Here is a 288,358-nt window from a genome sequence, read left to right on the forward strand (position 1 = left end):
GGAGACGACTCCCATAAATCTATACCATCTGTCATAGATTTACACCAAAGTTCTTTATTATATGTCTATGTCGTATGCTTAGATTTACACTATAAAACCCTCCCAGGTTAACAATTATAGCTATAGGTTTGGTTCTAGGATTTTGATCCTAAGGAACGACATGTATCACAACATAAATCCCGGCTTAAACGAATCTAGGATTTAACACACAAGATCTAGTCTTAAACTCCCATGACAGTTTTGTCGACTAACCAACTCACAATTCATACAAGGGATATCAAGCTCTAATCTTAAGTTGTTAAGGTTTATAACACTTAGAGTTTTTAAGCTTATTTATGAATTTAATTCAAAGTTTGGACAACGTGACGACAACATTTTGAATAATTCCATGGTTTTAACAAATTGAAAATTATGCAAATCACACGGTTTAAAATACAATTATACAAGCAGACGATTATTAATCTATCCTTTTAATAACTCACTACGACATGTTCAATCTTCGTTTATCAATCGTTTAAGGCAATGTACATTTCTTTAGTACATAATCATTTTGAATAACATATTTGGTTATATGTATAATGTCTTTTCATGCTTTCTCAACATATTCATGCATATATACGACAAGTATTGCAACTTATGATTCGTCAAATAACTTATATCTTTATAGCAATATACTTAAAATCTTGAGAATTTTATTAATATTAATTAATATATCACAACAAGGTGTAATTATGTCATTTATAGCATTCTACTATAACTTATATGATTTATTGATGATTTATACATTTTAGATTGTCGTTCCATAAACTTTTGAACAATAATAAAGTATGATGTTATTTTGTGTATAAATAGGGGCCGTAGAAACTCATTTTCTATGCGTGATCTCGATCTGTTCGAAGTTGGTTCCATTCTGTGAAGCTTTACGTGAGGAATCGAAATTTACACTTTCTTAAACTTTGAAACAATATCAGAAGTATTTTGTATTAAATTAAACTAAAGAGGTTGTTATGTTTAATTTTTAGAAATCATTGGGGCTGATTTGGTTAGCAAACTTAATTTGAGGTTTGTTGATAAAAAAATTTCCACCAACGAGGGCTGATTTGTAACAACTTATCAAAGGAGTGGCTATTTTTTTTTTGAAAATTAATACGAAAGATTTACATAGACTTAGCAGGTAAACGAGCAACAAGATGTGATGTAACCCATCTGATCGAGTAAGGAACGGATACACGAAATCGATAGGAGAATCATCGTCTTCAATAGATCGGGAAAAGGAACTGACGAACGAGAGTCGTCGATGGGAGCTTCGACAGTGGATGTAGATCACAAAGGGTGGGTCTCTGGTGGTGATTCGCAAAGGAAACTAGGAAACGAAAGCGACAGTTGGCCACTATTGCTGTTGTTTGTGGTGGTGAGAGGGCTTGCTTCCGTGGGGTCTCACCGGAATTCGCCAGCTAGTCTGGTGGTTTCATGACAGAAAACAAGGAACCAAAAAGAGAAGTAGAAATCAGGTGGGTGTTTGGGGGTTGTTTCGATTGACAGTGAAGGAGTAAGAAAGAACGAAAAGAAGAGGTTGTTGCCTCTTGTTGCTCAACGGGAAAGCAACTCTCTTCTGGTGGAGTTCCTTGGCAACAATACAAGAAGAAAAAGAAGAGGAATTTTGTGTTTTTCTGGTGTGAAAAATTTGTTATCTAATTTCATATTCTTAGTTGATAATTCACCATCCATTATTGGTGTACTTTGTGGGTGAAGCTTGTAAGCGAAGTCTAAGTTATCATCTCAAATGTATAATTATATGTATAATAATTGTAGATAAAGGAGAAAGATCACGTGATAGAGGAATAGAATTTGAGTATATGAAGTTCTAGTCAATGGTTGGGATTTTTGTCAATAATTTATGTACTTTGGTTGAATTTAGAAGCAATGTACTGCTTCAATTATTCATGTATTTGTGTATGTATTGAGAATTAGATGGTATAGATAGGGATAAATTTTTTTGTGAAAATATTAATATATAATACATGGCTGAATATTTGAGTCAAAATATTTGACTTATAGCACCAAAATGGGTAATGTCACACTTGTGACATTCAAATGTTACAAAACTGTTTTTCTCGATTTATATGTCATCGATCATGATATCAAATAATTTTTCTAAGAGTGGCGAATAATAATCTCGGGATCAAGGATTTCAAAATTCAGATGGATCCTAAATCCGATATGTAGAACTCCGGGAAAATTTGTTTAAAGTTTCACGATTATTTGAATCCGAATCAACAATTTTCGCTACTTTGAATAATCTACAGGTTAAAAATAATGTGATTATGAAATCAAATATTAGACCTATGCATGAGTCCAAAAACATTCTCGGAATTCCCTATGAGGTGTGCATGTTCCTCAACAGATCGATTCAATTTTTGTTTATTAAGAGAAACAATATTATATTTATTTGTTTTCTTAAAATGGTCGTAACATCTCCATATGACCTCCATTTTCGACGTTCTTTATATCTACAGAATCAGGAGAACACAATCTACTCAAATTTATTTTCCATAGCTCTCAAGTATACTTAATGCAAAACATATTTTTAACGTGACAAATAGGATAAATTTTTGGTGATTTTCGATTCGATCTTCGACGATAGATGGTTTGAGCAGTTTGAGACGTTCTAACATTAATTATGAATATATTATCTTTTATATACATTATAAACATAAAATTACACACAAGTGGTCATTGATACATAGCAGTTCGTGGTGGTTTGACCATCGAACTTTGACCTATTTTTACCAGTTGTTACAATTACATGGTTGTACATAGTTAGGATTTTATAGTCTTAGAATGCTTGGTTTAGCATTACTTCCCATTCCTTGTTTGGTTGTGGATTTTGGTTGGAATATTTTATTCGAATGTATATTGAGTCTGGATGATGTACAATTGGTTTACACGGAGCCATTTGAAAGGTTAGCAAATACTTCTTGCATAACAAAGTTGTAGCTAAGCAGGGACCTAATATGTATATCTAATGGTTTAGATACAGATCTTTGAGAACTTATATGTATGTGTGCTACTTCTATGAATGCAAAGTTTTTGTGATTCAAGACCTTAAGAGGGAATCTAATTCAACTACGGATAGGTGTGGAAGGTAATACGAGCCCATACCACTAAAAGCACAGGATCTGTATGTGATTTAGAAGGAATATCAACGATATCGAGGAGTTGACTGGATTATATGTTTGCTAGTTCTTTTAGTCTGTTTTGACCTTTTTCCATGTGTATTCTACTATGGTGTATACCTGAGGTTTAGGCTCCAACGGTTTGGAGAGGTAGGGTGTCAGTGACGATGAGATAAGTAGGATCATTGTCGTGGAGGTGGCCATGGCAGTTAGGGAGGCTATCCTGAAAGTATTTAGGTCTATCATCAATACCGTAGTGATCAAGATGTTTGGTGAGCACTACTATAACACCCATTTCCCGAAGAGGGTTGCCCAAGTTTAAAGGAATCAAAAAATGTTTTTGGAACAATCTCTCAACCACGATGTGGGGCATGCATTCCCACAACATGGCATGAAATTAATGAACTGCATGTTTAGAGGGCTGCCATGACGTGGTAGTGGATGGCCACGACGTGGAAGCGGTAGCAGCCCAATCCCATGTATTTCTTGGGTTTCTCCCATATTTAAGCCCTTAACTCTAATTCTAGGTCATTTCTCTTAGCCTCCATCTCCCCATTCTGAAACCCTAACCCTCTTTCCTTAATTTTGAGTTTGGTGACTCCATATTATGGTTGTTTACTTCATTTGGTGAAACTTGGAGAAGAAGGTAGTTCATTTTGGTGTAAGGAAGCAAGGAACAAGCATGGATACAAGACCTTCTTCACATTTCTAAGTTTTTGGAGGTAAAAAGTTCATACCATAACATTTATTCTTCAGGTTTCAAGTATGAGCACATTTTTGGATGTTTTGGTCCCATTCTTGAGTGCTCTTGGAGTTTGAGGAACTCCAAAGCTTGATGTGGTGCTCATATGGTCATCAACTTCTGAGTTAGTGAGAAAAAGGTCTTAGCTTGAGTGTTCTTAGCCCCACGTTTGATTTTTTTGCTTATAATAAGGACTTAATGGACTTAGGGTTTAAGATCTTGTCTTATGGTGAGGTCCTCATGGATAAAGTTGGAAACATATGCATTAAGTCAATGTGGAGAAGTGGATTTGGATGTATGAGATTAGATTTAGAAGGATTAAGCTCTTAATGACAAAATGGTAATTTTCTAGTGGCCACAACGTGACGAGGGTAGCTACGGTGTGGCAAAGTTAAAAATCGTGCCTGCCTTGTTCTGGCATTGCACAATGTGGCCAAGGAGGACCACATCATGGCAGTGCCCTGCGTGTTGACTATTTGACCTTGTGACCCCACGATATTGATGAGTTTTAGTATACTACAACATCCTTTGGTGCACATACAACCCCAAATACCTTGGATCTATGTTTTCACTAATTATACATGCAAATGGTTTCCAAGGCATATACCTATAACTAGCATGCATTTGACATAAAACATATAAAATACTAGTTAGGGTGACATACCTTTTATGTAGGTTGAAGTCTTGATGTATTTGGCCTTAAGAGCTTAGCCCAAATAGTGTGGAAGCCTCAAATGAAGTCACAACACATCATGGACAAGGATGAAACTTGAGAGAGAATCTCCATGCACCTAAAACACCTCCACTGACTCCAAGAATTTCAAGTGGCGTTTTGAGGCAATGGATTCAAGGGTCATGGATATAACCCAAATCAATATCCATAGGTTTAATGATCCATGGTTCATGTGGCCCAACTCTTTATGTATCCATACATAAACTTGGTCCAACATGGATCATAAGCCCAACACATATAAATATAACTAATTACCATAATTAGTCCCCATAGATTTAATTAGTCTCTTTTTGATCACTAAATTAATTCCAAATTAATTCTTGATCAATACTAATTAAAACATATGATTTCATATTAATTTATTAGAACTTTTAATATAGTAATAAATCATATATAACCTTCTCTCAAAATCCATCCTAACAAATTGTCCTGAGGATATGCAACCCAAATGGAGCATGCTACTCTGGGGTCGAATACATACCAATAATAGTTATGGGCATATACATCTAATCCAACAGACATGGCTAAGGAGGGCCACGACATGGTGTTGACCTTGATGAAGTATGACAATTGAATTTTTTGACCAATTTGACTTTGGGTTAAACTTAAGGGCTTTGTACTGTTGATTAAGATTTTACTTGGTTTGGTGATTAGTGGATTCATGGGAGCTAGAAGTACATAAAGGGAAGCATGTCTCAGTGTTCAAGGTTCTTCATTCTGGTGAGTTTTCCTAGCTGTAACCATGGGTCAAAGGCACCAATGTCGAACCATTAGTTTTGGTTGTCATTTAGTAGAGGGATGTCATAGGGACTTGAAGGGTTTTGAGCATTCTAACACTCCTATGGTGTACATGCAACCCTATAAACCTTGGATCTATGTTTTCTCTATTATACATGCAAATACTCAATATTCCAAGGTTTCATCCTAACTAGCATAATATGAAGCAAGTATATTACAAGAATCTAGTAGAATGACATACCTTTTGATGGAGCTTGAAGTCTTGAACCTTTAAGAGCCTAGTGCCCCAAGTGTTGCACCTCAAATGGTTCACAAGACATCAAGAACCCTTGGAATAACTTGAGAATAAGGATGCATGCACCAAATCGGATATGCACTCTTGTGTACTATACACTAGTGCTTAGCCCTCATTTTACGAACCATAGACCTCTTTATATAGTGTGGAGGATTAGAGTTACATTCATGTAGACCCTAATACCTATGACCTTTCATTTCCATATGATCTATTGGTTAAACACTCCATAGACTATCCATGAAAGCTTAGCCCAACCTAAATGATCGGAGTTCAACAACACGAAGCCCCCCGAAGTTTGATGGATTCCAGGATTCGATTTCATCTATGAGATATATCATTGATGTTGAGGGATGCTTTTATACCTACTCATGTCCGGATGATCTAAGGGTTCTCTTTGCGTTGAACCTGCTTTGCTTAGGAGCAAAGGACTAGTGGAAGTTTGTGACTAGTGACTTATCACCTGCAGATAAGGTCATAGTGACATAGGATCATTTTGTTGAGATGTTCCAAGAGGTGTATGTTCCCTTGGTGGAAAGGGAGCGATTGATAAGGAGTACCTGACGCTCCGACAGACAATAGAGACAGTGACTAAGATCACAAGGATGTTCCATGAGAAACTTATGTTTTGTCCAGAGTACGCCTGTACTAAGAAGAGTATACTCAAGAAGAATATTTGGGAGTTCATGACGAACTCCCACCATCGGACATTAACTGGAGTTTCATGAAAGAGAGACCGAGACGGATACTCAGATGAGGGATAGGAGACTAGTTCAGTCGTAGCTGGTAGCTAAGAGGGCAAAGCCCGATGATTCGAGAGCAGGAGGTCAGAGGAGCCGCACTTTCAGTAAGTACGACAAGGGTCATCAGGGTCCCTGTCGATCACGATCAATATTCTACTTATGTGGCAAGGAGGGACACTTTCCGAAGGAGTGCCCCAAGAGTTTACAAGTATGTCTCAGTTGCAATCAGGCGGGCCATATGAAGGCTGAATTTCCACTACTTGCGTCAAAGCAAGTTCAGACTCCTGTACCTGCGACCCCGTGTAGCACTGATGGGCGTCAGGGGAAGGTTGAGGTCCTGAACGCCCGGGGTCGAGCTTTTCAGGTGACTGCAGAGGAGGCCAAAGCAACATCCGATGTCGTGGCTAGTATGCATCTATTCTTATATTTTTGCCGATTTATTTTTATTTTATTTGCTTATTTTAAAATTCTATTAGGTGCTTTCCTCGTGAATTATGTACCTGCCTTGGTGTTATTGGACTCGGGTGCGAGTCGATTTTTTGTGTCTACATCTTTCAATAGAGGTTTCAGTGTTTCTCGTGAGGCCCTAGATCGACCTTTTAATATCACTATAGTTGATGATCACACAGTTTCAACGATTGAGGTTTATCGAAATTGTGCATTGGAGATTTTTGGTGAGCAAAGTCATTCTTCACTGTTTTTCCCCTTACCTTTTCCTGTCTTGAAAGCTTCTGGCCGGGGAGATGCGGAACATTCTTTGCCTCATCTTTCATGCCTACCTACCATGCTAATCAAGATGGAAGATCTCATTTCGAATTTGAGTTTGGAAACTTCCCTAGTTGAAATGGGTAACGTGTTCCGCTGCTTGGACTGACTCTTGCTATTGGAAACATATGCTCCCTAACGGTTTGGGCCCTTCCTTTCGTTTGATGGCATGCGCCTTCTTAGAATAAGGCTAGGAGCTATTCTCCAGTGATGGCTGCCTTCACCCTATGAGTGGGGTCTTTGCCTGGAAAAAAGGCTTTCACTATAGAAAATTCTCAAGTAGATGTTCCCTGAAATGGTTGCTCTTTCGAAAGCAATGGTTGCTAGGAATGGTTTTGCTGTCTAGCTCTTGCAAGCAAGGCATGAAGCGATTCTCTCCGGATTGCTTATTGATCTCATTCTCATTACAATGGGAGATGTTTGCATGATTGTTGGTATTGATTGGTTGAGTCGGTTTGGAGCATTGATAGACTACGAAAAGCAGTTAGGGATAATTGGTGGCCCTAGTGGGGGGTGCTGACTGTCTATGGTGAGGGTACTAGGGTTGGATCTGCCTTTTGTTCCACTGCCAAGGAGAGGCGATGTCTTCAACATGGATGTATTGGGTATCTTGCTTGTGTAGTTGATATGCGAGTTGAGAAGAAGAAGTCAGTTTCTGATGTCTATATTTTGAGAGATTTTCCTGACGTTTTCCCTGAGTAATTTCCTGGCGTGCCTCCCGAGAGGCAAGTTGAGTTCATGATCGATCTGATCCCCGATGCCACTCTGATTGCAAAGGCGCCATATCGTCTTGTGCCACCAGAGATGCAGGAGTTATCCTCACAACTAAAGGAGATGTTGGGGAAAGATTTTGTTCAACTGCGTAGTTGTGGTGGGGAGCACCAATCCTTTTTTTAAGAACAAGGATGGTTCACACCAGATGTGAATTGATTACCAGGAGTTAAACAAGTTAACGGCGACAAACCGATATCCATTGTCAGTGATTGACTGCCTTTTTGATCAGTTGTAGGAAGCATCTTCGTTTTCCAAGATTGACTTGATATTTAGTTATCATCAGATGAGGGTTCAAGAGGAGGACACCCCGAAAGAGGATTTTCGATTTCGCTATGGTCATTACAAGTTCGCGGTGATGCCTTTAGGGCTCACCAACACACCGACAATGTTCATAGATCTCATGAACCGGGTGTGTAGACCTATGTTTGACTGATCAGTGATTGATTTCATAAATGATATCTTGGTCTATTCCAAGACCTAGGAGCAACATGAAGATCATCTATGTGAGCTTCTTGGAGTTCTTAGGGCAGAGAGGTTATACACTATGTTCTCCAAGTGTAAGTTCTGGTTGCGCAAGGTCTAATTTCTGTTACACCTCGTCGACCAGGACGATATATTGGTCGACCCAGCCAAGATTGAGGCAGTTATGCAGTGGGAAGTTATGAAGTCTCTTTTTGAGATTCGGAGTTTCCTTTGGTTGGCAGGGTATTTGTCATACCCCCAAACCATAATGGCGGAAACGTTCGGAGGCGGAGGACGTCATGTTCAGTATCATAACAATGCACAATAGTAAAACAAGCAACAACATCATCTATTGCATCAACAGTATAAGTTATACATGTGTGGTCTGAATGTATTTGTAAGACACAAAAAATATAAAAGACGAGTCTTGAAAGTACTCCGTCTTCTCAAAACCTGGCCACCTGTATCTGTCTACTGGTGACCTGAGAATACAACTTATTTTGAAAGAGTTGATCAACATTTAAGCTGGTGAGTTCATAAGTATTTTAGTGTCAAATCTTTGTATAAGTTTGATGAAAGTGCTTGTAAGTGTTTCGATGTAAATGTTTGTATACTTCCTAGAAAAATCTATATTTTCTACTAAAATGGAATGTAGCCTTCTACCAAGACCCAACTATTATGTATGTTTGTTCTTTTGTAAAAGCGAGTGTTTTTCCCAAGCATGACTATCATTACTAGAAAATAGTTTACATTACCTTTTACATGATAAGATCACTATATGAATGTAATGGGAAAATAAAGATGTACAATAGTATTATATGTAGTAACTACTGAAGTTCTAACTACCTTAAAACCAATTTGTTTAATTAAGGTAAAATGTGATGAGGTTATAACCATGCTTGATTGACTAGTATAAAACACGACATTCCAAAGACATTGAAATGGTATGACATTTGTCACCTGAAGGGTCTAGTTTATGGATTGGGCTATGTTATCTGATGTATAGGTCTTAATGAGTCTTTTGTAATGTAATTGTGTTGTTTGGATGCGTTTATGGCCAAGAGTCTGTTTACGACCGTAAACCTATTTACAGCCAGCCTTCCCTTATATATAGGGTGTGTCAGAGTTTGTCAGTGGTTGTTGTCAGTCTACAGAGTTTACGGTCATTTGTGTGTGTCCAAGTTGTACCCGACGTTTCTTTGATATAAACGTGTGCAAGGCTTGGTTTAATCTTCTTCTACTCCATTCTTATCTTTTTTGATTGTTAGATTGCTTGATCACTGGTTAACATCCTTGTCTCAAGGGACTTACAATTGGTATCAATAAACAAAAACCAAACAAAAATTTAAAATCTCAAAATCCAAAAACATTAGAAAATTAGAAAATCAAAAATATATGTTGCTGATAGTTTTTGTTTGTAGGTAATGTGCTGGGAAGTGATATAATCATGTGATAACAAGCAACCTGAATCTGTGTAAGGTACTAAAGTTGAATTGTCTAAGCTTTGTGTTCAATGTGCCGGTAGGCACAAAAGTTTTTAAAATGGACTTGACTAGGATCAGATGAACTTAAGGAATCTAGAGACCTGACAAATCTTGACCTAGATAGTTCCATTTAGCCTGACAATACGACGCTTGGGTAGGTTGAGCAGAGAGATATACATGGGAATCTGCGGATACATTAAGTGATCTATATCTAGAATTGTTGATTAACTTTTTTTCGATGTGCGGACTTTGTCCTTAATTCCGGTATTGACGAGGCAACTAGGGAATTCCCATAAATTAGGTCTGTAGAAAATTATTTTCTTTCTTTCTATATGTTATTCATATCTTGCTTCCTCTCCTGATTGGAAGAGATCCGACCTGGAATGCAACATATGCAACTGTGTCTCTCTGCATCTTCTTCTATGCTATTCTTCCTACCTGATAGCCATATGCTGTCTCCTTTGCGTGATTAACAATCCGAAATGGTACACAGCATATGCAACCTTCTACTTTTCAATCCCTCTAAACTCTAGTTAGTCATATGTTCCACTCTCTGCGTGATTGGAAGAGATCCGACCTGAGTGTACGACATATGCATTCTAAATCTGACTTCATCCTTAATAATTGTCTGCTAATCTGAAGTAAGGAGTATTATGGAAGACCTTGATTATTGGGGTATATCAGGAAGCGGGAAACACGTTCTAATACAATTAAAATTTAATATTTTATTGGTTGTCTGTAGATCTCGCTGCTCAATTTAGGTAGACAACAATATCCTTGGGCGTCGTCAAGTGAATTGTCTTTTATGAATTTTATCTAAGTTCATAGGATCTGATGTCTTGTCACTAATAGTATGTCCTAAATTTGTCACAACCTTTTGTGTTTAAGTGGACCACAATATTGGCGATCGACCAGACATGGACATGAAGGTAGAAGTACCAATAAGTGGATTAAGGTTGTCTAACAACTTTGATCTCAATAGCACAAATTTTTGTTATTAGTATTAGTTGAGGTAAAATTAGTGTTAATTCATTTTAATTTCAATTTAATTTTTTATTTAATTTTTAAACTTTATTTTTATTTTCATTTTTTTTCAATTATTAAAAGTTTTAGTTTGTTTTTTAAAATTTGTTTCATGTTATTTTTATTTTATTTTATTTTATTTTACTTTTTGTCCACAAAATGTTTTTATTTTTAAATTTTTTGAGTATTGGACTTTATTTTATGCATTGTGGATTGCGGCCCATTGCATTTGTACCGGGTATATAAGGTTCATATCTAGCCGAAAACTCTACCACTCCTCATTTTCTAGTTTTCGGCCGCAAACTCTTTAATCCTCTCTCTCTCTCTCTAAAAAAAATTCGTCATTTTTTTTGCAATTGATCGGTTCAATCTATAGGTATGCTATTTTCGATCCTCAATAGACTATTCGCACATCAAATCGACCTGTATTGAGGGTGTAATTGAAGAAAAATCAAACTGTCGGCGTTTACGGCCAAGCAGTTTATGGCCGGTGTTTACAGCCAGAGCTTACGACGAGGTGTTTACAGCCATGAGTTTACGGCTGTGAACCCCATTTGATCGTAAACTCAGTTTTGGTCAAAAAACCTTGACTTTTCTTCATTTGTTCCATTTAAGAGCCTAATTAAACTGTAACATGAGTAAAATATTAATGTTAAATGTTTAAATAAACTATTTTCTCACTTGGCTTGGTTTAGTGCAGACCGAAATGGCAGAACTCAAATTCGTTGACAGTCACAACTTGGCAATTCTCTTGACTGATCCTCCTGTTTCTCATGGAGAGTTCAACTCGATGATGTATGGATTAAGAGAATGTTGACTGACCACTGCTCTTACTGTGAATCCAACAATTTATCAAGGCATAATCAAGGAATTCTGGAGCTCTGCAGATGTGAAGAAAGGAGAAGATGGATCTTTATCTATTGAAGCTACGGTAAAGGGTTGCAAAATCATCATCATAAAACAATTCATCAGGGCCGTTTTGAAAATCGACGATCAATCTATCTTCCCTACTGAGATTGAAATCTATCAAGCTCAAGAATTTGTCAACAAGATGGGCCACGAAGGCGAATTTCCTCCGACAATGAAGAAGCTGCTACCACCTTACTGGAAGTTCCTAGCTCATGTCTTTGTGAGCTGCATATTAGGAAGAAAATCTGGAGCGGATGAAATCTATTTATGGAACATAGGTGCCATCATTTCACTCGCTGCAGGACTGGATTTCAACTTCCCTATGTTCATTCTTGACGAGCTGACTGTGAACATCAAAGGAAAAACAAGGGACAAGTTCTTGATGTATCCAAGTGTTCATCAACGAGCAATTTCCTGTGATGGTTAAAGATGGAGAAACTCTTGACATGAAGTCTCTTGGGCCAAACACTGTCAGGCTAATCAAGAAAAACCGAAAGGGAAAAGTTACTTTTCAAGGAAAGTATCCCTTAGTGAAGTTTGGCATGTTTTCCGATTCAAGCAAGGCATCTGAGTCTCATATGTCTTCAGACCGCATATCTTCTGAAGACTATGTCATATCCGAAGAAGATGTTATTCATGTATTACATCACGAAGATGATGTAGTTACACCTGTTGCTATAATGGCTGAAGAGCATGACTTGCAGTTTGTACATGTTCAGAGTGACTACAATGGGGGAACGATGGAAGATGCAACTGAAAATAAAGGAGATGATGTTGATTCGCTTAATGATCTTGATCTTTCAGGTTAGGACAAGGATGACATTCCTTTTAATTTTTGAGGCAATGATAACCTCTTGTCCAATGAAGACCTTGACTTGTTTTTTGATAGCATCCATGATGTTTCTCATCCAGCAACGGAGATAAGGGATACAAAAGAAGTTCTTGAAACAATGCCTCCTACTTCCAACCAAATGGCTGACACTACAACACCTATGGTGACAACTTTAGGGATTCCTCCCTTTGAGGATGTTATTCCTACTACTGAGCCATCTGTGAGTGAACCGTTGACGACTCAGACCTCCCAGCCTCCGTTGAAAAGGAGAAGCCATGATTCAAGGCAAGGATTATTCATTCCAGAATTATCTCAAGGCCATCTAACTCATCCAACAACTACTTTGGCTGATGATTCATCTGTACCATCCCACGAAGGACCAAGCATCATTTTCGAAGTTGGTGGTTCATCAGCTCCCGCTGGATGAGCAACATCATGGATACTGTCAAAAAAAAAGTCAAGGTCTTCATTGGACAAGAGGTTATTCCTACTATTGAGCCATCTGTGAGTGAACCATTGACGACTCAGACCTCCCAGCCTCCGTTGAAAAGGAGAAGACATGATTCAAGGCAAGGAGTATTCATTCTAGAATTATCTCAAGGCCATCTGACTCATCCAACAACTACTTTGGCTGATGATTCATCTGTACCATCCCAAGAAGGACCAAACATCATTTTCAAAGTTGGTGGTTCATCAACTCCCACAGGATCATCTCCTCCTAGGCCTTTTCATGATGATGCCTTCGTAAGGCTTACTTTGCATCTGGCCTAACAACAAAGCTCAGTGCCTTCCTCCCGCGCTAAAGGAATTTCTATAGAGGAAAGCCACTTAGGAGAGGATGATTCCACCATGCAAGAACTAAGAAAGGAGATCGACATGCTAAACCAGAAAAACATTGAGCTTGATATTCGTGTAGCTGATCTTAAAGCCGAAAAAGCTCAAGTTATCATTCATGTTGCGGATCTTGAAGCAGATAAGACTCTGAAATCAAAGCTACTCTCTGATCTGGAAACACATATGGGAAACATGACTGCATGCTACATTGACTTTAAGAAGAAAATGGCAGAAGAACTTGGCGACAAGTTCAAATCATGCGTTCAAGAATTCAAAGCTGGCGAGTCATCTCAAGATCCCCCTGTTAACCCGCCTGCTAAAAGAACTCGGATCGTTAATCACTTTGAAAAATAACCAATTCAAGCACTCAACGTTGCTGCACTAAAACATGCCAAATTAGCAGCATCCGACAAGAAAAAGCAACTATTGTTCAAGAAGAGCTCAGATCAGAACGCTCCTGTACATCAACCCAAAGTCACCGTCACTGATCCTGAAAAGAAAAAATTTGGACACAGTTACAGTTATTGAACAGGAATTGTCTCATTGGGTTTTCATGACAGGCTAAACATGTGGATAGTGAGACGCAAAAGAAAAAATGTGGAGTATTACAAAGACTTCCATGATTTCAGTTCATGGACAAGGGTTGATCTTTCAGAACTATCTAGTGGTCCATTTGCAAATTGTGACAACCCGTAATTTTCTATCCTGTACAGTCAAACACTTCATTAAAAGTTAAACTTACTCCTGCTAACTTTTAGCACAGTTTAGAGTCTGTTTGAGCATTCTAAGCTTTGATACATCAAAGGATTAAGCGAATAAGTGTGTCAGTTGAACTTAGAAACTGTCAAACAAGCCTTAAGCCCTCAAGAGAGGAGTTTACGGCCAAGACCATGGAGTTTACGGCCGTAAACTCAAGGTGGCCGTAAACCCCTTGTATATATATATATATATATATATATATATATATATATATATATATATATATATATATATATATATATATATATATATATATGACACTTAGTCATTTTCCTTTCATTCTTCACACTTCTAGCTAGAGAATTTTAAATTCTCTCCCAAGGATCTTCAAGTTTTCTTCCAATCTTCACTAATATCTTCAAGATCCTGATGAACACCAAGAACACTTATGTGTTTTGGGCCGAAAACTCCCCTTTTCATCCTTCAATCTGATTAGTGTGTGTGTGTGTGTTCAAGTCTTCACTTGACACCTAGCACCTTATCCAACACTTTCATCCAAACCACTCACTACAGGTGAGTTCATACTCCTTAACTTATCTTTTAAATGATTTTAAATGATTTTATGGGGGGAATGCAAGGAAAAAACATGTTAGTTATATAATCAATCACATGTGATTTATAACTAAGTTTCAAACAAAGGATTTCATATACTTCAAACTGTGTTTCAAACAATAGGATTCCATATACTTCAAATTGTGTTATCAAACAAACTGCTCTTAAATTGTTTATAGACTTACATCAAGTCATCCATATTTATTATTAAACTCTTCAAATAGTTTTACAAAACTTCCTCTTTAACTTATATGTTGTCAAATGCATGTCTATATATGTATAGTTATGTAAGTAATGTTTAAAGGACTTAGAACTGCTAATCCCACTTTATTTCCTTTTCCTTGTTTGGATGTGTACTTAGAGTAATCGGTTAATTGTCCGAAGGTCGTCTAAATACTAGTTATATATTATGTATGCATATGTAGATGTAAGAGTACCAGTCAATCATTCAAATACTACAAAGAAGAATACTATAACAGAAGTTACTAGTAAGCTATTGTAGGTATGGTTTAGGAGAATACTATCATATACAAATACTAAAAAGAGAATAGTATAACAGAGAATACTATCATATACAAGTACACACAGAGAATACTATCATATACAAGTACATACTAAGATACTATAACATAAAGAACATACTAAGATGCTATAGCATGGAGCAACTACAGGATCTAACTATACCAATGTTCACTAACGCATTGTTCTAAACAAAAGGTGATATAAATTGGGTATACATGATTATATAACTTGAATGAGGATTATACGGCCTAGCAATTTGTTGCGGAAGTCACTCTTGATTCCCATAATCTCTTGTAGGGAGAACATTTAGTATGGGAACTACTTATCACATTATGACTTTAATAAAAAAATATGTTTTTAGGTAATTAGTACTGCAGGTTGTCAATTTTGAAGACCCCTGAGTACTTACTTTTCCCATTACTTTCAAATAGTGTTAGTTCAACTATAAAGTCAGTGCAAGCTATTTTTGAGTTAAGATAGTTATAAACTAGGGAAAAACATCGACTTTTATAGAGAAACAAGAATTCCAAGCAGTCAGGTCTTGGCGGAAGACTACTTTTTATACTAGTTGGAAATATGGGATTTTCTAGGGGTTTTCAAACATATACAAACATTTACATTGAACTTTTACAAACTTTTACATTCTAACTTATACAAACATTGACATTAAATACTTATGAACTCACCAGCTTAAATGCTGATCCACGCTTTCAAAATAACTTGTATTCTCAGGTCGTCAATAGACAGGTACCGATGCCAGGTTTTGAGAAGAAGAAGCACGTTCAAGATTTTTCTTTTATTTTGATTAGTTGTTTTGGTGTCATATTACTACGAAAGAACACACATGTTTTAAACTATACTATTAATGAAATTGATGATATTGTTTCTTGTTTACTACTTTGCATTGTTATGATACTGTACATGACATCCTCCACCCCTAAACGTTTCCGCCATTTCGATTTTGGGGTGTGATATATTGGTATCAGAGCATTATTTTTAGTGAATCAGGTATATCAACCCATAAAGTATATACAAACTATAAACACAATGGGATTAAAATACTCTGACAAAGAGTTTATACTTTTAAGTACTAAAATACTTAACGAAAAGTATACCTAATTACATACCAACATACTTGCTATAGAACAATATTATACTAGAACATAACTAAAGTATTTAATTGTTTGGCATAACAGTCAAACTTGGGCGGTTATGTAATCATATCTCGGATCAATATAGCCTAATCAACTATATTCATTTAAGATATGCTGAACGTGTGCTTGGGAGTGATAGTGGTGTTGCAACGAACCTAAAATTACCAAATTCTAGGCCCAAAGAATTCTATGGAACAAAACATAAACTTAAAATACCATGGAAGTATTTCGTGTTACCTTAATTACTTATCTGAGAACTAAAGGTCTCCATTAGTAGGTCAATAGTTGCTAAGTGGATACACCAAGGTTATATGTAACTAGGATGTCATAGACTTAGAATCTGTGAATCTTTTCCTTACTCTTTGTTCCTTGTGGATTTGGAGTAAGGGTCACTTATTCGAAGGTCTATCCCGTTTTGATAACATATAATTAGTATGCACTATACAAGTATTGAAGTGACTGATAAAGATCATTTTATAATTATCTAGTTAGTACGACTATTAATTATTTCTTTATCCCAATTCTCATGTAGATAACACGGTTGGATTCCATCCCCATAACGACCCATACTTCTCTAACCAAGGCAATGCAGGATGGCTTGAGGAAGAGCCAGAATATGACCATCTAATCCCTTTGGATGATCACCTTGCAGAAGGCTTTTTCGGATGGTTCTGACTCCTAGCCAAAAGTTGAGAACCTACCCCCGGTGGCTCCTATCCTAAATCCTAACCCTCTTCCGACTTTTCATGCCTCGACGCCCCCATGGGTGGAAAGCTTAGAAACATGGTGCCAAGAGAAGAACCGGCCCATGCCATACAATGGAGACCGAAGCCTTTATGACCTGAGCAAAGGAGGCTCAGCAGATAGGGTCTTGCCAATCCTGATCCGTAGAGTTGCCCAAAACAAAATTCAGGGCAGGACAACTCTCCATTGAATCACAAAAGTTAATACCAATGCGAGAAAGCATACCATCCGCACCATTCATCTGGAAGATGCTCGTGAGAGATCTAGGAGAGACCATGACGACCTGCAGCAAGAGCTTGCTGCGACTCGGGCTGAAGTCATGGAGCTCCGAGTACGTCAAAGGGTGTACGAAAGACACCTGCTTGATATGGAGCACCAACTGACTGAAGTAAGAGTTCACCCGAGGGATAACCATCAACAGTAGGAGATACTCTACTTTCCTTCCTTTAGTATAAGGATTCGTTTTCCTATCTATGCTCCAAGTAACACTTTTCTATGTAACTATCCCTGTACGGTAAGTACTTTTCAGTTAGGCCTCTATGCTGTCAAAACTTTTTTTTCTTCTTCGGATATGATGTAAGACCTGTTTTCAGGTCAATTTTCCCATACTTTTATATCTTAAATATCAATGATATTAACAGTCGACTAATTCCTATGACAATCCCTGTTCAAATACTTTCATCCTACTATCAATAGAATTCTATCTAAAGCTTATTTTCGCCAAATTATTGAGCTGTGGTAATTTAGCTCAAGGATCACTTCCAATTCTTGGCGAAGGTTGGATCATGTTATCCACCAACCAATGATAGCCTAGTTCGAAATACCAATCATCTTGTAACCATTCTATGAACTTACTTCAAGTCTTTACCAGTACTGCATCATAGGGATGTAGGTCCAACCATCGAGAACAGTTCAACAAAACGGAAAATTTACATTTACATAAATGAGTAGAATACATCTAGTGGCGACCATAATAGCTCACAAAATCCTTTTCTTTCATATAACATAATCATGTTGTCATCCAGAAATAGTCAACCGAACAATGAAACCCCGATCCTTCATATAGACGCCACTACTTTCTAAGTTGCGGTAACAACTATCGTGACGGCTGTACTAGCTCAATTTTACACTAGTAACGCGAACAAAGATGGAAATGGAATTGACAATTCAAATCATTGTAACAATTCAGCAAATCAACAAATGATAACGGTGACAGACACCCAAGGCCACAACTCAGAGTTTAAGAAACGAAAGCGTCAAGCCCAAAAGGAACGCAAGCAGTTTCAAAGGCTTGCTATGCAATAGCAACCAGTGGTGACCCCTGCCACCTCAGCATCGATCAAACGATATGAGGGAACACTCCCGATGTGTAACAAGTGTGACTATCATTATAATGGAGCTTGCCGGGTATTGCAATGCATCAATTGCAACAAAATGGGGCACACTTCTCGTGTTTATAGAACCACCTCCACCACCTGAGCCAACCAAGTTTGCTATAGTTGTGGCGAGACCGGACACTATTATAGGGATTGTCCAAAAGGGAGGAACAACGAAAGCACCCGTGTCCACATCACTCCAACCCGACACAACACTTCCACCACTGCCGCTGGTACAAGCCAGGTATGTCATTTATGCGGTGAGATAGGACATCTCAAGAAGGATTGTCAAATAACAAAGAACTTTGGCGCAGACGGGAAGATACTAAGGATCACTGCCGCAGGAGAGACTACTCCAGACCCACATTGAAATACTAGGGCATTTCGTTATAGTAGACTTATAAAATGTTAAAAACTAGTGCAAATCGAGTCTTATCTTTTGCAAGATCCTGTCAATCAAGGGACTCTCATGCTGCGTATACTTGCTTTTGTGGTATACCATTTCGCAGCAGTAGTCTTGTAGATAAATTAAAGTACTGAAACTCTGTCAAAGTTGCACCATTATGTTATTGTAACACCATTATAATCTAGTCTAACGCCTTTTATTTTGAGTAGTCCTAAATTATCATGTAACTTGCGTCAATTCGATCCTCACAATGCCAGTCTCATGCGGAAATTCTTTTTACTCGTAATCGCCATTCTAGCGAAGACATTATTCCAGAGCACCGAGATACTCATGTGTGGAATATGTTATGTTTCATATCCTTCCCGAAGAAACCTCCTCGGAGTACCACTCATACAGTACGTCAAGTTCAATCCGAAGACCCATACGGTTAATCTATCGCTGAGGAATGTATACTCAAGGGTTGTATATAATCAAGGTTTTACAAGTTTAGAGTTGATGATTCCGCTTTAACTTCTTTTCCTTGGTTGGATGTGAGCTTAGAGAAGAATCATTTAGTCGACTGCCTTTTCAATCTTAATTATATATGACTCGTATACATGAAGTTGTGACTAATGAACAAAGCATGACTTCTAATATGAACTTCAGGATGAAGATTGATCAAGACTACAAGTGATTGTGCTGCCAATCGAATAAACTTAGAATCCAATCAAGTGCTTTTCCCGCCGATCGGGACAAGAGATGCAGATAGGACAGAAGTACCTATCATTTCCCTTAATTCATGAGTAATCATACTTCCTTTTAGAAGTTCCCGACATCTATCCAGAAGAACTCCCGGGATTTCCTCCACAACGTCAAGTTGAGTTCAAAATCGACATTAATTCCAGGGGCTACCTTGTAGCCAAATCGCCCTATCATTTAGCACCTACAAGGATGCAAGAACTGTCCAGTAAACTTAACGAATGGCTCAGCAAGGGCTTTATGAGACCAAGATTCTCACCCTGGGGAGCACTGGTCTTGTTTGTCAAGAAGATAAACAGATTGTTTTCGTATGTGCATTGAATCGAGAGAAAGTAACAAGGTTACCATTAGGAATCATTACCCTCTGCCTCGCATAGACATTTTGTTCGACCAACTTCAAAGGGGTGAATTACTTTTCAAAGATAGATCAGAGATTCAGGTATCACCAGCTACGAGTGCTAGATGAGGATGTCCCCAAGACAACCCTCTGATTTCGTTACGGACACTACGAGTCGGTAGTGATGCCATTCGGATTGACCAATGCACTCGTAGAGATCATGGACAGAGAGGTCAAACAAACGAAACAAAGCGTTTCCCCGATACTGAAGGTTCGCTGGAACACCAAGCGAGGACCGGAATTCACTTGGGAGCGCGAGGATCAGATGAATTTGAAATATCCTCGTCTTTTCACTTAGTTATTTGTAACTATTTCTTACTTAAACTCTAATTTCGGGACGAAATTCCCTATAACGTGGGGATAATATGACAACTCGAAATTTTCTATCCTGTATAGTCAAACACTTCATTAAAAGTCAAACTTACTCCTGCTAACTTTTAGCACAGTTTAGAGTCCGTTTGAGCATTCTAAGCTTTAATACATCAAAGGATTAAGTGAATAAGTGTGTTAGCTGAACTTAGAAACTATCAAACAAGCCTTAAGCCGTTAAGAGAGGAGTTTACGGCCATAAAATCAAGGTTGCTGTAAATCCCTTGTATATATATGACACTTAGTCATTTTACTTTCATTCTTCACACGTCTAACTAGAGAATTCGAAATTCTCTCCCAAGGATCTTCAAGTTTTCTTCCAATCTTCACTAATATCTTCAAGATCCTCAAGAACACCAAGAACACTTGTGTGTTTTGGGCCGAAAACTCCCTTTTTTAGCCTTCAATATGATCAGTGTGTGTGTTCAAGTCTTCACTTGACACCTAGCACCTTATCCAACACTTTCATCCAAACCACTCACTATAGGTGAGTTCATACCCCTTAACTTATTTTTTAAATGATTTTAAATGCTTTTATGAGGGGGAGGGTGGAATGCAAGTAGAAAACATGTTAGTTATATAATCAATCACATGTGATTTATAACTATGTTTCAAACAAAGGATTTCATATACTTCAAACTGTGTTTCAAACAATAGGATTTCATATACTTCAAATTGTGCTATCAAACAAACTGCTTTAAAATCATTTATAGACTGACATCAAGTTATCCATATTTATTATTAAACTCTTCAAATGGTTTTACAAAACTTCCTCTTTAACTTATATATTGTCAATGCATCTCTATATATGTATAGTTATGTAAGTAATGTTTAAAGGACTTAGAATTACTAACCCACTTTATTTCCTTTTCCTTGTTTGGATGTGTACTTAGAGTAATTGGTTAATTGTCTGATGGTCGTCTAAATATTAGTTATTGTCACACCCCCAAACCAAGGATAGCGGAAACGTCCGGGGGTGGAAGACTTCATGTATAGTATCATAACAACAATTTGCAATAGTGATCAAAGTTAACACAACCAACATAAATATAATTGAAAAAGTTACATCATTGTATTAGTTTACATGTTTCCAAATCAATTACATTATGTTGACAAAAATGAAATGTTTGACGCCTTAACGTCCCATCCTCAAAAGCACTTGATTACCAGTTTATTGATTTCCTGAGAATACATGTAATTTTGAATGAGTGTCAACAATTAAGTTGGTGAGTTCATAAGATTTTGGATGTAGTGATGAAAACCTTTTCTTGTAAAAGTAGTGTTTGTCCTTAGAAAAATCTAATATTTTCCTTAAAGTGTAAAATGTAGTCTTTAATCCAAGGACCGAAATGTACAAGCAATTTTCCTAACTTATAGTAAACAATGCAAGTTTAAATCGACATAAACTCGTTTGATTTCAATGAAATCCCCGTAAATCCTTTGTTTGTTAATACTTAATGTTAGTTATTATAACCATGCTATGACCTAGTTGGCCTGAAACGATGTTCCTCAGGCGTTGGAAATGTTATGACATTTGTCACCCAAGACCTTCCGGTCTAGCTGTTGCATGTAGCTAAGGTGTGGGTTTGTCAGACCCAATATAGATCTATACACAACTATCACGCTCTCCTTACACGAGATTCTAGTTACAATACAAGACTTAAGTGTAATACTTGAAAAGTAATATGAAGCGAATGTCTCGCAAAATCATTAACGAATTTACGTGTGGTATAATGAAAACCATTTTGTATAAGTGTAACCTTTGGAAATGAGTTTGTTATGTAGATGAATCATTAACTATACCTATTATAGTTTATCAAAACAATAGTAGTGGTAGTGTACATAAAGTATACTTGTCATAGTTTACCAAATGTTTGTATGAAATGGACATATACATTGTTTATAACAATTTATTATTTACCATACTTAATATAGTAAAATCCATTTGTTTTCTAATGTATGTCAAAATACCAAGATAAAATGGCATATAATATAATTACATATAATTACATAATGATACACACCTTGCTCAACAAGTTAATATGTGTAAATGAAACTGATAGCATTTTTCTAGTGTTAACATTTCTATTACTGTTCTTAGAAATTTTATAAAAAAATCATCAAAGGTCCAAATCCGAATCCGTAATTTCTGAGAGTTTGCAAAATGAGTCTAGTTTGTTCATAAATTTTATTATGATTTTTAGTGACCTCCAACTTGTGTGAAAAAGTCCATAATCACAGGCTGGTCCGGATTTGTTCTTGGAATGATAGGCAGTTTTGTAAAAATCACCATAAATTGTAGAAAAATCGTATGGAGATGTGCAATTATCCATTTTAAAGGTATGGATCTGAGCTATTTGCACGCAGTACAGGTTTGGAAACTAAATGTTTAAGTTATCCAAAACAGTCCGTGAATGGAGTTCAACTTTTCTAATGAAAGTTGTTGGAAAAGTTTAGTTGTGTTCTTGGTATATTAACTTGTATCCCCCCCCCCCCCCCCCCCCCCCGCTTAAAACTTAAGAAAACATGAAAATATAGGGGTATGAACTCACCTTGTGTGTTCTTAGTGGATGGATGTTGAAGAATATACAAGTGTTCTACTCAAGAGCACTTAGAAGATGCCTAGAAGATTCGAAGATCTAACATGAATGTGATGATGTTTGTGTAAGATATCTATGATTTGAGTAGAAGGAAGTGAAATAATCATATGGAGGATGGTAAAACATACCAAAAGTAGAAGAAAAGCTTGGAGAATAGCCTTGAATCTCGAAATTTAGAGAGAAAGGTGTTTGTCTTTTGGAGGAAAAGTGAGAGAAATGAGAGACATGTGAGGAGAGAGGAGGACTTCCAGCCCTAGATCAAGTGTGTGGCTAGAAAATGGTAGAAATAAAAGTACTATGGAATGAATAGATATGGTGGAAGGATAAGGGTTGGTCATGGAGTGGGTATGGGGTGGTTGATTGTGTGATACACTAAGGCAAGGATAACACTCCACCAATAATATCCCACCTAGTCTTCTTGGATAAGGATTATACCCCCAAAAAAACGTGATTAATTATGAAATATGGGACTTTATATGTTAAAATATGATTTTGGGTTAAAATCCCGCATTAAAATAACCAAAAACGGGCTTAAAACGCAAAACTAGTCAAAAACAGGGTGGAATGGACCTTACAGCGAGGCTTCTCGGATAGGGGCCGAAGGTGCGAGGGTTAGAGGGGCGAAGGCGAAAGGGAGGGTTCGGTCTGAAGGGGAGGGTTCGGGTTCAGTTCAATGGTGTTTCGGATTCGACTCGCAAGGAGCTTCGGCTTCGGTCCTGGTCACTTCGGTGCATCAGGGTTCGGTCCCTTAAGGGACCTTCGGCTCTAAGAGGGTTCGCCCCTTAAAGAGGGGTTTCGTTTTCTTGAGGCTATTTTACCCAATATTACCCTGTTTTAAGTGAATTTTGACCCGTTTAAGGGTCGGGATGACCCGAATGATTTCAAAAAGTTATAGGAACTTTTGAGAGAGATTTGGGAGAGATTTTTAATAGAGAGAGAGAGAGATAGAGTGAAAGAGATTGGGAGAGGCTTCATTTGTGACCTTTTTGAGTGGTTGGATTCGCAACATAAGGTCTGTAAACCCTGTTAAGCCATGTTTAAGGATCTTACACACCCCGATGGGTATGCAATAGTGTTTTATCATTTTGTTACCTCACTTACCCCGATTAGGGTTACAGAAATCTAAAAATACGAACTTTCGAAGTGATGATTTCTAATTAAAATAGTGAGTTGTACAGTAAATACATAACGTAAACCCTAGTATACAAGGGTTAGGTGAGTTGACCGGTTTGACTTGTTGACTTTGACTTCACCAGAATTTGACGGTTATCACATCATCCCCCCGTTAGAAGGAATTTTTTCCCGAAAATTGCATTTTTCCTGGGAGTTCAAGAGTTCCGGAAGAGATGTGGGTAATTTTGTTTCATTTGATCCTCGCGTTCCCAGGTAAACTCGGGTCCTCGTTTAGCGTTGCAACGAACCTTCACGATGGGAATACGACTTTGTTTCGTTCTTTTGATCTCCTGATTCATGATTTCAACCGGTTCTTCCACGAAGTGGAAACTCTCGTTAACTTCAATTTCGTCGAGGGGTATCACGAGAGTCTCGTCGGACAGACACTTCTTTAGGTTTGATACGTGAAAGGTAGGGTGTACTTGATTTAGTTCTTGTGGTAATCGGAGTTTGTATGCTACTGAGCCAATCCAAGCAAGGATTTCAAATGGTCCGATGTACCTTGGGTTTAGTTTCCCACTTTTACCAAAACGTATCATTCCCTTCTAAGGGGTAACTTTCAGTAATACCCGATCACCGACCTGGAATTCCAACGGCTTGCGTCGCTTATCCGCGTAACTCTTTTGCCGATCTCGGGATGCTTTCAGTCTTTCACGAATTTGAACGATATTTTCTGTGGTCTCCCTTATGATTTCAGGACCAATGAGGGTGCTATTAGGGACTTTCCCCATAGCTAGCTGTGTGTCCCCTACTTCTGCCCAACACAGGGGTGATCGACACTTGCCACCATAAAGAGCTTCGAATGGAGCGACTTTGATGCTAGTGCGATAACTATTATTGTAGGAGAATTCGATAAGTGGTAAATGGGTATCCCATGTTTTACCAAAGTCTATCACACAGGCTCTTAACATGTCTTATAACGTTTGTATTGTTTGTTCACTATCCGTTCAGTTTGTGGGTGGTAGGCCGTACTCATGTCTAGCCTAGTCCCCAGAGATTTCTATAAAGACTGCCAAAACCGTGAGGTAAATCTACTATCTTTGTCAGAGATAATGGATATCGGCACGCCATGCAGTCATACAACCTCCTTGATGTATGTTCTAGTCAATTTTTCCATCTTGTCGGTTTCCTTTATTGGCAGGAAGTGTGCTGATTTGGTCAATCTGTCTACTATTACCAATATGGTATCAAGCCCACCCGTTGTCTTGGGGAGCTTGGTTATGAAATCCATGGTTATTCATTTCCATTTCCATTCAGTTATATCAGGCTGTTGCAGCAATCCTAAGGGTTTCTGGTATTCTACCTTGACTTTGGCACAAGTCAGACACTTGCCCACATAGGTAGCAATATCGTCTTTCATCTTTGGCCACCAGTACAACCTCTTGAGGTCTAGATACATCTTATCCGATCCTGGATAGATGGAGTATCGAGTCTTGTGTGCTTCATTCATGACGATGTCCCGGAACCCACGGAACTTTGGTGTCCAGATTCGGTTTAATGAGATAATTAACTCCATCATCTTTGACTTCTAGGTTCTTATCTATCCCTCTTAATGTCTCGCCTGTCACATTTTCTGGTTCCAAACCTTCTATTTGAGTTTCCTTGATTTGTGTGGACATGTGTGAATGGATCGTCATCGTTAATGACTTCACCCAGTGACCCGAATATTGCTTTCTGCTTAGGGCTTCAGCTACAACATTTTCCTTGCCCGGATGATTGCAAATTTCACACTCGTAGTCGTTCAGCAACTCTACCCATCTTCTCTGCCACATATTGAGCTCTTTTTGATTGAGGATATGCTGAAGACTTTTGTGATCGGTGGAGATAGTGCATGTTGTGTCGTAGAGGTAGTGCCTCGAGATCTTTAGGGCGAACACTACTGCTCCCAATTCGAGGTCGTGGGTAGTATAATTAACTTCGTGTGTCTTAATTTGCCTTGATGCCTAAGCGATGACCTTCCCTCTCTGCATGAGCACACATTCGAGACCTTGATTTGAAGCATCACAATATACCACAAAATCTTCGGTTCCTTCTAGGAGAGTCAAGACCGGTGTGCTGCACAGGGCTTGTTTTAATGTTTGGAATGCAACTTCTTGTTTATCTCCCCACTTAAACATCACACCTTTTTGAGTCAAGGTGGTGAGTGGTTTAGTGATCTTGGAGAAGTTTTGTATGAATCTTCAGTAGTATCCAGTGAGCCCTAAGAATTGATGGATTTCCGTTGGTGTTGTCGGTGCTGACCAGTTTTCGATATCCTTTATTTTGGAGGGATCCACATGTATCCCTTTCTCACTAACCACATGGTCAAGAAATCCCAATTATCGGAGCCAAAATTCGCACTTTGAAAGTTTAGCATAAAGCTTCTCAGTTCTTAGGGTCTCCAATACTAGTTGCAGATGCTGGCTGTGCTCTTAATTGTTTCGCGAATAGACCAAGATACCATCGATGAATACGATTACGAATTTGTCTAGGAAGGGTCGGAACACTTGGTTCATCAGATCCATGAAAACCGTAGGTGCGTTGTTAGTCGAAAGGGCATCACCACAAATTCGTAATAGTCGTAGCACGTTCTGAAAGTTGTCTTGGGAATATCATCCTTTTGAACTCGCAGTTGATGGTAACCCGACCGCAGGTCGATTTTTGAAAAGTAACTTGCTCCTTGTAGTTGGTTGAAGAGGTCACCGATTCGGGGTATGGGATATCGATTCTTGATGGTAAGTTTGTTTAACTCCCGATAGTCGATGCACATGCGAAATGATCCATCCTTCTTCTTCACAAATAGGACTGGTGCTCCCCAGGGTGAAAATCTCGGTCTGATGAACCCCTTGCTTAAAAGTTCGTTTAATTGACTAGACAGTTCTTGCATTTCTAACGGTGTTAGGCGATATGGAGCTTTGGCTACGGGGGTAGCTCTAGGAACCAAGTCGATTCGGAATTCGACTTGTCGTGCGAGTGGCATGGTCCATTTGGGTTACACTTCACCCGAAATATTTATGGATAATTTTATGAGAATTGTATACTTACGATTTATTAATATATTATAAGTTATAATATATTAATATAAAGTCATGTTATTTAATTAGTTTTCATCTTGAATTGATTATGAATTAATTTAGTGATTAAAAAGAAGACTAATTAAATCATGGGTTATTATATTTATATGGTGTGGGCTAATACTCATTTGTTAATGGGCTTACCTTATATGGAAGTCCATGGATGATCCATGGATCTTTTAACCCATGGATCCTTGGAAGAGTAAAAGACATGGGTTATTAGCTTATGTTGCATGAATAACACCCTAGTGTGTGTTTAAGGTGTGGCCGATTTCTAAGAATGTGTATACTCTCTCATAAAGTTTTCCAAGTTTGTGATTTGTGATTTCCATTTGAGGCATTCACATTATTGGTGCTTGGCTCTCAAACTCCAAGGAATCAACACTCATCAAAAAGGCATGTAATTCATCTAGTTCTTTTATGTTTAAAAGTTCCCAATGCCATGCTAGATAGGTTATAAACCTTAGAAAACAAATTTTGCATGTATTTAGACAAACGTAGATCCAAGGTTTATTAGGGTTGCATGTACACTTAGGAAGTGTTAGAATTCTCAAAACCCAACAGTGGTATCAGAGCCTAGGCTTGTTTGTTGATACTTGATGGAAAATTGTGCTTAAAATCGAAACTACTTGCTATCTGAACAGGGGACTCGCCGAGTCCATGGGGGGACTCGACGAGTCCAAGCGTTTTTTCATCCAACTCGCCGAGTCAGTTCAAGCACTCGATGAGTTGGTCATGCAGAGTGTAGGTTTTCGATTTTTGCTGCTGGAAATGGACTATAAACATTACCCTAAACTATTTTGGTGTTTTAAAACTTATTTTACTTATTGTAATGGTTGTTCTAATCCATTTACAAAAGCTTATATCAAAATTCCATGCTTTGTTTGTGTTCATATATTTCTTGAAACTTTGATAATCATGTTCATGTTCTTATGAATTTAGAAGATGATAGGAATTATTTGTTGAATTGTTTAGGATTTATTCTTGATCATTTATGTGTTTTAATGGAGTCCATAATTTGTCCTCAAGTTATGGATATCCAAAGGTCACTTCTTTTAAACACACATTAAAAACAAATAAGTTACATAAAAATGAAGAGTCTTCATTTTTATGAACCTTTAATTCATAAGTTATGAAATGAAAAGTTTCGAATAGTTACAAAACTTACCCTCATGTTTTAGAATTTGTAAAGTTTCACACACTTTATTAAACTTTAATTCCAACCCTTAGAGTTTTAATAGTTAAAATTCAACACTTATACTATTTATAACATTAATGGTTAATTATTATATATATGTATAAAAATAAGTCGTTTTACCGTTAGTAGGCCTCATTCACGAAGCCGGTCTATTAAGGGGGTATAAGGTTGTTGTCTATAAAATGGTAGCTTAATGGGTGTCCACTCTCACCCACCGCTTCCTTGATCGGTGGAGGGTCGTTAACCGAACGGGTAGGACAATGACTTTAAATTCTCATTAAAAGTATAATGATTATTATAAAGTAACTAAATATTTTAAATTCCCAATCTTAGTTACTTTAGGAAAAATGTGAACATGGTGCTAGTCCATGGAATTCACGCTTTGTACCTTACCAAGTCGTTGGTGGAGCGGGTGTGGTTAACCGGCACACTAACTTGGACTAGTAAGGATCACGAAGGGTGACTTAATGTTTGTCATAGATCAATGGAGCATGTGTGGTTAACCGACACATTGATTATGAGATAATATTAAGGGTACCAAGTGAATTAGTATGGTTATTCACACCTTGTTTTGTGATCCTCGGCATCCCAGTCACAAAACTTGAAGGGCACAATCGAGATTGAAACATGCCATTGAAAAGTTCAATGAATATCAAAAGAATCTAGGAATTTCAGATCCAATTAAAACCTAATAATTCATTTCGTTTTTCATGGTGGAAATTGGTTAATCGTCATTCACCTTCCTTTGAAATATGTTATTACTTAGATTACGACATCCCTCTTGTAAGTATAATATATTGTGATTGGATCCTAGCCGTAATATTACATTTGGGTGTCTTATTAAGGACTCTATATATCTAATCTAAAGTTGCCTTCTTCTTTTTAGATGTCTTCCAACAACAATGCTTCGGGCTCTAACCCAGCCGTCTCTTTCTCTCTCATGAATCTTTGTGGGAGAGTCATCTTTGATGGTTCCAACTTCATGGACTGGATTAGGAACATCAGGATGGTTACTCGTTATGAGGACAACGAATACGTCCTCGATAAGGAGTTAAAGGAGCTTGATGAGTCCACTGCTACTCCTGAGGAGATCGCTAAATTCAGGACGCATAAGAGGGATGCTACTAAGGTAGCATGCATCATGATGTCCACGATGACAGCCGAGCTTTAAAAGTCCTATGAGGACTTTTACCCTTTTTAGATGTACCAAGACCTGATGGAAAGGTACCATCAGAGTGCTTGTCAGGAGCGATATGAAATAATCTCCTCCATGATAACAACCCGCATGAAGGATGGTGAATCCATCACGGGCCACATGAAAAAAATGCAAAGGTATGTGGACCGTTTGCTCAAGATAAACGTGAAATTCCCTGAGGAGTTGGCAATTGACATCATTTTGCACTCCTTACCTTCTTTTTATGACCAATTTCGTATGACATATCATATGAACAAGGAAGAAGTTACTCTTAGAAAACTTCAAGGACTCTTGAAGACCGCTGAGACCGGTCTTAAGGGTAAATCGGTTGTTACCTCTACTACTCCTACTCCAATATCTACCCCTGTTTTGGCTATCGGGCAAGGAAAAGGGTTTCGCCATTTGGCAGATTAAGGCGAACGCCCCTTTCGTAACATAGAATGTCGGTACGATGAGTACTTAACCAATCCATACCGATGATTACGTCAAAACTTTTTATTTTTACCGGCATTAGGTCAATTTTGAACGAATGATTGTCTAGAGTGAGGTTACACCCTGTGTATATACTACTAGTGCGCTCTGCCTTTTCGTTTTCCATTTCTACGACGTATGAATCTTTTAGTGATTGGGGATTTTGTTTAAGTAAATGTTTGTATTGGTGGCTCACGAGACTCCTCTCTTCCCCACTATCGAAAAGTACTCATGCATAAGAGTTATTGGGGAGGAACGTACCGGTAACCACCATGGTGTCCTTGACTGCTTCTCCGTGCCCTAATGCTAGGACTCTTACTACACCCCCAACATTGGTGTTTCGTACTTTTAGGCAGTTTCTTTTGAAGTGCCCTGCCTCTCCATAGCCGTAACAGGTTTGGCTTTCTCCAGTGTTGATGACCGGGGTGGCTTGAGTGATGGATTGAGCCGAAACTTTACAGAATCGGGCAGTATGCCCCTTCTTTTTGCAATTACTGTCGTGCATCTCCCGACAAGCACCGATGTGGTGGAAGTTGCACTTGGGAAGAGTTCCAGCGTATTGCCTCCGTGGTGCCGGAGTGGATGGAGTAGTGGCAGCATGGATGGTAACAGTTTGTTGCTTCTTGGCGGCATCTAGTACCGACTGCTTCTTTTTGTTGTTCCAGAATTTTCTTTTATTGCTCCCTCCCTTAGCTTGATCATGGGTGACAGTAGTTGTACCGTGGCTGGCCCTATGGTCGACAAGTTGTTGTGCCAGTTCCTTGGCACTCACAAAAGTAGTGGGTTTCGAGGCCAGCACACTATGTTGAATCTGGGATGATAGCCCCCAGAGGTATCGTTCCACCTTCTTCTATTCTGGAGTGACCATTGCTGGATAGAGGAGTGCTAGGTCATTGAATCGAGCAGTATAAGTTTCAATATTTGTTCTTGACATCTTGAGGTTCCAGAGTTCTTCTTCAAGTTTTTGCACTTTGCCCCTCGGGCAATACTCCTTTAGCATCAAAGCTTTCAAGTCCTCCCAGCTTATGGAGTTAGCCACTGTGGGAGTAAGTGACTTAACTCGGCCATTCCACCAAGTGAGAGCCCTACCAGTGAAAGTGAATGTCGTATACTTGACTTTTCTCTTTTCGAGGCAAGCATAGATTTTTAAGACAGCTTCGGTTCTCTCGAACCATTGCATTAGCGCGATGACGCCCCCACTTCCATTGAAAGGATCGGGTTTGCCATTCGTGAAGTATTTGTAAGAACACTCTTTTGTACGCCCCGTACTGTCCCCGTGGTTAGAGTGTGTAGCACCAGATCCAGAACCACCAGCACTGTTTGTACCTATCCGCGACATTGCGGCCACCACGACTACTGTTACTGCAGCCTGGAAAATCACAGATTCAAACTGCGGAGGTGGTGGCGGAGGAGGTGGTGGTGTTGCGCTGCCGGAAGGTCTTGGTCTTTTCCTTGGTGGCATGGTTCTGTCATAAATTTTGAAGGATGAAAAGTTGGTGAGTCTTCAATAGTAAGGATGACTCGGTTGCTATTTGAGGTACATTATCAGTATCATAACTCAACGTTATTGTATTCGAAAGTCATTTCATAAATAAAGTCCATACTTATAAACTTAAGAATTTAATAATAATGTCTCAACCGAACATTCGTGTTCTGCTCTGTGCCTGATCCACTCCTAGAATTTACTCAACGTACGCCAGTTGTATGTAATTGAGTTTAGATAAAACGTTGAACCTAATGAGTCTGTCCTAAGTCCACAACCAAACAAGGAACAGGACCCAAGACGGACTCACCATTTCTAAGTCGATCATCGCTTAATTACACATGACTTTGAGGTACACCTTAAAAATTTTAGAGTTATCATTTGCAAATCTTTTGTGTTATCAAGTTATGAGATCCAATGCCAAACATTCAATAAAATGCAGATTAATTTCATTGATATAACTTAGTACATATTGCTTAAGAAAACTTGACCTCATAGGAGGTCTACATTACATCAATGTAGTAGAAAATTTTGACAGCATAACGACCCCACGAATAGTGTAATCACTTAGATGCAGGGTCGAACCTGTAGGATAAGGTGTCTAAGTCCATAACTTATTTGGTATATACTTGACCCGACCCGACATGGTCCATTTGGGTTACACTTCACCCGAAATATTTATGGATAATTTTATGAGAATTATATACTTACGATTTATTAATATATTATAAGTTATAATATATTAATATAAAGTCATGTTATTTAATTAGTTTTCATCTTGAATTGATTATGAATTAATTTAGTGATTAAAAAGAAGACTAATTAAATCATGGGTTATTATATTTATATGGTGTGGGCTAATACTCATTTGTTAATGGGCTTACCTTATATGGAAGTCCATGGATGATCCATGGAGCTTTTAACCCATGGATCCTTGGATGAGGAAAAGACATGGGTTATTAGCTTATGTTGCATGAATAACACTCTAGTGTGTGTTTAAGGTGTGGCCGATTTCTAAGAATGTGTATACTCTCTCATAAAGTTTTCCAAGTTTGTGATTTGTGATTTCCATTTGAGGCATTCACATTATTGGTGCTTGGCTCTCAAACTCCAAGGAATCAACACTCATCAAAAAGGCATGTAACTCATCTAGTTCTTTTATGTTTAAAAGTTCCCCATGCCATGCTAGATAGGTTATAAACCTTAGAAAACAAATTTTGCATGTATTTAGACAAACGTAGATCCAAGGTTTATTAGGGTTGCATGTACACTTAGGAAGTGTTAGAATTCTCAAAACCCAACAGTGGTATCAGAGCCTAGGCTTGTTTGTTGATACTTGATGTAAAATTGTGCTTAAAATCAAAACTACTTGCTGTCTGAACAGGGGACTCGCCGAGTCCATGGGGGGACTCGACGAGTCCAAGCGTTTTTTCATCCGACTCACCGAGTCAGTTCAAGCACTCGATGAGTTGGTCATGCAGAGTGTAGGTTTTCGATTTTTGCTGCTGGAAATGGACTATAAACATTACCCTAAACTGTTTTGGTGTTTTAAAACTTATTTTAGTTGTTGTAATGGTTGTTCTAATCCATTTACAAAAGCTTATATCAAAATTCCATGCTTTGTTTGTGTTCATATATTTCTTGAAACTTTGATAATCATGTTCATGTTCTTATGAATTTAGAAGATGATAGGAATTATTTGTTGAATTGTTTATGATTAATTCTTGATCATTTATGTGTTTTAATGAAGTCCATAATTTGTCCTCAAGTTATGGTTATCCAAAGGTCACTTCTTTTAAACACACATTAAAAACAAATAAGTTACATAAAAATGAAGAGTCTTCATTTTTATGAACCTTTAATTCATAAGTTATGAAATGAAAAGTTTCGAATAGTTACAAAACTTACCCTCATGTTTTAGAATTTGTAAAGTTTCACACACTTTATTAAACTTTAATTCCAACCCTTAGAGTTTTAATAGTTAAAATTCAACACTTATACTATTTATAACATTAATGGTTAATTATTATATATATGTATAAGAATAAGTCGTTTTACCGTTAGTAGGCCTCATTCACGAAGCCGGTCTATTAGGGGGGTATAAGGTTGTTGTCTATAAAATGGCAACTTAATGGGTGTCCACTCTCACCCACCGCTTCCTTGATCGGTGGAGGGTCGTTAGCCGAACGGGTAGGACAAGGACTTTAAATTCTCATTAAAAGTATAATGATTATTATAAAGTAACTAAATATTTTAAATTCCCAATCTTAGTTACTTTAGGAAAAATGTGAACATGGTGCTAGTCCATGGAATTCACGCTTTGTACCTTACCAAGTCGTTGGTGGAGTGGGTGTGGTTAACCGGCACACTAACTTGGACTAGTAAGGATCACGAAGGGTGACTTAATGTTTGTCATAGATCAATGGAGCATGTGTGGTTAACCGACACATTGATTATGTGATAATATTAAGGGTACCAAGTGAATTAGTATGGTTATTCACACCTTGTTTTGTGATCCTCGGCATCCCAGTCACAAAACTTGAAGGGCACAATCGAGATTGAAACATGCCATTGAAAAGTTCAATGAATATCAAAAGAATCTAGGAATTTCAGATCCAATTAAAACCTAATAATTCATTTCGTTTTTCATGGTGGAAATTGGTTAATCGTCATTCACCTTCCTTGGAAATATGTTATTACTTAGATTACGGCATCCCTCTTGTAAGTATAATATATTGTGATTGGATCCTACCCTTAATATTACATTTGGGTGTCTTATTAAGGACTCTATATATCTAATCTAAAGTTGCCTTCTTCTTTTTAGATGTCTTCCAACAACAATGCTTCGGGCTCTAACCCAGCCGACTCTTTCTCTCTCATGAATCTTTGTGGGAGAGTCATCTTTGATGGTTCCAACTTCATGGACTGGATTAGGAACATCAGGATGGTTACTCGTTATGAGGACAACGAATACGTCCTCGATAAGGAGTTAAAGGAGCTTGATGAGTCCACTGCTACTCCTGAGGAGATCGCTAAATTCAGGACGCATAAGAGGGATGCTACTAAGGTAGCATGCATCATGATGTCCACGATGACAGCCGAGCTTTAAAAGTCCTATGAGGACTTTTACCCTTTTTAGATGTACCAAGACCTGATGGAAAGGTACCATCAGAGTGCTCGTCAGGAGCGATATGAAATAATCTCCTCCATGATAACAACCCGCATGAAGGATGGTGAATCCATCACGGGCCACATGAAAAAAATGCAAAGGTATGTGGACCGTTTGCTCAAGATAAACGTGAAATTCCCTGAGGAGTTGGCAATTGACATCATTTTGCACTCCTTACCTTCTTTTTATGACCAATTTCGTATGACATATCATATGAACAAGGAAGAAGTTACTCTTAGTAAACTTCAAGGACTCCTGAAGACCGCTGAGACCGGTCTTAAGGGTAAATCGGTTGTTACCTCTACTACTCCTACTCCAATATCTACCCCTGTTTTGGCTATCGGGCAAGGAAAAGGGAAAAAAAAGGAAGTCCCCTTCGAAGGGTACCAATGGAAAGTCTCTTGAAGGCTCCTCATCAAGGACCAAGAGCGGTTCTGTCACTCCTTCTGCCATCTCCAAGGATGTTGATTGCTACTATTGCCAAGACAAGGGGCACTGGAAGCGAAAATGCCTTAAGTACTTGCAGTATCTCAAGGATGGGAAAGTGAAACCCACCCACGCAGGTATTTACACAATATTGTCTAATAACTCAACATATTCTAATTCTTGGGTGCTTGATACAGGATGTGGTATTCACATATGTTCAAATTTGCAGGGCCTAAGAAGAAGCGAGGACGTGGAGCACGGGAAGATAAACTTGATCATGGGGAATAGGAAGGCTTCACTTGTTTCCAAGATTGGAGTTTATACTTTGTTGCTGAATAATGGTTTAAAATTAGATTTGAATAAATGTGTGTACTCGTCTGAAATGGCGAGAAATATTATTTCTTTTCATGGTTTGTACAAAAAAGGTTTTACTTTTTTATTTGATATTGAATGTGGTAGTATTAATGCTTTCTTTAATAATGTGTTTTATTTTAAATCATTACCTTGTGATGGTGTGTATGAAACTGTGTTAGTTGTAGACACATTAGAAAATAATGTGTTGTATATTGATTCATCTACTAGCCTAGATAAAGCATCATTGTGGCAATGTCGTCTTGGACATGTAAACAAGAAACGCATAGGCCAACTCCAAAAGGATGGAGTCTTGGAATCATTCGACCTAAAATCGGATGATAGTTGTGAATCTTGTCTACTTAGAAAAATGACAAAATCACCCTTCACTGGTACTTGTGAACGGGGTGAGGGTTTGTTGGACCTAATGCATACTGATGTATGTGGACCATTCAAAACCGCCACAAGGGATGCTAATCGGTATTATGTGACTTTTATTGATGATTTTAGTAGATATGGTTATGTCTACTTAATCAAACGTAAGTCAGAAATCTTTGACAGGTTTAAAGAATTTAAACAGGAAGTAGAAAATCAATTGGGCAAGAACATTAAGATGCTTCGATCCGATCGAGGTGGTGAGTATCTTAGTACCGAGTTCCTTGACTATCTTAAGGAGTGTGGGCTTGTCTCACAATTGACTCCTCCAAGGACACCACAACTAAATGGTGTAGATGAGAGGCGTAATCGAACCTTGTTAGACATGGTTCGCTCTATGATGAGTCGAGCTTTGCTACCAATCTCTTTTTGGGGGTATGCCTTAGAGACTGCCGCCCATATCCTTAATCTAGTCCCTACAAAGAAGGTTACCAAAACACCTCATGAGATGTGGACTGGGAAGGTTCCCAATTTGGAACACATCAAGATTTGGGGATGCGAGGCTTTTCGTGAGGCGTGAGACTCATGATAAGCTCGAACCCCGAAGTGAAAGGTGTATTTTCATCATCTACCCACAGAATTCCTTCGGTTACCTCTTCTACAGACCCAGTGAGAATGTGGTCTTTGTAGCAAGAAGAGGAGTCTTTCGTGAGAGAGAGTTTATAAGCCAAGGAGACAGTGGGAGGCAAATTGACCTCGAAGAAATTCAAGAATCAAATGGTGAAGGAACCTCAGACACTAGCGATCAACCTGAGGAGGAAACTCCTGTTGAGCCAGCTGACGAGTCTGTACCTCCGAGGCGTTCCACACAGGTTAGGAAGACACCTGGGTTTTATTATGGTTTTCATATTACTACAGAAGGTGATACGTTTATCAGAGATAGTACACTAGTAAATTGGGATGAACCTAGCAGTGTTAAGGAAGCCATGGCAGGCCCGGAGTCTACCAAATGGAAGGAGGCTATGGACAGCGAGATACTGTCCATGTATGACAGTCAAGTTTGGAACATGGTTGACAATGTGCCAGGACGTAAGACAGTCGGGTGAAAATGGATCTTCAAGAAGAAGACCGACATGGAAGGAAAAGTGCACACTTATAAGGCTCGACTGGTTGTGAAGGGTTTTACTCAGACTCAGGTTATTGATTATGATGAAACCTTCTCACAGGTAGCAAATATTAAGTCTATTAGGGTCATGCTAGCCATTGCTGCATTTCATGATTATGAAATATGGAAAATGGATGTTAAAACCGCTTTTCTTAATCAAAAGTTGGCTGAGGATGTGTACATGAATCAGCTAGAGGGTTTTGTCAGTGCAGAATATCCTAATAGAGTGTGCAAGCTTGAGAAATCCATTTATGGATTAAAACAAGCATCTCGTAGCTGGAATCTTTGTTTCGATGAGAAGGTCAAAGAGTTGGGCTTCTCGAGAAGTGAACATGAGTCTTGCGTGTATGTCAAAGCTAGTGGGAGTATAGTTAGCTTCTTGGTACTGTATGTAGATGACATACTACTTATAGGAAATGACATCCCAACCTTGCAGGAGGTTAAGTCCTAGCTCGGGAAGTGCTTTGCTATGAAGGACCTAGGGGAAGCTACCTATATCCTAAGGATAAGGATATTAAGACAAAGGAGTAAAAGAGTAATTGGAATTAGTCAGAGTACCTACTTGGATAAGGTGTTGAAAAGGTTCAACATGCTGAATTCCAAGAAAGGAGATTTACCGATCTAAAGCAATGCCAAACTGAGTAACACTCAGAGTTCGAATACAGAGGCCGAGATAGCAGAAATGAGTCGATTACCGTATGCTTGTAGGCTCGATCATGTATGCTATGACTTATACCCACCCTGATGTGGCCTTTTCTTTGAGCATGGTCAGTAGATATCAGGGGAACCCTGGCAAGGCTCATTGGACCGCGGTAAAGAACATTCTCAAGTACCTGCAGAGGACTAAGGATTGGATCCTTACCCTTGGTGGGAGTGATGACTTGAGAGTATTAGGGTATAGGGATGCTAATTTTTAGACTGATAGGGATAACTTCCGCTCTCAGTCGGGCTGGGTCTTTACCCTAAATGGAGGGGTAATCTCTTGGAAGAGTTCCAAGCAAGAGACGGTGGCTGATTCTACTTGTGAATCAGAGTATATAGCAGCGAGTGAAGCAGCGAAGGAGGCAATATGGCTGAAGAACTTCATAGGAGACATTGGAGTTGTACAAGGTATTAAAGAGCCTATGGAGATTTTCTGTGACAGCAATAGTGCGGTTGCCTTAGCCAAGGAACTGAGAGATCATGGCAGATCCCGACACATTGATAGAAAATACACTTCCTAAGACACAAGATAGAAGAAGGACTCCTCGTGGCAAAGAGGGTATCATCAGATGAGAACCCTGCAGATCCCCTTACGAAGGTACTGACAAGGGTTAAGCATTTGCAGCATGCGAGGCGCATCAGGCTGAGGGACGATATTAGTTTTACAGATTAGATAGCCTTTTCTGAAACTTGTAAAATGTAATCGACGTTTGGTGATGAATAAAATTTTTGATTTATTTATGAGCAAAGTGTTGCTATCATTGTCAATTATTTACTATTGTTTCAGTTTTGCATGTTTTGACTTCCAGAATAATTAAATTATTCAAACCTCCACAATCGGTCATACGTCGGAAGTAGGTATGAATCAAGATTGTCATGAATTGGGTTTGTAGATGGCTAAAGGTGTTTAGACATAGCAATAGTTGCTACAACGTTCATGAGTGCTCATAAGTTATGAGTATTGGAATAAACCCACGCTCACTTGTATGACTTCATGGAATTTATCTCGAGTGATCGTGAGACGATAATATCATATAAGTCTTCAAACCTAGAGATATGAGTTGTTACCTATGAGTTGGTTGTGCATTGATTGCACGAAAATGCATAAGTAACTTGATGTTATAAAACGTACCTTTGTGTATAATTCAACAAGTAGTAGAACAAGCATATGAGTCGCAGTTTATCTGTTCCTTCTAGAAATATAAGCGATATCTGGGCCCCTCGATGATTTTGTGTTGACCCATGTACCGGGCCCGGTCAGAACTAAATTGATATGTTCAGTTAAGTTCTTTGTCAAACAAATCGGAAATTGGGAAACAACTGGCAGACAATAAGCAAGACATGGTTCCATGTGTTTGTCCAGCTGATATCATGAGAACAGAGGATTATATGATCACTTATCTAAAATGGCGCTTCATAGTTCAACAGAGTTTTTGAGAGCTACGATTCTCGGTCGGTTCCTGAAGTAATATAGCCAAATACAGTTATTAGACTTATCCAAGTGGGAGTCTGTTGGATATGGTGTCTAAGTCCATAACTTATTTGGTATATACTTGACCCGACCTGGCATGGTCCATTTGGGTTGCACTTCACCCGAACTATTTATGGATAAATTTATGAGAATTGTATACTTATGATTTATTAATATATTATAAGTTATAATATATTAATATAAAGTCATGTTATTTAATTAGTTTTAGTCTTGAATTGATTATGAATTAATTTAGTGATTAAAAGGAAGACTAATTAAATCATGGGCTATTATATTTATATGGTGTGGGCTAATACTCATTTGTTAATGGGATTAGCTTATATAGAAGTCCATGGATGATCCATGGATCTTTTAACCCATGGATCCTTGGAAGAGGAAAAGACATGGGTTATTAGGGTTTCACCCTAACCATGCACACTATATAAACAAGCTTATGTTGCATGAAATAACACCCTAGTGTGTGTGTAAGGTGTGGCCGATTTCTAAGAATGTGTATACTCTCTCATAAAGTTTTCCAAGTCTGTGGTGATTTGTGATTTCCATTTGAGGTATTCACATTATTGGTGCTTGGCTCTCAAACTCCAAGGAATCAACACTCATCAAAATGGTATGCAATTCATCTAGTACTTTTATGTTTAAAAGTTCATAATGCCATGCTAGATAGGTTATAAACCTTGGAAAACAAATTTTGCATGTATTTAGACAAACATAGATCCAAGGTTTATTAGGGTTGCATGTACACTTAGGAAGTGTTAGAATGCTCAAAACCCAATAGAACCTACTCGCAAGAAAGAGAAGCACCAACACATACTCGAAATCCTAGTTTTATAACAAAACGTGACCACTGTAAGAACTACTTGAGGCGGGTGACATCTGGTCCATGGTGGCCTTGAGATGAGGTCGAGGCTCCCTGAAGCTCCGTAATCCGGTGTCCGGGCACGATCACTCTCTCCTTGAGAGCTGGGTGCCTTACCTGGTACTCCCTTACCTCCGCTCGAGCGGCGGTAAGGTATTCCATAAGTTGGTCCACGGGATAGAAGTCCCTTTCCAACTCCATGGTCTGTGCATCGGTGGCTTCCGTAACAACGTTGAGATTCCGAACTTGATCTGCCATTTTCCTATTCTAGTTCCCCAGATTCGTGATATGTTGGACCATGACGAGGAGGGCTCTGTTAGCCGGTCCCCCATGGCCGAGGACATAGTAACCCCGTTGATCGCCATATGGTGATCGTTGTCGTTGTTGTCGGCTAAACCTCTCGATCATTGTTGCCCAACGGGGCTCATGTCTGTTGTAGCCGAAACGGTTCGCAGGCACCCTGGCGATGTAAGGAGGGTTGATGACTTCCTCCTCTGGTTCCTCTTCTTCTTCTTCCTCTTTGGATTCTTCTTCTTTGTCCTCCTCGGGTTCTTCTTCTTCATCAACCTCCTCAGGGTCCTCCTCAGGATCCTCCTCGATCATTTCCTCATTAGGGAAGTAAGGGTCTCTAGGTAGATGGAATCCTGCCATGTTGTCTGTCCGAGAATAGAGGTGTAAGAAATATGAAATGAACCTAAAATGTCGAGTTACGAAGTTACAAAATACTCCCATTGTATTTTTAAATGTTATGTTTGGTTTTTAGCGCATTCATTATAGGGTGATTTTAGGTTGTTAGATTTGTTGCCCACTATGACTATCCCCCAATATATGCAAGTCACTTGTCGGAAAAATATAGTTGATCAGGCTATATCCATCTCAGACTTGACGAAATATCCCAAGGCATACTCGTAATGCACAACTCATCCTCTTTTATTTTATGTTCTTCCTAGTTATGACACTACGCGAGCATGTATGCATGTACTTATACTTTGGACAAGAAACAATTTATTTTCTAAAAGTATAGTCATTTGAAAGTGTTTAATTAGAGACTTTTTTTCCCAAATGCGTTTATAGTTTGTATATCTTATGTGGTTCGATATACTTAGTTCACTATAAACATTGCTCTAATACCAATCTGTCACACCCCGAAACCAAGGATGGCGGAAACGTCCGGGGGTGGAGGACTTCATGTATAATATCATAACAGCAATTCGCAATAGTGATCAAAGTAAACACAACCAACATCAATATAATTGAAAAAGTTACATCATTGTATGAGTTTACATGTGTCCAAATCAATTACATTATGTTGCCAAAAATGAAATGTTTGACGCCTTAACATCCCATCCTCAAAAGCACTTGATTACCTGTTTATTTATTTCTTGAGAATACAAGTAATTTTGAAAGAGTGTCAACAATTAAGTTGGTGAGTTCATAAGCTTTTGGAGGTAGTGATGAAAACCTTTTCTTGTAAAAGTAGTGTTATTTCCTTAGAAAAATCAAATATTTTCCTTAAAGTGTAAAATGTAGTCTTTAATCCAAAGACCGAAATGTACAAGCAATTTTACTTACTTATAGTAAACAATGCAAGTTTAAATCAACATAAACTCCTTTGATTTCAATGAAATCCCCATAAATCTTTTGTTTGTTAATACTTAATGTTAGTTATTATAACCATGCTATGACCTAGTTGGCCTGAAACGACGTTCTTCATGCGTTGGAAATGTTATGACATTTGTCACCCCAGACCTGCCGGTCAAGCTGTTGCATGCAGCTAAGGTGTGGGTTTGTCAGACCCAATAGAGATCTATACACAGCTATCACGCTCTCCCTACAAGAGATTCTGGTTACAATACATGACTTAAGTGTAATACTTGAAAAGTAATATGAAGTGAATGTCTCACAAAATCATTAACGAATTTACGTGCGGTATAATGAAAACCCTTTTCTATAAGTGTAACCTTTGGAAATGAGTTTGTTATGTAGAAGAATCATTAACTATACCTATTATAGTTTATCACAACAATAGTAGTGGTAGTGTACATAAACTATACTTGTCATAGTTTACCAAATGTTTGTATGAAATGGATGTATACATTGTTTATAAAAATTTATTATTTACCATACTTAATAAAGTAAAATACATTTGTTCTTTGATGTATGTCTAAATACCAAGACAAAATGGCATATAATATAATTACATATAATCACATAATGATACACACCTTGCTCAACAAGTTAATAGGTGTAAATGAAACTGATAGCATTTTTCTAGTGTTATCATTTCTATTACTGTTCTTAGAAATTTTATAGAAAAATCATCAAAGGTCCAAATCAGAATCCGTAATTTCTGAGAGTTTGGAAAATGAGTCTAGTTCTTAGAAATTTTATAGAAAAATCATCAAAGGTCCAAATCATAATCATAAGCTGGTCCGGATTTGTTCTTGGAATGATAGGCAGTTTTGTAAAAATCAATGTAAATTGTAGAAAATCATATGGAGATGTGAAAGTAGCCACTTTAAAGTTATGGATCTGAGCAATTTGCACATAGTACAGTTTTGAAAACTAAAATGTTTAACTTATTCAAAACAGTCCGTGAATGGAGTTCAACTTTTCTGATGAAATTGTTGGAAAAGTTTAGTTGTGTTCTTGGTATATTAACTTGTATTACCCCCCTTAAAACTTAAGAAAACATGAAAAGATAGGGGTATGAACTCACCTTGTGTGTTCTTAGAGGATGGATGTTGAAGAATAGAAGTTTTCTACTCAAGAGCACTTAGAAGATGCCTTGAAGATTCGAAGATCTTACATGAATGTGATGTTGTGTAAGATATCTATGATCTGAGTAGAAGGAAATGAAATAATCATATGGAGGATGATAACACTTACCAAAAGTAGAAGAAAAGATTGGAGAATAGCCTTGAATCTCTAAATTTAGAGAGAGAAACGTGTTTGTCTTTTGGAGGAAAAATGAGAGAAATGAGAGAAATATGAGGAGTGAGGAGGAGTTTCCAGCCCTTGACTAAGTGTGTGGCTGGAAAATGGTGGAAAAAAGTACTATGGAATGACTAGGTATGGTGGAAGGACAAGGGTTGGTCATGGAGTGGGCATGGGGTGGTTGCTTGTGTCATACACTAAGGCAAGGTCAACACTCCACAAATAATATCCCACCCACTCTTCTTTGATAAGGATTATACCCCAAAAAAAACGTGATTAATTATGAAATATGGGGATTTATATGTTAAAATATGATTTTGGGTGAAAATCCCTCGTTAAAATAACCAAAAACGGGCTTAAAACGCAAAAATAGTCGAAAACCAGGTGGAATTGACCTTACAGCGAGGCTTCTCGGGTAGGGGCCGAAGGTGCGAGGGTCAGAGGGGCGAAGGCGAAGGGGAGGGTTTGTTCTGAAGGGGAGGGTTTGGGTTCGGTTCAATGGTGTTTCGGGTTCAGCTCGCAAGGGGCTTTGGCTTCGGTCCTGGTCACTTCAGTTCAGCAGGGTTCGGTCCCTTAAAGGACCTTCGGCTCTGAGAGGGTTCGCCCCTTAAAGAGGTGTTTCAGTTCCTTGAGGCTATTTTACCCAATATCGCTCCGTTTTAAGTGATTTTTGACCCGGTTAAGGGTCGGGATGACCCGAATGATTTCAAAAAATTATAGGAACTTTTGAGAGAGATTTGGGAGAGATTTTTAATAGAGAGAGAGAGATAGAGTGAAAGAGATTGGGAGAGGCTTCATTGGTGACCTTTTCGAGTGTTTGGCTTCGCAACGCAAGGTTCGTAAACCCCGATAAGCCATGTTTAAGGATCTTACACACCCCCGATGGGTATGCAATAGTGTTTTATCGTTTTGTTACCTCACTTACCCCGATTAGGGTTATAGAAATCTAAAAATACGAACTTTCCAAGTGATGATTTCTTATTAAAATATTGAGTTGTACAGTAAATACATAACGTAAACCCTAGTATACAAGGGTTAGGTGAGTTGACCAGTTTGACTTGTTGACTTTGACTTCACCAGAATTTGACGGTTGTCACAGTTATATATTATGTATACATATGTAGATATAAGAGTACCAGTCAATCATTCAAATACTACAATGAAGAATACTATAACAGAAGTTACTAGTAAACTATTATAGGTATAGTTTAGGAGTATACTATCATATAAAAAACTAGACAGAGAATACTATAACAGAGAATACTATCACATACAAGTACACACAGAGAATACTATCATATACAAGTACACATAGAAAATACTATCATATACAAGTACATACTAAGATACTATAACAGAAAGAACATACTAAGATGCTATAGCATGGAACAACTACAGGATCTAACTATACCAATGATCACTAACGCATTGTTCTGAACAAAAGGTGATATAAATTGGGTATACATGATTATATAACTTTAATATGGATTATACGGCCTAGCAATTCGTTGTGGAAGTCACTCTTGTTTCCCAGAATCTCTTGTAAGGAGAACGTTTAGTATGGGAACTACTTATCACATTATGAATTTAATAAAACAAATATGTTTTCAGGTAATTAGTACTGCAGGTTGTCCATTCTGAAGACCCCTGAGTACTTACTTTCCCCGTTACTTTCAAATAGTGACATTTCAACTATAAATTCAATGCAAGCTATTTTCGAGTTAAGATAGTTATAAAATAGGGAATAACATCCACTTTTATAGAGAAACAAACATTCAAAACAGTCGGGTCTTGGTAGAAGACTACTTTTTATACTAGTAGGAAATATGAGATTTTCTAGGGGTTTTCAAACATATACAAACATTTACATTGAACTTATACAAACATTTACATTCAAACTTATACAAACATTGAGATTAAATACTTATGAACTCACTAGCTTAAATGTTGATCTACGCTTTCAAAATAACTTGTATTCTCAGGTCGTCAATAGACAGGTACCGATGCCAGGTTTTGAGAAGAAAAAGCACGTTCAAGATTTGTCTTTTAATTTGATTACTTGTTTTGGTGTCATATTACTTCAAAAGAACACACATGTATTAAACTATACTATTAATGTAATGGATGATGTTGTTGCTTGTGTACCACTTTGCATTGTTATGATACTTTACATGACGTCCTCCACCGCCCGAATGTTTCCGCCGTTCTGGTTTTGGGGTGCAACACAAATCCATCAAGTGATCCACGGGCAACTCATTTCAAGCTTTTGTTGGAAGACAAAGTAAAGAAGGGATTTCCTAGCATGAAGACAACTGAGTCTTTCATTAAAAGATTCCCTAAAGTATTGGATCCCAAGACAAATCAGTCTTTCAAGACTGTGATGTGGCCACCGATCAACCAAGTTACGCAGATTCCTGTGTTGCAGAACTTCTGTGACGCATCTCTTGCGAATATTATCTACTGGGTTTATGATGAAACCACTACGACTGTTATCATTAAGTTTCAAGATGGTTTCTTTCGCCTGTTTGACAAAAGAGACGTACTTCAATTCGGAAAGTGGGATATTCATCAGTTGGGACTTCATCAAATCAAAGTGGCTGAAGAGATCTTCGAGCATGCTACTAAATAAAACACGACAATGGTTGCAGAGATCATCACAAAAGAGATGTGCCATGACGCGATTGGGGGGGGGGGTTCCGATCTGCTTATCGTAGAAAAGGACTAAGTCAAAGCTAGCCTCAAACATAGGGGAGATTGAAGGGTCTAGTTTATGGTTTGGGCTAGGCTATCTGATGTATAGATCTTAATGAGTCTTTTGTAATGTAATTGTGTCGTTTGGATGTGTTTACGGCCAAGAGTCTGTTTACGGCCGTAAACCTGTTTACGGCCGTAAACCTGTTTACGGCCAGCCTTCCCCTATATATAGGGTGTCTCAGAGTCTATCAGTGGTTGTTGTCAGTCCGTAGAGTTTACGGTCATTTGTGTGTGTCCAAGTTGTACCTGACGTTTCTTTGATATAAATGTGTGCAAGGCTTGGTTTAATCTTCTTCTACTCCATTCTTATCTTGTTTGATTGTTAGATTGCTTGATCACTGGTTAAGATCCTTGTCTCAAAGGACTTACATCGCCCGTAGACCTGCAGGTCCCACTGTAGCTAGCAGCAAGGTGTAGGATGGTCAATCCCATATAGATCTATACACAAACTCACGCTCTCCCTCCAGGAGACTCTAGTTACAAAGCGTGACACAACAATATAATGCCATGCCATGAAGTAGTGGCTCACACTAATGTTATCGTGTTCTTGTATTAGTATGTATGTTCCTTCTTGTTCTAGTGTATAGTATGTTCCTTCTATTCTTGTTATAGTATGTTCCTTCTTGTTTTAGTATTAGTATGTACGAACTAACTCTTGTAAGTTTCATTGTTCTAGAAATAGTAAGTAGTAATTCTCTAAACTATACCTATTATACTTTACTAGAAATCTCTGTAGTTGAATGACTGATCATGTTTGTACACCATTGCTACCCAAAGGTATTGAACTGATTGGAATAACTTTTATATCTACATGAATATACATAATATATAACTAAGATTTAAACAACACTCGGACAAACAACCGATACCCTAAGTCGACAACCAAACAAGGAACAAGAAATAAGCCGAGTTATCAGTCCTAAGCCCTTTCAACCTTATTTATATAACTATATCTATATAGACATGATTTTGACAATATATAAGTTTAAAAGTGTTTTGTAAAATGATAAGGAGTTTATCATATAAAAAGAGTTTAAACCATTTAAATGGTTATTGATGACTTGATGTCAGTTTATAAAATGATTTAAAACAGTTTGTTTGATAACACAGTTTTGAAGTTTAAGAAATCCTTTTGGTTTGATAGTTATAAATCACATACGATTGATACTATAACTATATTGTTTTCTACTTGTATGCCCCCCCCCCCCCCATAAAAGCGTTTAAAATCATTTAGAAGATAATTTTAGGGGTATGAACTCACCTGTAGTGAGTGATTTGAATGAAAGATAGATATAGGATGCTAAGTATGCCAAGTGAAGTCTCGAGCACAAATAGATCCTATTAAGCATATAATGACACATATATGTATATAATAGTGTATATAAAAACTAATCATATAAGGGAACAACCTTAGGGACTAGGAAACACTTGAAATGAAGTGTTACAATCACATATCATTGATGGAAGGGTGTTCACGACCACACTATAAGTGTTTACGACTATAGAAGAGTTTTCGGCCACGTATGAAGTGTTTACGGCCACACATGAAGTGCTTACGGACCAAGGCTTGATCCTATGAACGGTGTACGACCACATCAAGATCATATGAAGGGTTCACGGCTACATAAAGGATTCACGGCCGTGAACTCTTGAAGATCATGCACATTTGGTGCTTGATTCATGCTTAAAGGGTGTTTGTTTCATGGGGATTCAAGAGTTTCTAACGGATAGAAAGATGATAAAAGAGATACTTACGTTTTGGAAGCTTTTAGGGAGTTTATGGCCCAAGAACAAGTGTGTGTTTTTGGCAAAAAGATGATGATTAGAAGATCTAAACGATAAGTGTGGAATTCATGGATGAAATCAAAGAGCTTCACGTGAATAAGAAGGACATCAAGTGAATATGAAAGAATCACTTACAATTTTGAAGATAAAGGAGAGTGTTGTTGATGATACTCGAGAGAGTTTTGATAGTTCTAGACTTGAAGATGTGAGAATGAAGAAATAATGAAGGAACACCATATATATGAAGAGGGGTATACGGCCAACATGGGTTCACGGCCGTGAACCCTAGTTTGCAGCCGTAAACTCCTTGTGAAGGTGTTTCCGGCTCGATTGCAACTAAATGATCTCATGTTAATACTTCCTAACATGAAAAACTTGAGTGTACTAGGCTTAAAACTCTCAAACAGACCCTTAACAAAGCTAAAAGTTAACAGAAACAAGTCTGACTTGTGATTGAATTGATTGGCTTTACAAGATAGAAATTCCGGGTTGTCACAGTATTAACGGAGATTCATCAGATCTTCTCCAAGATTGCAGTTCCTATCACTAAACTAGATAAAAAGGATGCTACCTTTGGTAGAAGCTCTGTGAGGCACTGGTACTTACCCTTCCCGACGGAGATAAGGATTCCATGGTATACTGTGATGCATCGATCATGGGTTTGGGTGCAGTACTGATGCAGAGGGGGCATGTGATCGCTTACACTTCAAGGCAGCTAAAGCCTCATGAGAGGAATTATCCTACTTGTGATCTAGAGTTGGGGTCGGTGCTTTTCGCCATCAATATTTAGCATCACTATCTGTATGGAGTCCGGTGTACTATTTATCAAGGTTGTAGAACTCACTAGTTGGTACCTGTCTGGCCAACTATAGAATAACGAGTACTCGAGAGTACTTTGGGAGTACTCAGATTCTGTAACTCATGTAGAAATATTTTTAGGGAAATTATATATGTAAAAATCATAAGTTAATTGAAATATATAACAAAATGAGATACATGTCAATACACAAAAACTGAAAAACACACAATGGTCTCACTTTGAGAATAATTACTAAAAATTTAAGATATCTATGTAGTAATCACATGTGTGTGTTAGATAATAAATCATTAAGTATATTATACATATTAATCACCGAGTTGGTCGAGTTTTACAACATTGCTCGCTTCAGTAAGCGTCCGATCGGGGAGTACATGGATTTTGTAGCTCGCCTCAATAAGGTGTCAAGTAAGGAGTACTCAGCCGAGTAATCGACCAAATCGGTGAGTTTTACGACATTGCTATTTACACAGATCATAAGAGTATGTGATAGCTGATGGATAAGCCTAACCTGAATATGAGGCAATAGAGATGGCTTGGCGTAGTGAAGGACTATAACTATGAGATTTTGTACCATCCAAGTAAAGCCAACGTGGAGGCAGATGCGGTGAGTCGCATGGCGATTAGTACCCCGATTCAGGATGTCTTTTTGAGGATGATGGTTGTGACTCCAATATTGGAGATGATTAGGGTTGCATGGTCGGAGGCTCTTAAGGAGGAGAATTAGAAGAGCGAGTGGGTGGTCGGTCAGACATCAACTTTTGATTATGATAGTCTGGGATTGTTAACACTGCATGGTAGTATTTGGGAGCCTTATTAGGGCGGGACCCAACAGATTTTGATGGAAGAGGCACACTCATGGAAAATTGCAGCCCTTGGAGGTCCCATTGTGGAAATAGGAGCATCATGGATTTCATCATGAAGTTACTGAAGACTGAAAGGGGTTTTGATGTCATATGGCTGATTGTGGATCGTTTGACGTAGAGTGCTCACTTTTTGGACATTCGTGAGAACTCTTCTGCTGAGAAGTTGGAAAAGACCTATGCTCAAGAAGTGGTTGCTTAACACAGTGTACCCATCTCTATCATTTCAAACTGGGATGTTTGTTTTACTTCCATATTTTGGAAGAGGTTCCATGAGGAGTTTGGGTACCCAATTGCATTCTAGTATTGCTTATCATTCACCCACAGATGGGTAGAGTGAGCATACTATTTGGACGCTCATGGATATGTTGAGGGCCTACATCATAGACTTTAGTCAGAGCTAGGATTCCTACTTTCCCTTGGCTAAGTTTTCATATCACAACAGAAATCATTCCAGCATTGGCATGCCTCCCTTTGAGCTTATCTACGGGAGGAAGTGTCGGACCCCTATTTGATAGGGAGAGGTTAGGCAGATAGTCATTGGGAGCACGGAGATAGTGCTCCAAACGATAGAGCTCATATAGTAGGTCAGACAGAGGTTGTTGACGGCCTAGATGCATCAGAAGAGTTAGGCAAATCGACGTCGTTCCAAGTTGGAGTTCCAAATCATGGATATGCTACTTCTAAAAGTGTCACCTTGGAAAGGTGTCATCCAATGCAAAAGGCATGGCAAGTTGTGCCCCAGGTTTATTGGATCTTTTTGCATAGCATCTAGGGTGAAAGGTACCTTACCATTTGGATTTACTTTATGAGCTCGGCTAGATTCATAGCACCTTCCACGTGTCCTGGTCGCAGAAGTGTGTGGCGGACGAGGCGGAGGTAGTACCTTTGGATGATATTTTGGTTGATGACCACATAAATTATGTCGAGCGAGTGATAACAATTATTGATAGGAAAATGAAGACCCTACATAACAAGGAGGTGGGCCTGGTAAAGGTGCAGTGGCGCAATTGGAAGGGGTCTGAGTGGACTTGGGAACTCGAGGAGGAAACGCATACCCATTATCCTGTTTGTTTGAGACTGAGGAATTCAAAGTCAAAGTCTAATTCCAATAGGGGGAATTGTAACATCTAATGCAGGTATTCGATCTTTCATCGATTGGATTGAATTAAAGAATGAAAAACCCTAATTTATAGTTGGTCACAACGTGAGAGTGAATGTCTCACGACGTGACAATCAGACTGAATCGCATGTCCATTCGTGAAGGTCACGACGTGGCACATAGGTGTTCATGTTGTTAGTTCGGGTTAACCATAATCCCATGATTTGCGTTGTATTTAAAGAAAGTGAGGGGCTAGGGTTTGCACACCCTTAACCTCCATCACATTCCTCATGCCTAAATCAATATTAGCCTCCTTTATGATCTTGAAGATCTCATTTAGTGATTTTTGGCTCCTTGAAGAAAAAGAAAACTCCGTGGGTGCATCCTTTTGGCAACTATCCCCTTCCTCACCACCTTGCATTGCTTCTGGACCTTTGTAAGTCCTAAGGCTATAGCCTTTCTCTCTTATGCACAATCCATATATGATTTATTATCTTCTTTCCCTGGATAAGTTGGATGACATGCATGTGATCCATTAAGTTAATAACTTTATGGATCATTCAGGCCTTCCCTTTGGTAAAAGTTTCAAATCTGAAGTTTGGTGTTGGCTTTAGATTCCAAGCATGAAACTTGGCCCCATTTTCTTCTTTTTGACCTTGTTAGTGTTTATGTCATGCATTAGACATGTATGAATGAAAATCTGATTATAATGGTCCTTAGGGTAAAAGAAAACCCTCTAGAATGTCTGAAGGATTAACTTAAGGGATTAAGATCTTAATGCTCAAGATTTTCCAGAACATATTTCACAACGTGATGATTGGCATCTCATGTCATGACGGGAGTGCAACCGCGACGTGATGTTGTCAGTGGGCTTGGAAGGTTCGGGGATGGCTAGGGTTGTTGTTGCAGACGGGGTATGGACCCCATGGTCAAAGAGACGCTGTGCCAATCGCTTGGCACTGTCGAAGGTAGTGGGGTTTGAAGCTAACACATTCCCTTGAACCGGAGGCAACAGCCCCCAGATATACCTCTCTATTTTTTTCCCTCTGAGGGAACCATGTTGGGACAGAGGGCGACAAGTTCACTGAATCTGGCAGGATAAGAAACTATGTCGGAGCCCTTCATGGTTAGGCTCCACATCTCCTGTTCCAACTTTTGGATTTTTCCCCTCGGGCAGTATTCCTCAATCATGAGGTCTTTCAGAGCTTTCCAGCCCATGTTGTTAGCCACTACAAGGGTGAGTGACTTGACATGGCTATTCCACCATGTCAGGGCTTTCTCCTCAAAGGTACAATCAGCAAACTTGACCTTACTCGCGGCAGGGCAGGGGCAACTCTCAAAGATCAACTTCATATTTTCGAACCATTACGAGAGGGCAATGACTCCGCGAGTCCTTTTGAAGGGATTTGGCTTATAGGTAGTGAAGTCCTTGTAGGAGCACTCTCTCGAGTGCACAAGGAGTTCACCTTGAGTAGAGTTAACAGGGGTTCCACCTCTGTTGGCATCAGTAGAGTGATATCGTGCGATGGCCGCTGCCACAGCCGCAGCTACAGCAACATTTAGAGCTGCTGCATCGTATTGTGGAGGAGGTGGTGGTGGAGGTGGACGATTATGCCTAGTTGATTTGCGAGGAGGCATCCTTCAAATATAAGTTTAAAAGATGAACGTGATAGTAAGAATCAATTGTAAGCATGATGAGTGTGATTCATGGGCTAAATTGCCATAGCGCAACAGTTGAATGAGTGTATGTTTTTTTTTTAAATAGAAGCACTGTAGAAGAGTATAGAAACACAAGAGTATAGATTTTTCCACAGATTAGATAACTGTCAATATTATTGGAATTATTGATGTAACAAGTTTGGGGGAAAATGACCTAACAGTAGGTCTTACATCATTCCATAAGGGAAAAACGCTGACAGTTTTTTTTAAGATTCCTACTTGGAGTAGAAATATTTTATAGTCAAAAGCTTCATAGAGCATAGTTAGGAAAGGCTATTCCTTAAGTCAAAAGAAAAGATGCACTACACATCTTCTACCGGCGATGGGAATTCCTCGGGCGAACCTCTGCCAGTTGGCGAACCATTTCTTGAAGGTATCGCTCATGAGCCCTCTGGCGAACTCGAAGTTCTATTACTTCAGCTCAGGAAGCTGCTAGCTGTTGCTGCAGAGTCTCATTGGCTCTCCTGGTCATTTCCATATCTTCTTCAAGACGGCAGATGCGGACCCTGTTGATACCAGAGTTGGCATCAATCTCCACGATTCGGTCGATGGCTGCTCGACCTTGCTCGACATTCCGAGCAATCCTGCGGACCATGACAGGCAGGACTCAGTTAACTGAGCCACCCTCGCTTATGATGTAAAATCTTCAGTGCCCATTGTAGGGTAAAGTTTGACCCTGTTCATCGCTCCAGCGATTTAAGTTTGTTGCCTACAAGGGTGTGGGACCTTGAAATGCGGGTCGGGAGTTGAGATTTGGGGCTTGACCCTCTTGGGGTAGATTGTTGACTTTTGGCTCGGAGTCGAAACCATCTGAGAAGCCTTCTGTGAGGTGATCATCCAATGGGATTGGATGGTCATCTTCCGGCTCAAAGTCAAGCCATCATGCATTGCCTTGATTTGGGAAGTACGGGTCACCAAGAGGATGGAATCTAGCCATGATATCTACGCGAGAAAAGGGGTATAAGAATCTTATATATATATATAGACGTAGTCTTTAAATTAATTATAATAAAATCTTTATTAGTTACTTCAATACTTGCATAGTGCATACCAGTTATGTGTATTCAAAACAGGATATACCTTCAAAGAAGTGACCCTAACTCTAAACCCACAACCAAACAAGGAACAGGGAGTAAAGCAAAGATCACAGATTCTGAGTCTATGACATCCTAGATACAGATAACCTCAGCATATCCACTTAGCAACTATTAACCTAACAATAAATACCTTTTTTTTAGTTCTTATAAAAGTAATTTTAGTAACACAAAATACTCCTACAGTATTTTAGGTTTATGTTCTGTTCTAATGTTTTCATTGTAGTAGTGTTGGTAAGTTAATAGACTTGTTGCCATATCACAACCATTCCTTGGCATATGCTAATCACTTCTCGGACCAGCATAGTTGATCAAGCTATGCCACTCCCAGAACTGACCATACATCCCCAAGCCTACTCGTGACATTCAACAATCGTAACACTTTTGTTCTTTCCTAGTGACACTGATTTTAGTATGAATGCAGGTATGTATACCTAGTTAAATATTTTATTATTTAAAAGTATAAACTCTTGATTAGAGTATTTTAATCCCATTGTGTTTATAGTTAGTATATCTTTTATGGGTTGATATACTCAATTCACTATAAACAATGCTCTGATACCAATCTGTCACACCACAAAACCAAGAACGGCAGAAATGTTCTGGGGCGTAGGACGGCATGTATAGTATCACAACACAGAAATATAGTAAACAAGCAAACAACATAATCCATTGTATTAATAATGTATTTTAATACAAGTGTGTTCTGTACAGTTTATAGACACCAAAAATATGAATCAAAATAAAAGATGAGTCTTGTAAGTGCTCCATCTTCTCAAAAGCTAGCATCGGTACCTGTCTACTGATGACCTGAGAATACAAGTTATTTTGAAAGAGTTTATCAGTATTAAAGTCGGTGAGTCCATAAGTACTTAGTGTCATGTTTTGTATGAAAATGTTTGTAAGTGTTCGAATGTAAAAGTACGTAAAATGTTTGTAAGTGTGTGTTGTATTTCCTAGAAAACCCTATGTTTTCCATTAAAAGCAGCTTTCTACCAGGGCATCAAGTGTAATGTATGTTTGTTCATTGTAAAAGTGAGTATTTTTCCCAAACGTGACTATCATTAGTAAAATATAGTTTTACATTACCTTTCACTTGAGGAGGTCACAAGGTAGATGTAATGGGAAAATAATGAAGTACTGTAGTGTAATAATATTATAATTATTATTGAACTAAATACCTGAATCCAATTGTTAATTAAGGTATAATGTGATGTAATTGTAAGCATACTTGATCGACCTAGTGAAACATGACGCTCGAAGACGTCGAGATGTTATGACATTCATCACCCGAAGACCTGCAGGTCCCACTGTAGCTAGCAGCAAGGTGTAGGACGGTCAATCCAGTATAGATATATACACGAATTCATGCTCCCCCTTAAGGAGACTCTAGATACAAGACGAGCCATGACAGAAATGTCGTGCCCCGAAGAAGTTACTCAAATTTATTGCATAGTGTGTATATAGTGTATGTAATAGTGTAGTGTATGTCTTTCCTGATCCTCATCATAGTGAGTTCACTAGTGTAGTATATAGTGTGTATGAACAGTATGTATTGACTCATGTATGAACTAACTCATTGTATGTTACATTGTACTAGAAGTAGTAAGTAGTATATCACCAAACTATAGCTATTATAGTTTACTAGTAAGATCTTTTGTATAGCTGAGTGTATTGAAATAAGACAAAAAGATTTTATGTCTATACACATACACATGATATAAAACTAAGGATCAAACGACACTCGGACAAACAATAGGGGACTCTACGTCCACAACCAAACAACGAACAGGAAACAGAGTGTTTTATCAGTCCTAAGTCCTTCAAACCTTACTTATATAACCATATCTGTATGGGGCATGATTTGACAGTATATAAGTTTAAACATTTTTGAAAGTAAAGATTTGGAAACTGAAACTAAGTTTCAGTAAAAAAGGTTAACATGTAAAAGTGTTCGGATATCATTTGAAGCAATTTTGTTGACAAGACAGCTTAAAGTATAGTAAATCTATTTGTATGCTAGTTATTAATCACATGAGATTGATGTAATAACTAGTATAATTGAAATTGTATTCCCCCATAAAAGCATTTAAAAACATAATAAAGGTTAATTAGGGGTATGAACTCACCTGTAGTGAGTGGTTTGGATGAACGGATGGTATAGGATGCTAAGTGTCAAGTGAAGACTTGAACACACACACACACACGGATCCTAATTAACATATAATAACACATATATGTATCTAGTTAGTCATTTAACAACTAATTAATCAAGTAAAGACACCCTAAAACATGGATAACACTTTGATTCAAGTGTTAGGAGTACATTAGGGTTGCATCTAAAGGTCGTATGGCATTGCATTTGAGTTTATGGCCCAAGGACCACTCCTTAACGAGTTTACGGCCAATGGTCATTTCCCCCATGAGTTTACGGCCGTAAACACATGGTAATTGGTACCATTTTGTGTTTTGAGGCCCTCTAAGTCATAAAGAAGCATGCTTACTTAAAATCTAAGCCTTAGGAAGTCATTAGTGGCTTAATATCACCCCTTTATGGAGTTTACAGCCCATGGACCATTCCTCATGGGTTTACGGCTGTAAACTCTATGGGTTCATGGTCTTTTTGATGTTTAAGGTCCTAAAAACTTCAAGGAAGTGATCTAGACTAGTATCCAAGGCTAATGAAGGGACTAGGGCTCATTTTTCCCCATCTAATAGGGTTTACGGCCCAAGAACATTCCTTGGCCGTAAACACCTTTGATCTTGTGATTCATTGTGTTTTCTAAGTGTAAACAAGTTCATTTAAAGTGTATAACAAGTTAGGTTAAGTGTACTTACAATCTAGAAGCTTGATTGGGTGTTTAAGGTCCAAGAACACTAGTGTGTTTTCTTGGTGTTCTTGGTGTTTTGAAGAACATTTGGAGATCTAAGTAAACATTAAGAATTCATGGATGAAATGAAGTAGAACAACTAGATGAAAGGTTATAAACACAAATCAAACAAAGAAATCACTTACATTTCGGAAGATTTGGAAGAAATGGGTTATGATACTTGAGAGGAAACTTGGAGGTTCTTGAGTTAGGAAGTTGGAGAATGGGAGAATGAAGAGTAAACTCATGCCTTAAGCATGAGTTTACGACCACAAGGGAGTTTATGGCCCAAAATCCAAAATTTTGGCCATGAACACCTTACTAGGGTGCTAAGTGTGGGTTTGCTACTCCAAGACTCGAGAAAGTACTTCCTTTCATTCGTTCTTTTGAAGAATAAATACTAAAACTTCCCAAAACGAACTTTAAATTGGCTAACAATTATCAGAAATGTATTTGACCTTTATTTGAAGTGATTGAATGTAGGGTTTGTACAAGTGAAAATTTCGGGTTGTCACATCATCCCCCCGTTAGAGGGAATTTCATCCCGAAATTAGAATTTAAGCAATTATGTTTTCAAATAACTAAGCGAAAAGATGAGGATATTTCAATTAGGTCCACGCTTGGCGTTCCAGCGAACCTTCACTATCGGGATGCGGCTTTGCTTCGTTCGCTTGACCTCACGGTCCATGATCTCTACAGGTTCTTCCACGAAGTTGAGGCTTTCGTTGATCTCGATCTCGTCGAGTGGGATTACAAGAGTCTCGTCGGACATACACTTTTTCAAGTTGGAGACGTTGAATATAGAATGTACGTTACTAAGTTCAGGCTGTAAATTAAGTTTGTAAGCTACTGGGCCGATTCGGGCAAGAATCTCGAAAGGCCCTATGTACCTTGGATTTAGCTTCCCACGCTTTCTGAAGCATATCAAGCCCTTCCAGGGTGAGACTTTCAAAAGTACGCGGTCTCCCACCTGGAATTCCAAAGGTTTCCTTCGTTTGTCTGCGTAGCTTTTCTGTCGGTCTCTAGAGGTTGTCAATCGTTCACGAATCTGAACGATCTTCTCTGTCGTTTCCCGAATGATCTCCGGACCTGTGAGAGTTCTGTCAAGAAATTGTCCTTTACCAAACCATGTGTTACCCACTTCAGCCCAACACAGAGGGGATCTGCACTTTCGGCCATAGAGGGCTTCAAATGGAGCATCCTTTATGCTCGTGTGATAACTGTTGTGGTAGGAAAACTCGACAAGGGGTAAGTGAGTATCCCATGCCTTCCCAAAATCAATCACACATGCTCTTAGCATATCTTCTAGTGTTTGTATCGTTCACTCAGTTTGTCCGTCGGTCTGTCGGTGGTAAGCTGTAGTCATGTCCAGCCTCGTCCCCATGGAATTTTGTAGCGACTGACAGAACCTTGAAGTGAGCCTACTATCTCTATCGGAGATAATGGATATAGGGACACCATGCAGTCGTACAATTTCCCTAATGTAAGTTCTTGTAAGCTTCTCCATTTTGTCAGTCTCTTTGATTGGTAGGAAATGTGTGGATTTGGTTAATCTATCGACGATGACCCAAATGGTATCAAGTCCACCCGTTATCTTGGGCAAATTGGTTATGAAGTCATTAGTAATCCATTCCTATTTCCACTCCGGTATCTCCGATTGTTGAAGTAAGCCTAATGGTTTCTGGTATTCGACCTTAACCATTACGGAAGTAAGGCATTTACTCACGAAGGTAGCAATCTCTGCTTTCATGTTAGGCCACCAGTAAGACTTTTTAAGATCCAGATACATCTTATCTAAACCTGGGTGGACGAAATATCAAGTGTTGTGCGCCTCGTCCATGACCAAGTCTCTGAAGCCACCGTGTGTCGGTGTCCAGATCCGTTCCATGAGGAATAAGGCTCCACCACCCTTGACTTCCCTATTCTTCTCCATCCCTCGCAGGGATTCACCCACCACATTTTCAGGTTTCAAAGCTTCGAGCTGAGCCTCCTTAATTTGTGTGGACAGATGCGAATGGATAGTCATGGTCAGTGATCTGACTCTTCGACTAGAATATTGTTTCCGACTTAGGGCGTCTGCTACTACATTGGCTTTACCCGGATGATAACAAATTTTTCATTCGTAATCATTGAGTAGCTCGACCCACCTCCGTTTCCTCATATTGAGTTCCTTCTGGTTGAATATGTGTTGTAGGCTTTTGTGGTCTGTAAAGATCATGCTTTTTCTACCATACAAGTAGTGTCTCCAGATCTTTAGAGCAAACAAAACTGCTCCTAGCTCAAGATCGTGTGTGGTGTAGTTCACATCATGTGTCTTCAACTGTCTTGAGGCATAAGCGATGACCTTACCTCGTTGCATCAGAACACACCCGAGTCCTTGATTTGACGCATCGCAGTAGACTACGAAGTCTTCTATTCCTTAGGGAAGGGATAGTATCGGTGCGGTGCACAAGGCTCGTTTCAACGTTTGGAATGCCTTCTCTTGTTTCTCTTCCCAGTCAAAGGCCACGCCCTTCTGGGTCAACGTTGTAAGGGGTTTCGCAATTCAGGAGAAGTTATGTATGAATCTACGGTAGTAGCCAGTGAGGCCTAGAAATTGGCGAATCTACGGTAGTAGCCAGTGAGGCCTAGAAATCTGGTATGTACTTGACCCGACCAGGCATGGTCCATTTGGGTTGCATGGCACCATGCAATTGGATAGACTAAATGAGAGAAATAACACTTGTGATTTATTAATATATTCTAAGTTCTAATATATTAATAATATTATTTAATTAGTTTGATCAAGAATTAATTTTAGAATTAATTAAGTGATCAAAAGATAACTAATTAAATATATGGGTTGATTATGTAAATCATCCATAACTTATATAGTGGGCTTAGAGGCTCCATGGATAATCAAGTTGGGTTGAACCCATTGGATGCTCCATTGAGGCTCCATGGGAGTTACAAACCCATGGGTCATGGAAATGAAGATTCATGACACATTAGGGTTTACATGGTGTAACCCTAAATGTGTCAACACTATATAAAGCTCATGTTTCTCCCAAAATCGGCTACACATGCATGCTTGAGGGCTAGAGCCAATTTTTAGAGTGTTATACTTTCTCTCCAAGTTTCCTCCATAGCATTTGGTGTTGTGTGAAGCATTTGAGGCATCACACTTGGGGTGCTAGGCTCACAAGGTTTCAAGGATCAAAAATCAACAACAAGGTATGTAGTTCTATCTTTTATTCAAGTTAAAATTGTTCCCCATGTATGCTAGATAGGATCATAGCCTTGGAAATCAGCTTTGCATGATAATTAGACAAACATAGATCTAAGGTTATTAGGGTTTCATGTACACTTAAGAAGTGTTAGAATGCTCAAAACCCATCAGTGGTATCAGAGCCTACGCTTGTTTGTTTGTTTTTTGTGCTAAATAGTTGAAAAAAGTCGAGTTTGTGCAATCTTCCTGATGAACTCGCCGAGTCCATGGGGGGTACTCACCGAGTTCATGTGTATCTTCAACCTACTCGCTGAGTAGGTTCGTGCACTCGGCGAGTAGGAGCCACAGAATGCAGATTTTCGACTTTTGCTGCTGGAAATGGAGTAGAAACATTACCCTAAACTGTTTCAGTGTTATAAAACTTGTTTTAGATGGTGTAATGTTTGTTCTAATCCATTTACAATGGCTATCAATTTTTCATGATTATATGTGTTCATATGGTCTTAAAACTTTGATATGGATATTCATGTTCTTGATCTTATGAATTTAGATGATCATAGGAATTACTTGTAACCTACTTGGTAATTTAATTCTTGATCATAATGTGTTTTAATGGAGTCCATAACTTGTCCTCAAGTTATGGAAAACCAAGAGTCACACTTGAATTAAAACCATTAAAAGAACACAAGAATTAGAAAAATGAAGAGTCTTCATTTTTAATACTCTAATTAACTCATAAGTTACAAGAAATGAAAAATCTTGAGAGTTTACAAAACTTGTCCTCATGTTTTGGAACAAGTAAAGTCTTGATTAAAACTTTAGTTCCAACCCTTAGAATTTTAAAAGTTAAAATTCAACCCTTATACTTATAATATTATAATTTAATAATAATATATATATGTATAAGATTAAAGTCGCCTTACCGCCAGTACGCCCCATTCACGAAGCTAGTCTATAAGGTGGGTATAAGGTTGTTGCCTATAAAATGGCAACTTAATGGGTGTCCACTCTCACCCACCGCTTGCTTGACTGGTGGAGGGTCGTTAGCCGAACGGGTAGGACAATGACTTCAAAAATCTCATTAAAAGTAAAATGATTATTATAAAGTAACTAAATGTTTATAAATTCCCAATCTTAGTTACTTTAGGAAAAATGTGAATAAGGTGCTAATCCATGAAATTACACTTTGCACCTTGTTTAAGTCGTTGGTGGAGCGTGTGTGGTTTACCGGCACACAAACTTGGACTTAACAAGGAAGGAAAAGGGTGACTTAAGGTTTCTCATGAGGTCGGAAGGAGCGTGTGTGGTTTACTGGCACAACGATTAAGTGAAAAACATTAAGGGTACCAAGTAATTTGCATGGTTACTTCACAGCTTGTTTTGTGATCCTCGGTATCCCAGTCACAAAACATGAAGGGCACACTCGAGATTGAAACATGCCATTGAAAAGTTCAATGAATCTCAAAGAATCTAGGAATTTCTAAAACCAAATAAAACCTAATAATTTATATTTCTTTTTCATGGTGGAAATTGGTGAATCGTCATTCACCTACCTTTCAAATATGTTATAACTTGGATTAAGATATCCCTCTTCTAGGTTATAATATATTGTGATTGGATCCTAGCCTTAATATTACATTTTGGTGTTTTATTAAGGACTATCCCTATATCCAAACTAAACTTATCTTTCTTCTCTTTAGATGTCTTCCAATAATTCTACTCCTGGCTCAAACCCTACTGGCTCCTTCTCTCTCATGAACCTTTGTGCGAGAGTCATCTTTGATGGATTCAACTTTACTAACTGGATCAGAAACATCATGATGATCACTCGTTATGAGAACAAGGAATATGTTCTTGACAAGGAGCTCAAGGTGCCTGAGCCAACTGCTACTCCTAAGGGGCATGCTGAATATGAGGTTCATGAAAGAGATGCTACCAAAGTGGCATGCATCATGATGGCCACCATGACAGTCGAGCTCCAAAAGCCCTATGAGGATTACTATCCTTTTGAGATGCACCAGGATTTGATGGACCGCTACCATCAGAGTGCTCATCAAGAGTGATATGAAATCATCTCCTCTATGATCACAACCCGAATGAAAGATGGCGAACCCATCACAAGCCACATGCAGAAAATGCAAAGGTATGTGGATCGATTGATGAAGTTGAATGTGAACTTCCCTAAGGAGTTAGCAATAGATATTATTTTGCACTCCTTACCTTTGTGTTATGATCAATTCCACATGACATACCACATGAACAAGGAGGAAGTTACACTTACCAAACTTCTGGGACTCCTAAAGACCGCAGAATCAGGTCTTAAAGGTAATTTGGTTGTGACCACTCCTGCTGCTACTCCAAACTCAGCACCTGTCCTGGCAATTGGGAAAGGTAGAGGGAAGAAGAGAAAAAAACCCTCTTAAGGGTACCAAGGGTAAGAATCTTGATGGCTCCTCTTCTAGCAGAACCAAGAAAGGTTTCATTACACCTTCTTCTGATCCCAAAGAGGTTGAATGCTTCTACAGCCACGAAAAGGCGCACTGGAAGCATAACTGTCCAAAGTACTAGCAAGATTTGAAGGATGGGAAAGTTAAACCCAACCATGCAGGTATTTACACTATCTCATCTAATAATTCACTCTATTCTAACTCTTGGGTCCTTGATACCGGTTGCGGTATTCATATTTGTTCTGTATTGTAGGGACTAAGAAGAAGTGAGAATGTGGAGCATGGAAAGATAAACTTGATCATGGGGAATAGGAAAGTTTCACCTGTCACCAAGATTGGAGTTTATACTTTGTTACTTAGTACTGGATTTACTTTAGATTTGAATAAATGTTGTTATTCGCCAAAAATGGCAAGAAATGTTATTTCCTTTCATGCTTTGTATAAACAAGGTTTTACCTTTTCTTTTGATAATGAAATTGGTGGAATTAATGCTTTCTTTAATAATGTGTTTTATTTTAAAGCATTACCTTGTGATGGTGTGTATGAAGCTGTGTTTGTTGTAGATAACTTAGGAAATAATGTAATGTGTATTGATTCTACTAAGGGTAATAACTTGGATAAAGCATCATTATGGCATTGTCGTCTTGGATATATAAGCAAGAAAGGCATAGGTCAACTCCAAAAGGATGGAGTCTTGGAGTCATTTGACCTAAGGTCAGATGATAGTTGCGAATCATACTTACTTGGAAAAATGACAAAGTCACCCTTCACAGGTTCGTGTGAGAGGGGTGAAGGTTTGTTGGATCTTGCGCACACGGATGTGTGTGGGCCCTTCAAACATGCCACAATGGATGCTAATCGTTATTATTTGACTTTTACTGATGATTACAGTAGATATGGATATGTCTACTTAATCAAGCATAAGTCAGAGATTTTCGAAAAGTTTAAGGAATTTAAAACAGGAAGTCGAGAATCAATTGGGCAGGAACATTAAGATGCTTCGATCCAATCGTGGTGGTGAGTATCTTAGTACTAAGTTCCTCGACTATCTAAGGGAATGTGGGATTGTCTCACAATTGACACCGCCCAGGACACCACAGTTAAATGGTGTAGCTGAGAGGCTTAATCGAACCTTGTTGGACATGGTTCATACCATGATGTGTCGAGTTATGCTACCAATCTCATTTTGGGGGTATGCCTTAGAGACTGCCACCCATATCCTTCATCTGGTCCCTACAAAGAAGGTTGTCAAAACACCTCACGAGATGTGGACTGGAAAAGTTCCTAGTCTAGCCCACATCAAGGTTTGGGGTTGCGAGGCTTTCGTGAGACGCGAGACTCATGACAAGCTCGAACCTCGAAGCGAGAGGTGTATTTTCATCGGCTACCCACAAAAATCCTTTGGTTACCTCTTCTACAGACCTAGTGAGAATGTGGTCTTTATAGCAAGGAGGGATGTCTTTCGAGAGAGAGAGGGAGAGAGAGAGAGAGTTCATAAGCCAAGGAGATGGTGGGAGGCTAATTGACCTTGAAGAACTTCAAGAGTCAAGTGGTGAAGGAACCTCAAACCCTAGCAATCAACTTGAGGAGGAACCTCCTGTTGATCTAATTATACCTCCAATTGTACCTCTGAGGCGTTCCATAAGGGTTAGGAATGTACATGAGCATTACTATGGTTTCCATATTACTGCGGAAGGTGAGACACTTATTAGTGATGAGACACTAGTAGGCCTGGATGAACCTAACAGCTATGCGGAAGCCATGGCAGGCCCTGAGTCAGCTAAATGGAAAGAGGCAATGGATAGCGAGATACAATCCATGTATGAAAATCAGGTCTGGGACTTGGTTGACAATGTGTCAGGTTGAAAGACAATTGGGTGCAAATGGATCTTCAAGAAGAAAACCGACATGGATGGTAATTTACACACTTATAAGGCACGACAGGTTGCAAAGGGCTTTTCTCAAACTCCAGGAGTTGATTATGATGAGACCTTTTCACCAGTAGCCAAATTAAGTCTATTAGGGTATTGTTAGCCATAACTGCATTTCATGACTATGAAATAAGCAAATGGATGTCAAAACCGCTTTCCTTAATGGAAAGTTGGCTAAGGATGTTTACATGAATCAGCCAGAGGGTTTTGTCAGTACAGAGTACCCTAATAGAGTGTGTAATCTTGAGAAATCCATCTATGGATTAAAGCAAGCACCTCGCCGATGGAATCTTTGCTTTGATGAGAAAGTCAAAGAGTTTGGCTTCTCTAGGAGTGAAGATGATCTTGTGTATATGTCAAGGCTAGTGGGAGTAAAGTTAGCTTTTTGGTACTGTATGTGGATGACATACTACTCATAGGAAATGACATCCCAACTCTGCAGGAAGTTAAGTCCTGGCTTGGGAAGTGTTTTGCTATGAAGGACCTAGGAGAAGCTGCCTAGATTCTAGGGATAAGGATTTTCAAAAATCTGAGTAAAAGACTAATTGGACTTAGTCAGAGTACATACTTGGATAAAGTGCTGAAGAGACTCCGCATGCAAGATTCCAAGAAAGGAGAGTTACCCATCCAGAGTAACACTGGACTGAGTAAGACTCAGAGCCCGAGTACTGAGGATGAGATAGCATAAATGAATCGGGTACCTTATGCTTCGGCAGTAGGCTCGATCATGTATGCTATGATCTATACTCGTCTTGATATAGCCTTTGCTTTAAGCATAGTTAGCAGGTATTAGGGGAATCCTGGTAAGGCTCACTGGACAACGGTAAAGAACATTCTCAAGTACCTATGGAGGACTAAGGACTGGGTCCTTACCCTCGGTGGGAGTGATGACTTGAGAGTCATAGGGTATAGTGATGCTAGCTTCCAGACTGATAGGGATAATTTCCGCTCTCAGTCGGGCTGGGTCTTTACCTTAAACGGAGGAGCAATCTCTTGGAAAAGTTCCAAGCAGGAGACAGTGGCTGATTCAACTTGCGAATCAGAGTATATAGCGGCAAGCGAGGCGGCAAAAGAGGCTATGTGGCTAAAGAACTTCATCGGAGACCTTGGAGTTGTACCAGCTATATCGAAGCCTATAGAGATTTTATGTGATAGTGAAAGTGCGGTTGCCTTAGCCAAGGAACCAAGGGATCATGGGAGATCTAGACACATTGACAGAAAATATCATTTCATCATACATCGTATATCAGAAGGACTTCTCGTGGAAAAGAGGGTATCATTGGATGAGAACCCGGCAGACCCTCTCACGAAGGGACTGGGTAGGGTTAAGCATCTCCAGCATGCTCGGAGCATAGGGCTGAAGGATGATATTAGTCTTAGTAGTTAGATAATTTTGAAATTTGTAAAATATAATTGACATTTGATGATGAATAAAAGTTGTGTTTATTTATGAGTAAAGTGTTGCTATCTATTGTCAATCGTTTACTATTATTTCTTTTGCATGTTTTGACTTCCAGAATATTTATGTTGTTTTACATATTATTTAAATAATCCACAATCAGTCATATATTGGAAGTAGATATGAAGTAAGATTGTCATGAGTTGGTTGTAGAGGTCTAAGATGTTGGACATGGCCTCAACACTCATGAGTGCTCATAAGTTCTGAGTATTGGATTCAACCCACGCTCGCTGGTATCACTTCATGGAATTTTATCTCGAGTGATCGCGAGACGGTAATATCATATAAGTCTTCAAACCTAGAGATATGACTTGTTAACTATGAGTTAGTTATGCATTGAACGTGCGAAACCGCATTGGTAACTCGATGTTATAAAACGTGCATTTGTGTGTAATTTAACAAATAGTAGAACAAGCATATGAGTCGAAGTTTATCTGTTCCTTCTTGGATTAGAAGCTGATATATGGGCCCTCGATGATTTGGTTTTGACCTATGTACCAGGCCCGGTCAGAACTAAGTTGATGTGTTCAATTAAGTTCTTTGTCAAACAAATCGGAAATCGGGAAACAAACTACTGGACAATAAGTAAGACATTGTTCCATGTATTTGTCCGACTGATATCTAGAACAGAGGATTATATGATTCCTTATATGAAATGGCGTACCATCATCTTCTCGGTTCCGAGAAACCTTGAAAAGAGCTACGATTTCTGATCGGTTCCTGAAGTCATACTTGCAGTTATAGTTATTAGACTTATCCAAGTGGGAGACTGTTGGATAAGGTGTCTAAGTCCATAACTATTTCTGGTATGTACTTGACCCGACCCGGCATGGTCCATTTGGGTTGCATGGCACCATGCAATTGGATAGACTAAATGAGAGAAATAACACTTGTGATTTATTAATATATTCTATGTTCTAATATATTAATAATATTATTTAATTAGTTTGATCAAGAATTAATTTTATAAATTAATTAAGTGATCAAAAGATAACTAATTAAATATATGGGTTGATTATGTAAATCATCCATAACTTATACAGTGGGTTAATAGGCTCCATGGATAATCTAGTTGGGTTGAACCCATTAGATGCTCCATGGAGGCTCCATGGGAGTTACAAACCCATGGGTCATGGAAATGAAGAGTCATGACACATTAGGGTTTACATAGTGTAACCCTAAATGCGTCAACACTATATAAAGCTCATGTTTCTCCCAAAATCGGCTACACATGCATGCTTGAGGGCTAGATCCGATTTTTAGAGTGTTATACTTTCTCTCCAACTTTACTCCATAGCATTTGGTGTTGTGTGAATCATTTGAGGCATCACACTTGGGGTGCTAGGCTCACAAGGTTTCAAGGATCAAAAATCAACAACAAGGTATGTAGTTCTATCTTTTATTCAAGTTAAAATTGTTCCCCATGTATGCTAGATAGGATCATAGCCTTGCAAATCAATTTTGCATGATAATTAGACAAACATAGATCCAAGGTTATTAGGGTTGCATGTACACTTAGGAAGTGTTAGAATGCTCAAAACCCATCAAAGTATGTCATTGATGAAGACAATGACGAACTGACCTAAGTAAGAATGACATACTCGATTCATTAGATCCATGAATACTGCGGGCGCATTCGTCAATCTGAATGGCATCACCACGAACTCGTAGTGTCCGTAACGAGTTGAGAAGGTTGTCTTCGGAACATCCTCCTCTAACACTCACAATTGGTGATACCCGGACCTCAGATCAATCTTTGAGAAGTAAGACACCCCTTGCAGTTGGTCAAACAAATCGTCTATGCGAGGCAAAGGGTAACGATTTTTAACCGTTAGCTTGTTAAGCTCCCTATAGTCGATGCACATTCGAAACAATCCGTCTTTATTCTTTACGAACAAGACTGGTGCTCCCCAAGGTGAGAAGCTTGGTCTAATAAAGCCCTTGCTGAGCAGTTCGTTATGTTGACCGGATAGTTCTTGCATTTCAGCTAGTGCTAGGCGATAACACAATTTGGCTATAGGGGTAGCTTCTGGAACTAAGTCGATTCTGAACTCGACTTGTTGCTGTGGGGGTAACCCTGACAGTTCTTCTGGAAAGATGTCGGGAAAGTCGCATACTATGGGGATGTCTTTCAGGTCTTTGGTTTCTTGGCTCGTATCAACAATGTGTGCAAGGAATTCACTATACTCCTTTCGTAGGTACTTTTGAGCTTGAATACTTGAGATGATGCTAAGGTTAATGTTGGTTTTGTCGCCGTAGATAATAAGAGTTTTGTTAGAAGGAAGATTAAGGCGTACAGCCTTTTCGTAACACATAATGTCGGCACGATGAAGACTCAACCAATCCATGACGACGATGACGTCGAAACTTTTAATCGAGACCGGCATGAGGTCGATAGGAAATGAATGACTATCTAGAGTTAGAGTACATCCTATGTATATGCTACTAGTGCTCTCAGTCTTCCCATTAGCCATTTCAACAGTGAATGGTTCTTTAGGTGCGCGTGGTTGTTGTTTAAGTAAGCGTGCAAATTTCTGATTTACAAAACTTCTCTCCGCTCCGCTATCAAATAGTATGCATGCATATGATTTTTCAAGGAGAAACGTACCAGTCACCACCATAGGGTCAACATCTGCTTCTCCATGGCCTATAGCCAGAACTCTTCCCGCTCCACCAGCATTTCTTGCCTTTGGGCAGTCCCTTTTATAGTGGCCCACTTCGCCACATCCATAGCATGACTGAGTCACACCAGCACCAGGGACTTGGTTAATTGGCCTTGCTGGGGATTTACAGAAGCGGACAGTGTGTCCCTTCTTGTTGCAGTTGCAGCACTGCAATTCTCGGTAGGGTCCATTGTGGTGGAAGCTGCATTTGTTGCACTTAAGGCAAGTTTCCAGTGTATTGATTCACCGGAGCAGCAGCGGCAGGTGCTATCGCGGCATGAACCGCCACAAGCTGTTGCTTTTTCGCAGCTTTCTGCTTCTTCTTGTCATCCCAGAACTTCCGCATGTTGTCAGCGGGTTTGGAAGGTTCGGGGATGGCTAGTGTTGTTGTTGCAGACGGGGTACGGACCCCATGGTCAACGAGATGCTGTGCCAATCGCTTAGCACTGTCGAAGGTAGTGGGGTTTGAAGCTAACACATTCCCTTGAACCGGAGGCAACAACCCCAGATATACCTCTCTATTTTTTTTCCCTCTATGGGAACCATGTTGGGACAGAGGGCCACCAGTTCGCTGAATCTGGTGGTATAAGAAACTATGTCAGAGCCCTTCATGGTTAGGCTCCACATCTCCTGTTCCGACTTCTGGATTTTGACCCTCGGGCAGTCTTCCTCAATCATGAGGTCTTTCAGAGTTTTCCAGCCCATTTCGTAAGCCACTACAAGGGGTGAGTGACTTGACATGGCTATTCCACCATGTCAGGGATTTCTCCTCAAAGGTACAAGCAGCAACGTTGAACTTACTCGAGGCAGGGCAGGAGCAAATCTTGAAGATCGCTCCGTCTTTTCGAACCATTGCGAGAGGGCAATGAGTCCGCCAGTCCTTTTGAAGGGCTTTGGCTTACAGTTAGTGAAGTCCTTGTAGGAGCACTCTCTCAAGCGCACAAGGAGTTCACCCTGAGTAGAGTTAACAGGGGTTCCACCTCTGTTGGCATCAATAGAGTGATATTGTGCCATGGTTGCTGCCACAGCCGCAACTACTACAACATTTAGAGCTGTTGCATCGTATTGTGGAGGAGATGGTGGTGGAGGTGGAGGATTATGCATAGTTGATTTGCGAGGAGGCATCCTTCAACTATAATTTTAAAAGATAAACGTGATAGTAAGAATCAATTGTAAGCGTGATGAGTGTGATTCATGGGCTAAATTTCCATAGCCCAACAGTTGAATGAGTGTATGTTTTTTTTTTGAAATAGAAGCACAGTAGAAGAGTAGAGAAACACAAGAGTATAGATTTTTCCACAGATTAGATAACTGTTAATATTATTGGTATTATTGATGTAACAAGTTCGGGGAAAAATGACCTAACAGTAGGTCTTACATCATTCCATAAGGGAAAAAGGCTGATAGTTTTTTTTTAAGATTCCTACTTGGAGTAGGAATATTTTACAGTCAAAAGCTTCATAGAGCATATTTAGGAAAGGCTATTCCTTAAGTCAAAAGAAAATATGTACTAAACATCTTCTACCGGCGATGGGAATTCCTCGGGTGAACCCTCAGATCTGCCAGTTGGCGAACCACTTCTTGAAGGTATCGCTCATGAGCCCTCTGGCGAACTCGAAGTTCTATTACTTCAGCTTAGGAAGCTGCTAGCTGTTGCTGTGGAGTCTCATTGGTTCTCCTGTTCATTTCCATATCTTCTTTAAGACGGCGGATGCGGACCCTGTTGATACCAGAGTTGGCATCAATCTCCTCGATTCGGTCGATGGCTGCTCGACCTTACTCGACATTCCGAGCAATCCTACGGACCATGACAGGCAGGACTCAGTCAGCTGAGCCACCCTCGCTTATGTTGTAAAATCTTCAGTGCCCATTGTAGGGTAAAAGTTGACCCTGTTCATCGCTCCAGCGATTTAAGTTTGTTGCCTAAAACGGTGTGGGACCTTGAAATGTGGGTCGGGGGTTGAGATTTGGGGCTTGACTTATGGCTTGGAGTCGGAACCATCTGAGAAGCCTTCTGCGAGATGATCATCCAAAGGGATTGGATGGTCATCTTTCGGCTCATAGTCAAACCATCCAGCATTGCCTTGATTTGGGAAGTACAGGTCACCAGGAGGATGGAATCCAGCCATGATATCTACGCGAGAAAAAGGGTATAAGAATCTTATATATATATATATATATATATATATATATATATATATATATATATATATATATATATATATATATATATATATAGACATACTCTTTAAATTAATTATAATAAAATCTTTATTAGTTACTTCAATACTTGCATAGTGCATACCAGTTATTTGTATTCAAAACATGATAGACCTTCAAATAAGTGACCCTAACTCTAAACCCACAAGCAAATAAGGCACAAGGAGTAAAGCAAAGATCACAAATTCTGAGTCTATGACATCCTAGATACACATAGCCTCAGCGTATCCACTTAGCAACTATTAACCTAACAATAAAGACCTTTTTTAAGTTCTCAGACAAGTAATTTTAGTAACACAAAATACTCCTACAATATTTTAGGTTTATGTTCTGTTCTAATGTTTTCATTGTAGTAGTGTTGGTAAGTTTTTAAACTTGTTGCCATATCACAACCATTCCTTGGCATATGTTAAACACTTCTTGGACCATCATAGTTGATCAGGCTATGCCACTCCTAGAACTGACCATACATCCCCAAGCCTACTTGTGACATTTAACAATCGTAATACTTTTGTTCTTTCCTAGTGACACTGATTTTAGTATGAATGCAGGTATGTATACTTAGTTCAATATTTTATTATTTAAAAGTATAAACTTTTGTTTAGAGTATTTTAATCCCATTGTGTTTATAGTTAGTATATCTTTTATGGGTTGATATACTCAATTCACTATAAACAATGGTCTGATACCAATCTGTCACACCCCAAAACCAAGAACGGCAGAAATGTTCTGGGGCGGAGGACGGCATGTATAGTATCACAACACAGAAATATAGTAAACAAGCAAACAACATCATCCATTGTATTAATAATGTATTTTAATACAAGTGTGTTCTATACATTTTATAGACACCAAAAATATGAATCAAAATAAAAGATGATTCTTGTAAGTGCTCCATCTTCTCAAAAGCGGGCATCAGTACTTGTCTACTGATGACCTGAGAATACAAATTATTTTGTAAGAGTTTATCAGCATTAAAGCTGGTGAGTCCATAAGTATTTAGTGTCATGTTTTGTATGAAAATGTTTGTAAGTGTTCGAAAGTAAGAGTATGAAAAATGTTTGTAAGTGTTGTATTTCCTAGAAAACCCGATGTTTTCCATTAAAAGCAGCTTTCTACCAAGGCATCAACTGTAACGTATGTTTGTTCATTGTAAAAGTGAGTATTTCTCCCAAACATGACTATCATTAGTAAAATATAGTTTTACATTACCTTTCACGTGAGGAGGTCACAAGGTACATGTAATGGGAAAATAATGAAGTACTGTAGTGTAATAATATTATAATTATTATTGAACTAAATACCTGAATCCAATTGTTAATTAAGGTATAATGTGATGTAATTGTAAGCATACTTGATCGACCTAGTGAAACATGACGCTCGAAGACGTCGAGATGTTATGACATTCATCACCCGAAGACCTGCAGGTCCCACTGTAGCTAGCAGCAAGGTGTAGGACGGTCAGTCCAGTATAGATCTATACACGAATTCACGCTGCCCCTTAAGGAGACTCTAGATACAAGACGAGCCATGACAGAAATGTCGTGCCCTGAAGTAGTGACTCACATTTATTGCATAGTGTGTATATAGTGTATGTAATAGTGTAGTGTATGTATTGACTCATGTATGAACTAACTCATTGTATGTTACATTGTACTAGAAGTAGTAAGTAGTATATCACCAAACTATACCTATTATAGTTTACTAGTAAGATCTTTTGTATAGCTGAGTGTATTTGTCACACCCCAAAACCAAGAACGGCGGAAACGTTCTGGGGTGGAGGACGTCATGTACAGTATCACAACAATGTAAAGTAGTAAACAAGCAACAACATCATCCATTGCATTAATAATATAATTATTATACAAGTGTGTTCTGTCAAATTATAAAAGACAATAAAGCATAAATTAAAAGGAAAGATGAGTCTTGAACGAGCTCCATTTTCTCTAAACCTTGCATCTGTACCTGTCTATAGATGACCTGAGGATACAAGTAATTTTGAAAGCGAGTATCAGCTTTGAAGTTGGTGAGATCATAAGTATTTTAGTGTCTTAATTTGTAAGTAATTAAAATGTATGTGAATTGTATGTATTGAAAATGTATGTAAAACAACTGTAAACGTTTGAAAAACCCTAGGAATCCTTATGATTCCTACTTATTATAACAGGGAGTCTTCTACCAAGACTTAACTGATCTATATGTAGTCTTCTGCCAAAACCTAACTGCTCTGTATGTAGTCTTCTACCAAGACCCTACTGCTCTGAATGTAGCCTTCTACCAAGGCATCTAGTGTCTGTGTGTGTGTCTCTTATAAGAGTATGTATTTTCCCAAGTATGACTATCATTAACCAAAAATATAGTTTCTACATTACCGTGCGTCGTATGAATGTTCACGAAGTGAATGTAATGGGAAAATGAAATTGTACTATGGTGTAGTGTCGAACTACAACCGTACCAATTACCTTAAGTCTAGGGTAATCTTGTAAGTACTGTAGCATTTGAAATAAATAACTACATCGGTACTCAGCTGCCTTACTTGAGGGATAAGATATAATGTGATGTCTAGATCCCAGGCTACATGCTCCCCTGTCAAAGTGATTTTGGGACCTACCCACAACCCCTGCATGTATGCAAGCCGTGAGCATCCACATTACTATGATCATGTATACCCGATATAACGATCACAATTGCGTTGTGATTCAGCGGTATAGTTAGATCCTGAACTGGTTCCATGCTATAGCACCTAGTGATGTCTGTTCTATGTATATGTAAGTGTGACCATGAAATTGTACTCATGTAAGTATGACCATGTAATTGTACTCATGTAAGTGTGACCATGTAATTGTACTCATGTAAGTGTGACCATGTAATTGTACTCATGTAAGTGTGACCATGTAAACTTATCTATGTAATAGTATAGTAATGTACCGAAATGTTCTAGCTGTAATGTATGTTCTCTCTATCTAACAAGTATAGTAATGTACTGTAGTGTTCTAGCAAGTATTGACTCATGAATGAACTGACTCATTGTATGTTATCACGTTCTAGCAATAGTTCTAATATCTTCCTAAACTACCCCTATGGTAGTTTACTAGTAATTTAACTGGTACGTATGAACATGGATGTATACCCTTGCTACCCAAGGGCATTTGATGAACTGGATGGATCTTTATGACTATATATGTACACATGATATATAACTAATATTTAAACGACCTTCGGACGGGTACCCGATATCCCACCAGACCACATCGAAATCGAGGAAAAGGAAATAGGGTGGATAGACTTCCTAAGTCCTTTCAACATTTCTTATATAACTATACATATATAGGCATGCAATTTATAATATAAAAGCATAAAATAAGTTTTGTAAAACCTTTGAAACATAATCCTTTTCTAAGAAAGGATCGACTTGGTGTCAATCTATAAAACAGTTTTGAAGGCATGGGTTTGATAAAACAGTTTAGTATAAAGGAAAATTTGTTTGAAACACAATTTTAAATGAGTTTGAAATGTAACATATAGAGTAATATGTATAGTGTAATAAAAGAGTTTTAAACACATAAAGTGTTTACGAAAACATTTGAAGGAAACTGTTTGGTAAAACGGCTAATGAGTAGCCAATCATTTGAATGCTACTTATTAATCACATGCGATTGATATAATAAGTGGCATGATTCTACTTGTATCCCCCCATAAAACATTTAAAAATAGTTAAAAACATTGATTAAGGGGTATGAAATCACCTGTAGCAAGTGGATCGAAGGAAGTGTCGGATAAGTGATTGGTGTCAAGTGAAGACTTGGACACGCACAAAGATCCTAATAACATATAAGGATATATGTATATACACAATTAGTCTTTAAACAAGTAATAAACAAAGTCAAGACACTCTAAGACATGACAAACACTTTGTATAAGTGTTATAAGTGTTCAGGAGTGCATCTAAGTGTTGTAGGGAAAGGCTAGCATGATTGGGGTTCAAGGAACACTCTTAAAATGAGTTTACTCCTAAGGATCAACACTCCCTTGAGTTTACGGTCATAAACTCCTAGCCTTTTGACCATTTGGTGATTTGAAGTCTTCTAGGCTATTCCAAGCAGTCCTACTTCATGAATTAGTCTTAGGAATGGTTGTGTGGCATCAAAACACTCCTAAATGGAGTTTACGGTCTAAGGACCATTTCACATGAGTTTACTACCTTAAACTCATGAGTTTACTACCTTAAAATCCTAAGTTTATGGTATTTGGGGTTTTCAAGTCCTTAGCTCAATCATGGCACTAGTCTAGGTTAGATTTAGCCATAAGGAACAACCATGGGACTTTTAATGGACATTTACACACCTTTTGGGGTGTTTACGGTTTTGGGACATCCCTAAACCATAAACACATAAAAATGGAAGGTTTTGGTGCTTTTTATGTGATAAAATCATCAAGGATGGATCTATACAATTTCTTAAGGCATAATGAAGCATCTAGACACCCTAAAGCACCCTAAGGCACTATATTTGGTGTTTACGGTTTTGGGAGCCTCCCAATACCGTGAACACCTTGTTCTTGGTGTTCTTGGGACTTTTCCTTGGTATAAACATGTATAGTTAGCTTTAAATGACTCTAGGATAGTAGTGCTTACATTGTGGAAGCTTGAAATGAACTTTAAGTTCAATAACACTAGTGTGTGTTCTTGGTGTTCTTGGTGTTTTGGAAAAACTAATCAAAACACAAAAATGGATGGATTAAAGGATGTAAAATCACTACATTAAGTGATTTACTAACTTGAAATGGTTAGAACACTTACAATTTTGAAGATTTGGAATTAAATATAGGATGATACTTTAGAGGATATTTTGAAGTTTACTCTTTTTGACTTTTGGGGAGTAAACACAAATGACTAGCTTTTGGGGAGTAAACTCACACATAGGTATGAGTTCACGGTTTTTGGGTTATTTTTCAACCCAAACATAAAAGTTTGGTCGGGTGTTTTCTAATATGCGAAGTGTTTACGGTTTTCAAAAATCAAAACCCGAGACGACACTTTCTTTCACCCGTTCGCTTAAAAATAATATTAAAATAATCAAACGAATTTTTATATTTCTTAAATATAAGAAATAATGACATTGACTTATGATACGAAGTGGTTGACTTTTAGGGTTTGACCGAATGGAAATTTCGGGTTGTTACATCATCCCCCTGTTAAAGGGAATTTCGTCCTGAAATTAGAATTTTTAGGTAAGGAAGTAGGTATGAATGATCGAGTCGAGAGGAGGATGCTTCCTAATCGATTGGTTCTAGCGCTCCTAAGTGAAATCGGGTCCTCAATTGGTATCCCAACGAACCTTCACTAACGGGAGACTGTGTTGCTTCGTCCGCTTGACCTCTCGGTCGAGGGTCACTACGGTTCTAATGCGAAGGCAAGGATCTCGACGAGTGGACTTACAAGAGTCCTAACGGAAAGGAATGGTTTCAATATTGAGACGCGAAGGGTAAAATGTACGTTACTGAGTTCGCGGAGTAGGTTTAGTCTACGAGATATAGGATCAATTCTGGTAAGAATCTCAGGGGTCCTGACTAACTTGGATTTAGGTTTCCACGCGACGTGAAACGTATTAAGCCATTCCCAGAGTGAGTTTCTCCTAAAGAACTTGGTCTCTCACTTGGAATCTCCAAGGGTTCTTCCTCTTGCTAAACTTCCCAGTCAAGGGCCACCTCTTGCTGTGTCAAAGTCGAAAGGGTTTCTGTAATTTTAGAGGAGTTTTGAATGAAACATGACAGTAGGTATGTAAGACCTAGTATGTCTATACACATACACATGATATATAACTAAGGATCAAACGACACTCGGACAAACAATAGGGGACTCTAAGTCCACAACTAAACAAGGAACAGGAAACAGAGTGTATTATCAGTCCTAAGTCCTTCAAACCTTACTTATATAACCATATATGTATGGGGCATGATTTGCCAGTATATAAGTTTAAAGATTTTTGAAAGTAAAGATTTGGAAACTGAAACTAAGTTTCAGTTAAAAAGTTTAACATGTAAAAGTGTTTGGAAATCATTTGAAGCAGTTTTGTTGACAAGACAGTTTAAAGCATAGTAAATCTATTTGTATGCTAGTTATTAATCACATGAGATTGATGTAATAACTAGTATAATTGAAATTGCATTCCACCCATAAAAGCATTTAAAAACATAATAAAGGATTAATTAGGGGTATGAACTCACCTGTAGTGAGTGGTTTGGATGAACGGATGGTATAGGATGCTAAGTGTCAAGTGAAGACTTGAACACACACGGATCCTAATTAACATATAATAACACATATATGTATCCAATTAGTCATTTAACAACTAATTAATCAAGTAAAGACACCCTAAAACATGGATAACACTTTGATTCAAGTTCTAGGAGTACATTAGGGTTGCATCTAAAGGTTGTATGGCATTGCATTTGAGTTTATGGCCTAAGGACCACTCCTTAAGGAGTTTACGGCCTATGGTCATTTCCCCCATGAGTTTACGACTGTAAACTCATGGTAATTGGTACCATTTTGTGTTTTGAGGCCCTCTAAGTCATAAAGAAGCATCCTTACTTAAAATCTAAGCCTTAGGAAGTCATTAGTGGCTTAATATCACCCCTTTATGGAGTTTACATCCCATGCACCATTCCTCATGGGTTTACGGCCGTAAACTCTATGGGTTCATGGTCTTTTTGATGTTTAAGGTTCTAAGAACTTCAAGGAAGTGATCTAGACTAGTATCCAAGGCTAATGAAGGGACTAGGGCTCATTTTTCCCCATCTAATAGGGTTTACGGCCCAAGAACATTCCTTGGTCGTAAACACCTTTGATCTTGTGATTCATTGTGTTTTCTAGGTGTAAACAAGTTCATTTAAAGTGTATAACAAGTTAGGATAAGTGTACTTACAATCTTGAAGCTTGATTGGGTGTTTAAGGTCCAAGAACACTAGTGTGTTTTCTTGGTGTTCTTGGTGTTTTGAAGAACATTTGGAGATCTAAGTAAACATGAAGAATTCATGGATGAAATGGAGTAGAACAACTAGATGAGAGGTTATAAACACAAATCAAACAAAGAAATCACTTACATTTCGGAAGATTTGGAAGAAATGGGTTATGATACTTGAGAGGAAACTTGGAGGTTCTTGAGTTAGGGAGTTGGAGAATGGGAGAATGGGAGAATGAAGAGTAAAATCATGCCTTAAGCATGAGTTTACGACCACAAGGGAGTTTACGGCCCAAACTCCAAAAGTTTGGCCTTGAACTCCTTACTAGGGTGCTAAGTGTGGGTTTGCTACTCCAAGACTCGAGAAAGTACTTCCTTTCATTCATTATTTTGAAGAATAAATACTAAAAATACCCAAAACGAACTTTAAACTGGCTAACAATTATCAGAAATGTATTTGACCTTTATTTGAAGTGCTTGACTGTAGGGTTTGTACAAGTGAAAATTTCGGGTTGTCACAACCACTAAAGGTCCTTTAAGTTATACTGGTTTTATAAAATGGATTAAACCCTTTACTGATAAGTTTCTAGTTTAGCCTACTAATGTTCTATCTAAAAAGTATGTTTTTGTTCTAGAATACGATGCATTGAGTTTGTATACTATGACTTGACCCATACCTAGTACTACTTATGATTACTTGGTGTGTATGTATGTATATATATATATATATATATATATATATATATATATATATATATATATATATATATATATATATATATATATATAGCTAAGATCGAATAGATAGTAGATGGCGTGAATCTGCTCAAAGCCCATAACTAAACAAAGAATAGGAAATGAAGCGGAAAGCACACATCCTACTGTCTGCTGGAGCCGATTAATATATATCCCTGATGTATCTACTAAAGAATCATAAGGTTAGCATTATAGGTCCATTTTTCTAAATGAATGTACTAAGACTCGACTGTACTGTTTGTCTTTTATGGATTTTCCCAAGTTAAGACTATCTTGACTAGAAAATTTTTTGCATTACCTTTTATGGGAGAAGATTACTATATGAATGTAATGGGAAAATGAAAGTATTCAGTAATATTGTATAAGTAACTACCGAATCACTAACTGCCTTAAAACCAATTTGTTAATAAAGGTTAAGATTGTGATGTGGTTATAACCATATTGATCGACAAGGGTTCAACCACGACAACCTACTAGCATTGAAACTGATGTCACATTTGTCACCCCTTGGCCTTCCGGTCAAACTATAGTGAACAGTCAGGATGTGGGCTTGTCAATCCCGTATAGATCTATACACAGAATGTTGGCTCTCCCTCCAGGAGACTCTACGTACAAAACGCGACCTAACAAGTATATTTCTAAGCCGTGAAGTAGTCTCACATAAATGTTATTTTGTTCTTGTTATCGTATATTCCTTTCTGTTATTGTTATTGTATGTTCCTCCATGTTTCTCTTTATAGTATGTTCTTTCTGTTTCTCGTTATAGTATGTTCTTTCTGTTTCTCGTTATAGTATGTTCTAAACCCCTAAACTATACATATTATAGTTTACTAGTATGTTTGTTTTAACTGTCTCCGATTTGTAGAAAAAGACTCGATTATCTACAGAGTTATGCTCGTACTTTAAAAACAATTTTTTATAAACAATAAAGCAACATAACTTAAAAATAGTTTTTGAAATGATTTTGATCACCTATAAAAGCATTAGAAATCCTATAACGTGATGGTTATCACAAATAACCGTCACACAATTAGAATTGTGTTCAACTTGTATCCCCCCCCCCCCCCCCCCGGTTACAAGCAAGTAAAACATTTAAAAGATTGATTATAGGGGTATGAACTCACCTTATGTGGGTGATTCAAATGAAGATTCGCATAAGGATGAGAAGTTCCATGAATGAATTCCCCAGACACAAACGAGTCATAAATGACATATAATGGCATATATAGGCATGTAATTAGTGTTTAAAACAACTAACATGCAAGGAAAAAACCTTTTGGACTAGGAAACACTTGCAAGGAAGTGTTACAGTCTCATGTGATTGACTCAAGGGAGTTTATGGCCAAAGGAAATTGTTCACGGCCATAGAAAACATGGTGTATTCACGGCCATGTATGAACTCATGAAGGGTTCACGGTCCTATGAAGGGTTCACAACCGTGAACACTTCAAGCTCATAAAGATGGTGATGAATTATGAATAATCAAGGCTAGAATCTAGTAGTCTTTCAAGTATAACAAGATAAATGATGAAACACTTACGATTCAGGATCCCTTGGGAGTTCACGGCCACCAGGAACAAGTGTGTGTTCTTGGTTTTCTTGGTGAAAGATGATGATCTTGAAGATCTTGAAGAAAAAGTGATGAATCAATATGGAATCAAATGGGTCTCTAAGTATACATGAGTATGGGATGAGATACATACGATTTTGAGGTGAAAAGAGAGCCTTTGTTGGATGATACTTGAGAGAGAATGGGGTTATTGCGGCCAAGAGAAGAAGAAGTGAAGAAAAAGTGGCAAAAATTCATCCATATAGGAGGGTTTCATGGCCTAACAAGGGTTCATGGCCGTGAACATGGACCTTGGCCGTGAACCTCACTTGTTGGGGTTTTATGGCTCATATGTTATTCTAGGCTCTTGGTTCTTACTTGGTTCACTTCCTAACACACAATCCTTGAGTGTACTAGGCTTAGAACTCATAAAATGACCCTTAACATTGCTAAAAGATAGCAGAAACAAGTCTGACTCTCGATTGATTGGCTGGACTTACAAGATAAAAAATTTCGGGTTGTCACATCATCCCCCCGTTAGATGGAATTCCATCCCGAAATTAGCTTTCCTAGTTGGACTCCTGGGGTTGTGCTCCTCTGATTGGCATAATAACCACTTGTAGAACTCGGCAACTTTGCCCTAATATTCATGATAGGATTCATACCTGGTCCATCTATCATTACCTCGTGTATACAAGTCGTATATAATTAAGATTAGTAAGATGGTCGGATGTGCGACTCTGCCCCAGGTCCAGAACCAAACAAGTAACAAGAGATAGGGCGGAAGCACACATACTAAATATGCAAAATCATAATTATATACCACTCTCACGTATACTCTTATTAGTGATAGGTGGGCTGTATTCGTCCTTAGCCTCTGTGCTTGAAGTTGATCTGTTGGACGAGTGGTAGTTCGGGAAGGTCTGCTAAGTATACGGTGGCAGGGTTTCGGAGGGCAAGGTACTCCTTGCATGAGTACTTCAGGGTTTATAAGACAAGAGATAATATTGAGGTCTAGGTCGGGTTGACGTTACGAATGATAAGGGTTTCGTGAATTTGACGGTCAAGGCAATGGAAACATATGAACTTAGTATGGTAAGGACCACGCCAATAAATGACGAATGATGACACCAGACTCTTTATAGAAACAAAATTTAGGCTGATTTGAAAGAAATGTTTGTTATACGATGGTGTAACCCGAGTGTGCTCGACAATGTACTATGTGTAGACTTTCTAGTGCTTTCAATTTTCTCCTTAATATTACCATTGTCACATACCGTACCGCGATGAGCGAGTACTAACAGTGGAAGTGCTTTGATAACTCGTGTCGATACTCTATATTATGATTCTCCACGGTACCTATATGATCGCCTGGCATATACAAGTTATGTATAATTAAGATGAATAAGACGGTCAACTTAGTGGCTTTGCCTTAAATCCACAACCAAACAAGGAACAGGAAGTAAGGCGGAATCACTCACTCTAAGTCTGCAAAATCTTAGCTATGCACAACCCTGATGTACATACTAAGCCATCATAGCTCACCTGTAGGTTCTCTTAGAAATGATCTGACTTGTTCAGATGACTAAGTTATTATAATTACTTTTCAATATTTCCCCAAGTTTTAATCTTATATAAATATAAATTAAATTTTAAAGCAATTCTTATTTCGAAGACGTACCACTGGTCGCTGGGGACTCCGGGGTAGTTTCTCCTGCGGTGATCATCTGAATCCGTCCATCCGCACCTGAGTTCCTTATTAAAGGCAGTCCCTCTTGTGGTCGGGTTGTAGTTACGAATGACGAGGTTTTCATGAATTTGACGGTCATGGCGATGGAAACATATGAACTTAGTATGGTAAGGACCACACCAATCCATGACGAATGATGAAACGGGACTCTTTACAGAAACAAAAGTTAGGCCAATTTGAAAGAAACATTTGTTATACAATGGTGAATCCCGAGTGTGCTCGACAATGTACTCCGTGTAGACTTTCTAGTGCTTTCAATTTTATCCTTGATATTACCACTGCCATGTAGGGTATCGCAATGAGCGAGTACTAACAGCAGAAGTGCTTTGATAACTAGTGTCGATACTCTATATTATGATCCTCTTCGGTACCTCTATGATCACCTGGCATATACAAGTTATGTATAATTAAGATGAATAAGACAGTCAACTGAGTGGCTCTGCCCTAAATACACAACCAAACAAGGAACACGAAGTAAGGCATAATCACTCACTCTATTTCTACAAAATATTAGCTATGCACAACCCTGATGCGCATACTAAGCCCTCATATCTCACCTGTACATATCTTTTAGTTCTCTTACAAATGATGTGACTTGTTCAGATGAGTGAGTTATTATAATTACTTTTAAATATTTCCCCAAGTTTTTATCTTATATAAATATAAACTAAATTTTAAAGAAATTCTTACTTTAAAGACGAAGCGTTTGTCGTTAGGGACTCCGGGGTAGTTTCTCCTGCGGTAATCATCAGAATCCGTCCATTCGCGCCTGAGTTCCTCGTTATAGGGCAGTCCCTCTCGTGCTCGGGTTGTCGTTACTAACGAATAGGGTTTTGTGATTTTGACGGTCAAGGGAATGGAAACATAAGAACTTAGTATGGTAAGGACCATGCCAATCCATGACGAATGATGACACCAGACGCTTTACAGAAACAAAAGTTAGGCCGATTTGAAAGAAACGTTTGTTATATGATGGTGTATCCCGAGTGTGCTCGACAATGTACACTGTGTAGACTTTCTAGTGCTTTCAGTTTTCTCCTTGATATTACCACTGCCTCATACCGTACCGCGATGAGCGAGTGGAAGTGCTTTGATAACTAGTGTTAATACTCTATATTATTATCCTCCTCGGTACCTCGATGATCGCCTGGCATATACATGTTATGTATAAATAAGTTGAATAAGACGGTCAGCTGAGTGGCTCTGCCCTATGTCTAGAACCAAATAAGGAACATGCAGTAAGCCGGAATCACTCACTCTAAGTCTGCAAAATTTTAGCTATGCACAACCCTGATGTACATACTAAGCTATCATAGGTAGCCTGTACAGATCTTTTAGTTCTCTTACAAATGATGTGACTAGTTCATATGAGTGAGTTATTATAAATACATTTAAATACTCCCCCAAGTTTTAATATTATATAAATTAAAATTAAAATTTAAAGCTATTCTTATTTCAAAGACGTACCGCTGGTCGTTGGGGACTCCGGGGTAGTTTCTCCTGCCGTGATCATCAGAATCCGTCCATCCGCGCCTGAGTTCCTCATTATCGGGCATTGCCTCTTGAGGTTGGGTTGTCGTTACGAATGACGAGGGTTTCATGAATTTGACGGTCAAGGTGATGGAAACATATGATCTTAGTATGGTAAGGACCACGCCAATCCATGACAAATGATGACACCGGACTCTTTATAGAAAGAAAAGTTAGGCAGATTTGAAAGAAACGTTTGTTATACGATGGTGTAACCCGAGTGTGCTCGCCAATGTACTATGTGTAGACTTTCTAGTGCTTTTAGTTTTCTACTTGATATTACCACTGCCACATATCGTACCGCGATGAGCGAGTACTAACAGTGGAAGTGCTTTGATAGCTATTGTCAATACTCTATATTATGATCCTCCTCGGTACCTCTATGATCGCCTGGCATATATAAGTTATGTATAATTAAGATGAATAAGACGGTCAACTAAGTGGATCTGCCCTAAATCCACAACCAAACAAGGAACAAGAAGTAAGGCGGAATCACTCACTCTAAGTCTGCAAAATCTTAGCTATGCACAACCCTGATGTACATGCTAAGCCGTCATACCTCACCTGTACATATCTTTTAGTTCTCTTAGAAATGATGTGACATGTTCAGATGAGTGAGTTATTATAATTACTTTTAAATATTTCCCCAAGTTTTAATCTTATATAAATATAAATTAAATTTTAAAGCAATTCTTATTTCGAAGACGTACCGCTGGTCATTGGGGACTCCGAGGTAGTTTCTCCTACGGTGATCATCAGAATCCATCCATCCGTGCCTGAGTTCCTCGTTAAAGGGCAGTCCCTCCTGTGGTCGGGTTGTCGTTACGAATGAGGAGGGTTTCGTGAATTTGACGGTCAAGGCGATGGAAACATATGAACTTAGTATGGTAAGGACCATGCCAATCCATGACGAATGACGACACCGGACTCTTTACAGAAACAAAAGTTAGGCGAATTTGAAAGAAACGGTTGTTATACTATGGTGCATCCCGAGTGTGCTCGACAATGTACTTCGTGTAGACTTTCTAGTGCTTTTAATTTTCTCCTTGATATTACCATTGCCACATAGCGTACCACGATAAGCGAGTACTAACAGTAGAAGTGCTTTGATAACTAGTGTCGATACTCTATGTTATGATCATCCTTGGTACCTCTATGATCGCCTAGGATATACAAGTTATGTATAATTAAGATGAATAAGACAGTCAACTGAGTGGCTCCGCCCTAAATCCACAATCAAACAAGGAACACGAAGTAAGGCGGAATCACTCACTCTAAGTCTGAAAATCCTAGCTATGCACAATCCTAATGTACATACTAAGCCATCAAATCTCACCGGTACAAATCTTTTAGTTCTCTTATAAATGATGTGACTTGTTCAGATGAGTGAGTTATTATAATTACTTTTACATATTTCCCCATGTTTTAATCTTATATAAATATAAATTAAATTTTAAAGCAATTCTTATTTCGAAGACATACTGCTGGTCGTTGGGGACTTCGGTTGTAGTTTCTCCTGTGGTGATCAACATAATCTGTCCATCTGCACCTGAGTTCCTCGTTATCAGGCAGTCCCTCTTGTGGTCGGGTTGTCGTTACAAATGATGAGGGTTTCGTGAATTTGACGGTCAAGTCGATGGAAACATATAAACTTAGTATGGTAAGGACCACGCCAATCCATGACGAATGATGACATCAGACTCTTTACAGAAATGAAAGTTAGGCCGATTGGAAAGAAACGTTTGTTATACGATGGTGCATCCCGCGTGTGCTCGACAATGTACTCTGTGTAGACTTTCTAGTGCTTTTAGTTTTCTCCTTGATATTACCACTACCTCATACCATACCGTGATGAGTGAGTACTGTCACAACTAGAAATTTTGTGTCTTGTAATCACTACACTCAAGTAAAATGTAGAATCAAAAACTTAAGAGCATGTATGATGCTTACTCTATGACAACAAAATTTCAATCCAATACACCATACAAGTACTACAAATAGTCAACAAGCAATTGGAAACCCTAGAAGTTCTTGTTAGGTCCATTTTGGACTAGGACTTCCTTAGAGGGACTGAAATTGTATTTTTCTGTAAAACAGGGGACTACTGGTGCTCCAAGTCCATTTCAAGGGTTAAAAATGCTTTTCATATTTAAAAGGGACCAAAGATGCAAAAATTTTCTACTTTGGGCCAAAAGTGTAAAAATTGCGAAAATAAGGGTTTCAGCCGAGAAAAATTTCATTTGAGGGACTAAAACTGTTTTTCAAATAACTTTGAGCTGAAAATACCTTTTCTACAAGTTTTGATACTAAAGTGTCAAGAAAAATGGTTTAAGGACTAAAATAGAAATTCTTTTATACAAAGGGACAAAAGTGTAAATTTATCCAAAAGAAAGGGGCTGCAAAAATGAAAAATTCTAATGTTTTAAACAATAAATCCAACATGATGAAATACTAGCACCTTGACTATCGGCGAAATATAATACACCTTGAACACCAAAAAAATCGTTATCAAACGAATTGATTCGGTCTCGAATCAATAATGAATCCGAAATTACTAACACGACGATACTTCAATACACACGCGGAAATTTCGGGAAGTCAATACACACGTGGGAATACACCAGACGTCGATACACCGTCGTTGGGCCCGAAAGTTTCAAATCGTGTTTGTTGGGCCTAGCTAGCCCAATGACATGATCTTTAGGCCCGAAGGAAACTCGCTTACATGTAGTTGGGTCTTATATGACCTAATTCCGTGTAAAAGGACTTTAACAGGCTTTGTGCTGTTGGACCCCAAGGGCCCTCTGGTGCTGCTAGTAAAGTCGAGAATTCACCAATTGCGAGTCGGGCTAAGGGCCCTTCGCATTCACGATAGCCTTGAACGACTTATGGAAAATATCGGGGGCTTCACACCCTCTTTTTCTCCTCGGTTGTGGGGCTATGAGAAGTCAGGGTGGTTGGATTAAGTGAATAGTACGAACGACGCCTAAGGGATCGTTTGTATAGTTGTAAACTAGTCGTTTTCATTAATGTGTGTTTATAACAATTCACAATCCATAATTAATCCAATGTCACCTGGACTCAACGAATACACCCGTCACAACGAAATAACAAAATATAAATCATTTGATCCAAAGTATTAGGAAAACATCGGGTTTTCCTAGGGTTTTCAATTAATACACCTACGAGTTACATACCGAGTTTTACAAATTGTACTTTACATTTATAGAAACAAACAAGCATACTTACGGATCTTCACACTTTTTATACTATGCTCTTTTAAGAAAATATCGGATTTTCTGGTGATTTTCAAAATAATACAAACCACTATATTTCAAACATTACTTATGAACTCACCAACATTTCATATGTTGACGTTTTTCAAAATACTTGTATTCTCAGGTAACAGGTAAATCGAAAAGGAAAAATGTACTCAGTAACGTCTTGCTGTTGTTTTATTTAGTATCGAACAATTTACTTTTGGGCATCTAATATTATGGATCAATGTACTGAATGTAAACGCTACCAGTTGTAACATTTCAATGCTTGGTAATGTATGATGTTATGTTTCATGTATATTCATTGTGATGGTACTCAATTGAGTCACAATAGCCCTCGGACGTTTCCGCCGTCTGGTTCGGGGGTGTGACAGGTTGGTATCAGAGCTCTGTTTATAGTGAACTAGCATATCTAACCATACATTGATATGCAACTATAAACCAAAAGAGGGACTAACATAACTCTGAACAAAACAAGTAAAATACAACAATAAAACACCTTTGCTTACATTAGGAATAAGGAACATAACGCCGAACCAAACAAGATAATGCTAGTATCTCGGTTAATTCAGGACTGTTCTTAGTGGTACCAAGGAGTGGATGTAGCCTGATCAACTACATTCTCTCCAAAGTATAACTAACACACGTTTTGATGAGATCGTGATAGCTAGGGAACCTAAAACTATACCCCTTTATCACCAAAAAGAGAATGTCTGTTTAGTATCATAGTCATGGGCGTGACGATAGTTTATACTTTCCCCCAGTCATCATGGAGGGAGATCAGCCGGGTATCCAGTTTCATCAAGTCCTAGTGGATCACGGGATGCTTGAAGACGAACCAGAAAGGAATCCAGAGGAAGCACATGACGTCCGACCTGACGAATACATTGACACCGACTACGAGTTTGGAGAGACCGACGATGACGTCGAAGAAGGGCAAGACCGGGGCAAGGATCACATCACGTCGTGTGTGGACGAGGCGCAACCAGACCACCCCGCTCCACCAATGAACCCCCCAAGGAAGAACCGTTCTCCCGAAGCTGAGATCGCCGCACTGCGACAACAGTTGTATGCTATGGAGGCCCGGGCAGTGCGAGCTGAGCATGAGAGGGATGAGGTTATTGGAGACATGACGGAGATGGATCAGTTGCTGGCACAACATTTCGGCATATGACCCCGCCACTACGTAGGACGCAGCTCATCGCGGTTAGGGATAGACTTATCTTAGTAGGTCATTAGGAACTATGCTATGTACCCCGACTCTATGTTTTAGTGACTACACTACTCATAGAGCCGTTATGCTGTCGAACTAGTGTCACTCATGTATGCTCTTACGAGCAAATTTTTCATGTATCAAATGCGGATAATATTAGTAAACTTTTACGTGCTTTGTTATGATATTACAAATTGCTATGTGATGAGAATCTATGATTGTATGTTAAATGGTAGGAGTGTTTAAGTTCGTACCTTGCACCTAGTCAGTAGGGTCACTACCTCCCAGAAACCCCAAACACTCTACATCTTTCCGTTTCATGACAGAAAGATGCCTCGCCGACCTACTCGCGGAAACCCTGGACCAACCCCACCCGAAGTGGACTCCACTGCATTCCAGGCGGCCGTGTCTGCTGTGGTCACCGCAGCTATGGCACAGATTCACCAAGGGAACAACGGAGGAGGCAACGGGTAAGGGGTCGGGAGTTCGAACAACGGGATGAATCAAGGACCCACCAAAATATGTACCTACAAGGACTTCACAAATGCCAACCCACGAACTTTTAACGGCACTGGAGGAGTGATCACTCTGAAGCGATGGATCGAGAAGGTGGAATCGATATTCGAGATATGCGATTGTCCTGAGGAGATGAAAGTGAAGTTCACAGCCTACACTTTTGTCGATCAAGCGCTCACTTGGTGGAACGGACACGTGGAAGCCATGACACTCCCTGTAGCCAACTCCATGCCATGGTCGGAAATGAAAGAAATGTTGATGGCTGAATACTGCCCACGATGTGAGATTCAGAAAATGGAGCAAGAGCTGTGGAACCTCACTGTGCAGAATGCGAATATCGATGCCTACATATCGAGATTTATTGAACTATCTATGTTATGCCCGGGTATGATCACCTCGGAAGGAAAGAAGATTGAGCGATTCATCTGGGGACTAACACCACCAATCCAAGGAAACATGATAGCTGCAAACCCCGAAACCTTTGACAGTGCAAAAAGATTGGCGAAGAAGTTGTATGACCATAACAACAAAAAGGGTGAGAAGCCAGCGGAGACTGAAGGCAAGAAGGAAGGTGATGGGAAGAAAGGGAAGAACAACAAGAGGAAGGGGCGTCAGGGCCCCGAGACCTCTAAAAAGCAGCAGACAGTGGCAGTTAATGCTGTCACCGCACCGATTCCAGCCACACCACATGCTCTAGCCTCAGCTGCTTCAAATGCTCCCAGACCTTATTCCGGTAATCTTCCCAAGTGCAACAAGTGCGGTTTCCATCACAATGGAGAATGCAAGGAATTGCAGTGCACCAGTTGTAATTGAAGGGGACACACGACGAGGTACTGCAGGACTTACCCTCCCCAGAACCAACAACAAGGAAACAACAACAACAACAATCACAACAATAACAACATCACCACCGGCGTCAACAATGCAGGGCCTAGCCACACCTGCTATGGGTGTGGGAGGACTGGGCATTTCCGTCGAGACTTCCCTAGCAACAACAATCCCGGAAACGGAGGAACAGGAAGGATGCTGACCATGGGTCAGGGAGAGGCGATTCAGGACCCTGCTGTTGTTACCGGTACGTTTCCCCTAAACCACACTTATGCATGCATCCTATTTGACACCGGAGCGGAGCGAAGTTTCGTGTGCAATAAGTTTAAGTATTTATTAAAACAACAACCCCAGAAGCTAAATGAAACCTTTACGGTGGAAATGGCCAATGGGAAAACCGAATCCACCGGGGAAATCTACATCGGATGTACCCTAACCGTAAACCAACACGTCTTTCGAATAGACTTCATGCCTGTGTCAATTAGGAGTTTCGATGTGATTATTGGCATGGACTGGTTAAGCCCTCACCATGCTGAAATTATGTGTCACGAGAAGGCCGTTTGCCTTCACCTTCCTAATCACGAAACCCTAGTAATTTACGGAGACAAACCTAGCATGAACCTTCGCCTCATCTCATGCATCCAGGCACGGAAACATCCACGAAAGAACAATTTGGCGTTCCTGGCTCACATAGTGGATAAAATCAAGGAAGAGGTTAACGTTCAAGACATTCCCATAGCATGTGAGTTCCCAGACGTGTTTCCTGAAGATCTTCCTGGAGTACCCCCAGAGAGACAAGTGGAGTTCCGAATTGACCTCGTTCCAGGAGCAACTCCTCTCGCTAAATCACCCTATCGGCTAGCTCCTATTGAAATGCAGGAATTGTCCAGCCAACTCAGCGAACTCTTGGACAAGGGATTCATCCGCCCTAGTTACTCGCCATGGGGAGCTCCATTCCTCTTTGTCAAAAAGAAGGACGGATCTTTTAGAATGTGCATCGATTACAGAGAGTTAAATAAACTCACTGTTAAAAATCGCTACCCACTCCCACGAATCGATGATCTATTTGACCAGCTCCAAGGAGCTAGTTATTTTTTCTAAGATAGATCTACGGTCCGGCCGTCCGGATACCACCAACTCAAAGTCTGGGAAGAGGATATTCCAAAAACCGCTTTCCGAACTCGTTACGGACATTATGAATTTGTCGTAATGCCCTTCGGTCTAACAAATGCCCCTGCCGCATTTATGGATCTGATGAACCGAATCTGTCGACCATTCCTCGACAACTTTGTCATTGTCTTCATCGACGACATTCTCGTCTACTCCCGAAGCAAAGAAGAACATGGCCAACATCTCCGACAAATCCTAGAAACTCTGCGATCGGAAAAGCTATACGCAAAACTCTCCAAGTGTGAGTTCTGGCTCCGGAGTGTGAACTTCCTAGGTCATGTAGTTAGCCAAGATGGAATTCATGTGGATCCCTCTAAAGTCAAAGCTGTTGAAGGACGGGCAATCCCGACAACACCCACGGAAATCCATCAATTCTTGGGTCTAGCAGGCTACTATAGGAGATTCATTCAAAACTTCTCTAAGATCGCCAAGCCACTTACCTCGCTTACACAAAAGGGCATACCATTCAAATGGACGGACAAACAAGAAGTCGCATTCCGAACCCTGAAACAAACTCTCTGTAGTGCCCCGGTACTATCACTACCGGAGGGAACGGAAGATTTCGTGGTCTTCTGTGACGCGTCAAATCAGGGCTTAGGTTGCGTTCTCATGCAACGTGGAAGGGTGATAGCTTACGCATCCCTCCAACTAATGGCGCACGAAGTGAATTATACGACCCATGACCTAGAATTGGGAGCCGTGGTCTTTTCCCTAAAAATTTGGAGGCATTACCTTTACGGTACGAAGTGCACCATCTTCACGGACCACAAGAGTCTCCAGCACATCTTGAACCAGAAAGAGTTGAACATGAGGCAACGAAGATGGGTTGAATTATTAAACGATTACGAGTGTGAGATCAAGTACCACCCAGGCAAGGCCAACGTGGTAGCCGACGCATTAAGTCGGAAGGAGTACTCTAATCGTCGTACGAAAACTCTCTCAATAACCATTCAATCTCACCTAGCCACTCAAATTGCAGTAGCCCAGTCAGAGGCCATGAAGACGGAAAATAGAACAAGCGAAGCATTGCGCGGAATGGAGAAGAACTTAGAGGCAAAGGAGAATGGAGTATACTATTTCATGAACCGTATTTGGGTCCCTAAACTCGGAGGATTTAGGGAGGTAGTTATGAAGGAAGCCCACCATACGCGATACTCTATTCTTCTCGGCTCAGACAAGATGTATTTGGATATTAAACAACACTATTGGTGGCCTAACATGAAGGCGGAAATTGCCACCTATGTGAGTAAGTGCCTTACGTGTGCCAAGGTAAAGGTGGAGTACCAGAAGCCCTCAGGGTTATAACAGCAACCGGTAATCCCTGAGTGGAAATGGGAAGGAATTTCTATGGATTTCGTGACCAAACTACCTAAAACGCCGGATGGACTAGACACGATATGGGTAATAGTCGACCGACTAACAAAATCTGCCCATTTCCTGCCAATAAAGGAATCCTACAAGATGGAGAGATTGACACGTTTATACATTCGAGAAATCGTGAGACTCCACGGAGTACCAGTGTCTATTATCTCGGATAGGGACAGTAGGTTCACTTCACGTTTTTGGCAATCACTCCATAAAGCACTAGGAACTCATCTCGACATCAGCACCGCTTATCATCCACAAACGGATGGTCAAAGTGAACGAACCATTCAAACACTCGAAGACATGCTCCGAGCATGTGTGATAGACTTTGGGAAGTCTTGGGATACCCACTTACCCTTAGTCGAATTCTCATATAACAACAGTTACCATTCGAGCATCAAGGTCGCTCCTTTCGAAGCACTATACGGGCGTAAGTGTAGATCACCGTTATGTTGGGTTGAGGTGGGTGATACCCAACTAGCAAAAGCAAATACGTCGGACAAGGCGCTAACGGGACCGGAGATCATTCGTGAAACCACAAAAAAGATCGTTCAAATCAGAGCTCGATTACAAGCATCGCGCGGCCGACAAAAGAGCTACGCCGATAAACGGCGAAAGCCGTTAGAATTTCAGGTCGGGGATCGAGTACTGTTGAAAGTCTCACCCTGGAAAGGAGTTATTCGTTTTGGAAAACGGGGAAAACTGAACCCACGATACATTGGACCTTTCGAGATCGTCGCCCGAATAGGTCCAGTGGCGTATAAACTGCAGCTACCCGCAGAGCTAAACAGTGTACACCCCGTGTTCCATGTCTCTAATCTAAAGAAGTGTCTATCGGATGAAACACTCGTCATTCCCCTTGACGAGATCGAAATCAACGAGAATCTCCTGTTCATTGAAGAACCGGTTGAAATCATGGACAGGGAGGTGAAGCGTACTAAGCAAAGTCGCATCCCGATCGTGAAAGTACGGTGGAATGCGAAGCGTGGGCCAGAATTCACGTGCGAACGCAAAGACCAAATGAAGCAAAAGTACCCTCACCTATTCTATCATTCTCAAATCTAGCTTTCAAACAGAATTTCGGGCCGAAATTCCCTCTAACGGGGGGATGATGTCACAACTAGAAATTTTGTGTCTTGTAATCACTACACTCAAGTAAAATGTAGAATCAAAAACATAAGAGCATGTATGATGCTTACTCTATGACAACAAAATTTCAATCCAATACACCATACAAGTACTACAAATAGTCAACAAGCAATTGGAAACCCTAGAAGTTCTTGTTAGGTCCATTTTGGACTAGGACTTCCTTATTGGACTCAATGGACCAATAAGCTTCCAATTTGACTATCATGGGATTAGAACCTTTAAATGGGCTCTAATTGGACCCAATTCCATTTAATTCAATATTTTGGGCCATATTGGGCCTAGAATGAGATAGATTAATTATATGAACCATTTTCGACCATAATTAACCTAATCTTACCTAATGGGTCATAAAAATCATATTTATATTTTTTTTAGGCCAAAAATCATCCAACCTAGCTATAACATGGTCTTAAGGGCAAAAAGCCCAAAAATCTCCTCTCACCCTCCCCATTCTCGGCCCAAGCCCAAAAGAAGAGGGGAGTTGACTTTGTGAGTGACACCTCACAATTATCCAAGGGACTTCCATGCAAGAGGACTCATACTTCCATGCACCATCCTTTCACACTTCTCTCTTCTCTCCTTTCTTCTTTTGATTCTCGGCTGATCCCAAACACACACACACACAATTCTCCCACGAATCTCTCAAAGAAACTCCCTCCACTCTTCATCAAGATCTCGAATTTTAGAAGGTTTTTCAAGAAGAGATTTCCACAAATTCTTCATTTAAGGTAAGATTATGCTTGGATCTATGATCTAGATTCTTTGTTTTATCAAAAATCTCTTTCTAATCCATGCAAAAATCATGATCACTCTCTTAGAAACTCCCTAAGTTCGAAATCAACAAGGGAAGACTTGTTAGGGCCGAAAACAACATCAAACTTCTTCCAATCTTCTCCAAAACTGAAACCCAACCCAAAGGTGAGCTTCATACCCCCTATTTTTCGGTTTCTATAAGTTTTGTGGGGAGGGGGGGGGGGGAATATAAGCAAATGTGTAGATCTATGAGTATATGTATGCTTTGTATGATTTCTATGTTTATTTACATGTTCTTATGTGATTATGGTGTTGAAACTAGTCAAAAAGTCCTTAAAATCGAGATTTGCATTAGGATGTATGAAACGAGTATTAAACATATTATTACACACAAATCATTTCTAGAAAAATAACCAAGTTGGTTAATATGAACTCCTTGGGCTAAAAATCCCATTTTTGGACTCAAAATGTTAAAAATATAAGGTTAAAGGGCCCAAAATGACAAAATACAAATTCTGATGGATGAAATGAGTCAAAACAGTTTCAACAATGTATTTTTCTGGAAATATTCTCTTTGAAGGATTAAATGTGAAATTTTTAAGCATAATGGGCCAAAAATGAATTTTTCGGCCCAATAAAGCCCAATTTGCGAGATTTGCAAATTAGAGGGGCTGAAACTATATTTTTCTGTAAAACAGGGGACTACTGGTGCTCCAAGTCCATTTCAAGGGTTAAAAATGCTTTTCATATTTAAAAGGGACCAAAGATGCAAAAATTTTCTACTTTGGGCCAAAAGTGTAAAAATTGCGAAAATAAGGGTTTCAGCCGAGAAAAATTTCATTTGAGGGACTAAAACTGTTTTTCAAATATCTTTGAGCTGAAAATACCTTTTCTACAAGTTTTGATACTAAAGTGTCAAGAAAAATGGTTTAAGGACTAAAATAGAAATTCTTTTATACAAAGGGACAAAAGTGTAAATTTATCCAAAAGAAAGGGGCTGCAAAAATGAAAAATTCTAATGTTTTAAACAATAAATCCAACATGATGAAATACTAGCACCTTGACTATCGGCGAAATATAATACACCTTCAACACCAAAAAAAATCGTTATCAAACGAATTGATTCGGTCTCGAATCAATAATGAATCCGAAATTACTAACACGACGATACTTCAATACACACGCGGAAATTTCGGGAAGTCAATACACACGTGGGAATACACCAGACGTCAATACACCGTCTTTGGGCCCGAAAGTTTCAAATCGTGTTTGTTGGGCCTAGCTAGCCCAATGACATGATCTTTAGGCCCGAAGGAAACTCGCTTACATGTAGTTGGGTCTTATATGACCTAATTCCGTGTAAAGGGACTTTAACAGGCTTTGTGTTGTTGGACCCCAAGGGCCCTCTGGTGCTGCTAGTAAAGTCGAGAATTCACCAAATGCGAGTCGGGCTAAGGGCCCTTCGCATTCACGATAGCCTTGAACGACTTATGGAAAATATCAGGGGCTTCGCACCCTCTTTTTCTCCTCGGTTGTGGGGCTATGAGAAGTCAGGGTGGTTGGATTAAGTGAATAGTACGAACGACGCCTAAGGGATCGTTTGTATAGTTGTAAACTAGTCGTTTTCATTAATGCGTGTTTATTACAATTCACAATCCATAATTAATCCAATGTCACCTGGACTCAACGAATACACCTGTCGCAACAAAATAACAAAATATAAATCATTTGATGCAAAGTATTAGGAAAACATCGGGTTTTCCTAGAGTTTTCAATTAATACACCTACGAGTTACATACCGAGTTTTACAAATTGTACTTTACATTTATAGAAACAAACAAGCATACTTACGGATCTTCACACTTTTTATACTATGCTCTTTTCAGAAAATATCAGATATTCTGGTGATTTTCAAAACAATACAAACCACTATATTTCAAACATTACTTTTGAACTCACCAACATTTCATATGTTGACGTTTTTCAAAATACTTGTATTCTCAGGTAACAGGTAAATCGAAAAGGAAAAATGTACTCAGTAACTTCTTGCTGTTGTTTTATTTAGTATCGAACAATTTACTTTTGGGCATCTAATATTATGGATCAATGTACTGAATGTAAACGCTACCAGTTGTAACATTTCAATGCTTGGTAATGTATGATGTTATGTTTCATGTATATTCATTGTGATGGTACTCAATTGAGTCACAATAGCCCTCGGACGTTTCCGCCGTCTGGTTCGGGGGTGTGACAGGTTGGTATCAGAGCTCTGTTTATAGTGAACTAGCATATCTAACCATACATTGATATGCAACTATAAACCAAAAGAGGGACTAACATAACTCTGAACAAAACAAGTAAAATACAACAATAAAACACCTTTGCTTGCATTAGGAATAAGGAACATAACGCCGAACCAAACAAGATAATGCTAGTATCTCGGTTAATTCTGGACTGTTCTTAGTGGTACCAAGGAATGGATGTAGCCTGATCAACTACATTCTCTCCAAAGTATAACTAACACACGTTTTGATGAGATCGTGATAGCTAGGGAACCTAAAACTATACCCCTTTATCACCAAAAAGAGAACGTCTGTTTAGTATCATAGTCATGGGAGTGACGATAGTTTATACTTTCCCCCAGTCATCATGGAGGGAGATCAGCCGGGTATCCAGTTTCATCAAGTCCTAGTGGATCACGGGATGCTTGAAGACGAACCAGAAGGGAATCCAGAGGAAGCACACGACGTCCGACCTGACGAATAAATAGACACCGACTATGAGTTTGGAGAGACCGACGATGACGTCGAGGAAGGGCAAGACCGGGGCAAGGATCACATCACATCGTGTGTGGACGAGGCGCAACCAGACCACCCCGCTCCTCCAATGAACCCGCCAAGGAAGAACCGTTCTCCCGAAGCTGAGATCGCCGCACTGCGACAACAGTTGTATGCTATGGAGGCCCGGGCAGTGCGAGCTGAGCATGAGAGGGATGAGGTTATTGGAGACATGACGGAGATGGATTAGTTGTTGGCACAACATTTCGGCATATGACCCCGCCACTACGTAGGACGCAGCTCATCGCGGTTAGGGATAGACTTATCTTAGTAGGTCATTAGGAACTATGCTATGTACCCCGACTCTATGTTTAAGTGACTACACTACTCATAGAGCCGTTATGCTGTCGAACTAGTGTCACTCATGTACGCTCTTACGAGCAAATTTTTCATGTATCAAATGCGGATAATATTAGTAAACTTTTACGTGCTTTGTTATGATATTACAAATTTCTATGTGATGAGAATCTATGATTGTATGTTAAATGGTAGGAGTGTTTAAGTTCGTACCTTGCACCTAGTCAGTAGGGTCACTACCTCCCAGAAACCCCAAACACTCAACATCATTCCATTTCATGACAGAAAGATGCCTCGCCGACCTACTCGCGGAAACCCTGGACCAACCCCACCCGAAGTGGACTCCACTGCATTCCAAGCGGCCGTGTCTGCTGCGGTCACCGCAGCTATGGCACAGATTCACCAAGGGAACAACGGAGGAGGCAACGGGCAAGGGGCCGGGAGTTCGAACAACGGGAAGAATCAAGGACCCACCAAAACATGTACCTACAGGGACTTCACAAATGCCAAACCACGAACTTTTAACGGCACTGGAGGAGTGATCACTCTGAAGCGATGGATCGAGAAGGTGGAATCGGTATTCGAGATATGCGATTGTCCTGAGGAGATGAAAGTGAAGTTCGCAGCCTGCACTTTTGTCGATCAAGCGCTCACTTGGTGGAACGGACACGTGGAAGCCATGACACTCCCTATAGCCAACTCCATGTCGTGGTCGGAAATGAAAGAAATGTTGATGGCTGAATACTGCCCACGAGGTGAGATTCAGAAAATGGAGCAAGAGCTGTGGAACCTCACTATGCAGAATGCGAATATCGATGCCTACATATCGAGATTTAGTGAACTATCTATGTTATGCCCGGGTATGATCACCTCGGAAGGAAAGAAGATTGAGCGATTCATCTGGGGACTAACATCACCAATCCAAGGAAACGTGATAGCTGCAAATCCCGAAACCTTTGACAGTGCAAAAAGATTGGCGAAGAAGCTGTATGACCATAACAACAAAAAGGGTGAGAAGCTAGCGGAGACTGAAGGAAAGAAGGAAGGTGATGGCAAGAAAGGGAAGAACAACAAGAGGAAGGGGCGTCAGGGCCCCGAGACCTCTAAAAAGTAGTAGACAGTGGCAGTTAATGCTGTCACCGCACCGGTTCCAACCACACCACATGCTCCAGCCTCAGCTGCTTCAAATGCTCCCAGACCTTATTCCAGTAATCTTCACAAGTGCAACAAGTGCGGTTTCCATCACAATGGAGAATGCAAGGAATTGCAGTGCACCAGTTGTAATCGAAGGGGACACACGGCGAGGTACTGTAGGACTTACCCTCCCCAGAACCAACAACAAGGAAACAACAACAACAACAATCGCCACAACAACAACATCCACGCCTGAGTTCCTTGTTATCGGGCAGTCCCTCTTATAGTGCCCTGTCTCACCACATCCTTAGCAGGCATGGTTTATTTCTATTCCGGAGACTTGGGAGATCGGTTGTGTCGATGCCCTATAGAATCGGGCAGTGTGCCCTTTTATGTGGCAATTCAAGCATTGCCTTTCCCAACAAACTCCGGTGTGGTGGTAGTTACACCCATGACACTTTAGGAGAGTTCCAGCATATCGATTGGCTGGTGCTAGAGTAGCAGGTGTTGTAGCGGTGTAGACTGTAACCATTTGTTGCTTCTGCGGGGTTTCTTGTGTTGTTCGCTCCTTCCTCTTTTTCCCCGACTTCCATTTATAGTCCCCTCCCTTTGACGGCTCGGGAACGAGGATCATCACGCCATGGCGGACTCCATGGTCAATGAGTCGCTGGGCCAGGCGTTTGGCGCTATCGAATATAGTTGGTTTAGAAGATAGTACATCTCCTTGAATCGGGGTAGATAAACCCCAGATGTACATTTCTATCTTCTTACTCTCCGGGGTAACCATCTCGGGGCATAGTGCTTGCAGATCGCTAAACCTATCAGTGTAGGCCACTATCTCTGAGCAGACCATGGTATGCTCCCATAGTTCATGTTCCCGCTTTTGTACTTCGCCCCTTGGGCAGTATTCCTCCAACATCATCTACTGCAGGTTCTCCCAACCTATTGAGTTAGCCACTGCTAGGGTCAGTGACTTAACATGGCTATTGCACCATGTTAGGGCTCTGTCGGAGAAGATGCAGGCAACAAACTTAACTTTGCTCCCTTCTGGGCATAGACAGATTACGAAGACTGAATCTGTTTTCTCGAACCATTACATCAGAGCAATGGCTCCACCTTTCCATTAAAGGATTTAGGTTTGCAGCTCATGAAGTCCTTGTACGAACACTCCCGTGGGTGTCCATGGGTAACCCTGGGGTTTATTAAGTGGTACTGCTACCGGTTCGGTTGGTACCACTTTCACCGATGTGAGTTAGAGCAGTCGTTACTGCGGCGGCTATCGCTGCTTGGAGAGCAGCAAGATTGAACTGTGGAGAAGGTAGTGGAATTTGAACTGGAGTTATCGGAGTAGTGCTTGTTTGACCTACGAGGAGGCATCTTGCTAAAAGAATACAAATATGAGATGGATATAAGTCTATAACGGTTGATATAATTCGAAAGTTGAATGACAATGTTATCCTAGTTATGAGTGTATCTGGTTCTGACTTTCATAGGGTTCTGGAAACAATTCAGAAAGGGAGTCTATATAAAATAAACATTATGAATCAGAAGTGGCTATCCTTGAATGAATCTCTATGAAGTGAATAACTGATACTAGCTGCATGAAAAGAATTAATCCTAACACATAGTGTGAGTAGTGTATCCACTAGCTCACGAAGTCAATTAAAGTAATTATTTAATAATGTGACGCATAAGGCGTTTTAGTTTCTCCAGCTGATCACTTCTTGGAAATCTCTTTTTGAATCTCTTTTTATTTCTCCTTGACTCCTCTACTGACTACTATGATGGAGTGGTTACATCTATCAGGGTTTGTCGTACGAGAATGGAAATGTCTAAAGAATCTATGAGATTAAGTGTAACATTATGGGGTGATCCTTACTGGGTCCTCCTATAATTGCGCAATGTATACAAGTTGTATATAATTTAAGATTAAATAGACCTTCGAATAAGTGATCCTACTCCAAAACCACAACCAAACAAGGAACAGGAAGTGAAGCATAGATCACAAATTCTAAGTCTATAAAATACCAATTATATAAAACCTTGGAAGTATACACTCCGGAATCATAGACCTACCAGAAGGATCTTTTAAATTCTCACATAAGTTATTTATAGAGCCTAAAATACTCCAATAGTATTTTAATGTAATGAATTTGGTATGTTTTAAACTTGTTGTTGTCTCTTAGTATCATAAAATACTCCCATAGTATTTTAACTTTATGTTCTGATCTAGAAATCCCTTGAATAGAGTTAGGTAAGTTTTAAGACTGTTCCAACACCACATCACTCCCAAACACATGTCGGCCACATCTCAACTAAATATAGTTGATCAGGCTATATTGATCCCATATATGATTATATAACTATCCAGGTTTGACCGTAGTGTTCAACCCTTAAATACTTATGTTCTGTTCTTTTTGTGATACTTGTTCTAGTATGTATATATGTATAAGCATGTATGTATAATTTTGTAAAGTATTGTTATATTTTTAAAATATATTATTATTCAGAGCACTTTAGCCCCATTGTATTTATAGTTGTATATCTTTTATAGGTTGATGTACTTAGTTCACTATAAACAATGCTTTGATACCAATCTGTCACACCCCCAAACCCGAACAGCGGAAACGTTCAGGGGCGGAGGATGTCATGTTTAGTATCACTACACATGCATCATAGTAATCAAAGTAACAAACAACCATTGCATTAATATGAAAGTGTTTACAAAGTATGTGGTTCACATAAGATTGACTTCAAAAGTAAATAACAAAACAAGACATAAAGCTACTATACTTCATCTTTTAAATACCATTACGCGTACCTGTCTACTAGTTTCCTGAGAATACAAGTTATTTTGAAAGAGTAGATCAACATTTAAGCTGGTGAGTTCATAAGTATTTAAGTGATGCAAAGTATGTTGTAAGTTCTTTTAGAAAAGTTCGCCTGTTCCTCTAAAAAATCCTATATTTCCTGATATGATGAATGAGAGTAAAAATGACTCTACAATTCCTTCTATAAGTACTAAATGGATACAAGTTATATACAATTTAGAGTAAACAGACAATCGATTGTGTGAATTTGCCCTAAGCCCAAACCCAAACAAGGAATAAGGAATGAGGTGGAAGTCACACATCCCATTGTTTGTTAGATCTTCACTGTATATAACCCTGGCGTATTCATTTGGTTCTTACGGAGTTAACTGTAATAGTTCTTTATATTTGATGAAAACAATCTTTAAGAAAATCATATATTTCCTTTAGTAATCACCTAGTTTATACAAGCTATATATAATCTAATATTGAACGCACAGTTAAATGGGTGAATCTGCCCTAATCCTACAACCAAACAAGGAACAGGAAGTAAGGCGGAAAGCACACATACAACTGCCTATCGAATATTAATTATATATAACCCTGGTGTATAAACTATGGTGTTATGGAATTAACCACTAAAGGTCCTTTAAGTTATACTGGTTTAATAAGATGGATTAAACCCTTTTACTGATAAGTTTCTAGTCTAGCCTACTAATGTTCTATCTGAAAAATATGTTTTTGTAGTAGAATACGGTGCATTGAATTTGTATACTATGACCAGAACTAATTAATATATATCCCTGATGTATCTACTAAAGAATCATAAGGTTAGCATTATAGGTCCATTTCTAAATGAATGTACTAAGATTCGATTGTACTGTTTGTCTTTTGTGGGTTTTCCTAAGTTAAGACTATCTTTACTAGAAAATAGTTTGCATTACCATTTATGTGAGAAGATCAGTATATGAATGTAATAAGAAAATGAAAGTATTCAGTAATATTGTATAAGTAACTACTGAATCACTAACTACCTTAAAACCAATTTGTTAATTAAGGTTAAGACTGTGATGTGGATATAACCATATTGATTGACAAGGGTTCAACCACGACGACCAACTGGCATCGAAACTGATGTGACATTTGTCACCCCTTGGCCATCCGGACAAACTGTAGTGAACAGTCGGGATGCGGGCATGTCAGTCCTGTATAGATCTATACACACAATGTCCGCTCTCCCTCTAGGAGACTCTAGGTACAAAACACGACCTAACAAGTATATTGCAAAGCAGTGAAGTAGTCTCACATAAATTTTATTTTGTTCTTGTTATCGTATGTTCCTTTCTGTTATTGTTATTGTATGTTCCTCCCTATTTCTCTTTATAGTATGTTCTTTATGTTCCTTGTTATAGTGTGTTCTTTCTGTTTCTCGTTATAGTATGTTCTGAACCCTTAAACTATACCTATTATAGTCTACTAGTATGTTTGTTTTGAACTGTCTCTGATTTGTAGAAAAAGACTCGATTAACTACTAAGTTATGCTCGTACTTTAAAAACAAAGTTTTATAAACAATAAAGCGACATAACTTAAAAAGAGTTTTTGAAATGATTTTGATCACTTATAAAAGATTAAGAAATCCTTTAACGTGATGGTTATCACAAATAACAGTTACACAATTAGCATTGTGTTCAACTTGTATCCCCCCCCCCTAAAAGCATTTAAAACATTTAAAACATTGATTATATGGGTATGAACTCACCTTAAGTGGGTGATCAAATGAAGATTCGCATAAGGATGAGAAGTTCTACGAATGAATTCCCCAGACACAAACGAGTCCTAAATGACATATATAGGCGTATATAGGCATGTAATTAGTGCTTAACACAACTAACATGCAAGGAAACAACCTTTTGGACTAGGAAACACTTGCAAGGAAGTGTTACAATCATATGTGATTGACTCAAGGGAGTTTACGGCGAAAGGAAGGTGTTCATGGCCATAGAACACATGGTGTGTTCACTGCCATATATGAACTCATGAAGGGTTCACGGCCCTATGAAGGGTTCATGGCCGTGAACACTTCAAGCTCATGAAGATGGTGATGAATTATGAAGAATAAAGGCTAGGATCTAAAAAATTTTCAAGTATAACAAGATAAATGACGAAACACTTATGATTCGGGATCCCTTGGGAGTTCACGACCACCAAGAACAATTGTGTGTTCTTGGTGTTCCAAGTGAAAGATGATGATCTTGAATATCTTGAAGGAAAAGTGATGAATCAATATGGAATCAAAGGGGTTTCTAAGTATACACGAGTAAGGGATGAAATACCTACGATTTTGAGGTGAAAAGAGAGCCGTTGTTGGATGATACCTGAGAGAGAATGGGGTGATTGCAGCCAAGAGAAGAAGAAGTGATGAAAAAGTGGCAAAAATTCATCCATATAGGAGGGGTTCACGACCTAACAAGGGTTCACGGCCGTGAACATGGACCATGGCCGTGAACCTCACTTGTTGGGGTTTTATGGATCATATGTTGTTCTAGGCTCTTGGTTCTTACTTGGTTCACTTCCTAACACACAATCCTTGAGTGTACTAGGCTTAGAGCTTATAAAATGAGCCTTAACAACGCTAAAAGATAGCAGAAACAAGTCTGACTCTCGATTGATTCGCTGGACTTACAAGATAAAAAAATTTGGGTTGTCACAGAATGCAATCTTATCACATCATGTATTAAGAATCTACATATAGGAATTGAACAGAGTTAGATAGTGGACTTACCTGAAGTAGAGTCATACATTTTGACTTTACCATCCTTGTGATCACTCAGGTAAATATGGCAACTTTGCATCCAATGCCTCTTCTCTTGGTATTATAAACAAACAAACTCTTTTGGAATGGTACACGAGACAATCTCAGAATTAGCATTTCTTTTTACCATTTAGTCAAACAGTTTGACCTTGGCCGATCCCTTTCCATTGGGAAGAGAATACTTTTCTGGACTTCCAATGTTACCATTACCAATGTCCATGGAAGTTTGGGAAATTGATCTTCCAATCAAATTTGCTTTACCAGTGCACCAAATCATTGCGAATTCAGAAACAATTAGCAAATATGTAAGATCGATAAGGGTCACATCATGGTATGTCATATAGTAATCTTCAATAAACTCACTATATGACTCAGGAAGTGACTGTCAATGTGTGACTTCATTTCCAAGACGTGAGCACACACAGACTTTCCATCTTCGTGTTTGCTTACCAATAGGGTTTGAGTGATCTTGAACTTTTCAAGTCGACGAACATGTGGTTTTGGGAGATTATTGGAAGAATTGGAGGAAGTGAACTATGATTTCCATTTTCTGATCCAATTGTGCAACATCATCTTCATAAGGAAAACTATTTTCAAAAGATTCGAGAAGACCATAGTTGTCTGAACTAGACATCTACAGAGGAGAAATTCAAGTTAGTTGATTTAAGTCCTTAATATAACACCCAAAAGAAATATTAAGGCTAGGACCCAACACAATAATTTACAATTTGGAAGAGGGATGCCGTAATCCAATTGCAAACTATTTGTCGGTAGGTAAATGACGATTTACCAATTTCCACCATGAAAAACAAAAATGAACATTAGGTTTAAATGAATTGAAATTCATAGATTCTTTGAGATTCATTGAACTTTTCAATGGCATGTTTAATCTCGATTATGCCCTTCGAGTTTGTGACTGGGATACCGAAGATCACAGACAAGGTATGAATAACCATGCAAATTAGCTTGGTACTCTCGATGTCATTAATCACCTAATCAATATGCCGGTTAACCATACACGCTTCATTGATCAATGATAATTTACGAGATATCCATTTCCATCCTTCATTAGTCCCATATTAGTGTATCGGTTAACCACACATGCTACACTAATGATTAATAAGGTGCAATGTGCAATTTTATGGGTTAGCATCAAATTCACATTTTTTCTAAAGTAACTAAGATTAGGAATTTATAAAAAATTTAGTTAGTTTATAATTCATTATACTTTTAATGAGGATTTAAGTGTCCTGTCAAACCCATTCTGCTGACGACCCTCTACTGGTCAAGGGTATGGTCGGTAAGAATCGATACCCAATGACAGTCATTTTACAGGCCACTTCCTTAAACATCCCTTATAGACCAGTTTCGTGAATGATGCCTACTAATGGTAAGACTGACTTTTTACTTATACATATATAATATATTAGACTTTTAATTTTATATACTATAAGGGTGTATCTTACACTTTTAAAATACTTAGTGGTTTATTCTATTAATAAATTAGACTATTAATTTAATTAAACTTAAACAATGTCATTATGGATTTATTAATTCTCTCTTTTAATTATACACTTAATTAAACTAACAAAATCCATAAGAGTGTAATTTGAGTTATTCAACAATGAAGGTTCTAAACTAAAATTTCAAAATTAAAACTATTTAACTAATATTTAAGTTACGAAACCAAGGGTTACGCATTTTGAAAACTTTCAGTTACTAGAGTTCTAGAATTTAATGAGACTTTTCAAATTCCAAAACTTGAGGGCAAGTTTTGAAACTCTTTAAAACTTTTGGATTCCAAACTTGATGGCAAGTTTTGTAACTCCTTAAAAAAATACTTTTGAGTTCCAAAACTTGATGGCAAGTTTTGTAACTCTTGAAAAACATTTAGATCAAATTTTAAACTAATAAAATAATCATATAATTTTATCTTTTACAAATTTCACCTAGCACTATTTCACATAGTAAGATGATTCAAATCTTAAAATTTGACAAGCATCATTTAATTAGATGAGGATGATTATTACCTTATCAATAAAATCGAATTTTATGAGCCAAAACAGTTTGTTGTAACGATCCTAATCCAATTCTTGCCAAAAAACGCGAAAAACTGCATAGTTTGTGGTAACGATCCTAATCGAATTTTATGAGCCAAAACAGTTTATGGTAATGAAGCGATGACCGAGTTTGAAATCATCACTTTAACAAGTGAGTGTATAGTTAATTTCATCTTACACATAGATATAAATTATTTAATATAAATTGCGTGCTATGTGTGTATATTATATGTGTTCTTGATATATATGTTGGATGAACAAAATATACATGTTTTATTTGTTTTAAACTGTATATGAATTTTATACCTATAATTATGATGGGTAAAGATGGGTAGATGATATAGATGATAAAATAAATGATGATACGCATCAATGTTTAAGATGATCCAGTCATCTAGCAGAGTATGGAAGACGACCACAGACTATTCTAGACAGTCTAGTGGAACGCTGACAGGCTCGCAACATGTACGTGTTTTTGAACTAGGTTTTCACCAGGTGTATTCCATCCCCTCATGGTTTCCTTAATTGACATGTATTGGTAAGGAATCCCCTAAGCAGTGTTGTCATCCAGATGAAAATCATTAGCCTAGGTCCCTTACTTTAGATGCTTTAAGGACAAAAAGTGAGGATAATGGGAATGGGTAATTGGGTTGTTTGATTTGATGAAATTAATATACTTAATTATTGTGGGTTGAAAATCCTATGTGCTCACCAGGCTCCCAAGCCTTACCTACTCATTTTCTTATATACAGGTAGTGGCAAGAGCGAACAGGAGTGATGATCTGATGAGAGATCAATGGATTATAGGCCACTAGAATAAATAGATGTTGTAAGGCCTATGTTGTTTCTGTTTATGATTTTTTTCTTTATTGAGAATGACATGCCAAGGTTTTTAATATGATGAAAATACATTTCTTCATAAATGCTTTGATAAACTCTTTATCATATTTTTGGGATGTCATAGTTGGTATAGTTGGTATCAGAGCATTAGTTTAAGCGAAGAAGGAATTTCTAGGATTTCTAGAATTAAACTTAGAATGTTGAGCGATGATTATGTTATGAGTGTCTGCTATATTTTAGACACAAGCACTAGCTTATTTGTGAAAGATGCCTAAAATGCTTTTATGTGCAAAATCATTTATGTTATAGGTGCAAGGATGCCTTATATGCTATTATTTGATCGGATTTATGGCTTGTTGTCGACCGAATCTGGAAACTTTATGTGTTCAGGATTCTAAGCGTATAAATTTTGGTATTAGAACTAGCATGTAACTTTTCGTAGTGACTAGGAGGAATTAAACGTCTATCATAAATAAATATCTAAATTCACCTACTTTGTTGTATAGATAAACATGGCAAGAGCTGAAGCGGATTCAGAAACACTAATGGAAATGCTAATCAGCAGCGTGTGATTGAGCATGCACCAGAGGTAGCAGCTGCATCCGAATCGATCACAATGGAAGAAGTCCAAGCAACGATTCAAATGTTTTTGGATTGTCATATGCAAGAGACAAGGCGTCCACTTCAACAGAATATGGATGAACCTACTATTTCTGTTGAACAACGTGAGCTGAATGAAGATCAGTCAGAAGAAGGACTCTATTGTAGAACCGTTGGCTAAGCTGAACCGCCAGCGGTTAGAAGAAATAACCAAGATGAAGGGATTGAAAGGAATAGATGAAAGTACAAAGACTTTACCACTTGAAAGCCATCAAATTTTACTGGGAAAGAAGATCCAATCGGAGTTATGGATTGGATATCTTAAATGGAGCTAGCTTTCGTAACATGTGTTTGCATGGGCAAGCTACAAACCACCTTTGCAGTACGTCAGTTTTAGAGGTGGTGATGTACGCTAGTGGAACACATTGGGGAATACCATAAGCCCCACTGATCCATTATAACTGACATGGGCAGAGTTCTTAGTCCACTTTAAACGCAAGTCTTGCTCAGCCCAAAACATGCTGGAACTAGAGAATCAAATTCTGACACTGAAAAAGGGCAGCATGTCCATTGGCGAGTATACCAATGTCTTCAAAGACAAAATGGAGTTTGCCTTACGCATTTTCCCTAGAAAGCTAATGAAAATCGATAAGTATATGAAGGGATTACCATGGGAGTATGTCGTGCCAGTACCCCAGGCACCTACTCTTAAGGCAGCTATCTGTGCTGCTAAGTCTGTTAAGGAGATGATCAAGGGAAGAGCCACCAGCAAGGTTGAAGTGGGAGAGAAAAGCAAGTTTGAAGCATCTTCAAGGTCCAACAAGAATAACAAGTCTGGTTACAAGAATTTTGGAGGAGGAGGTGAAGCTAAGTGGTGTGAGAAGTCCAAAAAGAAGCACTTTGGAAAGTGTGGCGATGAAGTCACTTTTCACAAGTGTGGAAAAACTAGGCACTATGCCAATCAGTGTACACCCAACAAGAGGGTGTGTTTGTTGGGTTTTGAGCAATCTAACACTTCCTAAGTGTGCATGCAACCCTAATAAACCTTGGATCTATGTTTGTCTAAATACATGCAAAATAATAATTTTCCAAGGTTTATAACCTATCTAACATGGCATGGGGAACATTTCAACATAAAAGAGTTAGAAGAGATTACATACCTTTTGGTGTGTTGGGTTCTTAGGAGTTTGAGGACCAAGCACCAATAGTGTGAATGCCTCAAATGGAATCACAAACACCACAAACTCTTGGAAAACTTTGAGAGAGTATATACACCTTGTATAAATCGGCCACACACATGCACACACACACTAGATCACTAGCTTTTTCTCTTAGGCCTCATTTCATGCTCCATAAGCATGCTTATATAGTATGCATGGTTAGGGTGAAACCCTAATAACCCATGTCTTTTCCTTTTCCAAGGATCCATGGGTTAAAAGCTCCATGGATCATCCATGGACTTCCACATAAGCCTAGCCCATTAACAAATGAGTATTAGCCCACACTATATAAAACAAATAGCCCATAATTTAATTAGTATTCCTTTTAATCTCTAAATTAATCCATGATTAATTTAAGACTAAAACTAATTAAATAACGTAACTTCATATTAATATATTATAACTCATAATATATTAATAAACATATGTGTATAACTCTCATAAAATTATCCATAATAGTTTGGATGAGATGCAACCCAAATGGACCATGCCGGTCGGGTCAAGTATATACCAAATAAGTTATGGACTTAGACACCTTATCCAACAGACTCCCACTTGGATAAGTCTAATAACTATATTTGCCTATAACTTCAGGAACCAACCAACAATCGTAGCTCTCGAAAACTCCCTCGAACAGTGAAGACTCTGTCGAACTATGAAGCGCCATTTTAGATAAGTGATCACATAATCCTCTGTTCTCATGATATCAGCCGGACAAATACATGGAACAACGTCGTACTTATTGTCCAGCAGTTTGTTTCCCGATTTTCGATTTGTTTGACAAAGAACTTAATCGAACACATCAATTCAGTTCTGACCGGCCGGTACAAAGGTCACAACAAAATCATCGAGGGGCCCAGATATCGCTTCTATTTCTAGAAGGAACAGATAAACTTCGACTCATATGCTTGTTCTACTACTTGTTGAATTGTACACAAAGGCACGTTTTATAACATCAAGTTACTGATGCGTTTACGTGCAATCAATGCACAACCAACTCATAGGTAACAACTCATATCTCTAGGTTTGAAGATTTATATGATATTACCGTCTCACGATCACTCGAGATAAATTCCATGAAGTGATACAAGTGAGCGTGGGTTTATTCCAATACTCATAACTTATGAGCACTCATGAATGTTGTAGCAACCATCGCCATGACTAAACTCATTTAGCCATCTACAAACCCGATTCATGACAGTCTTGATTCATACCTACTTCCAACATATGAACGACTGTGGAGTGTTTAAATAACTTAGTCATTCAGAAAAAATAAGCTAGCTATTTTGGAAGTCAAAACATGCAAAGTGAAACACAATAATAATCGAATCTAATATGGTCTCAGAACCCTTCTGAATATAAATAAAACCACCTTTTATTTATCACCATATTGATTACACATTATTCAATGTTTCAAATATCAACTTAAGACTTGAATAAAAAACAACAGTCGTCCCATGCTCCTAGCATGTACACTTTATTTTTCTAAACAATAGTTATGCCATACCCAAAGTATGCACACTATGTTTGTCTATGATCCTTACATTGTCATGTAGATCAATTGAACATGATTCCATTGATACTCATTTCACAATCCCAAATCCTTACTGTAAATGCAAGAATTCCAAATTCATGTCATTTACTGAAATCTGTTAGCTTCTAAACTTATGTGCATTGATCCTCTTGTAATGATTATGCACGAAGTCAGAAAGACTTGACAATAACCATTACAGAGCATTCCAAAGGAGATCAGCTCCTTGGGAACATCCTTCTTGCATTAAGTTTCATAATCTTACATAGATTGAATAATTTCTAACTATGGAGACATTTCCATAGTCCCATTTTGAATATCACTTCCGAACAAGAGTTACTTCTTTTCAGAAAATGTCAATATGGTCCTGCTAAAATTAACACTATACTTCCAATTATCCTTGAGAAACCAATCTTTGGCAAACCTCAGATTGTCCTCGACAATTGCTTAATCACTTTTAGTCATATCCAGTTCTAGACTTTTCCCTTCTCAATACCTTAAGCATTTGGAAAATTTAGAAAAGATGAATATTATAGCACATGCAATCGATCCTATATTCGAAGCATATGGGACACGATTCATGATGTTTGACATAAAGACATGATACTAGACTAGTCTTTTGCTACAATATTTTTATTTGCCATGTTCTCAAAATTTAACTATGAAGAGGGATGCCGTAGTCATAATTGAATTTTGAGAACGCAATATATATAGAATTTCCTCAAGTTTGAACCATTCCAACATGAAATTCATATATATTATTGACTAAAAATGCTTAAAATCTCAATCTAAGCTTTAGAATTGAAATGAAGTATAATTTCCTCTCCCTTAATTATAGCAAAACAACTTTTCAACCCCTGCAACTTCACAAATTGAAATTTTGTTTTCTATAATTAACATTGCTAGCTTGCAATACTAATCATAATAATCATGCTCCCACTAACATGATGATTATCAGCATAACACTTATGCTCCCACTAGCTCTGACATATTTCCAGAAATCTGCTGGACTTCTGAAATTTAGATTCATACACCCTTTCTTAGATAGCTCACATGTGTGTCTAAACAATTTTCAGAACTATGAAAAGGGATGCCGTAATCATAGTCTCAATTGCTTAGGCATTTGCCATTTCTCACAAGTCCATATTAGTGTGCCGGTTAACCACACGCGCTCCACTAATGACTTTTGAAAATGCAAATGACACAATTGATATCTACTTAAAATCTATTTAGTGAAAGCGTTTCCTCACCATCATTTTCATGAATCGGAGAGAAACCTTATGACACTTAGATTTTATAGTGTATGAGTTCCTATCCATGCGAATTTGTCAAAACCATAATCACAAGATAAGGTTAGTGACAAATTCAGCCCTACATGGATTAAACTTATTCAATCTTAGTTTCTTGTCACCTTGGTAACACAAGGCCCACCAATGCTTCCAAGTTGAACTCTGATAACTCACATGTAAATTCAACTTATTTGAAGTAGGTACAGAAATAAGAATTATGTCAACACGATAGGTTGCGAACCTTAATTCGTGTGCTAGTGATAAATTACAGGTTTCACTCTTGATTAAATCTTAAAACTCTTTCAGGATCTTTAAGGCTCCCACTGTCCTCTTGACATATAAGTTTTTCTAGTCAAGAACCATTCCTTGATAAAACAAATATTCAAGAGATAGTGCGGATTCTTATCAAGACTAACACTTCACACAATTGGTCTTAGTTGGTCTTTGTCTCATCCAAGACATCACAACTTACCAATCTCAAATGTACAAGAGTAGAAAACATTTTACTCTTACATTTGATAAGTGTTTTAAACCTTACTTTATGACATGTCACTCAAATTACAATCTTGGAGTATGACTCCAAGACTTGTATTGGAACGAAGTATGATTCATTTTCATGATTTAACCATTTCAACAATTACAAGATCCCTTCTTCTTAGTCATAAGAATGCACTAAGACTTTCTTAGAGAACAAATTTTGATATGGTTTCTTAATCATTAAGATGATCACAAAGCTGATACTAAAGTACTCTCCCATCTTTTGAGAAACTTTTATCCTTCTGCCTAATTTGATTCTTCTCATTTGTTTTGTCATACATTGGAACCTTTTCAATGTTACAGAATTATACTTAACCTTATAAGTACGATCATATTTACTAATCTTTAGTAAATCATGACAAATCAATTTTTGTGGTGGACCTTGACCAGCGCACACCCAGTGTACCTAATTCCTTAGTCCTTCAATTGACTCACATATACATGTGATCAAAGAATTAGTCTTAATTTTTCAAAGATGAAAATTCTCATTCATCATACAATACAACTTGTATGATTCCAAGTTTCTGTCCAATTGAAACTTGGGTGATGAAAAACTTTCTTCATTTGGTAAATTCAGACACTACCACAAATGAAAGAATCAAATCCACTTTCCAATATTGCTATTACTTGAAACATATAAGCAACAATTTTCCACCGATGCCATTGTAAGGATATTTTTAAAATAAATAAAATTAAAACCTTTTTTTCTTTTATTTTATAACTTTGCAGAAAAACTTATCCTTACAATCCACATGAAAAACTTGTTGTTATCTATTCATAAGCAATATATTATAACTCTTAAGCAACAGCTCAAAATTCTGATTACCGAACCATGCGATCGAAACCCATCTTCGCAATCAAAATCAGCATATACTTCTTTAAGCTTCCTATCTTTTCTTTTGATTCTTAAAAGACATCAGCATGTGACCCATTCACATTATGTAATAAGAATCTCCAAATAGGAACTTAACAGAGTTATACAGTGTATTTTACCCGAAGTAGAGTCAAACCTCTTGACTTGATCAACCTTATGACCTTTCAGGTAAATAGGGCAGCTTCGCAACCAATTCCCTTTTCTTTGGCAATATAAACATATGGAGACCCTTTGATAATGGCCCATGAGACTATTTCAGACTTAGCCTTTCTCTTTACCATTTGGTCAACCGAGTTGACTATGGCCGATCCCTTTCCATTGGGAAGAGAAATGCTTTTCTAGATATCCAATGCTACCATTGCCAATGTCCATTTAAGGTTTGGGAAGTTGATCTTCTAACAAAATTTGCTTTACTAGTGTTCCAAATCATTGCTGATTCCACAGCACAAAACAAATAGATAAGATCATTAAGGCTCGTGTCATAGTCTGTCTCATAGTAGTCCCAAAGTGACCCGCTATGTTACTAAGAAAGTGATTGAACATCCAACTTTCACGAGACTTTGACACCCAACTCTCCCGTCTTGTCAATATGTGACTACATCTCCAAGATGTGACCACACCAAGACCTTAACTTGCCAATAGGGCTTGAGTGACTTTAAACTTTTCAAGAACTTGTGGGTGAGGGAGAATAATTTGGAGGAGATAAAGGAAGTGAAGCATGATGTTGAGGAACATCATCTTCAGGAGATTTGGGAAGATCATAAATGTCTAAACCAGACATTTTTGGGAGATATTCAAGATAGTTGATTTAAAGTCCTTAATATGACACCCAATATGAAATATTAAGGCTAGGACCCAACAAACTATTTTATAACTTAGAAGAGGGATGCCGTAATCCAAGCTATAAAATATTTGAAGGTAGGCGAATGACGATTCACCAATTCCCACCATGAAAAACGAAATAATTTATTAGGTTTTAATTGGATTTGAAATTCCTAGATCTTTTGAGATTCATTGAACTTTTCAATGGCATGTTTCAATCTCGAGTGTGCCCTCTCAAATTTTGTGACTGGGATGCCGAGGATCACAAAACAAGGTGTGAATAACCATACCAATTCACTTGGTACCCTTAATATTATCACCTAATCAATGTGCCGGTTAACCACACACGCTCCATTGATCTATGAAAAACATTAAGTCACCCTTCGTGGTCCTTACTAGTCCAAGTTAGTGTGCCGGTTAACCACACACGCTCCACCAACGACTTGGTAAGGTACAAAGTGTGAATTCCATGGGTTAGCACCAAATTCACATTTTTCCTAAAGTAACTAAGATTGGGAATTATTAAGATTTTAGTTACTTTAGTATTTATCATTAATACTTTTAATGAAGGGAGAATTTAAAGTCATTGTCCTACCCGTTCGGCTAACGACCCTCCACCGATCAAGCAAGCGGTGGGTGAGAGTATACACCCATTAAGTCGCCATTTTATAGGCAACAACCTTATACCCACCTTATAGACCGGCTTCGTGAATGAGGCCTACTAACGGTAAAACGACTTATTCTTATACATATATATAATAATTAACCATTAATGTTATAAATAGTATAAGGGTTGAATTTTTAACTATTAAAACTCTAAGGTTTGGAATTAAAGTTTATTAAAGTGTGTGAAACTTTACAAATTCCAAAACTTGAGGGCAAGTTTTGTAACTTTGCAAAACTCTTCATTTCATAACTTATGAATTAAAGGTTCATAAAAATGAAGACTCTTCATTTTCATGTAACTTATGTGTTTTAAGTGTGTGTTAAATGAAAGTGACCTTTGGTAATCCATAACTTGAGGACAAATTATGGACTCCATTAAAACACATAAATGATAAAGAATTAATCCTAAACAATTCAGCAAATAATTCCTATCATTTTCTAAATTCATAAGAACATGAACATGATCATCAAAATTCAAGAAATATATGAACACATAAAATCATGGAATTTTGATATATGCTATTGTAAATGGATTAGAACAACCATTACACCAACTAAATAAGTTTTACAACACCAAAACAATTTAGGGTAATGTTTCTAGTCCATTTCCAGCAGCAAAAGTCGAGATTCTGCATTCTTTCGATCCTACTCGCCGAGTGCACGAACGGACTCGTCGAGTAGGTTGAAGTTTGCCTTGGACTCGGCGAGTCCCCCAAATGGACTCGGCGAGTCTAGCATGCAGACAGCAACGATTTCGACTTTTTTCACTATTTTGCATCAAGTATCAAACAAGCAAGCCTAGGCTCTGATACCACTGTTGGGTTTTGAGCAATCTAACACTTCCTAAGTGTGCATGCAACCCTAATAAACCTTGGATCTATGTTTGTCTAAATACATGCAAAATAATAATTTTCCAAGGTTTATAACCTATCTAACATGGCATGGGGAACATTTCAACATAAAAGAGTTAGAAGAGATTACATACCTTTTGGTGTGTTGGGTTCTTAGGAGTTTGAGGGCCAAGCACCAATAGTGTGAATGCCTCAAATGGAATCACAAACACCACAAACTCTTGGAAAACTTTGAGAGAGTATATACACCTTGTATAAATCGGCCACACACATGCACACACACACTAGATCACTAGCTTTTTCTCTTAGGCCTCATTTCATGCTCCATAAGCATGCTTATATAGTATGCATGGTTAGGGTGAAACCCTAATAACCCATGTCTTTTCCTTTTCCAAGGATCCATGGGTTAAAAGCTCCATGGATCATCCATGGACTTCCACATAAGCCTAGCCCATTAACAAATGAGTATTAGCCCACACTATATAAAACAAATAGCCCATAATTTAATTAGTATTCCTTTTAATCTCTAAATTAATCCATGATTAATTTAAGACTAAAACTAATTAAATAACGTAACTTCATATTAATATATTATAACTCATAATATATTAATAAACATATGTGTATAACTCTCATAAAATTGTCCATAATAGTTTGGATGAGATGCAACCCAAATGGACCATGCCGGTCGGGTCAAGTATATACCAAATAAGTTATGGACTTAGACACCTTATCCAACAGTGTTATGGTTGTAACGAAGAAGGGCACATTTCTAAGGAATGCTCGAAGAAGAAAGAGGCAGCAAGGCCTAATGTTCTGTCGAGGCCAAAGGCAAGAGCATTCCAGATGACCCTGGAAGTAGCAAAGGATGCATAATATGTCACTTTAGATACCCTTCTTGTAAATTGATTTCCCGCCAATATATTGTTTGATTCGGGAGCTAATTACTCCTTTATATCACACAAATTTGGTGGAAGACTAGCATTGTTTGTAGATAAACTTGTTAATGTTGTAGTTGTAGAAGTTTCCAGTGGCAAATTCATAACTGTTAATGATTGCATTAAAAACATCGTCATCGACTTGAATAGGAATAAATTCCATGAGAAGTTGTTTCCCATTGAATTGAACGGTTTCGACATCATGCTGGGAATAGATTCGCTTAGTGTAAACAATGCCGAGATACTATTCAAGAAGAAGATGGTGAGAGTGAACCCACCTGGAAGAGAGTCGTTTATGGTGTATGGGGACAAATGTGGTGTGAATTTTGGAATCATTTCCTTGATGAAAGACAAAAAATGTTTGTCCAAAGGATGCACGTCATACTTGGCATTTGTGATCGATGGAAAGAAGGAGAAGGAGATACAAATAATACTAGTGGTGTGTGACTATTTCGAAGTCTTTCCAGAAGATCTTCCTAGATTACCCCCTGATAGACAAGTAGAGTTTCAAATAGTCTTATTGCCAAGATCGACACCAATAGTGAAAACACCATATTGGTTAGCACTGATAGAGATGAAGGAGCTTATGATGCAACTTCAGGAGTTGTTGGACAACAGTTTCATTAGACCTAGTCCGTCACCATGGGAAACTCTGATGTTATTCATGAAGAAAAAGGATGGAAGCATGAGAATGTGTATAGACTATAGAAAGTTGAAAAGGGCAATGGTAAAGAATAAGTATCCATTACAAAGGATTGATGACCTGTTCGATCAACTGCAAGGTTCGAGCTATTTCTCAAAGATCGATCTCAGGTCAGGATATCATCAGCTAAAGGTGAGAGAACAAGATATTAAGAAGACCACATTCAAAACGAGATACGAACACTATAAGTTCTTGGTTATGTCATTTGGACTAACCAATGCTCCAACAACATTTATAGATTTGATGAATAAGGTTTATAAGCCATTCCTCGATAAATCCATGATAGTGTTCATAGATGACATTTTGATTTACTCAAAGAGCCAGAAGGAGCATGGAAAGCACCTGCGAGAAGTATTATAAGTTATGAAGAAGAATAATTTGTATGCAAAGTTCTCCAAATGTGATTTTTGGATTCGAGAAGTCTAATTCTTGGTTCATGTGGTTAACCGAGAAGGAGTAATGGTTGACCCAGTAAAGATTGAAGTTGTGATGAAATAGGAATGACAAAAAAGTCCCACAGAGATTCGAAGCTTTCTAGGATTACTTGGATATAACCAAAGATTTATCCAAGGCTTTTCTTTGATAGCTGCTCCATTGACATCTTTAACCTATAAAGGAGCTACATATACATGGAGTGAGAAGCATAAACAAGCATTCGAGAAATTAAAGAAGAAGTTGTGTGAAGCACCGATTCTTTCTTTACCTGACGGAGTCGAAGACTTTGCAATCTATAGCAATGCATCTATAGTTTGGTTAGTTGTGTTCTGACCTAGAGAGATAATGTGATAGCATATGCATCTCGACAATTGAAAGATCACGAGAAGAACTACCCCACTCATGATCTAGAGTTGGCAGCGGTATTATTTACATTAAATATATGGAGGCATTATCTTTATAGCACAAAGTGCAAGCTCTTCACTGATCATAAAAGTCTCCGGTATCTCTTTGATAAAAAAGAATTGAATATGAGGCAAGGACAATGACTAGATTCACTCAAGGATTGCGACTGCGAGATACTTTACCACCCGGGTAAAGCAAATGTCGTAGTTGATGCTCTAAGTTGAAAATTAAACATGGAAAGAAATAGGCCAAGAGCGTTAAAAATAAAAGTTGTCTCAATGATTTTGGAAAGCATCAAGAAAGCTCAGGAAGAAACTTTGGAGAAAAATGACCGATAGGAAGAACGTTTAGGCAAAATGTTGGTATTCGGTACAAATAGTCAAGGATTGAAGGTATTCCAAGATAGGATTTGGGTGCTTAAGATGGGAGGAATGAGAGATCTTTAGATGGAAGAAACTCACAAGACCATGTACTCCATTCATCGCGACAGCACTAACACGTATAGGGATCTAAAACCCTACTATTGGTGGCTGACGATGAAGCTTGACGTTGCAAAGTGCGTAATATGTGCGAGAGTTAAAGTACAACATCAGAAACCGTATGGGAGTTTAAAACCTTTACGTGTACCGATGGGTAAATTGGAAGACATAACCATGGATTTTGTGACTAAACTGCCCAAGACAAAGAACGGTCATGACATGATTTGGGTAGTCGTGGATCGCTTCACAAAGAGTGCACACTCCATAGCAGCCAATGAGAGATGGTCTATGTATAAGCTTGCAAATGCTTACGTGAAGGAGGTAGTAAGACTTCATGATGTACCTTTTATGATTGTATCAGATCGTGATAGTCCTTTCACATCAAGATTTTGGAGGAGTCTACAAAAGGAAATGGGTACGAAGTTGTGTTTAAGTATAACCTACAATCCGCAAACTAATGGTCAAAGCGAACGAACGATTCAAACACTGGAAGATATGTTAAGAGCATGTACCCTAGAACTTCAAGGTAATTGGGATGAGCGTTTACCCCTGGTAGAGTTTTCTACAAAAATAGTTACCATTCGAGCATTAAGATGGCACCTTATAAAGCCTTTTATGGTCAGAAGTGTGGTATGCTGTCTTGTTGGCTTGAGGCCGAAGAAAAGCAACGACCGATGACACTCGAAGTTAGAGATTCGGTATTGCTCAAAGTCTCACCATTGAAGGGATATATAAGATTTGGAAAGAGAGGAAAGTTGAGTCCAAGGTTTATTGGACCATTCAAGGTTCTTCAGAGGATTGGGAACCAAGCTTACAAGCTAGAATTGCCAGAAGAAATAGATGGTATTCATAACACTATCCATGTGTGTTATTTGAGGAAGTTTAGGGGAGAAGTTCCTGATATAACTTCACTTTCAGAGTTAAGGATGGATCAAAATAAGAGGCTAATCGAAGAGCTTGAGGCAATTGTTAACCGTAAAACAAAGAAGTTATGACACAATATGGATGACTTGGTGCTTGTGCAATGGAAACATACGAATAGGCTGAACCCCACCTGGGAAACAGAGAGTGACATGATGAGTCGTTATCCACATATTTTTATTGATGCCAGATTCTGGGAAGGAATCATCCTAAGGAGGAAAGAATTGTAACGCATGTGTTTCTGGCTAATCACGATCGTGATGATGTAATAGTTAGGGTCAGCAATTGTAACCTATTTCGAAGTAATAAAGAGGAATCATTCGAGTATTTTGTGATTTATGTGATTTTGTGTGCATTAAACTTATTTATAACAACGTAATAAAATAATAATAAAAATAAGTGTCAAAATCAAAATAATAGATAGACCTAATATATATGAAGAAAGTTGAAGTATTCATAACAAGGATTTCGGGTATTTAAGGAATACTGAAATCCGACTTATAACGAAGAAGTTATGGCCTGTCGAAGTTTTGTGGCAAAACCGGCACGACACCGGGAATCATAAAAAGGAGTTTGCGATAAAATACTTTTTAGCCTTAGAGATCTAAACACAAGTCATAGTATACGTTAAACCGAGAGCGTGCATAAAAAGAACATCCAAATCTTTAACATAGTAGTGCACAGTCGGAATTCGAATTATAGATTGACTGAATTTTAGCTGACACAATATAAATGATAATCAAAGATCTCATTAATAAGAACTAAACGATATAAAGATAGACGAAAACGGACGTCGAATGACAAAGTTATGAATTTTTAACGGACTTTACCTGTCCAGGCCTGTTAAAATATAACTTCAAAACTAAATTCAAAATTAGCCGACGGAGTATAAACAAAAGTTATAGAGTACGTCGCCACTTACTTGTGGATATATAGAGCGATGAAAACAGTGCTCGTATGCGAAACTTATGGAATTTAGAAGTCGGAAGTAGGCTGATGCGAAGAAGGTGATGTGGCAAAATTTGGATCCTTTTCTTGCACACCATGGTCTCACATCTGTAAGTGACACCTGCCCCCTTGTACATGTAGCGTACCCCTCGTACGTGTAACGTACTTGGTATGCGCAATGTTCCTCCAAGGAACGCCCAACGTAACCGAAGATCAGGCCCTATAAATACCATGCGAGGCTCACTCCAATTCCTCACACCTTAACCTCTCTCTCTCTCTCTCTCTCTCTAAATTTTCTATAAAACTCTCCCAACCCTTAGTACTTCCCAAGTTCTAAGAGGCTAGTCTCGGAGCGCCATAAGGCTCCGAGAAGAAGATCTTTCGGCTCGGAAGTTCTGCCCTGTGGAACCCGATTCCTAGCCAAACCTTCCGGTAAGTGAGTTATGCTTACTATACTTTAAGGATAGCTTATGCTTAAGTTTATTATTGTTACTATGAACTTATAAACAATATATATATATATATATATATATATATATATATATATATATATATATATATCATAAAATATAATACATAAAGTGTTATTATAATAGCTTTTAACAACTCGCGGTACCGGGAATCTGGTTTCAAGGGCCGCATAGGGTTGTTGGATTTCAAAAGTGTTATAATGCCAAAATGGTCCTGCCCTCCGGTGTTTCATGTCTGGCCCCTATCTGTACATTGTGGTTGAAAAGTATTGTTTAGAATTTATAAAATAATAACGCTCATAAATAGTCACAATAAATATTAGACTAAAATCTAGCGGTAATGACACTAGGTTTCGTCAAAGGAAAATAGAATTAATAGAAGCGAAGCGTTGCCCGAGTTTGGAATCATCACTTTAACAAGTGAGTGCATAGTTACTTTCATTTTACACATAGATATCAAGTATTTAATATACATTGCATTTTATGTGTGCATATTATTTGTGTTATTGATATATATATATTGTATGAACAAAATATACATGTTTTATTTTTTTTAAATTGTATATGTATTTTATACCTATAATTATGACGGGTAAAGATGGGTAGATGATATAGATGATAAAATAAATGACGAGAGGCCTTGATGTTTAAGATGATCCAATCATCTAGCGGAGTATAAATGACGGCCACAGACTATTGTAGACAATCCAGTGGAATGTTGGTGGGCTCGCACCCACCAAGGTGTTTTTTATCTAAGTTTTCACCAAGTGTACTCCATCCCCCTCATGGTTGCTTTATTTGACATGTATTGCTAAGGAATCCTCCAAGAAGTGTTGTCATCTCGATGAAAATCCTTAGGCTAGGTCCCTTACTTTAGATACTTTAAGGACAGAAAGTGAGGATAATGGGAAATGGTAACTAGGTTGTTTGATTTGATGAAATTAATAAACTTAATTATTGTAGGTTGAAAATCCTATGTGCTCACTGGGCTTCCAATCCCGACTCACTCGGTTTCTTGTATACAGTTAGTGTCAAGAGATCACATGAGTGATAATCTGATGAGAGATTAATGGATTATAGGCCACTAGAATAAATAGAAGTTGTATGGCCTATGTTGTTTTTGTTTATGCTTTTGTTCTGTATTGACAATGACATCCCGAGGCTTTTAATATAATAATAATACATTTATTCGGAAGTGCTTTGATAAATTATTTATCATATTTTTGGGAACAAATTCCACAACATATTTCTTCAAACGTATACTCTGATTTTCAAATAAAACATAAACAAATCGGTCTTTTCTTGTCGTGAAAATGGGGATGTCACATATTTTGGAGGAACTCACTAAGCTTTGGGCTTACAGTTCTGGATTATGTTTAAGGTACCTCAGAGGATCGCGGGAAGGCGAAGGCGTGATCCTTCACCTCCTCATATTTTGTTTCATGATTTTGGGATTACTCTGATATTGAACCTGTTTTGAAAACTATTTGTAAACAATGATGATTTTTTGGTTATTTTAAAACTTTAAAATTTTTCATGAATTTTATGGATGCTTCAAGTTGGTATCAGAGCCTTGGTTTGAGTTAATTGGAGTAACACTCGTTTGAATCTAGTCTCAAACTAAGGAAAAAGATTTTTAAAATGGTTTTCAAAATAATCATGGAGGATGTGATGTGTACGATCAGCCAGAGCCAGTAAGTAGACCCCAAAATACCATATTGTTATTTGAAATTGTGATATGTTAGAACATCATGCTCGCGATAGGCTAAAGATCTTCAGGCATCATAGAATTTCCTGATTATATGATGCCAGATAGCTTAGGGTTCTTCTCTATTGGAATTGACATCTTTAATGCAGTTGCTTAGTGTATGCATCATGGTCATGCATAACTAAGATTTTATAGCATGTAAATGTTTGGTCTAGCCTTATTTCATGTTCTTGTTTGATGAAGGGATTAGGTTAGGATCAGATACTTGAGTGTCTATAGGGTCCAATGTTATGCCGGCCAGTTTTGAGATGTTAGCCTTTCCTATAGGGAATGAGGATTTAGTGTATGGTTATGCTAAAGGGTATTGCCAGGTTGTTGTGATGATCCTCTGAGACAAATACGGGTAGTTGTGGAAGGTAGTATAGGCTCGTACTACTGAAAGCATAGGACCCGTACGCATAGCAAGGAAGTCACAACACCTAGGGCTTTATTGGGAGTTGATTCCCCTGTTATGATATGCGTGTTATCTGCCTCCTTATTTATTTTCAGTATGGTGACTATGCATCGAGTTGAGGTTGGTTCCGGTTCGGGATTAGGAGTTGGCTGCTATGGTGAGTCAGTTACGTTGGATAACAGGATCAGGGAGATCCTGCAGGAGGAGGTTGTTGCTCTTTTCCGAGCTCGGTTTCTAGAGATTTTTGGGTCTATCAAGACCAACATGATTGAGCAATTTGATGAGAGATATGTTGCTTTGTCTGAGGCTACTGCTGCTGCAGCCACTGTAGTCGTTGCAGCTGCAGGGGTTGGATCGGGTTGGGTTTTTCAGTATCGGGAATTTGACAACACGAAGCCCTCGACTTTCGATGGGGTGCAGGACCCAATCATCTCCATGAGGTGGCTATTTGATGTGGAAGGATGTTTCTTCACTTGTTCTTGTCCGGTTGACTAGAAGGTCACGTGCGCTATGAACCTTCTAAGGACCGGAGCGAAGGATTGGTGGAGGCTTGCTACTAGTTCATATTCTGCTAAGCAGAGAGTTTTTGTATCTTGGGAGCAGTGCTCTGAGATGTTCCGCTCCCGATATGTGTCACTGGTAGAGCGCGAGAGGTTGGACCAGGATTACCTGGATTTGATGAATTGTTATGAGATGGTGACGAAGATCACCAAGATGTTCACGGAGAGGGCTATGTTTTGTCCTAAGTTTGCTACATCTGAGTAGGCTCAGATGAGTCATTACTTTATCATGCTCAAGACGGAGATCAAACAATTTGTATCCACCCAACGCTATGGTACTTTATTGGAGATGCAGGAGGCCGCTAAGCGGCATGAGATTGAGAGTCATTTCCAGTCGAGGGAGCAGAGGTTAGCCCCAGCGCAGTCGTAGCCTGCGCCAAAGCGGTTTAAGACAGCTGATGTCAGATCTGGTGGCCGGAAGGGCCGCACTTGTGGGAAGTGCGGAAAGGTGCATGAGGGTGCTTGGCGATCGTCTTTAGGGTGCCACAATTGTGGCCGACAAGGCCATATGGCGAGGGATTGCCACCAACAGGCCCTAGCACTCAGTTACATGATTTGTTATCATTGCGACCAGGGTTGGCCATGTGAAGGACAACTTCCAATCGCTTGTTGCTAGGCCAGCGCAGGCTTCAGCGCCAGCTACATTGAGGATCACTGATGGGAGTCAAGCCAGGGCAGAGCCCCCAGGGGCTCGAGGTCATGTTTTCTAGCTTATAGTTGAGGAGCCTATAACAGCTCCAGATGTTGTGACTGGTATGTTTCAATACCTTATTATGTTTATTATGTTTTGTGTAATGCTTATGTGTGTACCTCTATTATGTACGTTACTCGTGAATTCTTTGTTTGTTATAGTGTTGTTTGACTCGGGTGCGAGTCGGTCTTTTGTGTCTCGATCATTCAGTAGGGAGTTTGATATGCCTATTGGGGAGTGATAGTGTTAGTTGCGAGTTTCTATCGCCAACGAACATGGGGTTTCAACAACATCAATATATTAGGGTTGTATTCCGGAGATCATTGGGGTGCCTTATCCGATTGATTTGATCCATATCCCCATACGGTATGTCTGCGTGATTGTGGGTATGGATTGGCTGAGCCGTTTCGGTGCTATTTTTGATTATGATGGCCAATGTGTGGTAGTTTGAACCCCAAGTAGGGGAGAACTGGTTATCTATGGAGAAGGCACCAGGTTGGGTTCAGGGTTTTGTTCTACAGCCACAGCTCGACAGTATATTCAGCACGGGTGTGCGGGTTATTTGGCTTATGTGGTGGATACGAGTGTTGGGGATCAGGTTTCAGTTTCAAAGGTCCCAGTTGTCTGGGCATTTGCCGGTGTATTTTCGGAGGAGTTACCCGATGTGCCTCCTGAGAGGCAGGTCAAATTTAGGATTGACCTCGTGGCAGGTGCAACCCCGATTGCCAAGGCACCGTACCGCTTGGCATCGCCTAAGATGCAGGAGTTGTGATCTCAACTGCAAGAGCTGCTATGCAAGCATTTCATCAGACTGGGTAGTTCTCCGTGGGTTGCGTCGATTTTATTCGTCAAGAAGAAGGATGGTTCACACCTGATGTCTATTGATTACCACGAGTTGAAGAAGCAAACGGTGAAGAACCGTTAACCCCTTCTACAGATTGATGATCTCTTTGATCAGTTGTAGGGTGTATCTTGGTTCTCCAAGATAGATCTGAGTTACGGGTACTATCGGGTCTGGGTAAGAGAAGAGGACGTGGAGAAGATCAGGTTCCATACTCGTTATGGGCATTACGAGTTTGTGTTGATGCCATTCAGGCTCACCAATGAGCCTATGGTACTTATGGAGATCGTTCGGATATTGTATTTATTGATGATATCTTTGTATATTCCAAGAACAGAGAGTAGCATGATGAGCATCTTCGAGAGCTCCTAGGGGTTTTGAGGCAAGAACAACTTTATACTAAGTTCTCAAAGTGCGAGTTTTGGTTACAAGAGGTTCAGTTCCTTGGACATGTCGTTAAACAGGATGGGATATTGGTCTATCCGGCCACGATCAAGGTTGTGATGCAATGTAAGGTTCCAAAATATCCATGATATAATAGGAGTTTCTGGGCATTGGCAGGATACTATCGGAGATTCATTCAGGATTTCTCCAAGATTGTAGTACCCCTCACTCGCCTGACGAGGAAGGGGGTGGATTTCCGATAGGTCCCTGAGCAACAGTCAACATTTAAGACCCCTTGGCAGAGATTATTTTAGGCTCTGGTTTTGACCCTCCCATAGGAAATTGAGGATTTTATGGTATTCTATGATGCTTCCATCACTGGTTTGGGGGTGGTCGTCATGCAGAGAGGACGGGTGATAGCATATGCTTTGCAACAGCTGAAGCCGCAAGAGACGAGATATCCCACACATGATTTGGAGTTGGGGCAGTGGTTTTTCCCCTCAAGATTTGGACGCATTATTTTTATGGGGTCTGTTGTACTATCTACACAGATCACAAGAGTTTGAGGCATATTATGGATCAGCCGAACCTGAACATGAGGTAGTACAAGTGATTGGACGTAGTCGAGGATTATGACAACGAGATCCTTTACTATATAGGTAAAGTGAATATGGTGGTAGATGCATTGAGTCGCATGTCGGTTGGGTCTTCAAATAGGATATTGTGTATGAGGATATCAATGGATTCTTCGCTTTTGGGATTGATTAGGGAGTCTCAGGCTGAGGGTGTTTCGGAAGAGAACTGGAAGATAGAGAGGATCAAGGGTGAGATCTCAAGATTTGTTCTGGATAGTCGTGGATTGTTAGCCTGTTGTGGTCGGGTATGGGTTCCCATGTCTATTGGGTTCAGATAGATTGTGTTGGAGGAGGCTCATAAGTCTCGTTTTTCTATCCATATGGGGGCCACCAAGATGTATCAGGATCTGAGATTGAGTTATTGGTGGTCGTGTATGAAGAGAGAGATAACCTGGTACATGAAGAAGTGCTTGACCTGGAGGATGGGTCAAGACCGAGCATCAGAGGCCGCATGGCAAGCTGTAGCCTTTGAAGGTTCCCAAGTGGAAATGGGAGCAGATTTGTAACATCCATAAATTCATAAAGATTTAAAACTTTTCCAAGCATCCAAAAACCATTATTTATTACAAAATATTCTCAAAATAGTTTCATGTCATACTATCCCAGAAATCAAAATCATAAAATGTGAGGAGGTGCACGATCAAGCTTTCGCCTTTCTGCGACCATCCGAAGTACCTGAATCAAAATCCAAAATTGTAAGCACGAAGCTTAGTGAGTCCCCTAAAATACCAACGCCATAAAAACCAGGACAATATCATAACAAACAGCATGCATATAGAGTCTAAAGTATGAATAGACCGCCCTCACTGGGCCATCAGTCTGTCTGGCCCACTCTCAGAACCTTCAGCATGTCTGGTCTGCCCTACAAGTCCTTCAACATGTTTGGACCGTTCTCCGGGTCATCGGCCTGGCTAGTACTCCCCATTGGGCCTTCAGTCTATCCGGTTCGCCCTGGGTATGATGGCCTAGCAGCACAAAATAGGACCGCCTCAACCCACCCCATACATACATTCAACACATAGATATCAAACGCTAGCATGTACAAACAGTCAGACCGATCTAACAGATCACTAATCACAACATCATCCTATATACCAGGATATCGACCTAACAGGTCACAAAACATAGCATCATCCTATATACTAGGATACAGATCTAACAAATCACTAACCATATCATCATGCGATAACCATGATCACAATCTAAAAGGTCCAACATTGGTGCCATCGACCCTATTAGTATAGTAAGTAAAACTCACCTCACAAGTAGTGTTTAACTAATAAATCGAATCCCAACTCACAGCTCCAAACTCAGCTGCCTGTAACCACCGTATGACTGATTCCATTAGAATCCAAAATTACCAAAATACCCTAAAAAGTAAAACTTGGTTAACCATGGTCATAGTAAAAGTCAATGGTCAAGGACAACAGTGCATGTTGAACCAAATCGTTGAGATCATCTACTGACTCGTCGAGTTCCTTCATATCTCATAAAGTCGTGGAAAAACTCGAGACAACTCGACGAGTTACCTGAGTAACTCGACGACTTCTTTAGTGTTTAGAAGATAGGGAAAACCCTAATCAACTCGCTGAGTCATCTCACCCACTCGCCGAGCTCACTCAGTATCCAGAAGCCGGGTAAACCCTATCCAACTTGTCGATTTGGCTATGAAACTCATCGAGTTCTTCCTATATTAAAGTGTTCAACCCTTTCCAGTCAAATCCAAGCCATCAAACTACAGATCTAGCCTCTTAGGAATGAGATACCACATAAAGATGCTAACTTTACATGCATGCAAGGCTTCAAAGGGATTATGTGACAACCCGAAATTTCCATTATGTACAAACCATATCAACTCAGTAGAAGATTAGAACAGTTGCAGTAAATTTCAAGACTTTTAGTATAAGTTTGAGTATTTCAGGTTTACACTTAAGGAGATATCAGGAGAGTGGATGCACTAGGGTATTGTGCAACTATGTTATTCCAAAACTCTATGATATTAGAGTTCATTGCATGAATAAAATATTTTCTGCCAAAAATTCCAGGAGTATATATAGGATTCTGAGCCATATTTATTCATTAGTTCCATTCCCAACTAGAGAAAAGCCGAATTCTCTCTCAAGGATCTTCGGACTTTCGTCCCGGAAAGTGAGTACTTCTATCTAGTGGTATTGTAAAGCTTCTTATGTGCTTAAAACACTAGAATTCATAGGAAAACATTAGGATTAAATAGTTTACGGCCCAAGAAAATCTTGGACCATAAACCCTTCTTTAGGGGTCAAATGATGCCCTAGTCCCTTCCTCTTGCAATGAAACTAGTTTAGACTTGTACCCTAATGTGTTTAGGACTAGCAAACACCGTTAGAACACCAAGAGTAAGGTGTTCATGGCCCAAGAAGTTCCAAGGTCGTGAACTCCAAACAAAGGGGCCAAAGTGTGCTTTAAACTCTTCTAAAGCCTTGGACACTAGCCTAGATTTGTTCTTAGTTAATTTAGTGACTTGAAATCACCGAAAACACCCTTCCAAGGGAGATTACGGCCATAATCTCCAAGGGGTTTGGTCCCAGGGCCATGAACTCCTAAAAGGAGTTATATAATGCCCTAAACTCTACCAAAGATCATGTCATTAAGTAGAAATGCTTCTTAGGGTCATAGAGCCTCAAACATCAGTTGGTCATGTAAGTATGAGCTTACGGCTGTAAACTCATGATTTTACGACTGTAAACTCACTTTTTAGTGACATTAGGGCCGTGAACACCATTATGGAGTTTTCCTTGAACCCTACACACAATAGCTTTTCCCTACAACACTTAGATGCAATCCTAGAGGCTAATAACACTTGATAAAGGTGTTTAGCATGTCCTAGGGTGTCTTGACTTGTTTATTAGTTGTTTATAGACTAATTTGATACATATATGTGATATTATATGTTAACTAGGATCATAGAGTGTGTTCAAGACTTCACTTGATACCTAGCAATCCTACATCTTCAGTTCATCCGTACCACTCACAACAGGTGAGTTCATACCCCTTAATCAAAGTTTTAAATGTTTTTAAATGCTTTATGGGGGGGATACAAGTAGAATCTTGCTAGTTATTATATCAATCACAAGTGATTAATAAGCAGCATTCAAATGATTTACTATTGATTAGCCGTTTTACCAAACAGTTTCCTTCAAATGATTTTCATAAACATTGTATATGTTTAAAACTCCTTATTAAACTGTTCATTTTACTCTATATGTTTCATTTCAAACTCATTTATAATTGTGTTTCAAACAAATGTTTCTTTATACTTAAACTGTTTTATCAAACCCATGCTTTCAACCCATTTCATAGACATCAAGTCGATCTTTCCTTAGATAGAAATCAAGTTCAAAGGTTTTACAAAACTTATTTTATGGTTTTATATTATCAATTGCATGTCTACGTATATATAGTTATATAAGCAATGTTTAAAAGGCTTAGGAAGGCCTACCCGCCCTATTTCCTTTTCGCGCTTGAGATGTGGTCTGGTGGGATATCGGGTACCCGTCCGAAGGTCGTTTAAATATTAGTTATATATCATGTGTACATATATAGTCATAAAGGTTCTTCCAGTTCATTCAGTACCCTTGGGTAGCAAGGGTATACTTCCATGTTCATACGTACCAGTTACATTACTAGTAAGCTACCATATGGGTAGTTTAGGAAGATACTAGAACTATTACTAGAACGCAATATGATACAATGAGTCAGTTCATTCATGAGTCAATACTTTCTAGATAAAGAGAACATACATTACAGCTAGTACACACAATACATTACTATACATGCTAGATAGAGAGAACATACATTACAGCTACCACACGCAGAAAATTTCAGTACATACAGGCTAGACAAAGAAAGATTACACTTTCAGTTAGCACATTCATTACATATACATTTATGCAGTTATGTTAACCAATGAGCGGGTCATGGCACTTCCTGCCATGACCGCTCTTGTATCCCGAATCTCCTTAATTGGGGAGCGTATGAGTTTGCGTATAGATCTATACTGGATTGACTATCCTACACATTTCTGCTCGCTACAGTGGGACTTGCAAATCTACGGGTGGCAAATGTCATTTCTTACGGCGTCTTACATCGTCGTTTTACTAGAGCCGGTAGCGGGATACAGGTCGATCACATGTTATATTTAATACCTTTTGTTTTAAGGTAGTTAGTATAGTGGTAATCACTTATTACAAATACTACAGTACTTTCAAGATTACAATAGTCTTAAAAGTAGTTAGTACAGTTGTAGTTATTTGATACTACACCATAGTACTATTTCATTTTCCCATTACATTCACTTCATGAACATTCACACGATGCACGGTAATGTAGAAACTATATTTTTGGTTAATGATAGTCGAGTTTCGGAAAATACACACCCTTACAGGAGACACACAAAGATACTAGATGCCTTGGTAGAAGGCTACTCTCAGTAGGAAGCATAGGACTTTCTAGGATGATCAAAACAGTTTCATACTTACAGTTCATATACATTTCCAATAATTACAGTTCATATACATACAAATACTTACATACAAATTAAGACACTTAAATACTTATGATCTCACCAGATTTAAAGCTGATACCCTCTTTCAAAATAACTTGTATCCTTAGGTCAACCATAGACAGGTACCGATGCAAGGTTCAGAGAAGATGGTGCTCGTTCAAGACTCATCTTTCATTTTGATTTATACTTTAGTGTCTATTATAATTTGATAGAACACACTTGTATTAAAATTATATTATTAATGCAATGGATGATGTTGTTGCTTGTTTACTACTTTTCATTGTTGTGATACTATATATGACGTCCTCAGCCCCAGAACGTTTCCGTCGTTCATGGTTTTGGGGTGTGACAGATTGGTATCAGAGCATTGTTTATAGTGAATTAAGTATATCAACCCATAAAAGCTATACAGACTATAAATACATTGGGATTAAAATACTCTGACCAAGAGTTTTTACTTTAAATAATAAAATATTTAATTAAGTATACGTGCCTGCATTCATACTAAAATCAGTGTCACCAGGACAGCACAAAAGAATTACGATTGTTGGGCAACACAAGTGGACTTAGAGACATATAGTCAAAACTGGGAAGATATAGCGTGATCAACTATATTATCCGAGGGTTGACTAGCATGTGCCTAAGTGTAGTTGTGTGGTTGCAACAAGTCTAAAATCTTACCAACAATACCACAATGAGAACAGTAGAACATAACATTAAATTTAAAATACTATAGGGGTATTTGGTGTTACTATAAGTACTTTATACTTGAGAACTAAAACGGGATCTTCATTACTAAGTTGATACTTGCTAAGTGGATACACTAAGGCTATATGTAACTAGGATGTTATAGACTTAGAATTTGTGAAAATTTTGGTTTACCCCTATTCTATGTGAATTTAGAGTTAAGGTCACTTATTCGAAGGCCTATCCTGTTTCGATTACATATAATTGATATGCACTTCACAAATAGTGATGTAACTAATGAAGATTTTCTAAATAATTATCTAGATAGTTCATCTAATAATTATTTTCTTACCCCAATTCTCGCGTAGATAACATGGCTCGACTCCATCCCCATGACAACTAGTACCTTCCGAATGAGGTCATTGTTGGATGGTTTGAAGAAGAGCCAGAGAATGATCATCCTATCCCTGTGAATGATCACCATGATGAAGACCTTTTGGACGATGCTAACTCCGAACCCGAGGTTGAGAACTTACCCCAGGCAGCTCCCTTTCGAATTCCTAACCCTCGTTCGGCTTTTCATTGCCCGACGCCTGAGTGGGTGGAATGCTTGGAAACATGGAGCCAAGGACAAGATCAGCCCATGTCATTTAATGGTGACCGAAGCTTTTATGACCTGAGCAATGGGGGCTCAGTAGACATAATCTTGCCAATCTTGATCCTTAGAGTGGCCCGAAATGAGATTCATGGCAGGACAGCCCTACATCAGATCGGAGAAGTTGTCGCCGATGCGAGAATGCATACCCTCGGCACCATTCGTCTAGAAGATGCTCGCAAGAGATCTGAGAGAAACCATGAAACCCTGCTGCAAGCACTGGCTGAATCACGAGCCGAGGTCATAGAACTCCGAGTACGCCAGAGGGTGTACGAAAGACACCTACTTGATGTTAAACGTCAACTGGCAGAACTGAGAGTTCACCAGAGGGATGACCGTCGCCGGTAGTAGATGCTTTACTTTATTTTCCTTGTTAAAAACGAAATCGTTTTCTGTCTATGCCTGATGTGGCATTTTCTATGAAACTATCTTGTATTGTAAGTACTTTTGGTTAGGTCTTTTTGTTGTCAAGAACTATCTTCTCTGGATATGATGTAAGACCTTTTACAAGGTCATCTTCTCGAACTTTTACGTCATGAATATCAAAGATATTGATAGTCGGCTAACTTCTGTGTCATTCTTTATTCAAGTACTCTTATCATACTTTCATTAGAGTTTATCTGAAACGTGCTTTAGTCAAGTCATTGGACTATAGCAAGTTAGCTCCGGAGACATTTCCAAGTCTTTTTTGTTGGATCATGTTATTCACCAACCAACAATACCTCGGCTTGAACGTCTAACGTCTTGAGACCATTGTTCGAGCATACTTCCACTCATTACTAGGACTACATCATAGGGATGTAGGTCAACCCTTCATAAACACACTTCCACTCAGTACTAGGATTGCATCATGGGGATGTAGGTCAAACCTGCGCGAACATACTACTAATCCGTACTAGAACTGCATAATAAGGATGTAGGTAAAACTGTCGAAAACATACTCTTACTCTTTACTTGGACAATCGAAGTACATCTAGGGTCAACCGAAATCACTCACAAAACCCTTATCTTTCGTGTTACAGAATCATGTCGTCATCCGGAAACAATCAGCCAAGCAACGAAACCCCTGCCTTTCCTATGCACGCCGCTACCTTCCAAACCCCAGTTACAGCTGCCATGATGGCTGCCGTAACTGCTGTCCTTGCGCACCGTAGCGTTATCAGCACAATAAATGCTGATGATGGGGTTGAAGATTCCGATTTTAGTATCCATCCAGGAAGTCGTCAAACGGTAACAGTCACAGGCTCACAAAGCCAAAAAGTAGAGAACAAGAAACGAAAACGTCAAGCCCAGAAAGAACGCAAGCAATCCCAAAGGTTGGCCATGCAACAGCAGCAAGTGGAAACCCCTGCCATCCCCATACCCAGTAGGCCATATGAGGGAAAACTCTCGAAGTGTGATAAGTGTAGTTTCCATCATCATGGGACTTTCCATGAGATGCAATGTTGAAATTGCCTAAAAATAGGGCACCATGCTCGTAGCTGTGGAGCACCGGCACAACCCATCACTCAAGCCCCTAACATCAGAGTCAACCAGGATTACGATGGTGGTGTTAAAACTAGACCCTTTGAAAGGAAAATTTCAAAGTGGATAAACAAGGAGAACACTCGTGTCCACGTCACTCTAGCTCGACACATCACTTCCATCACCAATGTTGGTGCTGTCCAGATATGTCACCAATGAGGTGACATTGGACACCTCAAGGAGGATTGCCCGATAGCATAGAAGTCTAGCGCAAACGGGAAGATTATCAGGATCACAGCTGCAGGAGAGCCTACTCCGGACCCACGTTAATGTAATTTAGGTGTTTCGTTGTAACAGACTTATGAAGCATCCAAAACTAGTGCAACTAGGGTCTTACCTTTTGTGAGATCTGTCGGTATAGGGATGCTCGTGCTGCGTATACTTGTCTTTTGTAGTATACCTCATTCGTAGCAATGGTCTTGTGGTAAGTCTAAAGTATTGTAACTATGTTGATGGTTGCAAGGTTGTGTTTGTCTGTAACGCCTTATGTTCAAATCTAATGTCTTTAATTTTCCTTATGATTCCGACATTATCATACAACTAAATTCAATGTGATCTGCACCATACCAGCTTCATAAGTACATCTCTTTCTCAGTAAACGTCTTTTTAGCGAAGCCGTCATTTCAGAACAACGAATTACTCATGCATGGAGTACCTCATATTTCTTTTCCTTCCAAAGAAATTCCTGAAGTACCACTCGTACAGTACGTCAAGTTCAATCCAAAGATCCATACGGTTGATCGGTCACTGAAGAATGTATACATAGGGGTGATATATAATCAAGGTTCTACAGGTTTAGAATTGATGATTCCACTTTAACTTCTTTTTACTCGATGGGATGTGAGCTTAAAGAAGAATCAGTTATTTGACTACCTTTTCAATCTTAATTATATACGACTCGTATACACGAGATTGTGATCGTTGAACCATGTATGAATTCTAATATGAACTTCAGGACGGAGACTGCCCAAGACTACGAGTAATCGCATCGTCATGTGAACAAACTTAGAACCCAGTATGACTTCTGTAAACAGATTTCCCTAAAGTCTAAACAACTACGGAGATACAAGAACAGTCCGGACAACTTAGAGAACTACACAAAAATAGAATTGGAAGACTAGGCTTCTCACCCTGGAGAACTCCGGTCTTATTCTTCCAGAGGTCAACGGATTGCATCGTATGTACCTCGGTTATTGAGGACACCGTCAAGATTTTCCATTAGAAATCGTTATCTCTGCCTCACATAGATGAATTGGTTGAACAAACGCAAGGAAGAATTACCTTCAGAAATGGACCTGAAATCCGAATATCACCAGTTTGAGTGTTAAGGAAGGATGTCCGGAAGACTACCTTCCGAACTCGATGTGGACACTTCAAGTCCGTAGTGATACCCCTTCGATAGGATCAATACGCCCGAAGCATTCATGAGTTTAATGAATAGGGTTCGTCTTTCTTACTTAGATCAGTTCGTCATTCTCCATGTAATGACTTACTTATCTACCCTCGTAGTGAGAAGGAATCCATGGAAACATTACCCTTGAAGATACTTTTTGCAAAGTTCTCTGAACACGAGTTTTGGACTTGAAGAGTGAAAATTTCCTAAGACACACTATTAGTGATGTGGAAATTCTTGAGTACTCTGTCAATTTATCAAAACCGTTGAGAATTTGTCGACACCAGAGACGCCGACAGAAATTCGCCAAATTCTAGGTCTTACAGACCTACTGTCATAGTTCATCCAGCACTCCTCACAAATCACAGAAACCCTTACGACTTTAACCCAACAGGGGGTGGCCCTTGAATGGGAAGATAAGCAAGAGAAAGAACATTTGGAATTCCATGTGAGAGACCAAATTCTTTAGGAAGTCTCACTCTGGGAATGGCTTAATACGCTTCGTAAAGCGTGGAAAGCTAAATCCAAGATGGTTAGGACCTTCGAGATTCTTACCAGAATCGTTCCTGTATCTCACAAACTAGACCTACTCCGTGAACTCAATAATGTACATTTACTCTTCGCGTCTTGATCTTGAAACCGTACCTTTCTGTCAAGACTCTCGTAATCCTACTCGACCAGATCGAGATTAACGAAATCCTCGCCTTCGTAGAAGAACCGTAGTGACCCTCGACCGAGCGGTCAAGTGGACGAAGCAACGCCGTCGCCCGTTAGTGAAGGTTCGTTAGGATACCAACCAAGGACCCGAATTCACGTATGAGCGCGATAATCAATCGATTAGGAAGTTTCCACCTCACGACTCGATCATTCCTACCTACTTCCTTACATAGATTCTAATTTCGGGACAAATTCCCTCTAATAGGGGGATGATGTGACAACCCAAAATTTCCATTCTGTACAAACCATATCAAGTCAGTAGAAGATTAGAACAGTTGCAGTAAATTTCCAGACTTTTAGTATAAGTTTGAGTAGTTCAGGTTTACACTTAAGGAGATATCAGGAGGGTGGATGCACTAGGGTATTGTGCAACTCTGTTATTCCAAAACTCTATGATATTAGAGTTCATTGCATGAATAAAATATTTTCTTCCAAAAATTCCAGGAGTATATATAGGATTCTGAGCCATATTTATTCATTAGTTCCATTCCCAACTAGAGAAAATCGAATTCTCTCTCAAGGATCTTCGGACATTCGTCCCAGAAAGTGAGTACCTCTATCTAGTGGTATTGTAAAGCTTTTTATGTGCTTAAAACACTAGAATTCATAGGAAAACATCAGGATTAAAGAGTTTACGGCCCAAGAACATCTTGGACCGTAAACCCTTCTTTATGGGTCAAATGATGCCCTAGTCCCTTCCTCTTGCAATGAAACTACTTTAGACTTGTACCCTAATGTGTTTAGGTCTACAAAACACCCTTAGAACACCATGAGTAAGGTGTTCATGGCCCAAGAATTTCCAGGGCCGTGAACTCCAAACAAAGGGGCTAAAGTGTGCTTTAACTCTTCTAAAGCCATGGACACTAGCCTAGATTTGTTCTTAATTAATTTAGGGACTTGAAATCACCAAAAACACACTTCCAAGGGAGATTACGGCCGTAATCTCCAAGGGGTTTGGTCCCAGGGCCGTGAACTTCTAAAACGAGTTATATAATGCCCTAAACTCTTCCAAAGACCATGCCATTAAGTAGAAACGCTTCTTAGGGTCTTATAGAGCCTCAAACATCAATTGGTCATGTAAGTATGAGCTTACGACTGTAAACTCATGATTTTACGACCGTAAACTCATTTTTAGTGACATTAGGGCCGTGAACTCCATTATGGAGTTTTCCTTGAACCCTACACACAATAGCTTTTCCCTACAACACTTAGATGCAATCCTAGAGGCTAATAACGCTTGATAAAGGTGTTTAGCATGTCCTAGGGTATCTTGACTTGTTTATTAGTTTTTTATAGACTAATTTGATACATATATGTGATATTATAAGTTAACTAGGATCATCGAGTGTGTTCAAGACTTCACTTGACACCTAGCACTCCTACATCTTCAGTTCATACGTACCACTCACAACAGGTGAGTTCATACCCCTTAATCAATGTTTTAAATATTTTTAAATGCTTTATGGGGGGATACAAGTAGAATCATGCTAGTTATTATATCAATTACATGTGATTAATAAGCAGGAGTCAAATGATTTACTACTCATTAGCCGTTTTACCAAACAGTTTCCTTCAAATGATTTTCATAAACATTTTATATCTTTAAAACTCCTTATTAAATTGTTCATTTTACACTGTGTGTTTCATCTCATACTCATTTACAATTGTGTTTCAAACAAATGTTTGTTTATACTTCAACTGTTTTATCAAACCCATGCTTTCAACCCGTTTCATAGATTGACATCAAGTCGATCTTTTCTTAGATAGAAATCATGTTCAAAGGTTTTACAAAACTTATTTTATGCTTTTATATTATCAATTGCATGTCTACGTATGTATAGTTATATAAGCAATGTTTAAAAGGCTTAGGAAGGCCTGCCCGCCCTATTTCGTTTTCGCGCTTGAGATGTGGTCTGGTGGGATATCGGGTACCCGTCCGAAGGTCGTTTAAATATTAGTTATATATCATATGTACATATATAGTCATAAAGGTTCTTCCAGTTCATTCAGTACCCTTAGGTAGCAAGGGTATACTTCCATGTTCATACGTACCAGTTACATTACTAGTAAGCTACCATATGGGTAGTTTAGGAAGATACTTGAACTATTACTAGAACGCGATATGATACAATGAGCCAGTTCATTCATGAGTCAATACTTGCTAGATAGAGAGAACATACATTACAGCTAGTACACACAGTACATTACTATACATGCTAGATAGAGAGAACATATATTACAGCTAGTACACACAGAACAATACAGTAAATACACGCTAGATAGAGAAAGATTACACTTTCAATTAGCACATTCATTACATGTACATTTATGCAGTTATGTGAACCATTGAGCGGGTCATGACACTTCTTGCCATGACCGCTCTTGTATCCCGAATCTCCTTAATTGGGGAGCATATGAGTTTGCGTATAAATCTATACTGGATTGACTATCCTACACCATGATGCTCGCTACAGTGGGACTTGCAAGTCAACGGGTGCCGAATGTCATTTCTTACGGCGTCTCACTGTTGGAATAGTGTGTAAGGCTGCAACTATACTGGGCAAGTATTTGACCCGATTGTGCATGGTCCTTTTGGGTTGCCTTCACCAAAGCAACTTGACAGGATGATTTATAATGAGAGAAGAAATATTATTAATATATTATGAGTATAATATAAGGAATAATAATATTTTTCTTTGATTAATATAAGTCATAAATTAATTAGGAATTAATTTGGTGACTTAAAGAGATTAATTAAATAAAAGGGCATAAACTGTCAATTGTATGATAGTTGTACTTTCGGCTGTAATCCCTTAAGGATAAGGGGTGGACGGTTTTAGGGGCTTTGGATAGACCTAGAAATATCCTAGTCTTATTATCAGGAGATTGGATTGCTTAGGGCCTAAGTTAGCCAATTAGGGTTTAAGGGTGAAACCCTAGTAGCCTCACAAGTATAAATAGACCAATGGGGTCAAGGAAATCGGCACTCTTGCGTTTGGAAGAACCTTGGCCGACTTCTTGCCCTCTCCCCTCTCTCTCTAATCATCCTCTTGCTAAGTTGGTGTTTGTAAGCCATTAGAGGAGTGACAATTGTGACTCTAAGATCCAAGGACAAGAAGATTCAAGCAAGCAACTTAAGGTAATCTTCTAGAACTGTTTTTCTTATGTAATTACCTAGATCTATTATTCAAAAGTCTTGAATACAATGCATGTTCAATTAGAGAAACCTAGATCATGGTATTAGGGTTTGTATGTGCACATAGGAATGTTCTTATGGCTCAAACCCATCAGTGGTATCAGAGCTTTTGATTGGTTTCTATTGAATTGATGCATTGGTTGCTTGATTGTTGATTGTAAAATTCGATTTTTTGTCTTTTGCCTGATGAACTCGGTGAGTTTCATAGTGGACTCGGCGAGTAGGCCTCAACTCGGCGAGTCCATTGTGGTACTCGGCGAGTTCGAGCGTCAGAAAGAGCTACTTTCGGGATTTCTTGCTGTTTATCTTATGGAAACTTGCCTTTATCTTAATGGGTCAATATAAATTCGATTTTAATATATATTTGAGTATATGCAACCCTAATAACCTTGGATCTATGTTTGTCTAATTATCATGCAAAGTTGAATTTCCAAGGTTATATTCCTATCTAGCATACATGGGGAACAATTTTAACTTGAATGAAAGATAGAATAACTTACCTTGTTGTTGCTTATGTTCCTTGAAACCTTGTGAGCCTAGCACCCTAAGTGTGATGCCTCAAATGCTTCACACAACACCAAATGCTCTTGGAAAGACTTTTAAGAGAATACACACTTCTTTAAATCGGCCAAGCCCTCTTGTTTCTTATGTCTAGCCGATTTTGGTGGAGAATGGGATCCTTATATAGTGTTGACACATCTAGGGTTACTCCATGTAAACCCTAATGTGTCATGACTCTTCATTTCCATGACCCATGGGTTTGTAACTCCCATGGAGCCTCCATGGAGCATCCTATGGGTAGAACCCAACTTGATAATCCATGGAGCCTTTTAGCCCACTATACAAGATATGAATGATTACATAATCAACCCATATATTTAATTAGTTATCCTTTGATCACTTAATTAATTCCAAATTAATTCTTTGATCAAACTAATCAAATAATATTAGAACTTATAACATATTAATAATCTCCAAGTGTTATTTCTCTCATTTAGTCTATCCAATTGCATGGTGCCATGCAACCCAAATGGACCATGCCGGGTCGGGTCAAGTACACACCCGAAATAGTTATGGACTTAGACACCTTATCCAACAGTCTCCCACTTGGATAAGTCTAATAACTATAACTCCAGTACTTCAGGAACCGACCAGAAATCGTAGCTCTTTCAAGGTCTCTCAGAACTGAGAAGATGATGGTACGCCATTTAAGATAAGGGATCATATAATCCTCCGTTCTAGATATCAACCGGACAAATACATGGAACAATGTCTTACTTATTGTCCAGCAGTTTGTTTCTCGATTTCCGATTTGTTTGACAGAGAACTTAATTGAACACATCAACTTAGTTCTGACCGGGCCCGGTACATAGGTCAAAACAAAATCACCGAGGGGCCCAGATATCAGCTTCTAATCCAAGAAGGAACAGATAAACTTCGACTCATATGTTTGTTCTACCACTCATTGAATTACACACAAAAGCACATTTTATAACATCGAGTTACCAATGCATTTTCGTACAATCAATGCATAACCAACTTGTAAGTAACAAATCATATCTCTAGGTTTGAAGACTTATATGATATTACCGTCTCACGATCACTCGAGATAGAATTCCATGAAGTGATTCCAGTGAGCGTGGGTTGAGTCCAATACTCAGAACTTATGAGCACTCATGATTGTTGTAGCCTTGTCCAACACCTTAGACCTCTACAACCCATCATGACAGTCTTGATTCATACCTACTTCCGACATATGACCGACTGTGGAGGTTTGAATAATATGTTATACCAAACAAAATTATTCTGGAAGTCAAAACATGCAAAAGAAATATAGTAAACGATCGACAAGAGATAGTAACACTTTACTCATAAACAAAACACCTTTTATTCATCATCTAATGCCAATTACACTTTACAAATTTCTGGGTTATCTAACTACTAAATCTAATATCATCCTTCAGCCCTATGCTCCGAGCATGCTGGAGATGCTTAACCCGAGTCAGTCCCTTCGTGAGGGGATCTGATGGGTTCTCATCCGATGATACCCTCTTTTCCACGAGGAGTCCTTCTTTTATCCGATGTCTGATAAAATGGTATTTTCTGTCGATGTTTCTGGATCTCCCGTGATCCTTTGGTTCCTTGGCTAAGGCAACAGCACTTTCACTATCACAGAAAATCTCCATTGGCTTTTTAATAGCTGGTACAACTCCAAGGTCTCCAATGAAGTTTTTTCCGCCATATCGCCTCCTTTGCCGCCTCGCTGGCTGCAATATACTCTGATTCAAAAGTTGAATCAGCCACTGTCTCTTTCTTGGAACTCTTCCAAGAAATTGCTCCTCCATTTAGGGTAAAGACCCAGCCCGACTGAGAGCGGAAATTATCCCTATCAGTCTGGAAGCTAGCATCACTATACCCTACGACTCTCAAGTCATCACTCCCACCGAGGGTAAGGACCTGGTCCTTAGTCCTCCGTAGGTACTTGAGGATATTCTTTACCGCAGTCCAATGTGCCTTGCCAGGGTTCGTCTGATACCTGCTAACCATGCTCAGGACAAAGGCTACATCAGGTCGAGTACACGTCATAGCATACATGATCGATCCTATAGCCGAAGCATAAGGTATTCGACTCATTTCTGCTATCTCAGCCTCAGTGCTAGGGCTTTGTGTCTTACTCAACCTTGTGTTACTCTAGATGGGTAACTCTCCTTTCTTGGAATCCTGCATGCTGAATCTCTTTAGCACCTTATCTAAGTAGGTACTCTGACTAAGTCCAATTAGTCTTTTACTCCGATCTCTCAAGATCCTTATCCCTAGAATATAGGTAGCTTCTCCTAGGTCCTTCATAGAGAAACACTTCCTAAGCCAGGACTTAACTTCCTGCAGAGTTGGGATGTCATTTCCTATGAGTAGTATGTCATCCACATACAACACCAAAAAGCTAACTATACTCCCACTAGCCTTGACATACACGCAAGACTCATCTTCACTCCTAGAAAAGCCAAATTCCTTGACCTTTTCATCAAAGCAAAGATTCCATCTGCGAGGTGCTTGCTTCAATCCATAAATGGATTTCTCAAGCTTACACACTCTATTAGGGTACTCGTTGCTGACAAAACCCTCTGGATGACTCATGTAAACATCTTCAGCCAACTTTCCATTAAGGAAGGTGGTTTTGACATCCATTTGCCATATTTCATAGTCATGAAATGCAGCTATGGCCAACAGAACCCGAATAGACTTAATCTTGGCTACTGGAGAAAAGGTCTCATCATAGTCCACTCCAGGAATTTGAGAGAAACTCTTTGCAACCAGTTTAGCCTTATATGTGTGTACATCACCATCCATGTCGGTCTTCTTCTTGAAGACCCATTTGCACCCCACTGTCTTACGACCTGGTACATTCTCAACCAAGTTCCAAACTTGATTGTCATACATGGACTGTATTTCACTGTCCATTGCCTCTTTCCACTTGGCTGACTCAGGGCCTGCCATGGCTTCCGCATAACTGTTAGGTTCATCCAGACCTATCAGTGTCTCATCACTGATAAGTGTATCTCCTTCTGCAGTAATATGGAAACCATAGTAATGCTCAGGAGCATTCCTAACCCTTGTGGAACGCCTCAGAGGTACAGACTTGTCAATTGGCTCAACAGGAGTTTCCTCCTCAAGTTGAGTGTTAGGGTTTGAAGTTCCTTCAATGCTTGACTCTTGAATTTCTTCAAGATCAACTTGCCTCCCACTGTTTCCTTGGCTTATGAACTCTCTTTCTCTAAAGAAAGCCCTCTTAGCTACAAAGACCACATTTTCACTAGGTCTGTAGAAGAGGTAACCAAAGGATTGTTGCGGGTAGCCGATCAAAATACACCTCTCGCTTCGGGGTTCAAGCTTATCATGAGTCTCGCGTCTCACGAAAGCCTCACAACCCCAAATCTTAATGTGGTCTAGTTTGGGTACTTTATCAGTCCACATCTCGTGAGGAGTTTTGGCAACTTGCTTTGTAGGGACTAGATTAAGGATATGGGCGGCAGTCTCTAAGGCATACCCCCAGAATGAGATTGGTAGCGAAGCTCGACTCATCATGGAACAAACCATATCTAACAAGGTTTGATTACGCCTCTCAGCCACACCATTCAACTGTGGTGTCCTGGGAGGTGTCAATTGTGAGACTATCCCACATTCCCTTAGATAGTCAAGGAATTCTGAACTAAGATACTCACCACCACGATCGGATCGAAGCATCTTAATGTTCCTGCCCAATTGATTTTCGACTTCCTGTTTAAATTCCTTAAACCTCTCGAAAGTCTCTGACTTATGCTTGATTAGGTAGACATATCCATATCTACTGTAATCATCAGTAAAAGTAAAATAATAACGATTAGCATCCCTTGTGGCATGTTTGAATGGTCCACACACATCCGTGTGTACAAGGTCCAACAAACCTTCACCCCTCTCACACGAGTCTGTGAAGGGTGACTTTGTCATTTTTCCAAGTAAGCATGATTCGCAACTATCATCTGACTTTAGGTCAAATGACTCCAAGACTCCATCCTTTTGGAGTTAGCCTATGCGTTTCTTGCTTATATGTCCAAGGCGACAATGCCATAATGATGTTTTATCCAAGTTATTATTATTAATAGAATCAATACACAAAACATTATTTCCTAATTTATCTACAACAGATACAACTTCATACACACCATCACAAGGTAATGCTTTGAAATAAAGAACATTATTAAAGAAAGCATCAATAGAACCAACTTCATTATTAAACGAAAAGGTAAACCCTTGTTTGTACAAAGCATGAAAGGAAATAATATTTCTTACCATTCCTGGCGAGTAACAACATTTATTCAAATCTAAATTAAACCCACTACTTAGCGCTAAAGTATAAACTACAATCTTGGTAACAGGTAAAGCTTTCCTATTCCCCATGATCAAGTTTATTCTTCCTTGCTCCACATTCTCACTTCTTCTTAGTCCCTGCAAGTCACAACAAATATGAATACCACAACCGGTATCAAGGACCCAAGATTTAGAATGGGGTGAGTTATTAGATAAGATAGTGTAAATACTTGCATGGTTGGGTTTGACTTTCCCATCCTTCACTTCTTGCTGGTATTTTGGGCAGTTCCGCTTCCAATGTGATTTTTCATGGCAATAGAAGCATTTAGCCTCTTTTGGGTCAGAAGAAGGAGTGATGAAACCTTTCTTGGTTCCACTTGAAGAAGAGCCATCAAGGGTCTGAGCCTTGGTACCCTTCGCAGAGCTCTTTCTTTTCTTCCCTCGACTTTTCCCGATTGCCAAAACCGAAGTAGAGTTTTGAGTAGGAGTGTTAACAACCGACTTCCCCTTAAGACCTGTTTCTGCGGTCTTGAGAAGTCCCTGAAGTTTTCTGAGTGTGACCTCTTCCTTATTCATGTGATATGTCACGCGGAATTGATCATAGCATGAAGGTAAGGAGTGCAAAATGATATCTATTGCAAGATCCTCAGGGAAGTTCACATTAAGCTTCAGCAAACGATCCACATACCTTTGCATTTTCTACATGTGGCTCGTGACGGATTCCCCGTCCTTCATCATGGCTGTTATCATGGAGCAGATGATCTCATACCTCTCTTGTCGTGCACTTTGATGGTATCTTTCCATTAAATCTTGGTGCATTTCATAAGGGTAGAAATCCTCATAAGACTTTTGGAGTTCCGTCGTCATCGTGGCCATCATGATGCATGCCACTTTCGTAGCATCCCTTTCATGTGCCTGAAAGTCAACGATCTCCTAAGGAGTTGCAGTGGTCTCATCAATCTCCTTAAGCTCCTTGTCAAGGACATATTCTTTGTCCTTGTAGCGGGTAATCATCCTGATGTTTCTGATCCACTCATTGAAGTTGGATCCATCAAAGGTGACTTTCCCACACAAGTTCATAAGGGTAAAGGAGCCATTAGGGTTAGAGCCAGAGGCAACATTGTTTCAAGACATCTGAAAGAAAAGGACAAGATTAGTTTAGATATTAAGAGAGTCCTTAATAAAACACCCAAATGTAATATTAAGGCTAGGATCCAATCACAATATATTATAACTTGGAAGAGGTATGCCATAATCCAAGCTATAACATATTTGAAAGGTAGGTGAATGACGATTCACCAATTTCCACCACGAAAACCGAAATATTAGATATTAGGTTTTTTATTGGTTCTTAGAAATTCCTAGATTCTTTGAGATTCAATGAACTTTTTCAAACGCATGTTTCAATCTCGAGTGTGCCCTCCAAGTTTTGTGACTAGGATGCCGAGGATCACAAAACGAGGTGTGAAGTAACCATGCAAATCACTTGGTACCCTTAAAGTTTATCACTCAATCGACGTGCCGGTAAACCACACACGCTCCATCGATACTATAATAAACCTTAAGTCACCCTTTACCTACATTGTTAAGTCCAAGTTAGTGTGCCGGTTAACCATACACGCTCCACCAACGACTTAAACAAAGTGTAAAGTGTAATTTCATGGATTAGCACCTTATTCACATTTTTCCTAAAGTAACTAAGATTGGGAATTTAATAAAACATTTAGTTACTTTATAATATTCATCATACTTTTAATGAGAATTTGTAAGTCCTTGTCTTACCCGTTCGGCTAACGACCCTCCACCGGTCAAGCAAGCGGTGGGTGAGAGTGGACACCCATTAAGTTGCCATTTTATAGGCAACAACCTTATACCCACCTTATAGACCGGTTTCGTGAATGAGGCATACTAGCGGTAAGACGACTTTGTTCTTATACATATATATATAATTATTAAATCATAATAATATAAGTATAAGGGTTGAATTTTAACTTTTAAAATTCTAAGGGTTGGAACTAAAGTTTTAACTTGACTTTACTTGTTCCAAAACGTGAGGGCAAGTTTTGTAAACTTTCAAAACTTTTCATTTCTTGTAACTTATGAGTTTAATAGAGTAATAAAATGAAGACTCTTCATTTTTTCTAACTCTTGTGTTCTTTTAATGGTTTTTAACTCAAGTGACTTTTGGTTTTCCATAACTTGAGGACAAGTTATGGACTCCATTAAAACACATTATGATCAACAATCAAACTACCACATAGGTTACAAATAATTCCTATGATCATCTTAACATCATAAGATCAAGAACATGAACATAAGCACTTTCATGAATCAAAACTACACTTAAAACTTTGTAATTTTGATAACTAGTTGTTGTAAATGGATTAGCAAAGACATTACACCATCTAAAACAAGTTTTTAAGTACCAAAACAGTTTAGGGTAATGTTTCTAGTCCATTTCTAGCAACTAAAGTCGAAAGTCTGCACTCTGTGGCTCCTACTCGCCGAGTGCATGAACCTACTCGGCGAGTAGGTTGAAGATACAAGTGAACTCGGCAAGTCTCCCCATGGAATCGGCGAGTTCATTAGGCAGACGACAAGTTTTTCGACTTTTTTCAACTTTTAAGCACAAATAACAAATAAACAAGCCTAGGCTCTGATACCACTGATGGGTTTTCAGCATTCTAACACTTCCTAAGTGTACATGCAACCCTAATAACCTTGGATCTATGTTTGTCTAATTATCATGCAAAGTCGAATTTCCAAGGTTATATTCCTATCTAGCATACATGGGGAACAATTTTAACTTGAATGAAAGATAGAATAACTTACCTTGTTGTTGCTTATGTTCCTTGAAACCTTGTGAGCGTAGCACCCCAAGTGTGATGCCTCAAATGCTTCACACAACACCAAATGCTCTTGGAAAGACTTTTGAGAGAATACACACTTCTTAAAATCGGTCAAGCCCTCTTGTTTCTTATGTCTAGCCGATTTTGGTGGAGAATGGGATCCTTATATAGTGTTGACACATCTAGGGTTACTCCATGTAAACCCTAATGTGTCATGACTCTTCATTTCCATGACCCATGGGTTTGTAACTCCCATGGAGCATCCATGGAGCATCCTATGGGTAGAACCCAACTTGATAATCCATGGAGCCTTTTAGCCCACTATACAAGATATGAATGATTTACATAATCAAGCCATATATTTAATTAGTTATCCTTTGATCACTTAATTAATTCCAAATTAATTCTTTGATCAAACTAATCAAATAATATTATTAATATATTAGAACTTATAACATATTAATAATCTCCAAGTGTTATTTCTCTCATTTAGTCTATCCAATTGCATGGTGCCATGCAACCCAAATGGACCATGCCGGGTCGGGTCAAGTACACACCCAAAATAGTTATGGACATAGACACCTTATCCAACAGTAAGCTCCAAGGTCTTCTTAGGGTTGCTGAGAGCAACCTCAAGGACAAGTCTGTTGCACCAACTCCCAATCCACCAGCTGCTCCTGTTTTGGCAATTGGGCAAGGTAGGGGTTAGAAGAGGAAGGCTCCATCTAAGAGCTACCGCAAAGGAAAGTCATGAGATGGTTCCTATTCTAGTGGGACCAAAGTTGATCCTGCTAAGCCTAACCCTAACCCAAAGGAGGCAGAGTGCCACCATTGCCACAAAATAGGGCATTGGAAGAGAAGCTGCCCAGAATACCTGCAAGCCATCAGGGAAGGAAAGATCAAGCCGTCTTTCGCAGGTATATATACAATTAAATCTAATAATTCATCTCATGCTATTTCTTGGGTCCTAGATACCGGATGTGGTTACCACATTTGTTCTGAATTGCAGGGGCTAAGCAGAAATAAGGATGCGGAGCATGGAAGAATAAATCTAATCATGGGGAACAGAAGATCGTCGCCTGTGACCAAGATTGGAGTGTATTCTTTAGTGCTTAGTAGTGGTTTATGTTTATATTTGAATAATTGTTTTTACGTGCCAGAAATGGAAAGAAACATCATTTCGTTTGATGGTTTGTTTAGACAAGGATTTAGATTTTCTTTTAATAATGAGAATGGTTCAATTTATGCTTATCTAAATGGTGTCTTATATTTTGAAGCAATTCCATGTAATGGAATTTATGAAACTGTTATGATTGTAGATAACCTAGGAAATGATGTTTTGTGCATGGATTCTTCCAATAGTATGGATAAAGCATCCTTGTGGCATTGTCGTCTTGGACATGTCAATAAGAAACGCACAGCCCAACTCCAAAAGGATGGAGTGTTGGAGTCATTCGACCTTAGGGAAGATGACACATGCGAGTCTTGTTTACTTGGAAAGATGACTAAGTCACCCTTCACTAGCAGATGTGAAAGGGGTGAGGGTTTATTGGACCTCATACATACCGATGTATGTGGACCCTTTAGATCAACCACGAAGGATGGGAACCGCTTTTATGTGACTTTTACCGATGACTATAGTAGATATGCGTATATCTAATTAATCAAGCAAAAGTCAGAAATGTTTGAAAAGTTCAAAGAGTTCAAGAATGAAGCGGAGAATCAATTGGGCAGGAAAATCAAGATGCTTAGATCCGATCGAGGAGGACAGTACCTAAGTCTTAAGTTCCACGACTATCTCAAAGAGTGTGGAATAGTTTCACAATTGACGCCACCTAGGACACCGCAGTTGAATGGTGTGGAAGAAAGGCGTAATCGAACCTTGTTAGACATGGTCTGCTCTATGATGAGTCGTGCTTCACTACCCATCTCATTCTGGGGGTATGCCTTAGAGACTGCTGCCCATATCCTTAACCGAGTCCCTACTAAGAAGGTTGCCAAAACACCTCACGAGATGTGGATAGGGAAAGCTCCCTCGTTAGCACATATCAAGGTTTGGGTTTGTGAGGCTTTCGTAAGACGAGATACTCACGACAAGCTCGAACCTCGTAGTGAGCGATGTATTTTCATCGGCTACCCGCAGAAATCTTTTGGATATCTCTTCTATAGACTGAAGGACAATGTTGTCTTCGTTGTGAGGAGAGGAGTTTTCCGAGAACGAGAACTCATAAGCCAAGGAGACAGTGGGAGGAAAATCGAGCTTGAAGAGATTCAAGAGTCGATTGATGAACGAACCTCTACCGCTGGCGCTCAAATTGAAGAGGAAACTCCGGTTGAACCGATTGACGAGTCATTACCTCTTAGACGTTCCGAAAGAGTTAGAATTCAACCCTAGTTTTATGGTTTTCATATTACTACCGAAGGGGACACGTATATTAGTGATGGTACACTAATAAATCTAGATGAACCTAATAGCTATAAGGAAGCCATGGCAGGCCTGGAGTCTACAAAATGGAAAGAGGCGATGGACAGCGAAATCCAATCCATGTAAGACAACCAAGTTTGGAATTTGGTTGATAATGTGTCCGGACGTAAGACCATTGGGTGCAAATGGATCTTCAAGAATAAGACCGACGTGGATGGTAACGTACACACATATAACACGCGATTGGTTGCGAAGGGCTTTACTCAAACTCCTAGAGTTGACTATGATGAGACCTTCTCACCAGTTGCAAAGATAAAGTCTATTAGAGTGACGCTAGCAATTGCCGCATTTCATGATTATGAGATTTGGAAAATGGATGTCAAGACTGCTTTCCTTAATAGTAAGTTGGCTGAGCATCTTTACATGGCTCAACCAGAGGGTTTTGTTGATTCGAAGCATCCAAATAAAGTGTGTAAGCTTGAGAAGTCCATTTATGGACTTAAGCGAGCGTCTCGCAGATGGAATCTTTGCTTCGATGAGAAAGTCAAAGAGTTTGGATTTGTACGAAGCGAAGATGAACCATGTGTGTATGTCAAAGCCAGTGGGAGTATAGTAAGCTTCCTCGTTCTGTATGTCGATGACATACTACTCATAGGAAACGACGTCCCGACACTGCAGGAGTTTAAGACCTGGCTCGGGAAGTGCTTCGCTATGAAGGACCTCGGAGAGGCTTCCTATATTTGGGAATAAGGATAGTGAGAGAACGAAGTAAGAGACTAATAGGACTTAGTCAGAACAGTTACTTAGATAAAGTACTAAAACGTTTTAGTATGGAAAACTCGAAGAAGGGAGAATTACCGATACAAAGTAATGCCAAGTTGAGTAAGACTCAAAGTCCGAGTACCGAAGCTGAAATAGCAGAAATGAGCCGAGTACCATACGCTTCCGCAGTTGGCTCAATCATGTACGCTATGACTTGTACTCACCCTGATGTAGCCTTTGCTTTGAGCATGGTTAGTAAATATCAAGGGAACCCTGGCAGAGCCCATTGGATTGCGGTCAAGAATATCCTTAAGTACCTTCAGAGGACCAAGGAATGGTTTTTAGTCCTCGGAGGGAGTGATGACTTGAAGGTGCGAGGGTATAGTGACGCCAGCTTTCAGACCGATAGGGACAACTACCGTTCGCAATAGGGCTGGGTCTTTACCCTGAATGGAGGAGCAGTAACTTGGAAAAGTTCCAAGCAGGAAACCGTAGCTGATTCAACGTGCGGATCAGAGTAAATTGCAGCGAGCGAAGCATCAAAGGAGGCAATATGGTTGAAGAACTTCATTGGTGATCTTGGAGTTGTGCCTGCCATAAAGGAGCCTATGGAATTTTTCTGTGATAATGAAGGAGCGGTTGCCTTGACCAAGGAACCGAGGGATCATGGCAGATCTCGTCATATCGACAGAAAATATCACTTTATTAGACATCGTGTAGAAGGACAACTCGTGGTTAAGAGGATATCATCAGAAGATAACCCAGCAGATCCGCTTATGAAGGGACTGAGTAGGGTTAAGCATTTGCAGCATGCTAAGAGTATTGGACTGAAGGATGATATTAGATTAGATAAATGTAATTAACATTTGATGATTAAATAAAGGAGTATTATTTATGAGTAATGTTACTATCTTATGTTAATTGTTTAGCTATTGTTTCAATTTGCATGTTTTGACTTCCAGAATAATTGAGTTTATTAAGAATAATCGAATTATTCAAAAAATCCACAATCGTTCTAAATGGTATTAGACATAGCAAAAGTTTGCTGCAATGTTCATGAGTGCTTATGAACTAGTTTTGAGCATTGGAACAAACCCGCGCTTGCTGGAATCACCTTATGGAATGTGATAAAAAGGGTGATCGCAAGACGATAATATCATATGGTCTCAAAACCTAGATATATGGTTTGTTATTTGTTAATTGGTTGTAGATTGATAATGCGAAACCGCATCAGTAACTTGATGTTATAAAACGCATTGTTGTGTATAGTTGATTAATGAATAAGTAAATGCATATAAGTCGAATTTTATCTGTTACTTTTATCCTAAGAGGGTAAAAGTGATATCTTGGCTGCTCAATGATTTGATTTGACTTATGTGCTGGGCCCGGTCAGAACTAAATTGATGTGTTCGATTAAGTTCTATGTCGAATAAATCTGAGATCGAGAAACCAACTGCTGGACAATAGATTCCATAGAATTGTCTGCATGATATCTAAACAGAGGACTGTATGATCCCTTATCTAAAGGATATGACTGATAAGATCAGAGTTTGACAGCGTCTTTGAGAGCTACGATTGCTAATCGGATCATGCTTGTGTATATAGTTACTAGACTTATCCAAGTGGGAGACTATTGGAATAGTGTCTAAGGCTGCAACTATATTGGGCAAGTATTTGACCCGATTGTGCATGGTCCTTTTGGGTTGCCTTCACCATAGCAACTTGACAGGATGATTTATAATGAGAGAAGAAATATTATTAATATATTATGAGTATAATATAAGGAATAATAATATTGTTATTTGATTAATATAAGTCATAAATTAATTAGGAATTAATTTGGTGACTTAAAGAGATTAATTCAATAAAAGGGCATAAACTGTCAATTGTATGATACTTGTACTTGTTGGATTAATGTCTAAGTCCATAACTATATTTGGTAAGACTTGACCCGACCCGGCATGGTCCATTTGGGTTGCATACCATCATGCACTTGAATGAGAGAAATAAGACACTTATGGTTATTAATATATTATAAGTTCTAGTATATTAATGATAAGAATAATAAGATTATTTAATTAGTATTGATCAAGAATTAATCTAGGATTAATTAAGTGATCAAAAGAAGACTAATTAAATATATGGGTTGATTGTGTAAATCATCCATACTTGTATAGTGGGCTAATGCTCCATGGATAATCAAGTTGGGCTAAAACCCATAGGATGCTCCATGGATGCTCCATGGTGTATTTGTACCCATGGATCCAAGGAAATGGAAAGCCATGACAATTAAGAGTTTACCCTAATTGTGTAACTATATAAGCATCTTATTATTGAGGAAAAATCGGCCACTAGTAGTATTCAAGAAAGGGCTAGCCGATTTTGGTGAGTGTAGAATTCTCTCAAGTCATTCTAAGTGTTTTGATGATTGTGATTCCATTTGAGGTGTCACACTTGGGGCACTAAGCACTCAAGCTTCATGAAGACTTTCTACATCAAGAGGTATGTATTCTATCTTGTTACATTATTGTTTTGTATGCTAGATTAAGATAATACCTTGGAAGTTCTTATTTGCATGTATAATAGAGAAAACATAGATCCAAGGTATTTAGGGTTGCATGTACACTTAGGAAGTGTTAGAATGCTCAAAAACCCAACAGTGGTATCAGAGCCAGGTTGTTTTCTGTTATATTGATGCAAATATTTTATTTTCAAAGTTGGAAAAAAAAAACATGAAGTTCGTCAAATTTTAAGATAATTACTTGTTCTTGTGAAAGACTAATTATTTGTAAAATTTGAATAATTTGCTTTATGAGTTGAATAGGTCAAATTTAATAAAAGATAAAATAATATGATTATTTTATTAGTTTTAAAAGTTTGATCTAAAAAGTTTTATTTTTTTGAAACCTCCATAAGTTATGGATTTGAAAAGGTTTTAAAAAAAAAAATTGATTCAAAGTTTTTTTGGAGTTACAAAATTTGGTGTTAATGTTTTAAAGGATTCCATAACTTAAGAATAAGTTATGGATCACCAAAAGTTTTTTGTGTTACCTTGTTTTATGAGTGAATTTAGATTAATGAATAAAATTATGTGATAGTTGGTTTTAATCCAAATTAATCTAAGAATTGATTCTAAAATGTGTTTTTGTAACTTGTCCTCAAGTTATATGAAAAGTCACATTTAAGAATCGTAAAACTCATAAAAATTGGCAAAGGTTACAAAAATGAAGAGTCTAGTTCTAATTAAATGGTTTTATGACTCCATAACTTGTCCTCAAGTTATGGAGGACCAAGAGTCTCTTCATTTAATAAAATAAAAAAAAATAAAAAAAGGTGTAACCTTAATTAATTCCATAAGTTATAAAATAAAGAAAAGTTAATTCTTTTATTAGTTTAAAGTCTTCCATAACTTGTCCTCAAGTTATGGAACTTGAAGAGTTTTTGGATTAAAACTACTTTAAACACATAAGTTATGGAATTAATTAGTTTTGAATAGTTTCAAAACTTGCCCTCAAGTTTTGGAATTTGAAAAGTTTTCAAGTATGAATACTTTAATTCCAAGTTAGCCCTTAGAATTTTAAAAGTTAAAATTCAACCCTTATACTTTATAATATTATAAGTTAATAATATATATATGTATAAGAGTAAAGTCAGTCTCACCGCTAGTACGCCTCATTCATGAAGCCGGTCTATAAGGTGGGTATAAGGTTGTTGCCTATAAAATGGCAACTTAATGGGTGTCCACTCTCACCCACCGCTTGCTTGACTGGTGGAGGGTCGTTAGCCGAACGGGTTTGACAGGACTAGAATTCTCCCTTCATTAAAAGTATTAATGGAAAATACTAAGTAACTAAACTCTTGATAATACCCAATCTTAGTTACTTAGGAAAAATGTGAATAAGGTGCTAATCCATGAAATTGCACTTTACACTTTGTCTAAGTCGTTAGTGGAGCGTGTGTGGTTAACCGGCACACTAACTTGGACTTAACAAGGTAGGTAAAGGGTGACTTAATATTTATCATAGTATCGATGGAGCGTGTGTGGTTAACCGGCACATCGATTGAGGGGTAATTTATTAAGGGTACCAAGTGATTTGCATGGTTACTTCACACCTTGTTTTGTGATCCTCGGCATCCCAGTCACAAAACCTGAAGGGCACACTCGAGATTGAAACATGCCTTTGAAAAGTTCAATGAATCTCAAAGATCTAGGAGTTTCAAAACCAATTAAAACCTAATAATACATTTCGTTTATCTTGGTGGAAATTGGTGAATCGTCATTCACCTACCTTCAAATATTTTATAGCTTGGATTACGGCATACCTCTTCTAAGTTATAAAATAGTTTGTTGGGTCCTAGCCTTAATATTTCATATTGGGTGTCATATTAAGGACTTTAAATCAACTATCTTGAATATCTCCCAAAAGATGTCTGGTTTAGACACCTATGATCTTCCCAAATCTCTTGAAACAAGGTTTCCTAATGAAGATGATGTCCCATGGATATCATACTTCTTCACCTCTTCAAATTATTCTCCCTAACCCACAAGTTCTTGAAAAGTTTAAGGTCACTCAGGCCCTATTAGGCAAGGCAAGGTCTAGGTGTGGTCACATCTTGGAGATGTAGTCACATATTGACAAGCCGGGAGAGTTGGGTGTCAAAGTCTTGAGAAAGTTGGTGGTTCAACTACTTTCTAAGTCACATAGTGAGTTCTTTTGGAACACCTATGAAAAAGACTATGACAAGACCCTTAATGATCTTATCTATTTGTTAAGATCAACTTCCTAAAACTTTATGGACATTGACAATGATGACATTGGATATCCAGTAAAGCATTCTCTTCCCAATGGAAAAGGATCGGCTATAGTCAACTCGGTTGACCAAATGGTAAAGAGAAAAGCTAAGTCTGTGATAGTCCTGTGTACCATTATCAAAGGGTCCATATGTTTGTATTGCCAAAGAAAGGGCATTGGTTGCGAAGCTGCCAAATTTACCTAAGGATGTTAAAGTCAATAAGTTTGACTCTACTTCAGGTAAAATCCACTATCTAATTCTGTTAAGTTTCTATTCTGAGATTCTTGATACATGATGTGACCGGGTCGCATGGTGATGGTTTAAGAATCAAAGGAAAGTGAAGAAACTTAAAGGAAGAATATGCTGAATCTGATCGCATAGATGGATTTCTATCGCATAGTTTGAAGGTCGGATTCTTGAGCTACTTCTTAGGAGTTATGAGATATTGCTTAGGAATAGGTAACAACAAGTTTTCATATGGATTGTAAGGATAAGTTTTCCGCAAAGTTTAAAATAAAAGGAAAATTTTTGATTTTATTTATTTTAAAGTATCCTTACAATGGCATTTGAGGAAAAATTGTTGCTTATATAATTCCGTTAAGAGCAAGAGTGGAAATATGAAATTGATTCTTTCATTTGTGGTAATGTCTAAATTTACCAAATAAGGAAAGATTCTCATCATCCAAGGTTCAATTGGACCGGAACTTGGAATCATGCAAGTTGTATCGCATGATGAATGAGAACTTTCAAGTTTTGGAAAATTAAGACTAATTACTTGTTCACATGGATGTGTGAGTCAAGTAAAGGATTTAGGGATCGAGTACACATTCTTGTGCACTGATTAAGTCCACCACTAAAGATCGATAAGAAGAATCAAATAAGGCAGAAGGATAAAAGTTTCTCAAATCTGAAAAGATGGGAGAGTACTTTAGTATCAGTTTTGTGATCATCTTAATGATTAAGAAACCATATCAAAATTAGTTCTCTAAGGAAATCTTAGTGCATTCTTATGACTAAGAAGAGGAACTTGAATTGTTGAAATGGTTAAATCAAGAAGATGAGTCATACTTCGTTCCAATACAAGTCTTAGAGTCATACTCCAAGATTGTCATTTGAGTGACATGTCTTAAAGAAGGTTTAAAACACTTGTCAAATGTAAGAGTAAAAGTTTTCTACTCTTGTACATTTGAAATTGGTAAGTTGTGATGTTTTGGATAAAACAAAGACCAACTTAGGCCAATTGGGTAAAGTGTTTTTCTTGATTAGAATCCGCACCATCTCTTGGATGTTTGACAAGGGAGTCTTATATGTCAAGAGGACAGTGGGAGTCTTAAAGGTCTTGAAAGTCTCAAGAACTAATCAAGAATAAAACCTAAAGTTCTTCTCTAGCACACAATTTGAGGTTTATAATCTATTGTGTTGACATATCTGTGCCCATTCCAGTTAAAGTTGGCTTTGCATATGAGTTCTTAGAGTTCTCAGTTTGTTGCATAACAACTTGGAAGCAATGGCAGGCCCTTGAGCTGCCAGGTGGCAAGAAGTTAAGATTGAGTTCAATCCATATGGTTTTGGATTTGTCATTATCTTTGTCTTGTGATTATGGTTTGACAAATTCATATGGGTAGGAACTCATACACCATATAAATCTAAGTGTCATAAGGTTTCTCTCCGATTCATGAAAATGATGGTGAGGAAACACTTTCACTAAGTAGATTTTATCTAGATAGCAATTGTGATATTTGCATTCTCAAAGTCGTTAGTGGAGCGCGTGTGGTTAACTGGCACACTAACCTGGACTTGTGAGAAGTGGCAAAAAGGTCTAACCATTATGATTACGGCATACCTCTTCATAATTGTTTAGACTCACAAGTGTGCTATCTAAGGGAAGGTGTATGATTTTGATACAACTTTATCAAAACAATCTAGCATCAGAAATCTGAACTTTGGTCAATGAAGTATTGATTTCTAGAAGTCCAGCTGATTTCTGAGTACATGTCAAAGCTAGTGGGAGCATAAGTGTTATGCTAATAATCATCATGTTAGTGGGAGCATGATAATTATGATAAGTATTGCAAGTTAGCAATGTTAATTATAGAAAACAAAAGTTTCAATTGGGAAAAAGTTGTTTTGCTATAATTAAGGGAGAGGAAATTATGCTTCATCTCAAATCTATAAGCTTAGATCGTGAGGTTTTTATCATTTAGTCAAGGATATATATGAATTTCATGTTGGAATGGCTCAACATAAGGAAATTTTGCATATGGGTCCATTATTTGCGTTCTAAAATTCGATTATGATTACGGCATCCCTTTTCATAATCTGAATTATGAGAACTTGGCAAATTGAAATGGAAATATTATAGCAAAAGACTGGTTTAGTCTTTATGTAAGACATCATGAATCGTGTCCCATATGCTTCGGATATAGGATCGATTACATGTGCTATATTCATCCGTTCTAAAATTTTCCAAATGCCTGGGGCATTAAGAAGGGAAAAGGTTTAGAACTGGATATGACTAAAAGGATTAAACAATTGTCGAGGACAATCTAAGGTTTACCAAAGATTGGTTGCTCAAGGACAATTGGAAGTATAGTGATAATTCTGGAAGGACCATATTGACATAGTCTGTAAGGAGGCAACTCTTGTTCAGAAGTGATAGTCAAAATGGAATCTGGAAATGTTTCAAAGTTAGAATTTTCAATCTGTTTAAGATTAGGAAACTTAATGCAAGAAGGATGTTTCCAAGGAGCTGATCTCCTTTGGAATACTCTGTAATGATTGTTGTCAAGTCTTTCTGACTTTGTGCATAATCATTACAAGAGGATCAATGCATATAAGTTTAGAATCTAACAGATTTCAGTAAATGGCATGAATTTGGAATTCTTGCATTTGCAGTAAGGATTTGGGGGTGTGAAAAGAGAATCATTGAAGTTATGTTCAATTGATCTAGTTCACAAAGTAAAGATCATAGAAAAACATAGTATGCATACTTGGTGTGTGGCATGACTAGTGTTTTCAAAAAAAAACATAGTGTACATGCTTGGAGCATGGGACAACTATTGTTTTAAATTCAAGAATAAAGTTGATAGCTGAAACAGTGTACAATGAATAATGTGTAATCATATGGTGATAAATAAAAGGTGTTTTATTTATGTTCAAAGGGTTGATACCATATTGGATTCAATTATTATTGTGTTTCACTTTGCATGTTTTGACTTCCCGAATAAACTGGGTTATTCTTCCGGAATGACTAAGTTATTCAAACCATCCACAGTCAGTCATATTTTGGAAGTAGATATGAATTAAGACTGTCATGATGGGTTGTAGAGGTCTAAGGTGTTGGACAAGGCTACAACAATCATGAGTGCTCATAAGTTCTGAGTATTGGATTCAACCCGCGCTCATTGGAATCACTTCATGGATTTTATCACGAGTGATCATGAGACGATAATATCTTATATTCTTCAAACCTAGAGATATGAGTTGTTACTATGAGTTGATAGTACATTGATAGCACGAAAACGCATTTGGTAACTCGGTGCTATAAAACGTGCCTTTGTGTATGATTCAACAAGTAGTAGAACAAGCCATATGAGTCGAAGTTTATCCGTTCCTTTTACCTTCGGGATAAAAGCGATATCTGTGGGCCCCTCGATGATTTGATGATGACAAATGGAAGTGCTCGGCCGGGCCAGGACTGATTTGATTTGTTTAATTAGTCAGTTGTCATAAATCAGAAATCGGGAAACAACAAATGGACAGAGAGAATGATTATAATCCATGTCTCAGTCCATATGATATCTAGAATGGAGGAATATATGATCCCTTATCTAATGGACAAGTCATTGACAAAGGTCAGAGTTCATCGACAAGGTCAGAGTTCGACAGAAGCTTTTGAGAGCTACGATTGCCGGTTGGTTCCTGAAGTCATACGCAATAATAGTTTTAGACTTATCCAAGTGGGAGACTGTTGGATTAATGTCTAAGTCCATAACTATATTTGGTAAGACTTGACCCGACCCGGCATGGTCCATTTGGGTTGCATACCATCATGCACTTGAATGAGAGAAATAAGACACTTATGGTTATTAATATATTATAAGTTCTAGTATATTAATGATAAGAATAATAAGATTATTTAATTAGTATTGATCAAGAATTAATCTAGGATTAATTAAGTGATCAAAAGAAGACTAATTAAATATATGGGTTGATTGTGTAAATCATCCATACTTGTATAGTGGGCTAATGCTCCATGGATAATCAAGTTGGGCTAAAACCCATAGGATGGTCCATGGATGCTCCATGGTGTATTTGTACCCATGGATCCAAGGAAATGGAAAGCCATGACAATTAAGAGTTTACCCTAATTGTGTAACTATATAAGCATCTTATTATTGAGGAAAAATCGGCCACTAGTAGTATTCAAGAAAGGGCTAGCCGATTTTGGTGAGTGTAGAATTCTCTCAAGTCATTCTAAGTGTTTTGATGATTGTGATTCCATTTGAGGTGTCACACTTGGGGCACTAAGCACTCAAGCTTCATGAAGACTTTCTACATCAAGAGGTATGTATTCTATCTTGTTACATTATTGTTTTGTATGCTAGATTAGGATAATACCTTGGAAGTTCTTATTTGCATGTATAATAGAGAAAACATAGATCCAAGGTATTTAGGGTTGCATGTACACTTAGGAAGTGTTAGAATGCTCAAAAACCCAACAGTACTTTGGGCTGTAATCCCTTAAGGATAAGGGGTGCACGGTTTTAGGGGCTTTGGATAGACCTAGAAATCGTCCAAGGCTTATCATAAGGAGATTGGATTGCTTAGTGCCTAAGTTATCCAATTAAGGTTTAAGGGTGAAACCCTAGGAGCCTCACAAGTATAAATAGACCCATGGGGTCAAGGAAATCGGCACTCTTGCCTTTGGAAGAACCCTAGGTGACTTCTTGCCCTCTCCCCTCTCTCTCTCTCCCTCTCTAATCATTCTATTGCTAAGTTGGTGTTTGTAAGCCATTAGAGGAGTGACAATTGTGACTCTAAGCTCCAAGGACAAGAAGATTCAAGCAAGCAACTTAAGCTAATTTTCTATAACTGTTTTTCTTATGTAATTACCTAGATCTATTGTTCAAAATTCTTGGATACAATGCATTTTCAATTAGAGAAACCTAGATCCAAGCATTAGGGTTTGTATGTGCACATATGAATGTTCTTATGGCTCAAACCCATCACTTACATCGTCGTTTTACTATAGTCGGTAGCAGGATACAGGTCGATCACATGTTACATTGAATACCTTTTGTTTTAAGGTAGTTAGTACAGTGGCAGTCACTTATTACAAATACTACAATACTTTCAAGATTACAATAGACTTAAGGTAGTTAGTACGGTTGTAGTTATTTGATACTACACCATAGTACTATTTCATTTTCCCATTACATTCACTTCGTGAACATTCACACGATGCACGGTAATGTGGAAACTATATTTTTGGTTAATGATAGTCGAGTTTGGGAAAATACACACCCTTACAGGAGACACACACAGAAACTAGATGCCTTGGTAGAAGGCTATTCTGAGTAGGAAGCATAGGGCTTTCTAGGATGATCAAAACAGTTTCATACTTACAATTCATATACATTTTCAATACTTACAATTCATATACATACAAATTATGACACTAAAATACTTATGATCTCACCAGCTTTAAAGTTGATACTCTCTTTCAAAATAACTTGTATCCTCAGGTCAACCATAGACAGGTACCGATGCAAGGTTCAGAGAAGATCGTGCTCGTTCAAGACTCATCTTTCATTTTGATTTATACGTTAGTGTCTATTATAATTTGACAGAACACACTTGTATTAAAATTATATTATTAATGCAATGGATAATGTTGTTGCTTGTTTACTACTTTTCTTTGTTATGATACTGTACATGACGTCCTCCGCCCCAAAACGTTTCTGTCGTTCATGGTTTTGGGGTGTGACGGATTAAAACACTAAAGCTAAGCTTAATAAGAGGTTTAGGGCATGGAGGATGGCCAAATCATGATAAAGCTTGCGTCTTAAGTTACAACTTCGAATCATGCTCATCTTCCAAAAGTGGATCCAAAATGGACTAAAAGACACTAAGCTTTCATAGGAGAAGATCTAAGAAATGGAAAGCCAAGGTAAAGACTTTTTACCTCCAAATGGTTGCTCAAGCTCCAAGTTCCTTCACAACCACACCAAAATCACTCTCCAAGGCTCTCACACACACTCAAGAAGGTATAAGGCTCAAACTAGGGTTTCTCTGGAATGTAAGGTGATAAGGGAGGCCAAAGAATGTAGGTTAAGTCCTTTAAATTGGGTGAAAACCCTAAAAAATAGGGTTTTCCCATTCATCTCTAACTCGTCGAGTTAGGGTCCTCCAACTCGTCGAGTAGGTTCTAAAATCCATGCGGCTTTTATTAGTTTCTACACGATGAGTTATGGCCTCCAACTCATCGAGTAGGTCTTATGTAATGAGCAAAATCCTTAAAATTTCATACCTTGGAGTCAGGATGTTACAAGATTTCGATGGACTTCATCACCAAGTTGTCGAAGACAGCGTGTTCGATGGGGTTTTCCAGACCATCTGAATGCTATCGAAATACAACGTGTTTGCTATTAGACACGGCATGTTGGGTCAACATGTACGTTTGACCTAAACTGTTGACTTTGACTTTGGCCAAGTTTGACCTTGTGGGTATTTTGGCTATTGTTGGGATTTTGATGGAATTGGTCACTTGGCTGTTGTAGGCATTTGAATTGAGAGCTAAGATTCTGAATCGGGACTTATCAGTTGTATGCTTCTTGTGAGAGGAGTTTTCCTCACTATACTTTCGGGTTGAAAGCACCAAGGTTGGCTCATTGTTTTGATAACCTAATATTATTGATATGTTGATTATGGGATATATATGCTTGCTAGTTTTAATATGCTAGTGTGGTAGATCTATAGGACTACGTGTGATACTGTCTTTTAATCTGTATATGATAGTATATGTTATATGTCGACATATTGTGTGGGTTGGGTTGAGGTTGTACTGCTCCGTGATATAGCCAACAAACCCTGGAGCAAGCCAAATATGAGTTGAGGGCCGATAAGGGCATGCCATACTCATATTGAGGGCTCATCAGAGGGCCGAGAAGGGCATGCCAGAGTCATACTGAGGGCTTAGTGGTATTCGGTTCGAGGACTGATCCGGCTAGGGAGCAAGCCAAACATAAGTTGTAGGCCAAGAGCAAACTTGACATATGCTATAAGCTCAGGTGTAATCCACTCTGTTAGCTATGGACCCAATGCATGTTATTATTATATTTGTATTATTTGTTTGTGTATTAGTATTTTGGGGGAACTCACTAAGCTTTGGGCTTACAATTTCGGATTATGTTTCAAGTACCTCAGAGGATCGCGGGAAGGCGAAGGCGTGATCATGAACTTCCTCATATTTTGTTTCATGATTTTGGTATTACTCTGATATTAAACTTGTTTTGAAAACTATTTGTAAACATTTATGATTTTGGGTTGTTTTAAAAGTTTAAAATTTTTCATGAATTTTATGGATGTTACAATAAGGATCCTAGCACATGCATGGACCAATATAACTCATAAAGATTTCATTTTTATGAACAAGGGACCTCAAAGGTGATAAGATCTACCATGCATGGCTTTTAGAGTAGACTATACTATCAAGTATGGCTTAAAGGACCCAAAAATGAAAAAAATAAAACCCTAAATTGTATCTAGCATAAGTAACCATCAAGTTGAGAGCTTTATACCTCAAATAGCTTGCAAAGTTGATGATTATTATGGATCTACAGGCTCAAGCCACACTAAAGCAACCTCCAAGTGTTCTTATTCCTTCAAATTACCAAAAACACCACCAAAAGTCACTTCCAAGCTCAAATCTCACAAATAGAAATTAGGGTTTCGTTCCTAAGGTTTAGAGAGGTGGAGGCTGGCCATAAGGAAGTTCAAGTGTGTCATAAGTTGTTTAAACAGGGCACAATCCCTAAAAATTAGGGTTTTCCCCTGCATAGCGTACACCCAACTTTTGAGGGCATTTTGTATCGAAGCTTAAGTGTCTTAGTCCCTTATATTTTTTTTATGCTTTCCTTATCCCTATGTATGGGATGAGTACTAGAGCTAGAGGTAAGTTTTTGCATTCGTCTTGTACTCTGTAAACCTTCTCTGTATTCCTTGAAAGCATGATCGAGCCAACTAGATTATATTTAGATCTCGTGTTCTTAATTCTTACACTACTCTGATCTTGTAATACATACTCAATTAAATCATAACTACATTTGGTATCAGAGCATGATTCATTCAGTTTTCATCTAGTTTTCTAAAGTTTTCAAAAGGTTTTGAGTCTCGTTCTAGATTCAGAATATTTCGCTCTTTTGATTTTGAAAATCAACACAAATCATTTGTTTTTATTCGATTCTGCTTACGATTTGTTAGATTGAGTGTTTTGTGTCTGTTTTCTGGAAAAAAATTTCAATCAAATCTCAATTTCTGAAGCTTTTCATGAATTTCATCCATACAACAATGGCAAACTTTAACATGAACACCATGACTTAATACTCTCATATTCTTGATTCATCTACTAAAATTCCTATGTTGATTCCTGAGTTCTACGATCAATGGGCTGATCGTATAGAGGACTATTTGAATGGAATAGATGAGATTCTCTGGAAATGCATTGTTGGTGATGTTTATCCTCCTGTTATGGTACAAAGCATTGGAACTTCTTCTAATAATACAAACGTTGTTGAACAGGATAAGAAATTTCTGAAAAATGAAAAGAAATGTATGAGTGAACTCCGCGGTGCTCTTCCACTAGTTGTATACAATTATGTGCACAACTATAAAAATTCTAAGGAGATTTGGGATACTCTGAAGGAGAATTATCAAGGCAGTGAGAAAACAAAGATCACTTCAGTTAAACAATGTCTGTTGTAATTGGGCGAGTTTAAGCAAGGTATACAATGGAGTTCAATTTGACATTCATCATGGGACTATGACCGTCTAAATGAAGGAGAATCCATTGAGCTATACTATGACCGTCTAAATGATCTCATACTCAAATGTAATAGAGTTGGAGTTACAAGGTATACAATGGAGTTCAATTTGACATTCATCATGGGACTTCACAAAGAATGGAGAAATGTCAGCCTTATGATAAAGACACAACAAAGTTATGACTATTTTTCACCGAATGATCTCTACAATGTATTAAAAGCACATGAATCTGAAGTGAATGAGATTGCTTTGGAAGTAAGGATCAGTCTGGGTGGTCCTTTGGCTCTTGTGTCGAAGGTTGCTGGTGGAGAGGTTGAAAAAGAAACTGTAGAGAAGGAGAATTTGGAAGATGAAGGCTAGATCATTAATTCTGATGACGAGGCAGTGGCTTTTTACTTGAACAATCAAGTAAAGAAGTTTTTCAAAAAGCATTTTAATGCAAAACCACGAGAAAGTGAAGTGAAATGAAATTTCTCGGGAAAGTCTATGAGTGAGTAAAAGAAAGTGGAGAAGAAGGAAGTCAAGGCTAGAGATGCGAAGATGGAGAAAAATCTTAAAGGTGACTATGGATTCGACTGCCATTACGACAATGGAGTGAATCATACGTCTGGTGATTGCATGTTGTGAAAGAGAGATGAAAAGAAGAATAGGGTCAAAGATGAATCCTATTATATGGAAAGGCTGGAGGAGGTTATAGCAAAAACAAAGGGGATGTCGCTTGTGGCAAAAGGCATGGATGATGAAGAAGGAACCTACCAAATTTGGTCAGCAGGTTCTGATGGTGAAGCCCTACTCATGGGGAAATTTTCGCTAAGTATGAGGATGAGGATGAAGAGAAGGTCACTGGGAGGTGCTTTGTTTCGACCTCTACTCACAATTCACCCATGGCTTCACAGGTACGCTCTCTTTTACAATCCGTTAATATTTCCTCTAGTGCTTATGATTTGATTTTATCTGAGTTTGATGGAGCAATTATGTATGCTAATGATTTGCTTATATCTGCTACTAATGATGTGAACAATTACAGTTCACAAGTACAAGAAACTCGGAGAATTTTGGAATCCAAGAAGACTAAGATAGAACACTTAGATTTGCAAATAACAAAGATTATGTGTGATAGAGATAGTCTGAGTTCTGAGGTTAAGATTTTGCTACAACAACGAAATATACATTGTAATTCAGCTAAAAGACTATATGGAAAATTAACTTCTTTGCATCACTCACCTGATATTAGTAAAGAACAGCATAAGAAACTTTTGCCCCTTTTAGCTTTCGAAAGGGAGAAAATTGATTCAACTTTATATGACTGTGAAATGCATATTTCTGAGTTTGATAAGGTTTCAGATAATAGATATGCATATGGGATTGTTAGAATTGATGAATGTTTAGATGATCTTGTTGATATTGTGAATGAGACACTAACCAAAAAATGAAAAAATCAAAATTTTGAAAAGAACTGAAAATTTGACATCTAACTCTTAAAACAATTTTACTGATATCGAAGACGATTATGATGATATGAGTGAAATTGAGGCAGAGGAATTTGTTGACTGTTCTCAGTTATTTGTCATTAATGTCACTTCTCTAGCAAATGATAAAGAAAAATGTAATGATTATTTGGTTAAAATTGACACTGACCAAACCTTGACTTCGAAAGTTCATCATCCTGACTATGTCACTGTTGAAGATAGTCAAACAGACAGCGATGATGATATTTCGAAAGAAAAAACAATACCACGAGTCATTGTTGATCGGGTCTATGAGGAAATTGAGAAGTTTGACAAAATCCTAAAAGAAAAGGGTCCTCATTATCTTGAAAAAAAAATACATTTGTGTATCCAAACTTCAAATGTTCAGATGAAGTTATCTTCCCAAATCAGGTGTTTGTTACCTCAGGAAATGGTGATAAGGTTAAACCTGAAATCAACAAAATTGCTGAAGATGATAACAAGGAAGCTTCGAAAGAAGGTTTTTCTCAAACCAAAGCACCGTCAAAAATAATCTCAATAAGAATTCATTCACTTTTCAAAGACAATAGCCTCAAAGAAAATGGTTTGTTAAACTGAAAAACCAAAATATGAAAAACAATCAAATGAAAAAGATTTTCCAAAGCCAAAATGAATGGATCAAAATTTAAAAGAACAAATTGAAAAGATTTCAAAAGAGCAGGAAATTTCGATGACTAAAGCACAAAGGAAGGTGTATTGGAAAATTTTTGAGTCTAGAAAGAAACGAAGTGTTTTGACGAAGAACTCGTCTGAAATAATTGAGTCTAAATCCGTTCACAAAAAATCTCAGAAAAAGTCTTTTATTAAGAAATCACCCGCTCAATCTGAAAAAGATTTGTCAAAAGGCCAATCACAAAAAGATATTTCCAAAAGTCAACAAGCTTCATCATCCAAGTCTAAACAAAATTTTCAAAACTCAAACAAAGCTAATTTGGTGAAAAATCAACAATCAAAGAATTTTTTCATCATTCTCAAAAAAAGGTTTTCACAAAATAACTTCCAAAGAAATGGTTTTCAACCGAATGAATAAAGGAATTCTTCTTAATTTTCTAATCAAAAGAAATTTTCAAATGGTCCACAAGCTTTTCAAAGATCAAATGTTGGTTATCAAAAACGGTTTCAAAACCGATTTCAATCACAAGTCAAATCTTGTTTTCCAAAACAAGAATTTGAAAAGTTAAATGTCAATGTAAAGAGAAATGTGACGTTTAAACCAACCCAGCGTCAATTTCCCAATCCATCTTCGAAGAAGCCAAGTAATGTTTCGTTCTCAAAACCAACAACCGATGTTAAAAACATCAATCATTGGTTGGAAGGGAAAGGCAAAGTTTATGAAAATGATAAGTTTTCACAAGAAGAAATCAAGGTTGCTTATGAAAATTACTTGAATGAATCAACAAGTTGTAGCTCATCATCCAAGGATTCGAATTCATCGGTTCAACAGTGGAGAGTTGTTCCAAAGGCGAAAGGTTTGGTGAAACGAACTGAGAAGGTTAAAGGGAAAGTCAGCGTTGATTCTAAACCAACAAATGATTTTATTTCAATTCCATTTTCTAATGAAGTGGAGTTAATTGATACTTTAAAATCAAAAGTTCATAATTGAGTTTTAGGATCGTCGTTTCATCATGCATTTTTCTCCAATAACCAAGGACCCAAACAACCTTGGGGACCTAAATTCTTTCACTGATTGCAGGCATTGTGTGACGAGCAATATGATGACAAATGGTATATTGATAGTGGTTGTTCTCGTCACATGACTAGAAAGAAGGAAAACCTTAGAGATTTACAAAGTTTGGAGAATGTTGGAGTGGTGAAGTTTGGAAATAATAACAAATGAAAAGTCAAAGGATATGGAAAAGTAACGAATTGCAAGTTTACTGTTAACAGAGTAGCATATGTCGAAGGTCTTCAACATAACTTGATAAGTTTTTCGCAACTTGTTGTGGGCACTAGCAATCAAGTGGTGTTTAATGAAGAAGGAGGTGTGATTTCGAACACAGACACAAAAGAAGTTTTGCTAAAATCAAAAAGAAAAGGTGATATGTTTACTCTTGACATCAAACCTATTACATGTGTTCCTTCAATATGCTTACTATTTTAGGCGAAACCAAACATCAGTTGGCTATGGCATCGAAGACTTTCTCATTTGAATTTCAAGAATTTAAATAAACTGGTCATCAATGATCTTGTTTGTGGTTTGCCAGTATTAAAATTTGATAATGATACTTTATATGCAGCTTGCGAATAAGGGAAGCAACATAGACAAGGTCATCCGATTATCATTGATTTGAAGATTGTTAAACCTTTTGAAGTTCTTCATATTGACCTTTGTGGTCCTTCTATTGTTTAAATTCTCAACAAGAAGAGGTACATTTTGGTTGTTGTTAATGATTTTTCTGTGACATCCCCAAAATCACGGCCAGAAAAGATAGGTTTCATTTATGCTTTTAAAATAATTTCAGAGTAAATCCATTGATTTAAAAGAATTGCGGAATTTGTCCCCAAAATATTACATGATAAAATAAGATTCATCAAAGCATTTCTTAAAGAAATGTATTTTCATCATATATCAAAACTCGGGATGTAATGTTCCGTTACAGACACAAAAGTATAAACAATAAAACATAGACCTTAGACAGTTATATACAACTACTGGTTTATAAAAAAAATCTTCACAAGTTCTCCAACTTATGCTCTCGCGCCACTACCTGTAATACAATGAAACTGAATGGGTCAGGCTTGGGAGCCTGGTGAGCATATAGGGTTTTCAACCCACAATAAATAGTTATATTTAATTTCACCAACCAACAATAACCCGATTACCCATTCCCGTTATCCTCACTTTACGTCCCTATGACAATAACTATTACAAGGGACCTAATATAGGATTTTCATCGGGACGGACACAACTGCAAAGGGGTTTCCTCAGCAATGAATGTCCTAAGGCAACCATGAGGGGGATAGAATACAACAAATGAACACCTAAATTCACTACACGTACAGGTTATGAGCCTACCAGCATTTCACTGAACTGTCTAGAAAAGTCCATGGTCGTCATGCATATTTTGCTAAATGACTAGATCGCAATCAAATCAAGGCCTCTCATCAGTTTAACACAAATCATGTCACACCCCAAAACCGGAAGGGCAAGAAACGTTCTGGGGTGGATGACGTCATGTCAAGTATCACAACACATGCATTATAGTAATCAAAGTACAACAAAACATTGCATTAATATTAATAGTTTTACATGGTTTACTTTACAATACATCAAGGTAATATAAGTAAATATAATAAGTACCGCATGGTACTAAGCTATCTTCATCAACCGCTTTGGGGATGTACCTGTCTATTGCTAACCTGAGAATACAAGTTATTTGAAAAGCGAGTATCAGCATTTTTACAAATGCTGGTGAGTTCATAAGCATTTAGTGACATTTTATTCAAATAACCTTATAATGAAGTAGTTTAAGAGATTTCAGTGTATTAGAGTTCTTTCCAGAAAATCCTATATTTTCTTTAATAAAAACAACCTTCTACCAAGACAGGACAGAGTTATGTGGTAAAAAGTAGTTTTCCCTTAATCGCTATCATTATCAAAATATGGAATTTGATTATTAACGAAAGCAAGAGAAGTCAGGGAAATACATATGCCTCAGCAGTGAGGACTGGTGACTGAGGCAAAGGAATCATAGACTCCAGGAGTGTATCAAACGAACGACACGCCTGGTTCAGTCTAACAAAAGAAGACACAGACCCCAGAAGGTACCAAATGAAAGGTATAGCTGGTAAGGTCTAAAACAGTGAATACAGACCACAGACAGTATCAAATGAAAGATACATCTCGCAAGGTCAAAACACTGAATACAGACCGCAGACAGTATCAAATGAAAGATACATCTCGCAAGGTCAAAACTGTGAATACAGACCGCAGACAGTATCAATTGAAAGATACATATTGCAGGGTCAAAACAGTGTGACTCTGAAAATGAGTTACCAGCATACAGTGTAAATTGTCGGTGAAATACTGTTACCTTAAGACCATGAATTATAAGGTAACCCGGGATACTCGTAACCATACTAACCGACACTAGAGTACTAGACGCCCTACAAGCGTCTAGAGAATATGACATTTGTCACCCCTTGGCTTGGTAGGCCGTGGACTGTAGCTAGCAGTCAGGGTGCGGGGATGTCAATCCCGTATAGATCTATACACACAATGTCCGCTCTCCCTTTAGGAGACTCAGGTTACCAACTAGACGACGGAGAAGGTCGTGTCCTGAAGATACATCCCAAATAGTGGGTAGAGACTTCCAAATAGTGGGTTTCTAATGTAAGTGCTAAACTAGAGGTAGAGACTCATAACTGAACTGACTGAAGTAAACCTATATGTCTATGCTTGTGTACATAATATATAACTAATAAATCAAACGACCTTCGGATGGACATCCGATCCCACCAGACCACATCTCAACGAAGAAAAGGAAATAGGGCGGACAAGCCTTCCTAAGTCCTTCAATCATTACTTATATGCATCTAGACAAGCACAGACATACATCTAACTACGCTTGAGTGTGTAACAAGTGGATTCATATCGTGAAGTATAAGTGTACAGTGTGGAATAACCGAATCGTGAAGTATAAGCGTGCCAAAAGTAAGTGCATCACGACATAGAAACGACAACAAGTGAAGTAGGAGCGTATCGAATTTAAATGAAGTAGAAGTGATATCAATTATAAGTGAAGTAGAAGCGTATCACTAAGTAAGAGTGCGAACAAGTATAAGCGTCCAGCAGGTATAAGTGTGTGACATCCCCAAAATCTCGGCCAGAAAAGACCGATTTTCATTTATGCTTTTAAAATAATTTCAGAGTAATCCTTTTGATTTGAAAGAGTTGCGGAATTTGTTCCCAAAAACAAAACATGATAAAACAATGTTTACCAAAGCATTTCATAAAAGAAATGTATTTTCATTATAATCAAAACTCGGGGTGTCATGTTCCGATACATACCAATAAGCATAAACGAATACATTACAAGTCATTCAACAAATATAAACATATACAGACTTGTAAACAAAACAACTGATGGTTCATCCATCTCATGCCCTCGCGCCACTTCCTATGATACAAATAAAACTGAGTGGGTCAGGCTTGGGAGCCTGGTGAGCATATAGGGTTTTCAACCCATAATAAATAATCATATTTAATTTTCACCAACCAACAATAACCCAATTACCCATTCCCGTTATTCTCACTTTATGTCCCTAAAACAACTAACACAAGGGACCTAGTCTAAGAATATTTCATCGGGGCGACAACACATGCTTCGGGGGTACCTCATCAATATAAGTCAAATAAGCCAACCATAAGGGGGATGGAGTACATCGAATGAACAACCAAGTTCATTAACACCTACAGGTGGCGAACCTGCTAATGTTTCCACAAGACTGTCTAGAATAGCCAGTGGTCGTCATCTAAACTCCACTAGATGACTCAATCAAACAACAACGAGGCCTCTCATCTGTTTATTACACACCAACTATCTACCCATGTTCTACCCAACATATTAGTAGATAAAATATACATTTTTATACATAGTTTTGAAAACCTGTATAGCATGCTTTAATCAACACATAATCCACATAACAGATGAGGCACACTCACACATAACACATATCTCATAGAGAATAAATCATATCTATGAGATAGAAGAGAGTGAATACACATTCACACATATAAACAACAATATACTATACACATAGCACGTATTTTGTAGAAAATACTTAATATTTATGTGTTAGAAGAAGGTAACTACACACTCACACTTATAAATGACAATATACTTAATACACTCGAACCATACTTGTATTATTATCGTGTTTATGAAAGGTAGTATACACTCACTTGATCAAAGGATGATCGAACAGCACTACGACTTGCAGAAGTAGTAATCCTCAGCAGATATGAAAGATCTCTTCAAAAATCGAACTTCTCGCGGGCAAAGCTTCGGCTCGGGAACCGCACTTCTCGGGATCTTCGGGATCTCGGGACTTGCCTCGGGGCTTGAGTATGATACGGGGGCTTCGGGGTATTTCTGGCACGCAAAACGATCCAAAACGGGAGAGAGAAGAGAGAAAATGAACAAAAGACTCGGTTGCCTTCCGATCCTATTTATAAAGGCTGGAGCCTCGGAGTACGCGGGGCGTACTGCAGTACGCAGCGCGTACTGCTTCCGAAATCGTCACTGCATGCGTCATCCGAAATGTCGACACTCTTCGGAGTACGCGGGGCATACGTCGGATCAGACCGGTGACTCGCCTTCGGATAATGCTTCCGAATTTCCATTTAAATTTAATTACAAAATATTTAATAAACTTCGGAAATTCATATCTTCTTCATACGAACTCCATTTTCGACGTTCTTTATATCCACGCGAAGGTGAGACTACGCTCTATAACTTTCGTTTAGACTCCGTCGGCTAATTTCGACTTTATTTTTATTATTTATTTTTAATACGCCGCGACAGAAAAACTTCGTTACAAATTCATAACTTCTTCATTTGACGTCCGTTCTTGCCTAACTTTTTATTGATTTGATACCAACAATGAGATCTTCAATTCTCGTTTAGATTGCTTCGGCTAAAAACCGCTCGATCTCAAATCGAGTATTTCGGGTCGCACACCGCTAAGCCGAAACTTCGATAAATCATAACTTCCTCATACGAAGTCAGATTTGGGCGTTCTATGTATATTCGGAAACCTCGTTTCAACTACTACAACATCAACCAAAGATATCAAGTTTATTTTACACTTAAATTTTGACGCTTATTTTTATTCTTAATTAATCAAACCACATAATTAAGCAATTAAGCCCAACACACACAATACTTAATAATACAATCTTTATTATTTCAAAACGGGTTACAGAGGTTAACCTAGACTATTATATTGCTAAAAATGGCAAGCCCGGAAACACATGCGTTACAATTCTCTCCACCTTAGAATGATTCCGTCCCCGGAATCACACATCAACAAACAAATGCAGATAGCAACTCAACATGTCACTCTCCGTCTCCCAGGTGAGATTCGGCCCATTCATGTGTTTCCATCGGACAAGCACCAACCCAACCATTTTGCGTCGCAACTTCTTAGTCTTTCGGTCAACAATTGCCTCTGGTTCTTCAATCAACCTTTTGTTCTCATCAATTCTTAATTCAGAAATTGGAATTATATCGGGAACTTCTCCAGTGAACTTCCTCAAATAACACACATGAAAAGTGTTGTGAATTCCATTCAGTTCTTCGGGTAATTCGAGCTTGTAAGCTTGGTTCCCAATCCTCTGAAGAACTTTAAACGGTCCAATAAACCTTGGACTCAACTTTCCCCTTTTTCCAAATCTTATAAGTCCTTTCCACGGCGAGAATTTAAGCAAAACCGAATCTCCAATTTCAAAATTCATCGGTCTTCGCTTCTTGTCAGCATAACTCTTTTGACGATCTTGAGCTGCTAACATTCTTTCCCTAATTATTTTAAACTTTTCAGCAGTTTGATGAACCATCTCCGGTCCCATAAACTGCTTTTCCCCAGCCTCAAGCCAACAAGACGGCGTACGACACTTCTGTCCATACAAAGCTTGATAAGGTGCCATCTTAATGCTGGAGTGGAAACTATTATTATAGGAAAATTCTACCAAAGGTAAATGTTCATCCCAATTACCTAGGAATTCCAAGGTACATGCTCTCAGCATATCTTCAAGTGTTTGTATCATTCTTTCACTCTGACCATCAGTCTGCGGATGGTAAGCTATACTTAAACACAACTTAGTACCCAATTCCTCTTGTAGACTTTTCCAAAACCTTTAGGTGAAACGGCTATCACGATCCGATACAATCCTTAACGGAACACCTTGAAGCCTCACAATTTCCTGCACATAAGAATTCGCAAGCTTTTCCATAGACCATTTCTCCTTGGCTGCTATGAAATGCGCACTCTTAGTGAATCGATCAACGACCACCCAAATCATGTCGTGACCATTCTTTGTTCTGGGAAGTTTAGTGACAAAGTCCATAGCAATGTCTTCCCACTTACCCATAGGCATAGGCAAAGGTTCTAAACTCCCGTAAGGTTTCTGATGTTGTGTCTTGACTCTCGCACAAGTCACACACTCAGCCACATACTTTGCAACATCAAGCTTCATCGTCGGCCACCAGTAGTAGGGTTTCAGGTCCCTATACATTTTAGTGCTACCAGGATGAATTGAGTACATGGTTTTGTGAGCTTCTTCCATCAGAAGATCCCTAATTCCTCCTGACTTAGGTACCCAAATACGATCTTGGAATACCTTCAGTCCATGACCGTTTGTACCAAACACCAACGTTTTACCCAAACGTTCCTCCTTTCGGTCATTTTTCTCAGAAGCTTCCTCTTGAGCTTTCTTTATACTTTCCACAATGGTTGAGACAACTTCAATTCTCAACACTCTTGGCCTTTTCCTTTCAAGATTGACTTTCCGACTGAGAGCATCAGCAACAACATTAGCTTTATCGGGGTGGTAAAGTATCTCACAGTCGTAGTCTTTAAGTAATTCTAGCCAGCGTCGTTGCCTCATATTCAATTCCTTCTGATTAAAGAGATATTGGAGACTCTTATGATCAGTGAAAAGTTTGCACTTCGTGCCATAGAGGTAATGCCTCCATATTTTCAGAGTGAAAACTACCGCTGCCAACTCCAAATCATGAGTCGGGTAATTCTTTTCATGCTCCTTCAACTGTCGAGACGCATATGCTATCACCTTTTCTCTTTAGGTCAAAACACAACCCAATCCAACCCCAGACGCATCGCTATAAACAGCGAAGTCTTCAACTCCATTGGGTAGAGAAAGTATCGGTGCCTCGCATAGCTTCTTCTTTAACTTCTCGAATGCTTCTTTATGCTTATCACTCCAAGCATAAGTAGCTCCTTTGTGGGTCAAAGTTGTCAATGGAGTAGCAATCGAAGAAAAGCCTTGGATAAACCTTCGGTAATATCCGGCTAATCCTAAAAAGCTTCGAATCTCCGTGGGACTTTTCGATTGTTCCCACTTCATCATAGCTTCGATCTTCGCTGGATCAACCATTATCTCTTCTTGGTTGACCACGTGACCCAAGAATTGGACTTCACGAATCCAAAAATCACATTTGGAGAACTTTGCATACAAATTCTCCTGCTTCAAAACTTCTAACACTTCTCGCAAGTGTCTGCCATGTTCCTCATGGCTTTTCGAGTAAATCAGAATGTCGTCTATGAACACTATCACGGATTTATCAAGGAACGGATTACAAACCCTGAAGCGATTAAAAACCTTTAATCTATGAAGATCGATTAGATCTTGAACAAGTATATGAATATAAAACAGTAAGAACGCAATAATAAGAACAAGAAAAGATTGAATCAAACGTGTCGAATGATTAAACAAAATCCTCAGAAGAGCTCGATTAAGAACATCAACTGTAGAGGATTGGAAGGTTATAAGAACGATTAAAGAAACCTGTTGTACTCTAGATGAATCGCTATATCGATAATCTCTATAATCGTTAACCTAATATGCATGCAAGCATTAACTTATAAACAATACATAAAAGGCTCACGGTTGGACAGGCCCAAACCGGAGTGTACATGGCTAAACTAACGAGCCCAAATGACGCAACATCAAAACAATCTTCAGCCCAATAATCTCCCCCTTTGCGTCAATTTGGAGCGAGACCTTCACTTTTTACTTGGGCCGGCAGCTGAAGCTGGTACCTTCTTTTTCACGGTATAAAACAGACATTTGGTTATGGAGAGGATGGTCTGTCTAAACCGGGTGTACCAATTGATCAAATCATTGAAGTACTTGATGTCATCAGCCGAGTTCTCTTTACACCGCTTGATAATTGATAAGACGTGCTCCAAGCAAGCTGTGGTGTAAAGGTGCTTGTCAGCTAAAGCGAAGAGACATTTCTGTCCTTCGGCTCTAGTGAACATTACAGAGTTTCGCCTCGAATCAATCTTGCCCATTTGCATTTGGTTTAGATCATTGGCCGATCCCACAGGTGCTATCTTCGGTTTCTTTTTGAAAACAGTGGCGACCTCCTGATCCATTAGGGCAACCTCCATGATGTAGCAAGCCAGCATCCTTTTAACATGGTCTATGATGGGACCATATTCGGCTTCATCTGTCAGAAGGATATTGTACAAGACAATCCAGTCATGAGGATTCAGATTCGGCAGATCCGCCAGTGAGATAATATGAGCAGTTCTTGCTGATCCACGAATGAGCTTGAACTTAACGTTTGTGAATCTCCCCACGGCATAAGGCTTCAACACCCGAACATTAACAATCTTCTGGGCGCTCCAGGTGAGGTATTGAGGGCGAGCAGCCTCCAGATAAAAGTCAATGAGCTCCCTGTCAAGCTCATCGTTCGGATGCGGGACTTCGAAAATGTTAGAGAAGGCGTGGAAGATGAACGCCTTTCGAGTCAGCGGCATATCAAACTGCGAATCGATAGTGTTGTTGTAGTCGAATGATATAACCGGCTCGAGCCATAATATGCTTGGAGTTTCTATGGCCTCTTTGATCATACGATCCCTGGTCCAGGCAGGGAAGAGCATCTTTCGGCTCTCAAGGAGATCGTGGGCTTCTTTTTGCTTGCATTCGGCTTCTTCAGCCTCTCGCGCCACACGACTGGAATCATCGTCAGCATTGCGACTGTTCTTTCTTTTTAACATGTCAGCAATGGTCTCCTTGTCTTCATCTTCATCTTCATCATCATCTCCTCCCTCAGCTATGTTTTTGCCCTTGTTCTTCACACCCGAACCCGAAGAATGGCCAGTTGGAGGTGGTTCGGTTGTGTGAGTAGCTTTGGAGGAAGGAGGTGGTTTCGATCCGGTTTGCGCATCTCCCCCTTGTTTCGGAATGGACACGAAACTCGGTAGGCCTTCAATTTTGCTTAGAAGATCCATGGCCGGAGAGGGCTTTTCAGCGAGGGTACGCCTCACCGAATGGTTTAGGATGGGGTCGTGTGCTTCCAGGATGTTTGATAATACTGCGTGGACATCCGAAACACACGTTTTGATTACTTCCCGTTCGGATCGAAGAGCTTCCAGTTGTTCTTGAGAATTGGATAGTTGTGTGCTCTTGACCTTTAGGGCGGTTGTTTTACTCGCCAAGACGTCCATCAGAGAATTCTCAGCTGCAAGATCCTCTTGTAGCTTAGCTAGGCGGGCATCGATGGAGGCACGTAGTGCCGAGTTGTCGTTGCTGATATGTTGGCGGAGGGTAGCGAACAAAGTCAACTCCGTCGAGACGAACTTGGCCAATTGCTGAACAATCGGTTCCAGAGTTGTCTTGGTGGCGTCGGCGCTTTACTGCAAGGACTTTAGCAGGACAGAAGCGTCGGAGAATAGTTTATCGACTTTTTCGGTCGCAGCCTCACAGGCTCTGGTGGACGCATCGATCGCAGCAGTTGCTGAGGCCACCGAATCATGTTGAGCCCTTGAGAAGGCGTCAACAATCTTCTGAAGGGCAACTTCAGACAGAGATGACTGCTGGTTGGAAGAGGAGGCGAGAAGTAGATCAACTTTCTCGTGAAGCTCTTTGAGATGCTTCTTTGTCACTGGAGCATCATCCTCCTCATCACTCTGAACTTGAAACGGACTATAGTAGACCGAATCGAAGTTCATGTGATCACCACCAAGGTATTGGTTTTCGCCATCGGAGGCGTCTTCTGGAGATAGAGGTGGTGGTGAAGCTGGGGGTGTTGTGGGTTTTGTGGGTTCAGGTTGAGTAGGTGTGGGATTAGTTTCGGGTGGTGGTTGAGTATGGGTAGGTTCGGTTGTATGGGTTTCAGTTTGTGGTTCGGTTACAGGTGGGGTTTTGGTAACTGGTGGTGTTTCGGTTGATGTGGTGAAAATAGGTGGTGGTATAGGGAAAGATGTTGGTGGAATAGTAGGGTTTATGGTGGGAATGGAAATAGGAATGGTTGGTGGAGGTGAAGGAACTGGGGATTGATGAAGTTCCATCTCTGGGGTTGGGGAACGAGGTGGTGTATTGCCTCGTTGAGGAGAGTCGTCGCCTGGAGAGCCTTCAGAATCAGAACTCCCTCCCTCTGAGTCACTGGAAGAAGAGGGAATAGTAAGCTTTCGCCTCGGTTGTGTCTTCCTCCTCTTCGGCTGTAGGGACTGTGCAGCCTTCGGTTGTTTCCTCTTTTTGGGAGAAGGGCCCTTTGGTGCTTTGGCCGCTTGCTTCCCTTTGTCACCCTTTTTGCCCCTGCCCACCGGTTTGTCGGCATCATGAATCGACCTTAGCATTTCCGGTGTCAGTTCCCTCGGACCAGTTGGCCTAAACTCCTTGATCGTCCTGATCAGTCTACTGTCGGAGGGCACATCTGCATACATCGTCTCCGGGATGGAGCCAATGAAGGAAAATTTGGATGCATCTGATACGATTATCTTCTTGGTATGGAACGTACCAACAGGAGACATCGATGCACCATCAGCGGTAGGAACGTTAAACTTGTCCATGGCCCATCTTGTAATCAAGATCCAGAACCGGGCCAACGACACTTTCGAGTGTCGGGATGAGGAAGAGAGGCTCTGAATGAGCTATTGCCATAGGACAAACCCATAGTCCAGATTAATCCCATTGTACACCCCATACATTATCGATAGGAAAAGATGACTTGCACCGTCAGATCCTGAGCTCCTCTCTGACAGGCCTTTGAAAAGAACTGTAAATAGACAATTCCACTGGGGCGGTAGGCAAGACTTTTTGAACTTGGCGACAGAGGTGAGAACCTCTGTGTATCCCATGTTGTAAAACATGTTATACAACATCCCAACCGAAATCGTCTCCGGGTTAACTCGCGATGGGTCAGCAGCAAACCCTAGCATAGTGCAGAAACGGGGGCGAGAAATGGAAGTCTTGTGTTCTGCAACTTCAAAGAATACCCGGTCGACTGCCTTGTCGTAGTAAGCAGTCGCATAGACTTGTGATAAAGCCACCATAGGCACAGTTTCAATTCTGGACAGTGCAGGTGCAAGCTGGGAGTACTTTAGGCATTCTATGACCGGCGACATGTAGGAATCGTACGCCAGTGGGTTGAGATCAATGACCAGACATTGCTGAGGACGGATGGGGAGGATCTGAGAAGTAGCATGAACGGAAGAAGATTCAGCCATTGTTGCAGGTTGGAGAAGAGGATGAACAGTAGACAGTTTGTGAGTTTTTGCTCTTGAGAAATTTCGGAGGCAGTAAAGAGGTAAAAGGTTTTGTGGACTGCCTTTTATAGTGAGGGATTGGTGAGAGAAAGATCATTTCATATCTTCTATGCGATGATCACGTAGGAGAGAGATTGTCAGAATCCTAGGATCACGCTACCCAACAAGCGCCGTTTCAGAAGAAAATCGTTTCAAATCCGCATGCGCCATTAATTGCCAGAGAGATGACGCTTGGATTTCGCACACGCGTCCATAAGTGTCAGTAAAAGCGCGGCCGTTTCAAATTCACACGCGCCTTCCTTTTTACCGTCGTTTGAATTTCTATCCCTTTAACTCCCGCCGAGTCAGCAACCTTTCGTCTTATCCTTTTAAACGGCATCTTTTTGAATTAAATGCCCACGTGGATGATTTCTGACCACAGCACCATAATTACAGCCTGTAAATAATTAGTAACGGATTTTTGGAAAATCAAGGATTTTCGTGCAAAGAGTGTAAAAGAAAAGGAAATAAAGCAACTCTTTTAAGGATAATCTGTGATGTCAATAATGACACGAAACTGATGATCCCGGGCACGAATCGCTTCCTTCAAGGTCAAGAGAGACCTCAAAGTGTTAGTGTGGAATCCCGTTGAATTACGATCAAACATTTGTTAATAAATGTTGAAAGGCTTCTTTTAATAAGCTAAATAAGGGTGGTTTCGCTTTGATTCATCAATTCTATTCTTGAAATAAGAAACAAAGAGAACAAAGTACTTGTGAGACCGGTGTAGTCTGTTGAACAAGTAGGTAGGAATTTATTTTGTAGTGGCTTGGATTAATATAAAATCTCAGAAAAATAAAAAACGGATCCCATGGGAAGAAATGTTATGGTGTGTAACATTTTCATAGGAATCACTCAAAAGAAAATTTGAGATTTTATGAGGGTACATTTCGTTAATTCTTTGGTGAAAGCTTGATCAATTTAATTGTATACTGTCAATTCTTTGGTGTTGAATTTTGGGTTTCACTCAGCTCGTAGTGGCACGAAACTAAGATCATAAACACAGATGTGGTGTAACCATAAACCTCAGTGGTAATTCTTGAGAGTCTAAAGGGTTACGTTGATGAAACGAATGTAACGGAGAAGTGTAATGGGGATGGTGTAAGAAAACATGGTACCTCTGCTGCGAAAATAAGGACCAAGCAGGAAACTCTTAACTCATGTGAGAGGAGAGTGAGAGGTAGCTCGCGATTAGAATAAATGTGTTAGCCTTATTGGGAAGACAAGGTTTGTGTATACCAGGTCATGAAGGCTATTATTCAAAATCTTATGAGGCTTGGGACGCATACAGCAGCATGCTTCTAGGGACACTTAAGTAATTCATCAATGATATCCCCATAATCAAACAAACACACAAGAAAAAGTAAAAAAAAAATATTTTTGGAGTTTTTGAAAATTAAAAAATAAAAGAAGTTTTTTAAAAAAAAATTAAGTAGAAAAAAAATAAGACGAAAAAAAAAACTTTTGGGAAATAATTGAAAAACCGAACCCGAACGTTCGGTTGGTCTCGGTTGGGAAAAAGTGGAAAAACCGAACCCGAGCGTTCGGTTGGTCTCGGTTTCAGAGAATTTTTGAAAAACCGAACCCGAGCGTTCGGTTGGTTTCGGTTTAGGAAAATTTTTAAAAATCGAACCCGAACCTTCGGTTGGTTTCGGTTCAACAAAATTTTGGAAAACCGAACCCGAACCTTCGGTAGGTTTCGGTTTTGGAAAATTTTAAGAAACCAAGGATTTTAGACATGCAATTTGGAAAAAATTTTTACACAAAGAAAAACCATTTTGTACAAGAAATATACAACAGAGAAAAACTACCTTTGAAGTAATGAGCGAGTCAGATGATTGAACCGAAGCTGAACGTTCGGTTGGTTTCGCTTCTTATATTTGAGGTTGAGAGGTAGTGTGAGGTACTGACTCTGATTCCATCATACCTAGCCCTTGCAAGATTTTATTGAATGATGCTTCAGGAAGAGCTTTGGTAAGGACGTCAGCCAGTTGATCAGTGGTTCGTACGAAGTGAACTTCGACATTTCCATCTTCCACATGATCTTTGATGAAGTGATACCTCAGTGCTATGTGTTTGGTTTTAGAGTGTTGCACTGGGTTATGGCAGATCCTAATTGCACTTTCAGAGTCACAATATAGTGGGATCTTCTTCATATTGAGTCCATAGTCTCGAAGTTGACTCTGGATCCAAATCACTTGTGATGTGCAGGATGTCGCGGCAATGTATTCCGCTTCGGCTGTAGACAACGACACACACGTTTGTTTCTTGGATTGCCAGCTGACCAACTTCCCGTCAAGGAATTGACAGCCACCAGTTGTGCTTTTTCTGTCGAGTCCACATCCTCCAAGGTCAGCATCAGAATAGGCTTGAACGAAGAAGCCTGAGTTGGATGGATACCATAGACCTAAGGAGGTGGTTCGCTTGAGATAGCGTAGGATGTTCTTCACTACCAGCATGTGAGGTTCGCGTGGGTTAGCCTGAAATCGAGCACAATAACACACAGAAAACATGATATCAGGCCTGCTAGCAGTTAGATACATCAGTGAGCCTATCATTTGACGATAGAGCGTGATATCGACAGCCGGTTTGTCTAGTGAAGGGGTAAGCTTGGTGCCGAAGGCCATTGGGACTTTGACTTTTGAGTCTCCCATCATTCCAAACTTCGCTAGGAGAGTCTTCGTGTAAGCTTCCTGATTGATAAAGATGCCTTCGGGTCCCTGTCTTATATTTAAACCAAGGAAAAAGTTAATAGGACCCATTGAGCTCATTTCAAACTTAGTCTCCATCAACTTTCTAAATTCAGCTGTTAAGCTGGGATTCGTAGAGCCAAAGATGATGTCATCGACATAAATCTGAACTATCATAAGGTGGTTACCTTCCTTTTTGCGAAAGAAGGTTGGGTCAACCGAACCTTGTTTAAATTTGGACATCTTTAAAAAAATTTTAAGCGTTTCATACCAGGCTCTCGGAGCTTGTTTGAGGCCGTACACAGCTTTAGCCAGAATATAGCAATGATTTGGATACTTTTCGTTGACGAACCCTGGAGGTTGCTCCACATACACAGTTTCTTCGAGTTCTCCATTGAGAAATGCACACTTGACGTCCATTTGGAAAACCTCAAAGTTTTTGTGAGCAGCATAGGCCAGAAATATTCTAACAGATTCTAGCCTAGCTACTGGAGCGAACGTCTCTTTGTAATCTATCCCTTCCTCCTGACAGTATCTCTTTACAACCAGATGAGCCTTGTTCCTTATTACATTACCTTATCCATTTTGTTTCTGAAGACCCATTTGAGACCAACAACTGAAGCATCTGGTGGGGTTGGAATGAGGCGCCAGACTTTATTCCTTTCAAATTCGTTCAGTTCATCTTGCATTGCTTGAACCCAATCAGAGTGATCGAGGGCAATGTTAACTGTCTTCGGTTCAACTTTTGATACGAATGAGTTAAACATACAAAACTCAACCTTTGAAAATAAGGATGTCTGTTTTGCCTTCAGTTGAGATCGGGTCAGAACCTTTTCAGATACATCACCAACTACTTGAGAGATAGGATGATCTCTGGTCCATTTGATATGAGGAGGGTAATTCGGATCAAAGGTTGGGTCTAGTTCAGTATTAATCATCTCTTCTGGCTCAGATTGGCTATCGTAATCAAGCGTCATATCATTATGCTCCCCCTCAATTGATGAGCTTTGAGAAAGATGAGTTTCAGGGGTTTCATGAGGTGCTGAGCTTTCAGGCGTTGAAGCACCTTCGGTTGGAGAGGTACCTTCGGTTGGAGAGGCACCTTCGGTTGGAGAAGCACCTTCGGTTGGAGAGGCACCTTCGGTTGGAGAAGCACCTTCGGTTGGCTCCCCCTGGACTTGTGAGCTTGGCTCCCCCTCGACATGAGAACATGGCTCCCCCTCAACTAAAGCACTGTTGGATGGAGAGTCATCAGTGGGCGATTCTCCTTCATGCATTCTTCTTGCAGCATCTTCGACAATTCGTTTCATATTATCAATTTTGTTGTCAGCTGCACCTGCTTCTGAGAGAGAAGCTTTTTCCGGTTCGTCAAAGAGTTCCAGAAATTTCTCATATGAGTTCGTCAAAGAGACTGTGACTTGGCCAGTTTGAGGAAAGATTTCCCTAGCAGTGTCTTCTTTGGCCTGTAGCTTCTTGACATAGCTATCGTCAAAGGTCACGTAGTATGTCTCTTCAATCCTTCTTGAACGCTTGTTCAGGACCCTGTACGCCTTGGATGTGAGCGAGTAACCCAGAAAAATTCCCTCGTCGGCTTTGACATCAAATTTGTTGCGGTGCTCTTTAGAGTTAAAGATGAAACACCTCGAGCCGAACACATGGAAAAAATTCACATTGGGCTTTCTGTTGTTTAGTATCTCATATGGTGTGAGCGTGAATCGCTTGTTGAGATAGGACCTGTTCCGTGTAAAACAAGCAGCAGAAATAGCATCAGCCCAAAAATAAAGAGGTAAGGAAGCGAAACTTAGCATAGTTCGGGCAGCTTCACACAAAGATCGGTTTCGTCTTTCGACTATTCCGTTCTGTTGTGGTGTGTAGGGAGCTGAGAAATTGTGACTAATTCCCTTTTCTGCAAGAAACTCTTCAAACTCCCTGTTCTTGAATTCAAGACCATTGTCGCTCCTGATGTTGTGAACAACCTTCTTGAGCTGAACTTAAATTTGCTTGATAAACACTTTCAGTTTTTGAGTCGCTTCAGATTTGAGCTTTAGAAAGAACACCCATGTAAATCGTGAAAAGTCATCAACAATAACAAGAATATACTTGCTACCACCGATGCTTTCGATAGATGAAGGACCACACAAATCGATGTGAAGTAATTCGAGTGGTTCAACAACTTTTGTGTTGATTACAGATGGGTGACTTTGACGACTCTGCTTACCCATTTCGCATGCAGCACACAAATGCTATCTGTCGAACTTGAGCAATGGAATACCCCTAACGTGACCTCCAGTGACAAGTCGGTTGATATCTTTAAAGTTGAGATGAGAGAGTCTTCGGTGCCACAACCAGCTTTCGTCAGATTGAGCTTTAGATAACAGGCATATGGTTGGGTTTCCTTTTATAGGTTTCATGTTCAGAGGAAACATTTTACCCTTTCGCTCTGACTTCAGAATCACTTTCTTTGTCTTTTTCTCTATGATTTCAGAACCTTCATCATCGAATGAGACTTTGAGACCTGTACCTCCAACAAGCTGAGATACACTGATGAGGTTGTGTTGGAGTCTTTCCACATAAGCCACCTTCCTTATAGTGAAGTCTCCATTTGTTATCATTCCATATCCCTTTATGGTGCCGAAAGAGTTATTTCCAAACTTGACGTTGCCACCATTTGCAAGAGATCTGTATTCCCTGAGCTCCTCTTTCCTCCCTGTCATGTGACGCGAGCAGCCACTGTCGATGTTCCATTCTTCGTCGAACTGCTCGTCACTTATAACCTGCAAAAATTAAGCAGATTTAGGAACCCAAAGTTTCTTGGGTCCACGTGAGCTTTTCATGGGAACAGGAACAGTAAGAGAGATGTCAACTAAATATGTTCGTTTTATTAGAGTTGTTTCATCTTTCTTTTTAATAGTAAACACTTTTATCTTATTAGGATGGGATGTGTTCGGTTTGGACTCTGGTTTAGATTCATTGACCTTCTGTTTGCCCTTTTGTTCAGCGAATGGATGAGATTTTTGAGAACGAACAGAATTAGCTTTAGAGCAAGATGGAGATGAATCAGTGGAAGTGGAAGAATTAGAAGAAGTATAGGAATTAGAATGAGAGGATTTGGATGGAGTGGACTTCCTGGCTGGTGACTCTAGGTGACCCTTTTGCTTTTGATCATTGGAGGGACTGACCTTAGAGTCTTGTTCTCTTTTGACTTCAGAACCGAACCTCTGCGTTCGGTTGGAGTTGTTCTTGGAACCGAACCTTTGGTTTCGGTTGAAGTCCTTTTCAGAACCGAACCTTTGCCTTCGGTTGGTATTTTCTTGTGAACCGAACCTTGGCTTTCGGTTGTTGGAACATTCAGGATTTCTTACAGGATTGTTTTCATACTTCAGATTCTTGTCTTGGTGTGAGTAGTATGCATTCTGGGAGTGCCAGAATTGTTTCCTTTCAGAAAGGTTTTTCCTGTATCTTTGGTTCCTTTCTATCTTCTTATTCCTCATCTGCTTAGGTTGATGATGAACATTCGCTTTCGTTTTTGTTGTCTCCTTGGCTGGTTCCTTTTGAACTTCAGGAGTTTTACGTTGAGCCGAGGGGGCAGAGGGAATATCCGAACAAGATCCAGTTTGCACTGAGGGAGTAGAAGGAATGTCTGAAGAAGTTCCACTTTGAGCTGTTGGAGTGGAGGGAATGTCTTCTTTTGCTGAACGATCATCCTCCTGAGGAATATCTTTCGTACCACTGGTACTTGGCTCATTGAAATTATCCGGCTTATTCAATGGTTTAGGGATGTATCTTCCTTTTCTTATCCAGGAGGTTCTTTCAGACAAGCCAACGGTTTCGTTTGCATTATCTATTGGAGCTTCCCAGAAGTATTCATCACAGCCATCAGCATTGTCTTCGTTCACAATAGCTGTGAGTTCGGCTGTTTGATGTTTGGTTACTCCAGTCACCTTGTATACTTGATTCGGAGTGGTCCTGACCTTTTGATACACAACCGCTTTCTCTACTAATTTCGGGGACTTTTGTTGGGACAATCGAGCGAACTCCACAGAATTTTCAGAAATTAGATTTTTGTGGTTTTCAGGTTCGCTTTTAACAAATTCTGAGCAGTCAACCGTGTCCTCTACAGAAATTTCACTCATGTTATCCTCCTCGTTAAGCTCAGATGAAATTTCAACACCGATTTTGTTTTCTGAGCTTACATTGGCGTTTAAAGAGTCAAACTTTTGCATGGTTTCGGTTCTCAGTTTAAGTCTGTCATTTTCGTCCAAAAGATTTTTGAGCATGTCCTTGTGGTCTTTGGATTTAATGAAGGACTCAATTTTGTCCAGTCCATACATGTAGGTTGGATTGACATCATCAGACGATATCACACTCTCACAATTGTAGGCTTCGGCATCGATTTCATCCTCCTTAAACTCTAGGAAGGGCAAAATCATGCGATGCATCTTTTGGCCTATTTCACAATCTAGGTGAAGCTGACTAATATTAGAATACAGACGTTTAGCAATTAAACAAAAAACATTCCATTGTTTCAGCAATTTTAAATTGTCTCTTTGCAAATAAATGTTTTCGTCTTTAACTTTAACTAATTCCGACTCTTTTAACTCGATCAACATTCTCCGCTCCTCACTCTTCGATGCCACCCTACTTAATTGATCAGTCAGGTTAGAATTGGTGACTCGAGTTTGAGTTAAGCTACTATCTAAATGAGAAATTCTTGTATTAACATTTTTTAGTTCTTTCTCATATGAGGATGGTGGTACTTTAGATGAATTAAAAACAGATTGTACCTTCTTTATCAGTTCATCGAGCTCATTGAACTGCTGGCTGAGTGGTTTGGCCGTAAAGCACATATCCTCCTGTACCTTCGGTCCATTGCTTCCTCCATCGGTGTTGTATCCCCTCATTTGAGATACGTCAGTCACCATGAAGCATTTTCCTCCACTGTTTTCCTCCCTAGCCACATACACCTTTCCATGGGTAGGCTTCCTCACTTCTTCGTCTTCTGAGTCGGTAGACCAAACTTCTGTGCTACAGAACTCATCGTCATTAACCGAACCCTGCACAATAAGAGCATTAATAGAAGGGTTAACGGTAGACTTCTTCTTTCTCAACTCATCCAATCTCTTCTGCAGCACGGCTTCCTCATCATTTCCATCGTCCTTTTCAGCCATCTTCTTAAGAACACAGTCCTTAGCATAGTGGGTCTTGCCACCACAGTAGAAGCAACTTACTCCGGAATCGCCATCTGTCTTCGGTTCCTTCTTGAGCTCCTCAGCCTTCGGTTCATTGTTCACCTTTTCAGAGCTGTAACTTCCCTGCCAGTTTCGGTTTTTGTTGTTGGGGAATCTTTTCTTTATGGACCTCTTAGGATTGGACATCATCATGGCATAATCCTCAGAAGTGAGGTCATATTCCTCCAAGTTGAGCTCTTCATCTTCCATCACAGCTTTACTTTTAGATAGGAGGGCCAACGAACCAAGACTAGAAACAACGTTTTTCTCTTGAACCACAATCTTCTCTTGGGACTTTAGAATACCCACCAGTTTCGCCAAAGAGTATGATTTAAACTGCTCATGGGCTTTGACTGTGGAAACCACTGCTCTCCACTCAGACCTCAGTCCGTTCAAGAAAGTAACCTTCTGTTCGATAAGCTTCCTTTCAATGTCGTGTTTGATCATTTTGCTGAGAAGATGATTGAAGCGATCAAACATCTGGGTCACCGTTTCTTTGGTCCCTTGCATGAATTCTCCAAACTCAGATAGAAGCAAGGTTTGGATAGAATGTTCAAGATCTTCGTCTGTGGAATACAGTTCGCGAAGTCTATCCCATACTTCCTTCGCCGTAGTACATGAGCTGACCAGTCTGAATCTGTCGGACTGAAGGGCGAATCGGATCAACCTTAACGCCTTAATATTGCACTGGAATTTGTCTTTTTCATCTTGTGCAATATCCTTCACGTCCTTAAGCAGATCGTTGTACTCTTTTTGTGTCTTAATGATTCTGGATGTTGCAGAATGAGAAAACGGTCCATTGATGATGGCTTCCCATATGAGGTAACCATTGTCCTCCGATCCAATCACGTAATCTTCAAAATGATGCGCCCATACTTCATAGTCATGGGTGTATAAGATTGGAATCTTTGTCATCGAACCGATGCTGTTGGAAATATTAATAGGGTTTGATTGCGTCGCGTCCATTATGATCGTAAAAACCTGTTCAAAGATCAGACTTGTAATAAAGCAGATTAGGGCAAAACAATAAATATTAAGATACGTCAATTAAGATGACGGCTCAATAAATATCGATGATTGCAGAAAACCCTAATGGAAATCTTTTTCACAGAAAAGATGTGTATCAATTACACAGCCTCCTGCTCTGATACCAATTGAAGCGATTAAAAACCTTTAATCTATGAAGATCGATTAGATCTTGAACAAGTATATGAATATAAAACAGTAAGAACACAATAATAAGAACAAGAAAAGATTGAATCAAACGTGTCGAATGATTAAACAAAATCCTCAGAAGAGCTCGATTAAGAACATCAACTGTAGAGGATTGGAAGGTTACAAGAACGATTAAAGAAACCTGTTGTACTCTAGATGAATCGCTATATCGATAATCTCTATAATCGTTAACCTAATATGCATGCAAGCATTAGCTTATAAACAATACATAAAAGGCTCACGGTTGGACAGGCCCAAACCGGAGTGTACATGGCTAAACTAACGAGCCCAAAAGACGCAACATCAAAACAATCTTCAGCCCACCAAACCCTATTCATCAAATCCATGAACGCTGCTGGAGCATTGGTTAGTCCAAACGACATAACCAAGAACTCGTAGTGTCCGTATTTAGTTCTGAATGCAGTCTTTTCGATATCTTGCTCTCTTACTTTTAGCTGATGATATCCTGACCTTAGATCGATCTTCGAGAAATAGCTCGAACCTTGCAATTGATCAAATAGGTCATCAATCCTCGGCAACGGATATCTATTCTTTATTGTTGCCTTGTTCAGCTCTCTGTAATCGATGCACATTCTCATACTTCCATCTTTCTTCTTCACAAATAACACCGGAGCTCCCCAGGGTGATGAACTAGGTCTAATGAAACCTTTGTCCAATAACTCCTGAAGTTGCATCATTAGCTCCTTCATCTCTGTCGGTGCTAATCGATAAGGTGATTTTGCTATTGGCGTGGTTCCTGGTAACAAGTCTATTCTGAACTCTACTTGTCTATCAGGTGGTAATCCAGGAAGATCTTCGGGAAATACTTCTGGATAATCACACACCACCGGAATACTCTACATCACCTTCTTTTCCTTCTTAGCATCAATCACGAATGCTAAATAAGATGTACATCCCTTGGTCAAACACTTTCTGGCTTTCATTAAAGAAATGATTCCAGAATTCACTCTGCGCTTGTCCCCATACACCATAAACGAATCTTTCCCAGGCGGGTTTACTTTAACTATCTTCTTCTTGCATAAAATTTCGGCATCATTGGCGCTAAGCCAATCCATTCCCAACACAATGTCGAAACCATTTAGTTCGATAAGCAATAATTCCTCGTGAAACTTATTCCCATTAAGATCAATTAAGATGTTTTTCATACGATGGCTAACAGGTACAAACTTGCCACTAGCTACTTCGACTAATAAAGCATCATCTAGTCTATCAATAGGCAAAGCTAGTTTTCTACCAAACTCATGCGAAATAAAGGAGTAGTTGGCTCCAGAATCAAACAAAATTTGAGCGGGTAATTTGTTTACGAGAAAGGTACCTGAAGCGACATCAGCTTCATCTTTCACAGCTTCGAGTGTCATCTGGAAGGCTCTCGCCTTCGGCTTTGGTGGAATGTTGGGCCTAGCTGCCTCCTTCTTCTTCGGACAGTCCTTCAAAATGTGCCCCTCTTCATTACAACCAAAACACATCCTCTTGTTGTTCGGACATTCATTGGCAAAATGTCCAACCTTCCCACACTTGTAGCAGGTCACATCCTTGCTACATTTCCCAAAGTGCTTTTTCTTACACTTATCACACCACTTCGCTTCGCCTCCTTTTCCTCCAAACTTTTTCGAATCAGATTTCGAAAATTTGATTTTCTTACCGGAACCAGATGTTCCCTCAAACTTTCTTTTCTCACCAACCTCAACCTTATCGGTAGTTCTTCCCTTTATCATGTTCTCAACAGACTTGGCAGCCCAGATAGCTGCCTCTAAAGTAAGTGCCTGACGTACTGGCACCTCGTACTCCCATGGGAGTCCCTTCGCATACCGGTCCACCTTTTTCAGCTCATATGGAACGATGCGCAAAGCAAACTCCATCTTATCGGTGAAGTTATTGGTGTATTCATCAACTGACATGCTGCCTTTCGTCAATGTCAGAAATTTGTTCTCCAACTCCAACAAATTCTGAGCCGAACAGAACTTGCGCTTGAACTGCACCAAGAACTCTGCCCATGACAATTGCAGTGGCTCATTAGGGCTTAACATCTTCCCTAGAGTGTTCCACCAATGAACGGCTCCACCTTGGAACTGACGCACGGCATAGATAGTCTGCAACTTGCCTCTGCAGCCACAAGTCATAAAGGCTAACTCCATTTCGGAGATCCAATCCATAACTCCAATCGGATCCTCCTTTCCATTGAAGGTTGATGGTTTGCATGTTAGAAAGTCCTTGTACTTGCATCCCATTCCATCATTCCTTACATCATGGTTATCTTGCCTAACTATCGGTGGGTTGGCTTGACTAATAGACCCACTGAAGGTTCCACCTTCCGAGTGCCCTTCATTTAATTCAGGCTCCTCCACACGAATTGACAGTTCTTCATGATTCTGTTGAAGCAACCGTCTAGTTTCATCCATCTGACGATCCAACATCGTCTGAATCATCATTTGCACACCAGCCATGGTAATTGGCTCGGGTGCTGCTGCCACGACAGGTACTTGCTCAATCACTGGTGGTTGATTCCTGTTTTCATCAGCATTTCCAACTCCACTTCTTGTTCTCACCATTTTGATCTACACACCGAATAAGGTGAAATTAGATCCTCAATCATGATAGATATTCAAATCATCCTTATCACTCCGAAACGTTTACATGCTACTTCTAATATCGTAGACGTACGCTTAGAATCCTACACACATAAGGTTTCTAGATCCGGTCGGCAACAGACCATAGATCCGAACAAATAATATCATATATGGCAACATATAACATTTAGCACATAAAAGCATTTTAGGCAACTTTCTTAAAATAAACCAGTGCTCATGTCTAAAACATAACAGACACACATCTCAAAACCTCACTTAGCATTCTAAGTTTAAGTCCAGAAATCCTACAAATTCCTAGTTCGCTTAAACTAATGCTCTGATACCAACTGTGACATCCCCAAAATCTCGGCCAGAAAAGACCGATTTCATTTATGCTTTTAAAATAATTTCAGAGTAAATCCTTTTGATTTGAAAGAGTTGCGGAATTTGTTCCCAAAAACAAAACATGATAAAACAATGTTTACCAAAGCATTTCATAAAAGAAATGTATTTTCATTATAATCAAAACTCGGGGTGTCATGTTCCGATACAGACCAATAAGCATAAACGAATACATTACAAGTCATTCAACAAATATAAACATATACAGACTTGTAAACAAAACAACTGATGGTTCATCCATCTCATGCCCTCGCGCCACTTCCTATGATACAAATAAAACTGAGTGGGTCAGGCTTGGGAGCCTGGTGAGCATATAGGGTTTTCAACCCACAATAAATAATCATATTTAATTTTCACCAACCAACAATAACCCAACTACCCATTCCCGTTATTCTCACTTTATGTCCCTAAAAGAACTAACACAAGGGACCTAGTCTAAGAATATTTCATCGGGGCGAAAACACATGCTTCGGGGGTACCTCAGCAATATAAGTCAAATAAGCCAACCATGAGGGGGATGGAGTACAGCAAATGAACACCCAAGTTCATTAACACCTACAGGTGGCGAACCTGCTAATGTTTCCACAAGACTGTCTAGAATAGCCAGTGGTCGTCATCTAAACTCCGCTAGATGACTCAATCAAACAACAACGAGGCCTCTCATCTGTTTATTACACACCAACTATCTACCCATGTTCTACCCAACATATTAGTAGATAAAATATACATTTTTATACATAGTTTTGAAAACCTATATAGCATGCTTTAATCAACACATAATCCACATAACAGATGAGGCACACTCACACATAACACATATCTCATAGAGAATAAATCATATCTATGAGATAGAAGAGAGTCAATACACATTCACACATATAAACAACAATATACTATACACATAGCACGTATTTTATAGAAAATACTTAATATTTTTGTGTTAGAAGAAGGTAACTACACACTCACACTTATAAACGACAATATACTTAATACACTCGAACCATACTTGTATTATTATCGTGTTTATGAAAGGTAGTATACACTCACTTGATCAGAAGATGATCGGACAGCACTACGACTTGCAGAAGTAGTAATCCTCAGCAGATCTGAAAGATCTCTTCAAAAATCGAACTTCTCGCGGGCAGAGCTTCGGCTCGGGAACCGCACTTCTTGGGATCTTCGGGATCTCGGGACTTGCCTCGGGGCTTGAGTATGATACCGGGGCTTCGGGGTATTTCTGGCATGCAAAACGATGCAAAACGGGAGAGAGAAGAGAGAAAATGAACAAAAGACTCGGCTGCCTTCAGATCCTATTTATAGAGGCTGGAGCCTCGGAGTACGCGGGGCGTACTGCAGTACGCAGCGCGTACTGCTTCCGAAATCGTCACTGCATGCGTCATCCGAAATGTCGACACTCTTCGGAGTACGCGGGGCGTACGTCGGATCAGACCGGTGACTCGCCTTCAGATAATGCTTCCGAATTTCCATTTAAATTTAATTACAAAATATTTAATAAACTTCGGAAATTCATATCTTCTTCATACGAACTCCGTTTTCGACGTTCTTTATATCCACGCGAAGGTGAGACTACGCTCTACAACATTCGTTTAGACTCGTCGGCTAATTTTGAGTTTATTTTTATTATTTATTTTTAATAGGCCACGACAGAAAAACTTCGTTATAAATTCATAACTTCTTCGTTTGACGTCCGTTCTCGCCTAACTTTTTATCGCTTTGATACCAACAATGAGATCTTCAATTCTCGTTTAGATTGCTTCGGCTAAAAACCGCTCGATCTCAAATCGAGTATTTCGGGCTGCACACCGCTAAGCCGAAACTTCGATAAATCATAACTTCCTCATACGAAGTCAGATTTGGGCGTTCTATATATATTCGGAAACCTCGTTTCAACTACTACAACATCAACCAAAGATATCAAGTTTATTTTACACTTAAATTTTGACGCTTATTTTTATTCTTAATTAATCAAACAACATAATTAAGCAATTAAGCCCAAAACACACAATACTTAAATAATACAATCTTTATTATTTCAAAACGGGTTACAGAGGTTAACCTAGACTATTACATTGCTAAAAATGGCAAGCCCAGAAACACAGGCGTTACAAAGTGTATCACGAAGTGGAAACGTTATCAACTATAAGTGAAGTAGCAGCGACAACTGGTGAAGTAGGAGCGTCTATCGGTATAAGTGACTACCAGTATAAGTGAAATAGAGGCAATAATAGGTATAAGCGCTTCAAGAAGTGAAAGCGTTACCAAGTAGGAGTATAAAATAAGTGAAGGCGAAGCAGTGGTAACTAACAAGTAAAAGTATAAGACGTGAAAGAGAAACTTTGATGAAAACCTTTGAAGTTATTTTAGATACAACAGTCTAAGTAAGAGGTTTGAAACAATTGAAAACCTTTTTGAAAACCATTATAGTATCCTACTCGGTAAAACAGTGTACAGTGTGGTAAAATCTTGTGCATGCGGGTTATCAATCACATATGATTGACATGATAACTGGCATGTTTAACTTGTATTCCCCCCGCCTATAAAACGTATAAAAACATTTAAAAGGTTCATTAAGGGGTATGAACTCACCTGGCGTAAGTGGATTCGACAAAGGCGCCGATTAGGTGCTCGGTGTCAAGTAAAGACTTGGACACACTTAGTGACCTATTTAACATATGATAACATATGTCTACATACAATTAGTACATATAATATTAATCAAACAAGTATACACACCCTAAAGAGCGAAAAACACTTTGGTTAAGTGTTTGGGGTGTCCCGGGTAACAACTAAGGGCTCAAATGGCTTAGGAATGGATTTTGCTCTTCGAGAGTAAATACGGCTCAGGGTCAACTCCCCATGAGTTTATGGTAGTAAACTCATGGTGAGGGTTTCTAGTGTGTTTTAAGGCTTTAACTTGCTTGTGGAATTATTCTAGGTCGAAATCTAATTTGTATGTGAGGATTTAAAGTGTTTTAAGGGGCTATATGGGAGTTTATGGCCCATGAACCACCCCTATGGGAGTTCACGGCCGTGAACTCCAATCCTTTGATTCTATGGAAGTTTAAAGCCCCTAGATCACTTCTAGTAATTTATTCATGGCTATAGGGGTGTTTGGGGTTCCAAAAGTGCTCTCCTTTAGAGTTTATGGTCCAAATGACCAATCCTTGGGAGTTTACGGCCGTAAGCTCTATGGCTTAGCCGTGAACTCTCATACACCCACAACTCTTTGATTTTAAGCCCTTGTTTCAATCCTAGCATTTTCTAGTGAAAGTATAAGGCCATTTAGGGGACATTTACAATCATTTTAGCATGTTTAGGGGTGTTTACGGCCTAGGCACTTGCTTGGGCCATAAACTCCATGTTACCCCATATTTCCTTGTGTTTAAATGATCTAAACCCGAAATAGCAAGTCCCTTAATTATGTCTTAAGCCTAAGGGTGGTTTGGGAGTGTTTTTGGGGCATTTTGACAAGGTTAAGAGGTGTTTACGGCCTAAGCATGTGCTTGGACTGTAAACTCTCTTTTATGCCCCATTTTGATAGTTTTAAATGAGCAAACACTCCTAGGCTAATTCCTCAATTTAATTCCAAGCTTTTAGGGACAAGTTTGGGTCTTTTTGGCCTCAAATAAGGTGTTTACGGCCTAAGGAGGATCTTAGGCCGTAAACTCCTTTTCAACAGCTTCTAAGTCCGATTTTTAAGCTTAACCACAAATCATAATGTTTAGAATAAGCTAGGATAAGCAGACTTACGATTTGGAAGCGTTTGGTTGCGGTTTTGAGTCGAAAACGAGTCTAGAGAGAGAGTATAGAGAGAGAGGGTGAAAAAGGTTGAAATGGGGTTTACTCCCCTTTATATATGGGTGGGAGTTGGAGCTCAGTGAAATTCTACCCGATACTGTAGTTGTACGGGGCTTTTGGTCGCACCCGATTTAGTGGTCGTAATAATAATAAAAACTAACTTTTACATTTAACAGGAAATGTGTATCACGGGTTTTTATTTCTCTTATCACAACTTAACGACATAAAGATATAAATAAATGAAACATTTATTTATTTGACGACCTCTAATTAACGGAACTTTTATACAGTGGAGTATTTCGTTAACGGTAACAGGGTAATGTAACGGAATAACTTTGGGTTGTCACATCATCTCCCCGTTAGAGGGAATTTCATCCTGAAATTCAGGTCTAGGCAAGGAAGTAGGTATGAATTGTCAAGTAGTGGTAAGAGAGTACTTCCTATCATGTTTGTCCTTGCATTCCCAAGTGATCTCTAGTCTGTGTTTGTCATCTCAACAAACCTTCAACTACGGGATGCGGATTCCGTCTCGGTAGCCAGTGGGTTCTGACTGGTCTATATATGAAGTCAGGGTTCTCAATGGTCTCTATCAAGATGAGTGGGATACGAAGAGTGACGTCGGGTAATCGCATATCAATTCTAAGAAGTGGATCGATCGAGGTGTGAAGCTTGTGGAATATCCGAAAGAAGTAGTGGTCTGACGAGGGTTGGACCAAATCTCTGCGAGGATTCTCGGATGGTCCTAGGCTCTCGGAAGGGTAGAGCCTTTTAGTACTTAGAACATAGTGTACTTCTCTGGCAAGATCTTCACTGGCGCGATTGCCATTCCGAAGTTCCTAATGTTCTCTCCCGTACTGGTAGTGTAGTCCTTCAGGTTGGTTCTTAGGAAACTCGGGTGGTCTTTGGTTTCGCGTTTCCTGTCAACTGGTTGTTAGAGACTTTCTAGATCGCCGAGTGGGTAGTGTGACTATGTTTATCTGTTTGCTATAAAGTGTCTATCTCAAGCTTGTGCAAAACGAACTTGCACTAAAGAATCTTGAGATACGAAAACCCTGAAGGTCGGGGAGATAGGGTTTCACCAGACGAGTGTTGGACTATCTCAGGAGGTGGTTCTACTATTTCTGCGCGAGATAGTATTCGTGGAACACCTAATAGTCCAATGAATCTCTAAGTCTTTGGTTTATTCTAGTGTGGAAAATGCACGTTCCTGCATAACACCTCGACTAACACCAAGGCTGGTGTCAAGTCTATGATCTCTTCGGGATATGGGTCATGAGGCTTCACGCAACTACTTTCGCACTTGATCAAGCATTCATAGCTGCGGAGGTTATCCTGTGGTTCTCGCTATTCTAGTGTTTCCTTTCGGAGAATGCAGTTTATCGTCTACAGGGCGACGACGATATCCTCCATGCAAGAGGGTGGAGGATAATAGGCACTACTTGTCTATAACAGGATGGACGAAATGCCTGTGTAGTGCGAACATCTTCGGCCACTACTCTTCCGAAGGTTCTGAGTCTTCTCGGTCTAGGTCGAATCTAGTGAGTATAGGTTCCCATCACTCCGAACTTTAGTCTTCTCATCCACTCTTCCCAGAGTTTACTTTATCGCAGCTCTCGGATTTCCGGGATATTCGTTGCGATGCTTAATTCGGGGAATTAAGCATGAATGGATGGTCGTAGTCAATGTCCTTGTCTCTTACGACTCAGGTTTCTTTATCAACCGAGGGTGTTAGCTACTAGGTTGGCTCAAGCGGAATGACAACAAATTTTAGATTCGTGGTCATTATAGTAGCTCAACCCGCAGTGGTTCTCTTGACTCTAGCTCCCGTTCCATGGGATAGGATGAAGGTTCTTTCTAAGGAATCTGCTAGGTATGCTTCGGGTGGTTATCTTCTTCTGGAGTATCTACAGTGTCGTTCACTTTGGTGTCCATTTGACTACGAGGAGTCGGTCAACAGCGTACGGTACCCTCTCTTGAGTACTTCGGAAGGTTTGAGATAAGAGGGACGATTGACAGATCGCATTAGGTTTAGTTATTTGCATTATGTTTAGGTTCAGAAGAACCTTTATTTGCTGACATGGCTACGGAGAAAGTTCTTTTTACACAACACTAAGGATGTACACATGGTTGCACGAAGTCGAACCATGATTATTAGAGGCGTCGAAGTTAGCACACTTCGACATGATATAAAATGAGGGTCTGTAGAGTCATGCACCGAACAGGCACACAAGTTCTAGGCGTCTCGGGTTTCGTCCTGTGTATCACTACCGCGGATACTTGGACCGATAGAGTCGACGTGGAACTATAGAGAGTCCTAAGTGTTTCCGAATAGAGTACCTTTTCATGAATGGATTCTCATGAGGCATTTCTATAGTTGCCTAACATATACTAGTCATGTATAGTTAAGGTGGGGAGGACTGTTGACTGAGCGACTCCGCCCTAAATCCACAACCAAACGAGGAACAGGAAATGAGGCAACATTCACTCACTCTAGGTCTATCCATCTTAACTATACATGGCCGTAACGCATACATTTAGCCATTTTAGTTTTACCTAATGAATTTAAATTTTATAACAGTGTTGCGACTTTCGCCTTAATGGGGAAGAAAATTACATTTGAATTAGCCTTTTAATGTTCTAGGTTAGTTATCTGGGATCGATAGACGTACCAAAAATCTACCAGGTTCCTTGATGCTTCTCCCTAAGTAGTAGAGTTAGACTCCTCCTGTGTCCTTGTCTTTCCCTTCGGTTGGGCAGTCCTTCTTGAAGTGTCCCATTTCACCACATAGGTGACAAACTGTACGGGTCGCCACATTGGTGGTCGATGTAATGAACTCAACCGGGGTTCTACAGACGCGAGCAGTATGCCCCAACATGTGGCACCTAGCACAATAGAGCTCCTGGCAGACACCATGATGATGGTAGCTGCACTTGCTGCAATAGGGAAGGCTCCCTAAGTATGGTCTCCTAGGTGTAGGGATGGAAGGGTTGGCAGGGAATTTAACCATCTCAGTTCGTTGCCCTTCGGAAGTTCCTTGAGCTGAGGTACTCCCCCCTTCGATTTTGATCTTTCTCTTCAATGGGTTCGGTTGAGGTTCTTCGGTGACTGGGTATGAAGGTGTTGGTTGTTGTTGTCCATTGCTAGGATCGGAATTCCCGATAGGGCCCTTGCTAACACCGGCGTTGTTAGCATTCAGGTGAGCCATGACAGCTGCTACGGCTGCTGAGACTGCAGCTTGGAACGTAGCTTCATCGAATAAGAGTGTGGGTTTCTTGCCTGTGGACTGGTTGCGTTTCTTTGGCGGCATGGTTTCTCCTACACGGAAAGGAATACAAGGTAATGAGAGACGATGGCTAACCCTGGACATATCTGTCCCGAATGTATTAGGCATAAACCTTCCCGTGCCTCGGGTACTAGTTGTCTGAGTGTCGACCTACATCCCTATGATGTAGTCCTGGTAATCAAGGTAGGAGTATGAGTGTCAGACATCACCTCGTCTCTTAAAAAAATCATTTCCGATAAAATTGGGCTTTATGCGGACAGAGTTTCAGCTTGAAAATATAATCTTCTCGGGAATTTCGGAGCGTCGGGACTTGCTTCGGGTGTCTGGATGATATCGAGGCTTCGAGAGTATATTTTGCACGTAAAAAAAGAGAATAAGAAGTCAGAGGGAAGAAATGAGCAACAAAACTCAGCAGCCCTTGAGTTGTATTTATAGGGCTGATCCGTATGATTATGTTGGGCGTAAATTCAGAGTACGTTGGGCGTACTGCCTCTACAAGCAGTATCCTGGGCGTACATCGAGTACATTGGGCGTATTGGCTCGTTAAGGTGTACGTTGGGCGTACTCTTCAAGTACGTTGGGCGTACTAAGTGGATCAGACCGGATGCGTCACTGCTTACGTACCCGGGGCACTCGAGTGGTGGAGTAGGGCGACGTGGCCCAACCGAGACCATGAACCATGAGTACGCTGGGCGTACTCCGCATTTCCAAACTTCTAAAATTCATATCGTTCGCATACGATCTCCGTTTTTGACGTTCTTTATATCCACGCGTAGGTGAGACTATGCTCTACAACTTTCAATTAGACTCCGTCAGATAATTTTGACTTATTTTTTATTATATTATTTTTAACAGGTCGGGACAGGAAAAGTCCGTTAAAAATTCATAACGTCTTCATCCGATGTCCGTTTTCGTCTTCTTTTTACCGTTAAACAACTATTAACGAGATCTTCGATTCTCGTTTATATTGTTTCGGGTAACAATCGCTCGATCTAAAATTCGAGTTTCGGGTTGCATACTACTAAGTCGAAACTTAGAAAAATCATAACTTCCTCATACGAAGTCAGATTTAGACGTTCTTTTTATGCACGCTCTCTGTTTAATGTATTCTACAATTTTCGTTTAGATCACTAAGGCTAAATATGGCTCTATCGTAAATTCACTATTTACATCATTCAGTGTCATGCTGGTTCTGTCGCGAAACTTCGACAGGTCGTAACTTCTTTGTTATAACTCGGATTTCGACATTCTATATGTATTCGGAAACCTTGCCATGACCACTACAACTTCATGTATCGATATCATGCTTATCTAATATTTTTACTTTATCGCTTATTTTTATTCCTTAATCCATTTAAATCACACAATTAAGCAATAAACACATAATACTCAAATAATACATTCTTATTATTTCAAAACGAGTTACAAAGGTTGAGCTATACTGTTACATCATCATTAATGCCTATCCTAGAAACACGGGCGTTACAATTCTCTCCCCCTTTGGATGATTCCGTCCCCGGAATCACACATCAACAAACAAATGCGGATAGCGACGCATCATGTTACTCTCCGTCTCGCAAGTGAGATTTGGCCCATTCGTATGTTTCCAACAGACAAGCACTAACTCGACCATCTTGCGTCGCAACTTCTTAGTCTTTCGATCAATGATTGCCTCTGGTTCTTCAATTAAACTCTTGTTCTCATCAATTCTCAACTCTAAAAGTGGAATCATGTCGGGAACTTCTCCCGTGAACTTCCTCAAATAACACACATGAAAAGTGTTATGAATTCCATCCAGTTCTTCGGGTAATTCGAGCTTGTAAGCTTGGTTCACAACCCTCTGAAGAACTTTAAATGGTCTAATAAACCTTGGACTTAACTTTCCCCATTTTCCAAACCTTATAAGTCCCTTCCATGGCGAGAATTTAAGCAAAACCGAATCTCCAACTTCAAAAGTCATCGGTCTTCTTTTCTTGTCAGCATAGCTCTTTTTACGATTCTGAGCTGCTAACATTCTCTCCCTGATTATTTTCAGCTTTTCAGTAGTTTGATGGACTATCTTAGGTCCCATAAACTGCTTTTCCCCAGCCTCAATCCAGCAAAGCTTATGTAAGGTGCCATTTTTATGCTCGAGTGGAAACTATTATTGTAGGAGAATTCTACCAAAGGTACATGCTCTCAGAATATCTTCAAGCATTTGCATCGTTCGTTTGCACTGATTATCAGTCTGTGGATGATAAGTTGTACTCAAACACAACTTGGTACCCAATTCCTCTTGTAGACTTCTCCAAAATCACGACGTGAAACGGCTGTTACGATCTGACACAATCGTTAACGGAACACCGTGAAGCCTCAGAATTTCCGTTATGTAAGAATTCTCAAGCTTATCTATAGACCATTTCTCATTGGCTGCTATGAAATGCGCACTCTTAGTGAAGCGATCGACGACCACCCAAATCATGTCGTGACCATTCTTTGTTCTGGGCAGTTTAGTAACAAAATCCATAGCAATGTCTTCCCATTTACCCATAGGCACAGGTAAAGGTTCTAAACTCTTGTATGCTTTCTAATGTTGTGCCTTGACCTGTGCACTGTTACACACTCCGCAACGTACTTTGCAATATCAAGCTTCATCGTCGGCCATCAGTAATAGGGTTTCAGGTCCCTATACATTTTACTGCTGCCAGGATGAATTGAGTACATGGTTTTGTGAGCTTCTTCCATCATAATATCTCTTATTCCTCCTGACTTAGGTACCCAAATACGATCTTGGAATACCTTCAGTCCATGACCGTTTGTACCAAACACCAACGTTTTGCCCTAAAGGTCCAATATATATGGTTTGGGCTAGGCATCAATGTTTGGATGAGTTAGGGCATTTTTCAATGTATTTTAGAGTCTTTTGTGTATGTTTGATGTTTTCGGTCTAGGAAGCTTTTGGTTAAGGTGTGACCGAAAACCAGTTTTCGGTCTGCTAAACGAAAACTGTTTTCAGTCCTTGTCAATATATATAGATGTCAGGCTGTCAGGGTAGAGTAACAGTTGTACTTTGCTAGTTTTCAGTCCCTGATTTGTATCAGACGGTTTCAAGTGTTTAATCGTATGCAAGCTCAGTTTCATTCATCTTCTACTCCATTTCTTCTTTGTTTTCTTATGCTTGATTGATCATTGGTGAAGATCCTTCCATCAAGGGCCTTATAATTGGTAATAGAGCACAAACTGGTGTGTCAATCAAGTGTGTTTATTCAGTTTTCTACTTCACAGTCATGTTCTTCACGTTATTGGTCTCTTGAGTCCTGTTTTCGCTCGATTTTTGAAGATTAGATCATAGTTTGCATTGTGTGGAATCGATATCTGCTTGGATTTCAGCTTTTCAGTTGAATATTATTGTTTTCGGTTTGATTTTCAACAATCGAAAATATATCTTCAGTTGATTTCTGTTCAGATCTAAGCTGTTTGGAAGCTGTGTTTGAGGTTTCAAGTGTGAGGAAATCAAAATCGGATCGAAAATTTAAGTTTTCCATTGAAAACTGTTAGTTTTCGGTTCAATCTTCAGAAACCGAAAACTGTTCTTCAACCGAAATCTCTTGAATCTTCAGAAACCAAAAACTGTTCTTCAACCGAAAACCTTTGAATCTTCAGAAACCGAAAACTGTTCTTCAACCGAAAACCTTTGAATCTTCAAAAACTGAAAAATGTTCTTCAACCGAAAACCTTTGAATCTTCAGAAACCAAAAACCCTTGATCCTTTATAAACCGAAAACCCCTTATCATTCAGAAACCGAAAACCTCTTTTTACTTTAGAAACCGAAAACCTTATTTTCAATTATCACCACTCAACCGAAAAACCTATTTATTTGATCTTTTTATTTGTTTTTCAAGTTAATTTTTTTAAAATTTCAAAAACAACAACAAAAATGGAATCTCAAAGCATGTCATCTCACCATGAATTGGATGCGATTATGGGAACCACTTCTCGAATTCCACGACTGTTATCTGCAGAAGGATTTCCAAAATGAAAATATCGGATCGAGAAGTACATCAAAATGAAGGATTTCAAGATATGGTGAACCATTCTTAGAGGTCCAATCTGCATTACAACTACATTGGAAGATGGAACCATAGTTGATAAGCAAGTTGAGAACTACACCGATCATGATTTTGAGAGAGTCAAGGAGCAGGAAAAGGCTCTTACTACACTTACCATGGCATTATCTCTGGAAATCGCTCAAGTTTTCCGTGAGTATACATCAGCAAAGGCCTTATGGGAAGCACTGATAGAAGTCTATGAAGGTAACGAAGACATGAAATAGAGTCGCCAAGACATGTTGCGACAAAAGTTCAATATGTTTAACTATGTCTTGGGAGAAACACTTGAGAATCAGTTGCAAAGGTTTATCACACTCACCACAAAAATGAGCTCTACTAGTGTGATGTTTACAAGATCGGAGATCAACAAAAAGCTGTTGAACTCTCTGCTAAAATCTTGCGATATGAATGTCTCAGTGATTAAGAAGACCAAAGATTTGAACCATTTGAGTTTGGCTGAAACAATGGCGATCATCAAGGTGTGTGATCTCGATGATAACCAAAGGGAGATTAACCATGTCAATTCATACTCCACAGCAAATCTTAGGATCCAAACTACTAATAACACTGCTTTCTCAAGCTTTTCTACTCCTCAAGCTCTTCAAGTTCATGTTCCTCAAGTTCAACCCAATGTGACTCATCAGCCCACCTCATACGTTACACCTCAAATGCAACACATTCAAGTTCCTCAATCTCAAACTTTAGCTCAACAAGTGTGTTCTAGTGTTGGTTCATCCACAGTTGCACCAGTTCAATCTCATGGAATCAGTCCTCAAGCTTCATCTTTAAAAGAAAAGGAAGAAAATATGGCCCTCGCCACTGGTTTGGTAAACTGCTACAACGCTTTTGTGGCCGGAGAACTCTCCCCACAACTCTCATTTGCTGACCTAGACCAGATCCATCCTGAGGATGTGGAAGAGATGGACATTACATGGCAGATGGTCATGGCGGTTTTCAAGGCAAGCAGTTCTCCAATAAAACAGGAAAGAACAATTGGAGTGTGAATTCCGACAAGAAACTGGGATTCAATAAAGGAAAACTGCGATGTTACAACTGCCATGATCCTGGGCATTTTGCAAGGGAATGCCGAAATCCAGATCGAAGAGAGAATTCTGAACGAACCATGGTGCCGGTGACCTATGTCAACAAGGGATCTTCTTCAAACAATCAGACAGCTAACTTGGCGATGGTGGCCCAATCTTTTAATTGGGAAGACCAAATTCAGGCTCTGAATATTTCAGGACCTGAAAATGCACATCTTGCCCAGATCAAGAATGGTGTGGAAAAAGAAACAAAGAAGAACCTGAAGAAGAGAAGACGAATCTTCAGTTTTCATTCATGGTGCAAACCACTCCAGAGCCTGCCAAACCCAAGGTTAATGAATTTGGTTGCTCTTAGTCTTGTATTAAAACTGTTAATTTTTTGTGAGAGCAAATTGAATTAATCAAGAGAGAAAACGAGGACCTTAAATATGAGGGTTACACACTTAGGAAAAATCAAAAGCCTTTAAAGACACAATTAGAAAATAAAACAAAGGACTTTAAGAAATTGCAAGAGGATTAAAGCAGCAAATGCGAGAACTATAATCATCTCAAAAGAAAATTTGTTGTTGTAACCACTGAACTTGACACATTGAAAAAACGTCTTGAAAATGCTGAATTTATTTTTAACAAATTCAATGGGTCAAGTGAAGTAGTTGAAAAAATGATAGAATGACAGATGCACTGGAAGGATATTAATTGTGGTAATAAGATAAAAGTAGGATTAGGATTTGAGAGTGTCCCCCTCCCTTCAATCATAATTAAACAACTATTCCCTTGTCTCAAGAAGAAATTGACATATAACCTTTCATGGTTTATGGGAAATCAGCTTCTGAACAAGCAACATGATCTAATGATAAAATCTTGGATACTAAGATTTCTACCCCAAGCGCAGATAAGTCAGTAGTTTAGGGGGAGCAAGAAGCTGAAAAGTCTGAGTCGAATAATTTTGTGTCCAAATTTGGTGTTGAATTTTGTGATGAATCTGTGTTAAATTCAAACACTAAAGTTTTTGTTTCTGGTGGTGTGTTGCTTCACACTGATAACTTTGAAAATACTGGTGTTGTTTCTGATAAAGTTAATAAATCTGATTTCAATGCTTCTACATCTTCCACGTTTGCTACACAATCTAGTGCGTGTTCTTGCAAATGTGAAAAGGCTAGAAAAGATAATAAAAACCAGAAATCTAACAAGAGCAGTACTCAATCCAATGATAAGAAAAAAATTTGCTTCATTTGTGGTACTGCTGGTCATATTGCCAGAAATTGCTTAAATCGGATGTTTTTGCATCACATGTCAAAAAGGGGAGAGAATGAGTCTAGAGGACGATCTTTAATTTGAAAATCCTCCAGAACCCGCTCTCGAGATGATGACTAGAAAACAAATCAAAACAAGAAAATGGCAGGTTTTCAAAAGAACAAACAAGTTTTCAATAAATTCACAAACAGTTTGCCAAAATCGACCCAAGCTAAGCCAAAGTCGATTTTCATCAAAGAGTAGGTATGGATCTTCAAACTCTTTGAGTAGAAAATCTACTTGCTCAAAGCAAACTGAAAAGAAAACTGTTTCAAAACCTAAATATCAATGGATGCCAAAATTAAAATCTGATCAGTCATCATCCTCCTTTGTATCTGTTGAAAAAGAAAAATTGAAAGATGAATTTGTGAAAGTTAAGGGTCAACCCAGGACTGTAATGACCTAGGTCTCCAAATCTAAATGATTCCGCTCATCGTGAAGGGACAGTTGTGGAGGAATGTCGTCAGACCCTGGTATGTCGACAGTGGCTGCTCCCGGCACATGACTGGAGATATCTCCCAACTACGCGACATTCAGACATTTAATGGGGGATATGTCTCCTCCACGGGCGGAGAAGGCGGAAAGATAACGCAGAAGGAAACGGTGACCAACGAAGTGCTCAGTTTTGAGAATGTCAATTATGCTGCTGAGCTGAAGCACAGTCTTCTGAGCGTCTCTCAAATCTGTGACAAGGGTTACTCAACACACTTCACCGATAAAGAATGTCTAATCTTAAAGTCGTCCATTATCATCCTGGAGGAGTGGATTCTCGTAAAATCAAATCGGGATGGGAATGCCTATATTATCGACATGAACAACAATGTACCCAATGAAGTCACTTGTCTTTTTTCTGAAGTCTCAGAACAACACGCTATGTTGTGGCATCGTCGACTTGGCCATGCAAATGCAAAGAATCTAAATACTCTTGCTAAGAATGAAATGGTCCGCGGTCTGCCTGTCAGAGATTTTATTACCTTTGAAAAATGTGTTTCCTGTGCTCAAGGCAAACACCATCGGAAACCACATCTGCCAAAGCAAGTCAACTTCATCAGTCAGGTGCTCTAATTGTTGCATATGGACTTGTTTGGTCCGGTCAACGTCCTCAGCATCAACTGAAATTCGTATTGTCTCGTTGGGATAGACGATTTCTCTCGTTTCACGTGGGTCTTCTTTCTGTACAACAAAGTTGAGATCGCCGATCTTATCAAGAAGTTCATTCTGATGATCGAGAACCAAACCAACAACCAAGTGCAAGCGCTTCGTACAGACAATGGAACAGAGTTCAAGAACGCTGTTCTTGATCATTTTTGTGCTGAGAAAGGGATCGTGCGTCAATTTAGCTCTCTCCAGATACCACAACAGAACGGTGTTCTTGAGCGGAGGAATCAGACTTTACAAGACGCCACAAGATCGACGCTTTGTAATTCTAAACTTCCAGTTTTCTTTTGGCCTGAGGCGATCAACACAGCTTGTTGCGTTCAAAATCGTGTCTTGATCAACAAAGCCAAGATGAAAACACCGTCTGTGATTCTCTATGGACACAATCCATCTGTCAGCCATTTCTGAGTATTTGGCTGCCCTTGCACTCTTCTCCACTTGGAATCCAACCTAAATTTCAATTCCAAAGCTGATGATTGCTATTTTGTCGAATACACTGCTCGTACTGCTTACCAGGTATACAACAAGAAGACGAAGCAAATCGTGGAGTCTTTCGATGTTCACTGGCTTGAAGAGAGTGAGACAGACGCTAAGGTGGGTCCTGATTGGCTATTTGACTACACATCTCTATTCAAATCCTTTACCGTGTCGTCTGATAATCAAGTTGGGTCTACTTCTGGCTCGAAGACTATCATTGAAGATGAAGATGAAGAGGTTGTCTACAGACCACCATTGGTTTCTTCTGATCCTTTAGTGGTGTCTACTGTTCCAATTGCTTCTCCTGAATCCTCAACACAACAGTCTGCTCCAGATGCTGATGCTACTCCACTAACTCCAGTTGATAGAGAGTTCAAGAACCAAGATGCTTCCGCTGTCACTCAAAATCTAATGCAACTTCTCTTTCCCAAACAGATCGCAGATGAGTTTGTAGCAAATTCACCACACGAAGCTTGTACATCTATCGTGAATTGTTCAGCACATGACAGAGTTATTAATATTCATAATCTTCCTATCTCATTCAATGACATCAGTCACGAAATCCCCTCTCGCATACAGCGCGATCATTCGATAGAAAACGTCATTGGCCAGCTGGGCGACGGAGTACAAACGAGAAGCAGAGTGGAGACGTCAACACATGTCTCTATTCTTGCTTCATTTCTCAAATAGAGCCCAAGAACGTCGAAATGGCTTTGAATGAGCCCAGCTGGGTAGATGCCATGCATGACGAGCTCAATCAATTCGAAAGGCTCGGGGTTTGGAAGTTGGTGGAGCTGCCTAAAGGCAAGAAATCTCTCGACACTAGATGGGTGTTTCGGAACAAGCCAGATGATCCGGGTGTCATTGTCCGTAACAAGGCGAGATTGCTGGTCCGTGGGTTCAGACAAATTGAGGGTCTTGATTATACAGAAGTATATGCTCCGGTGGCGCGCTTGGAGGCTATTCGTATCTTCCTCCCTTATGCTTCCTACATGAACTTCACCGTATATCAAATGGACGTCAAGACGGATTTATTGTACGGCATGGTGAAGGAGGAGATTTATGTTGACCATCCTTTTGGTTTTGTTAACTCAAAACTTCTTAACCATGTCTACAAGTTAGACAAGGCTTTGTATGGGCTGCATCAAGCTCCCAGAGCCTGGTATGCTACCCTCACACAGCACTTGCTCGACCATGGCTATTCCCGCAGCACTATAGATCAGACCCTATTCATCAAGCATGTCGGCGTAGACCAGATTCTTGTCCAAATCTATGTGGACGATATCATTTTCGGGTCGACGAGTCCTCAGCTATGCAAGGAGTTCGACGACGTCATGAAAAAGCAGTTCAAGATGAGTTCATTGGGGGAAATTACCTTGTTTTTAGGGCTTCAGGTCAAACAATGTTCAGCCGGAATCCTGATTCATCAAGCCAAATATGTGGACAATATGCTCGAGAAGTTTGGTTTCAGAGACGCTAAACCTGCTTTGATGCCCATGGCGGAGAGACCAGTGCTGACTCCTGATCTTGAAGGCGAATCTATAGATCAAACGTACTACAGATCGATGATTGGATCGCTGATGTATCTGACTGCGAGTCGCCCAGACATTATGTTTGCGGTCTGTCAATGCGCACGCTACCAGGCTAATCCTAAATTGTCTTATCTTATTGTTGTTAAAAGGATTTTTCGGTACCTCAAAGGCAGTCCAAAACTGGGTCTTTGGTATCCGAAAAATCACAAATTTGATCTTTATGCTTTTGCAGACAGCAATTATGGAGGTTGCGAGCTTGACAGGAAATTGACTTCAGACGGATGACAATTTCTCGGAGATAGGCTGGTGTCTTGGAAATGCAAGAAGCAGAATATTGTCTCGACCTCAACAGCAAAAGCAGAATACGTAGCTGCGTCTGCCTGTTGTTCTCAAGTCATATGGATCCAACATTAGCTGTTACATTACGGTTTGAATTTTCAAGAAACCCCTATATTCTGTGATAATGAGGCTGCGATCCAAATTGCTAAAAATCCGGTCCATCACTCAAAAACCAAGCACATCGACATCAAAGTTCATTTTATCAGAGATTGTTATGAGCGCTCACTCATTCGGCTAGAACAGCTTCACACTGATAATAATGTGGTGGATCAGTTAACCAAGCCATTTAACAAAGCTCGATTCGATGTGTTGGTAAACTTTTTGAAAATGATATGCTTTGAGGATTAATTTTTGTTTAGGATAGTTTAAATTTGCGTATTTTAATTTCATTCTCCCCCGTGCACAAATTTAGGGGGAGAAATAAACAAAAACCAAACAAAAATTAGAAAATTAAAATTCCAAAAACAATAGAAAATCAGAAAATCCAAAAACATTAGAAAAGTGATGTGATGGGAAGTGATATAAAACTTGTGATAACAGGCAATTTGGGTCTGTGTAGTACCAAAGCTGAATTGTCTAGGCTCTGTGTTCGATGCGCTGGTAGGCAGGAAAAGTTTAATGGACTTGACTAGGTACAGATGAACTTAAGGAATCTAGAGACTTGATAAATCTTGACCTAGATAGTTCTGTTTAGCCTGACAATATGACGCTTGGGTAGGTTGAGCCGGGAGATATACATGAGAATCCACCAGTCACATTAAAGAACCTGTATCTAGAATTATGGTTTAACTCTTCCTCGATGTACGGATCTTGTCCTTAATTCCGATATTAATGGGGCGTCTGGGGAATTCCGATAAAATAGGTCTGTAGGAAATTATTTTCTTTCTCTCCTACTATAGTCATATGTTCCTCCTCTGTGTGATCGAAAGATCCGACATGGACTGCAACATATGCATCTCTATTTCTCTGCATCTTCTATCTATGCAATTCTTCCTATCTGTTAGCCATATGTTGTCTCCTGTGCGTGATTAACAATCCAACCTGGTACACAGCATATGCAACCTTCTACTTCAAAATCCCTCTGAAATTCTAGTCAGTCATATGTTTCACTCTCTGCGTGATTGAAAGATCTGACCTGAGTATAAGACATATGCATTCTAAATCTATCTTCTCTATGAATAATAGTCTGCTCACCTAAAGTAAGGAGTATCTCAGAAGTTCTTGATTATTGGGGTATGTCAGGAAGCGGGAAACATGTTCTAGTACATCTAAAATTGAACAATTTTAGATTGTCTATAGATCTTGCTGCTCAATTTAGGTGGACAACAATATCCTTGGTCGTCGTCAGATAAGTGGTCCTTAAGTATTTTTATCTAGTAACTTATGATCAATATGTCCTGTCACTGATAGTATTCCTAAAAATTTTCACAATTTCTAGTGCTTAAGTGGACCATAATACCGGTGATCGACCAGAACTATTCATGAAAGAAGAGGTACTAATAAATACATAAAAATTGTCTAACAACTTTGATCCCATATCACAAAAGGTCTTCAATATAGAGGATTGAATTAAGGTTGAATTAAAATTTTATTTTATTTTATTTATTTTTTTTTTTTAATTTTTTTTTTCGATTGATAAATTTTAGAAAAATGTTTTTATTTTATTTTATTATTTTTATTTTTTATTTTTATTTTTTCTTTCTTTAAATTTTTAGGATTGGTAAAATTTAGAAAATTTTATTTTATTTTGAAATTAATCCTCCAAGAGTTTCTTTTTTAAAATGGTTTTGGGTATTGGACCTCACATTTTTCCGGGTGCAGCCCACCGGATACGGATCTGGTATATAATGTAATGTGGATACCGAAAAGCAGTTCTTCCCTCATGTTCTTCTGCATACCGAAAACCTCTCAAATCCTCTCTTAATCTCGAAAAAAATTTGTGTTATTTCGCAAAATAAACTTCTTTTTCTTGAAGGTATGATGATTCCTATCACAACTATGCTCTTATCACTGAGAATCAACCGTGAAATCGTGGCCAAATCGTGAAAAAGAGAACTGTCGGCAAGTTTTCGGTCGAAGCCGTTTTCGGTCCATCGGCTAACCGGCTTTCAGTCAAGCCGAGTCGTTCTCGGTCAAGTCGGCTTAGACGGATTTCGATCGAACTTGTGATCAGTCAAATCGGCTCATTTAAGCCTTTTCGGTTCTAATTGGCTTTCGGTCTACACTAGTGTTCGGTCCATGAGTTTTCGGTTTGACTGTCTTGACCGAGAACCCATGTTTGTCTAATAAAATTCAATTTAAAATGGCCAATATTAATGAATTAATTGAGAAAATAATTTTAATTGTTATAATCAAATGTTTTCTCAGCTAGCTTGTTATGTGCAGATAAGATGCCAAGTCTCAAAGTTCCATAAAGTCACAACGTGTCCATTCTTCTTGATGATCCTCCAGTAGCACACAACGAGTTCAAATCAATGTTGTACATGCTAAGGGAGTGCTGCATCTCAACTGCACTTACACGGAACCCCATCATTTATCTGAACCTAATCAACGGATTCTGGAGATCTACAAGTGTCAAGACTGGAGACAATGGATTAGTGAAGATTGAAGCTTCTATCAAGGGACGCAAAGTTGTTATCTCTGAGCAATTCATTAGATATATCTTGAAGATTGATGATCAAGCTGCTTATCTGACTGATATAGATCTGAGAATTGTTGATGAGTATCTCGATAAGATGGGATCGAAGGATTTTTTCCACCAACCCTAAAGAAGTTGTTACCTCCTTACTGGAGGTTTCTAGCCTATGTATTTGTCAACTGCATATCTGGGAGAAAGGGTGGTTCAGAAGAAATATCCTCGAGAAATACTCAGGTGATCATTGCATTGGCTGTTGGGATTGACTTCAACTTCTCAAGGTTTATTTTGGAAGAGATGATTACTAATGCTAACAAGAAGTCGAAGGATCAATTCCTGGTCTATCCAAGATTTATTCAAATCTTCATCAACAGCCTATTTCCCGATCTGGTCAAGACAGGAGAAATACTTGACATGAAAGTCTTCAGACCAAACACTCTAAGCCTAATCAAACAGAACCGTAAAGGGAAAATCATGTTTCATTGGAAGTACCCTCTCATGAAATTTGGAAAGTTTACTGAACTATCAGACTCTTCAGAATCCCATGGGTCGTTTAAACAAATGTCAACTGATCAAGCATCGTCAGAACATGCAAATGTGAATGACGATGTTATCACCGTTTCAGACCATGAGATTGAAAATGTTACTCCCTCCACCATTGTTGCTGAAGATCATGATCTCATAAACGTGGCGGTTTAGAGTGACTTCAGTGAGGGAACTACAGAAGAAGTTACTGAGACTGAAGGAGGAGAAGAGGATGAGTAAGAGAATCTTGATCTGTCCGGTTTCGACGAAGATGATATTTCGATGCAATTTACTAGACTTGAGCACCCTTTGCCAAATGAAGACCTCGATGACTTCCTCAAAGATGTCGATGATGGTGCCAATTCAACACCGGAGATAAGGGAGAAAGCTGACGATCGAGAAGTTGAGCCTCCGGTTACCGTTCAAGTGGCTGATTCTTCAACTCATACGGACACATCATTAAGGATTCCTCCCCATGATTATGTCGTTCCTACATCTGAGCCAATTACAAGTGATACCTAGTTTGTCCTGACCTCCCAGTCCCCGATGAAAAGATGCAGAATTGATCCAAGGGTTAGACTAGTTTTTCCTGACCCAACTCAAACCACAGAGACTCCTCCATCTACAACATTTGCTCCATCCTCATCTGTGCCCATTCAAGAGAATTCCAGCTCTATCCATGAAGTTGGTGGTTCGTCTGTTGGCCTGAGATCGTCTCCTCCAAGGCCTTATCATGATATTGTCTCTGAGAGACTAGCTATTCATTTAGCCTAGCCATTAAGTCCAACTCACTCCTCACGCAGAAAAGGAATATCATTTGAGGAAGGTATATCTGAAGATGATGACTTTTCAGTGCCTGAGCTGAGAAAGGAGATTAGTGTGTTGAACCAAAAAAATATCGAGCTTGATATCAAGGTTGCACACCTTCAAACTGAGAACGACAAACTTAATATTCAAGTTGCTGATCCTCTTAAAGATAAAGCTCAGAAAACAAAGCAGATCTCCGATCTTCAGACGCATTTTGGTTTGTTGACCGCCAACTATTATGATTTGAAGAAGATGCTAGAAGATGAATTCGGTGACAAATTCAAATCATTTGTCAATGAGCCCAGAGTGTATCTTCCCAATCAAGATGCTCCCGTAGTTCCACCTCCTACAAGAACAACCATGATTGTCAATCGTTTTGACAAAGAACCAGCGCAGGCTCCAAATGTCGTGGCGTTAAAACGTGCTAAACTAGCCAAGTCTACTAAGAAGGGTCAATTCTTGTTTAAGAGGAGCTCGGATCAGAATGCTCCCGTGGATCACCCAAACATCACCTTTACGGATCTTGGAGAAAATCTCTTTAGAGACGTTTATGGTAATAGGACTAGGATCATCTCATGGGGATTCCATGACCCTCTGAAAATGTGGATTGTAAGAAGGAAGAGTGGAAACACCGAATTGTATAAAGATGCTCGCAACTTCCACTCTTGGACTAGGATTGATCTTACAGAATTGTCTAAGGCTCCTTTTTCAAATCCATCAAATGAACCCAAGGCGACTCAATTCAGGTTATTTTTGGAAGGTCAAGTGGCAAAGGGCTTTCCCTCAATGAAGACTGCAAAGTCTATCATCAAGGTATACCCGAGTGTCATTGATCCCAAACCAATCAGCCTCTTCGGTCTGTGATGTGCTCGCTACTAATAAAGTAAAGCAGATTCCTATCCTTCAGGACCATCTAGATGGATCTCTACAATCCATGCAATATTAGGTGTTTGATGAAACTACAGCTTCTTCTGTCATCAAACTTAAACATGGATGTATTCGTCTATATGACAAGATGGATCTGCTACAGTTTGGAAAGTGGGATATACATCAGCTTTCTATTCATCAGATCATGGTGGCTGAAGACATTTTTGAGTCTGATGCTAAGGAATACACTGCCATGGTTGTTGATATTATAGAAAAGGAGATGTGGAATGGAGTTATGGGAAAGTCAGACGTGCTGGTGGTTGATAAAAACTGAATCATGCTAGCCCCAAACCAAGGGGGAGATTAAAGGGCCAATATATATGGTTTGGGATAGGCATCATTATATGGATGAGTTAGGGCATTTGTCAATGTATTTTGGATTCTTTTGTGTATGTTTGATGTTTTCTGTCTAGGAAGCTTTTGGTTAAGGTGTGACTGAAAACCAATTTTCGGTCTGCTAACCGAAAACTATTTTAAGTCCTTGTCAGTATATATAGATTTCAGGCTGTCAGGGTAGAGTAATAGTTGTAATTTGCTAGTTTTCAGTCCCTAAGTTGTATCAGACGATTTCAAGTGTTTAATCATATGCAAGCTCAGTTTCATTCATCTTCTACTCCATTTCTACTTATTTTTTTATGCTTCTTCTTGAGCTTTCTTTATACTTTCCACAATGGCCGAGACAACTTCTATTCTCAATGCTCTTGGCCTTTTCCTTTCAAGATTGACTTTCCGACTGAGAGCATCAGCGACAACATTTGCTTTACCTGGGTGGTAAAGTATATCACAGTCGTAGTCCTTAAGTAATTCTAGTCAGCGTCGCTGCCTCATATTCAATTCGTTCTGACTAAAGAGATATTGGAGACTCTTATTGTTGGATTAATGTCTAAGTCCATAACTATAATTGGTAAGACTTGACCCGACCCGGCATGGTCCATTTAGGTTGCATGGTGTCATGCATTTGGATAGACTATAACGAGAGAAATAACACTTAAGGTTTGTCAATATATTATAAGTTATAATATATTAATAAAATTATGTAATTAGTATTGATCAAGAATTAATCTAGAATTAATTAAGTGATCAAAAGAAGACTAATTAAATATATGGGTTGATTGTGTAAATCATCCATACTTGTATAGTGGGCTAATGCTCCATGGATTATCAAGTTGGGCTAAAACCCATATGATGCTCCATGGATGCTCCATGGTGTATTTGAACCCATGGATCCAAGGAAATGAAAAGCCATGATAATTAGGGTTTACCCTAATTGTAACAACTATATAAAGATCATACTCTTGGAAAAATCAGCAACTAAGTGATGTAGAGAAGGGCTAGCCGATTTTAGAAGTGATCAAGTTTCTCTCAAGTTATTCCAAGTGTGTTTGGTGTTGTGTGAACCATTTGAGGTGTCATACTTGGGGCACTAGGCACTCAAGCTTCTTGAGAACATTCTACATCAAAGAGGTATGTATTCTATCTTGTTATATTCATTGTTTTGTATGCTAGATTAGGATAATACCTTAGATGTTCATATTTGCATGTATAATAGAGAAAACATAGATCCAAGGTATTTAGGGTTGCATGTACAATTAGGAGTGTTAGAATGCTCAAAACCCAACAGTGGTATCAAAGCCTAGGCTTGTTTTCTTGTTACACTTGCAAAAGTAGCTGAACAAATCGAGTTTTGATGCTGTCTGCACAGCAGACTCGCCGAGTCCAAGGCAAAATGCATCCAACTCGCCGAGTTGGTTTGTGCACTCGACGAGTTGGACCCCCTGACAGCATATATTCGATTGTTTTGGCTAGTATTGGACTAGGAACATTACCCTAAGATGTTTTTGGATTTATAAACTTGTTTTTGATGTGGTAATGTTCATGCTAATCCATTTTCTAAGATAATTGTCAATAGATTCATGTTTTGTATTAGTTTAAGTGTTATGCTAATTACATGAAAAAGTTTGATTACAATTATCATGTTCATATGAGTTCTTAGATTAATAGAAAAGTTGTGTGAAATAGTTGATTTCAATCCATTTTAATCTAATAGTTGGTTACAAAGTGTGTTTTTGTAACATGTCCTCAAGTTATATGAAAAGCCACATTTAAGAATCATAAAACTCATAAAAGTTGGCAAAGGTTACAAAATGAAGAGTCTAGTGCTAATTAAATAGTTTTATGACTCCATAACTTGTCCTCAAGTTATGGAGGTTCAAGAGTCTCTTCATTAAATAAATAAATAAAAATAAAAAAAATGTGTAACCTTAATTAATTCCATAAGTTATAAAATAAAGATAAGTTAATTCTTTTATTAGTTTAAACTCTTCCATAACTTGTCCTCAAGTTATCGAACTTGAAGAGTTTTTAATAAAACTACTTTAAACTCATAAGTTATGAAATTTATTATATTTGAATAGTTTCAAAACTTGCCCTCAAGTTTTGGAATTTGAAAAGTTTTCACTTATGAATACTTCAATTCCAAGTTAAGCCCTTAGAATTTTAAAGAGTTAAAATTCAACCCTTATACTTTATAATATTATAAGTTAGTAATATTTATATATATATATATATATATATATATATATATATATATATATATGTGTGTGTGTGTGTGTGTGTGTGTATAAGAGTAAAAGTCAGTCTTACCGTTAGTAGGCCTCATTCACGAAGCCAGTCTATAAGGGGGGTATAGGGTTACTGCCTATAAAATGGCAGTTTAATGGGTGTCCACTCTCACCCACCGCTTCCTTGACTGGTGGAGGGTCGTTAGCCGAACGGGTAGGACAAAGACTATAAGTTCTCCCTTCATTAAAAGTATTGATGATAAATACTAAATAACTAAACACTTATAATTCCCAATCTTAGTTACTTAGGAAAATGTGAATAAGGTGCTAACCCACGAAATTACACATTGCACTTTGCTTAATTCGGTTGGTGGAGCGTGTGTGGTTTACCGGCACACTGGCTTGATTTAACAAGGTAGGAAAAGGGTTTCTTAAAGTTTAATCATAGGCCGATGGAGCGTGTGTGGTTTACTGGCACATCGGTTGGGTGATAAACATTTAAGAGTACCAAGTAATTTGCATGGTTACTTCACACCTTGTTTTGTGATCCTTGGCATCCTAGTCACAAAACCTGAAGGGCACACTCGAGATTGAAACTTGCCATTGAAAGTTCAATGAATCTCAAAGATCTAGGAGTTTCAAATCCAATTAAAACTTAATTATATTTCGTTTTTCATGGTGGAAATTGGTAAATCATCATTTACCTACCTTAAGCTATTTTATAACTTGGATTACGGCATCCCTCTTCCAGTTATAAATAGTTTGTAGGGTCCTAGCCTTAATATTTCATATTGGGTGTTATATTAAGGATTTTTAAATCCACTAAACTTGAATATCTCCTAAAAGATGTCTAAGTTTAGACATCTATGATCTTCCTAAATCTCTTGGAACCTTACTTCTTCCACCTCCTCCAATTATTCTCCCTAACCCACAAGTTCAAGGTCACTCAAGCCCTATTGGCAAGGCAAGGTCTAGGTGTGATCACATCGTGGAGATGAAGTCACATATTGACAAGCCGGGAGAGTTAGGTGTCAAAGTCTTGAGAACGTTGGTGGTTCAATCAATTTCTAAGTCACATAGTGAGTTCCTTTGGGACTCTTATGAAACAGACTATGACAAGACCCTTAATGATCTTATCTATTTGCTTGGTACTGCTGAATCAGCAATGATTTGGAAGGCTAGTAAAGCATATGTGATTAGGAGATCAACTTTCCAAAACTTTATGGACAGGGACAATAGTGACACAGGAAATCCAGAAATGCATTCTCTTCCCAATGGAAAGGGATCGGCCATAGTCAACTCGGTTGACCAAATGGTAAAGAGAAATACTAAGTTTGTGATAGTCCCATGTACCATTATCAAAGAGCCCAGATGATAAATTGCCAAAGCAAGGGGCATTCGTTACGAAGCTGCAAAACTTACCTAAGGATGGTAAAGTCAATGGGTTTAACTTTATTTCAGGTAAAGTCCATTGTCTAACTCTGTTAAGTTTCTACTCTGAGATTCTTATTACATGATGTGACTGGGTCATATAGTGATGTTTTAAGAATCAAATAAAAAAAGTGGAGAAGGAAGTATATGTTGATTCTGATCGCGAAGATGGATTTCGATCGCATGGTTAATGATCTGAATTTTGAGCAGGTGCTTAAGAGTTATGATAATTTCTTAGGAATAGATAACAACAAGTTTTCATATACATTTGCATTGTAAGGATTAGTTTTTCTGTTCACATGGATGTGTGAGTCAAGTAAAGGGCATTTGTGAAAGAAATTGTTGTTTATATGATTCCATTGATGGCAATAATGGAAAATGGTTTTGATTCTTTCATTTGTGGTAGTGTCTAAATTTACCAAATAAAGAAAATTTCTCATCAACCAAGTTGTATACTATGATGAATAAGAACTTTTAAGCATTGGAAAATTAAGACTAATTACTTGTTCACATGGATGTGTGAGTCAAGTAAAGGGCTAAGGGATCGAGTACACAGTCATGTGCACTAATCAAGCCCACCACAAATAATCGATAAGACTATTCGTCATGCTTTACTAAAGTTTAGTAAATATGATTATACTTACAAGCTTAAGTATAATTATGATACATTGAAAAATTTCGATGTATGGCAGAACGAATGAGAAGAATCAAATTAGGAAGAAGGATAAAAGTTTCTCAAATCTGAAAAGATGGGAGAGTACTTTAGTATCATGTTATATGATCATCTTAATGATTAAGAGACCTTATCACAGTTCATCCTCTATGTGCATTCTGATAGCTAAGAAGAGAAGCTATTTGAAGTGGTCAAATCAAGAAGATGAGTCATACTTCATTCCAAAACAATTCTTAGAGTCATACTCCAAGATTGTAACTTGAGTGACATATCTTAAAGAAAGGTTTAAGAACACGTGTCAAATGTAAGAGTAAAAGTGTCCTACTCTTGTACATTTGAAGTTGGTAAGTTGTGATGTTTTGGATAAAACAAAGACCAACTTAGGCCAATTGTGTGAAGTGTTTATCTTGATAAAGAATCCGCACTATCCCTTGAATATTTGACAAGAGAGTCTTATATGTCAAAAGGACAGTGGGAGTCTTAAAGGTCTTGAAAGTCTCAAGAACTAATCAAGAATAAAACCTGAGGTTCTTCACTAGCACACGACTTGAGGTTTATAACCTATCGTGTTGACATTTATGTGCCCATTCCAGTTAAAGTTGGCTTTGCATTTGAGTTCTTAGAGTCCTCAATTGGTTGCACAGCTACTTGGAAGCTATGGCAGGCCCTTGTGCTGTCACATGGCAAGAACTTAAGATTGCACAAGTTCAATCCATATGAGTTTGGATTTGTCACTAACCTTGTCTTGTAATTATGGTTTTGACAAATTCATATGGGTAGGAACTCATACACCATAAAAATCTAAGTGTCATAATGTTTCTCTCTGATTCATGAAAATGATGGTGAGGAAACACTTCCACTAAGTAGATTTTGAGTAGATAGCAATTGTGGAAATGGCAAAAAGTCTAAACAATTGAGACTATGATTATGACATCCGTTTTCATAGTTCTAAAATTGTTTAGATACACTTGTGAGCTATCTAGGATATGGTGTATGATTTTGGTAAAGTCTTGTCAAAGCAATCAAGTATCAGAAATATGAACTTTGGTAAAAAAAAGTCAATAGCTGATTTCTGAGTACATGTCAAAGCTAGTGGGAGCATAAGTGTTATGCTAATAATCATCACGTTAGTGGGAGCATGATAATTATGATAAGTATTGCAAGTTAGCAATGTTAATTATAGAAAACAAAAGTTTCAATTCGTGAGGTTGCAGGGGTTGAAAAAGTTGTTTTGCTATAATTAAGGGAGAGGAAATTATACTTCATTTCAATTATGAAAAGCTTAGATTGAGTTTATAATCATTCTAAAGAGCTTATATTGAGATTTTAATCACCTTTAGTCAAGAATATATATATATATATATATATATATATATATATATATATATATATATATATATATATATATATGAATTTCATGTTGGATTTGTTCAACTTAAGAAAATTCTATATATTGCGTTCTCAAAATTCGATTATGATTACAGCATCTCTTTTCATAGTAAAATTTTGAGAATATGGCAAACAAAAATTGTTATGGCAAAAGACTGGTCTAGAACCATGTCTTTATGTGAAACATCATGAATCGTGTCCCATTTACTTTGGGTACAAGATCGATTACTTGTGCTATAATATTTATTCTTTCTGAATTTTCCAAATGACTTGGGGCATTAAGGAGGAAAATGTCTAGAATTGGATAGGACTAAAGTGATTAAGCAATTGTCGAGGACAATCTAAGGTTTACCAAAGATTGGTTGCTCAAGGACAGTTGGAAGTATAGTGTGAATTTTGGAAGGGCCATATTGACATAGTCTGAAAAGAGGCAACTCTTGTTCAGAAGTAGTAGTCAAAATGGGAATATAGAGTTGTCTCTATAGATAGTAGCAATCTGTGTAAGATTATAAAGAACTTAGTGCAAGAAGCATGTTCAAAGCAATGCATACTTTGAACATAAGGGTTTATGTCCATGGAGTAGGTCTTCATTGGAATACCCTGTAACGGTTGTTGACAAGTCTTTGTGACTTTGTACACATTCATTGCAAGAGGGTAGTGCATTTAAGTTTAAAGCCTAACAAAGATTTCGATTTAGGAGTGTCAAATTAGAATCATTGAAAGTTTGGTCAATTGGTTTATTTCACAAAGCAAGGATCATAGATAAACATAGAGTGCATACTTGGTGTATGGGGAAGCTATTGTTTAGAAAAACATAGTGTACATGCTTGGAGCATGGGACAACTAGTGTTTCTTAATTAAAGTATAAAGTTGATAAAACCGAAACAATGAATAATGAGTAATCAGTATGGTGATAAATAAAAGTGGTCTATTTATATTCATAGGGTTTGATACCATATTAGATTCATTTATTCTTGTGTTTCACTTTGCATGTTTTGACTTCCATAATAACTAGGTTATTCTTCCGAAATGACTAAGTTATTCAAACCATCCACAGTCGGTCATATGTTGGAAGTAGATATGAATCGAGACTGTCAAGGGTTGGCTTGTAGAGGTCCAAGTTGGTGGACAAAGTTGTGCTACAACGCTCATGAGTGCTCATAAGTTCTGAGTATTAGATACAACCCGCGCTCATTTGAATCACTTCATGGATTTTATCATGAGTGATCATGAGACGATAATATCTTATATTCTTCAAACCTAGAGATATGAGTTGTTACTATGATTTGGTTATACATTGATTGCACGAAACCGCATTGGTAACTCGATTCTATAAAACGTGTCTTCGTGTATGATTCAACAAGTAGCAGAACAAGCCATATGAGTCGAACTTTATCCATTCCTTTTACCTTCGGGATAAAAGCGATATCTATGGGCCCCTCGATGATTTAATGATGATACATGTGAGTGCTTGGCCAAGCCAGGATTGATTTGATTTGTTCAATCAGTCAGTCGTCATAAATCGGAAATCGGGAAACAACAAATGGACAGAGAGAATGATTTATAATCCATGTCTCAGTCCATATGATATCTAGAATGGAGGAATATATGGTCCCTTATCTAATGCACAAGTCATTGACAAAGGTCAGAGTTCATCTATGAGGTCAGAGTTCCACGGAAGCTTTTGAGAGCTACGATTGCCAGTTGGTTCTTGAAGTCATACGCAATAATAGTTTTAGACTTATCTAAGTGGGAGACTGTTGGATTAATGTCTAAGTCCATAACTATAATTGGTAAGACTTGACCCGACCCGACATGGTCCATTTGGGTTGCATGGCATCATGCATTTGGATAGACTATAACGAGAGAAATAACACTTAAGGTTTGTTAATATATTATAAGTTATAATATATTAATAAGATTATTTAATTAGTATTGATCAAGAATTAATCTAGAATTAATTAAGTGATCAAAAGAAGACTAATTAAATATATGGGTTGATTGTGTAAATCATCCATACTTGTATAGTGGGCTAATGCTCCATGGATTATCAAGTTGGGCTAAAACCCATATGATGCTCCATGGATGCTCCATGGTGTATTTGAACCCATGGATCCAAGGAAATGGAAAGCCATGCCAATTAGGGTTTACCCTAATTGTAACAACTATATAAAGATCATACTCTTGGAAAAATCGGCAACTAAGTGATGTAGAGAAGGGCTAGCCGATTTTAGAAGTGATCAAGTTTCTCTTAAGTTATTCCAAGTGTATTTGGTGTTGTGTGAACCATTTGAGGTGTCACACTTGTGGCACTAGGCACTCAAGCTTCTTGAGAACATTCTACATCAAAGACGTATGTATTCTATCTTGTTATATTCATTGTTTTGTGTGCTAGATTAGGATAATACCTTGGATGTTCATATTTGCATGTATAATAGAGTAAACATAGATCCAAGGTATTTAGGGTTGCATGTACACTTAGGAGTGTTAGAATGCTCAAAACCCAACACTTATGATCAGTGAAAAGTTTGCACTTCGTGCCATAGCGGTAATGCCTTCATATCTTCAGAGCGAAAACTACCGCTGCCAGCTTCAAATCGTGAGTGGGGTAGTTCTTTTCATGCTCTTTCAGCTGTTGAGACGCATATGCTATCACCTTGTCTCTTTGGGTCAAAACACAACCCAACCCAACACCAGACGCATCGCTATAGACAACAAAGTCTTCAACTACATCGGGTAGAGAAAGAATCGGTGCTTCACATAGCTTCTTCTTTAGCAACTCGAATGCTTCTTTGTGCTTCTCACTCCATGTATAAGTAGCTCCTTTGTGAGTCAAATATGTTAATGGAGTAGCGATCGAAGAAAAAGCCTTAGATTAACCTTCAGTAATATCTGGCTGATCCCAGAAAGCTTCGGATCTCTTTGGGACTTTTCGGTTGTTCCCACTTCATCACAGCTTCAATCTTTGCTGGATCAACCATTATCCCTTCTTGGTTGACCACGTGACCCAAGAATTAGACTTCTCGAATCCAAAAATCACATTTGGAGAACTTAGCATACAGCTTCTCCTTCTTCAAGACTTCCAACACTTCTCGCAAGTGTCTGCCATGCTCCTCTTTTTTTTTTTTTGAGTAAATCAGAATGTCATATATGAACACTATCACAGATTTATCAAGGAACGGATTACCAACTCTGTTCATTAAATCCATGAATGTTGACGGAGCATTGGTTAGTCCAAACGACATAACCAAAAATTCATAGTGTCCATATCGTGTTCTGAATGCAGTCTTTTCGATATCCTGCTCTCTCACCTTCAGCTGATGATATCCTGACCATAGGTCGATCTTTGAAAAATAACTTGAACCTTGTAGTTGATCGAACAGGTCATCAATCCTAGGCAATGGATATCTATTCTTTATTTTTGCCTTGTTTAGCTCTCTATAATCGATGCACATTCTCAAACTTCCATCTTTCTTCTTCACGAATAACACCGGAGTTCCCCAGGGTGATGAGCTAGGTCTAATGAAACCATTGTCCAACAACTCCTGAAGTTGCATCACCAGCTCCTTCATCTCTGTCGATGGTAATCAGTAAGGTGCTTTTGCTATTGGCGTTGTCCCTGGTAACAAGTCTATTCTGAAATCCACTTGTCTACCAGGCGGTAATCCAGGAAGATCTTCAGGAAATACTTTCGAATAATCACACACGACAAGAATGCTCTGCATCTCCTTTTTCTCCTTCTTAGCATCGATCACTAATGCCAATTATGATGTACATCCTTTGGCCACACACTTTCTGGATTTCATTAGAGAAATGATTCCCGAATTTACTCTATGTTTGTCCCCATACACCATAAATGACTCTTTCCCTGGTGGGGTTACTTTTACTATCTTCTTCTTGCATACTATCTCGGCATCATTGGCGCTAAGCCAATCCATTCCTAGCACGATGTCGAAACCATTTAGCTCGATAGGCTATAATTCGTTGTGGAACTTATTCCCATTCAAGTTAATTAAGATGTTTTTCATACGATGGCTAACAGGTATAAACTTGCCACTAGCAACTTCGACTAATAAAGCATTACCTTGTCTATCGACACACAAAGCTAGTTTTCTACCAAAATCATGCGAAATAAAGGAGTTGGCTCCATAATCAAATAAAATTTGGGCAGACAATTTGTTTACAAGAAAGGTACCTGAAGAGACATCAGCTTCATCTTTAGCAGCCTCAAGTGTCATCTGAAAGGCTCTCGCCTTCGGCTTTGGCGGGATATTGGGTTTTGCTGTCTCTTTCTTTTTAGGACAGTCTTTAAAAATGTGCCCCTCTTCATTACACCTGAAGCACACTTTTTTGTTGGACGGAAACTCATTGTCATAATGCGCCGTCTTTCCAAACTTGTAGCAGGTCACATCCTCGCTACATTTCCCATAGTGCTTTTTCTTGCACTTTTCACACCATTTCGATTCGCCCACTTTTCCTCCTCTAAACTTTTTCGAATCAGACTTCGAAATTTTTTTTTCTTGTTGGAACCTGAAGTTCCTTCAAACATTCTCTTATCACCAACATCAACCTTGTTGGCGGTTCTTCCCTTGATCATGTCTTCAACAGACTTGGCAGCCCAAATAGTCGCCCCTAGAGTAGGTGCCTGATGTACTAGCACATCGTACACCCATGGGAGTCCTTTTGCGTACTGGTCAGCTTTTGTCAGCTCATCTGGTATGATGCGCAAAGCAAACTCCATTTTTTCTATAAAGGCGTTAGTGTAATCTTCGACTAACATGCTACCTTTAGTCAATGCTAGAAACTTGTTCTCCAACTCCAGTAGATTTTGGGCCGAGAAGAACTTGCGCTTGAATTGCACCAAGAACTCTGCCCAAGTTAGTTGCAGTGGCTCATTAGAGCTTAGGGTCTTCCCCAGAGTGTTCCACCAATGAACGGCCCCACCCCTGAACTAACAAACTGCGAAAGCGGTCTGCAACTTGCCTCTACAGCCACACGTCATGAAGGCTAGCTCCATTTTAGAGATCCAATTCTTAACTCTGATCGGATCCTCCTTTCCAGTGAAGGTCGATGGTTTGCATGTCAAAAAGTCATTGTACTTGCATCCAAGTCCATCATTTCCTCCCTCCTAGTGGTTTTGTCTAACTAACGGTGGGTTGGCTTCACCAACAGTCCCACTAAAGTTACCTCCTTCCGAATGCCCTTCATTCAACTCGGGCTGTTCAATCGACATTGAAAGTTCTTCACGATTCTGTCGAAGCAGACATCTCGTTTCTTCCATCTGACGATCCAACATCGTTTGAATAATCAATTGTACACCAGCCATTGTTATTGGCCCAGGTGTTGCTGCTACAACAGGTACAACCATAGGTGGTTGATTCTTGTCTTCGTTCACCTTTCCAACTCCACTTCTGGTTCTTACCATTTTTTATCTACAAACTGAATAAGGTGAAATTAGATCCTCAATCATGATAGACAATTAAATCATCCTTATCACTCTGAAACATTTACATGCTAGTTCTAATACAGTAGTCATACGCTTAGAATCCTAAACACATGAGGTTTCCAGATCCGGTTGGCAACAAACCATAGATCTGAACAAATAATATCATATATGGAAAACATATAACATTTAGCACATAAAAGCACTTTAGGAGACTTTCCTAACATAAATTAGTGCTCATGTCTAAAATATGACAGACACTCATCTCACAATCTTCACTTAGCATTCTAAGTTTAAGTCTAGCAATCCTATAAATTCCTAGTTTGCTTAAACCTGACTCTAATACCAACTGTGACATCACCAAAACCACGGCTAGAAAAAAAACCGGTTTCATTTATGCTTTTAAAATAATTTCAAAGCATTACATGATAAAATAAGATTTATCAAAGCATTTCTTAAAGAAATGTATTTTCATTATATATCAAAACTCGGGATGTCATGTTCCGATACAGACACAAAATCATAAAAAATAAAACATAGACCTTAGACAGTTATATACAACTACTGGTCAATAAACAAAAACATCTTCACAAGTTCTCCAACTTATGCTTTCGCGTCACTACCTGTAATACAAAGACACTGAGTGGATCAGGCTTGGGAGCTTGGTGAGCATATAGGGTTTTTAACCCACAATAAATAGTTATATTTAATTTCACCAACCAACAATATCCCGGTTACCCATTCGCGTTATCCTCACTTTATGTCCCTATGACAACAACTATTACAAGGGACCTAATCTAGGATTTTCATTAGGACGGACACTACTGCAAAGGGGTTTCCTCAGCAATGAATGTCCTAAGGTAACCATGAGGGTGATAGAATATAGCAAATGAACACCCAAGTTCACTACACCTATAGGTTATGAGCCTGCCAACATTCCACTGAACTGTCTAGAAAAGTCCGTGGTCATCATCCATATTCTGCTGAATGACTAGATCACAATCACATCAAGGCCTCTCATCAGTTTATCACACATCAACTATCTACCCAAGTTCTACCCAACATTTTTGTAGATAAAAACATACATATGCATTCATATGCAACTTAAAAACTGATAAGATACTCATTCCAAATAAACAGATAACATATATATACACGTATATTTATACACACGTAACACGTCTTCTAAAGTAGATACTTCATATCTATGTGTTAGAAGAAAGGGAATATACACTCACCTGATAAGACAATGGTCGGACAGCACCTCGTCTCTTAAAAAAAATCATTTCCGATAAAATCGCGCTTTATGCGGACAAAGTTTTGGCTTGAAATATAATCTTCTCGGGAACTTCGGAGCGTCGGGACTTGCTTCGGGTATCGAGATGATACCAGGGCTTCGGGTGTATATTTTGCACGTAAAACAAGAGAATAAGAAGTGAGAGGGAATAAATGAGCAACAAAACTCAGCAGCCCTTAAGTTCTATTTATAGGGGTTGATCCCTGAGATTACGTTGGGTGTAACTTCAGAGTACGATGGGTGTACTGGCTCGTTGACTTGTACGATGGGCGTACTAAGTAGATTAGACCGGATGTGTCACTGCTTACGGACCTAGGACACTCAAGTGGTGGAGTAGGGCGACGTGGCCCCAAACCAGACCATGAACCAAGAGTACGTTGGGCGTACTCCACATTTCCAAATTTCTAAAATTCATATATTTCGCATACGAGCTCCGTTTTTGACGTTCTTTATTATTCACGCGTAGGTGAGACTATGCTCTACAACTTTCATTTAGACTCCGTCAGATAATTTTGATTTATTTTTATTATATTATTTTTAACAGGCCAAGACAGGAAAAGTCCGTTAAAAATTCATAACTTCTTCATCCGACGTCCGTTTTCGTCTGTCTTTTTACCGTTGAACTACTATTAACAAGATCTTCGATTCTCGTTTAGATTATTTCGGCTAACAATCATTTGATCTAAAATTCGAGTTTCAGGTCGTATACTGCTAAGTCGAAACTTAGAAAAATCATAACTTCCTCATACGAAGTCAGATTTAGACGTTCTTTTTATGCACACTCTCGGTTTAATGTATTTTATAATTTTTGTTTAGATCACAAAGGCTAAATATCGCTCTATCGTAAATTCACTATTTACGTCATTCAGCGTCGTGTCGGTTCTGTCGCGAAACTTCGACATGTCATAACTTCTTCGTTATAACTCGGATTTCGGCATTCTATATATATTCGGAAACCTTGCCATGACCACTACAACTTCATGTATCGATATCAGGCTTATCTAATATTTTTACTTTATCGCTTATTTTTATTCCTTAATGCATTTAAATCACATAATTAAGCAATAAACACATAATACTCAAATAATACATTCTTATTATTTCAAAACGAGTTACAAAGGTTAACCTAGACTGTTACATCATCATTAATGTCTAGCCTAGAAACACGGACGTTACATTTTCCAGGTTTAATAAGGTATATTTTCTTCGATTAAAATCAGAAACAGCTCAAGCAATGACTAATTTTATCAAGCACATAGAAGTGAGTTTAAAGAAAAAGTTTCGAAAGATCAAGAGTGACAATGGCTCAGAGTTCAAAAACAAGGTTCTTGATTCGTTCTTGACTGAAAAAGGAATTTCACATAACTTTTCATCTCGTTACACACCTCAACAAAATGGTGTTGTCAAAAGAACCATGCTTACATATGTGAATCTTCCACAATATCTTTGGGCTTAAGCCATTTTGACATTGTGTTTTACTCAGAATCGATATTTCATTCATCGTCGTTTTAATATAACCCCTTATGAAATCATTAATAACAAGAAACCAAATGTTAAATTTTTTCATGTTTTTGGTTGCAGATGCTTCGTTATGAATCTCAAGGATAACCTGTCGAAGTTTCAGTCAAAAGCTGATGAAGGAATATCCCAAGGATATTCCCATAATTCTGTTGCATACAGGTTGTTAAACAACCGAACAATGAAAATCGAAGAAACTTTTAATCTTACTTTTGATGATCATTATGTTAAGAGAGTTGAAAAGTGTTTTGATCAAAAGCCAAAACATACTAATGATTCAATTTTGGTGTTCTTGGTTGGGCTATTGATGCATAAATTCATGCTGATGATAGTCAAGAACTAGAAGCATCAAAGCATACTAATGATTCAACTATCACCCAGGATGTTGTTGATTCAAATTTTTCAACCACTTCTCCAATAAACAACGAAAGTTTATCAGTGATACCCAATGCTCAAGTGGAGGGGGAGCATTTGAGTTCAACAAGTGTTGAGGGGGATCATACTTTCGAGGGGGAGCAAATTCCATTGAATGCTGATGTTGAGGGGGAGCATCCTAATAACAATCTAATTGTTAAGGGGGAGCAAAATGAGTGTTTACCAAATACTTCGAATGCTCACACTGATATCTTTCATGATGTTACTGATAATATGTCCATTTCAAGCGACGGTGATAAGTTATTAACAAACTTAAAGATCGATTAGATCTTCTTAACAGGTAATGCGATGGATGTAAAAGCAGTAAATAACACAAGTATGGATCAATATGTGTCGAATGATTAAATCAAACAATCCTCAGCAGAGCTCGACTAAGAGCTTCCACTGTAGAGGATTTTAGGGTTACAAGAACGATAACAATAAACTTGCTGAATACTTCTTTGATCGTTCTATTCTAACGTTACTATCAAGGAAGCATGCAAGCTCCTATATATACTAAACCCTACTAAACTCACGGATGGACAGGCCCATACCGGAGATACAAAATGGACTAACTAACGAGCCCAATAGATGCAATACTTAACACAAAACACGACCCAACAATCTCCCCCTTTGCATCAAATTGGAGCGAGACTACTTCTTCTTCGGGCCAGCAGCAGGAGCCTTCTTTACAGTATCAAACAGACGTGTGATAAGAGCGAGAATAGTCTGTCTGAACCGAATGTACCATTGAATCATATCATCAAAGTACTTGATATCATCCGCTGTGTTCTGCTTGCATCTGTGGATGATCCCCAAAACGTGCTCCAAACATGCAGTGGTATAGAGATGTTTGTCAGCCAAGGCGAAAAGACATTTCTGTCCTTCGTTCCTGGTAAACTTGACCGAATTCCTCCTCGAGTCAATCTTCCCCATTTGCATTTGGTTGAGATCACTGGCAGAGCCAATAGGAGATATTGTAGGTTTCATGTTAAATACGCTCACAATCTCCTGATCCATCAATGCAACTTCCATGATGTAGCACACGAGCATCCTCTTGAAATGGTCGATGATCGGACCCTATTCGTTGGTGATAAGGATGTTGTGCAAGATAATCCAATCATGGGGATTAAGGTTGGGAAGATCTGCAAGGGAAATAGTATTTTCTGTTTTGGCAGATCCCCGAAGTACCTTGAACCAGACGTTGATGAAGTTACCTTCACTGTACGGCTTCAAGACCCGAACGTTAACAATTTTCTGAGCGCTCCAAGTCTGATATTGGGGTTGAGCAACCTTCAGATAGAAATCGATTAGGTCCTGATCAACCTGTGGATGAGGATGAGGGAATTCTGCAACGTTGGAAAAGGCATGAAAGATAAAAGCCTTTCGGGTCAGTGGCATGTCGAACTGTGAGTCGACAGTATTGGAACGATCTAAAGAGATCACAGGTTCCAGCCACAAGATACTCAGTGTGTCAATGGCTTCTTTAATCATCCTCTCAATAGTCCAGGAAGGAAACAGAGTTTTCCTGCTCTCAAGAAGGTCGTGGGCTTCCTTCTGTTTACGTTCGTCTTCTTCAGCCTCTCTTGCCACACGAGCACTGATGTCAGCCTCATTGTGTAGACTTTTACGCTTCAACAAGTCGGCGATTGTTTCTTTGTCTTCTTCTTCTTCTTCCTCAGTAATATTTTTGCCTTTGTCTTTCACACTGGAACCAAAGGCTTGGTCTACTGGAGGAGGTTTGGTAGTGTGAGTAGCTGTGGAAGTAGGAGGTGGTTGAGACATTGTTTCCTTTTCTCCCCCTTGTTTCGGAATGGACACGAAATCAAGGAGCCCTTCGATTTTGCTGAGTAGGGTGAGGGCGGGAGCGAGCTTCTCTACAAGGTCACGCCTCATAGTGTAGTTAAGAATTGGATCATGTGCTTCTAAGATGTTGGAGATGGCAGAGTGGACATCCGAAACACACGATTTGATGACCTCCCTTTCAGATCGAAGAGATTCAATCTCCTGTTGAGAGTTGGAGAGTTGAATGTTGTTGACCTTCAGAGCAGTAGTCTTCCTTGCGAGAGCATTCATGAGAGTGTTCTCAGCAGCCAAATCTTCTTGAAGCTTGGAGAGACGTTCCTCGATGGTTGTTTGGAAAGCTGAGTTGTCGTCAGAAATTTTTTGACGAAGAGTAGCGAAGGACTTCAACTCAGTTGCGACTGATGTTGTCAGTTGGTGGACAATCGGTTCCAGCGTAGTCTTGGCGGCGTTGGCACTCTCCTGTAAAGACTTCAACAGGGAAGAGGCATCAGTAAATAGTTTATCGACTTTTTCGGTCGCTGCCTGACAGGCTTTGGTAGAAGCATCTATGGCGGGGGTTGCAGAAGCAAGTGAAGCTTGCTGAGCTTTGGAGAAAGCGTCAACAATTTTCTGAACTGCAGCTTCAGATAGGGATGACTGAGAAGTGGAAGAGGAGGCGATGAGTGAGTCAATTTTATCATGGAGCTCCTGGAGATGCCTTTTGGTGACAGGAGCGTCGTCATCGTCATCACTCTGTACTTGAAACAGGCTATAGTAGACCGAGTCAAAAGTCATATTCTCCCCGCCAAGGAATGGTTCTTCTCCCTCTGATGGTGGTGGTGAAGCTGGTGGTTCGGTAGTATGGGTAGGTTCGGGTTGGGTAGTTTGTTCAGGTGCAGTTGTGGTTTCGGGTGCTGCGGTAGATTTAGGTGCGTCAGTATGAACCCCCATATCAGATACGTTGGTTCTAACATATGCAGTGGTTGTTGTGGTTGCTTCGATGAATATTGGTGATGGTATTGGGATGGAAGTGGATGGTATGTGAGTAGTGGAAGTTATGGGGGGAATAGAAATAGGAATGGTTTTAGGTGGAGAGGAAATGGGAGAAGTAGAGACATGAACTTCAGGGGTTGGAGATCGTGGTGGAGTGTTACCACGTTGATAGCCTTCAGAATCAGAACTATCACCCTCAGACTCGCTTGAGGAGGAAGCGATAATTAACTTTCGTCGCGGTTGGGTTTTTCTCCTCTTCTGCTGTAGATACTGAGCAGCTCTGGTGGGTTTCCTCTTCTTTGGAGATGGGCCTTTCGCCCCCTTGGCCACTTGTTTTCCCTTATCAGCCTTCTTACCTCTTGGAGCAGGATTGTCGGCGTCATGAATGGATTTTAGCATCTCCGGAGTAAGATCCCTCAGACCAGAACGTCTGAACTCTTTATACGTCTGAATGATCCTGCTGTCAGCCGGAACATCACCATACATCATTTCCGGAATAGACCCGTTGAACAGAAATTTTGAAGCATCCGACACAATGATCTTCGTGGTATGGAAGCTACCAATCGAAGACATTGGAGCACCTGCGACAATAGGGACGTGGTACTTGTCCATCACCCATTTCGTGATAATGGTCCAGAATCGAGCATATGAGATCTCTGAATGTCTGGAAGTGGAGGAGAGACTTTGAATGAGTTGTTGCCACAGAACTGACCCATAGTCCATGTTGATGCCATTGTAGATACCATACATGATGGAGAGAAATAAACAGCTGGCTCCATCAGACCCGGCGCTTCGTTCAGATAAGCCCTTAAACAAAACAGTGAACATCCCATTCCACTGTGGAGGTAGGCACGACTTCTTGAATTTCGTCACCGTAGTAAGCACCTCCGTGTATCCCATGTTGTAGAACATGTTGAACAGATGACCCATGGGGATGGATTCCGGATTGACCCTGGAAGAATCTGCGTCAAACCCTAACAATGAGCAGAACCGCTGCTTTGAAATCGACGCCTTGTGTTCAAAGATATCAAAGAATATTCTGTCGACGACCTTGTCGTAGTGAGCGGTGGCAAAGATCTGTGACAAGAATTCCATCGGAACAGTTTCAGCCCTGGTAAGTCCAGGAGCGATTGGAGAAAACTTCAGACACTCGATGATGGGGAACATGAATGCATCATACGATTGAGGAGTTAAATCGATGATCAAGCTTTCCTGTGGGTGGATGGGCAAAATGTGGGATGTTGCATGACTTGAGGAAGAATCTGCCATTGCTATGATGAAAGTGAAGGATATGATGAATAGTGAAGTTTTAGGGATGTTTGCTCTCTGGGAATTTTAATTGCAGTAAAGAGGTAAACGGTGGAGGATGTTGCCTTTTATACTGTGGTTTAAGGAGAGAGAAAGATCTTCCCAAATCTTCTATTGAAAAACGAAGGGTTTTTCGGAGTTGACTGATTCGTGACAGTTGGCGTTCCGATGATCACGCATGAGAGAGAATGTCAGGCCCCTAATAACACGCCTTCCCATCAGGCGCCATTTGGAGATGAAACGGTTCAGATTCGCACACGTCCCTCTTGCGCCGTTTGAAATCAATTCGATTAGACTCCCGCCTGAGTCATCATGTCGTCATCTTATCCCTTTAGAATAAAACAACATCTTTAAAAAAATTCGCCCACGTGGATCAATATTTACCACATCCTTTAATAAATCACCAATCCATTTAGAATGCCTTGTAATTAATAGAACCTGAATTTTGGAAAATCAAAGATTTTCGTGCTTAGGGTGTAAAAGAAAAGAAATAAAGCAACACTTTTGGGAAAATATGTGATGTCAATAAAGACACGAAACAAATGATCCCGGGCACGAATCTCTTCCTTCAAAGTCAAGAGAGACTTTAAAGTGTTTGTGTGGTTTCCCGTTGAATAACGATCATACACTTATTAAGAAGTGTTGAAAGGCTTCTTTTACTTAGGCTTATGAGGGTGGATATCGCTTCGATTCAAAATTCCTAATCTCAATATAAGACAGAAATCGAATGAAGTACTTGTGAGACCGGTGTAGTCTGTTGAACAAGTAGGTTGGAGATAATTTTAATTTGGCTAGGAAATTTATAAAATCTCAACAAAAGTTAAAACTGGATCCCAAGGGAAGAAATGTTATGGGTGTTAACAATTTCATAGGAATCACTCAAAAGAAAATGAGAGATTTCATGTGGTACCTTCGTTAATTCATTAGTGAAAGCTTGAGCAAATTAATTGTTCACCGTCAATGCATAATCGGTATTGAATTTTGGGTTTCACTTAGCACGTATTGACACGAAGCTAAGATCATGAACATAGAAATTGTGCAACCATAAACCTCAGTGGTAATTTCTGAGAGTCTCAAGGGTTACGTTTGTGAAGCGAGTGTGATGGAGAAATGCAACGTAAATGGTGTAAAGAAATCAAAGTACCTCTGCTATAAAGATTAGGACCAAGCAGAAAACTCATATCTCATGTGAGAAGAGAGTTAGGTAGCACATGATTAGAATAAATAAGAAAGCCTAATTGGGAAGACATGGTTTGTTTATACCAAGTCAGTAAGGCCTATTATTCAGAATCAGGTGAGGCTTTGGACACATACAGTAGCATGCTTCTAGGGACACTTAGCTAATGAAATTATATACCCACAAAAAAATGAATAAATAAAAATAAAAAAAATGAAAGCCAAGCTAAATAAAAAAAAATATTTTCGGAGTTTTTGAATTTATGAAAGAAAAAAAAATATTTTTGGAATTTTTGATAATAAAAAAAATTAAGACACACAAAAAAAAATTGGGAACCGAACCCGAGCGTTCGGTCTATTTCGGTTGAGAAAAACTTTGGAACCGAACCCGAGCGTTTGGTCTATTTCGGGTGAGAAAAATTTTGGAACCGAACCCGAACGATCGGTTGAATTCAGTCGCCAAAGAAAATAGATTTGAAAAAGAGAATAACTTTGACAATAAGAGAAATGAATTTGGAAAATTTATACATAAGATCTACAACCAAGGAAACTACCTTTGAGTGATGAGCAAGAAGCAGATAATGCAACCGAACCCGAGCGTTCGGTTCATTTCGGTACATTTGCACAAGACCCGAACCCGAACGTTCGGTCTATTTCACTTCTTGCTTTTGAGCTTTAAGAGGTAATTTTTGGTACTGAATCTGATTCCATCATAGCTAGCCCTTGTAGTATTTTGTTAAAAGATGCTTCCGGAAGAGCTTTGGTGAAGATGTCAGCCAGTTGATCAGTGGTTCGAACAAAGTGTATTTCGACGTTCCCATCTTCCACATGATCCTTAATGAAGTGATACCTCAGTGCTATGTGCTTAGCCTTCGAGTGTTGCACTGGGTTATGACATATCCTAATTGCACTTTCAGAGTCGCAATATAGTGGGATCTTTTTCATATTGAGTCCATAGTCCCGGAGTTGACTTTGGATCCAAATCACTTGAGAAGTACAGGAGGCAGCTGCGATGTATTCTGCTTCAGCGGTAGACAGAGACACACAGGTCTGTTTCTTTGATTTCCAACTAACCAACTTCCCATCAAGTAACTGGCAGCCTCCAGTGGTGCTTTTCCTGTCGAGTCCACAACCTCCAAGGTCTGCATCTGAATAGGCTTGAACGAAGAAACCTGAGTTGGATGGATACCATAAGCCGAGAGAGGTAGTTCGCTTGAGATAGCGGAGTATGTTCTTCACTGCAAGCATGTGAGGTTCATGGGGATTTGCCTGAAATCTAGCACAGTAACAAACAGAAAACATTATATCAGGCCTGCTAGTAGTAAGGTACATTAAAGAACCGATCATTTGTTAATATAGCGTAATGTCGACTGCTGGCTTCTCCAAGGATTGAGTGAGCTTGGTGCCGAACGCCATTGGAACTTTAACCTTTGAGTCTCCCATCATGCCAAATTTAGCAAGGAGAGTATTTGTGTAAGCTTCCTGGTTAATAAAGATGCCTTCGGGTCCCTGTCTAATATTTAAACCAAGGAAAAAGTTAATTGGACCCATTGAGCTCATTTCAAATTTAGTCTCCATCAGCTTTCTGAATTCAGCCGTTAAGCTATGATTCGTTGAGCCAAAGATGATATCATCGACATAGATTTGAACAATCATAAGGTGGTTACCTTCCTTCTTATGAAAGAAGGTTGGGTCAATCGAACCTTGTTTGAATTTGGACATCTTTAAAAACTTGGTTAGCGTTTCATACCAGGCCCTCAGTGCTTGTTTCAGTCCATATACCGCTTTGTCCAGAATATAACAGTGGTTGGGATATTTTTCATTGACGAATCTAGGAGGTTGCTCCACGTACACCGTTTCTTCGAGCTCTCCATTTAGAAATGCAGACTTTACGTCCATTTGGTAGACCTCAAAGTTCTTGTATGCAGCATAGGCAAGAAATATTCGAACAGATTCTAGCCTAGCCACAGGAGCAAAAGTTTCCTCATAGTCGATTCCTTCCTCCTGGCAGTATCCCTTCACCACTAGACGATCTTTGTTTCTAACCACATTGCCTTCCTTGTCCATTTTATTTCTAAAAACCCATTTGAGACCAACAACCGAGGCATCTTGAGGAGTTGGAATGAGGCGCCAAACTTTATTTCTTTCGAATTCATTAAGTTCGTCTTGCATAGCTTGAACCCAATCGGAGTGATCAAGAGCAGTGCTAACTGTCTTTGGTTCAACTTTTGAGACGAAGGAGTTAAACATACAGAACTCTACTTTTGAAAATAAGGAAGTTTGCTTTGCCTTTAGTTGAGATCGGGTCAGGACCTTTTCAGAGACATTACCGACAACCTATGAAACAGGATGATCTCTGGTCCATTTGACAAGAGGAGGGTAATTTGGATCATAGGATGGATCCAATTCAGCATTTACCATCTCTTCTAGCTCAGATTGACTATCATCGTCATAAGACATATCAACATTCTCCCCCTCGACAAATGAGCTTTCAGGTATATCTTGACTTTCCGGAGCTACAGGAGTTTCGGGTGGAGTTGAGCTTTCGGGTACCACAGGACTTTCGGGTACAGATTGGCTTTCGGGTACAGCTGGGCGTTCGGGAGCAGCTGGAGAACAGTTCTCCCCCTCAACATGTGAGCCCGGATGTGAAGAAGAAGGTGGATCCTCCCCCTCAACTGAAGCACCGTGTTGTGGCGGGTCGTTTGGACTTGATTCTCCTTCATTTACTTGCTTGGCAGCATCTTCGATGAGTTGCTTCAGATGATCTACTTTGTTGTCTGCTGCACTAGCTTCCGAGAGAGTGGCCTTCTCTGGTTCATCGAATAACTCAACAAACTTTTCAAACAGATTTGCAATCGAGGCTGTGACTTGGCCTGTTTGAGAAAAAATTTCTCCTACTGTGTCTTCACTGGCCTTCAGCTTTTTGACATAGCTGTCATCGAAAGTCACGTAATAAGTTTCTTCAATCTTCCTCGACCGTTTGTTCAAAATCCTGTATGCTTTCGAAGTGAGAGAGTATCCCAGAAATATCCCTTCATTGGCTTTTACGTCAAACTTGTTACGATGTTCTTTAGAATTGAAGATGAAACACCCTGAGCCGAATACGTGGAAGAATTTGACGTTTGGTTTTCTGTTGTTAATGATCTCATAAGGAGTAAGAGTGAAACGCTTATTGAGATAGGACCTATTCTGCGTAAAACATGTTGCAGCAATAGCATCAGCCCAAAAGTATAAAGGTAAAGAAGCAAAACTTAGCATGGTTCGGGCCGCCTCACACAAAGATCGGTTTCGTCTTTCGACAATTCCGTTTTGTTGAGGGGTGTAGGGAGCTGAGAAGTTGTGACTGGTTCCTTTTTCTGCCAAGAAGTCTTCGAATTCTTTATTTTTGAACTCCAGCCCATTGTCGCTCCTGATGTTGCGAACGACTTTCCTCAGCTGCACTTCAACCTGCTTGATAAACGTCATTAGCTTGAGAGTTGCTTCAGATTTGTGTTTCAGAAAGAACACCCATGTAAAACGTGAAAAGTCATCAACAATAACAAGAATATACTTGCTACCGCCGATGATTTCAATAGATGATGGACCACACTAGTCAATGTGAATTAACTCTAATGATTCAACAACTTTAGTGTTTACAATCGATGGGTGACTTTGACGACTCTGCTTCCCCATTTCTCATGCAGCACATAAATGTTCTCGATCGAATTTGAGCAATGGAAGACCTCGAACATGACCACCTGTGACAAGTTTGTTGATATCCTTGAAGTTGAGATGAGAGAGCCTTCGGTGCCACAGCCAGCTTTCGTCAGATTGTGCTTTAGATAACAGGCAGATAGCTGGATTTCCTTTGATAGGTTTGAGATTCAGGGGAAACATTTCACCTTTGCTCTCCGATTTGAGAATTACTCTTTTTGTTTTCTTTTCAATTAACTCTGAACCCTCATCATCGAAAGAAACCTTGAGACCGGTTCCTCCAACAAGCTGAGATACACTAATAAGGTTGTGTTGTAGTCCTTCAACGTATGCAACCTTTCTGATTGTGAAATCTCCATCTGTTATCATTCCATAGCCTTTTATCGTTCCGAATGAGTTGTTCCCGAACTTGACATTTCCATCGTTTGAAAGAGACCAAAATTCCCACAGCTCTTCCTTCCTTCCTGTCATGTGACATGAGCAGCCACTGTCAATATACCATTCTTCGTCAAACTGCTCGTCACTGATAACCTGCAAAAATTAAGCAGATTTAGGAACCCAAAGTTTGTTGGGTCCACGTGAGCCTTTCACAGGAACAGGAATAGTAAGAGAGATGTCAACAAGATATGTTCTTTTTATTAAAGTTGTTTCATATTTCTTTTTAATGGTGAAAACCTTAATTTTGTTGGGATTTGTTACAGACGGTTTGGATTCAGGTTTAGGCACTGGGACATTGGAATGCTTTTGATCAGTCTTGACTGAGGAAATCTTCGATTTTCCTTTCAAATCTGTTGAAGATTTTGGATTTTAAGTATGAACAGACTGACGTTGAGAGGAATTAGAATGAGAGAAGTTAGACTGAGAAGTTTGCTTGACTTGAGGTTCTAGGTATCCCTTTTGTTTTTGATTATTAGTGGGACCGAACCTTGAACCTTGATTGCTTTTGCTCTCGGAACTGAACTTTTGCTTTCGGTAGCTGGTGTTCTCTGAACCGAACCTTTCCTTTCAGTTATTATGATCCTCAGAACCGAACCTTTCCTTTTGGTTATTATTACTTTCTTGCTGCCTAACAGCACTTTTCTATGACTTTGGATTTCTGTCATGATAAGAGAAATGGGCGTTTTGAGATCACCAAAAGTGTTTTCGTTCAGAGAGATTTTTCTTGTATCTCTGATTCCTTTGCTGCTTCTGATCCTTTACTTGCTTCGGCTGTCAGTGGATGTTGGCTTTTTGCTTTTGCTTCTTGTCTGCCGGTTCACTCTGAACTGATGATGTTTCGCTTGAAGGATTGACTTTTTCTGCAGGAACTCCTTTCTCTTCAGGAACGTCTTTTGTACCACTAGTACTTGGCACGTCGAAGTTATCAGGCTTGTTCAAAGGCTCTGGCACATATGTGCCTTTGGTTTTCCAGGATGTCCATTCTGACAGACCAACGGTTTCATCAGCATTGTCGATGGGGGCAAACCAGAAGAACTCATCACAGCCATCAGCATTATCTTCATTTATAATGGCTGTGAGTTCGGCTGTCTGATGTTCGGTTAGTCCTGTGACCTTATATACCTTATTTGGAGTCGTCCTTACCTTTTGGTATACAATAGCTTTTTCTTCAAGGATCGGGGACTTTTGGTGGGACAAACGAGCAAACTCCACAGAATTTTCTGAAATAAGATTTTTGTGGTTTTCGGGTTCGCTCTTGACAAACTCAGAACAATCAATTTCATCCTCTACAGAAATTTCACTCATATCATCATCCTCATTAAGCTCAGATGCATTTTCAACATCAATTTTATTTTCTGAGCTCAAGTTGGCATTCAAAGAGTCAAACTTTTGTATGGTTTCGGTCCTTAGTTTCAGTTTGTCATTTTTATCCAAAAGATTTTTCAGCATGTCCTTATGGTCCTTGTACTTTATGAAAGATTCGATTTTGTCTAGACCATACATATACGTCGGATTTACATCCTCAGACGAAACTACACTTTCACAATTATATGCTTCTGCGTCAATTTCATCTTCCTTAAACTCAAGAAAGGGAAAAATCATGCGATGAATTTTCTGTCCTATTTCACAGTTAAGATGAAGTTGAGTGATGTTAAAATAAAGAAGCTTAGCAATCAAACAAAACACATTTCTTTGTTTCAAAAGTTTTAAATTGTCTCTTTGTAAATAAATGTTTTCGTCTTTGGATTTGATCAACTCCGACTCCTTCAGCTTTATCCACATCCTCCGTTCCTCACTCTTTGAAGACACCCTGCTTAATTGGTCAGTCAGGTTAGAATTGGTGACCTGTGTTTGAGTTAAACTGCTGTCTAGATGAGAGATTCTTGAATTTACATTTTTTAGTTCTTTTTCATATGAATTTTGTGGTACTTTGAATGAAACAAAAATGGATTGTACCTTCTTGATTAATTCATCAAGCTCATTAAACTGCACGCTAAGAGGCTTTGCTGTGAAGCACAAGTCCTCTCGCTCCTTCTTGTCTTCATTCCCACCGTCTGTGTTGTATCCCCTCATTTGAGATACATCCGACACCATCAAACACTTTCCACCGCTTCCTTCACCTTTCTCAACACAAGCCTTTCCATGAGATGTCTTTCTGACTTCATCATCCTAAGAGTCGGTTGACTAGACCTCCACGCCACCGAACTCATCATCCGCTACCGAACCCTGCACAATTAAAGCATTCATAGAAGGGTTAGCAGCAGTTTTCTTTCTCTTGATCTCTTCCAGCTTTTTCATCAACACAGCTTCTTCATCTTTTTCTTCATCCTTTTCTGCCATTTTCTTTAGGACACAATCTTTAGCATAGTGGTTCTTTTCTCCACAGTAATAGCAGTTCACCCCAGAATCTCCTTCAGCTTTCGGCTCTTTCTTTGCTTCTTCTACCTTCGGTTCCTCCCTCACTTTTTCAGTACTATAGCTTCCCTGCCAATTCTGGTTCTTATTGGTAGGAACCTTTTCTTAATAAACCTCTTTGGATTTGACACCATCATTTCATAGTCTTCAGAGGTAAGGTCATAGTCTTCTAAGTTAAGGTCTTCCTCTTCCATCACACTTTTGTTTTTAGAAAGAAGAGCTAAGGAACCCAAGCTTGAAACCACATTCTTCTCCTGCAAGACAATCTTTTCTTGGGATTTCAAAATTCCTACCAGCTTAGCCAACGAATAAGATTTGAATTGCTCATGAGCTTTAACAGTGGACACAACCGCTCTCCACTCAGATCTAAGACCATTCAAAAATGTAACTTTTTGTTCAATCAACTTCCTTTCAATATCGTGTTTAATCATCTTACTGAGAAGATGATTGAAGCGATCGAATGTCTGAGTAACAGTTTCCTCGGGATTCTGCTTAAATTCGCCAAACTCAGACAAGAGTAAGGTCTGAATGGAATATTCCAGATCTTCGTCTGTGGAATATAACTCTCGTAGCCTATCCCATATTTCTTTGGCAGTGCTGCATGAACTCACCAGCCTAAAAGTACCGATTGAAGAGCGAATCTGATTAGTCTCAATGCTTTAATATTGCACTGAAACATATCCTTTTCGTCATGAGCAATATCTTTTACGTCCTTCAACAGATCATTATACTCTTTCTGTGTTTTAATGATTCTAGACGTTGCTGAATGAGTGAATGGTCCAGACACGATTGCTTCCCAGATAAGGTATCCATTGTCTTCAGATCGAATGACATAATCTTCAAAGTGATGTGCCCAGACTTCGTAATCCTGGGTGTAAAGGATGGGAATCTTGGTCGTTGATCCAATGTTATTTGAGATGTTTATGGGATTTGATTGTGACTCGTCCATGCTTGATCGTATAACCTGTTTGAAAGATCAGACTGTAATATATATAAGATTAGGGCAAAACAAATAAATGTTGAGTTACATCAATTATGGGATGACGGCTCAATAAATATTAGTTAATGCGGAATAACCCTAATCGCAACCTTTTTCACAGAAAAGATGTGTATGAATTACACAGCCTCCTGCTCTGATACCAATTGATAAGTTATTAACAAACTTAAAGATCGATTAGATCTCCTTAACAGGTAATGCGATGGATGTAAAAGCAGTAAATAACACAAGTATGGATCAATATGTGTCGAATGATTAAATCAAACAATCCTCAGCAGAGCTCAACTAAGAACTTCCGATGTAGAGGATTTTAGGGTTACAAGAACGATAACAATAAACTTGCTGAATAATTCTTTGATCGTTCTATTATATTGTTACTATCAAGGAAGCATGCAAGCTCCTATATATACTAAACCCTACTAAACTCACGGATGGACAGGCCCATACCGGAGATACAAAATGGACTAACTAACGAGCCCAATAGACGCAATACTTAACACAAAACACGACCCAACAGAAGGATCTAAAACGGATGAAACATTCCAAAATGCACCTTTAGATTCTGATCCTGCATATCCAACGATGTATAGATGGACACGAAGTCATCCACATGAACAAATTCTTGGTGATCCACAAGCTGGAGTTTTGATAAGGGCTCAGTTACGTGCGAAGAATGAGGTACTTAATCATAATCAAGAGTTTTGTATGTTCAATGTGTTTATTTTAGAAATTGAACCAAAATAAGTCAAGACCGCTATGGATGATCCTGATTGGATTGTATCTATGCAAACTGAATTGGCTGAGTTTGAATGAAATAAAGTGTGGCGACTTGTTCCGAAACCTAAAGATGTATCAGTATTTGGTTTAAAATGGATTTCATGAATAAAACGGATAAAGAAGGTAACATTGTCTAAAATAAGGCTAGGCTGGTAGTAAAAGGATATTCATAACAAGAAGGTATTGATTATGAAGAAACATTTTCCCCTGTCGCAAGACTCGAGGTTGTTCAAATCTTTTTAGCCAACGCAACACACAAGGATTTCGATGTATATCAAACGGATGTAAAGTGTGGTTTTCTTAATGGAGTGCTAGAAGAAACAGTGTATGTTGAGTAACCCCCAGGTTTTGTCAATTCTCAATATCCTGATCATTGTTATGTATTAGATAAAGTTGTTTGTGGACATAAACAAACGCCTCGAGCCAGGTATGCCACTCTTTCTAATTTCTTAAAATCATCGAAATTTAAACAAGGATTATTTGATCCCACTAAATTTCAAAAGAAAGTTGGGAATCATCTAATGCTTGTTGAAATTCATGTTGATGATGTTATTTTTAGCTTTACTAATCCTAATATGTTGAAGGAATTTTAGAACATAATGAAAAGCCAGTTTGAGATGAGTATGAAGGGGAAAATAAATAATTTTATGGGGTTAAACATTCGTCAAAGCAGAGAAGCCATATTTATCAATCAAGAGAAATACTCTCGAAATCTGCTAGAAAAGTTTGGTATGACGAATAGTTCAAAGTTGCGTGTGCGTGTGCCGATGGTCCTACGTTAGATAAGTTAACTGTTAATCTCACATTATATTGAAGCATGATTAGCTCATTATTATATCTAATAGCTAGTCGACCTGATATAATGTTTGTTATTTGTAATTGTGCTAAGTACCAATCGAATCCCAAGGAACCACATCTCACAACTGTCAAGAACATTTTTCGCTATCTTAAAGGTTCAATTTAGTTAGGATTATGGTATCCTTCGAAAACAGGGTTTTTCATTCAAGCATTTTTGGATACTAACTTGGGTGGTTGTCAACTTGATCGCAAAAGACCAAGTGGCGGATGTCAACTTTTGGATGGGAAGCTTGTCAGCTGGCAATCGAAAAAGCAAACTTCTGTTTTGATTTCCACAGCAGAAATAGAGTACGTTGCTGCTGCAACTTGCATTTCTCAAATCCTATGGATTCAAAGTGAATTGTGTGATTATGCAATCAACATGAAGAAGATTTCGTTGTATTGTGATTCACAAAGTGTCATTTGCATCTGCCATAATCCAGTGCAACATTCGGAGACAAAACACATTGCGCTTCGTTACCACTTTATCAAAGATCATGTTGAGGAAGGCAACATTGAAGTTCGGTTTGTGAAAACTACTAATCAGCTTGTTGATATTTTCACAAAACCATTGGACGAGAAAACTTTTCTAATGATTTTATCGGGCTTAGGAATGCTAGATGCGAATGTTTCATCAGCATAACATGTGATGTCGAACTCTCACTGATTCATTCAGAGGTTACAGTTCATAGTAAACACTTCGACACGCTTCACATTCGACATTCCTCTGAATGATTCAGTACACGCTTTGCTACCTCCATCTTTTAGTAATGTTGATACTTTCACTCCTTATGTCGACATTTTACACTTCGCATGCCGGGTACATTTTTCTTTTCTTTCTTATTATTTTTCATTCAAAAATCAAAAATATCAAAATGATTTTCTTATTTTTGTTATTTTCATTCAAAAATGAAAATATCAAAAAGATTTTCTTATTTTTGTTATTTTCTTTCAAAAACAAAAAAAAAACAAAAAACCAAAAATATTTTTTCTTCTAGTTTGTGTGTTTAACATGTTTGTGAAGCTTTCTAGCGAAGATCTTTAGTGGAACATGTCGACCCAATGTTTTGCAGCTCTAGGAAAAGGTAAATCTTCGATACTTTAAACTAGTTAGGCGTCCCTAGAAGCATGCTGCAGCATGTCGACTCAAGCCTCCATGACTCAATGTGTTATCGAAGCCCTAATAGATTTCTCATCATGAGCATTCCTTCCCTATCATGCTATATTCACATTAGTCCTTGAGCTACCTTACTCTTTTCAAATGAGTTAAGAGTTTTCCACTTGGTCCACTAATAGCAAAGGTACTTTCGATTCTTTAAACAATCTTTTTCATCACCTATTATTACACGATCACACACAATGACACAAACCCAAGATAACTCTGGTCCAAACCAAGCATGTTATAGGTATGTAACCAATCTATGTTTATGATTTGGATTCATGAGACCATGATGAAAGTGAAACCTAATATTTCGAACCTTTAAAGGAATTGATGGGGAACTCTTGTTCTAGACTGAAATGAAACATTTGTTTCAGTACCTCTTTCGATACTCAAAATCATATTCTTTCTTTTTGGGTGGTCTTGCTAAAATGCTCGACACGCACGACATTTTTACCCAACAAGATCCAGGACTTTTTTTGGGAATATGATTTCCATCTGAGTATCAATTCGATTCTTTGTTACCTGAAATAATTTTCTCACCATACTTGTCACTGACTATACTGGTCAAACAGGTACTTTCGTTTCAATTTCTCACACTTATATTGAGTTGTGATATGTAATGAAATTGTTATCCACCCGCGAAGCCTTATAAAAGAAGCCCTTCGATAATTCTCTATAAGTATTTGATTGTAATTCACGGGAACACACAAAAGTTGTTCGACATCTCTCTTGATGTAGAACGAAGTGATATTTTTCTGGGATCTTCTGCTTTATGTCAAATTTTTAATTGACATCACAGATCTAAATTTTTTTTATCTTGATCTCATCTCAATTATTGGCACACGTACACACACATAAATCCTTGAGGTTCTGGGTAATACCAATTTAGGCTGATGATTTTGAAAAGTCCGGCGAATGACTTCGCTTTCAAACCAAAAGTGAAAGAGTCATGCCTCCATGCCAAAGGGTTACTGACGATTCCTATCTTCTTGGGGAAAACGAACAGATTGATTGATGTGACGTTCTGGTTACCTTGCGCTTTTCAAGGAAAAAGTGATCATCACTTTTCAGACGTGGCTACTTTTAAAGCTACTGGTCCAGTTTTCAAGGTGATACGTGGATTGCATTTAATGCTCAAACCACTTCAAATTCAAATTGGGGTTTATGTATACAAGGGTTTTGAGATATCTCTTTCCAACTTTACGAGATACAAGATTTCCCAAATATATTCTTGCCCAAATGAGTGATGTTCTTCAATTCTTTCAAAACCCTAACAATATTGGCCGTTCATGAACAAGTTGATCAATCGCAAACCACAGATGACATTACTTCTCAACCGTTGATGAGGATTCAAAGTACCAACTACCGCATTTAACCAGATGTTACCCAATATCCAAACAATTTGAAGATGTTTATCATTGCTCTGAATCATTCGGTTTTATCAACAACTATGTCGGCATCGTTTTATATTCCAATGGCGTGGTTATCACTTGTTGGTTCAACTGTTGTGTACAACATGACAGTCAAGGTGGTTACCTTTCAAATGGCTACTGAGAAGAGGTTTACATTGACAAGGAAGGTGTTTGCTCAGATCCTAAAACTTACCAATGTTGGTCCGTTCCATGAAGTTTCGAATGAACAAATGTTTCATATGTTCAACGAGATGGGGTATCAACCACCGCTAACAAAGATAAGTAATTTCAAGAAATCCTCTTTGCCCTGCATACATAATTTCTTGTTTGGAATTTTCCTTTGATTCCTGACGGGTCGAAGTGTTGGAATGGATCAAGTAAAAAGTGGTAGATATATGCTATGATTGCAAGGATATACTATGATCTTCAGGTAGATTATGTGACACTATTATGGGAGGAGTTTGTAAAGAGCACCAGCAACATGAATGTGGTCAATGGCATTTTTTGTGCTCGATACTAGAGTTTAGTCTTGAAGTATGTATATGAAAAGGAGGGTGTTGCTATTCCTGAAGATGAACCAAAGGCTGAATTTCCATTGTATCATCATCAAAAGACAGTGGAGGATAATCAGGATGTGTTTCCAACAGTTTCTCGTGATGCTATGCTTCGTAGAGTAGATCCTACGAATCCCGTTCTGGTGGCTTATCTCACCAATATCAATCTTTCGATTGAAACTGGAGTGTTGTTGTCAAAAGATGTTCGTGCTCCATCGAATATGAGTAAAGCATCTAAGAAGGGAGTAAAATCTAGTCCTTCGAAGCCAAGTCCAGAGCCTGCTATAAAGGTTGTTACCAGTTCTCCAAAGAAGGTTGAAAAGAAAGTTGTTCAGCTAATTGTCGATGAATCTTCTAATCCATCAAAAGAATTCATGCCTTCGAAGTCTGGGGTTCTCAAACATTTGAAGAAAATGACTCACAGGCCAAGTGGTAAAGATGATAAGTCGAAGAATATTCGCAAGCCCTAGCTGAATAGCAAAGGTGTTGTTATTCGAGAAATTTCTTCTCATGTGTCTCCTTCATTTAAAAAGAGAAGAGCAGAAGATATGGACAAATGAATTCCTAAGAAGAAGAAGAGAAGGGTGGTTGAAGATAAAATATGGATGACGAAGTAGTACCAGAATCGTCGCTTCGTGATGATAATATGGGCGTTCCATCACCAACGAGGGATTCTCCACTCAACTTGAATTTCGAGGTGACTGGAGGTCTTGATGGCTCTGTGAAAACATCTGATGTGGACACAACCATTAATCAAGGTGATGATCTAAAAATATCCACTCCTGAGAAGACTGTTGTCACACCACCTGGAGTTTCGAATGCTGAATCATTTTCTGAGGAGGTTCGAACTTCAAGCATCCCTCCGAACATATCTCATATGGACAAAAATGTAAACATGGGTGAAGGAGTGTCGAATAATGAAGCCCAAGGTAATCATACTCTTATTATTTCCTTATCTTTTGATACATCCATTATTGATACCACTGTTTCACTACCACCATTTAATATTCCTATTTCAACAACCTTACCTCAATCCACACAATCAACAACCTTTGAAAACATTCTACAACAAACCATCACTTCTTTATTCCCATCACAATCCAATGAAGGCCCAAAAACAGTTTATGACGATGACACTACCGAAGATGGTGAGTTTATGGGCACATTTGCTGATATAGAGTTCGATCCAGAAGAAGAGAATATTCCTGATCATATATTGATGTCAAGAAAACAGTTTAAGATTCTCAACAGGAAGCTGAATTCGTTGTTATAGCTCCAGGCTGATGCAGGGGGTAGACATCATGTATCTAGAATATAAGTCGATGTTATAATCAAGGCTCAAGAGCATCGTTTGCGAAATGAGTTAGAGATCCTAGATTTGAATAATGAGAATTGTTTCAAAGCTCAATCTTCGACTCTCCATCATGAGCTTAAGCAGTTGAAATATGTGGCATGAGAAAGACATATTTTTTTTGTTCAAGATGTAAAGACGGTTCATAAAGATGTTAACCTAAAGATCGAAGCACTCTAGGTTATTATGGTGAAGGAAGTTGCAGCCCTTTCTCATGATTATTCTACTCTTCATACCAAGGTCGACATTATAGCTAATGATGTAACAAATGTGGTCAAGGGGTATCAATCTTTAATTTTGATGATTAATAAGAAGGCTGAACTTGAGGTTCAGAGTTTTGGTAAACTTGAAGATTTGGTGAATAATCTCAAGGAATTAGTTTCGAAGACTGGTTCCTCATCTACATCATTTCTTACTCCTGAGTTTTTAACTCAAAATTTTCATTTTTTGGAGTCTATCATTCACACCGAACTAGATCTTATTGTCAAGCTAGTGAATCTAATGCCAACGGATTCCACACCTGTTCGCACAAGGGTGCAAGGGGGAGAAAAGGTGAGTGTTGGCATGGTCATGGTTCGAAGGCCAACATGGGACGAAGTGGCTCTTCAAAAGGTGATGAAGATGCAAAAGTATTTGGGAAAGTTATAACTACTCAAATTTCTATTCCATTGCCCATGGTTTCATCAACAATTTCTTTAACAACAACAACAACAGCAAACCCTTTAACAAAAGGTGTGGTAATTGGTTCTGCAGTTGGAGGTTCAAGTTCTTCAAAGCCACCTTCATCAACTGAAGAATTGAAAAATAAAGGGAAAGGCATTTCAACAGAACCAACTGTCGAAGAAAAGAAAGCTGTTGTTGAAAAATAAATAGAGAAGTAGAGGTAAATTCAAAGCATTTTTTGACAAAGAGCTAATGACCCTCCTGGTATGGAAAAGGGTGATCCTTCGAAACACTATTGCTATGAAAATATTGAAGCAAAAGTTGTTACTGGGGAAATGCAGGACTTTGAAAAGAATCTTAAAAAGAGTTATGTTACAAAGAATACTAATTTTAATCAGTTAGATTTCCCCATCAACAAAATGATATTCATGTTGGGTTTTGTATACTACAACATCTTATGGTGCACATACAACCCTAAATGCTTTGGATCTATGTTTTCTCTAACTATACATGCAATATTGTTTCCAAAGCATAAAGCCTACAACTAGCATACAATCGACATAAACAACATAAAAGTGATTTATAGAAGTACCTCTTTGTTGTAGCTTGTAGTTTGGGCCTTTAAGAACTTAGCACCTCAAATGTGATGCCTCAAATGGTTCACAAGCACCATGAATAAATGGAGTACTTTTGAGAGAGAATATGGAGGACTAAAATTCGGCTATGCTTCTGCAAGAATACATGTTCAACCAATTTTAGACCAAAGGGGTTTCATCTATATAGTGTTGGAATCCAAGACTCATGGGTAAACCTTAATCCATACACTTGGTTTATGATCCATGCTTCATGTGGGCTAACTCTTCATGGATACTTACATAAACTTTGTCCATCATGGATCAATAGCCCAAACAATATATATATATATATATATATATATATATATATATATATATATATCAATGATTTACATAATCAGTCCCCGTTAATTTAATTAGGTGTTGTTTGTTTTTTGGAAAAAAAAACCTCTTCAAACCTTTTATTGTTGCGCGGCGCAGCACACGCCTAACACTTTTCATCTCGCAGCTGTTTGTTTTTTAGAAGTCTTTTGAGTCAAAAACCTCTGCGTGTGCTCTGATTGGCGCAGCACTTGTACTGCCTCTTCCTGTAACAACGCAAAATTTTCAAACAAATTTTTCGTTTTAAAGATAAAGTATTTCCATTCAAAACAAGGCATAAATAATGTAAGTGTCATGTCAAATACAAATTGTCTAAATCCCAAAATCATAAAACATCCTTCAATGTGTACCGATCACGCCGGCGCCTTCCCACGGTCCTCGCTAGTACCTGAAACACATACATAACAGCTGTAAGCATAAATGCTTAGTGAGTTCCCCAATATACAACTTACGCACGTACGCCTTTCCAGGCCCTGACCTTCCGGTCCTCAACACAACACCTTTCGGCCCATAACATAATCGCCTTCCGGCCCATCACAATTTGCCTTCCGGCCCACATAACATACATAGCACATATAACAAATAACTTACCACATATAGCATACATATCACATATCATATCCGACCTTCCGGTCACACAGTCAAACCCTTCCGGGTATAGTATAGTGAGAAGACTCACCTCGTGAATGCTGAAAGCTAGCAACTCCTGAAATCACTCGTGCACAATCCGACGAGCTACAACCTCCCTATAACATTACATATCTCTCATTAACACTTATATCTTCTAAGTGTGACTATCCCTAAGAAGTCAGACTTAGGTCAACTCTGGTCAACGGTCAACGGTCAACGGTCAACTCGACCGGACTCGGCGAGTGCCATGGCGACTCGGCGAGTCTAGACATCCTCCAACTCTCTGAGATTCCCTTTCTACTCGTCGAGTATCCTCCTTGACCCGACGAGTTACTCCTGGAAGAATCGCGGGGCCACCCCGACTCAACTCGCCGAGTCTGAAGAACAACTCGACGAGTCCCAGTTAATCTTCAAGCTACTCGCCGAGTCTGTTCATCGAACTCGGCGAGTCCGTGCCATGCAACCGCTCAAACTGCATCCTAAGGTCAGAACTGCTTCGACCATTCCTAGGTCTGGCCTTCCTAGGCTGATCCATCACGTAAAGTCCTCATTTCAGTGCTCATGGTACACCCTATGATTCATAATTGGCATTTTGACCTAAGGCATAAGGATTCCAATCCAAAACCTTCATCAATTCCCGAAATGCACAGACATGGGACATTCTGGACCTCCAAAGGTCCCAATACAGGGTTACAATCGTTTAGGGGACTAGGGTAACATTAAATCTATTCACAAAAGGGTTCCATAAACCCTAAATCCATAAATACATCAACATTGCAGAGTATACACGAATTCTTACCTGGATGATGTATCCTCTGTGTCCCCAATCCTCAGAATGTGACTCCCTTGCTGTTCCTTTAGCCAATCCCTTCTCTTCCTTGCACAACAACTCTTCTATAATCAACAATGGCCTATAATCCTTGCTCCAGATGCACACAATCGATTTAGGGTTCTTCTCATAAGACTAAAATGAACAATGACGGCCAATAAGTCTCTTTTATACGTCCCAAACATGAACGGTTAGGGTTTTCGCTAAACAGCGTAGACTCGCCGAGTCCATATCTGGACTCGTCGAGTCCAGTCGCGAACCCGCGACCAAGTCTGCGATCCTACTCGGCGAGTCTAGGCTCCAACTCGCCGAGTCCCCTTTTAAAACACCCCAAAAACATAATTTTAACAATACCTGAGATTCCGGGCTATTACAACTCTCCCGCACTAGGACTAGACTTCGCCCTCGAAGTCTCACTCTGAAAATAGCTCCGGATGCTGCTCCCGCATCTCACGCTCCGGCTCCCAAGTCATTTCCGATCCCTTCCGGTGTTGCCACTGAACCAACACCAGAGGTACCTCCTTGTTCCTCAGAACCTTGATCTTCCGATCCCTGATGGCCACTGGTCTCTCAGCATAATTCAGGCTCGCATCTACCTGAATATCCTCCAATGGAACCACTGCCGACTCATCGGCTATGCACTTCCTCAATTGTGACACATGAAAAGTGTCGTGGATCTGTCCCAACTCCACTGGCAACTCCAACCGATAGGCTACCCGGCCTATCCTTGCAATCACCCGAAATGGCCCAATATACCGGGGCCCCAACTTGCCCCTCTTCCTGAATCGAATCACTCCTTTCCAAGGAGAGACCTTCAGGAGAACGAAGTCGCCAACTTGAAACTCAAGCTCGGATCGACGCCTGTCTGCATAACTCTTCTGTCGGCTCTGGGCGGTCAACAACCTCTGCCTAACTTGCTGAATCTGCTCTGTCGTCTGAAGCACGATCTCTGTGCTGCCCATCACTCTCTGTCCCACCTCTCCCCAGCAAATGGGGGTCCGACACCTCCTACCATACAACAGCTCAACAGGTGGCATACCAATGCTCGAATGATGGCTGTTGTTGTAGGAAAACTCTGCCAATGGTAAATACGCATCCCAACTACCCCCAAAGTCTAACACACACGCTCGAAGCATGTCCTCCAACGTCTGAATCGTCCGCTCGCTCTGGCCGTCCGTCTGGGGATGATATGCGGTACTAAAATGCAATTTAGTACCCAGCTCCTCATGGAATTTCTTCCAGAACCTGGAAGTGAAGCGTACATCACGGTCTGAAACAATCGAGATCGGCACCCCATGCCGAGATACCACTTCTCTCACATATATCTCCGCCAACTTCTCCATTGAAGAACTCTCGCTGATAGCAAGGAAGTGTGCACTCTTCGTCAACCTATCCACAATCACCCAAATTGCATCGACTCCCCTGGCAGTCTTTGGCAATTTGGTGATGAAATCCATACTGATCTGTTCCCACTTCCACTCGGGAATCTCCAATGGCTGTAACTTGCCATGTGGTCTCTGGTGCTCGGCCTTAACCCTACGGCAGGTCAAGCACCTCTCAACGAACCATGCGACGTCCCTCTTCATACAGGGCCACCAATACTCTTTCTTCAAATCCAAATACATCTTCGTAGCACCGGGATGGATCGAGAATTTCAATCTATGAGCCTCTTCCATCAAAGTAATACGCGTACCGCCCACGAACGGTACCCAGATCCGACCCTGAAACGTCAGAAGTCCTCGTCCATCCTTAACGAACTCTGAAATTAACCCAACAACCCGCTCCTTCTTCTGCATCTCTGGTCGCACAGCCTCGGCCTGTGCCCCACGAATAGCATCCAATGCTGGAGTCATCACAGTCAATCTCAAACATACATCTCGCAATGGAGTGCTCTCCGCCCTGCGGCTCAATGCATCGGCTACCACATTAGCCTTGCCTGGGTGGTACAGGATCTCACAATTATAATCTTTGACCACATCCAACCACCTCCTCTGACGCATATTTAAGTTGGGCTGATCCATCAAATACTTCAAGCTCTTATGGTCCGTGTATATCATACATCGAACCCCATACAGGTAGTGTCGCCAAATCTTGAGAGCGAACACTACTGCCCCCAACTCTAAATCATGCGTAGGATATCTCGCCTCATGAGGCTTCAGCTGCCTCGACACATAAGCTATCACATGACCCCTCTGCATCAATACTGCACCCGGTCCCGAAATCGATGCATCGCAGTATACTACAAAATCTTCCATCCCTTCTGGGAGAGCTAATACCGGGGCTTCGCACAATCTCTGGCGAAGTGTCTCAAAGGAGGTCTGTTGTTCGGGTCCCCATGAGAATGCAACACCCTTCCGGGTCAATCTGGTGAGCGGCACTACGATCTTGGAGAAATCCTTAATAAATCTCCGATAGTACCCTGCCAACCCAAGGAAACTCCTGATCTCAGAGGGTGACTTCGGCACCTCCCAACTCATCACCGCCTCAACCTTGGCCGGATCGACCAATATTCCTTCCTGATTAACAACGTGCCCTAGAAATTGGACCTCTCGCAACCAGAAGTCACATTTGGAGAACTTTGCATAAAGCTTCTCCGACCTCAATACCTCAAGGACCTCCCTCAAATGCTCCTCATGCTGCTCCCCAGATCTCGAATACACTAGAATGTCGTCGATAAATACAATCACTGACCGATCCAACATCGGTCTGCATACCCTGTTCATAAGATCCATGAACACAGCCGGGGCATTGGTGAGCCCGAAAGGCATCACCACAAACTCATAATGCCCATATCGCGTCCTAAACGCTGTCTTCTGGACGTCCTCATCCCGCACTCTCACCTGATGGTACCCTGACCTCAGATCGATCTTGGAGAACCAAGATGCTCCCTGCAACTGATTGAACAAATCATCGATTCTCGGTAACGGGTAACGGTTCTTGACCGTCAACTTGTTCAACTCCCGGTAATCAATGCACATCCGGTGTGAACCATCCTTCTTCTTGACGAACAGAATAGGTGCTCCCCACGGCGAGCTACTCGGCCGAATGAATCCCTTCCCCAGCAACTCCTGGAGCTGCGAGGACAACTCTTGCATCTCTGGAGGTGCAAGACGATAAGGCACCTTAGCAATAGACGCGGCCCCCGGAACCAGGTCGATACCAAACTCTACTTGCCTCACAGGAGGTACTCCCGGCAGCTCCTCGGGAAAAACATCTGGAAACTCACGCACCACAGGGACCTCCTCCACTGACTTCGGTCTCTCGGAAACCTCCCACGTATCCATTACATACGCCACAAAACCCTTACAGCCCTGCTGTAGACACTGCCTCGCCCTAGCGGCCGAACAAAAAGCTGATCCTGAACGGGTACCCTCGCCGTACACCGAAAGGACTCCCCCACTATGGTCTCGTATAGTCACCAGCTGTCGCTCACAGTCGATGACAGCGCCGAATCGGCTCAACCAGTCCATGCCCACGATGACACATTCATCACCCATCGCAATAGGAATCAGGTCAATCGGGAACTCAACCCCGAAAATCTCTAGCACGCACCCCCGAAGAACCTCCGTGGCACAAATCACCCTCTCGTCAGCTATAGAAACTTTCAAAGGTCGACTCAACGACTCACGACTAACGTTGATATGCTGACTAAAGGCGAAAGATACAAAGGACCTACTCGCACCCGAGTCAAATAACACTAGGGCAGGCACAGAGTTCACAAGGAAAGTACCTACGCATATAATAACATAAGCATAACATTTCAACTTTAAAATAAATACATGAATTACAGCATACCTGCCACAACATCGGGCGCAGCGCGGACCTCCTCCGCAGTCAGCTGAAAGGCTCTCCCACGAGCCCTCGGGGCCTCGACCTTCACCGGTCGAGTCTCGGTAGTCCTGGCAGTAGGTGCAGATCCCTGACGAAGCTGAGGGCACTCGGCCTTCCGATGACCGGTCTGGTTGCAATGAAAGCAAACCATAAACCCCTTGGGGCACTCCTTAGCAATGTGCCCCTCCTTGCCGCACTTGTAGCAAGCACCAGCTCGACACGCCCCATCGTGACCCTTGCCGCACTTTCCGCAAGTGCGGCCCTTCGGACCTCCCGTCCTCGAAGCGGCGGACTTGGTCCGCTTGGCTGCCGGCTGAGACTGAGCCGGCCGCCGGTCCACCTGCTGAGACTCGGCCTCCTCCCTGGCCTGGGTCTCCAACTCGATCTCACGCTTCCTGGCATTCGCCTGAAGCTCAGTAAAAGTATGATAGGTGGAGTTCGACACAAACTCCCGGATATCCCTCCTCAAAACACCCAAGTATCGGCTCATCCGAGCCTGCTCTGTGGACACCAGCTCAGGGCAGAACATCGCCCTCTCATGAAACTTCCGCGTAATCGCCGCAACCGAATCAGTACCCTGCTTGAGGGTTAAGAACTCTTGAACCAATCGTTCCCTCTCCACCGGGGGAACGTACTCGTCCCTGAACATAGCAGTAAACCCCTCCCATGTCACTGCTGTAATCTCTGCCGGAGTGAAGTTCGCCGTCACGAACTTCCACCAATCCTTCGCTCCCAGACGGAGCTGGTTCAAAGCGAACCGTACCCTCAGGTGCTCCGGGCATGAACAAGTGTAAAAGCACCCCTCTATATCTGCGATCCACCTCATCGCAGCAATCGGATCCTACGTCCCATCGAACTCAGGTGGCTTCATGTTGCTGAACTCTCGGAACAGCAACGAGTCACCCCCCTGTGGCCTGGCAGCGGCCACAGCTGCGGTAGCTGTAGCGGCTGCAGCTTCAGTCAATGCGGCGTACCGCTCCTCAAACGTCTCCATCAGGGTGGTCTTAATAGACCCAAACATCTCTGGGATCTCAGCCCGGATCGCCGCAACTACCTCCTCGTGAATCATCTGACGAATCTCCTCGTCACTCACACCGCTCGAACTCGCTCTGTGGCGTGGCCTAACCATGATGTCTCTGAAATACAACATAAAACTATCAGAGACTCCATCGAGTATAATCGCACTCGATAACGCAACCCTACTCAGTCTCCGACATCCAGGGATTCTTACTTGGGTCTCCCACTGACCCGGTGTCTTCGGTAGTACGGGCCCAATACTACCGACCACACCGCATCAGCATTCATCCCAAATCTTCCTCCCCAAACCCCGGATAGTGAGTACTCTACTTCTGTTATGCACTATCTACCCGCACACTAGCAAAGCATCTCATATCGGCAAACTTCCCTAGACTAAGGCATCACAAATCAGGCCACTCTAGTCCTATCATGAATACCTAGTCTTCTAGCATGCATAACAATTCATATCATATAATGTTGTAAGGTATTTTGGGGATCTTTACCATTCGGGCGCTGACTGATCGTACACACTGCTTCTTTCTTGCTTACCACAAAATCATTTATAAAAGTTTATGCCTTTACTTTTAAAAGTTTTCCTCAAATCCTCGGTTTGAGTTCAGTTACGCCTGAAGGTGTACCCGAATCCCTCAAACCAAGGCTCTGATACCAATTGTACCAACGCAAAATTTTCAAACAAATTTTTCGTTTTAAAGATAAAGTATTTCCATTCAAAACAAGGCATAAATAATGTAAGTGTCATGTCAAATACAAATTGTCTAAATCCCAAAATCATAAAACATCCTTCAATGTGTACCGATCACGCCGGCGCCTTCCCACGGTCCTCGCTAGTACCTGAAACACATACATAACAGCTGTAAGCATAAATGCTTAGTGAGTTCCCCAATATACAACTTACGCACGTACGCCTTTCCAGGCCCTGACCTTCCGGTCCTCAACACAACGCCTTTCGGCCCATAACATAATCGCCTTCCGGCCCATCACAATTTGCCTTCCGGCCCACATAACATACATAGCACATATAAAAAATAACTTACCACATATAGCATACATATCACATATCATATCCGACCTTCCGGTCACACAGTCAAACCCTTCCGGGTATAGTATAGTGAGAAGACTCACCTCGTGAATGCTGAAAGCTAGCAACTCCTGAAATCACTCGTGCACAATCCGACGAGCTACAACCCCCCTATAACATTACATATCTCTCATTAACACTTATATCTTCTAAGTGTGACTATCCCTAAGAAGTCAGACTTAGGTCAACTCTGGTCAACGGTCAACGGTCAACGGTCAACTCGACCGGACTCGGCGAGTGCCATGGCGACTCGGCGAGTCTAGACATCCTCCAACTCTCTGAGATTCCCTTTCTACTCGTCGAGTATCCTCCTTGACCCGACGAGTTACTCCTGGAAGAATCGCGGGGCCACCCCGACTCAACTCGCCGAGTCTGAAGAACAACTCGACGAGTCCCAGTTAATCTTCAAGCTACTCGCCGAGTCTGTTCATCGAACTCGGCGAGTCCATGCCATGCAACCGCTCAAACTGCATCCTAAGGTCAGAACTGCTTCGACCATTCCTAGGTCTGGCCTTCCTAGGCTGATCCATTACGTAAAGTCCTCATTTCAGTGCTCATGATACACCCTATGATTCATAATTGGCATTTTGACCTAAGGCATAAGGATTCCAATCCAAAACCTTCATCAATTCCTGAAATAAACAGACATGGGACATTCTGGACCTCCAAAGGTCCCAATACAGGGTTACAATCGTTTAGGGGACTAGGGTAACATTAAATCTATTCACAAAAGGGTTCCATAAACCCTAAATCCATAAATACATCAACATTGCAGAGTATACACGAATTCTTACCTGGATGATGTATCCTCTGTGTCCCCAATCCTCAGAATGTGACTCCCTTGCTGTTCCTTTAGCCAATCCCTTCTCTTCCTTGCACAACAACTCTTCTATAATCAACAATGGCCTATAATCCTTGCTCCAGATGCACACAATCGATTTAGGGTTCTTCTCAGAAGACTAAAATGAACAATGACGGCCAATAAGTCTCTTTTATACGTCCCAAACATGAACGGTTAGGGTTTTCGCTAAACAGCGTAGACTCGCCGAGTCCATATCTGGACTCGTCGAGTCCAGTCGCGAACCCACGACCAAGTCTGCGATCCTACTCGGCGAGTCTAGGCTCCAACTCGCCGAGTCCCCTTTTAAAACACCCCAAAAACATAATTTTAACAATACCTGAGATTCCAGGCTGTTACACTTCCAACCTCTTCTTCTTCTTTTTTTTTGCTGAAATTTTGGTTATATGTTGTTAAAATTTTATTTCACATTTTTTTCGTTTTTTTGTTTATTCTTTTTGAATTTATTTTTCGTTTTTTTATTCAATTATGATAATTTCTTGATGAAATATCATTATTTTTTACTAAAATATCTTTATTTTTTTGTTGAAATATTATTATTTTTTACTGAAATATCATTAATTTTTACCAAAATGTTATACATTATTAAATTTTACATATTAAAAAGCTATTTTTTGTTTATAAAATTAGTTTGTTTTAATTTTTTAATATCTGCAGCAGTATACAAATGTTAAAAAAACAAACACGCTTCTTATTACAATCTATAGTGTTTGGTCCACCTCTTCTACTACAGAGGGTTGTAGAGGTGGTCCACAGACTTCATGAATTTTTGCTTCAGAAAATCAAACAGCGCCTTAGTCTCTTTTGATCACTAAATTAATTCCAAATTAATTCTTGATCAATACTAATTAAATAAATGATTTCATATTAATATATTAGAACTTATAATATATTAATGAATCATAAATAACCTCTTCTCAAAAGTCCATCCTATCAAATTGCTCTGGTGAAGGCAACCCAAATAGACCATGCTATTCTCGGGTAAAGTACATACCAATTATAGTTATGGGCTTAGACACCTAATCCAACAGTATCCATGTGAAACTGTCGTTTCCAACCATTATCATTAGATAAGGTCTATGGCATATTCAAATTACACCTTATGGACTTTATTACATTAATTAAAGTGTTTAATTAAAAGAGATTAATAACTCCACAATGACATGGTTTAAGTTTAATTAAATTAAGAGTATAATTTATTAATATTTTAAACCGTCAAGTAGTTTAAAAGTTTAAATTACACCCTTAAACTATTATAATATTAAAAGTTTAATTATTATATATATGTATAAGACAGGTCAGTCTTACCGTTAGTAGACCTCATTCATGAAACTGGTCTATACGGGGGGAAGGGTGGTATAAGGTTACTGCCTAAAAAATGGTGGTTTAATAGATGTCCACTCTCACCCACGGCTTCCTTGACTGGTGGAGGGTCGTTAGCCGAACAGGTAGGATAGGACATTAATTCTCATTGAAAGTATAATGAAAATACCAAGTAACTAAACACTTATGAATTCCCAATCTTAGTTACTTAGGAAAAATGTGAATTTGGTGCTAACCCATGAAATTGCACTTTGCACCTTGCCAAGTCGTTAGTGGAGCATGTGTGGTTAACCGACACACTAACTTGGACTAACAAGGGTGGCAAAGGGTAGCTCGATGTTTGTCATAGATCAATGGAGAGTGTGTGGTTAACCGGCACATTGATTAGGTGATAAATGACATTGATAGTACCAAGCTAATTTGCATGGTTATTCACACCTTGTTTGTGATCCTCGGTATCCCATTCACAAACTTGAAGGGAATAATCGAGATTACACATGCCGTTGAAAAGTTCAATGAATATCAGAGAATCTAGGAATTTCAATTCATTTAAAACCTAATGTTCAATTTCGTGTTTCATGGTGGAATTGGTAAATCGTCATTTACCTACCTTCAAATATTTTACAATTGGATTACGGCATCCCTCTTCCGAATTGTAGAGTATTATGTTGTGTCATAGCCTTAATATTTCATTTTGGGTGTTATATTAAGGACTTAAATCAACTATCTTGAATTTCTCCAATTATAGATGTCTAAGTCAGACAACTATGGTCTTCCCGAATCTTATGGAAAAAGTTTTCCTCATGAAGATGATATTCCACAAGACAATCAAGGTGAAAGATTAATCCCTTCTTTGTACTGTAGCGGAACTTCACTTCCTCCACCTCCTCCAATAATTCTCCCTAACCCACAGGTTCAAAGACTTGAAAAGTTCAAGGTCACTCAAACCATATTCGCTAGCAAACACCAAGATGGAAGGTTTGTGTGTGCACATGTCTTGGAGATGAAGTCACACATTGACAGGCTGGGAATGTTAGGAGTCGATGTCTCAAGGAAGCTGCTTGTTGATTTGGCTCTTTAGTCACTCCCTAAGTTGTATAGTAAGTTCATTAAGGACTATCATATGACAGACCACGACATGACCCTTATCGATCTTACCTATTTGCTTGTTGCTGCTGAATCAGCAATGATTTGGTGCACTGGTAAAGCAAATTTTATTGGAAGATCTACTTCCCAAACTTCCATGGACATTGACAATGGTAACATTGGAAGTCCAGAAAAGCTTTCTCTTCCCAATGGAAAGGGATTGGCCATGGTCAAGTCAATTGACCAAATGGTAAAGAGAAAGGCTAAGTCTGAGATAGTCTTGTGTACCATTCACGAAGAGTCCATATGTTTTTATTGCCAAGAGAAGGGGCATTGGTTCGAAACTGCCATATTTAACTGAAAGATCGCAAGGATGGTAAAGTCAAAATGATTTACTCTACTTCAGGTAAAGTCCACTGTCTAACTCTATTAAATTCCTATCTGGAGATTCTTAATACATGATTTAATGTAATTACTTTTTGATGTTTTGTAGAATCGAATAAATGAAAGGAAGCTTAAAGGAAGAGTAAGTTGATTCTGATCATGAAGAGATGGATTTCAATCGCATGGTTCGATGATCATAATTTTGAGCTGATGCTTAAGAGTTATGATAGATTGCTTAGGAATAGATAATTGTTGGATTAGTGTCTAAGTCCATAAGTATAATTGGTATATACTTGACCCAACCCGGCATGGTCCATTTTGGTTGCATGGCATCATGCATTTGGATAGACTAAAATGAGAGAAATAACACTTAAGGTTTATTAATATATTATAAGTTCTAATATATTAATAAGATTATTTAATTAGTATTGATCAATATTTAATCTAGAATTAATTAAGTGATCAAAATATGAATAATTAAAATATATGGGTTGATTGTGTAAATCATCCATACTTATATAGTGGGCTAATGCTCCATGGATTATCAAGCTAGGCTAAAACCCATAGGATGCTGCATGGTGTATTTGAACCCATGGATCCAAGGAAATGGAAAGCCATGAAAATTAGGGTTTACCGTAATTGTGACTAACTATATAATGATCTTATTATTGAAGAAATCGGGCACTAGTGAAACAAGTGAGGGCAAACCGATTTTGAAGTGTTCAAATTTCTCTCTAAGTTATTCCAAATGCATTTGATGTTGTGAGAACCATTTGAGGTGTCACACTTGGGGCACTAGGCTCTCAAGCTACATGGAATCAAGCACCAACAAAGGGGTATGTCATTCTACTAGATTTTATATTATTTGTACTTCATAATATGCTAGTTAGGATAAATACCTTGGAAATTGATATTTGCATGTATAATAGAGAAAACATAGATCCAAGGTATTTAGGGTTGCATGTACACCATAGGAGTGTTAGAATCTCAAAACCCAACAGTGGTATCAGAGCCTAGGCTTGTTTTCACTTATCCTTGCAAAATTGGCTCGAAAAACGAAGTTTTGTGCTGTCTGGACAGGGGACTCGACGAGTCCATAAAGGGTATCAACGAGTCCAAGGAAAAACTCATCCAACTCGCCGAGTTGGTTCATGCACTCGACGAGTTGGACCCCCAAACAGCATATCTTCGAGTTTTGGTGCTGGAATTGGTCTAGAATCATTACCTTTGACTGTTCTGGACTTATAAAACCTATTTTTTAATGTGGTAATGATTATGCTAAACCAATTTCAATGCTATAATCAAAGTTTCAAGTTTTATAGGTGTTTATGTAATTCTTGAAAAATTGTTGATTATGAATGTTCATGCTTATGAGTTTTGTTAGATCATAGAAATTATGTGCAAATTGTTTGTTAGTGTAATTCATGATCTTGATGAAATTGTATGGACTCCATAACTTGTCCTCAAGTTATGGATTACCAAAAAATTTTGTGTTGCATTGCTGTATGAGTAATTTAGATTGATGAAAAATATTATTTGTTAGTTGCTTTCAATCCATATTAATCTAAAAGAAGTTCATAAAAGATGTTTTTGTAACTTATCATCAAAGTTACATAAAATGTCACATTTATGAATCTTAAAGCTCATAAAAGTTCCATAGGTTACACAAAAAATGTAGAGTTTTTTCATTAAATTGTTTTGATGACTCCATAACTTGTCCTCAGGTTATGGATTTATAAGAGTCACTTCTTTAAAAGTGTTATTAAAGAATAAGAGGTTACATAAAGATGAAGAGTCTTCATTTTAATGAACCATTAAACTCATAAGTTATGAAATGAAACGTTTTGAATAGTTTCAAAACTTGGCCTCAAGTTTTGGAATTTGTAAAGTTTCACACACATTAATGCTTTAATTCCAAACTCTACAATTTTAAAAGTTAAAATTCAAACTTTATGGACTTCATTAAATTATTTAAAGTGTTTAATTAAAAGAGTTAATAATTCCATAAAAACATGGTTTAAGTTTAATTAAATTAAGAGTATAGTTTAATTAATAGATTAAACCACCAAGTATTTTAAATATTTAAAATACAACCTTATACTATTATTATAATTTTAATTATATATATATATGTATAAGATAAACTCAATCTTACCATTAGTAGGCCTCATTCCCGAAGTCGGTCTATAAGGAAGTATAAGGTTACTGCCTATAAAATGGTAGTTTAATGGGTGTCCACTCTCACCCACCGCTTCCTTGACTGGTGGAGGATCGTTAGCCGAACGGGTACGAAAGGACTATAATTCTCCCTTCATTAAAAATATAATGATAAATACTAAGTAACTAAACACTTATAAATTCCCAATCTTAGTTACTTAGGAAAATGTGAAATGGTGCTAACCCATGAAATTACACTTTGCACCTTTGTTAAGTCGTTAGCATGAGCGGTTAACCAGCACACTAACATGGGACTGAAAATGTGTGGCAAAGGGTGACTTAAGTTTTACCAAAGATCGGTGGAGCGTGTGTGGTTAACCGGCACATCGATTATGTGATAAAATTAAGGGTACCAAGTCAATTTGCATGGTTATTCACACCTTGTTTGTGATCCTCGGCATCCCAGTCACAAACTTGAGAGGGCACAATCGAGATTCAAACATGCCATTGAAATTTCAATGTATCTCAAAAGATCTAGGAGTTTTAAATCCAATTAAAACTTAATGAATAATTTCATTTATTATGGTGGAAATTGGTAAATCTTCATTTACCTACCTTCAAATATTCTATAGCTTGGATTACGGCATCCCCCTTCCAAGTTATAAAATAGTTTGTTGGGTCCTAGCCTTAATATTTCATATTGGGTGTTATGTTAAGGACTTTAAATCAGCTAAACTTGAATTTCTCCCATTATAGATGTCTTGTTAAGACATCTATGGTCTTCCCAAATCCTTAGGAAGAAGCTTTCCTAATGAAGATGATGTCCCAAATGGCAATCAAGGTGAAAGATCAATCCCTTTGTTGTGCATTAGTGGGACTGGAAATCATACTTCATTTCCTCCACCTCCTTCAATAATTCTCTCTATCCCACAAGTTTCAAGACTTGATAAGTTCTAAGTCACTCAATCCCTATTGGCAATCAAAGTCTATATGTTCTTACATCTTAGAGGTTAAGCCACATATTGACAAGTCGGGAGAGTCAGGTGTCAAAGTATTGAGGAAAGTTGGCTATTGACTGGGTTCTTTAGTCACTTCCTGATAACAGACTATGACATGACCCTTAATGATCTTACATGTTTGCTTGATGATGCTGAATCAGCAACGATTTGGAGCATTGGTAAAGCAAATCAGATTGGAAGATCTACTTCCCAAACCTATTTGGACATTGACATTGGTGACATTGGAAGTCCAGAAAAACTTTCTCTTCCCAATTGAAAGGGATCGGCCATGGTCAAGTCATTTGACCTAATGGTAAAGAGAAAGGCCAAGTCTGTGATAGTCCCCTATACCATTTCCAAAGAGTCCATATGTTTCCTTTTGCCAATAGGAGGGGCATTAGTTGCGAAGCTGCCGAATTTACCTGAAACCTCATAAGGATGGTAAAGTCAAAAGTTTGACTCTACTTCAAGTAAAGTCCGTTATCTAACTCTATTAAGTCTCTTTTGGAGATTCTTAATACATGATGTAATGTAATTACATTTTGATGTTTTTGAAGAATCAAAGGAAGCTTAAAGAAAAGGTGTGCTGATTCTGATCGCATGGTTCGATGACCAGAATTTTGAGCCACTGCATAAGAGTTACAAGATATTGCTTAGGAATAGATAACAACAAAGTTTTCATATGAATTTGCATTGTAAGGATAAGTTTTTCCGCAGGTTTTAAAATAAAAGAAAAGTTTTGATTTTATTTATTTTAAGTATCCTTACAAAGGCATGTGTAAAAAATTGTTGTTTATATGTTTCCATTGATAAGCAATATTGGAAATGAATTTAATTCTTTTGTTTGTGGTAGTGTCATAATTTATCAAATAAGGAAAGATTCTCATCACCCAAGTTTCAGTTTGATAGAAACTTGGAATCATGCAAGTTGTATTGTGTGATGAATGAGAATTTTTCATCTTTGGTAAATTAAGACTAATTCCTTATTCACATGTATATGTGAGTCAAGTGAAGGACAAAGGGATCAGGTACACTTGGGTGTACGCCGATTAGGTCCACCACAAAGACTATTCGTCCTGATTTACTAAAGTTTAGTAAATATGGTTATGCTTACAAGTTTAAGTGTAATTCTGGACCATTAGAAAGGTTTCAATGTATGACAGAATGAGTAAGAAGAATCAAATAAGGCAGAAAGATACAAGTTTCTCCGATCTGAAGAGATGGGAGAGTAATTGTGTATCTTGCTTTATGATTATCTTAGTGATTATGGAACCATATCACAATTGATCCTCTAAGGACACCTTAGTGCATTTGTTTGGCTAAGGAGAGGAATCGTGAATTGTTGAAATGGTTAAACCAAAAGATAAATCATACTTCGTTCCAAAAACAAATCCTGGAGTATACTCCAAGATTGTAACTTGAGTGACATAGTCTTTAGAAAGTTTTTAACACTTGTCAAATGTAGAGTAAGATGTTTCCTATTCTTGTACATTTGAGATTGGTAAGTTGTGATGTTTTGGATAAAACAAAGACCAACTAAGACCAATTGTGAGAAGTGTTTAACCCTATAAGAATCCGCACTAACTCTTGAATATTTGTTTTGTCAAGGAATGGTTCTTGAAAAAGAGAATCTTATATTTCAAGAGGACAGTGGGAGTATTGAGATATTTTCAAGAACTAATCAAGAGTTTTGTTAATCACTAGCCCACGACTTGAGATCTGTAACCTATTGTGTTGACATATTCTTATTTTTGTGTCTATTCCAGTAAAAGTTGACTATTCTTGTGAGTTCTATGAGTTCTCAATTGTTTGCATAACAACCTAGAAGCAATGGTGGGCATTGTGCTACCTGGTGGCAAGAAATTAAGATTGAACAATTTCAGACCATTTGAATTTGGATTTGTCGTTAAACCTTGTCTTGTGATTATGGTTTGGACACATTCACATGGATAGGAACACATACACCATAAAATCTTAGTTTCATAAGGTTTCACTCCGATTCATGAAAATGATGGTGAGGAAACGCTTTCACTAAGTAGATTTTAAGTAGACGGAAATTGTGACATTTGCATTCTCAAAGTCGTTAGTGGAGTGCGTGTGTTTAACCCGCACACTAACATAGACTTATGAGAAGTGGAAAAGGTCTAAACAATTGAGACTAAGATTACGGCATCCCTTTTCATAGTTCTAAAATTTTTTAGACACACATGTGAGCTATCTAAGGAAAGGTGTATGATTTTGATAAAGTCTTATCAATGCATCTCGTATCAGAAAACTGAACTTTGGTAAGAAAGTCAATAAAGTATTGATTTCTAGAAGTCCAGCTAATTTCTGGATACATGTCAGAGCTAGTGGGAGCATAAGTGATATGCTAATAATCATCATGTTAGTGGGATCATGATTATTATGTTAAGTGTTGCAGGTTAGCAATGTTAATTATAGAGAACAAAAGTTTCAATTCACTTTTAAAAGTTGTTTTGCTATAATTAAGGGAGAGGATTTTATACTTCATTCCAATTCTACAATCTTAGATTGAGATTTTAATCAACTTTAGTCAAGGATATATATGAATGTTATGTTGGAATGGTTCAACATAAGGAAATTCTATATATGTTGTGTTCTCAAAATTCGATTATGATTACGGCATACCTCTTCATAGTTCGAATTATGAGAACATGGCAAATAAAAATTTATAGCATGAATCGTGTCCTATATGCTTCGGGTATAGGTTCGATTACATGTGCTATAATCCGGTCAAAATTTTCCAAATGCATGGGGCATTAAGATGGAAAAAAGGAATAGAACTGGATATGACTAAAATGATTAAGCAATTGTCGAGGACAAATTAAGGTTTACCAAAGATTGGTTACTCATGGATAATTGGAAGTATAGAGGAAGGACCATATTGACATATTTTGAAAAGAGGCAACTCTTGTTCAAAAGTGATGGTCAAATTGGGAATATGGAATTGTTTCCATAGGTGAAAGTTATTCTTTGAATCTGTGTAAGATTAAAGAACTTAATGCAAAGAAGGATGTTCAAATGAATGTACTTTGAATGTGAGACTTCATTTCCATGGAATTGCTTGCCATTGGAATACTCTGTAATGTCTGTTGCCAAGTCTTTGTGACTTCTGTGCATAGTCATTACAAGGGAATCATTGCATATAAGTTTAGAATCTAACAGATTACAGTAAATGGAAAGAGTTTGGTATTCTTATATTTACAAAGGGATTAGGATTGTGAAATGAGCATCATTGGAGTCGTGTTTAATTGATCTATTTCACAAAAGAAAAGACCATATGTAAACATAGTGTGCATACTTGGAGTATGGCATAACTATTGTTTGGACGAACATAGTATGCATGATTGGTGCATGGCATGACTATTGTTTCAATTCAAGTATTAAGTTGATAAAATAGTAACATTGAATAATGAGTAATCAATATGGTGCTTAGATAAAAGGTGTTTTTATTTACTCTCAAACTGTTGGGGCCATATAGGATTAGTATTATTCTTGTGTTTCACTTTACATGTTTTGACTTCTAGAACAACTAGTCGTTCTTCCTAAATGACTAAGTTATTTAAACCATCCACAGTCACTCATATGTTGGAAGTAGATATGAATTAAGACTGTCATGAATCTGGCTTGTAAGATTTGTCTAAGGTGCATTAGACATAACAATGGTTGCTACAACATTCATGAGTGCTCATAAGTTCTGAGTATTGGATTCAACCCACGATCATTTGAATCACTTCATGGATTTTTATCACGAGTGAATCATGAGACGATAATATCTTGTATTCTTCAAACCTAGAGATATGATTTGTTGACTATGAGTTGGTTATACATTGATTGCACAAAAACGCATTGGTAACTCGATGTTATAAAACATGCCTTTGTGTATGATTCAACTAGTAGTCAGTACAAGCATATGAGTCGAAGTTTATCCACTCATTTTACCCTCAAAGGGATAAAAGCGATATATGTGGGCCCCTCGATGATTTAGTGATGACAAAATGTAAGTGCTCAGTCGGGCATGGACTGATTTGATTTATTCAATTAGTCAGTCGTCATAACTTGGAAATCTGGAAACAACGAATGGACAGAGACAATTATTATAAGCCATGTCTCAGTCCATATGATATCTAAAATGGAGGAATATATGATCACTTATCTAATGGACGCGTCATTGATTTGTTTAGAGTTCGACAGCGGCTTTTGAGAGCTACGATTGCTAGTCGGGTTATGAAGTCATAGTTAAAATAATAGTTTTAGACTTATCCAAGTGGGAGACTGTTGGATTAGTTTCTAAGTCCATAACTATAATTGGTATATACTAGACACGACCCGGCATGGTCCATTTGGGTTGCATGGCATCATGTAATTGGATAGACTAAAATGAGAGAAATAACACCTAAGGTTTATTAATATATTATAAGTTCTAATATATTAATAAGATTATTTAATTAGTATTGATCAAGAATTAATCTAGAATTAATTAAGTGATCAAAAGAAGACTAATTAAAATATATGGCTTGATTGTGTAAAACATCCATACTTATATAGTGGGCAAATGCTCCATGGATTATCAAGTTGGGCTAAAACCCATATGATGCTCCATGGATGCTCCATGGTGTATTTGAACCCATGGATACAAGGAAATCGAAAGCCATGAAAATTATGGTTTACCCTAATTGGGACTAACTATATAATGATCTTATTATTGAAGAAATCAGGCACTAGTGAAACAAGTGAGGGCAAACTGATTTTGAAGTGTTCTGATTTCTCTCAAAGTTATTCCAAATGCATTTGATGTTGTGTGAACCATTTGAGGTGTCACTGTAACACCGTAAATTTCAAAACAATTTTTCACATTTTTAAAACATATTTTCACTCATCAACATTAGAAAATCTCATTGTTTCACATATCAATCCATAATACAGCCCAAGATCATAATGTATAAATCTACTCATGTGTGTGTACCGATCATGTTGGTGCCTTCCCGTGATCCTCACTGGTACCTCGAATACTCGGTAAACCTTGAAATCTGAAATATTGTGCTAGCCTCCGCCTCAACAGTGTAGATCTGGGCTGGAAAACTCTGGATCCACAGCTCCCTTGACTTCCTCTTGCTTGGAAAAACATCTCCTATGCTAGAACACACCAAAATCGATCAAAAGGCTTAACCTGTAACACCCTGTTCTAAAATATTCGTTTATGGAATTTCAGAGGCCAAGGCCAGGGGCGTTTTAGTCCTTTATTAATTTGGAGTTATTATTCGAGGAGTTTTCGGGTCGGGTTATGTTGTTAGAAGCGTAGGATTTCTTGCCACCTTTCTGTGGATATAAAGCTCATCAGAAACGGATCTAGAATGAAAGAGTTATGACACTTTGAAGATTTGGCAAGAATGGCCCTTATAGAGAAAAGTTTGCATGGAAGACCATTCATGCATGTTTGGAACACGCGTGGGTATGCCCAGCGTAAGCTGGGTTACGCCCAGCATAATAAGGCAGCTTGGTCGCGGGTATCCAAGGCGTACGCCCAGCGTACGCTAAAAGCTATGAAACCCTAATTTCGGATTGAGCACTATATAAAGGACATTATAGTTCCAACCCTAGCCACCGTATGAGCCTCCCCAGCCTCAGAAGAAACCCTAGAATGTCCCTACCTTCATTTTATGAGATCTTGACCTTGGAGAACCCATTTTGGTGGATTAAAGCTCGGAAGCAAAGAGAAGAAGGTTGGCAAGGAGGAACCCTTGAAGCTAGAGCTTGTAGATCTGGGATAAGTGCTTCATTTCTGACCTTTGCAAGGTAAAAAGTCTTGAGCTTGATGATTAACCTCTTAGATCTCCTTAGTACAAGTTTATGGACCTTTTGGTCCCAAGATTGGGACTTTATGACATAAGCTCGTTTCTAAGACTAGGGTTGCCTCCCTTAGAGTCATATGAGTCCCAGAAGCAGTAAAGTTTCAACCTTTGTGGTCCTATTAAATGCATGCATGAGATCTAGTCCCCTTTATGGAAGAAGAAGAGTGTTTTGAGATTTTGGGTTGGTTTGGGCCATATAAAGTCACCAAGTCAGTGACTTTATGGCTTAATGCATGGAATAAAGCTTGGATTTGAGTTTGTAGCTTCTGAATCGGGGTATTAAGAACTTATTAGAAAGTTGAGTTAATGAGGCCGTACGTTGGGCGTACAAGGAGGTACGCACGGCGTACATGCCATCAGCCAGTACGCTCAGGGTACCTAGGAGTACTCCCCGCGTACGTTGCCACATTTCGGCCTTGAGCTGTTGGGCCTCGGTGTGGGCTGTGTTTTGGACTATAGGTCTTTGGGCCTTAGTGGGCCATCAGGAGTCAGTGTTTATGGGCCAAGTATATGTTTTGGGCTTAAGGTAAGGCCCAATAATGGGGTTAGGCCCAATGTAGCAAACTAGGCCATTAGTGGGCCTATAGTTGGGCCATGGATGGACTTGGAAGGAATTGAGGGTTTGGGCTATGTTGTGACCCATGCCATAGCAGGGGTAAAATGGTCATTTTACCCATCAAAAGGTTCCCCTTTTGATTTAGTGTTTAATTTGTCATGATAGCCGGAGAGCAGCCGGGACAGCAGTCGGGGATCTTTCACTCGAGTTTTCAACAGTCGGCATTTCGAGGTGAGTTTCCTTCCAGTAGGAACGGGTCTAAGATCACAATGCCGGCTCGTTTAGATAGCAGTAGTTTCCAGACTTCGGTCCGATGCAGCAGTTAGTATGTTTGAAGCCTTCGTGGCTCGGACAGGATTTATGTGTTATGTGTTCCGGGCCATGGCCCGATGCAGTATGCAGTATATGTGTGTTCATGCTAGTTGATATGTTTATGTTATGCTTTGTTCTGTTAGTGTCGGACTTCGGTCCGATGCAGTTAGTCCGCACTTCGGTCCGATGCAGGGGACAAGGTCCCAGTCAGTTTCCGGACCTCGGTCTGATGCAGAGGGCAAGGCCCCAGTTAGTCCGGACTTCGGTCCGATGCAGGGGACAAGGTCCCAGTAAGTTAGTCCGGACTTCGGTCTGATGTAGAAGACAAGGTCCCAGTCAGTTTCCAGACTTCGGTCCGATGTAGGGGTCAAGGCCCCAGTTAGTCCGGACCTCGGTCCGATGCAGTGGGCAAGGCCCAGTATGTGTTTTATATGTTATTGTATGGTATGTGGTAGTTTGGGGGAGCTCACTAAGCTTCGTGCTTATGGTTTTCAGTTTTGGTTTCAGATGCTCAGTTTTCAAAAGAGGAGCTCGGAGAGATTGCAGTGCACACACTATAGTCAGTTAGCCTGGGGAATGTTTTACTCTGATAATGAGATTACGTTTTGAATTTAATACTCGGAAATTATGTTATGACTTATGATACGTTTTTATAAATATGGTTTAGTAATGTTTTAAAAAGAAATTTTTAGTCATGATTTTTGGGTCGTTACAAGTTGGTATCAGAGCCTTGGTTTGAGGGATTCGAACATACTTGAGAGTGTGTCTGGACTCAAACTAAGGAAACAGAAAAAGGTTTTCAAAAGAAAAACATTTTCGAAAGTAATTTTTGGTAAAAAGGAGTTTGAGAAAAGAAAAGACTTTTAGAAAAAGCGAAAAGAATATTTAGAAAGAAAATAACTTGAAAAGAGAAAAAGGGTGTTGTGCATGCAATCAGCCGAGCTTAAGTAAGTACTCCCAAATTACCCATACAAGTTTATGATTATCAGTTTCAGTTTTAGTTCCAGTTTCAGTTCAGTTTCAGCTTTAGTAGAACATCATGCTAGTATAGGACTAAGGATCTAGGAGGATGCCTTATGTGTCTGCTTATGTGTTTCAGCCTTATGAGAATTGCATGCTAGTAGTGAGTAGACAGTAGGAGGATAGCCAGTTTAGATTATGCCTGATAGTATGAGCCTAGCATTGTATGCTAGTACAGTTTCTCGTTATGAGAATAGATTTGCTTGAGTAATTTCCCGTGTCTGAATGCTACTTGCTTTGTGCTTTGTGGGACTCTGAGTGATGGGAGTTAGCCATTAGGTGAATACGTCACATCACATGTAAGCAGGGTTGAATAATCTCAGAGTGCTGGATTTGGCCCTATTGCGCAGCTCTTGTCTGAGTCCAACCATTGTAGGGACGAGTCTTTTACTCGAAGGATTATCCGAGCCTCATTGCATGGGATGGTATTTAGGTGGTGGCTAATTGGCATTACAAGGAGGCCTTCAGCAGCTGAGGACTGGTTGGGTGGAGTCAGAAATTCCCTAGGGCAAGCCTAGGAACGTAGTAGCAGAGATCAGTAGCAGTAGACTGACTTGGTGGAGTTGAGGTAACTTTTGAGGAAAGTACGGATAGATGTGGAAGGTAGTATAGGCCTGTACTACTGAAAGCAGAGGATCCGTACTCGAACCAAGAGGGGCCGAGAGAAGACCAGGGAACTTTTAGAGTGTGTGAGAGATCCCTTAGCAGCGGTGTGTATATTGATCAGGAGGTGTTATATTTTCAGCATGACGACATTGCGTGAGTTACCAGTTAGCAGTTCAGGTACCGGGGAGGGATCTGGCTCGGGCTCCGGAGCCGGGCAACTTGACGATCAGATGAGGGATATCATTTCCGCACAGATTATGCGCAACATCATTGATCAGACTCCAGTGATTTTCGGCTCGGTTAGAGAGGCCATCGTGGAGCTTATGGACAGTCTCTTGAGGCCTTTAGGGCTGGGATAGTTTCAGGACAGTTTGGGGCTCGTCTAGATCCTGACGCTTATGGAGTTTAGGGATCCATCAGGAATGGAGTTCCCATTTCTAGTTATTACCATCAGGGGACAGGAGTGAGTGGGGCACCCTGTCTCCAGGAGAGACCTTTACATGATTGGATAGTCAGGGAGGTTTCGCGAGCCATTCGCGAGGAGCTGCCCGACATTGTCGTGAGGGTCACTGATAGGTTGACCGCGAAGCTCCAGGATCAGGAAGCGGTTGTTCAGACGACGGATGGGGTCGACAAGGTAACGCAGGAGCGAGAGACGGGCAGGGAGTCGGAAAGGAAGAGGAAAACGGATGAGACTCAAGTAGCCACAAGTTCGGGCAAGAGGCCCAAGGGGTCGGATTTGAGGACGAGGGACTATCAGAGCCGCAGTCGATGCGGGAAGTGTGGTAGGACGCACATGGGTGCGTGCAGGCGTAGAAGTGGTGGCGATGCTGGATGCTTCAAGTGCGGCCAGATTGGCCATTTTAGCAGAGATTGTACTGTTACCATCGCCTAGGGACTTGAGCCGATATGTTTCCATTGCAGTTAGAGGGGCCACAAAAAGGACCACTGTCCGAGTTTGTATTCAGCAGGGCAGGTGCCAGCTCCTGCCCCTGGGACTTCGAGACCCACCAGCGGACATCCGGGTCGAGCAAGGGCGCCTACGGCTCGGAGCTGAGTATTCTGGATGATTTCAACAAGGATTCGAGCAGCACTGAATGGTGGTGGTACGTATTTTTACCTTCCTGTCAATTATTATTGATGATACTATTTTTATGTTGCTTCATTGATATCAATAAGCATATGTGTTGGGATATTATATTACCTGCGTATGGTTAAGTTATATGCCATTTGCATACCTTGGGATTAGAATGGTGAATTGGAGGTCGTCCCCTCTAGGGCAGGTTACTTCGGATACAGTAACTGTAGCATGTATGTGTAAGATTCAGTAGTGCCTCACTACTTGCGGAGGGTGTTATTCGGGTAATGATCAGTTATACTCTCAGTAGTGACAATCCAGAACTTCTAGTGGAGTAGCTAGCAATTAGGAGGGAAGTGGGTTGGGGATGTGCACCCCAAACGCAGGTTCTCAGGTTGCGGTCACTAAAGTAAATTCAGTGAAGGATTTAAGGGTCCTCAGTTAGATAGCAAAAATGGTTCGGATCTGGTAAAAGTTAGTTGAAGTGCCGAAAGAGGTTAACGTTGACGGGCTGTCGATCGCCCTTTTAATGGAAGAAGGTTGGGGAATCCCTTCGACCAGTGAGCAGTAAGAATATAGCCAGATCCAAGTGGGGGAGAACCCTCCGAGTATGCAAGGATACGAGCCCGTAGACCCAGAATGAGTACGCGACCTCTGAGAAGAAAAGATAGTAGCACAGAGATGGATGTATTGAGGAGTTCAGGATTGGGAGTTGAGGAACTTCCCAATAGTTAGTTCATGTATTCGAGATGGGTAGTAGCTGGTTGGGAATCCAAGTTGGAGGACCACCTATAGGACTCTAGTGAGTCGGAATGAGGATCTTGAGAAGGGCTAGCGAGAGATGCTTCAGCGTTAGTAGCCAGTGGCAGAGACAGCATGCAGGGTTGTGTAGATTCAGGAGTTGGAAGTTTGGAAACTTCCCAACAATAGTTCATGTATTCGGATTTGTAGACGGTTGGTTTGGGAACCAAGCCGAAGAATTCCTCGACAAAACGCTAAGTATATCAAGGATATAAGATGTCGAGGTTGATGCAGTATTCGATGACTGAGGGATGGTTTTGAGAAATCAGGATAAGGAATCGCTAGCAGGAATAGGAATAGGCAGGATGTCCTCGGGATAGTAGTAGAGTGTTGTAAGTTTGCGGGGGCAGCCATAGCATTCACTAGCAGTCAGATAGTAGTAGAGTGTTGTAAGTCTGCAGGGGTAGTCGTAGCATTCACTAGCAGTAAGATAGTAGTACAGTGTTGTAAGTCTGCGGGGGTAGCCATAACATTCACTAGCAGTCAGATAGTAGTAGAGTGTTGTAAGTCTGCGGGGGTAGTCGTAGCATTCACTAGCAGTAAGATAGTAGTAGAGTGTTGTAAGTATGCGGGGGTAGCTCTAGCATTCACTAGCAGTCAGATAGTAGTAGAGTGTCGTAAGTCTACGGGGGTAGCCGTAGCATTCACTAGCAGCCAGATAATATTAGGAAGTTGTAAGTCTGCAGATGTAGTCGTAGCATTCGTCACGTTAGTAGATAGCATGAGCGCGTTGTTTGGACGCGCGGAAAGCAGTGGTACCCACCAGTTCGGGTGCATCAGTGAGGATATGGGAATCCACGGGTTAGATTTTAGATTTCCCAAATGGTTTAGTTATGGTTAATCCGGCGATTCGTCAGTTAGATCGTCACCACAGTTATGAGATCAGGGTAGCAGTGGACCGGTTGGGTTCGTGTATGTTACGAGCTACCGTTAGTCTGGGAGCCATCATTTGTAGTCATGGATTTGATAATGTCAGGTTTCAATATGGACCCAGTCAGATGGATCGGGAGGTTGATAGAGCCACAGTGACAGGATAACTAGTGGAAACTAGTTCCAGAGTAAGATTCATTCAGAAGTCGTGGGAGCGACTAAGTGAGGAGTCTTTGGACTCCACAGTTGAGTTGGAATTCGGTGTTGCAGATAACCTATGAATGATTGGAGACCAGGAAGGTCTCGAGATATTTTGGGAAGCGGCCATAAGGAAAATCGGTGTTTCAGACAGTTCAATGTTTCAGGCAGATCAGTGCTTCAGGCAGTTCAGTGTTCCAGGCAGTTCAGTGTTTTGGATAGTTTCAGTGTTATGGACAGTATTAGTATTCATGTTGGAATGCAAGTGCTGACAGTATAGTTGGTTGATTTGGAAATGGCAAGTCTCTCACACCAAGATCAGTTGAATCATCTGCCATGTATAAGTGATCTGCAAGGATAATTAGGCGGGTAGCCTTTCTTTCAGGATGGAAGGCTCGAGTTATTGGAAGTTGAGTAGTCAGATGAGAGATAAGCAGGTTGGTTCCAGCAGCATCGATTCAGTATGAGCGGCAGAGTGGATAGAACAGTTATAGATAGTCGGAGTATCTTCAGAAGTCGCTGGAAGCGACTAGGAGGTTACGATGGGGTGTAGTGATCGGTGGGAATCTGGTAACCCAGATATCGGCAGATTAGTTGGACCAGGGTGGTCTCAGTGCATCCGGTAGGCGGATGAGGGGCAACGGAATATTCAGTCAGAGGCAACAAGTTGACAAACGGTGCTACGCCTCTCGCAGCAGGGTTGGATAATCTCAGAGAGGAGGGTTTGACCTTCTTGCGCAGCTCTCGTATGAGTCTTAACCATTACAGGGATGAATCTTTCACTCGAAGGAATGTCTGATCCATTCGCTGGGACGGGTGCTCAGCACTAAGTTATGGAAATAAGAAGCATTTAGTATGTACCAGCAGTAGTAACCAGCACTGAGAGTGGCTGGAGTGATGGACAAAAGGGTTAGAGTCACCAGGCAGGGTGTGGGAGATGGATTGCAGGTCAGTTGACCATAGCGGACTTCGAGGACGAAGTCTAGTTTAAGTGGGGGAGAGTTGTAACACCCTGTTCTAAAATATTCGTTTATGGAATTTCAAAGGCCAAGGCCAGGGGCGTTTTAGTTCTTTATTAATTTGGAGTTATTATTCGAGGAGTTTTTGGGTCGGGTTATGTTGTTAGAAGCGTAGGATTTCTCGCCACCTTTCTGTGGATATAAAGCTCATCAGAAACGGATCTCGAATGAAAGAGTTATGACACTTTGAAGATTTGGCGAGAATGGCCCTTATAGAGAAAAGTTTGCATGGAAGACCATTCATGCATGTTTGGAACACGCGTGGGTATGCCCAGCGTAAGCTGGGTTACGCCCAGCATAATGAGGCAGCTTGGTCGCGGGTGTTCAAGGCGTACGCCTAGCGTACGCTAAAAGCTATGAAACCCTAATTTCGGATTGAGCACTATATAAAGGACATTATGATTCCAACCCTAGCCACCATATGAGCCTCCCCAGCCTCAGAAGAAACCCTAGAACGTCCCTACCTTCATTTAATGAGATCTTGACCTTGGAGAATCCATTTTGGTGGATTAAAGCTTGGAAGCAAAGAGAAGAAGGTTGGCAAGGAGGAACCTTTGAAGCTAGAGCTTGTAGATCTGGGAAAAGTGCTTCATTTCGGACCTTTGCAAGGTAAAAAGTCTTGAGCTTGATGATTAACCTCTTAGATCTCCTTAGTACAAGTTTATGGACCTTTTGGTCCCAAGATTGGGACTTTATGACTTAAGCTCGTTTCTAAGACCAGGGTTGCCTCCCTTAGAGTCATATGAGTCCCAGAAGCAGTAAAGTTTCAACCTTTGTGGTCCTATTAAGTCCATGCATGAGATCTAGTCCCCTTTATGGAAGTAAAAGAGTGTTTTGAGAGTTTGGGTTGGTTTGGGCCATATAAAGTCACCAAGTCAGTGACTTTATGGCTTAATGCATGGAATAAGGCTTGGATTTGAGTTTGTAGCTTCTGAATCGGGGTATTAAGAACTTATTAGAAAGTTGACTTAATGAGGCGGTACGTTGGGCGTACAAGGAGATACGCACGGCATACAGGCCATTAGCCAGTACGCTCAGCGTACCTAGGAGTACGCCCCGCGTACGTTGCCACATTTGGGCCTTGAGCTGTTGGGCCTCGGTGTGGGCTGTGTTTTGGACTATAGGTCTTTGGGCCTTAGTGGACCATCAAGAGTCAGTGTTTATGGGCCAAGTATATGTTTTGGGCTTAAGGTAAGGCCCAATAATGGGTTTGGGCCCAATGTAGCAAACTAGGCCATTAGTGGGCCTATAGTGGGGCCATGGATGGACTTGGAAGGAATTGAGGGTTTGGGCTATGTTTTGACCCATTCCATAGCAGGGGTAAAATGGTCATTTTACCCATCAAAAGATTCCGCTTTTGATTTAGTGTTTAATTTGTCATGATAGCCGGAGAGCAGCCGGGACATAAGTCGGGGATCTTTCACTCGAGTTTTCAACAGTCGGCATTTCGAGGTGAGTTTCCTTCCAGTAGGAATGGGTCTAAGGCCACAATGTCGGCTCGTTTAGATAGCAGTAGTTTCCGGACTTCGGTCTGATGCAGCAGTTAGTACGTTTGAAGCCTTCGTGGCTCGGACATGATTCATGTGTTATGTGTTCCGGGCCACTGCCCGATGCAGTATGCAGTATATGTGTGTTCATGCTAGTTGATATGTTTATGTTATGCTTTGTTCAGTTAGTTCTGGACTTCGGTCCGATGCAGTTAGTTCCGACTTCGGTCCGATGCAGGGGACAAGGTCCCAGTTAGTTTCCGGACCTCGGTCTGATGCAGGGGGCAAGGCCCCAGTTAGTCCGGACTTCGGTCCGATGCAGGGGACAAGGTCCCAGTCAGTTAGTCTGGACTTTGGTCCAATGCAGGGGACAAGGTCCCAGTCAGTTTCCGAACTTCGGTCCGATGTAGGGGGCAAGGCCCCAGTTAGTCCAGACCTCGGTCCGATACAGTGGGCAAGGCCCAGTATGTGTTTTATATGTTATTGTATGGTATGTGGTAGTTTAGGGGAGCTCACTAAGCTTCGTGCTTATGGTTTTCAGTTTTGGTTTCAGGTACTCAGTTTTCAAAAGAAGAGCTCGGAGAGATTGCAGTGCACACACCGTAGTTAGTTAGCTTGGGGAATGTTTTACTCTGATAATGAGATTATGTTTTGAATTTAATACTGAGAAATTATGTTATGACTTATGATACGTTTTTATAAATATGGTTTAGTAATGTTTTAAAAAAGAAATTTTTAGTCGTGATTTTTGGGTCGTTACATAACCCTTCTCACAACTTGCTCACAAACGCTAGGGTATCTCTCTTTGGACTGGTAGCCGCAAATGAAGGCCATAAAGGCCTTTAAATAGGGAACAGACCCCGAGAATTAGGGTTTCAATCCACAGCGCGGACTCGTCGAGTCCACCCTTCCCGACTCGTCGAGTCCGTTCATTCATCCAGTCAGCATTCGCGGTCCTACTCGACGAGTCTACGACTCAACTCGTCGAGTCCCTCTCTTTTTCTAAAAAATAAATGATAAAATATAATACCTGGAATTTCGGATGTTACAATTCTCCCCCACTAGAATCATACTTCGCCCTTGAAGTCTTACTCTATAAATAACTCTGGATGCTGCTCACGCATCTCTAACTTCGGCTCCCAAGTCAGCTCTGTCCCTCTCCATTGTTGCCACTAGACCTGCACCAAGGGCACCTCCTTGTTCCTCAGAACCTTGATCTTCCGATCCACAATCGCAACTGGCCTCTCCACATAATTCAGGCTGGCATCCACCTGAATATCCTCCAATGGTACCACCGCCATCTCGTCGGCTATACACTTCCGCAATTGAGACACGTGGAAGGTATCATGGATCTGACTCAACTCCGCAGGTAGCTCCAAGCGATATGCTACCATGCCTACTCTCGCAGTCACCCTGAATAGACCAATGTACTGGGGCCCCAGCTTTCCCCTCTTCCTGAATCGGATCACTCATTTCCAAGGAGATACCTTCAGGAGCACGAAATCCCCCACCTGGAACTCAAGCTCGGATCGTCGCCTATCTGCTGAATCTGCTCAGTCTTCTGAAGCACTAATTCAGTGCTGTCCAGCACTCGCTGCCCGACCTCTCCCCAGCATATGGGAGTCCGACACCTCCTCCCATACAACAACTCAAACGGAGGCATGCCAATACTCGAATGATGGTTGTTGTTATAAGAAAACTTAGCCAACGGAAAATATATGTCCCAACTTCCTCCGAAATCCACCACACATGCTCACAGCATGTCTTCGAGTGTCTAAATCGTCCGCTCACTCTGACCGTCCGTTTGTGGGTGGTATGTGGTACTAAAATGCAGCCTTGTGCCCAGCTCCTCATGGAATTTCTTCCAGAATCTGGAAGTGAAACGCACATCTCGATCTGACACGATCGAGATCGGCACTGCATGCCGCGATACCACCTCTCTCACATATAACTCTACCAGCCTCTCAGCAGAAAAGATCTCACTGATAGCAAGAAAGTGAGCGCTCTTCGTCAGTCGATCAACAATCACCTAAATTGCATCGACTCCTCTCGCAGTCCTTGGCAATTTGGTGATAAAATCCATGGAAATATGCTCCCACTTTCACTCGGGAACCTCAAGTGGCTGCAACTTGCCATGTGGACACTGGTGCTCGGCCTTCACCCTGCGACAGGTCAAGCACCTCTCTACGAACCACGCGACATCCCTCCTCATACAAGGCCACCAATACTCCCTTTTCAGGTCTAAATACATCTTAGTGGCCTCAGGATGGATCGAGAACCTTGATCGATGAGCCTCCTCTATCATAATGGTACGTGCCCCACCTCCAAACGGCACCCAAACCCGACCCTGAAAAGTTATAAGCCCACAGCTATCAGCAACGAACTCATATATCTACCCGATCACCCGCTCTCTTTTGCGGTTCTCCGGTCTCATGGCCTCTAACTGGGCCTCCCGAATGGTGTCCAACACCGGGGTCATCACTTACAATCTCAAACAAACATCTCGTATCGGGGCACTCTCCGCCCTGCGACTCAGGGCATCGGCTACAACATTAGCCTTGCCCGGGTGGTACAAGATCTCACACTCATAATCCATTACCACATCCAACCATCTCCTCTGGCGCATATTCAGGTTAGGCCGATCCATCAGATACTTCAAGCTCTTGTGATCCGTGTATATGGTACACCGAACCCCATACAAATACTAACGCCAGATCTTGAGGGCGAACACCACCGCCCCCAACTCTAGATCGTGGGTGCGGTAGCTCGTCTCATGATGCTTCAACTGCCTCGATGCGTACGCTATCACGTGACCTCTCTACATCAGTACCGCACCCAACCTCAATATCGACGCGTCACAATATACCACAAAATCCTCCTTCCCCTCCGGAAGGGCTAATACTTGAGCTTCGCACAATCTTTGGCGAAGTGTCTCGAATGAGGCCTGCTGCTCTGGGCCCCAACTGAACGATACGTCCTTCTGGGTCAGCCTGGTGAGAGGAACAACAATCTTGGAGAAATCTCTGATACATCTCTGATAATAGTCGGCCAACCCCAGAAAACTCCTGATCTCTGAAGGGGATCTAGGCACCTCCCAACTCATCACAGCCTCAATCTTGGCCGGATCGACCAATATCCCATTCTGGTTGACCAGGTGTCCTAAGAAGTGGACCTCTCATAACTAGAAATCACACTTGGAGAATTTGACATAAAGCCTCTCCGATCTCAGTACCCCGAGGATTTCCCTCAAATGCTCCTCATGCTGCTCCCTGGTCCTTGAACACACCAATATGTCATCGACGAACACGATCACTAAACGATCCAGCATCAGTCTGCACACTCTATTCATGAGATCCATGAACGTTGCCGGTGCATTGGTGAGCCTGAAAGAGATCACCACGAACTCGTAATGCCCATAACAAGTCCTCAATGCTGTCTTCTGGATATCCTCCTCACACACTCTCATCTGATGATATCCAGACCTCATATCAATCTTGGAGAACCAAGACGCTCCCTGCAACTGATCGAACAAATCGTCGATCCTCGGTAAGGGGTAACGGTTCTTGACCGTCAGCTTGTTCAACTCCCAGTAATCAATGTACATCCGGTGTGAACCATCCTTTTTCTTGACAAAAAGGATTGTCGCTCCCCACGGCGAGCTACTCAGCCGTATAAACCCCTTTCCCAGCAGCTCTTGAAGCTGCGAGGATTACTCCTGCATCTCTAGAGGTACAAGGCGATAGGTCGCCTTGGTGATAGGCACTGCTCCCTGAACCAAATCGATACGGAACTCCACCTGCCTCTTGGGAGGCCCTCCCAGCAACTCCTCAGGGAAAACGTCCGGGAACTCACACACTATCGGGACCTCATCGATCGACCTTGGTCTCTCTGCATTTACTCTCTTATCCACCACATAAGCCATAAACCCACTACAACCTTGCTGTAGACTCTACCTCACTCTGGTCGCCGAACAGAACGCTGATCTAGAATGGGTACCCTCGCCGTAAACCGTAAGAACTCCCCCACTAAGGTTTTGCATGGTCACCAGCTGCTGCTCGCAGTCGATAACTGCTCCAAATATGCTCAACCAGTCCATACCCACGATGACACAGACATCACCCATCGCAATCGGGACCAAATCAATCGGAAACTCAACGCCGAAGATCTCGAGTACACATCCTCGAATCACATCAGTGGCATACACCGCTCGCTTGTTAGCTATGGAAACTCGCAAAGGTCGACTCGACGTCTCTAAACCGATAGTGATGTGCTGACTAAAAGCTAACGACACAAATGACCGACTCGCACCCGAGTCAAATAACACCAAAACAGGTATAGAACTCACAGGAAAGGTACCTACGCATATCATAATGTAAGCGTACACCATAAACTCAAAATAGATATATGAAAGAATACATACCAGCCACAACATTTGGCGCTGCGCGGACCTCCTCCGCTGTTAACTGGAAGGCTCTCCCGCGAGCCTTTGGAACCTCGGCCTTCACTGGCCGACTCTCTGGAGCTCGAACGGTAGCAGGGGCAGATCCCTGCGATGCTCCCTGGGATGACCCCCGCAACTGCGGACACTCGACATTCTGGTGTCCGGTCTGTTTACAGTAAAAACAGACTGCAAACCCCTTGGGGTAATCCTTGGCCATATGCCCCTCCTTTCCACACTTGCAGCAAGACCCTGCTCTGCAAACTCCCTCATGACCCTTACCACACTTGCCACAAGTGCGGCCTTTCTGGTTCCCTGATCTCGAATCAGCGGGCTTGGCCCGCTTGGCTGCCGGCTGGGACTAGGTCGGTCATCGATCCCTCCCCTGAGACTCTGTCTCCTCTCTAGCCTGAGTCTCCAGCTCTATCTCCGTCTTCCAAGCATTTTCCTGGAGCTTGGCAAATGTCTGGTACGATGAGTTCGCTACGAACTCTCGTATGTCCCTCCTCAGAATACTCAGATACCGACTCATACGTGCCTGCTCGGTTGACACGTGCTCAGGGCAGAACATCGCCCTCTCATGGAACATCCTGTTGATCACAGTAACAGACTCAGTACCCTGCTTAAGGGTCAGAAACTCCTGGGCCAAACGTTCCCTCTCCATCGGGGGAACGCACTCATCACGGAACATAGCGGTGAACGTCTCCCAGGTCATCGCGGCAAGCGCAACAGACGAATAGTGTGCTGTCACAAATTTCCACCGGTCCTTCACTCCCAAGCAAAGCTGGTTCAGTGCGAACCGAACTCTCAGATGCTCCGTACATGAACACGTATAGAAGCATCCCTCTATATCAAAACCCCATGTCATCCCAGCAATCGGGTCTTGTGTCCCATCAAACTCTGGTGGCTTCGTGTTGCTGAACTCTCGGAACAGCAATGAATCACCAACCTGAGGTCAACCAGCAGCAACAGTTGCGGTAGCTGCAGCGGCTGTAGCCTCAGTAACCGCTGCGTATCTCTCATCGAAAGTCTCAATCAGTGTGGTCTTAATAGACCCGAACATCTTTGGAATCTCTGCGCGGATGGCAGCAGCCACCTCCTAATGGATCAACCTACGGATCTCCTCTTCACTAGCACCACTGCTCTCAGGTGTGTGGCGTGTCCCAACCATGATGTCTCTCTGAAATACAACACAAAATATCAAAGACTCGCTCGAGCGTATACACACTCAATATCCCATTCCTACTCGATCCCTGGTACCCTAAGGATTCTTACTTGGGCTACGCACTGATCCGGTGTCTTCAGTAGTACGGGACCAATACTATCATCCACACCGCATCAGTATACACACTCAATATCCCATTCCAAATCCTAAGTACTCTACTCTCTAGCAGATCTCTCATAGCTCCTCGCTGCTATCTACTCACTATCAAGCATCTCCTAGCAGCAAAACCCATAGGCTAAGGCATCACAAATCAGGTCACTCTAGTCCTAATAAGAATACCTAGCCTACTCTAGCATGCATAACATATTATCTCATATCTCATAACACATAACATAAGGGTATTTTGGGAAAATCACCGTTCGGGCGCTGGCTGATCATACACACTGCTCTGCTCTGCTCTTTTCAAAACATTTACTCTTTGAGAAAAATTTTGTGATTTTATTTAAAAATCTCTCAAATCCTTAGTTTGAGTTCAGATACGCCCGAAGGTGTACCAAAATCCCTCAAACCAAGGCTCTGATACCAACTTGTAACACCGTAAATTTCAAAACAATTTTTCACATTTTAAAGCATATTTTCACTCATCAACATTATAAAATCTCATTGTTTCACATATCAATCCATAATACAGCCCAAGATCATAATGTATAAATCTACTCATGTGTGTGTACTGATCATGTCGGCGCCTTCCCGCGATCCTCACTGGTACCACGAATACTCGGTAAACCTCGAACTCTGAAATATTGCGCTAGCCTCCGCCTCAATAGTGTAGATATGGGCTGGAAAACTCTAGATCCACAGCTCCCTTGACCTCCTCTTGGTTGGAACAACTTCTCCTATGCTAGAACACACCAAAATCGATCAAAAGGCTTAACCCTTCTCACAACTTGCTCACAAACGCTAGGGTATCTCTCTTTGGACTGGTAGCTGCAAATGGAGGCCATAAAGGCCTTTAAATAGGGAACAGACCCCGAGAATTAGGGTTTCAATCCACGGCGCGGACTCATCGAGTCCACCCTTCCCGACTCGTCGAGTCCGTTCATTAATTCAGTCAGCATTCGCGGTCCTACTCGACGAATCTACGACTCAACTCGTCGAGTCCCTATCTTTTTCTCAAAAATAAATGATAACATATAATACCTGGAATTCCGGATGTTACAGTCACACTTGGGGCACTAGGCTCTCAAGCTACATGGAATCAAGCACCAACAAAGAGGTATATCATTCTACTAGATTTTGTATTATTTGTACTTCATAATATGCTAGTTAGGATAAATACCTTGGAAATTGATATTTGCATGTATAATAGAGAAAACATAGATCCAAGGTATTTAGGGTTGCATGTACACCATAGGAGTGTTAGGATGCTCAAAACCCAATAATAACAACATAGTTTTCATATGTATTTGCATTCTAAGGACAAGTTTTCGCACTTTTATAAATAAAGAAAGGTTTTTTTATTTTTCATCTTATTTTAAGTTTCCCTACAATGGCATTTGTGAAAATTGTTGCTTATATGTTTCCATTGATAGCAATATTGGAAAATGGATTAGATTCTTTCGTTTGTGGTAGTGTTGTAATTTACCAAATAAGGAAAGATTCTCATCACCCAAGTTTCTGTTGGATAGAAACTTGGAATCATGCACCTTGTATTGTGTGATGATTGAGAACTTCATCTTTGGGAAATTAATACTATTTCCTTCTTCAGATGTATATATGAGTCAAGTGAAGGACTAGGGGATCGGGTACATTTGGTTGTGCGCTGGTTAGGTCCACCACAAAGAACGATAGGAGTATTCGGTATGATTTACTAAATTTTAGTAAATATAGTTATACTTCCAAGATTAAGTGTAATTCTGAGCCATTGGAAAAGTTTCAATGTATAGCAGAACGAATAAGAAAAATCAAATTAGCCATATCACAATTGATCCTCTAAGGACACCTTGGTGCATTTGTGTGACCAAGAAGAGGAATCGGAAATTGTTGAAATGGTTAAATCAAGAAGATAAATCATAAGTTGTTCCAAAATCGAGTCTTAGAGTCACACTCCAAGATCGAGCCTTGAGTGATATAATCTTAAGAAAGGTTTATAACACTTATCAAATGTAGAGTAAAATGTTTCTTACTCTTGTACATTTGAAATTAGTAAGTTTTGATGTTTTGGATAAAACAAAGACCAACAAAGGCCAATTGTGTGAAGTGTTTGTCTTGATAAGAAACCGCACTAACTCTTGAATATTTGTTTGTCAAGGAATGTTTCTTGAAAAAAGAATCTTATATGTCAAGAGGACAGTGGGAGTCTTAATGATCTTGAAAAGTTTCAAGAACTAATCAAGAATAAAACTTATTTTTATCACTAGCACATGACTTCAGGTTTATAAACTATCGTGTTGCCATATTCGTGTTTCTATGACCAATCTACTTAAAGTTGACTATGCATGTGAGTTCTATGAGTTCTTAATTGTTTGCATAACGACCTGGAATCAATGGCAAGCCATGTGCTGCCAAGTGGCAAGAAATTAAGATTAAACAAGTTCAGTCCATATGAGTTTGGATTTGTCACTAACCTTGTCTTTTGATTATGGTTATGACAAATTCACATGGATATGAACATATACACCATAAATATCTAACGTCATATGGTTTCTCTCCAATTCATGAAAATGATTGTGAGGAAACGGTTTCACTAAGTAGATTTTAAGGAGATAGCAATTGTGTTATTTGCATTCTCAAATTCGATTATTATTACAACATCCCACTTCAAGGTTTGAATTGTGAGAAATGGCAAATAGTTTGAACATTCGGAAATTATTGTTGTAAGTTTTGAATAGTTTAGACACACATATGAGATTTCTAATTAAAGGTGTATGATCTTAGATTAAGGCTTATCGAAGCATCTCGTATCAAAAATCTGAACTTTGGTGAGAAAGTCAACAAGTATTGATTTCTAGAAGTCCAGCTTATTTCTGGGTACATGTCAAAGCTAGTGGGAGCATAAGCGTTATGCTAATAAGAATGTGATTATTATGCTAGTGGGAGCACAATTATTACGTTAAGTGTTGTGAGTTAGCAATGTTAATTATAGAAAACAAAAGTTTCAATTCGCAAAGTTGTTGGGTTTGAAAAGTTGTTTTGCTATTATTAAGGGAGAGGAATTCATACTTCATTTCAAATCTAAAAGCTTAGATTGAGATTTTAATCAAATTTAGTCAAGAACATATATGAATGTTATTTTGAAATGATTCAACATAAGGAAATTATATATGTGGAAATATTATAGCAAGAGACCGGTAAGGTATCATTTCTTTATGTGAAACATTATGTATCGTATCCCATATGCTTCAGGTGTAGGATTGATTACATATGCTATAACATTAATCTGTTCTAATTTTCCAAATGCCTAGGGCATTAAGAGGGAAAAGGGACTAGAACGAGATATGACTAAAATGGTTAAGCAATTGTCGAGGACAATCTGAGGTTTACCAAAGATTGGTTGCTCATGGACAGTTGGAAGTATAGTGTAAACTTTGGACGGACCATATAGACATATTCTGAAAAGAGGCAACTCTTTTTCAGAAGTGATAGTCAAAATGGGAATATGGAAATGTTTCCATAAGTGGAATTTACTCTTTAAATATGTTTAAGATTAGGAAACTTAATGCAAGAAGGATGTTCAAAGGAATGTACTTTGAATGTGAGACTTCATTTCCATGGAATTTCTCTCCATTGGAATACTTTGTGATATTTGTTGCCAAGTCTCTGTGACTTTTGTGCATAGTCATTACAAGAGGATCATTGCATTTAAGTTTACAATCTAACAGATTACAGTAAATGAAAAGAATTTCGTATTCTTACATTTACGGTAAGGATTTGGAATTGTGAAATGAGTGTCATTGAAATTCTTTCAATTGATCTATTTCACAAAGAAATGACCATAGGCAAACATAGTGTGCACGCTTGGAGCATGGCATAAGTGTTGTTTTAATTCAAGTATTAAGTTGATTAATCGAAACATTATACAATGAATGATGTGTAATCAATATGATGATTAAATAAAAGGTGTTTTATTTATATTCATAAGTTCTAAGACCATATTGGATTTGATTATTCTTGTGTTTAACTTTGCATGTTTTGACTTCTCGAATAACTAGGTTATTCAAACTATCCACAATCGATCATACTTTTGAAATAAGTATTGAGGCAAGACTGTCATGAATCTGACTGTAGATTGTCTAGGTATTTTAGACATAGCACAAGTTTGTTGTAGTGTTCATGAGTACTCCTGTAATATGATTCGAGGATTTGATTAAACCCACGTTCATCTGAATCACTTCATGGATTTTATCATGAGTGATTGTGAGATGATAATATCTTATATTCTTGAAACCAAGACATGTGAGTTGTAAATTACAAGTCGGTTGCACATTGACCTATCTAAACGCACCGGTAACTTGGTGTTATAAAACATATTGTTGTGTGTGATTTGATGAGTAAGTGCAAGTAAGCATTTGAGTCAAAGTTTATCCATTCCTTTTTCCCTTAGAAGGATAAAAGCGATATATGTGGGCCCCTCGATGATTTAGTGATGACAATCCTTAGCGCTTGGCCAAGCTTGGACTAATTTGATTTATTCAATTAGTCAGTCGTCATAAATCAAAAATCGGGAAACAACAGATGGACAGAGAGAATGACTATAATCCATGTCTCAGTCCATATGATATCTTGTAAAATGGAGGAATATATGATCCGTTATCTAATGGACGTGTCATTGACTAGGTCAAAGTTCTCTAGCGGCTTTTAAGAGCTACGATTGCTAGTCGGGATGTGAAGTCGTACTTGCAATAATAGTTATTAGACTTATCAGAGTGGGCGACTGTTGGATTAGGTGTCTAAGTCCATAACTATAATTGGTATGTACTTGACCCGAGAGTAGCATTGTCCATTTCGGTTGCCTTCACCAGAGCAATTTGATAGGATGGACTTTTGAGAAGAGGTTATTTATGATTTATTAATATATTATAAGTTCTAATATATTAATATGAAATCATGTTATTTAATTAGTATTAATGAAGAATTAATTTAGTGATCAAAAGAGACTAATTAAATTAACGGGGGCTAATTATGTAAATCGGTGATATATATATATATATATATATATATATATGTGTGTGTGTGTGTGTGTGTGTGTGTGTGTGTGTGTGTATATTGTTTGGGCAATTGATCCATGATGGGATAAGTTTATGTAAGTATCCATGAAGAGTTAGTCCACATGAAACATAGATCATAACCCAAGTGTATGGATTAGGGTTTACCCATGACTCTTGAATTCCTACACTCTACCTCTTTGGACTTAAATTGGTTGAACATGTATTCTTGGAGAAGCAAAGCCAAATTTTAGTGCTCCATATTCTCTCTCAAAAGTACTCCATTTGTTCATGGTGTTTGTGAACCATCTGAGGCATCACATTTGAGGTGCTAAGTTCTTAAAGGCCAAAACTACAAGCTAAAACAAAGAAGTAATTCTATAACTCACTTTTATGTTGTTTATGTCAATTGTATGCTAGTTGTAGGCTTTATGCTTTGGAAACAATATTGCATGTATAATTAGAGAAAATATAGATCCAAAGCATTTAGGGTTGTATGTGTACCGTAGGTTGCTGTAGTATACAAAACCCAACAGTTCATGGCTGAACAATATCAGATTGCTAATAAATTCGAAGACAAAGAAGAGTTTAAGCGCTTGAAGATTTGTTTCCATGCTGTTCTTGTAATAAGGGAAGAGGAAGTTTGGTCACTGGTCAAGATAGTTCAGGTTCTCAATATTTCCAAAGATGTTTTGTTTGACGGAATGTTGAAGAATTATCGCTTCCACGTAGTCATAGCAAACAACGTTGCATTCGACTTCTTTGTTGCTGACTTCCCTTTAATGAATCTCCATGACTTGATTTGTGTCACAAGATTTTTGAAGGCAACAGATGTTTCAAAGCTTCAGCTAACAAGCAAAGAATATTTTTATTGGATTTGCTCACATCAATTTATTCATAGACAATTTCTATGAGTATCTTGCATTAACTGATGTCAAATTAGCTTTGGCAATTGGCAGACAAATAACAATTCCCAATCATTGTTAAAAAGCCAAGCAAGTTTGAAGAGCTATGAAGATGGGGATCTCTGCTTGAAGCCTTTGGGGGTTGTTTTCATGGGAAAGAACAAGAAAGGGAGAACAACGAAGTTCTTGTTTCAAGTCTTATTGTTCGAATGAATAGTTGTGCGAAGAACAATGAAGGTGAGAAATCAGAAATTCGTAAAGTGGTGAATTGGTATGTTGAGATTCGAAGGGTGATTCACCAATCTGCTTAGATGCTGATGACTTAGTTTTGACACTTCTCACAAAGGGGGAGAATGTTGACGTCGAAAGATGTTGTGAGGTGTCGAAGATTTCCTAAGTCTTTCATAGTGTCGAAGCTTGTATGTGTAGTTGTTTATTATAAGGGAATTTTGTATTGAAGCTTAAGTGTCTTAGTCCCTTATAGTTTTTGTATGCTTTCCATATCCCTATATATATGGGATGAGTACTAGAGTTAGAGGTAAATTTTTGCATTCTTCTTGTACTCTCTAAACCTTCTCTGCATTCCTTGAAAGCATAATCCAACCAACCAGATTATATTTAGATCTCGTGTTCTTAATTCTTACATTGCTCTGATCTCGTAATTTATACTCGATTAAATCGTAACTACACCAGCATACTCTTATGTAAGCCCAACGTACTACCATGTATGCCTAGCGTACGTGGGTGCCTCCACATCCAACCCTCGAGCCAGTACGCTCAACGTACTCATAGAGTACGCCCAACATAGTCGGCTAGGGACTAAAAAGAGAAGAATTAACAATAAGGGTTAAAAAGGAACATACCACTAAATCTCAAATGTTACAATATTATTTGGATATTATTATCTAATCTCATAGGTTCTGATTTATATGAAGTTATGAACGTTTTGATTTTATGGATGTTTTGTTTTAATCACATTTACTTATGTGAATCTCTGGTTTTACCTATGTTGTTGTACTTACAAAAACCCCCCATCATAATTAAAAACCTAAGGTTAAATCTTCTGATATAGAATAAGGGTTTCTGCCATTGTAAGAAGAGAAGTTTTGGTTTAGGTAAGTGACGTATTCGACAGCATTTAACGAGAAGATTCGTTCCCAAAAGTCACGTTGTAAGAGGAGAATTTTTGGTTTTAAATAAGTGATGTATTCGATAGCATTTAACGAATCATGATGAAAGAATCCATCAATGAGAAGTTAATTGGATAAGTTTAATGAATTCTTTTTTGATATTATACGTTAATAAGGAAAGGAAGACAAACTCGTGTTTAGTGAAAAATAAAAGAAAATCTTTTTTTATAAGTTAGAAGGAACTTGCTATGAAAAAATAAAAAGTATTGGAATCTACACATTGGTTCTTTTTTTTTTTGAACCGTATGCATCAAAAGACGCATGTACGGTTCCGAAGGGATTTGACCCTAATCAACCGACTTTATCGAGAAAGATTACTTTTTTAGGTCAAGAGGTTGATAGCGAGATCTCGAATCAACTTATTGGTATTATGATATATCTTAGTATTAAGGATGATACCAAAGATCTGTATTTGTTTATAAACTCTCCTGGCGGATGGGTATTACCGGGGGTGGCTCTTTATGATACTATGCAATTTGTGCAACCAGATGTACATTCAATATGCATGTGATCAACCGCTTCAATGGGATCTTTTATCCTAGTCGAAGGAGAAATTACCAAACGTCTAGCATTCCCTCACGCTTGGCGCCAATGAGGCTTTTATTTGAGAGAAAAAAGAAGATTATGCCTTCGCCATATGAAATATGAATATTAAGTAATAATAGCATGGCACTTTGAAGTCGATATAAGAAATTTTTTTTTCAAAACATTAGATTATGTATCGAGAGAGTAATATGAGAAAAAGGTATTTTCGATTTTCTTATCGGAAGTCCAGTTCAGCGTCAGAAACTTTTTTTCACACCATAGGTCTCTTAACAATATTTATAGAGCGAAAAAAAAAAAACAAGATTCTTTTTTCATTATTTTATTTGATCAAATAAAAAAAGCACCTTTGGGATCGCTTAATCACAGAAAAATCACAGACAAAAAAATATAATAAAATAAATATATAAAGCAACGGAGTCATCATAGTATTTTTGAATTCCTTCAAAAGCAAGGGTGGTAAGTTGATCATTTACCGATCAGGGTCTGATCGATCCTATTTTTTCTTTATTTGATGTAAGGTAAGGGTCAATTTTATTGTAGAGCCGTATGCAATGCATAATGCCCGTACAGTTTTTTCGATTCTATCTTTTTTTTTCTTGTTATTATTTTATCTTTGTTTTATCTTCCCTTTATCATGTGAAATAAAGAAACCTTTTATTTTCCTATATCATCAGGGTGATGATCCATC

The 288,358-nt window shown here is 39.3% G+C and overlaps 1 pseudogene; it reads left to right on the forward strand.

The window, feature by feature from the left end:
* The first annotated feature begins 285,568 nt into the window (after positions 1-285,568).
* Positions 285,569-288,358, forward strand: part of LOC122197748 (ATP-dependent Clp protease proteolytic subunit-like) — a 3,039-nt pseudogene continuing 249 nt past the window's right edge.

The sequence above is a fragment of the Lactuca sativa genome, chromosome 4 (genome assembly GCF_002870075.4).
Source record: "Lactuca sativa cultivar Salinas chromosome 4, Lsat_Salinas_v11, whole genome shotgun sequence".
NCBI classification, from domain to species: domain Eukaryota; kingdom Viridiplantae; phylum Streptophyta; class Magnoliopsida; order Asterales; family Asteraceae; genus Lactuca; species Lactuca sativa.